The sequence below is a fragment of the Saccoglossus kowalevskii genome, chromosome 1, assembly GCF_978046115.1.
Source record: "Saccoglossus kowalevskii chromosome 1, keSacKowa6.1, whole genome shotgun sequence".
NCBI lineage: Eukaryota > Metazoa > Hemichordata > Enteropneusta > Harrimaniidae > Saccoglossus > Saccoglossus kowalevskii.
Window position 1 is genome coordinate 24,839,809 of NC_140641.1, and position 253,655 is coordinate 25,093,463.

General features: G+C 33.9%; 7 protein-coding genes and 1 non-coding gene across 8 annotated transcripts; 3 read left to right on the forward strand and 5 right to left on the reverse strand.

Annotated features, from left to right (window-relative positions):
• Nucleotides 1-1,684: 1,684 nt before the first annotated feature.
• Nucleotides 1,685-6,955, reverse strand: LOC102808194 (apoptosis regulator BAX-like). The gene is made up of 5 exons (XM_006822110.3): nucleotides 6,897-6,955; nucleotides 6,467-6,713; nucleotides 4,493-4,628; nucleotides 4,014-4,130; nucleotides 1,685-2,084 (listed from the first exon to the last, which is right to left on the reverse strand). Exons 1-5 carry the CDS (start codon nucleotides 6,940-6,942, stop codon nucleotides 1,977-1,979), a joined length of 654 nt encoding a protein of 217 aa, XP_006822173.1. The 5' UTR covers nucleotides 6,943-6,955; the 3' UTR covers nucleotides 1,685-1,976.
• Nucleotides 6,956-10,825: 3,870 nt separating this feature from the next.
• Nucleotides 10,826-10,990, reverse strand: LOC144360315 (U1 spliceosomal RNA). Its single transcript, XR_013422198.1, has one exon. It is a non-coding gene; the product is annotated as a U1 spliceosomal RNA (small nuclear RNA).
• A 5,969-nt stretch (nucleotides 10,991-16,959) lies between these two features.
• LOC102808317 (nuclear receptor ROR-alpha A-like) lies at nucleotides 16,960-86,674 on the forward strand. The gene is made up of 9 exons (XM_085499913.1): nucleotides 16,960-17,337; nucleotides 61,127-61,206; nucleotides 75,287-75,428; nucleotides 76,107-76,642; nucleotides 80,754-80,859; nucleotides 81,914-82,050; nucleotides 82,414-82,492; nucleotides 82,670-82,860; nucleotides 85,944-86,674. Exons 1-9 carry the CDS (start codon nucleotides 17,289-17,291, stop codon nucleotides 86,208-86,210), a joined length of 1,587 nt encoding a protein of 528 aa, XP_085356039.1. The 5' UTR covers nucleotides 16,960-17,288; the 3' UTR covers nucleotides 86,211-86,674.
• A 10,355-nt stretch (nucleotides 86,675-97,029) lies between these two features.
• Nucleotides 97,030-137,329, forward strand: LOC100370127 (nuclear receptor ROR-beta-like). The gene is made up of 8 exons (XM_002739224.4): nucleotides 97,030-97,464; nucleotides 129,444-129,526; nucleotides 129,669-129,810; nucleotides 130,546-130,757; nucleotides 131,326-131,434; nucleotides 132,188-132,316; nucleotides 132,873-133,139; nucleotides 133,568-137,329. The coding sequence occupies exons 1-8, from the start codon at nucleotides 97,353-97,355 to the stop codon at nucleotides 133,867-133,869; spliced, it is 1,356 nt and encodes a 451-aa protein (XP_002739270.2). The 5' UTR covers nucleotides 97,030-97,352; the 3' UTR covers nucleotides 133,870-137,329.
• Nucleotides 137,330-145,774: 8,445 nt separating this feature from the next.
• On the reverse strand, nucleotides 145,775-175,614 carry LOC146750473 (uncharacterized). Its single transcript, XM_085506963.1, has 3 exons — nucleotides 175,509-175,614; nucleotides 147,539-147,894; nucleotides 145,775-146,773 (listed from the first exon to the last, which is right to left on the reverse strand). The coding sequence occupies exons 2-3, from the start codon at nucleotides 147,867-147,869 to the stop codon at nucleotides 146,613-146,615; spliced, it is 492 nt and encodes a 163-aa protein (XP_085363089.1). The 5' UTR covers nucleotides 147,870-147,894; nucleotides 175,509-175,614; the 3' UTR covers nucleotides 145,775-146,612.
• On the reverse strand, nucleotides 154,637-155,718 carry LOC144360314 (uncharacterized). The gene is made up of 2 exons (XM_085507023.1): nucleotides 155,454-155,718; nucleotides 154,637-155,079 (listed from the first exon to the last, which is right to left on the reverse strand). Exons 1-2 carry the CDS (start codon nucleotides 155,710-155,712, stop codon nucleotides 154,979-154,981), a joined length of 360 nt encoding a protein of 119 aa, XP_085363149.1. The 5' UTR covers nucleotides 155,713-155,718; the 3' UTR covers nucleotides 154,637-154,978.
• Nucleotides 168,941-170,911, reverse strand: LOC144360312 (uncharacterized). The gene is made up of 3 exons (XM_078013080.2): nucleotides 170,864-170,911; nucleotides 169,466-169,772; nucleotides 168,941-169,311 (listed from the first exon to the last, which is right to left on the reverse strand). Exons 1-3 carry the CDS (start codon nucleotides 170,894-170,896, stop codon nucleotides 169,190-169,192), a joined length of 462 nt encoding a protein of 153 aa, XP_077869206.2. The 5' UTR covers nucleotides 170,897-170,911; the 3' UTR covers nucleotides 168,941-169,189.
• Nucleotides 175,615-227,789: 52,175 nt separating the features above from the next.
• Nucleotides 227,790-245,649, forward strand: LOC146750474 (uncharacterized). Its single transcript, XM_085497073.1, has 11 exons — nucleotides 227,790-227,915; nucleotides 240,177-240,348; nucleotides 240,539-240,774; nucleotides 240,910-240,920; nucleotides 241,629-242,605; nucleotides 243,688-243,865; nucleotides 244,224-244,392; nucleotides 244,736-244,817; nucleotides 244,957-245,018; nucleotides 245,262-245,336; nucleotides 245,466-245,649. Exons 1-11 carry the CDS (start codon nucleotides 227,849-227,851, stop codon nucleotides 245,531-245,533), a joined length of 2,097 nt encoding a protein of 698 aa, XP_085353199.1. The 5' UTR covers nucleotides 227,790-227,848; the 3' UTR covers nucleotides 245,534-245,649.
• Nucleotides 245,650-253,655: the final 8,006 nt, after the last annotated feature.

Genomic DNA, 253,655 nt, shown 5'->3' on the forward strand with positions numbered 1-253,655 from the left:
ACATAAAATCCAATTGGCTACAAGTCTTGACCGAAGAGACATAAATTCCTATTGGCTACAAGTCTTGACCAAAGAGACATAAATTCCCATTGGCTACAAGTCTTGACCAAAGAGACATAAATTCCCATTGGCTACAAGTCTTGACCAAAGAGACATAAAATCCAATTGACTATAAGTCTTGACCAAAGAGACATAAAATCCAATTGGCTACAAGTCTTGACCAAAGAGACATAAATTCCCATTGGCTACAAGTCTTGACCAAAGAGACATAAATTCCCTTTGGCTACAAGTCTTGACCAAAGAGACATAAAATCCAATTGGCTACAAGTCTTGACCGAAGAGACATAAATTCCTATTGGCTACAAGTCTTGACCAAAGAGACATAAATTCCCATTGGCTACAAGTCTTGACCAAAGAGACATAAATTCCCATTGGCTACAAGTCTTGACCAAAGAGACATAAATTCCCATTGGCTACAAGTCTTGACCAAAGAGACATAAATTCCCATTGGCTACAAGTCTTGACAAACGAGACATAAATTCCCATTGGCTACAAGTCTTGACCAAAGAGACATAAATTCCCATTTGCTACAAGTCTTGACCAAAGAGACATAAATTCCCATTGGCTACAAGTCTTGACCAAAGAGACATAAATTCCCATTGGCTACAAGTCTTGACAAAAGAGACATACATTCCCATTGGCTACAAGTCTTGACCAAAGAGACATAAATTCCCATTCGCTACAAGTCTTGACCAAAGAGACATAAATTCCCATTGGCTACAAGTCTTGACCAAAGAGACATAAATTCCCATTAGCTACAAGTCTTGACCAAAGAGACATAAATTCCCATTAGCTACAAGTCTTGACCAAAGAGACATAAATTCCCATTCGCTACAAGTCTTGACCAAAGAGACATAAATTCCCATTCGCTACAAGTCTTGACCAAAGAGACATAAATTCCCATTGGCTACAAGTCTTGACCAAAGAGACATAAATTCCCATTCGCTACAAGTCTTGACCAAAGAGACATAAATTCCCATTGGCTACAAGTCTTGACCAAAGAGACATAAATTCCCATTCGCTACAAGTCTTGACCAAAGAGACATAAATTCCCATTCGCTACAAGTCTTGACCAAAGAGACATAAATTCCCATTCGCTACAAGTCTTGACCAAAGAGACATAAATTCCCATTGGCTACAAGTCTTGACCAAAGAGACATAAATTCCCATTGGCTACAAGTCTTGACCAAAGAGACATAAATTCCCATTGGCTACAAGTCTTGACAAAAGAGACATAAATTCCCATTGGCTACAAGACTTGACCAAAGAGACATAAATTCCCAATCGCTACAAGTCTTGACCAAAGAGACATAAATTCCCATTCGCTACAAGTCTTGACCAAAGAGACATAAATTTCCAAAGAAATCTCTTTCTGAGAAGAACTATACTTTATACATGGGATATCAATTGTGTTTTGGCTGTGCAAGGAAAGAGGTCGGGTCTAGAAGCACTGGCAACACAACCCTACCACTGTAACCTCTGCCACGGACACCACCCCATGCACCCATATTACGCACTCACAACTTGAAATAACAACCTCCTAGGGTGTTTCACTATATACATAACCCTCTAACTTAGAATCTATGAACATCTAGATGAAGAAAAAACATTGCTCAAGGATGAGTATTATAGACTCACAAACTCACCATTCAATAATTAGATGAACAGCAGTTTAAAATGAAATACATACAATTCTTACATAAAGTACACTGATCTTAGACCATTTTGTAGGGAAACTACCACCACTGATGAAGTTTTCACATTTTAAACACCACAGCTACTTGTGTGATTAATTTCACCATGGAAACCAGAGAGACATTCTCTAAAATGTATTATGGGATAGTCCTTGCATAAGTGGTCATAGTGGAAGAACTATTCAGAGATAGGGGTGACTGACTTCACTTTGAGGGACGTCATCAACGCCAGTTCATACGAACAACTGCAGCTACAAAACAGGTAAAGGATATTGCACACAGAGAGTAGAATTGCCATGCTGGTGAACCAAGGTATTCAATAATGGCACCCTGCAAGTAACAAGAAAATTTTATAGAATAATGAGGACTAGTTCAGAGAGACTTGATTAATATTTTAGCCTAACCACACAAATGTTCATATCCACTCACTGTATGCCAATCCACTAATGCCGAGAATCTATGAGGTATTTCCACTTGCTATACACTATTCCACTAACACCTAGAATCTATGCGATATTCATCTTACCGGTACTATATGCTACTCCGAAGATGCCTAGAATCTATGTGAGATTCAATTCATATACTCCACTAATGCCTAGAATCTATGTGAGATTCAATTCATATACTCCACTAATGCCTAGAATCTATGTAAGATTCAATTCATATATTCCACTAATACCTAGAATCTATGTGAGATTCAACTCATATATTACACTAATGCCTAGAATCTATGTGAGATTCAATTCATATACTCCACTAATGCCTAGAATCTATGTGAGATTCAACTCATATACTCCACTAATGATTAGAATCTATGTGAGATTCAACTCATATACTCCACTAATGCCTAGAATCTATGTGAGATTCAACTCATATACTCCACTAATGCCTAGAATCTATGTGAGATTTAACTCATATACTCCACTAATGCCTAGAATCTATGTGAGATTCAACTCGCATATACTCCACTAATGATTAGAATCTATGTGAGATTCAACTCATATACTCCAATGATGCCTAGAATCTATGTGAGATTCAACTCGCATATACTCCACTAATGATTAGAATCTATGTGAGATTCAACTCGCATATACTCCACTAATGATTAGAATCTATGTGAGATTCAACTCATATACTCCACTAATGCCTAGAATCTATGTGAGATTTAACTCATATACTCCACTAATGCCTAGAATCTATGTGAGATTCAACTCGCATATACTCCACTAATGATTAGAATCTATGTGAGATTCAACTCATATACTCCACTAATGCCTAGAATCTATGTGAGATTTAACTCATATACTCCACTAATGCCTAGAATCTATGTGAGATTCAACTCGCATATACTCCACTAATGCCTAGAATTTATGTGAGATTCAACTCATATACTCCACTAATGCCTAGAATCTATGCGAGATTTAACTCATATACTCCACTAATGCCTAGAATTTATGTGAAATTCAACTCATATACTCCACTAATGCCTAGAATCTATGCGAGATTCAACTCGTATACTCCACTAATGCCTAGAATCTATGTGAGATTTAACTTATATACTCCACTAATGCCTAAAATCTATGTGAGATGCAACTCGCATATACTCCACTAATGATTAGAATCTATGTGAGATTCAACTTGTATGCTCCACTGATGCCTAGAATCTATGCGAGATTCAACTTGTATACTCCACTGATGCCTAGAATCAATGTGAGGTTCAACCCTTATACTCAACTAATGCCTAGAATCAATGTGAGATTCAACTCATATACTCAACTAATGCCTAGAATCTATGTGAGATTCAACTTACATACTCCACTAATGCCTTGAATCTATGCAGGATTCAACTCAATGTTGATAAACTAATGCCTAGAACCCACACTGCATTCTACTCACTATACGTCACTCCCACAAAGATTCTAGGTGCTTAGTGGTAGTGTAAATGGAGAGGTATATAACAAGTGACATATTGTTAGCGAAGAGATGTGGAATGCCACATAGATTGCAGGTAACAAATCATTTCATTAGTGTACATGCATGTGTAACTGTAGTTTGATGGTTAATATAACTTTAACTTATGTTGCTGGTGAGTATTTCCTCAAACTTCAAACAACGACAAAAACTACATGTATATAATGACACCCCCATCCCCACCCCCACCCCACACACACACACACACATACATACATACTCACATACAAGCTTACTATTCTACACTATATTACTGACTGTTTACAAAAGTGTTTGAGCTAATCTTACCCATCCACCACGACTGATGATCCAGGCTGCAAATACTTCTACCAAAAACTTGACAATCTCCCTGATTAATCGTGTCATCCACCCTGGTAGATACTGGCTCATCATAGAGTTAATGGCCTGAAATAGAAACACTATTGAATTCTCATTTATGATATAGCGCCCTCTATCCAACAAAACCTATACTGGGTCATCTTCGTACAGTATAGCTTTCATACAACCTGTTATCATTTTGCATTTGCAACATGCATTCATGTCATATACCCATTCATCAAGTTCAGGTCATGCATTTATTACCATTTCATCATGCTCAAAGGCGATGCAAAGGCTATACATCTGCGAAACTGATAGGCTTGGGTGAAAGCCATACTGTGTATAATTTCTGTGAATATTAATTTTTTACATTTTATTTTATTTCCACAGATTTGAATTACAGAAAACATAAACTGTACAGATATCTACATACGTAACGTGTTACTCACTTTGACACACATTCGATATGCAAAATAAAAGAGCGCCACCACACGACCCCAGTTTACAATGCCATCATCAAATATCACCCTGGCAACCGCAATCACTGCATCAACGCTACAATTAGTAGGCACCCTGTCAATCATTCTGCAAAGAAAAAGACACAAAACAATGTCTTATTTATATAATAACCCCTTTAAATACCAAAGCCTTCTTGTGTCACAATTTAACCTACAGAGGTGCAATTTTATTTACTTATTTTCATCAATAATTGATTAATATCTGTTGGCATTGGAAATTACATCCATCTGGTCAAAATTATAGTAAAATACATAAAAATGCACACTAATATAAGAGTTAATAATTTGGACAAAATAGACAAGTGAGCATGATGATATGTGTCTAGTATAATGATTAAAACTTGCATACTGCGCCAAGATATATATTTCAGTCACAGTTCCACACGTATATCAGTCAAATTAAAACAAACCATTACACTATGTACACCCGAATGTAACTGTTAAAAGATTTTATAAAGAAATAAGCGAGGTCCTTAGGCATGCGATCCTATTCAAAAAAGCTACCAGAGACAAATGACTTTTCTCAAGTCCCCTCAAACTTCCATTCTGCCAAGAGAGGGCGCTGGAATGCATCATTCACATGATTCGAACTGCACGGAGTTCGCGTATATTGGGGTCAAAAGTCAAACACGGCGACTACATAGATGTACGTGAATTGCTCAAAATTTTGTCTATTTGACACATTTTGTAAACTGTATAAAATCAATTTATATTGTGCCAGTTCTAACACATTTTGTTAAAATTTAAACATATTACAAAGTATGGTTCCAATACAACATGACTTGACATGATTTCCCATCTACAGATGCAGCATAATGTTAATGGGCATTAATAGTTCTGTGAGATAAAATGACAAACATTTCCGCTCTTCAATGTTAGATTTTATGAGGATGACAAAATCACAGTGTTTTGATTATTTGATTTATAGAAATGTTTCAAAAATTGAATATATATGTGTTTGCTATATATTTTTGTTTGAGTATGTAAAAGTAATACATATGTATTATAAAAGACAAGTAAACAGTTGTGTCCCTATAAAACAATAATGCGTATTTTTTGAGAAAAATACGAAAACAAGAAATTAACAAGCACTGTGATGCTGAAATGTTTTCAGTTTGTCTGTTAAGTACTTTTCTCTATATCGTATCCTGTGTGTATTGATAAACCAGAATACATGTATTGTGTGTGCCCATTTAGGGTGGAAATGGAATACACAATACAAAGAACTCAGAAATCATGAAATTACCTAGTCATTCTTTTCACAGTCTGTTTCACTTATTATTTCTAAAATTAAATGCTAGGGGACAATCACAACAGAATCTCCAGTTGCCCTTATATCGTTTTCTACCTTTGATCTCTGATGAATATGGTCTGAAGCTAAAGTTTGATACAAAATAATTCAAAACTAGCATGCTTTGTGCAATCTTCTTTCTTTTCATAAAGATTTAGAAACAATTCAAAGTGGTGTTTCCATATATATCAGGGAACACACAAAAACATTATTTGGTAATTGTTAAGAAGTGAACTGTGAATCAAGAGTTTTTAAAAATCACTGCCGCAACACTCTAGGTGTCATTTATTCTGTGATATTAGTATTATAAAGAGAATGTAAAGATGCCCTGTGTCATGAAAAAATGGTGGTTGATTATAGTGACAAATTTATACCTTGTCAGAGGTGTGTCAATGATCAAAATAATTTGCAAATGGTGTAACAAACACTGAGTTAAGTATGCTTTCCAGCTTTTGAATTAAAATAGAATAAAATGATTCAGCTCTTGTGAAAAACATGAACACAACAGGATATATATTTCATACCCAACAAGCGACACAATAAGGCTATATAATTGAGTCATATAACTCTCAAGCTAATCCATTTCAATTATTTGAAATATGATCTACATGTACCTCTGCAGCTCATAGTCTCTGTCCATTTCATCTGCTATTGTCCGTAGGGTAGCTCCAATCTGCCCCCAGTTTTCTTCTTGCATAGGAGTAAGAACATCAGGATCTTGTATCTCCTCCATGGTCGGTGCATTCTCTATTCCATCACGTTGGAATCGCTCTATGATGAACTCCATTAGTAGTTGTGTAGCCTGTGCGCCAATCACGTCTTGTTCTTGGCTTTGCTGTCTCTCGGCCCCACCTACAGCACCTGCATTCAAGAGTTGAAATATGCTGGTAAGACAATTTACAGATGGGAGATGCAGAAATAATAGAAATTATTTCTGTGAAAAATTGCATGACATGCAGTTTAATGATCAGCCAGAGATTGCCATGATGCTATCAACCAGTTTTATTGTTAATTTTGTATTTGAAAAAAACAAACAATACATACCTTCATCTTCTCTTAGATATTCATCCGGTGGTCCTCCTTCGGCCATTTTCTATTAATTCTTGAAAACATAACAGATATATATATCATTATCATTAATAATTATACATCTGTCACCATAACGCCATAAGTTACAGCATGCCGTAATTTTGCAGTATTGCACAGGGTATTTTCATCCTACCATATTAGAAATCGTGAATTCCAAATATGGAACAATTACGGACATAAGCGTTCTCTAATAATAAAAAACAAACATGGCTGCCCCCGGGTTTGACTGGACCCCACACGAAGAAGTTTGATAAATCTGTTATAAAGGTTTTGGATTTTGACATTCCCATGATGTATTCCTGGGAGGAAAAGATGTATACGGTATTAATAAGGTTATTACGAGGATACTGCAAAGTAGGCACTCAGACAATACATGGCGGCATTAACCTCCGCTGCACGTCGGTTGATACTCCTGCTGTACTGTCTTTGTGCATACTTTGCAGTGTCCTCGTAGTACATTTTGTGTAAGATACTAAAATTGTGTGAACATTTAGCTTAATTATCGACAAAACTTGTATTTAAACAATAATAGCAACCTGATATTTTTTTATGACACTTTTTTTTTTCGTTTTTGCAATAATTTATTTACGCTTATTTGTTAATCTGAATAGACCATTCTATGTTCACTGTGAGACGGATCCCACATTATGTGTAAAATTGAACGTAAAAATAGTGTGAATTTTTGGGTATTGCCATACTTAATAAAGTGCTTTACACATTTGATGTTGGTCAATTTTGATGAAGTAATGGTATCTCAAGGGTATTCAATATAATTCCCCTCTGAATGATAGGCATTTAGACATTCTTTGAAAGGTTCAAATGCAAATCCTTCAATTTTTCCTCGACATTCATTTAGTCCAGACTTTTCACACAATACCGTAAGATACCCAGTGAGCTGAAAATTATTTTTTGTATACAGTCATTATGCGCACATTTTTGTTCTCTTTTCAAATAAAACACAAAATATTCCAATCCAATCCTAATTTTCAAATGAGGAACCAACTAGTTTTTTTGTTTTTTTTTTTTTTTATGTCACAATAAATCAACTGATTAACACAATTTTAATGCAAATACATTTTGGGTAATGACATTGTTTTGTTCATGTTTTCTCATTTATTGTGTTTATATCAATCTCACAAATACGTGATGGAGGGCGTCTGGGGTGGATCAAATTAAAATTACAAAATTTTAATTATGAGTCGACAAAAATGCACCATAAAACTTCTATATGACTCGCCAAATATGGCCACATCCTCACATTCTCACGTTTGTATGGTCATAATACTAATAGTACGAAAACAAATATCCTAACGTTCCGAGTCATCACGCACTCTGGCAAGAAGAATTACTAAGTACACTGAAGGATGGGGACTGGGTCACTCACCGGAAAGTGTTTTTTGTTATGTATATAAAAACAGAAGAGCTAGGCAGGATCGCTGATCACACTGCTACGTTTACGTCTGCAGTAGAAAATGTGGTATCCGTAGCCGTAGTACACCTGACCCGAAAACTTGCTACTACCGGTAGTACTAAATCAATCCACTACGACCAGCACAATACTGTTGTATTCCGTCGGCGTATTTTTTTTTTCAGGTTGAAAATGCACACCACAATGTATGTGGAAATAGTTATTTGATCTCCCCCAAACCAGGAAATCGATTTAAGTACAGAGCGCTTTGTTCAGAAGAAGATGTAACTTACACCCAACAAGCGACCTGACCCAGCTGTCAATAGATGTCAGAGGTGAGTTAAATAGCGCCATCTACGGTACATATCATATACTAGATTGTACGCATAAAGTTGGCAACAGACCAGGGAGCTGTAATGAGCCGAGCAGCGCTAATAAATTATTCATGAATCATAATCCACGTAATTCCCTACTCAAAAACAGGGGGTGGAAACCGCTACACAAACTTTCATAATCGCAAAGTAAATAGCCGCGTCCATCATATCATCAAAATCAGACCACTAGACGCAATTTCCAATTCTGATTCTTAAACACAAATTATCAAATATATTATAAAAATGTAAAATGTAATTAGGAATTTGCTTTACCTGTAAAGTGTAAAAATCTAGTTTTTACTGTAAATGGAACTTTCATTTTATTTCCTGTGAAAACGTTAAAATCCCTTATTTTATTTCCTGTAACCTGTACCAGCTATCCCCCCTTGTACCTCCGGGAAACAGTTGACTTATTTCGGAATCAATATAATAATGTGACATTGAAACCCAAAAATGGGGATAGATTTTTTGCCTGGCTAACTTTCTTAATACTTGTAAAAGCAAACTGATCGTTATACCTGGAAATGTAGTATCATAGTCATTTGCGTAACAATGGCGCTCCGTAAACTGGGAAAGTAAGGGTTTATTGAACAGACTCTGTATATTAACAAACTAAACTAACTAGCGACCTATTTCTGGTCAGAATTATTGCAGAAATATTTATTGATAAAACAGACAAAGACAAGATAAAAGAGAGATATGTACTTAATAATATTGGACTCATCCAGGAACAGGCATAATTGGCCGTTATAATATGGCGCTGTTTAAATAAGAGTGTCATGATATGGACATGATAAAGGAATGACATATTAATCGCACACAATCTCCAAAATGTTAATAAATTCAAAACTGTTAATGGTATTCAGTGTTCGTCAAACATTTGATGTTTGAATTTTTAGTTTCAGTTTCTTTCTTTTGTATGCGGGCGCATTAACTCATTCCTACTAAGACTAAACATATATTAGTGTTTTTTTTAAATTCTATAATCACTATAAATTAAGCAATGCCAATTATGATATCAGGTTGAGAACTCAAAAAGTCCATACTTGTGTTGAGTGATTCGGAGCATTAGGACAGGATCTTAGTTTATTTTATTTTATTTTATTTTATTTTATTTTATTTTATTTTATTTTATTTTATTTTATTTTATATGTTAATTATTTTTTATATATTCTTATTTTTAAGTATCGGTAATCGCTAGTGTGCGATAATTAAAATAATATAAAATAAAGATTATATAAAACATAGTAAAACAACAACAACAACAACAACAACAAAGAAGAAATAAACTCACGTAAAACACATCAGATTTTAATCTGATTTGACTCGGAGTTGACATTTTGTATATCAGACATTCTTTCAGAAATCAAAGCGTCATAATCGTCGCATATATAATATGAACGTCGCGCTTCAAACTGCTAGAAATGCATGTATATAGACAGTCGGAGCTGGTAATCATAGGCCTAAACTATGAGGGCGCTATTTGAATATCTCGTTTTATTGTCCCACCTGGTCACATAAACGTAAATTACAGCTATATTTCAGACAATCAGTGGCCGATTATTAATGTGGTTACAATATTGCGTCAAAATGTGCCTGAGTGAAAATATGTGAAATTCATTTCAAACAGTTTGTACGATATGTATGGTGGGTGTTTGTTTTTAAAATTCACTTTAATTTGTATACACATTTTAATTTTACACTTCACCTTTTATTGCATTTGTAGCTATATTTGAAATGTCATTTTTTAATATAAAGTAAAATCTATATGAAATTTAAAACATTTATTAGAATTACCAAGTTGCGTCATTTCAAAGCCGCAAATGCAATACAGCTTAAGAAGAAATTATGGGTTTTCTTTTATGCGAAACGCGGAGTGTACCGGTGACCTGTGGTTCTGGCCAACTCTCGATTATTTCATTGATTAGTACATCGAAAACCTGTCCATTTTTAATTAATAATAATAACTTGATCATTGGTCGACATTTCCCTGAAAATCTAGTTAGGAAACCCACATTGTTCTCACATGAGGCGGATCTGCGCGATTTCTCACTAGAGATGACCAATGTAAGAAATTAGATCTGATTTTTTAGTTTCATTATCAGGGGATAGCGCGAACGCAGTCCCCCACTAACATAAATTATGCGCCCGAGTCGCCCACATTTGGGGCGATCGCAGGTGTCAGCCCAGCCGAAGTGCAATGGGAGGGCCTCTCCCTGAGGGAACCGCCTCCATGATCACGGTTAACCCCTACGCCAGGTAAGTATGCCAATGACTGTTAACAATGGAGAACTGTATTGAATGAAACAAAACAGACATCACGGTGAGTCGCAAAGCTAACTGCAAAAATCGTATTCTAACTAGTAGTTGCACACAATAGACTGGTAATGTCATGACTTAAATATTAACCACATGATTTTAATGGTCGCTCATGGACATTTAACTACAAGAAATGCGTTGTATTTACTGAAAATTCATGACAAACTTCACCACAAAGGATTCTGGGTAAAGATTATGCACGCATCAAACAGCCCTCACGGCGTTAAGCGCTCAAAGTCACGCGAGACCCTTTATATATAACAGTGGTCCTAGAAAAAAGGCCATCATAATATTGCTAATCAGCGTACAGCCATCATCTTGGGTGAAAGATACAGTAAACGTGCACATTTCACTATTTAGGACATCGAAAACCTGTCCATATAATATATATATATAATAATAACTTGATCATTAGTCGATATTTCCCTGAAAACCTAGTTAGATTCGCAAATAGAGAGGAAAAGTAATACATGCATTAAGAAAAAAAAACAGAAACTGCATTTAATAAGATGGTGGATGAATTACATTTGATGGTAGAGCGGGGGTTAGCCTGAATTGTTTACACAGATATATGGTTTATTGAAAAATCACTATTTTATCGATTTGTTGGTCAATGTTAGTTAGCAGTTGACATGTCCCGTTCATTCCAGGCACTCGTGTCTTTACTTCTACCTTGTGCTCGAAGTGGGACTGAGGGGGGGGGTCGACGATTATCCACTTCCGGTTAGCAGAAACATGCAGATTTTAAGATACCTAACATATGTTGATTCTATACGAACGACCGAGGGTTACTAAATCATCCAAATCTGATTAAAATATGATGTATTGTACGGCATAAATTTAATTTAATTTTATATATTCCATTTTATTCTTACTATATATTTTGTAATTGTTTTTATTATTATTTCGAACATCTTATTTTGTATTACTGTCGCCACATACTTGCAGATGCCACGATGCTCAGTATGCGGCGATACAAAACAAGATGTAGATAATAATACTAGTAAAACATATTATTATACAACTGTCACCGTAACGCCATAAGTTACAGCGTGCCGTAATTTTCTCGGGTTTTTTACGGGGTGTTTTTTTCATCCTACAAAACAGACAGTACTAAGACAGTACGCCGCGCATCGACCTCCGCTGCGTGCCTGTCGATACTCCAGCTGTACTGTCTTTGTGCATACTTTGAGGTATTCTCGTAATAACCTCATATTATTTTACATATTGCTCAACTATGTTGAGTAATACGAGTGTTCATGTTATTAAAATGTTGGAACCTCTCCAAAGACGCTCGATGAAAATGATATTAAATCCGGAACTATCTTCATCGATAAGAAATATTGATCTGGAACTAAACTGGTTACTGCTATCTGGCCTCCAAACGCAAGGACTGGCTTTTAGAGGCGACTGACTGTATATCAATGGTTTGTCTCAATTTAACAGTTAACACAACGATGTTAAGGTTATACATTCCTTGACTTGCTATTTTGAAATCTGCTTGTATGCAGTTTTTATTTGAGTAATGTAATTCATTATCATAATGCACTAACAATGCATTTTTCTTTTAATTTCTGTAATTTTGTTTTCGAAGTTTTTACTCGACCATCATAGGTTGTACTACGCCAACTGATTTGACAGTGACTGTATTATTTTGTTTTTCTGGACCACCCGTTTTCAATTTTCAATCTTGTGCTTTAAATTGCCTATTTGTAACATTTCTCGATTTTCTTCCCGAGATAAAGTCTCAGAATAGAAACAATTTACGATACATGTGGGAATGTGAACATTAGACGATCTGAAAATGGGGGAGGGGGTATCAAACGAATATGCTTTTTGGTAGCTGCAGCATAAACATCCCAGACAGTTTATGTGTTTTCATTTGGTGCCACGAAGATCAATTACAAGCATTAGTATATGACAAAAAAAAAATACCAAGAACTGATTCCCTTTAATTCATGTGACCCCGGTGACTTAACTGATTCCTCACAAGATATTCAGCATCATGGTCTATATTATCATGTCTTTGTCATCTTACTTTCTGTCTCTTCTCGTGTGACATCATCCAGGACATCACATGATTACCCACTTAACCTAAATCGCCAACACGTCACGACTATTTCGAATGCACATCATGTCTGGCAATGGCATGACGTTGACAAGACGTAACAACTTGAAACACATTCAATGATAATAAATGTGGACAATTTAGTCAAGTGTTAACTATTATTAGAATTCAGGCCAGGTTGTCTGGGGGTTCACTGATAACGTTTCATAATTGTGGTTTGTGATTACGTTTTTAACAGTTAACGTTCTTATAAGCCGATCCCTATGTAACGAACTTTTATTAGATATAATATTTATATTGCATCCATTTAAAACAAAAATTCTTCAGGAAATACAATAACATTTTACAGGGAAAAATGTTAATACAGGGAAAAATAATTAATCAAATTATTACCTAATTTAATTCTGTTAATTTAACATTTGTATGTGTAACAATTGGTAAAGTCTTACTATGAACACTATCTGTAATATTGTGATGAATGCATGTGTTTTGGCCATCATGTCACCTGATTTCGATATTTCTTTATTACGACCTAAACTTAATCACAGTTTCTTGTAAAATAAAATATTACCTGAGTATATAAATAGCAAAAACCAGATTTTTCACCATTTATACGCTCACATGATATTTTATTTTATTCAGCTATTTGATTATTGGCATATTGGGGCTTGGCCGATCCCTGGTACATCATGACCATTTCACAATGTAAGAACGAGTTTACATCCTGGAATGGCCACGATGTACCACGGATCTTGGCCACAACTCAGACTAGTAGTCTGAGATCACAAGCAGAGAACATCCGTACAACGAATATGTTCTTCTATAATATATGGCTTACCGGGGGTATTTGCTAAGGGATTGTCCATTTTTAACTTGTAGGGGGGCGGATGATTTTTTTCAGAGTGGTGCCCCCTTAGGAGTCTGAGGTAAATTTTCTGGCTCCATCTAAAATGTTCCATTCTCCCACTTTATGAAGTGCAGATTACAACACCAATTAATATCAAATATGTTGATTGTTACCACGATTCGACAATGATTGAAGTTGTATGCAATTAGCAAACTTATTCCTCAAAACTGTAGGGACAATTTATTATCCTCAGGACAGCTTTGAACGCAAACTCTTATGCGACCAAATACCATTGCTAAATGCTATACTGGCAAACATTATAACTCATGTGTGTCAAACGGTGTTTATACCGAGGGTATTTGCTAAGGGATTGTCCATCTACAATTTGTAGGGGCAGATGATTTGTTTTCAGAGTGGTGAACCCTTAGTAGTCTGAGGTTATCCATCCAAAATGTTTCATGCTCCCACTTTATGTACGAGGTGAAGATTAGAACACTAATTAATATTGAAATGCTACCTTGATTCACAGAATTATTGAAGTTGTATGCAATTAGCAAACATGATCCTCAAAAACCGAAGGGACAATTTATTATTCTCACGATGACTCTGATCTTATGCTACCAAAATTCATCGCTAAATGCTATACGGGTAATTAAAACACATTGTGTGTATTTATATGTATTTGCGCATTTCATTTAAAGTAAGCGGGAGGGTCATCACCTGCGATGATAACAACACACGCTAAGAACGCAAAGGCTCATGGGTAGACGCTTGTTTGTAAACAATGACACGCTATGGCCACCTGACACATGCGTAGGTGACGACACCCCCGCTTTAAAGAAATGTGGCGAGGAATCAATGAACAAAGCATCTACTTGATGTGTGAATTTAATTAGTGCAAATAAACTCTCGCCAATATGAAGTCGGATTTTATTATTTTCGGCTCACGGCCCTTCAAAATGCCAGTGTGGACGGACCAATTTCATTATTCCCTATCACATGGACACTTTGAATTATAATATATTGTTTTGGTATCTGAAAATTTACCTACTATTTAGTTGTATTAACAGACAGATTAAGAGTGATCAGTTGATGACATTATTATGTGTACATACATGCGGATGAAATTGATGGCGACAGAGTGCTTTGTGAATAACGGTCATCATGCTTTATATCATATGAACTTGATTGATTGACACTTCCCCACTCATTACATGTCTTAAAGGGCGGTGGTCGTCGCGCCGCGCATGTGCGTCATTTATGTTGATAAACATTGATTTCCCCACAGTTAAATGCGCTCTTCAAATGGAAATTACAACTATGAGTTTTGATCTGGGCGTAACGTGCACTAATTACCACAGGTGACTACTTCGATGCCTTCCAATCACCAACAAAATTAAAGCTTGGTAATGACTCAGTTTGTACTCAAAGTCGACATCTTTGTTCATATGAGACCTATCACAGTGTTTGGGGACTGTGGACCCATGCATGCTATGCGCGACGACCACCGCCCTTTACCCATACACTCCAAGTGCCCACGAAGCTGCATCTATACATTAAAGGGTGGTAGTCGTCGCGCTGCGCATGTGCGACATTTGTGTTGATAAACATTGATTTTCCCACAATTCAATGCACTCTTCTAATGGAAATCTCAAGTATGGGGATTGGCATGGGCGTGATTTGCACTAATTACCGCCAGTGACTCTTTCGATACCTTCAATCACCTGAAAAAATACCTGATTAAAGCTTGGTAACGTTGATTTGCACAACAGTCAAAGTCGCCATCTTTGTTTATATGAGACCTATATATGTCGTGCATGCGCGGCGCGACGACTACCGCCCTTTAAAGAAATTATGAATTCTCAATCAACAATTGGAAATTTATAATTTCATTTAGTGTGTGATTGTATACAGAGAAAAATACACATGCTAAAACTTGTACATTGTGACCTGTTCAGTGGCGGGCATGTACATGTTTCTAGTACAAATAATTTCACATTTCGACTTGTAGCAATATTTAATATTGAGAAAAGGTTGGAATATTTTCCAGAATTTCGATATAATAACTTTTTATAAACAAGTCACGAAAGATGTCTCTGTGAGTGGCCCCTTAATCGCATCGTTCACCTGACTTCAAAATATTACCGGCAGCCAGACAGAGAAACCATGTATAGAAACAGTATTGATGAATAATTGACTACTTGAAACGTTTTCTTAATGGCAGTCTTACTTAAAAAAAATAAACATGGCAGACATGAATTGGCAAGTAAGAGAAAATTTACACATGAAAAATTACAAATATAAACTGTGGCACATTTTCAAACAGACAAAACCAGACTATAGTTTGAGGGAAATAAAGAAAAAGTTCTTGTAATAGCCATAACACTGTTATTGACAGTAAAAGCAGTGACGGCTACCATACAGTCTTAGTGGGACAAAGTTGCCAGTCATTTTTTTACTGTCTGTTTTTCACTGGGCGATTATTTCCCAGGATTAGTTCATGAACGAATAATCATATAAAGCATTCACTGATTTCTATTAAAGGGTGAGATTAAAACTTCTATTGTATCCAAACCACGGTTACTAAAAAAACGTGGTTTAGCATAATAAAAAAATTAAAATTAGAAATTAGTGCCTCTTTAAATATTTGAAGAAAAATTGATGCCCGCGGAAAATTCTTCGGGCCTCCCTGGAAGTTTTCAATGGGCAGTCCCTATATAAGGATTTTGACGTCACTGTGTGCGTGTGTGTGCTTTATCTGATTGAAGGTCATTCAATGTCATGCTACTGGCGGAAGCTTGTTGGGTTATACTATTATCGAAACAGGGTGACCTATTTACACCTATTTTTATCAAATACAAATCTCGTTTCTTTTAGCATGTACTTCAATAATATACCTCCCTCGGTACTAGCTATGAAAATCAACGTAGTTTTAAAGATCGTTTGTTGTCCCCATTCATCCTGATATACCCCATCATAAAATGGTACTGCCCATCTTATTTCCGTCAAAGGAGAATATGTACCTTCTCTGTAAACCGGTGTGGTAAACAAGCCAAACAAGAATGTAATGTGTGTATTTTTCCGTCAAATTTCAACTCGTTTATTTGTAGGAAAGTATAGACGCGCCAGAATACCAGTTGCATATGACCAAGAGGCAGGGAGAACCGTGCATCTCATATTGTCGGTAGACACGTTCCCGGAACATACTAAAGTCAGTTCGGACTACGATACCAGTGGCTAACTAACATTGTGAACGTTCCGACAAAACATGTCCTGATGAACTCGTGTCTTTGAAATCACTGGATTTCTTGACAGATCTGAAAACCACAACATGGATGTGCCGTCTGGGAAAGGAAAGCCATGTAGGTTGGATGAAGCAGGTAATCAAATCATTATTTTTTTGAAATGTTAGCTTACGCAAATACAAAATGCGTTTCATGGGAATAAATGTTACGCAGTAAACGGCGTATAAGTGGTCGTTGCTATGGAAAAGAAGCGAAAGAACGTTCTTTTGAGGAATATAAATTTTATGAGCATGACAGAATCCTTTAAATAGCGTATTGGCGCAATGGTGAACTTCGCATTTTGTAATGGCGTGGTATTAATCCGCTGACCCACTTTCTGGGCCTGTTCTTTAGTGTGTGACTGTGATATTCACACTTTAGTTATACATTGGAACAGTCCACTGTGGTTTGTAGTTCCATAGTCACACCATGGAGGTAGAAAATCTCTTTTCTACCTCCATGGTCACACACAGTCATTCTATCATAGGTAGAGGGACATAGAGCCACGGTGGTTTATCTTGTCGCATTGTTATTCTCCCGAGCTTTAATAGTGTGATTCACTTTCACTAATTGTTACTAACTTCACAAAAGGTAACTGTGATTGTAAATTATCAGCAGTCTAGTCATTGTCACGTGTCATTTATTATGGGTGGGTGTACTCGTGTACTACATATGTATGTCACATATACTGACCATGAGGATGAAGCAAGGGATTGTGGGGAAAGTGTGAGGTCGATTCCCCTGATACGATTGCTGTCGAACTAAAGCTCAAATACCTATAGATATCGGATTGCGGCTACATAGGTGATCAAAAATGGTCTTTTTACGATTAAGTTAAGAAGTTACAAATTTCTAGCGGTTTCTTGCAGACGATGTTTCGATATGCCAACCTACAAATATTTCAGATGTGCAAAAGACGACACTTGTCATTCTGATAAACCACTTCTTCATAAATTGTGGGTATATACACAACATTGGGAGAAATGCTAGTATGTTTCGCAAAGTAAATTGTCATGTTTCCTTTCCGTAATATTGCTGTATACACTTTAGTGGACGTGGCCCAAGAAAAATGAAACAATAATTAAAAAAATAATCTAATATCAATCTAGATCATTACAACCCTATTTGTTATTTGGCGAGGCAAAAACTGTTGCAATTCATGACTGAAAATCCAAATAATTACTAGATCAGTTCATTACTAAAAATAAAGCTTGTCACGGTGAAGATCGCAGTGAAATTGATGTGTGAGCATTTCTAATCTTAAAATGTAAAAGAAAATATCTCAAAAGGCTAGGAGGAATACTTAATGTCAATCGCTAACTTTATTCTATTCAAAACGTTAACATGTTGGATGTTGTCCAACATTTATTAGCGACATTATTGTTGTACATGTATGTTGTAATAACGTATATTTGATGCGAAACTACCATCTGACCTCTGTTTAAAAACAACGTGTACTTGCACTTTGGCAATAGCCAGGCACATTTTTTCAAGTGAAATTGATTCGTTCGAGTTGTTGCAAAATAAGGTAAACAATGAACATTTCATAACTGCCAGTAATGAGATGAACTGTAAAAATTCGAGAAACAAGCCCCAAATCATATTGCCCTGTTTGCCAAAACACTCATCACCCAGTCAATCTTTCCCTGGAATCTTCTACTTAGTTTCACTTCCACAGCGTCACTATATACCAGTTTCAAATATCCTTCAGAAAAATTTGATAAACTTAACGATTCAGTTGACGAAGGCTGGTACTCCTCTCGGGACATATCCAACCGATGCGACTGAAATGTCGCACAATCCCTTTAACCGTTGCCCTTGTTAGTCCATCTTCCTTTGTTGTCGATCATTCACAAGCGTAGAATAATCTCTATCTCGGTGTCTTTGTCTAAACGCTTTGAAATAATAGCAATAATTGTTCAAAATCAGAAACTGCATTCAAAACTAAACTGTTCTCACGAGGATAATTTAGATAATTTCATTATATGTTAGGGGCATTTTTAAATATTTGTATCAAATAGGTTTATTATTTTTGCGAAACGATCAAAATAGAATTTACTAAATGAATTCGCATATGTATGCATGAAATAATAAAGTGTTCGATATCAAAAATGAGTAAAACATGATTGTTTGCTGAATGTTTGATTGGACGCTTACACGTTGTACTAGTTGAACCCATCTGAAACCCTGGTCAGTTGTTTTGATTAACTGTCACGGTAGGGGCATGTGTATGTAACTTTATTGCGTCTACAACGGTCGTTGGAGCGTCTAGTTGGGGATGTTGCAAAGTCCCTCGGTAATTACCTACCAGGTGTGGGGGTTACATGTAGGTGTATGTAAACATCTTGCGCCCGCTGTAACGCTGACATATCATGTATTTTCACGTACATATGACTGACTTTGTTTTGTGTGTAACATTCAGGGGAATCAACGTCATGCAAAACCCTGGATGTAGGTGTATGTAAGGTGATTCTCCTCTCCATGGAAAATCCCCATCGAACTTCACACACGTTTGTTCACGAGGCTCTCTCGTTCACACAATGTGTGCAACAATAATAAAAATCATCCTAGAGTATTTATACTAGTTCATGACAACTACACAATCATGAATGTGGGCTAGGTTTACCTTTCCTTTAAGGGAATTCTCTGTTGCTGACTATCATTTGTCTTCTTTCTGAGAAAGTAATAGAACATGGAACCAGGTGGACCCAAAACACATCGACAATCAGTTGTCAAAATTATACTAGACTTTTTAACAGATCCAAACTCGGGAATATTATTGTGTAATCTTTCAGTGCCCCCATATTGAATACTAGTACTGAGTAGTACTGTAAAATCTGTATTAGAAGGCTTTTATTAGAGCATCTACACAAATGAGAAATGATGAATTTTTGGTTCTCAATTGTACAAAAAGATTGGGTGCGACTTCTATTAGGGATGCAGCTTCTAATACAGATTTTACGGTACTACTCAAAAAAAAGACATCACTACACACAAATGTATATATACCAGTAGAAAAACGCAGTTGAAAATAAATATATATTTTTAAATTTGCTGTAATTTCAAACTGAGTGTATTTTTAGGGGGGGGGGGGTTAACATGGATTGTTATGTCCTAAAAGTGCATGCTTACCGGGAATGCCCTGTAATGGTGGATTTTTAGTTTAAGAACTGATGTACTATGATATACATTTGGATATCCCATTCTGCATGTGTGTTTCTTAAAACATTTTTCAAAAGAATAGCATGACAGAACATCGTGGACGTTTGTAAAGGTTTAATTATGTAAACAGAAATTAGCATCTAGGTATTATCTAAAACATATTACTAAACACAAAATGCTTGCAAAAAAAATAGTGTGTTTCCTACTGTAAAATACTTTATTTTAGCTGGAATAAATTTTCGCTGAAACAACATTTCGGGTGTTTTGTGTGGATTTTATTTTCGCTGATTTTTGACAAAATTAATATAAAATATAGGGAAAAGGGTATACTCGCTGAATTTTATTTTCACTGAATCTATCCTTCAGTGGAAATAGCGAAAATAAAGTATTTTACAGTATAACTCAACTGGAAAGTTGTCTTGGGATAGTGCTCACTTGTTCCTAGCTGCATGTTAGACAAATTCTCGCAAATGTACATACGTACAAGTAGTAAAATGCAGTTGAAACTAAATAAATTTCCATTTTAAATTAGCTATAATTCCAAACTGAGTGTACTTATTGTGTGTGTCTGGGAGGGGGGGGGGGCATGGACTATGATGTCCTGCGGCACTAAAAGTGCATGCTTACGGGGAATGCCCTGTAATGAAGGATTGTTAGGATAAGAATTGATGTAGCATATACAATGGATACTCCATTCTAGCTCCACTTTCTAGCTCCATAGTCTATTAAAACATTTTTCAAAACAATAGCATGGCAGAACATCGTGGATGTTTGTAAAGGTTTAATTATGTAAACAGAAATTAGCATCTATTATCTAAAACATATTCCCAAATGCAAAATGTTTGTAAAAAATATACTGTGGAATACTTTATTTTCGCTGGAATTAATTTTCGCTGAAAAGGCTTTTTGGGCGTTTTGCTTGGAATTTATTTTCACTGATTTTTGATAAGTTTAATGTGAAATATAGGAAAAAAAGTACATTCGCTGGATTTTATTTTCACGGAATCACCCCTTCAGCGAAAATAGCGAAAATAAATTCCAAGCGAAAATAAAGTATTCTACAGTAGTGTGTTTCCTATAACTTAACCTTGACTAGACTGCTCATGGAAAGTACTAACACAAGGAGCCACAACGCCTTTCAAGTGGCCACTTAAGCCTCTTAAGTGGCTTATTTCCTTTTGTTTCAACCAAAGTTAATCCTGATAAGCACATTGTCTAGCTCATCTTTGATGCTGGGGATAAGTAACGAGTTGGCGGAATATGATACAACCTTGTAGATTTTTTAATGTGACTATAAAATATATGCGCATTATGAAACTACGGTCATCACACATGCGCACTTGGTTTGTTTAGATGTGAAAGGTCAACATACGCATTTCACAACCTGAAATTCAGCAGATGAATGTTTGACTTCACAGATTTCACATGTTTTAAATATTAGCAACTGTAACAAGAACAAGATTTTGAGCGTCTTTAACAAAAATTCCTAAGTATTCCTGAAAATTATCGCAGAAATAGCCATGCCCTTCTTTCGATACTATCTTTGCTGGTGGTGTTCGCCGATGCCGATGGTTGAAAAATTCGAACAGTTTTGGGCATCAAACCCACGCACTGGCAATAGTTCCATTGAATAATGCAATCGTTATTGTCACAGGCAATCATTGATTACGTCTCATCACCATTACAAATACAAAAAAATTCATGATACCTTGTTCATCACTTCTTCTTCAATCGATGTTATATCTGCCAATTGTTCATTAAATTTTGCTAAGATCTCCATTGCTTCTGAACATGCTCTGAATATGACCGAATGCTCGAGATTAGCGTAATCCATTGTAAGAAGATGCTAAGAGCTAACAAGAACAATGTTTGTGAACAAACATTGACAAACTATCATAGGGTAAAGCTAAAACAATAGCGTTGTGGCTCCGTCCGTTAGTACCTTCCATGCTTTGCTAAACTGAAGTTGCTGGTTATGAATGGCCGGCTTTAGCGAAACTGTCCGATTCGGATGATGCTTTGGAGAGTGCTCACTTATTCCTAGCTGCAAATTTCTCACATGAAATTTTCGGCCCATGCATACTCATCATGTGTTATAAATATTTAATATTTAATTAATACTTAATGCTGCTCTATAACAGTATGGACAAACATGCCCAAAAACGTCTTATTCACAACAATTTCAAGATTAATTCAAATAAAATAATACATGTATGATAACAAAATTGGCATCATACATGTACACATACACTACCCATATATTATTTAGCCTAAGCAAAGACACTAGCAAAATTTTTTTTTATATATTTTAAGTTTTGGATCTTCATTTGAAAACCCTCATCCTACCTCAAAATACTTTATTTTACCTGGAATTATTAATTATTGCAGAAACGATTTTTGGGTGTTTTGTATGGAACTTAGTAGTCCCTGTTTTAACATAATCCTAAAATGGGGACTTATGGATCAACCTCTGTGTTTGCGCTCAAACCTATACCTTAGACATGCCTAGACCGATTACATTCAAACTTCACACATACATCTTGCATAACATACATATGCACATCAATTTCTTTCATGATCTGATTCAAGATGGCCAGATGGCGGCCATTTCTGGCATTATTTTGTTTTTTCAGATCGGAATTAAAAATGGCTGACTGATGGCTATTTTGTTCTAAAAAATGCGGTTCTAGTGCCATATCTCTGATATGTGTCGACTGATTATGTTCTAATTTTATATATTCATTATACATCATGGTATAGATATACAGGTATATCGGTTTGACCATCCAATTCAAAATGGCCGCTCACCACAAAGCTACTAGTATCATAAAACAAATATTATTAGACATGCATGATCAGGGCATTCTATTGAGAAGAATGCTTAATCACTCAAACCGAACCGCTTATATCAAAAACTCGCAAAGTTATCGCTCACTTTAATTCAGCCATTTTGAAATGGCTCCTCTTTCACTGTATGATCATACCGTTTCTAGCATGTGCACCAGCCATTTTCAAAACACAATACCTTTATATTAATTTACTCTTTTAATAAAAGTGTAATTCAATGTGTTGTGAAATAAAAAGGTATTATTATGTAAAATATGTCACTTTCAATCAACACGTTTATTTTGAAATTCATCAAGACTGAAGCTAAGGTGGGGAAACATCATAATCTCACTTTGTTTGAGCAGAGGTACAAAGAATAATTTTGTGATTTCAGAAATAAGAAAATACTTTACCGCTCTTAATCGTTGTGCAATCCTATAGACAACAATTTGCTCAAATGGATTGAAAGTTATTGATACTTGATAAGGATTTGTAATTTCTGTAGGCCATGGATATGAATAGATGTCTCATCTGAATGCTGTCATGGCCTTCAAAAATAATCAAATATTTTCATAACAATGTCAGTCTGTCTTAAAGGCATTTATTTTTTTTTAGTTCAGAGTATCAAAGTTCATTGTGCATATATGAATTTCTGAAATTTATAGTTTACTGAGTCCAAATTTCGCTGATTTACCATTTCAGGCATATTCAGTGGGTTTTAAATTCACTGTTTTATCATTTAGATAATGTGTTCTATGCTAAATTTTACATATTCAATGGGTTTTAATTTAACGCATTTTCGAGTCAGCGAAATAAGCAAAATTAAAACCCAGTGAATAATTAACCCTTTTACAGTAATTTGCATACTTATAAACTGCTAGATTTTTCAACATGGTTTTCTTGTTATACAAATGTATATCCCAACATCAGATGGATTGAAACATGGCATAGTGTTTAAGTAGTTTGATGTCCAGTAATTGATTAGAATAAATTTGTGCTTGACAGATGGATGCATCATGATTAGACTGCCTTGTATGTATCTGTTGTTCACAACTACCTACTTCATGCCAATTATGATTAATGATTAAATAATTATACATCCATTATTTATAATTTGATGTGCATAATAGATTTTTACAATACTTTGTTTGTTCTTTTCTCGCCATTCAGTGACTTAGAGCTCCTTTCATGTACGTTGGGAAAATCTGATTCACTATTCACTATGGATTTTGTCTGAAACTACATGTATAATTGGACCTCAATTTCACATTTGTTCAATTTAATTTAATTCCCACGGTTTGTTCTAAAACAAAGAATTTATGCAATTTGGGGAATCTGCTCCAAGGTATGTGTGGTTTATTGCTTTTATGATTTCAATGTTCTCTATACTAAAAGAAAATTTTGTCAACTACATGTAGCCATAACTTGTTTGTTTGTTTGTTATTTAGATATCATCTTGCACAGTAGCCAAGTTTTGTGTCTGCAGGTTGCTTAGTTACCATATCATCGGTAATATACATATAACATACACAGAATCAGTACAAAACATAATTTATAACATCTTTGTACATCAGTGATGTATATTCGTTTTCAATTGAAAGGAAAAATGAATATGTAGGTGCTTCCAACAGATCAGAAAAACACACACACAAAAAATAGCTGGTATGACAACACCACACTGTACTTTCCTAGTTTGGTTTATTAGTTTTGTATTCTTCAAGTTAATGATGGCATATCTACTGTTTTGTTTCAAGTGTATCAGCCAAATGTAGTTAACTTATTGTATTAGTACGTGTAGCCTGTGTTATTGGACAATGGTGTACAGCTACGAGTTGATCATATCATTAAAAAATGCAGAAGATTTATCATCACAAGTTGTATAGGTCGAAGAGCTTCTTGCAGCCAACAATTTACCCCACAGTGTTGCTTCAGCACTGAAACTATGCACGTTTTACACGTTTTTTTGGATGTCTCAGAAAATTTACTATATTTTTAGTGGGTTCATAAAAGAAGTTGTTTTATAAACTACAAGTGTACATTGTTAGGTAAAATAAAATATTTGATTGATTGATTGATTGATTGATTGAGTTGTAGTCATTGAAGTCTACTGAGACCGCTGCTAAACTGCCACTGTATGCATATTATTTTACCGCCCTCTAAAAACAGATTTACAGTGAACCAAATATATTTACATACTGTAAGAAACTTGGTAGTATGCCATTGGTTAGTGCATTTAATTTGTTTGATGCAATCATTGTGTCAACTATTTCTTATACGGTAGCGATATGGGGGTACGTAAATTCTGAAATCGAGAGGGTACAGAAAAAACTTTGCAGATATCTACCCGGTACTTAGCATTAATAGTTGTACAAACAATGTAGCGATGTTAGACAATGTGGAAGGCTGCGATTATGCTGTGGTTATTTCAAGCGTTGTATCTCATATTGGTTAAAATTACTGAAACCCCAAAACATGCAATATCATGCTTAAATGATGAGACAAGACCGGCTGACTTGCTTGGGAAACCCACATAAAAATCTCCTGTTCAAATATGATTTCGACATTGTCTGGTTTGAAAAACAAGTTGGAGATACTGCAAATTTCTTAGGGATATTTACTCAAAGAATAAAAAAATAGTGGCATGCCTCAATTTCACAATCACCCAGGCTGTGTACTTTTGGAAAAATCAAAGTAGTATTATAACCTGTATTGGCAAGCAATTATAGACTAAAATATATACTGACGAGTTTTCGCTGTTTTGGCCATAAACATAATGTTGAATTAGGCAGACACACAAAAATACAGTTAGATCAATAATTTTTTAGTTTTTGCAGTGATATGTTCGAATATAGCATGGTAGAAAATGAAATTCACTTTGTTTTTATATGTCCATTTTATAATGATCTAAGGGCTGATCTTTTGTCAATAACCCTATGCAATTATGCAAATACTGACAGTCTGGGCTTACTTCGTCGCTACACAAACTGCCACACCATATATCAACTAGCTCTGTATATTTTAAAAGTTTTCAAGTGACGAGATGAATATGAATTCAGCTTAACTAAGTACCATATGTTTACATGGATGTTGTATTGTGTTTAAAACGTGTTATGCACTTTTCTACCCATTACATTTAATACAATAGGCTGAGGCCCTGTACAGAAATAAAATTACATAATACAAAATTGACTAATACTAAAATGAATAATTGACAGATTTTGACATGAAATCGTGTCACTTTTATGTGCACTAACATATGCGAAGAGCGAAAAAACTCGTAAGTAGCCTTCTACCTTAAAATATTTAGACAATAATGCTAAGATGTTATGTGAAATATCTTACCAAGGTAACACAAAGTAAACCAATTGAATTTAAAACCGATAATATAAACATGTCTTTAATCTGTAACACACTTTTTGAATATTATAAAATTCACACATTTCACATCAAATATATAATTGTTGTTTTCGAACCCCCTATTCAAAAGTGCTGGCTATGGGCCTGACGTCAGGCTTTTCTCTGTACTTTGTGTTTAAGATATCTAGGGCAGGGGGGGGGGGGGCAAGATTTAGCTGACACAAATATGTATTAAAGAATAGGAGTCGTCCCTCTGCAGCCTGTTTGGTATTGAACCCATAGCGATGTACACAGTGTGTGTAAAATTGCAGTTCCACTATCCCCAGTCTGGAAATGAAATGCAATATGTTGTACTAATCCGTGTAGCAGGTTAATAAAGTATAAAACTGTCCAAAAAGTATTCCAGAAGTTTGCATCATTTGTGAGGCGACCCAAAATAGGTTTGCATATAATTAACTTACAGATTTTAGTATCAGTGTGCATGTGTACGTGTCGTCAGCCATATTAAAATCATGAAACCTAGAAGTTGTTTGGGAATTTTATTGATTTAGTAATCTATTTAATATTAAAATACAATTAAAATACCTATTTGGAATGGGATTTTCTAACCACCAAACGCATTTTGTATGCCTGAGTTACGCCATTCACATACAAAATAAAATGTAAGGCTTGAAATTGTTATTAAACTGAAGGATAATATAGATATTAACATAAATATTGGAAAACTCTGCCTATTAAACATTATTGCAAGACAAAATCATTCTGCCTTACAATTATCCTATAATTAAGACATCACCGTTTTGATTTTATGGACACTTTTAGTATCTTAAAATGCAGACTTTTTTACAAACTACATGTATCTTTAAAATTATATGTTCAAACAGCCGACAAATTTTAAGACACTTTGAACATTACAGAATGAAACATTTGTCGTTGTTTCAATTGTTTCGCAAAGAATAACAGGGACAAAAACAATGAGTACGTTGACATTTCGGTAACACGAACGTCATGTTGTATTGGTACAAAGTAGCTCATAATCCCAGAGGAAGAAACAAACTGTCAAAATGGGAAATATCAAAAATTAGTCGTAAAATGGGTTTCATTCTTGCCAAAAAACATTATTAAAATCTCTAACTGAATAACCCATAAAGTCACTACGTTTTGTGAATTGCCATTACGAGCATTGTCTAACTAATCCAGCTGATTGACACCTTAAACAGAAAGCGTTTCCAGACTGTGGTAAAATACATTGCTTACATGAAATTAAAACATATGCTGCATAGCAACTGGTGCCCTTTAATCTTTAAAATCTACCTCGTTAACATAGCAAACAGGGAATCCAGACTTTTTGACATACATATTTGATGAAATATCTTGGACATATTTGGTTACAAAAAGAATTACCTTTGTAAAATGTTTGCCATGCATTTTTAAACTGTATTTGCAAATTCACATAAAAAAAAAAAAAGTTTTAACAAAAATTGTCATTGACAAATATTAGCAGTATCAAAAAGTGTTTATCTCAAACTTGTGTCATCTTATAGTAACATATGCTGAAAAAATTCTATGAACATGTATTTGGGTGTAGCATGGAACTATAAACCATATAGTTCCATGGGTGTAGGATGCAAGTTACATCGTGATTGCCAGGAATAAATAATATTGAAATATTGCTTTCCCTATTTTCTTAAAACAAATTATTTCATTAAAGGTCTTGAAGATTAAAATTTATTGAAATTTGTTGTGAAGATTTTGATGGTATTGCTTGCCCCTACTCCCATTACTGTGTTTAGAAGAGCAATTTTTAGCTTTCAGGCCATTTTGAAAATAAATAACCAATGCAGACTCATTGAGATTGTAAAGTAGTATGGTAACATTTTATTGTTGAAGAGCAACAGCCAGTCAGTCAGTAAGTCAGTCAGTCATGGGCCATCTAATTTACTTCTCTTGTGTAAACTATAAAGTGTGGAAATAACAAGCTTTTCCTTTATGTATACAACTGTATGTGAATGAATTGTTTATTTTCAGTATGATAATTGGACACTCTTCCCTGTCCTTAACAAATATGTCAATTGACAATACAAATGTAGACTGCTTTTAATTCAAATGTTCCAGTTGACCCAATTTCAAGAATATACTATCTATTAAAGTGCTCATACATTTGTATAACCAGATATGTTAAGCTGTATGTTGTAAATCCACAGCTGTAGCAATTGGTTGTGTAGTTGTTAGTTTTGGATTTTATTTAATCTCTTCATATTATGGTTACCGTAATCAATACAAGTGTTAGGAATTTGCTGATCATGACATTGTGAACTGATTGGTTATTTTTATACATTGTTAATTCCAAAATAAATAATCTGGATTTGTAAAATGTGTCTTTTTACTTATAAATAATCTATAAATTTTCTTTTTGAAACTCAAGATAATGAATCCTAATACATTGGCCAATTAATACATACATGTATTTTCTTTTCACGTGCATACCCCTGCACATCAACTTTTGAAACCCATTCTATCATTTGTAATCTCATACAAAATGTTGATATTCTCATGCACCTTTATTTTCGTTCCCTGACAAGCGCATGTTGCCATACAGATTTAAACTTTTGTTGTACATTGAAGTTCAATTTTATTTCACCATTGAACCCATGTTCACGACTTAGGCTAAACTGGTGAAAATGGTGAATTACTTACATGTATGAAATTAACTACATGTTACAAAAATGTTAATGAAACTTGATTTGCTACTACCTTTCTAATAAGGTTTATTTTACATTTGTTGATCTACACATCTCTCATAATACTTTTTGTACCTAGTTTTTAGCTCCCGTGAAACGGAGCTTATGAGGTACCAGTGTCTGTCACTCTGTGACTAAAATTTGTTCCACTGATAACTCAAGATCTACAATTTCAATTCAAATGAAATTTAGCACACAGCTAATATATGATGAGTAGATGTGCTGATTAGATTTTGGTGCAATTATATGCATATTAATAATTAGCTAATTATTGTATTAATTAATTTATAACTTAGTGGTCTTTGAAATTTCTGAACAAATATTTGACTTGGGTGAGTAGCCTAATTTGCATATTGCGATAACAAATTCTGTCACAAAATTACTGGTAATATTTCATTGGAAGGTCTGAAAATTTGTGAGTTGTGAGTATATAATGATTTAATATGTCATGATGGATGTTATTTGAGCAGATACAGCGACTAAAAACATCAAATGTATGCAGTTTTATTAGTATGGCAAGTACGCATGCTCAGTTACAAGAGTGATGCAGCCATTTTTTCAGTTTGAAGAAAAAGCAGAACCCTTTCTGATTTTCATAAACGCAAGTTCAATTTAACTTTGTGCGTCATATTCATCAAAAGACAAAATCGAGGGCAGAATCCCGTACAACTTTCTGCCAATCTTGATTCGCAAATATGCTCACTCAGGCAGTGTTCTCTAATTTTCGCCAATGCGCCATTGGTCGGACCGAACTCTATCCAATTCGTTTCAGAGAACGTTTTGTCGTATGTGGGCCATTGTTTTGCAAGGATGAATAAGTAATTAGCATCAGACAGCCTGTTTTAGGTCGCTGAACAGAACAATGCGTGTGAAATGATCAATCCTAAACAAGCATCCATTGGTGGGTTTGTGGATCCTTTAGCCTACTTTCAAGCAGGAAAACCAATGACTTTTTCAAAAGCATTCCAGACATTGCGAGAGATATATATAATAATAAAAGTGATCACTTCTATTTGGTTCACAAATTATTTACAATCGTTCAAAATATAGTAGTCATGGCTATACATTTCATGGTTCAACCCAGTACTGACCTTCACCGCTATTGCAACGCCAAAAGCCGCATCTAGCGGTTTTGATTTAAAGTGACTACACTTAATCCATGGATTAGGCAAACACCCGACAACAAGGAAGTTTGTCAGTTTTATTCAATATATATATATTTTCTGTTTTATGCATTGGAGCTACACAACGTGACAGAAAGCCTTACGATGTGATCTTATTTGTAAACAATCTATTCGCACATGACCCCCCAGTGTCTTCTCCTCGAGCATGGTCTCATCAGCATCTTTCTCAAATAAAACAAAGCATTTTCTATTGTATTCAATCTTTATTCTAATTTGATATTTTTAAACAAAATATGCACTCATTAAATAATTAGTAATTATGTGACTTTTTTTGTTTTTACCGAACGAGGACAAGGAAGACAAAATGGCGACAATTTTGTGTTGTGTCGATCGCGTTCTTCGGTTTGTATCAAAAGCACGTCTCACAAATGAGGTATTTTTTACAAATGATAATTTGATAGCAACTAAACAAATTTCAATCGTTGGAGTGTGAAAGGGCCACTTAATATCAAGGGCTCAAAATCAGGATGAACATTAAACAGCGATGTTTTTATTTACTTTATCTAGGTATGTTGTGCAGAATTAATTTCAATATTTCGATGTTTTGAGCATATTCACTGCATATTTCACGAATTTGTCAAGGAAACAATCTGTTTTATTGTTATTTTACATGTTCACGTAGGTTTAATTTAGCAGATTGTACTTGTCAGCAAAAATAGTGAAATAAAAACCCAGTGAATAATTGAAGCATTCACAGTTTTCAAGCACGCAGTACTTTGGACGTATGGACACATAATGTTCTCGATTAAATAAACAGTCTATCGATTATGATGATGATAACCATGATTTTATTACATGAAATTTTATTACATTTGTCTTTATTACATACGATAAATGTACCGGGGTATATGTGAATTCAATCTCTAGTCCCTGGTTAGCATAACAATAGATATGGTAATTGAAACTTAAATTTGCATACTCTTTATTATGCTAATTCTAATATGTAAATTAATTCTAGGGAGAACACCAGCAGCTGGTTACTTGTTACAAAATACCAGGCACAAATGTACATGTAGTTAGGTTTGTTAAAATAAAAGTGAAGCCGCTGGAATCACAGGTGCTCGTTAGACAGTTAACTTTCACAGTGCCCTTTGTTTACAAGTATAGTGTCCTCACATGTTTTTCAAAATGCCCATATCAAAATCTAGTGTTTCTATATAATATGTCATAGTTGACATCTTGATCAATTTTATTGATATTTGGTAAAAGTATGGATTGACCTACATGCAATTACATTCACTTATTATGCAAAGCCTATAACTTTATAATACTTGCTCTGATCACACGGGAGCTATTTATAGTTTAGCTTTGATTTTTTTCTAATTTTTAGTCTTATAATTCGGTCTCAGTCCGTGCGTCCGTCCGGAATCATATCTCAGAATCCCTTGGACCGATTCCGTTCATTCTTTGCATGTGTCTAGTACTTTTTGGCCTTACTACTATATTTCCACAATTTATGTACCATTTTCATTCGTATTTGGCACATCATCATACATATCAGTGTGTTTCATAATCAGATCAAAGATGGCCAAATAACGGCTGTTTTTATTTTTGGCCATATTACTACTACATGTGTTTTGATGTAAATAAACAATCTGTTGCATACGTCGCTTGGAACTCAAGTTTCAAGGACATGCTCGAGACAACCCCTCCGCTTTAATATGACGAGCACAAAGAGAATATTCAAAAATTTAACAGGGACTGTGTCATTTTCGAAGACTTGTTTGTTTACAAATTGAACAGCACCATGAATGGTTAATCATTTAAATGAATGGTTATGGTTAAACATTAACTTTTTCACCACGAGTTTCCTATTTTCATCACAAAATAGTCCTGTTTATATATCGGTAGTCTGTACTTTCCTTCAGAAGACTGGGACAAAAATAACCAATTGTTTTGGGTGAAAACTGAAAATTGACTCAAATTTTGTCTGTTGGCTCCAAAATTAGGGTTCATTTGCAGAACTATTGAAGAATATAAAAAAAAAGTGCAGACAAATTTGGGCGAGAAAGTCTTGTGGTGAAAAGGTTAAGTGATCCTTTAAATTGTAAAATTATTTGTGATTTTTGCTAGATATATATTATGTACCGGTAAATGTGAAAATAAGGAATTTTAAAATTAAAAAAAATGTCTCCAGTTCACCATTTTGAATCAGATACAGTGTATCAGTAAAATTGGTGAATGAACTTTGAGTGGGCGTCACTGGGATGGACAAGCATGTTGTAATGAATGTTGCCAGTCATTGTACTTTCTGCAAAGATGGATAACAATACTGTAGAGCACATATGGTACACATGGTTATCAAAAGCTACTTGTATGTATTGTTGCCATAAATGCCTAGATGTTTACTGTTGTCTGAGGCTAGACATGTAAACCAATATCACATGTCTCTGAAATGCAGATTTTTTTTATGCTCATTCCCTGCTGCATTGCATGCTCTATAGAAAATCAGACATTGAAGCAGTTACTTTGAAAAATATCTTTCTAAAGTTGAAGAATTTAAAATTTGCTACATGTATTAGAATAACAATTTTCATTTTAATAATGAACAAAATAAGTGAGAATACAAGCAAATTAGGGGTCCACAACATTTTCACTTTCACCTCCATTCACTTACGACCTCATGTAATCTTGATATTTTTTGTTGACAGTCAACAAGCTGACCCAACTTTTTTGGGAGGGGGGTTCATTTTCAATTGTGATCACCTTAAAATTTCATGATTAAAATATCATGACTGAAACATTATTTTGTTATTATATCGTTATTTTTCATGTTATTTAACCATAACTTTGCTTCTTTTTATAGGATTTATTTCATTGTTGTATGTAATTATCAGTGTTTATTATCTTTAGTTATGTTATCAAGATTGAGTAATTGTAGCCAAATTTCCTATAGATTTATGCTGTTTTCGTGACGCAAAGAAACATAATTTGGCCTGTATTCAGCCATTTCTATCAGTTTACGTAAGTGTGTTCTCCCTGTTTGGCTCAATTAAAACAACCAATCATATTATGACGCCAAGGATTAAAATTCTAAGGTTTGAATCCAGCCTTGTCTTTAAATAGACAAAGAGAGTTAATTAAGACAGACTTCATCCTTTGTACTTCAAGTGATACATTGTTCTAAATCGTCCTAGTGTATGTAGTTTTTCAACTAGCTTTATCTCGTCCCTGTACAACTGAATAAATGCGTGTTCACCATTAGAACATTGCACATTGGTATACCGTCTACTGCTTGATGCATCTACAGTCTATATGGTGAGATAATATTTTGGCTTGCTTTTATGTGTTTTCTTATACACTGAGGAAAACTTGTTCAAATAAATATCTGCCAGTACGTGTATGGCATTATGATGTCATATCTAATGGTGCATGTCATTTATAGTTGTGACATTTTAGTGTAAAAAGGTCACGCCTGGTATGGTACTGTAAATGTCACAAGACTCATGTTAAACGTTATTTGATGCATGTTTGAAAATTACAGTGAAAAAAACAAATTCGATGACAGTTCAGCGAATATAATGGCAATATAATTAAAATTTCTAACAAAATAACAAATTCTTAAATATAATGACTAAAGTTTTATACTTTGAAAAAATGTTGCAAGGAAAAAGTAATCATTCATTAACAGCTTTGACTGCAAATGCAAATAGAGAGCCAAATGAAAATTACCACATGATTCTTATAGCAAAATTCCAGAAAACTACAATTTCTTTGGCTTTTTTGCAGTCACATGTATGGTCATGTGATATGCAGAAGGTCATGAACTGATATACTGTGGAATAATTTATTTTCGCTGGAATTAATTTTCGCTGAAAAGGCTTTTTGGGCGTTTTGTATGGAATTTATTTTCACTGATTTTTGATGAGTTTAATGTGAAATATAGGAAAAAAGTATATTCGCTAGCTTTTGTTTTCACGGAATCATCCCTTCAGCGAAAATGGCGAAAATAAATTCCAAGCGAAAATAAAGTATTCTACAGTATTGATATACTGATATAAAGCTAGTTGATACTCCGACAATCTCTTAATTTCAATACCTCATTTATTTAAAATTACATTTCTTGCTTTGAATAAAGTATTATGGCCATGGTATAATGGTATGTACATCCTGTGTATGAAGCACACAATGGGAGTCTTTTCAGTTAGTGCGTCTGTATGTCTGTATGTGTGTGTGTGTGTGTGTGTGTGCGTGTGCGTGTGTGTGGGTGTGTGTGTATGTGTATGTGTATGTATGTGTCAGCTTGTTCTACTGATATATCAAGAACCATATATTGGTTTTTGATGAAACTTATTCATAGATGCTCTGGGCTAATGCGCAGATTTGATTAAGGTCTAGTTAAATATATGCATATTAATTACCTAATTTGCATGATAATTAACTAATTTTTAGCTGTTCCATGATTGTTCCATTGATATCTAAAGAACCACTCTTTAGTTTTTGATGAAACTTGGTACATAGATGCTGTGGACTAATGCACAGATTTGATTTAATTACCTAACTTGCATAAAAATCATTTAAATAAGTCATTTTTTTGCTTTTCCACTTGTAGCGCAAGTAATAACCATTACATTTCAATGAACTTGATACATAGATGTCATAGGACTATGCACAGACCTGATTTGTTTTAGATTAATAATATTTGCTTATTATTTACCTAATTTGCATAATTAATCAATTTTCAGCTTTCCCATCAATATCTCAAGTACTTATCTTATTTTAATGAATCTTGGTACATATATACTTTAAGACACTGCTGACTTACTAGTAAGTACAATGTATTTTGGGGTTTATATACATCCATAATAATTATCCAATTTGCATAATAATTTACTTTTTATCTTATTTTTGCTCCGCTGTTAACTTTGTCGAGCGGAGCTTATCATATGAGTGATTGTCCGTCGTCGTTCAGTGTCGTCCGTCGTCTGTGTCAATGTTTTACTATTTCAATTTCTTCTTGAAAACTACAAGCCTGAATGCTTTGATACTTGGTGTATATGTACCTTGGGTAGACCTCTCTCAGATTTGTTCATTTCATGATCATATCTTCAATTCTCTAATTTTGGTGAATATTTTTGTAATTTTTGGTAAAAAGTGATACTTTCGTCTTCTTGTTAAAAACCACAAGTCCAATTGCTTTGATATTACATATATAGGTACTACATGTGTATCTCTCTCAGATTTGTTCATTTTGTAATGATATCTTCAATTCTCTAACTTTGGTGAATGTTTTTGTCATTTTTGGTAAAAAGTGATATTTTCGACTTCTTGTTAAAAACCGCAAGTCCAATTTCTTTGATATTACATATATAGGTACTACATGTGAATCTCTCTCAGATTTGTTCATTTTGTAATGATATCTTTAATTCTCTAATTTTGGTGAATATTTTTGTCATTTTTGGTAAAAAGTGATATTTTCGACTTCTTGTTAAAAACCACAAGTCCAATTGCTTTGATATTACATATATAGGTACTACATGTGGACCCCTCTCAAATTTGTTCATTTCATAATGATATCTTTAATTTTCTAATTTTGGTAAATATTTTTGTCATTTTTGGTAAAAAGTGATATTTTCAACTTCTTGTTAAAAACCGCAAGTCTAATTGCTTTGATATTATCTATATAGGTACTACATGTCAACCTCTCTCAGATTTGTTCATTTTGTAATGATATCTTTAATTCTCTAATTTTGGTAAATATTTTTGTCATTTTTGGTTAAAAGTGATATTTTCGACTTCTTGTTTAAAAACGACAAGTCCAATTGCTTTGATATTACATATATAGATACTACATATGGACCACTCTCAAATTTGTTTATTTCATGGTGATATCTTCAATTCTCTAATTTTGATGAATATTTTTGTCATTTTTGGTAAAAGTGATATTTTCTTCTTGTTAAAAACCACAATCATTTATGGTTAAAAATTATATTTTTGAATTCTTGTTGAAAACAGCAAGTCCCATTGCATTGATACTATGCATATTGTTCATTTTCTAATGATATCTTCTGTTCTTTAATTGAAATGTGCATTGCTAACAGTGGAGCTATCTCAGCCGAGAGGCTGCTTGTTTTTGAATTAATCATCACATTATAATGAAACGTGGTACATGTTCGCCCTGGAAAACTACACAGACAATAATGCATAATAATTCATTTGGTTAATTGGGATAATCCACAGACATGATTAGTTTTATGTTGAAGAACGTACATATTGATTATCTAATTACTATAAGCCCATTTCTGATATCTCAAAAAATCAGATTTAAATTGAATTTGTCGCAGAGGTGCTCTGGAATTACAGATGTAAAATCAAATGTGTATACATTTTGATAATGTGTGGTTCACATAGTTTTCATGTTTGTGCAGACAAAAATTCGGTTGCCAAGCTTCTTGTTTGAAAGGCTAATCTAAAATTTTGAATTAATTTTAATTTGTCTCCAATGCTCTCTCAGCACACGGGAGTTCTTTCCAAGCTGTCTTTGATTTGTAAATTGAATTGAATTGCATTGTACGCAGCATATCAATTTTAGGCAAAACATCTTTCATTTGTGGTAGTGTTATGGTGTTGCATTTACATGTATTGGATGGTTTTTAAATACCTAGATACTTTAAATTTACCTGGACAGTAAAATTCTATGCATTTTGAATGTAGATTTATTGTGAAATATAACAAATCTGGCTATTTCACAATATCTTAAATAAAGTACTGTACAATGATTATTTTTCACTGAGTCCAAATTTCACTGATTTAGCATTTCAGGCATATTCAGTGGGTTTTAAATTCACAATTTTATCATTTGGATAATGTGTTCTATGCTAAATTTTACATATTCACTGGGTTTTAATTTAGCGCATTTTCCAGTAAGCGAAATAAGCAAAATTAAAACCCAGTGAATAAATAATCCTTTTACAGTAATTCTGAATATATGATGGTACCTAGTTTGTGGTGTACTGTCATAAGCTTCTTATGCTCTCACATGTACATGTAGTGAGTGAAATGTCAAAGGTTTATTCAAATGCGGATGAATGCATGTACAACTAAATCGGCAGGAAGCTGTAGTAGACAATTAGTCACCATACACTTACAATTATTTGCTGGTACAATGTACATGGTATGAACACTATACACTATATCTCCACTCCCACAGCATGCCCCTATCCTCCCTGTACTTTGAAGTGTCAATCAGACAAGTGTACACATGTAGACAATCAATTTGAATTTTGGTGTTTTGAGAAGTAAACTTTTTATATTGCTGAGGCCGAAATTGTGAAGGACTACATTGTTGTATTTTGTAAAGACGCTGATCAAGTCATTCAGACTAACATGCATGATAATTTGAATATTTTATGTTCTTTGTTATCGTGTGTTTGTGATGGGAGTTTATACTTTGAAATACTTTATTTTTGAGAGAATTGTTTTTGTCACCGTTCCTCTTTCCCCGGTCTGGCAACGCTTGGCAGTCTATTGTCCCAGGGCTGGTTGCGGGTAACTGTTTACATCTTGGAGAATTAGCAGCGAAGCTGAGCGTACACAAACTTAAGCACTGTGATCACAAACTGCAAACAGAAAAGAACATATTACTGTGATTTATCAAAATACAAACATTCGAGAGAAACACTAACCACATCACCAAAAAGTAAATGTACAAATCTATTCACATTAAAAAAAATATTATGGTTGAATGCTGTTTTCTTACACTAAAAGTGGCCAACTCACTGACAACGCGTCAAGTATTACGCAAGTTCAGTAAATCAAAAACAAAATGGCACCCGTAAATAAATTCTCATTGGGGCAAAAAAAAAGTCTCCCTATTCAATTCCTGGCAATGCTAAATAATTGATAGAGACATGTTACCAGCATATTGTAAAATACATTCCAAATATAAGCTTGAAAACAAAAATAATGACACGAAAATTAGAGAGAGGCCATCTTTATTTTTAACAGAAAAAGTGAATAAAAAATATGATACGTATACTGTATATTGTATAATAAAACAAGCACAATAAACCAATCCACCAACTACAACTAGGTTTACGCTATCCAATAGAATAGAAGGGGCCAACCGGTTAAGGTTGTTAGAAGTGTTCCAAGCAATCCCTGACAGAGTACCTCAAATTTAAGTGCGATATTCACGAATAAATAATGTCAACATGCCACTATAGAAAGACTTTCTGGCTAAAGAATTGTGTTGAGCTTCTAAATCTATATAAAGTATCAAAATATATGGTTTTCTGTTGAATATGCAGGGAACAGAGAATCGATCGTTTCAATAGAATGCTCTGCTATCAAGAGACTATGCTTCACGAAAAGGCATACCCCGGGTTGTCCAAGCACTGAGGGTAATTTACACCTTCAACAACAGCCATTTCCAGACCGGGGATGAGGAATATATTTATGGCCAGATAGCGCAATTTCATTTTTGCACAAATCAGTGTTGCCATTTCCTTCGTTTTCTTGCTTCATTGATTTCATTGTGTTTTGTACATTGTGGGTAAAAAAAAAAGTTCTTACACAACAGTTTTTTCTGCAGCGGCATTTCCAAACTGAATGATGTTTCACTGTTACAATATTTGTTATCTAGTTTGAATTTTAAAGACACCATTCTGAGTCAAGATTTGTGGCTGGCAGTACACGTATGTGTTACCGTCTATACAAACTACAATACAAATTACACCACAAATTTGATTTGTGTTATTTTAGATCTAGTGTTTAATAGTGGTAATTTAGTTTTGGTGGACATGTGTGAAGAGGTCTTCAACGTAAAAAACTATTTGAAATTAGACACAACTGTAATATCGAAAAATGGATACTGTTTGCTGTTTAAACTATTCCTTTCGCTAAATCAATGAGCGACATGATGTGGTTTTTGTGTCAATTATGGGTAAAGTTTGTCTATGTGTGTGTTTAATATTTTTGCCATGGAGCACTACATGTATTGTACATGGACACATTCAACCATTGCTTCATTGAAGACATTGGGCTTGTCATCTGATCATATTTAAGAACCATATATGTTCATGTGACCTAATTAAAAATGCATTTTGGATGATGGTGGCTTCGGGAAACCCAAAGTGATAAACTTCTCCAAACTTATTATAACTTTGTGTATGATGATGTGTTTGTAGTTTTCTCAAAAGTCCATACAGAATTTGGGGTCATTGATCTCATTTGGAAATGAACGCAAGATGTATGTATGTCTGCTAACAAATTACCATGTTCTTGAAAATTTATTGCCAGTCAGGAAAGGGTTTACATTTCATTTGCCAAGTTTATTTTATTTCCCATCATACATTTTTGTAGATGACTAATTGAAAGTCGTGTAACTTAAAGAAAAAAACATTATTAGGGGTAAATATTTTGGCTAGACACATCTGTTTAAGGGTATAAATTGTTGCATTCGAATATTTAACATAACTTCCTTGAAACAATCAAAAACACCTCAATTTAAGCAGAAATAAAAAGACAGTCTGTTTTTTTCAGTTACATCATTCATCGAACTGTGCTGAAAATAGGGATTTATTTTAAAATAAGCAAAACATGATTATTGCATTTTTACTCTGTAAGTTTCCTTAGATACAAATGTACAATCAGCATGGACCACACAACTGTTGTTGAGAATTAGTAGCACACAACTATTCTAGTATGACTAACATATATACACTGTATGTAGGTACATTTTAAAAACTTGTGTTATCAATAATTAATAATTCTATTAACAATGAAGGGGTGAAAATGAGTACAGTGACCGTAAGATGTGGCACAATTCACAGCAGTATTCATTGTGTACATGTATGAAAGTAATATTAACTGATGTATGAATATCACAAAGGTCATTCAGTATTTTAAATATTTTTTCCAAGGTTATCTGTGTGTGGAAATACAACCACGAAGGAGTCATCAATGGCATTTAGTAAATGTTGGCCCCAGTCAGAACTCGTCTTTCAGATTCCCTTTAGAAAAGAGTGCATTGAATTGTGGGAAAATCAATGTTTATCAAAACAATTGTTATGTAGAAACACATCAGTTTCCTTTAAACCATAGATCTTTTAAGGCAGCATTCAAGATGATATGGAAATACCAGGTACATTATGGTATCAGACAGAGAATGAAAATATGTTTTTGAAAAAACAATATACAATGAATGAAGGAATGAATGGATGGTATGTGAATCAGTGAAATGAAAATTTTTTTTTACTCACTGTGAAAAAATATGAATATAAGCCTCAAAGTTTGTAAAGGTCATGAGACCACTCAGTTTCACAATAAAAACTATTATATTTTAAAACAACAAGCAAACCATCAGATATGTGTTGATGGGTGTACATACAAATGTACATTGTAGTAATGAAAGTAGGTACAGTTGGCTTCATTTACCCTAGTGTAATTCAGAATTGGAAATAAGTAAATAGTCAATGAACTTGTGGAGTGCCAATAATGCTGAGCCAAAGATATTGACCATTTCAGTCAAGAGCACTTGATGTAGATGGGTTATAAAAATGTGTTCTTAGAATGGTAATGGTGATTCAAAATACTAGCAGGTGTATGGTTTATAGTGCAACAGAATTAGAATAAAGTCAAAATTGAATAACTGGTGGTATACCTGAGTGGTTTTTCATATTTTCATTTTGTATTATTTATAAAAAAACAAAACACTTAAATACATAGAATCACTTAATGATTGATTGAGCTGATAATGTAACATTGAACACAGGCACACATTTGTTGAGAAGGCCATATACGTAGCAAAGCGATACAGCTATAAACACTGGCTGACATTGTTAACGATGGTGACGGATTTCGGAAGGACAACAATCTATTAAAAAGATGTTTGAAAATATCAGCGAAGATGTTCTGTAATGGCATTCCAATTAAATTGACAGTAAACTCTAATATCAGGATGAATTGCAATGCATTAGGTTGTATACGGATTTTCCTTTCGTCGAGAAACATACCAAAAATAGCGACAACTACAACCACTTTTGCTAACTGGCGCCTGTTCACTAGATGCTCAATGGGCATGACTTAGTCAAACAAAATAAAGCATCTTTATATTATATTAATTAAATATCAAAAACATTAACAAAAACACAGCAAAGCAGCAAGACCTGCCTCCTAATTACGCAGAGGTCAAATTCACGCATTAATAACATACTGAGTAATTATAAGGACAAAATACATGTCTTAAAAAAAGTACATAATAAGAAATAACATTTATATGGCACTGTTAATTTGATGGGAATGATGTTACATGTCATATTGGAAAGTATGGGCAATTTGTATTAGTGGACGTTATCCAGCAAAAAAAACCTGGAGTTATCATTTTCACAGTCGCCCTAGCCTCAAAATTTCAAATGTTGGAACAAAGTTCACCGCCAGCCATATAACCGACATTGTCTAGGTTTGCATCTCCATCGTCTGCAGATATTGAAAAATTCGTTTGGGATCAGCAAAACTGTGCAACTGTTTAATGGTCTAATTTTCTGATATTGTACATAAGAAAGGTGGGTGAGAGTATAAATCATCTGTCTTACTCCACAGTTTAGAGAGACATCTGTGCTGGAAAAAATACTAGGCATTTTTAACATCCTTCCCCAAATATTTTTCCACTTACAAAAATTGAGTGCAAAACAAAAAGATCTCTGGAAGCAAGACACTATGACCGACAACAACATAAACCATCTTTTCACATTGAAACATTAGGGCAGACATATTCACAATCTTCAATAATTATTTAGTAGATGAATTTATTTGCTAGGATGATGTGAAAAGAGATGGGAACAGCAGAGAATTCTCTGAAATGACAACAGAGCACCAGATAAGAAACAGTGAAAATGTTAATACAAAATGTGTTACTTATTAATAAAATGACGTTTTATCTCGCTGTTGTAATTACTATCCTAGATGCCAAATTAATGGTATATGTATCACTCTTTTCTACTTGGGAATCGAAGAAACTATGCCAACAGTTGACACATGGTTTAAATGTCAGGCGATGGGCCCGAATATTATATTAAACCCAATTTATGAAGAATATGACAAAATTGGATGATAACATTCTGTTAACCCTTAACATGCAAAAAATTGTGCACAAAAATATTAAATCATTGAACACCTACTAAACAGCAGGTGGAAAGCAAGCACTGCCATCCTGAACCTTGAGTCTCGTTCATAATTACAGCTCCAAGATCTAAAAACTAGAAACTTCAATGTAAGCCGGCTTTTCTGTTCTATGAGAAATAACTTGACTTGTGCATGTGATAAATACACGTAGTAATACATGTAAAAGACCACAGGTCATTTACCAGTAATCTGACTCAGAAAGTACATGTAGCCAGGAATTGTAAAGTACAAAATGTACCGTATTACCCCGGGCATGCGCCCCTCCCTGGGCAAGCGCCCACCCCCCTATTTTCACAAAAGTTACATGTTGGGGACATCCTCGGTTAAACGCCCAGGGTGATTTATAGCCAAGAACGGGGTCAACAATAAAGTTTTATTTGTCAAAAACGAACACGTTTGATTTATTTATATAGTGTATTTGTTACGGTAGTTCTCTTTTTGGAGTGTGTGGTGGCCCTGAAAAGGGCCGCTTTGTTTGTGTTTTTACGTAAAAACTTATTGGAACTTAACGACGTAAGATGGGGTAAGATGATGGGGTGCATTTGTAAAATCTTTTTACACCCACCCGACAACCAACAATTTGTATTTAATGGTGAATGTAGTCTGATGCCATGACCAATATTTATAAATTAAGTTTCAGTGGAGGGTAGGGGGGTTTGGAAAAAAACTAAAGGAATTAATTTTTTTATCCGACATCGATCTTTTGACGTCGTCCCTTAATATTTAAATGTTTGTTTCCTAAAAAAATTAAAATTAAATAACAAATTTGATAAATTTATGAAATTTTAATATTTAATTTTAATTAATTCATGCAAACTACTAGAGTGTACAATGCTGCAATACAGTTTAATTTTAATCTTTGTGTTGTACTGTAAAATACTTTTAATTGGAATTATACTTTGCTGAAAAGACTGTTTGAGTGTTTTGTAAAGAGATTACTATAAAATCCTTTATTTTAGCTGGAATTAATTTTTGATGAAAAGATTTTTTTGGGGCGTTTTGTATGGAATTTATTTTTACTAATTTTTGACGAGTTGAATGTAAAATATGGAAAAAATGGTATATTCGCTGAAACTCCTTTAGCAAAAATAGCCAAAATTAATTAAGAACGAAAATAAAGTATTTTGAAGTATTTTCACTGATTTTTTAATGCATTAAATGTAAAATATAAGGGAAAAAAAGGTGTTTTTGCTGGACTTTATTTTCACTTAATCATCATTTCAACGAAAATAGGGAAATTCTAACAAATGAGAATCGTGGCACAATAAAATTGCGTTTTATTAAAAATGTGAATGATTTGACTCACAGTACATATTTTGCGTTCACATGTGCAATTCAAAGGACATTTTGTTGTGCAAAATACTGCATTACTGGCACATTTCAATGGCTCAGCCATTGCTTTCTTCTCTACTATACTGTTCAGTAAATTCAATGTATTTTGTGGTGATGTGAGAGAAAGAATCTCAACAATGGCCTGTGATGAGATTTCTTGCACTCGTTGGTTTTATTTGTCTTTCACGAGCCACAGTCTGAGTATCAGCTGTATCAGTTCCCATGTGATCAAATTATAATGAGGAACAAGGCAGGTGTCAGTAAGACCAGAAATACGATTGCTAATTGTTCTGAGGAGACTAATCTGCATCTTAAATATCATTTCACTTAACACCTCACCTGCGAACGCTGCTTTTTTCCTATTTGATTGGTGTTTAATTGTAAAATTAAACTGTATTTATGACACAAGATTTTGCCTTTTCTTTCATGATCATTTGACTAAGGGCTCTTTCATGGCCATTTCACTAGGGGGTCTATTTCTCTCTACTCAGCGTCTCGTGTGGCACTTTGCATCTATCATTATATAATATTTATTCCATATATATTCCACATCCGTGTCAATTATCATGGAAAATTGTCATGTGAACACGCATCAACAATGTAGAAAACGCCCTGTACGGGTTACAGAAGACCAGTCACCGAAAGAGCGTTACAGCAGCAGACGATGTGGCTACTTCAAAACGGGCATGAGGACGACGACTCTCTTGGCCTACAAGAACGAGAAATACCACTTTCGACCCCAATAATCCTGCAAACTGGTTTACCAGCAAACTAAAATCAAAATTGAAAGACATGGGTTTTAATTTACTGGCAGGACTATCACGGAAATCATTTATCAGAATTTATGAACTTAAAGGGGAACTAAATAGAGCCTATTTTGGTGTTTGTATTTATCAAGTTATGTATATTGATTATAAATTTGAAAAAAAAAATAAAAAAAATGATTATCTTCAGAGTTATGATGATTTAAATATGAGAAACCATAAACGTGCGAAGGACTTCCGTTTGCGCCATCTTGCCATAAAAAAACACCCTCATGAGGTATAAACAGGTAAGGTAACAAAGCATGATGACGAAATAGTATCTGATTAAATATAAGCAACTTAGGGAGCCATAGTTGGCTGGACAGGTGAATTGACTTCTAGTCTAGGTTGTTTCGACTTTTACGTTAATGTTATTTACAAGCGTATCAACATACAAACATTATGAATGTGCGATTGATCGAGACAGGCATTTTGTTTTGTTTTTTTGTCTAACTGTCTAATAAATGCTGTTTCCAGTACTGCACTGTGCGGCGTGCAAATTATTCACAGTATACAATCTTGAGTTTGTAGGGTGGTGGTGGAAACATTTTCGTCCATGTATTCACGGGGCTGCACTGGCAAATCATGGGACAAGTGTCACAGGAACACCAAGCAGATTGTTCACAGACTTCCGTGTAATTTGAAATAAAACTATCATCTGAACAAGGGGCATCGTCGACGATATACTCTCATCACTCACACTGGACTGATCTGAATCTTCACAGTATACCGTACTTCCCTGATCATAAGCCAGGAGGCATGAACACGTAAGGGAAAAGTAAGGAATGAGCTTGTACTCGAGGACCAACTCAGAAAAAATGATTTTGTTTTGGGGTTAAACACTGTAACCATCTTGCAAACAACAAAATATTATCCAAAAAAATTATTCGTTCACCACGCCGGGCTCGGGAAAATAATACTTATTTTTGAAAAAAATGCGTCATTGATTTCACGACACTTACAATGAAGAAACAAACATGTTCATAAAAACACGCACATTTTATTACAATTTGATTTACATATCGTCTGAATTTACGGTGAAATAATGAGTAGGGTCTGTGGGGGAAACAGTCGAAGGCATTTATCATGATCTTCGTTTTGGTATATTTTCGATCGTAATCAAACTGTCGACGCAAAGCAATTTTTCACCATGAGGTTTTCAGCACGATTTGACCTGAAACAACTTCCTTTAACCTAACAGGTCATGTCTTTCATTAACCAATCAAAATGATGTGTCGTAATGATGAAATTTTCTAATTATTGACGATGATTTTTCAACGCAATGCGGAAGTGAATTACCGCAATGTTAAAATGCGATCTGTAGTGTACTGATTGCAACGAAAAAACGATGATTTTTTCCCTAAAAACTGGTGATTCGCAATTTCCGAAATATAAACGACAGTTAATAGTAACCGTGGGTAAACTGAGTGTGGAGGAAGAATTTAAACACCCTTCTCGGTCGCCAACATGTCTCATTGTTCAAACCCCAGGCCTTTCATGGTAGTCTCCAATTAAACCATGCCCAATAACCAGGTACACGACTTAACGATTACATTTTTGGCTTTTCGAAAGCTACTACTCAAAGAAATATGGATTACTCCAGAATTGCAACATCGGGGTTCATCCTGAGTAAATGACAGAATAGAAAGGATGCGAACCACGTTGTGTACGTTCGCCATGCACTCTGAATTTAATCAAACTACCATGCCAATCACGATTATTATGAAATGAAACACACCTTTTACACGCATATTTTAAAGAATATCATCGACGCCCAGTTAGAACACTGAGCTTATAATCGTGAATGCTCTCAACTCAATAAATACCAAGTAAAAATATAGGGATGGGAGGGGCTTACGATCGGGGAAGTACGACACTTTAACGTAATTGGGCTTTCACTCCCAGAATACTGTGGTTCAAACGCACAAGGCTCTAACCCAAGTTATAAAAAGCACACTGTGCTTATAAAAGTTGAGTTTATACTACTAGTACTCAATGCTTGGCAGCATGAACGGCTATGTACAATGGCATATACAAATGCAATCAGATACTAAAACGTCATAGCTTTGAAAAGTACCCAGATTTTAAATATGTTCGTTCGTTATTTATTCCCCTCCATGAATGGCCTCCATGGTGTTTAATTGCCATCACTTCAAATGCCTATCCAAGCTACAGTTATAATTAAAACAAAATTAAACCACTGCAATATTATTTCGAATACAGTTTAGAATATACACAACTATAAATTAAGGCCGCATTTAGGTTCGCTTTAATGCTGGACAATCAAGAGAGCATGAGATTTCTACCTCCCAAACGATATCGGTAGAGTCAGGCAGTATATCAGGGTTTGTAACGATTTAATTAGGCTTTGTAGGATCTTAACAGACTAACACTTGGGCATTATCGGTACTCACAGTAATCGATTTCTATTGCTAGTGATCATGTCTTGTCACATTCTTTGAAGAAATGTAATAATGCTATTTTTCTGTCTATGAACTTAACTTTAGTATAAGATGCAAGATACATTTCATAGAGTCAATATCACAGCTCTCTTGGAGCAGATGGGATCATAATTCAGTGGCAATCATGCCAGATTTGTTTGCCTTCAGACATTTGTATGTACCCTACAATACAATATTAGCATACTTGGCAAGGCAGAGCAATTGCATGGGCTGCTAACGCTTCAGCACACATGTACAGTTGAATACACAACAGTTTTTGTTATTGAAATTTCATTCAGAGTTTTGATGATGATGTCAACATATTTAGAGTAATAGGTCAAAATTACAGTACCGGTAAATGGTGCATTTCACTTTAAGTGATCTTTTTTGTATTGGTTCTAAAGATATTTGATTTACGTTATTAAATAGTCAAGTAGGGATGTGTACGTGAAATATGAAAGCAAATGGCAGACAAAAAACAAACCCAACATATATAAAGTGCAATTTGATATTTATTCAAATTTATTCAAGTGTTCCATATTGCAATGGTCTCCGAATCTCCTCACCATGTTTGTTGAGACACAGTTCCTCTGGCTGTGGATTACACAAAAAATGTATGTGTCATGTATTTAACAAGATAATATGCATAAATCTGGCTATCATAAAATAGTGTTGCATTGTAAAACTAAATCACCATCAGCCATATTGTATACTTGCCTTGGTGGGCTGCTTTTTCTCATCAGTAAATGCACGAGATGTGAGATATGCGAGCTTGTGAACGGAAAGACAAAACTCGCTGTGAAGGAGTATCTGACAAAATGGAGAACGATTTAAGAAGGAATTATGGGGAGGATAGTAATTGTACATTTTTAATATAATGCCTTTTTTTGCTGAACAGGACTGGCATCTCGTAAACCAACAGTAATCTATAAATTGTTCTCATTGTTTTTAAAGTGGTATGTATTCAAAAAGGAATGAGAGCCCCGGCTGACAGGTTTGAAAATTTGTTGAAACCATAAAGAGAAAGATGTTTTTATTAAGAATACACATGTACCTGAAATTGGTGTATCCATTTCTCTTGTTATACATAACATAGTTGCCTACATGTAGATCTTTATTTTTTTGACGTCTCAAAGTGTCTCAATATCTGTATGATATCTAAATTTACCCAACTGCATAGCTTTGGTTTTGTTGTATTTGACTTTTAAGCACAAACATATGCTAAAATTAATTATTTAAATGAATGAGTGAGCCAATATCAGACAAGAAAGATGGCATATTTTCTGCAAGGAGACTGACCTTAATTTCATCATCATTAACCTTTAATCATGCCGTTCAACAACCAACATAAAAAGCAGAGGTGAGAATCACCCCGGTGAACCTCTGCTTTCTCTTTTGAACTGTTGTGATTCGATCTTTAATAGTAGCCAATATGTTGTCAAAAGTAAAGACTCATCTACAAATGGAGTTGCCAGAATTAAATAACTTGGGAACCATCTGTAAGAATGAATAGTCCATCCAATCAAAGGCGAGCTATAGGTCGTCACACTGTGACGTCAGTTGATTATGTTTTTGGCAAACAGCATGCAAATGTCTGGTAACAAATTTCGCTCATTGATTGGCACTAACTCGCCATCTGCTGTGACCCGATTGCTGTAAAAGTGTGAGTTGTTTTTATTAACCGAAACACACAGAAATGTACATGTATATTTTATTAACTATAAAAATGAACAATGTCCTTATTTTATCGTCAGATGTGAACGACAGGTTCTTGCCAATCGGTAACTGCACAAAACATAAACAACTACCTACATGTATATAAATGTACCAGGAAAATGTATCTTGCTCTTAAGTTAAATGTATGGTTTTAGAACACCTGATGTAGTCCAAATATATAAAATAAGAGAACCTTTTAATGAAGGCCGACTGACTGTGATGAATTAATACAGGAATACCATGATTCAAACCAAATGATGCTAAATGATTTCACACCAATTTTACATGCATTGATCAAGGAAATCGTCTATAATTTGTCCCCGAGTAAATTATCTGTACATAAAAACCATTTTTTTTCCAAAGCTTATTCATACATATAGGTGATTGTCCAATTTCAGGAGAAATAATGTTAAAAGATTGTCAATGATTTTTTTTGTGATAATAAATTTAATTCTTATTTACTAAAAAAAAATGTTCTTGAAAACTACCGTACTTCCACATTTGACATGTAGGTGCAGAGTCATATTTATTTTGTGATGATATCCACAGTTCTATTTTGTTATGAATATTTTTGTCATATACATGTAGTACAAAAGCAGTAGCAAACACTGATACTGGATTACAAGCCATAAATTAGGTTAAACTGTTTTCTCTAGTTGTATGCTTCTAATAAAAACACCGGTATGTTCATAAACATGTCTGAAATATTAATATATGTATGTGTATATGTGTAAAGATTTGATATCTGACGTATAATTAATTTTGGTGGTAGCTTAGAGACTTGTGAACCAGAATCAGATTCCTGTTCGATCATTCATTATCAACTACAAATATAATGTATTTTTGACTTTTGTGTGTGAAGCACACAATGGGAGTCTTTGCGGTTAGTGCGTCTGTGTGTATGTACAGTGTACATGTATGTGTGTGTGTGTGTCTGTTTTAACTGATATCTCAAGAACCAATTATAAGATTTCGATGTACTTTGGTACATAGTTGCTTTGGGATAATACTCAGACCAGATTAGTTTTGTTTCAAATCTGTGCATATAAATACCCTAATTTGTAGATTATTAATTAAACAATCTGAAGCATTTTCACTTGTTTCTCATATACTATTAAACTGAATTCAATGAAACTTGGTACATAGATGCTCTGGAATAATGTGCAGACCTGATTAATTTTTGGTTGCAATCTTTGCTTATTATTCGCCTAATCTGCATATTAATTAGCCAATTTTAAGCCTTTTCACTTTTCAAGTACCGTTTAACAGATTTCATTAAAACTTGGAACATACCATACATAGATGCTTTGGGATAATTTGCAGACCTGATTAGTTTATGGTTGAAACCATTAATATTTATCACCTAATTTGCATATTGAATATCCACGAATATTTCTACCACTCATAAGATTTCAATGAAATTAGGTACATACATGTAAGGGCTCTAAGAGAGTCGTCAAAATTAACAACCCACATCATTATGATGACTAAATTTACATGTATTTATACTAAAATTGATAAATCACACAGTTCTGTCATCAAATTGTAGATGTGATGTATATGAACATAACCTGATCAATGATTTTTGTCAAATATGCGCATTCAAAAGATTTCGCTATCTCAATGTAAAAATGAGCAACATATTCGAGTAAAAATGTAAAAATAGACATTTAAAAAAAAAAGTTACGCAAATTCATTATTAGTACAAAGACTGAAACAGGGCCTTATAGTTAAGAAAGCTGTATGTGCGTGTGTCTGGAGCTGTACCTACATGTCGGTCTACCCTGGACCAATTCACTTCAAATATCACACATACCTGTACTTTATACTTATAGGATGCATACATTGTATTAAAGTGATTTTTTTTTGCTGTTGTAACAATTAAAATTCTATTAACTGCTTTCATTTGCAACAAGGCATCGTCATTCAACCTATATCTTTTCATCTCTGTATAATAATGTTCCTCATACCTACCCAGTTTTATATGCTTTTGACTATTGTATATTAAATGTGTGCATTGAATTCATACTGTGTTTTAATTAAGGTGCAAAGTCAACTGTGGTACATGTACCTGCGGCTTCGATTTTTTCAGACTCTAACACACTCTGTCAAATTTAGACAAATATCTTATATGGCGATATTTATTGCAGAAGGGCTGTTTCAGCTAGTACACTTGTTTATTTCTGATTACCGTTACTTACGCTACCTGCCTGCCTACCTGAGCATCGCCCTTGGGGAGCTGCTGTGATTCAGCATTAAAAAGTGGAACAAAACCAAATATTCCACTTGTATTACCCAGAATCCCCTGAGGTGCTGTGTACCTGATGGGTGAAACCACTATTTCTAATTCTGGGGGTGAACTGGCTGGCAAATATCTAACTTAAATAAAGAATATAAGTAATCGGAGTTCCGAACAAGTGGGCTAGCTATTCTATTTGCTGAACTGTTTGTACTATGGCTGATAATAGTTTGTTATTAATTAGTGTTATTAATTTGTATATTAATTAGTAGAATAACTAATAAGTTTGATACTCAAATAAATTAATATTAGTATATGTATCATGTGTTATTAAATGGCTGATAATAATTTCTACTAAATCTGCATAATTTTAGCCCTAAAGTAAACTAATTATTCCCGGAAACTAATTTTCACACTCTATAGATTTCTTTCTTGCTGGATTATGAGACTGTGATTAGAATATTCAATAGACTATGTACTATAGTACAACAGAACACCTGTTATCTGCTTGTTCTTTTTGATGTACATCTTAAATCTTCATAAATACAATTTTGCCCATTTAAAATTTGATTCTGATTACCGGTACTAGTTTTGAAAATATAAACTACCAATAGTGATTGAAATTGGCTCTCTCAAAACAGAGGAGAAGGGGTGCTGACAGTGTTTATCACAGCTTTTTCAGCAATCATCAGTACCCCAATAAGATTCTCAGTATGATAAGTAGCAGTGTAAAATGTAAAAAGTTGAATTATTCAACAGATTACATGTTTATCATCAACTGACTGTAATCTGATAATCTAATAGCTTACTGTCAGATTTTTTCATTGATTTGTCTTGAACTTAAAATACATTTTTAAGTACAATCAAGCAAATTCTGTTGTATCCTGTGATTATATTTGCCATGAATGACACAGAGTTCATAGCATTCTGAATTTTTAATACTATTTCGATTTAAAAATAGTGTCTAGCATAAATTTATTAATACACCATATGTTAACATTGTTTGATATTTGAAAACAAAATTCTAAATCATTGATGTGCCCGCAGTGGTCTCAGGTATGAATTACAATATGCCAGCTATTGAATTCACTCTGTGTCTGTCTGTTCCACTGATATCTCAGTTTAGTACTTTGTCGATCTTCAGACCTGATTAGTTTTTGATTCCAGTAGTTTTTGGTGCATATTAGTTACCTAATTTTTTTTTTTTTTTTTTATAAATATTATTGGTTACCTACATGTATTTGATGCCACAGTGCTGTTGTTGTGTGGCATTCTATCAGCCTGTATTGGAAATTTGCAGAAAATTAAATTAATTGCTATACGTACATAACATATTTGTTACATAAATTTGTTACATAAATTACATACTGTTAAATATTTTATTTTAGCTGAATAGACTTTTTGGGTCTTTTGTATGGAATTTAGTTTCACTGATTTTTGACAAGTTGAATGTAAAATATAGAAAAAAAGGTATATTCACTGGATTTTATTTTCACTGACTCATTCTTTCACTAAAAATAGCGAAAATAAAATATTCTACAGTATATGGTTAAAAATACCTATAGATCATATTTTAATGATTCAATATGTACATCGAATACAATTTCACAACGTAAACAGTTTTAAACTGGCCAATGAACATAGAGTAGGTATTTTATTCCATAAGATATAACTAGCATCATAACTATAGACGCACATAGAATGGCTTATAGCAAGTGTAACCAAGGGCGGTAGGTAAAAGTGCCTGGGTTAATAGAATACTAAAAATAATACATGAATATTTTCCTCCTTGAAAGTTATTAGCAACATTCTAGAAATGAAAAAAACTGTACTACGAGCATTATTGTGGTGACATATTTTGACTCGAACTCGTACATGTATTGGTTTTGCGTCTTGCTCAGATTCAGAAAGCGTACGTCTAGCGCGTACAAAACATGGCCGCAACGATATACCCTTACACTACCGCAGCTACTGATGCGTTGTTAACAACCATCTTCCCGGGTGACTCTGATTTTGAACAATATTTGTACAGCCGGCGTCAGGGTGCGATAACTCAAAACATAGGCTCGATCAAGCAAAATTTTCAATAATTATGTTCATAAAAAATTTGGTTGATTTCTGTATTCATAAAGATTATTCAAAACCATCACATAAAAAATACGTACTATTTTACACTAAAATAATGATGATGTGGTTATTTGGCACCCGACCGTCAATTTTGAACACCATAAATAATGTTCGTAAACGAGAAGTCTGGTACGCAATGTGTCCGAAAATGGAACACACTGTGTCATACTCCGTCTATATTATAGTTTCACTAAATATTTCTCCTTTATGGAGGAAACCAAGAAAACGTAAAATGTGCACGCGAACGTGAAGCTGAAAACCTTCCTTTTGGATATTTGCGAAAATGAAAAATGACTGGTGGCTGCGCTGTTCAATACTTCTTATGCCGCTAATTCATAACGTACGGCTCGAAGGATACAATGCGTTTCAAATCGAATGTGGAATTAAATAATATAAGCGAATGGTACAGTCAGAATTGTGTACATATATAAGGTACATTTAGACATAGTTATTCAAAGTAAATGTATTTTATTGTCATTATTCAAATAAATAGTCAACATTTAACAATTGACATCAATCCTGGCTATCGCCCTTGGTGTAACACAGTATGGATATTGAAGGCTAAGGTACCCACACTATGTGGAAATATTCTTTATAACTTGGAAAGAGAAAAACACAAGACAATTCATTGCACAGTAATTCAATTTCAAAGGAGACCATTTCTCTCAGTCCCAGGAGTTCTTGATAGAGACATATTGTACTGTACTATAAGTGCTACATGTGTACTACTAGTAATACATGTATTATATTAAAGTGCATGTAAACTCCAAATAACCTTTATTAGGTCTCTAGTTGGGCACAGTCAGAAAACAGAGGAGTTTATAAATTCATGTACATGTATGTGCATGCGTATGTTGACTCGTGCATCCACATTCACCTGTATCTCACGCATATCTGCATAGATTTTATTCAAACACTCACATCAGACATGTTATCGCACATACATGTATTGTTCCATCTAATTCAAGAATGGTTGAATGGTAGCCATTTTAAGGCCAAGAAATCATGGAAATCACACATCTTCATCATTCCGAGACTCAGTTGTATGTCTTTTAATTTTTTGGATCAGGTTCAAAATGGTCGACTGGGGGCCGCTTTGTATTTAAAAATGCAGTTCTAGATCCACATTTTCAATATGTATAAAATTATATACATATGGTTTAAAAACTTTTAATTTAACAGACCTATACTCAAAAACATTGTGGTAGACTATGCGCTATTCCAATGAATAAATACAAAAAGTGACAACAGCAATGAAATCACTACATGTATGTGAGACTTGTCTAGTTGTTCATGGATAGAAACATTCAATAGCCTACCACACATCTTGTATAATATGACAGCAACTTATAATAAATTAGCAATAGAAACAGGTCACTACACAAAACCAAAGACACCAATTGAACAGAGACTGCTCATGAAATAGAAGATAAAATACACCACTTGGTACAACAAACTAACCCAATTCAATTTATATAATAGCACTAATGTTTCATTGTGAAACACCAAATATTGGCGTTTCTGGTAATTATGTACTTCCGTAAATTGTAGTAGAAACGTAGAGTAAAGGAAGCGTTAGACTAATGACTGCAATATGTCCATCACGTCATTAGTCAGTCAGTGTAAATAAATAATGAATATCATTAACATTGTAAAAAAAGGAAGGAGTCGTACTGGCTCCAGTTTGTATCATGTTCATGTCTGTCATATAAGCATCATTCAGAATAAATAATAAGGCAACAATATCAATCTATCGTATGTGAAATCGTGTTTCAGGTATTCATCGGTTCAAATCAAAATAATTTGCCTGAGTTGTTAAAATGAAATACATTTTGAGAGATTGCATGCACTATCAGTACACATGCACAAAAATATACTCTTACATTAAAAGTGACGGGGACTGTGTCATGTGTTTAAAAATTGGCTTGATGATTTTTGACTTGTAGTCATTTATGTTAGTTTCTATGCTACTGATAGCAGTAGTGTGCATGCTCTCGAACAGGACTGGATGGAATCCCCCAAAGTCAAGTTCAGTCAGTTTGTTAACTGCTTAGGAGAGATCTTCAAGACAGAAAGAACATTTTATGCGACTGTAGACACGAGGCACAAATTAGTGACCACTGATTTCAATGTATGATTTTTCTGTTGCGTCAATGACGTTCTAGTGAATTAGCATAATTAGCTGCGTCACAGCAAATCCGTGTGCCAATGATGCATGATATTGGTTTTATGCACACACTGTAGAACAAATATGAAAACAATTTATTGAGTTTTTTTTTTCAACCATCTTCCTTTCCCAGAATTTTTAATGGTCAACTTCTTACATTTACCCTCCTGCTTTTACAGAACTGAAGTCCAACTTAGTAAAAAAAATTATTTCTCTATTTTAAGAATGTGAATTTGTTTTAACTTCAATTGCTTCTTATCAAAAAAAAAAAAAAACTACTGTAAAATGACTAATTTTCACTGGGTTTAAATTTCGTTGATTTACCATTTCGAGCATATTCAATGGGTTTAAAATTAAAATTAAAAAAAACCCAGTGAATAATTAACTCCTTTACAGTACTGGTATTATGCACTGTGTAATATACTTTGACCTGAGTTTAACCTTTCTAGATTCAACCGTAACAACTGATTCAAAATACCAGCACTCTAGTTTCATACAATAAAAACAAAATATTATGAAATATAAAACCATAATCTGGCAGGAAAAGGATTTTCTAGCAGGACCATGTATGTCACATTTTTCGTGAACTAGCTGTGAATGAACCCAGCTTCAAAAATATCTGAATGTTCACATAGTTATAAGTCTCACCTTCAAAGTAGTAATTATCTCGGTAATATACTGGTCTGAGTTTAAAACAAGAAGCTTGTTCTATTACGCTCTCCCAAATAGTGAATCAACAATAGAATGAATAATTTATTTATGTTTTTGCGTTTTGACAATTTTTTATAATACAAACCGTGTTTTATGAAAATGTTGTGAGTGTTTGGGCTATTATTATGCAGTGAGAGGCTTGATGCACACATACAGTATTTATAAATAAACCGGTATTAGTCATGTTATGGTTCCAGAGTGATTTTAGGATAACAAATATTACATATTTAATAATACTTAAGCACATATTTTTTACAATCTGATAAACCTGATCATTGGACTACCAGTATATATTACTAAGAAACACTGCTGGTAGGGTTTCTTATTAATTAAAAGGCTCTGCTGAAAACCATAAAAAAAACATCAATTTTAATATGAAAGTGACCTTTCAACCAAAGTAATACAATATCTCATGCGGCAATTGTTAGGCTTTCTTTTACAAAGCAATATGTGAGTTTATAGACAGTTTAGATCCATTTGGTAAACTGTATATAATTTCTATACATGTTTTTGTCTGCCAACACCAGGGCTCAACACCCCTCATAATAATGGATGTGTCCAGGTAGCCATATCTCTATACATGTACATCTTCACATTGTATTCATATATCAAAACAAACGCCACTGGCATTCAATATCCCTAGGAATATTTCAATGATACTGAGAAGTCAATTACCAAAATCCAACACACGTTATATAAGTGTGAAGGTATTTACAGCATGAGTGTTGTACCAATTCTTATCATTCTACAGATTCCTAGAGGGCCTTTTTGTCTGGTTGATTTTGTCTGCTTTTAAAGAGAGAATAAAAAGAAGTGTAATCACTATTGAAGTGTGAGTCTGTCAACCTTTCAGAATGCCATTGTTTTGTATGTGACCATTTCATAAAAACTGGCAAGATGGAAACGAATGAAATTATTTGAATTATAATAAATATTTGAAATGGTGAAAGGCTCACGTGAGTGTACACTATGGATTTAGATCACTTTACATCATGGATTTGTATCACTCGGGACATCATTCTCAAGAATATTCTGGTATTTTCATATAAAATTTGATACCTGCCATTTATTTCAGGCACTTGTGTAGCATTTATACACACATGCATGTACTAGTTGTCATGACAGTTTTATTGAAACAAACGTGCTAACTAGCATATGACTACAGTGTAGGTTAGTATTGTAACAAAACTGAGTTATCTGTGAATCTTTGTCTTCCATGACCTTAGATTTGCAGCTCTAGGAACATATTACCTGGATCTTTACGTCGTGTTTGTGAAAACTAATGAACTGCCGAAAAACAATAATACTAAGCCAATTTCTATTAAGTAAATTAAAATTGGTAAAAATTGTCATAACTCATAAAGCTGCCATGTTACATGTATGTATGTAATCTAAAAGATTCTATACATCAACACTATAATACTGGAATGTCAGAAACAACTCAGTCACTAGCAGACCTGTCAACACTTGATATATACTTCATGACCAGTATCAAGAATAAATGGCTCCAGAACCTTTCGCAGTATTGACAACAAGGTGTGGTCTATCACCTAAAACTATAAATATTCTCCACGAACATGAATGTGATGACAACAAGGCGTTAATATACTTTTTGGAAGAGAACTTTGCTAGTCTTCATATTTCAAGGGGCCAACTCAGTATGCTTAAGGCTGTAGCCTAGTTACAGCATTTACCACTTCCAGCAAATGTCAGCGGTCAGACACCAGGTATACCAGCAATATCAGTGACATCAAGCAGAGCATCAGCTTCCTGGCCGGATGACAATACCGATCAACCAACAACAACTGTGCCAACAATACTGAACATAAATGACACGAACACATGTAAGCAATACTGGCTCTTTAGGTGTTATCCATCATACATAGTACATTATCGATAATGTCGTCAAACATTCTTAGGTTGTTTTTTTTCTGTTGGGGAATAATATGTATGTTGTATTATTATTATTGATAAAATGTGACAAAATTTGTTTGAAAATATTATATTTATTTTAATTTGTTTTGTTTTAATTTAATTTTTTATATATATACATGCAATTTGGGTTATTAACTACAAATAAAAAGACAAACATGAAAAATTTTTACACCTTGTATTCATGAAAATTTATCACCCATGTTGATCAAGACGTGTGAAAGGAGGTATGCAACTTTAACTGCCATATGGCAATATAAAATTTACCTTGTATTTAATTAACAGTCCTCGTTTTGGAAGAAGTCCGCAATTGGGGACTAATAATTTGGGGGAGAAATGCTGTGACCAAACTCGTTGAAACTTAACATAAAGATAATGTTTAATGACTTACATATGCATATCAATTTTTTTGACAAATCAAATATAGCCGATTGGTTGCCATTTTAGACCTAAAATTTGCTGAATTCTGATATTTAAGTGTGTGTTAAATGTTTCTCGATTTTATTGAAACTTTCTATCATGATCATGTATATTGGGTTACAGGTACACGTCAATTTGTTTTTGAGATTTGAACAAAAATGCCCGACCGGTGGCCATTTTTTTTAGCTCCGCTGTCGACTTTGTCGAGCGGAGCTTATATGAGTGATTGTTCGTCGTCGTCCGTGTCAATGTTTTACTTTTTCGACTTCTTCTTGAAAACTACAAGCCTGAATGCTTTGATACTTGGTGTATATGTACCTTGGGTAGACCTCTCTGAGGTTTGTTCATTTCCTGTTGATATCTTCAATTCTCTAATTTTGGTGAATATTTTTGTCATTTTTGGTAAAAAGTGATATTTTCGACTTCTTCTTAAAAACCAAAAGTTCAATTGCTTTGATATTACATATATAGATACTACATGTAGACCTTTCTCAGATTTGTTCATTTCGTGATGATATCTTCAATTCTCTAATTTTGGTGAATATTTTTGTCATTTTTGGTAGAAAGTGATATTTTCGACTTCTTGTTAAAAACTGTACATGTAAGTCCGATTGCTTTGATACTATACATACATGTATTGTTCATTTTCTAATGATGTCTTCAGTTCTTTAATTGAAATGTGCATTGCTAACAGCGGAGGTATCTCAGCCGATAGGCTGCTTGTTTTATTTTTATTTAAGCTGATTCCTGACTAATACATCATGTGATGAAGATTAAAGTTTGCACGCAAATTTGATGTATTAACAGTCATTTTTAGTCCCCGTTCGAACGAAGTCCGAAAACGTGGACTTATAATTCGGTCTCCGTGCGTCCGTCCGTGCGTCCGTCCAGAGTCATATCTCAGAATCCCTTGGACCGATTCCATTCATTCTTTGTATGTGCCTAGTACTTTATGTAGGACATATGCACATGCAGTGGTTTAGTGATTCGATTCAAAATGGCCGACTGGCAGCCATCTTGTTTTTTGAAAATGTTGTATTTTGGACATGCTTTGTCAGTTGTCATTCAAACTTGGTACATAGATTATACATGTTAGGATACATGTCAAAGATGGTCAACTGGCAGGCATCTTGTTTTGTTTTTATGTGGTATCTTGGACGTGCTCTGTCAGTTTCATTCAAATTTGGCACATATATGTACTTTATACATGTTAGGATGCATGTCCATGACAATTTGTTTCAAAATCTGGTCAAGGATGGCCGATTGATAGCCATCTGACTTTTTGGCCTTACTACTATATTTCCACAATTTATGTACCATTTTGATTCGTATTTGGCACATACATCATACATATCAGTGTGTTTCATAATCAGATCAAAGATGGCTGAATAATGGCCGTTTTTATTTTTGGCCATAATACTACTACACTGAACACGTGTTTTGATGTAAATAAACAATCTGTTGTATACGCCACTTGGAACTCAAGTTTCAAGGACACGCTCGCGACAACCCCTCCACTTTAATATGACGTGCACAAAGAAAACTTTCAAAAATTTAACGGGGACTGTGTCATTTTCAATGACTTGTTTTTTATAAAATTGTTAAATCACAGTATGTAAATGTGTCCGGAACTGTTTATCAGAGATGGCAGCTTAATTTCATTCAAACTTTGTATCATGATCATGCTGTCGCATTGCATATTAAGTTACAGGTGCACATTACAGGACTGTACTTTCTTAATGCTTGTTTTGTTTAGTTTTCAGTCTAAAATAGACATCACTGTCAGTTTTATTATGACATAGATATTTTTTTCTCTTTACATAATCATTAAGATATCGAGTTGCACTTAAGTTATTCAGAGAACATATATTACAGTAAATCAATCTTTGTAAAAAGTGTTGGCTACATTTCCACAAGTCTAGACGACACTGTCTTCCTCATAAGGTCTAACATCCAAGAGCAGCAAAATTCATAATGTTCACAGTTGACACTTGCTGGAACACAGATCACTGAATTGCTTCTTTTGTTGGGAAAGCGTAGCAAGTTTTGTGAGTCAGTGTGAGATATTTTGCATTTTTTGCAACATAACAGTAAATGAATCAACATTCATTTACACTACAACTCGTGTTGCATTTAAGTCTAAAAATGTTTTTATATATTTAAACTTCATTCAAATCCCATATAATAAAGTGAATATTAAAATGAATGGACTTCCAATTATTAAATTTATAAAATATAACTGGTTTACCCAAGCATATCAAATTGTGGGCAAATGTATGGGCCGAAACATAAAGAAGGTAGATGTGATCCTGTTCCGCCTAAGTGCATACTTTGTGGTATTCTCTTATTGTTATACATCTTTTTCCAGCTGGTACACAATGTAGTAATAATTACATGAGATGTATGGTGATGACAGTAGCTCTATGTCTTATATAGACTTGCTTTTCAGTTTACATTCTTGTACATGTATATAGGTATCTTATTTGTGTGAGATCTTCACATCCCACATTAGTCACAGGAAGAAAGATATATCTTGTAAATTCAATTTTCTTGATATTTCATTACTGATTGTGTAAATTGCATTTCCTGTATGTTTTATTACAGATGTATATATCCCGTGTAAAGTGTGTGGAGATAAATCATCAGGTGTTCATTATGGCATCAGTACATGTGAAGGATGCAAGGTAAGTCTCAGATAAATCATCAGATGTTCACTATGGTATCAGTACATGTGAAGGATGCAAGGTAAGTCTCAGATAAATCATAAGGTGTTCACTATGGCATCAGTACATGTGAAGGATGCAAGGTAAGTCTTAGATATATCATCAGGTGTTCACTATGGTATCAGTACATGTGAAGGATACAAGGTAAGTCTCAGTTATATCATAAGGTGTTCACTATGGTATCAGTACATGTGAAGGATGCAAGGTAAGTCTCAGATATATCATAAGGAGTTTACTATGGTATCAGTACATGTGAAGGATGCAAGGTAAGTCAGATATATCATAAGGTGTTTACTATGGTATCAGTACATGTGAAGGATGCAAGGTAAGTCTTAGATAAATCATCAGGTGTTCACTATGGTATCAGTACATGTGAAGGATGCAAGGTAAGTCTTGGATAAATCATCAGATGTTCACTATGGTATCAGTACATGTGAAGGATACAAGGTAAGTCTCAGATAAATCATAAGGTGTTCACTATGGCATCAGTACATGTGAAGGATGCAAGGTAAGTCTTAGATAAATCATCAGGTGTTCACTATGGTATCAGTACATGTGAAGAATACAAGGTAAGTCTCAGATAAATCATAAGGTGTTCACTATGGTATCAGTACATGTGAAGGATGCAAGGTAAGTCTTAGATATATCATAAGGTGTTTACTATGGTATCAGTACATGTGAAGGATGCAAGGTAAGTCTTAGATAAATCATCAGGTGTTCACTATGGTATCAGTACATGTGAAGGATGCAAGGTAAGTCTCAGATAAATCATAAGGTGTTTACTATGGTATCAGTACATGTGAAGGATGCAAGGTAAGTCTTAGATAAATCATAAGGTGTTCACTATGGCATCAGTACATGTGAAGGATGCAAGGTAAGTCTTAGATAAATCATCAGGTGTTCACTATCGTATCAGTACATGTGAAGGATGCAAGGTAAGTCTTAGATAAATCATAAGGTGTTCACTATGGTATTAGTACATGTGAAGGATGCAAGATAAGTCTTAGATAAATCATAAGGTGTTCACTATGGCATCAGAACATGTGAAGGATGCAAGGTAAGTCTCAGATAAATCATAAGGTGTTCACTATGGCATCAGTACATGTGAAGGATGCAAGGTAAGTCTCAGATAAATCATCAGGTGTTCACTATGGTATTAGTACATGTGAAGGATGCAAGATAAGTCTTAGATAAATCATCAGGTGTTCACTATGGCATCAGTACATGTGAAGGATGCAAGGTAAGTCTTAGATAAATCATCAGGTGTTCACTATGGCATCAGTACATGTGAAGGATGCAAGGTAAGTCTCAGATAAATCATCAGGTGTTCACTATGGTATCAGTACATGTGAAGGATACAAGGTAAGTCTCAGATAAATCATAAGGTGTTCACTATGGTATCAGTACATGTGAAGCATGCAAGGTAAGTCTCAGATAGATCATCAGGTGTTCACTCTGGCACGATACCTTCAATTCTCTAATTTTAGTGAATATTTTGTATAAAAAATACTTTTTTTGAGTTATTTAAAACGACTAGCACAATTGCTTTGGTATTTTATATGTAGACACCTTGGCTGGCCTGCTGACAGATTTGTTTCTTTTTTATGACAATAAGTTTAATTTTCTAAATTTAGTGAATATTTTATATTTTTGGCAAATCTGTGCATCCCCGGTGGGTTATAAGGTTGCAATAAAACCTTGCCAGTGTATTGTGCCCTTAGCTTTTGGTCTGTGCTCCACCCTATGGGAGACCCATCTCCTCCAATTCAGCTATGACAGTCCTACACCAGGTTGTCTTTGGTCTTCCATATTTTCTCTTTCCCGGTGGTGTTCATCTCAGGGAAGCCTTATGGGTATTCTGTCACCTGCCATTCTTACATGTCCCAGCCATCTCACTATGTCTATCTATGCAGTTGAGATACACATGTCAGTTTATAGGCTGATTGTTTTCAAAACCAAGACCTGTAGCCAATAGAAAATTATATCATTTGGTGCAAAATTATCTGAAAAATGGTAATATATAAAAATACGCAAAATGTTGCTTCAAAATTTTGGTGGGAAAAATTTGGCCATTCTCATGGTGGTTAAATGTGTGAATCTCTACTGTGCCTTATAAGACAGTGTGTGGAAATATATTGCATAGTAATTTTCAATTTAATGAATATATTTGCTGTAAGTAATGTTTAAATAATATCATGAGCTACTGATACTCAAGAATTAATAAAAAAATTAATATAATTTCACTATAAAAATAACAAGGCTGAAAGTGAATGTCTATAAACTGCATATCAATACAACTCAAACATATATGAAAGGTTGTCTGTTACTGCAAAGGAATATAAAAAAACGTGCTTCAGAATTATTATTCAACTGCTCAAAAATTTATAACTACATGCAATCTTTTGCGGGGGTGTCCCTGTCATTACCACCCACACTATGGTGTGCATTGATACAAAACACTTGCAGATACATGTATGCTCACATACATGTAAATACGCACCTCTTCTGGGTCTACCCAGTGGTTATCAATTTGCTCTATAGGGTGGGTATAATCATTCACAATGCCTAAGGAATGAATTCAGCTAGAGAATTATCAAATGATGCCCAAATCTTGCCATTTTTTCTGAATGCTATTTGCAACTTGTTTTTAGCTCATTGAAATTTGAAAATCAGGATCAGGACAATGTCTATATTGGTAATAAAAACACCATTACCAGTACGTTTAACTGAGTCTGATCCTGAAGATGATCTACTCTTAGCTAGGTTACATGTTTTGGGATTCTGGTAATCAACTAATATTTGACTTAGAAATGAGAACCATGTTGATGTTGATGCTGATTTGTTTAAATAATGAAGATAATTTTTTCATGATTTTGCCAAGTATAATAACATTTCAATACAACTTCTAGAAAAAATGATGACTTTTGTTGGTAAATCAGTATCAATATTGTCAATCTTAAGTGTTTTTTTTTAGCTCCGCTGTCGACTTTGTCGAGCGGAGCTTATCATATGAGTGGTCGTCCGGCGTCGTCCGTGTCAATGTTTTACTTTTTCAACTTCTTTTTGAAAACTACAAGCCTGAATGCTTTGATACTTGGTGTATATGTACCTTGGGTAGACCTCTCTCAGATTTGTTCATTTCGTGATGATATCTTCTTTAATTTTGGTGAATATTTTTGTCATTTTTGGTAAAAAGTGATATTTTTGACTTCTTGTTAAAAACTGTAAGTCCGGTTGCTTTGATATTACATATATAGGTACTACGTGTGGACCTCTCTCATATTTGTTCATTTCGTGATGATATCTTCTTTAATTTTGGTGAATATTTTTGTCATTTTTGGTAAAAAGTGATATTTTCGACTTCTTGTTAAAAACTGTAAGTCCGATTGCTTTGATACTATACATTTTCTAATGATATCTTCAGTTTTTTAATTGTAATGTGCATTGCTAACAGCGGAGCTATCTCAGCCGATAGGCTGCTTGTTTTACTTCTGATTTACTGATAGACATTGTCATAGAAACCAACCGCTATGCAAAACAGAATTGCTTTGACCTTAATAATCTGAAGTCAGCGTACTTTCATAGCATTAACAATGAGTTTGATGGATAAGAAAATTACATTCAAATAATATTGAACTGAATACTGGAGTTCATCGTTTGAAAATTATATGTCTCGATCATGATTTATACAACCAAGTACTGAGGTTTTAACATTTTGTTGTCAAAAATGTTCTCGCTACTTATGAAACGATCCCCACAATGACCGATTAAAAAAATAAATCCTGTAATAAACGTGTTGCAAAAATTTCAGGAAATTTATACCTCTGATAGGCAGCTTACTTTTGATGAAAGCATGATAATATTCAAAATGTCAGGTATGCAGGCAAAGATACCAATTACATTAGTGCAGTATGCAAGGTTAGGATGTACACATAGTGCCATACGCTTTGATCTGTACCATTATCTCAGTACATCCAAATTGTGCTGGCAGGGAATTATCTGAGGAAAAAAAAATGATCGTAGATAGGATGAAGAAGAGGAAGAAAATGGGACTCATTGATGAGTGAAATAACTTGATTCAGTATTTTGTTTAAACCTGTATTACCATAATCAGGTCGGCAATTACCGGTAGTTAGCTAATTTGCATATTAAGCTAATGTATGCATAAACACAGATCATTTGCAAATGTAGTGTTTTTATAATAGCAAAAACAATTCAGGCCTTATAAGCTGGATCCTAACCATAAAGAGACATATGCAGGGAGGAAAGGGTTAAACTATTATGATTTTTTCCATCATATGCAACTAAATAAAATTTGATGAGATATTTTTACTATATGATATACAAAACCAATAAGAAATTGCACAAAAATGCCATTTTGATGCATTTAAGTAGTAGTAGTTGGGTTATTGTACTTTATTATCTGAATTTGTGAGCAATAAAACCACAGCATAAAAGTCAAGGATAGGTTTTAATAGTATTCTCATCAATGTGTTGTCTAGTGTACATGTCTGATTGTATCCTTCACATCAATACTCTTCCATTTCGTATTTTAATGTCAACCAAAATTTCACTATATTTAGGAATATATTACAGGTTTTTCCTATGTTTATGATTTGACACTGTGATATGATCTGCCCTCTCATGCATCAAGGAGAAGATAGGTGCTTCTCATGCAGGCGCATTCAGCTAAATATTGGTCATTTAAACAGTGGTACGGGTACATGTAGTAGAGTGCTAAATAGAGGTTCCCTCAATATAAATAATTATGTATAAATGAATGTTTACTTTGCCCTTATATTGTAGATTCAGGGAAAATAATATTTCTAATTATGTGCATATTTGATTAGATTTTAGGTTAAATCCATGCACATTATTTACTTAATTTGCATGATACACATGTACATGTAATTAGCTTATTTTTAGCTGTTCCATGACTGTTCCACTGATAACTGAAGAACTACAGATTGGATTTTTATGAAACTTGGTACATAGATGCTTTGGGACAATGCGCAGACCTGATTAGTTTTGGGTAAAAATCCATGCCTGTTAATTACCTAATTTGCATAATGATTAGTCAATTTGTGGCTTTTTCACTGATATCTGAAGTACTAATCATCACATTACAATGAAATTTTATAAATAGATGCTCTAGGGCAATGCACAAACCTGCTATCTTTTATGTTAATATTGTGCATATTAATTACCTAATTTGCATAATTAATCAATTTTCATCTTTGATTTTTCAAGTACTAATCATTACATTTCAATGAAACTTTGATATTTCAAGTACTAATCATTACATTTCAATGGAACTTTGAGGACTATGTACAGACCTGATTAGTTTTTGGTTGAAATCCATGTTTATTAACTACCTAATCTGCATAATTTACCAATTTTCAGCTTTCGCACTGATATCTCAAGTACTTATTGCATTTCAATGAAACTTGGTAAATAGATGCTCTAGGACAATGCACAAACCTAATTAGTTTTGGGGTGAATATTTGTGCATTTTAATCACCTAATTTGCTTTATTAACCAATTTTTAGCTTTCACACTGATACTGTATCTCAAGTACTAATCATCACATTTCAATGAAACTTAGTACATAGATGCTCTAGGACAAATTATGCACAGATCTGGTTAGTGTTTTGTTGAAATTTGTGCATATTAATTACCTATTTTGCATAATAGGTATAAATAATAGGTATTTGCATAAATAATTATTGTCCGTGTGCTCGCGATCGCTTATCCTCCATTCATTGCCATTCAATTTTCAGCTTTTTCACTGATATCTTAAGTACTAATCATCACATTTCAATACAACTTGGTTCATAGATTCTCTAGGACCGTGCACAGATCTGGTTAGTGTTTTGTTGAAATTTGTGCATATTAATTACCTATTTTGCATAATAGGTATAAATAATAGGTATTTGCATAAATAATTATTGTCCGTGTGCTCGCGATCGCTTATCCTCCATTCATTGCCATCTTGAAAGAATGTTTTTAATAAGTTTGGGTATTCCTTAGCCCCTGCTAACCAATGTCTAGTCCTGTGTGAGAAGGCAATTGGGTCTATTCGTATACGAAAACATATGAGATTCGCTTTAATCATAGCCGAACTTCATGTAGCGTGTTGTCAATCATGATGCCTTATGACAAACTTTAGAACTGCTCTTCTGATTAAAATGGGAATTAGTCAATTACCCTCATACTGCGGCCTCTTTCCAATTCATTTGAACATTTATGTTGATTATTATATTGAGAAACATAAAGCTGTCTCATAGCAATTAATTTACATTTATTTCCTCAGACATTGGCTTCTTGATTTATATTTTAATCTTAGTTTTTTTTCTGTCAGTTCATCAGTCTGTAAGTATGTACATGTGTGTCAAATCCAGCTTTGCCTATGTCTCAACAGCCTCCATTTTGATTAGAATTGAACTTGTAGCATTAAACATCAGTACAATTGCTTCCTATTATTTTGGTAATTTGCATAATAATTAATTTCTTTTGACATATTCTTTGTCAGTATGTTTTTGTACAAAAGCATTGCAACATAATTGCTTGTGTTTGTGTGAAAGGAATATTTAATTTATCGTTTATTTTAGCTTATTTAACCTTTTCACCACCAGTTCAATCTGTTCATCACAAATTCACAAAACAGACCTGTTTATAGTCTGCCTTTTCCTTCAGAAGATCTGAAAACTGACTCAAATTTTGTCTATTGGCTTCAAATTCCTGATTTATTTCCAGAAATATTAAAAATTATAATAAAAAAATGCAGACAAATTTGCTCAAATGGCTTAAAACTTGGTACATGCATATTACTTGTACAGTTGATTATATTTTTCAATCAATCTCAACATTTTAATTAATAGCTTGTTTTCATAGTGTTTTGTATATATTTGGGTACTCCAGGTTTCATGAATCAGTGAATTTGTTTTATGAACATTTGTAAATTTATCAAAAAAGATCTATGTGTGTTTAATCCAAATCCAAAGAAAAAGTTTCCTTTTGAGATATTAACCACTTGGCAATGCCAATTACCCATAAATCTTTGTTTTTACAATCATTGGCGGTCATTAACGCAAAAGATAGATCCTATCAAATTTTTCAACGCTTGAAATTATTTTGTTCCCTGAAATAAATTTAAAAGAATGCAAGTATATGTAGTACAGTACATTATTTTTGGCACAGAATATTAAATCGCGAAAGCGAGCTAGTGTCAAAGAACAGGTTAAAGGTTAACTGACTGGAGTGTTTTTAATCGCAATTTATAAAAGCCTTCTTAGAACCCTGTGTACTGTTTATGTAGATGAATATCTGATAATAAGTTATGCATACCTGTATTATTTTACTTTTTTCAGCTTTTTTTATATCATAGCATTATTATTATCAACTTAATAGTGGTGACAAATCATTTTTAGTCCCTGTTCGGACGCAGTCCGAAAACGGGGACTTATGTTTTGACCTCCGTGTGTGTGTGTGCGCGTGCGTGTTTGCGTGTGTGCATGTGTCTGTGCGTGCATCCAGACCTGTATCTTAGAAATGCCTGGACGAATCACAATAAAACTTCACACATACATCATACATGATATTATACATATGCACGTCAATTTATTTCATGATCTGATTCAAAATGGCCGAATGGCGGCCATTTTTGTGCTAAAAATCATCAAAATCAAGCATTTCTTGGCTGTTTACAGATGGATTTTGTTCAAACTTGGTATATACATTTGACATTATAGGACCTTGATGCACATAATTTTGTTTTTCAAATAAGATTCAAAATGGCCGACTGGTGGCTATTTTGTATTAATGAATGTGGTTCTTGTGCCATATCTCTGACTTGCTTTCACTGATTATGTTAAAATTTTAAATATTCATTATACATCATGTCATAGATAGACAGATATATTGGTTTGACGATCCTATTCAAAATGGCCAAATGGTGGCCTTTTTTGTGTTAAACAATCATCAAATATCAAGCATTTCTGGCATTTATGGATGGATTTCGTTCAAACTTGGTACATATATTAGACATTACAGGTTCCTGATGCACATCATTTATTTTTCAGATCGGATTCAAAATGGCTGCCTGGCGGCCATTTGGTTTTAATGAATGGGCTTCTAGACCCATATCTTCGACTTGTTTTGACTGATAATATTTTCAAATTTTAAATATTCATTGTACATCATGTCATAGACAGATATATTGGTTTGACTATCCTATTCAAAATGGCCAAATGGTGGTCATTTTTGTGCTAAACAATCATCAAATATCAAGCATTTCTGGCATTTATGGATGGATTTCGTTCAAATTTGGTACAAATATTAAACATTACAGGTTCCTGATGCACATCATTTATTTTTCAGATCGGATTCAAAATGGCTGTCTGGTGGCCATTTTGTTTTAATGAATGGGCTTCTAGACCCATATCTCCGACTTGTTTTGACTGATAATATTTTCAAATTTTAAATATTCATTATACATCATGTCATAGATAGGCAGATATATTGCTTTGACTATCCTATTCAAGATGGCCGAATGGCGGTAATTTTTGTGCTAAAAAAATCATAAAAATCAACCATTTCTCGGCTGTTTACAGATGGATTTTGTTCAAACTTGGTATATACATTAGATATTACGAGCTGATTTTGAATGCTGTTCCAGAGCAATATCTCTCAATATGGACAAGTACTTGTTTGATGATCAGATACAAATGTCAATCATTTTAATTTAAAAAAATCATATTCCTGACATGGTTATATTCCAGCTATATCACTATAAACAAAACTATATATCTTAAATTTAATAACTAATGGGGACTGTGCCATGCATGGCTTGTTTCAATTTTTCTGATATGAAAAATGTCTGCTATGTACACCAGTAAAGTTCAAGGGACTACAATATAGGTTTAAAGTACTATGGAATAGTCATGCTATGGATTAATTAGCTAATAGTCTTTGCTTTTACATGGCTGGCAACTTTATTTCTTCTTCTGTTTCCCCATCTAGTTATAGCTGTTCTGAGAATTATTCCGACAGACTGCAAGCAAAGGCAGCCTCGCAACATGTTAGCTTCAGTACTGTGGATCAGATTATTTTCTTAGTTTGCTTCACAAAAAAAAGCACGACATGTATATATGAACCAACAGACCCCTTTATATTTAAAGTGCCTGTGAAATGGCCGCTATTTTCTCGTCTAAAATTATCCATTGATACATAGATATTATTAATTTCTATGTTTCTAAGCATGAATTTTTTTTTTTTAAGTGAAAAAATGTGTTTTAAACTCAGTCCACGGCAACTTTATTTTTGTTTATTTTAAAACGAGGCTCCTCATTAGCTTCTCATTTGCATACAGAAAATCCCCTTGTGACGTCAGAAGGGGAACTCGCTGGGCAGGTTGCATTGCCGATACGTGTAAATAAGGCAAATTTCTTGTGCAGTTTTCTCATCTTTGACTAAATTGTCACTTATGTACTTGTTCGTTGAAGAAGAATGTACCATAATGAACACATAGTTGAGTTAGATGCGAAATATGTCCGTTCTGGTGTAACTGGTCACCGTGATCATCACTGCCACCGTCACCAGCACCGGCACACGTTTGTACACTGTCACTGGAACCCGGCACTGGATAAAATCAAATTAGATGCCTGACTTGTCTCGTTATTTAGCAGGTTACTAGGCATGTCACTACACTGTTTTATTTCATCTATCATCTGAGTAAAACAAGAGAAAAAAGAGAACATATTTTGACATTCTAAACATTAAACTATAGTGATCAATAAAATAGAGAAATAATTTAAAAAACGACAAATCACAGTTACTAAATAAATGACAGCCGCATGGAAATAAATTGACATTTTGTTGAAATGGGTGAACGTGTTGGGTCACGACGAGGACAAGTGCGTTAAAGGCGGTGTTTAATTGGATAACAAAAATAATCAAGAGCGACACACATACAGATAAATTCAAAGTGGATTTGAATTAGCATGATCCATGGCGTGATTGTCATAATTATGACATCATATTAAAACTTTATTTGGTGGAAACACTTTGACAGCCCAAGCCCGGATTCTTATTCCATAAATTATTACGCAGATCAAGCTGCAAGTAAAGGTAACAGAAGTGTGAATTCAACCATATTTTTAGCTCCATGATTCGACATTCAACACCAATCGCCGAACAGTTCAGAAACTTTTAGCCTGCAGAAATGAAAACAATTAGCAGTGTGTAAGGGCTGTGTAATTTCCGGTTTGTCTTACACTTCGTTTTCTTGTCACTATCAAAATTATTGCTACCTTTTACTTAACACTGACTAAATGGTTTCTTTAAAACGATAATCAGGATCGTAAAAAAAGTCAAATAATTTGAAACACTTGTCTGACGTCTCTCTCTTTCTCTCTCTCTTCTGAAATCCGCCTCGGTGATCATGAGCTGGTCCGGAATCTTTTTCTTTCAAAAGTGTTGTGCCAGGTTATGTGGCATGTGGCAGTTACGGCATTTTTCAACCATTTCTCGTTGCTTTCATGGCTTTCGGCCACTGATGTCGCACCTTCAGATCTATTGGAAACATGTGAATACTTACACTATGACTATACGTATCACTGCTCTTCAATAATCAATAACTGCCCATTTCAGTGGAATATGAATGTAAAATGGGAAACATGTGGGTGGGCATTGCACAAGCACTTTAAAGGGATACCTTCAGTAACTTCAGCTCTAAGCATTCTTTGATTCGTCCCATATGTCATAAAGCCCAATTTCTAATGACAAAATAGTTTGAATTACAAATGGATTTTGACAATGTTTATAGCTGTATTAACCAATAATTGGAAATGATCTAATATAAAAAGGCCACATTTTAGTGATTATTTCCAATTTGGGACAGTGACAACAGATTTTTTTTTTGACTGAGGCATCATGCATGAAATTTAACATAAAAAAGGCACAAACTAAGGTCATAGTGTTATGATGGCATCAAAATATCACAGAGAATTCAACAAACATGAAAGTACACTTAATAATGTGCTATACACATCTTAAGAGGGTAGATTTTTATCATTTAAGGGTGTCACAACACCATATTCCTCTCTGAAAGATCGGAATTTTGACATTGAACTATAAAACAGGAAATTCAAGTTCAAATGAAATTGTTAAATTTATGAAGCAGATATTCGATATTTCCCTTTCACAGATTACGTTAGATCACACTGCTAATTGAAAGTCATGTGCTGTAAAATACTTTATTTTCGCTGAAGGAATGATTCAGTGAAAATAAAAACAAGCGAATATTCTTTTTTTTCCCATATTTTACATTTAACTCATCAAAAATCATTGAAAATAAAATCCATACAAAACACCAAAAAGTCTTTTCAGCGAAAATTAATTCCAGCTAAACTAAAGTATTAAACTTCCTCATTATGGATATGTATTCTCAAATATTTAAATTTTTTTTTATGTACCAGTAATGTTAATGTGTTTTCAATAATATGCTATTTTCAATTATATTCAGTATAAATTTCCCTTTATCAGTAAACATGCTTTAGAAAATATCAGACAATTTCACTGTACAAGGATATATGTCGTGAAAAACAATTCTTGCTTTAGGCAGAAAGCAATTTTGTTTATAGCAGGAAAGTACAGTTGTATGCTTGATATTTCTTTTATTTTGTCGGCTTTTTTCTGGCTTTAGACTCGAGACAATCTAGCTGCCTGGAGATCATTACATGTTATTGATATGTTCTTAATATGTATCTTGGTGTGCAAAATCTCTTCTATTCAAATCCCATGATCACAATGTTGTTGGTGAGCATTCTCTGCAGGTTTGCAAAATATTGTATATGTTAAAGTGGGGGAGTCTTCACCTGCGCATGCGTCAGATGGCCATAGCGTGTCACTGTTTACAAACAAGTTCCTACCCATGAGCCTTTGCATTTTTAGCGTGTGTTGTAATCGTCGCTTGGGACTCGATTCCCATGCGTGCGCAAATGAAGACCCTCCCTCTTTAATTTGATCAATTTTGTGTAAAAACTGGAGCAGTACGTGAGGCAATTTGTTTTTATACATTTACTGCACAGCCAATTTTACAGGTATTATCACTTTGAACGAAATAAGTTGAAAATAAAAGTCTGCTGCCACTTATTTTCATGGTGAACGCGCTGACAAAAAACATAAATTTATTTTTTGTAGGCCTTCTTGATGTAATGTTGATGTAATATTTTTTACTCCCGTGTGCGAAGCACAAAAGGGAGTCTTTGCAGTTACCCTGTCTGTATGTATGTATGTATGTCTGTATGTATGTATGTCACTTTTTTTGTTCCACCATTATCTCAAAAACCACTAATCAAATTTGGGTGAAACTTGGTACATAGATTCTCTGGGATAATGCGCAGAGTTGATTAGGTTTTGGTAAAAATCTATGAATATTAATTACCTAATTTGCATGATAATTAGCTGATTTTTAGCTGTTCCAAGACTGTTCCACTGATATCTGAAGAACCACTCATTGTATTTTGATGAAACTTGGCACATGGATGCTCTGAACTAGTGCGCAGATTTGATTAGTTTTGGGTAAAAATTTATGAATATTAATTATCTAATTTGCATGATAATTAACTGATTTTAAGCTGTTCTATGACTGTTCCACTGATATTTGAAGAACCACTCATTGGATTTCAATGAAACTTGGCACATGGATGCACTGAACTATTGCGCAGATTTGGTTAGTTTTGGGTAAAAATTTGTTAATATTATTAATTACCTAATTTACATAATGATTAATCAATTTTCGGTTTTTCCACTGATACATGTATCTCATGTACTAATCATAACATTTATATAAAACTTGTTAGTTAATTAGTTTTTGGGTAAAAATTTGTGCATATTAATCACCTTATTAGCATAATTAGTTAATTTTCAGCTTTTCACCTGATATCTCAAGTACTAATCATCACATTTCAATGAGACTTGCGACATAGATATTCTAGGACTATGCAGAGACCTGATTAATTGTGCCTATTAATTACCTAATTTGCATATTAGTTAATTTTTTGCTGTTCTATGGCTGTTGCATAGCGTGACAAGTTGGTGTAGGCGGCGCCCTGGACTGCTGCGATCCCCACTGGTGCACTGGTGGAGAGGTGCAGTAGTCCAGGGCGCCACCTACGCCAACTTGTCAGGCTAGCTGTTGCACTGATGTCTAAAAACCACTTATTGGATTTCAATGAAACTTTTAAAGAGTACCCATCACATTTCAATGAACCTAGAACTATACACCAGATTAGTTTTTGGTAAATATTTATGCTTCTTAATCACAATTAATTAATACTGATATCTCAAGTATTGATCATCACATTTGAATAAAACTTGGTAAATATATGCTCTAGGACAATATATGCTCTATGACTGGGTTAAAATCTGTTCATATTAATTCTCTAATTAGCATAATTTTTTTTAATTTTTTTGTTCTAATCACATTTCAATGAAACTTGGTACATTGTGCAGACCTTATTAGTTTTACACTTAAATCTGTCCATATTAGTTACCTTATTTGCATAATTAGTTTTCTATTAAGTTTCCATCAACATCTCAAGTTCAAGTAATTTTAAATTAATTTTTAATGTGTCTCCAATACTTACACGGGAATTCTTTCTAAGCTTTCTTTGATTTATCCTTTTAATACCCCCCATGTCACCTTGTCACATCTTTAGTATTATAATATTATCCATTATAATTTCATTATACATTACCTAAATGTAATAAATTGATTTAAAATTTAATCAACTATGGTTTCTAAACGTGTGATATAAAATTATTATTTAAATTACCACTGTCATTGTACTACATCTTGTTCAATTTGTTCCCACATAGTTCCTATGTAGACTCCTGGTCCCAGTCTCTCATCGCTTGAGTGCTGAGACTCAACATAAACAACATTTGTAAAATCTATAGAACTGCACTGGATGATCATATATTTGTTGTTACTGTTTTTGTTTGTGTTTTGAAACTGTGTTTTTTAATATCCTTACAGGGATTCTATAGACGAAGTATTGTCAAGCACAGTACATACGAGTGTCTTCGAAAACAGTGTTGTGTCATAGATAAATATAGCCGAAATCGTTGTGCATACTGTCGATGGCAAAAATGTCTGGAAGAAGGAATGTCAAAAGATGGTAAGTTTATATGGATATGTTTATAAGCTTTTAGGTAAGTAATTACTCTGTTGTGTGTGTGTCTGTGTGTGCGTGCATGTGTGTGCGTGCGTCCGGATTGTCATCGGCCAAATCCCAGTTATGCATCATACGCTTTCATTCATACTACTAGATCCTAAAATCATTTTTTTGCAAATGTTCGAATCAAAAGTTGTAATAATTCATCTTTCACAAGGTTCAACTTACATAGGTCACTTATTCTATTTGTTTTATGGCATTATAATTTTACACCAGACACCAAAAACAAGGATGCATGAATCTGAGACATGCCTGGACTGATTACATTCAAACTTCACACATACATAGTATTATACATATGCAAATCAATTTGTTTCACGATCTGATTGAAATCAAGCATTTCTGGCGGATCTTAGATGATTGAATGTCAATCATTTTAATGTTAAAAAATCATCATAGTTAAGCATCAGCTTCTGGATCCACATCTCTGACATGTTTATGTTCAAACTGTATTACTGTGAACAAAACTATATATCTTAAATTTGATAACTAACAGGGACTGTGCCATGCTTGGCTTGTTTTTATTGAGTTGATCAGATCGAAATATTTCATGAAAACATTTTTTTTTTCATAATTCAACAACTAACTGAAAAAAGTTTTCTTTTTTTCTCATACATGTAGCTGTAAAGTTTGGCAGAATTCCAAATCGTGAAAAAGAGCTTGCCATGGCTGAATTTGCTGAAAACAAGAATGATATCGAAAGCACCATTCGCAGAATGGAAGAGGAAGAACGACAGAGACGAATTGAACAGAATAAAGATCTTATTCAGTCTACTAAGCCTAATTATGTTAAACGGCCGCCACCACCTTTAATAAGTGTACCTGCTGTGTTGCCTACTTTTAAAGCCGATCCAGAAGTAATAGAAATAATCCAACAGATAAGAGAAGCTCATTCGATGGCGTGCCCATTCAGTGAATTGAACCTCAAAAATTACACCAAACATTCTCCCAAACGGCAAAAAATTGAATATCATAGATCACCAGAACCATTGTTTCTCTCAAGGCGAGACTATTCACCGGGTTTTATAAATTCACCAGGAGCATCATCCTCATCAAGTCAATCTTCATCAGCCGCTCCATCTCCATCAACCTCTTCTGAAGTGTCGTTTTCAGTTTCATCTCCGGAATCATTGGATTTTTCTATGGAAAATACAAAGGTGAACACACTCTTTTTTTTTTTCTTTTTTTTTTACCTGTACCTTGCAAAATATGGTCATAGCTGGATTTTTTACAGTATTAATACAGTGGAATTCTTCTCAACTTTATAGCTTTACTATTCAAAGCAGATATATTTGTATAATTTAAAATGAAAACAAATTATGAACAAAAAAAAAATTTTTTTTTTCTTCTAAGGCATTATTGCATGTGTCTGTTTGAAAACCTGCGTCTTGCAACTTTGTTTGGCAATTTTATATGACTGTTTCCGCCATGTGATTTATCCCGAAAAATCTTTGGAACTGTTAAACACATTGTTCTGAAATAGGCTTTTGTAGCATCTATTTATAATTCTAATCCCTTTGTGATTGATCACGTGGTTTAGATGTCATTTTTTCTTTAAACAGGAAGCATTTTTTTTACAGATGCCACGTTTATCTGATTATTTTGAAATTTGTCATGTTGCATCTCTATACTAAACTATTTCAGACAGCAGACATAAAATTCAAATCAATCACAGGATTGTAAAAAAATGGATTTGTTTCTCATGTGTGCTTTAACTGAACAACTGGATATTTGGCATGTACAAATGTATAATATATGGCAACATCTTATAATTTGTATCAGTCCCCTGGTTTGGCCGCCATCTTGGATTTCCACCAAAAATGGCCACAATTTTGGGCATTTGTTTTTCATGTGTGCTTCAACTGATCAGCTTGATATTTTGCATGTTTCCTACATGTATATGGCCATATCCTCTTATGAGAAAAATAAAATAATTTTGATCACTCACATGGTTTGGTCGCCATCTTGGGGCATTTGTTTCTCATGAATGCTTCACCTTGATCAACTTGATATTTTGCATGTATAACCAAAGCATCTTCTGAGAAAGATATCATATATATCAGTGGGTACATATTAATGCATACTCAAGCGTCAAACTTGGACCAGACAAAGCTGTTCTGCTCTATATCATTAATTTTTATAATGGACACTGTAACTAAAAACTAGATAGGGACTTTGTCATTGACAATGACTTGTATACTATTAATGTTGTTACATTGTATTTGAGATGTATTTTATATTCTGTACGCAGTAGCAATGAAAACACAATAACAATTGTTTGAAACCACTATACTTCAGTGTTCTCAACAGGAGAATGCTCAATCAGGTGGCTAATCTGCATATGAAAGATAATCTTAAATGAACTATTTGTCTTGTTAATTTATATTGGACACAATTATGCAATAAAAGACTATAGGGAAAACACATATATGAGCAATTCTCCGCAATTAATTACTGCAAAACTCGTGAGAAATTACTGTAAAATGTTTAATTTTGGGAATTTTGCTGATTTTTAATAAAATTCAAAGAGTACATTGTGCAAAACTTGCATATACCCAATGAAATTCAAAAATATGTAATTGTATTCTGCGAAATGATAATAATTTACAATATTTTTTGATACTACAACCTTAAAATAACATATTCATTGAGTCATTTTATTCCCGAGATCCTGAGCATATGTTTTTCTGTGTCGCCTGTTTTGATGCCAACCTGAGTAAATAAAAATGTTAAATTAAATATTATTATTAATAAGAAAGGAATAATTGTTCATGTTGCAGATTTATAATCCAAAGCTCCTGTAAATATATAAAATGCATATGAGACACATTACTCATGCTTCACACACAGCTCAAAAAATTGGTTTTAAACTGTCAGTTTCAGCTGCCATCCTGTGCATATAGTGGTAAATTCTTTTCTATATATACAATAATAATAATACACTATAACTGAAATATGGCATGTATCTCACTCTATGTACAACAGCTAATTCATTCATGAAAAATATCCACATATACATTGCCTACATTCTCCTAGAAAGTTGTGATCTTTCAAACTCAATGCACCAGCATGGTATACAGGTCCCACATTGTCATATCTCCTTTCAACCTGTGTAAGCAAAATCTCAAAAACTTTTGAGCAGTTTTTAATCAAATTTATAGTACGTACAGTACTTTGGAATAATAGGTATGCCAGAATGGCAACACCAAATGATGATAGAAATTTATAGATTTCTACTGTTTGGAATTTGACATTGATTGACCTTTACAGCAGTTATTGTGGCCTGTCTGAATACACAAACAATAAATCAGCTATTTAAAGACTATTCTGGACTTGACTTTGATTTGACCTTAACACAGTTAACACTTACCAACCCAAACTCGTTTAAATATAAACAGTCAATACCTTGACTTGACCTGAAAATTATATGGAAGTGGTCTTATCCATTCCAGTTGTGTATTTTTAACAAGTGATTAAAAAAATAATATAAGAACATTACTTTACTCAAATATTAAATATTAAAAGCCTATTTTTGTTTTAACATTTACCTCACAGTTTGGATAAAATATTGTTTTATTTCATCCAAATACATGACTCAAATAGTTGATACTCTATACTGCTGATGATGATTACGAGTTTTGACTTTTACCTTTGGACCACTAACAAGATGTCACACAATATATACATGCCTCGCTTTCTTCTAAACTTCAACAACTTTTCCTACCTTAAAACTCCAGTCTGTTTGTGATACATAGTTCTCCTGCCAGCCGCACACAAACATCTGGTAGATACAGTGTTACAATAAACCTAATAAGTTACAACTGGAACTTTGTATGCTTTTACAAAAAACAAGTCATCTGAAGATGACACAGTCCCCACTTGTCAGATGTGATTATAGTTGGCTATGAATTATAAAGTTTGAATGTATATGTATGAAATCGGGTAGGAAGATTAAGTTGAATATCAAAAGTATGTTACTCAAAGTTAACAGCTAGGACATCTCTATTAAATTTGGTGAAATTTGCATCAATTTTAACAAAAATTCACAATCAATTGAATATGGAAATTCAATTGAGTCAATATTAAATAGCAAAGATATTAACAAAAATTCAAAATTAATTAAATATTCAAATTAGCTCATTAATTAATTTGAAAGTCAATATTGCATAGCACACATCTTATATTGACAGATCAAGTAAGTCTATACCAAGTTTGGTCTCATTCGAACAATTAGTTCACAAGATATTAAGAAAAATTCAAAATTAATTAAATATGCAAATGAATTTGTTAATGAAATTGAAACTCAATATTGCATAGCATATATCTTATATTGACAAATCAAGTCTCTACCAAGTTTGGTCTGATTTTATTATTATTAGCTCACAAGATATTAACAAGAATTCAAATTAATAATTAAATATGCAAATGAGCTTATAATTGATTCCTTGAAAAAATAAATCAATGTGCATCTGTACCAGTGGTTACTCTGTCTTTGTACCAAGTCTCAGCAAAATCGGTCCCTGCATCTCCGAGAAATGATGATGGACACACCCAAAACTGGATTTTACAAGATTTTGACATTCAAAATGGCCGCCAGGCAGCCATATTTTATCAAATCAGGAAATAAATCCATCTGAATATATATACCTCCACACTGTGTTCTTGTACCTAGTATCAGTCAAGGCATCTCTGAAAAATATCAATGGACAAACAAAAGCCATGATTAACAATCAAAATGGCTGCCAGTCGGCCAAATTTTATCATTTCAAACAACGTGCATGGGTGGTCCCTTTGTCTTTGTAACAAGTCTCAACAAATTTGGTCAAGCCTTCTCCGAGAAATGACGATGGACACACAAGGGCCGAATTGAATTTTGGTATTAAAAGTCAACCATATTTGATCGTATCAGAAAATAAATTGACATGCCACATGTATATGGTTGACCACTATGTCTTTGTACCAGGTTTCAAAAAAATCAGTCCAGCCATCTCCGAGAAATCACTCCGGATGGACGGACAAAGGCGAAACTACAACAATCATATGAACACTAAAACAAGATGCATTAATTACCGTAAAATCACTGTTTTGATCAGTTCATCATTGAAATTCAGTCTGTTGTCTCACATGATACTGTTTAATCCATTCCATTTGGAATACACCAACTTTTCGATTTTATATATACATTAACATTTCAACCATTCAAACAACTACAAGTCTCAGAAGTTGTCTCTGTCTAGCTTCTTAATTTTTAATGATTGACTTTTACAGGTCTCGCAAGCAATAATAGCTATGATTAAAAGAATTGTGGTCTTCAGTAAAAAGTTGCCAGGATTTCGGGAACTCTTCCAGGAAGACCAGATTATTCTTCTGAAAGGTATGTTGAACTTGTTGATTAGCATACAAAGATTTTCTTAAACCATAGACAACAAGACAAAATAATAAAATTGAAAAATACATACAGCATGTTTAAGTCCAATTTTGTTACCTGTCACAAAATAAACCTGCCACAGCGTAAACTTATTAATTACTAGTCATAGCTGGTCTACCTACAAAAATAATGGTATCACCCACCAGGTGTAAGACAGTAGAAATCACAAGCTCAGATTTGAATACTGTAGAATACTTTATTTTCGCTTGGAATTTATTTTCGCTATTTTCGCTGAAGGGATGATTCCGTGAAAATAAAATCCAGCGAATATACTTTTTTTCCTATATTTCACATTAAACTCATGAAAAATCAGTGAAAATAAATTCCAAGCAAAACGCCCAAAAAGCATTTTCAGCGAAAATTAATTCCAGCGAAAATAAAGTATTCCACAGTAACACCCAGTTTAGTCTATACTTAGTAGTGTACTGTAGAATACTTTATTTTCGCTTGGAATTTATTTTCGCTATTTTCGCTGAAGGGATGATTCCGTGAAAATAAAATCCAGCAAATATACTTTTTTTCCTATATTTAACATTAAACTCATCAAAAATCAGTGAAAATAAATTTCATACAAAACGCCCAAAAAGCCTTTTCAGCGAAAATTAATTCCAGCGAAAATAAAGTATTCCACAGTACCATCAATTTAACTGCTAGGGATCTGTGACTTAAAGCTTGTTAGAAATTTTAATGAAACTAGTAAATACTATGTTCCTTATTTGTACTTCAGTACACACAAGTTCTTTCTAAGCTTTCTTTGATTCACTTGTATGTATATAGTGCATTATATATGACTGTTTTGATATGCAAATTGTGAACCAAATTTCTTCAATTGATGATTTTTGTGAATTGATATAAAACTCCAACTAAAGTACATTGTACTAGTACCTTGAAGATGGTCTTCAACTCCCAGATGTGTATGCCGTCTGTGCATAGAACCACATATTTTGTGTCTTCTTCGCTCATCTTAATGGTCTTCTGACATTTTGTTATCTCTCTCTAGGCGGTGTTTTTGAGGTGTGGATGTTACAGTCATGTAATATGTTATTGGGGGGCAGTAACGAATGTAATGACACGCCTTACAAAATTGACGACATGTCTTTATTTTGTCCGCCTAATATGATTGAAAAAATGGTTAAGGTGAGTTCATCTTCCCTCTAATCTGACCCACTTGATTAACATGCTGCATGGAAATTGTTGATGATGTTAGCGTTCAGTATCAAGTTTCTACCTCCTGTGTTTCCTAGGTTGGCTGGTAGAGGGCGCCATATACGCTATATTATCAGTAGAATAAGTTGAGTTGATAATTGTATTTTGTCTTCTGCTCAACTAATTACTTTGCCTTTCGCTAAAAAAAAATGGTGTGATGACAAGCTGAAAACATGTCACAACATATTACTACATGTTTGACAGTAATACTCATTAGGTATTACGAAATATAAAACAAACAACTCATACCCTTTCTTGGCAGTAAACTTATTATTTTTCTTTATTACCTTGTAGTTTGCTGAGGGTTTCAACAAGTTTAATTTGACAGAAACCGAGATTGCACTGGTGTCTACAGTAGCATTAGCTAATCCTGGTAAGCTTGAAATATGCATTTAATTGTCATATAACATTTGACGTGCATTTTGTGTTGTAACCTCAGCATCTTTAATTTCATACCAGACAAAAGTTCATCGAATTCATGAGTCAATTGTAACTGCAACATTTTGCAACTGGTGTAGATGTCACATATTGGCCAATTTTTTTTTTCCAGATCGAAAAGGCCTACGGAATTCTAATCCTGTTGGCAAAATGCAGAATTCATTCCTGGAGGCTCTACAAACGGAGCTTTGCAGATATCATGGTGTGGGAAAAGGTCGCAAACTGTTTGCTGAGATCCTTCTTAAAATGTCAGATTTAGCTGTACTCAGTGAACAACATGCCCATAATGCCAGAACACTGAAAGTAAGTTTTGTTTTGTTACTTTGCTGACTTGAAGTTTGTTTGTTTTCTTCACTGTCAACTCCTACACTGACTTTTTAATAGCAATCAGGTTTTAGGTTACTATGACAATATTTATATTTATGTGGTATTGCAAAAATTAGTATTTATATATTTTCTAGCACGTAGCACAAGAACAAATTTAAAGTGTACCACACGTTATCCTCTGGAATTATGAGTGAATGATGAACCTCTTTATTATATGCGCAACTGCGTCTTCACAAAACTGACCACCAGAAAGAAGACAAGTGTGAAAGGTAGCAGCAATATTGCAGAAAAAATTGAGATTATCTCAGGATAGAGAGTTAATTACTTGGGTCAAAAAATATCATGTGATGTGGATGGAATACCGCAAAATATGACCACAGTTAAACATTAGGACACCACTGATAATACAGTTGCACAAATGATGAGAAGTAGTTTTGATTTGGGGGTAATTTTATTGAACAATGCTTATGAATCCTTATGCTAATTTATGCCAATTAGCATGCTTATGTACCTCAGTGGATATGCATTAGCAGTAATTATTGTTTAAAATTGAAAGAAATATTATTTAATATCCTTTTAAAATAAACATAGTCATTATTAACCTTTTCACCACCAGTTCCCTCTTTTCATCACAAATTCACAAAATAGTCCTGTTTATAGTCTGCACTTTGTTTGATTGACTCAAATTTTGGTTGTTTGCTCCAAAACAAGGGTTCATTTCCAGAAATATTTAAGAATATAAGAATATAAATGCAGAATAATTCAGACGAGAATGTCTTGTGGTGAAAAGAGTATTTATTGCACTATGCACGTAATTGTTATCCTGTCCAATAATAAAAAGGGTATCATGGTCATGTGATTATGTTGTATAAGGATAGACTTAAGGCAGAAACCTACTAATAATTTTTGAGAAAGTTGGTCATATATCACATGACAATGTTCACTGGTTTATTATGTAAAATCATAGCGGACAACAAAAAATATCCAATCATTTCCTCAATTTGCGATATGATATAATATTACTGTCATATAAACCCATTGTTAGAAGCATTATAATACTGAAAAATGCAACACTATCCACGAAAATTAGGATGTTGACTCCCAACATTTTATATTGCCTGGCAGTACAAATTATTGCAAAATGAATAAATTCTGGGTGTTTGCACTCATGAGTGTGCTTCTACCTTAACTAGAACACCACTTCAAATTCTTGCTATTTTGCTGGGCAAAAGGTTTCATAAAAAAAAGTCTAAGAACAAATGAAAAGAGTGGGTACCTGAACTAGTTGCTGACTTTGTGATTTCCTCATAGGATTAAGCTTTACTCCAGCAGCTAGATTGAATTAAAACATTTCAAAACTCAAAGTACCGGTATATGCTGTCTTTATTAAAAATCGTCTAATTGGAGACGGTATTCATCTAATTGAGAGTATAATGGATAACACGCATGAAATTAATTTATCTGGTATTTTGTTAGCTATAGATTTCCGCAAAGCATTTGACAGCATAGAATGGCCTTTTATATTTTCTGCATTAAAATCATATAATTTTGGGGCATCGCTGTTGCAATGGATTCATTGCGAAGGGCGATCCCATTTCTCCGTATTTATTTATATTATCCCTAGAAATACTTCTTTTTTCTATCAGGTCTAACGGCTCTATCCATGGAATCAGTGTTGAAGGTTGTGAAATAAAAAATGATCGCCGATGATTTAACTTGCTTTTTATCGGATGAGTCATCTGTTATAGCTCTCTTGTCGCTTATGAAAGATTTTTATAAATATGCTGGGCTCGCCATAAATTGTGACAAAACAGAAGCAATGTGGCTGGGAAAGTGGAAAAATCGCAGGGATAAATCCGTTCAGGGTTAAATGGCCAACATCACCAATCAAGATTGTTGGTACGTTTTTCTTGTACAACAAGAATAAAGCATTCAACTCTGTCAAGTCCATACTAAATTGGTTGTTATCTGGAGGACTCACTATAATTGGTAAAATAACAATTTACAAATCCTTAATAATTCCAAAATTTATATACATATTAAACTCTATCTATATAGAGCCGTTTGATATGAAGACTATTAACAGTATAATTTATAATTGTATTTGGAAAGGACATGATAGAGTTGCTCGAAACACGATAAATGGTGATGTTGGCCAAGGTGGGCTAATAAGGGATGGTCGATATGTATAAATCTCTAATGGTGAAATGGGTACGGTATTTAAATGACAAAATAAATCATCCATGGAAGTTATTTCTGAATAGATACTTGGACCTGTCGGTGGAAAACTAATCTTTAAATGTGATTATAAAGTTGATCACCTACCGGTTGATATTCCAGATTTCTATATTACAATGTTAAACGTTTGGTCAGAGATAAAAAAACTTCATAGCTCTGAGAAAATAATCTGGAATAACTCAAATATTTTAATTAACAACAAAAGTATCTTTTATTGGGAATTTTACTCGCATGGAATTTTGTACATATCTGACATTTTTAACGATGAAAAAACGATAAAAACATGGGATGACTTGATTCTATTAGGCCTTTCCCCAATTAAATTATTAAAATGGAGAGGCGTTATTTCGGCAATCCCATCTAAATGGAAGCGTGACCTTCCTAAAATCGTACGCCCCGAACCCCCAATTTCAGTTATTATCAAAGATATTGTAAACTCCACTCAGCGACTGCAAAAAAAATTTTTAAATTTTTAAAAACAATTTGAAAAGTTATCTCAAATCTTAACTTTGTTCCTCTAATTAGTAAATTTCATTTTCAGCAATTATTTAAAATTGATGAAATAGAATGGACAAAAAAAAACAACCAAAGTATATTTCTGATCAAGTGCATTAGACTGCTTTTATACCGTATTTGTTCTATTAGAAGCACATCACAAATAAACCCTAAATCACATCTCTTGTATATTAACTATAGAAACACCGCAGTATGTAATTTATGAAAACTACTAATTCAACTTAGGATTATTCTGTTGGTGTATATAATTCACATTATATTTGTATATACTAGAATTGATTTGTTTTGTTTTGTTTTTTCTGTAGGTGGACAGTCCTGACTTGGAGGTACCACAGTTATTTGCTGAAATTTATGATATACAAGAGCAGCGAAATGAGTGCTGCGATGACGTGTTACTGAAGTGCAAGGGAGTTACACTAAACACCTCTTTTGACAAGCTACCTGTTGAGCTTAAAGAGTACCTACGTCAAAAACATGAAAGAGCAAAGAAATCCAACTCAGTGAAAAAAGAGATGAGACACCTAAAACACTGTCTATCTTACTCTCCTGACTTCTCCCCTCCCAAAACGTGATGACTTGTGTCTTCATACGCTGCCATGGGTGTACAATATTGATTATTGGAAAGACCACAAACAATGTTAGTCATGATAGTAAGTGTTCTCAGGTAAAACTCTGAGGCTTGCGAAAAATACTATTTATTATCATAAATCTCTGATTATGAAAATGTTTACTGTGATATACCATAAATTTTGTGAGTTATACTAGTTTTTAAAGTTGATTTCACCAGTTTTTGGAAAATTTTCTACAAATCTTTTTGTTGCTTGCCATGTGTGTATGTTACATAATTTTTGTGCAAAAATAAACAATGGACTGGAGACCACATCAGGAACAATTATTTGGATGTGTCTTCATGGGATGAGCTCATTTCTCTCATCAATTACCTGCTTAGCTCAGTTTGTAGAGTGACTATACCACAACTTGGTTGATTAGAGGAAACATGGTTTGAGTCCTGGGTCTCGCCAATAACAAAAAGAAATGTTTTTTTTTTTATAGAATATGGAATAAGTTTCACTTTTGCGCACTTTCATCATGAGATGAAACTTTGGTTTGAAACTGCCTGAATAACCAGTAAACGCTGACAGTTTGCAACAAAAAAACTCAGATTTATTAGTAAATCAGACAGTTTCCAAAAATAAAATAAAATCTGATTTACAAGCAAAGAGGGAACAGTCCTATTCTGGGGAAAAGAGTGAATTACAGAACATAAAAAGGCATACTTAGAAAAATAGCGATGAGACAAAAAGTGGTATAACGGGAATAAACGTGCATCCAGAACAATTGGTCACATGACCAAAAATGGTATAAATAATGAAAATTGCACTATCTTTGTATGTTGCATATTTTGTTGCATTTGGTTTACTAGTATTAGTTTGATGTCACAACTTTCATAACATTTACTTAGTTCATCATGTACATGTGAGTATGTGCTGAAACTTAGTTGAATGCTCGCTACATATTCACGATTCATCGTTGGATTTTTAGCTCCGCTGTCGACTTTGTCGAGCGGAGCTTATCATATGAGTGATTGTCCGTCGTCGTCGTCGTCGTCGTCCGTCGTCGTCGTCCGTCGTCCGTGTCAATGTTTTACTTTTTTGACTTCTTCTTGAAAACTACAAGCCTAAATGCTTTGATACTTGGTGTATATGTACCTTGGGTAGACCTCTCTTAGGTTTGTTCATTTCATGTTGATATCTTCAATTCTCTAATTTTGGTGAATATTTTTGTCATTTTTGGTAAAAACTGATATTTTCGACTTCTTGTTAAAAACCGCAAGTGCAATTGCTTTGATATTACATTTATAGGTACTACATGTGGACCTCTCTCAGATTTGTTAATTTTGTAATGATATCTTTAATTCTTTAATTTTGGTGAATATTTTTGTCATTTTTGGTAAAAACTGATATTTTCGACTTCTTGTTAAAAACCGCAAGTGCAATTGCTTTGATATTACATATATAGGTACTACATGTGGACCTCTCTCAGTTTTGTTCATTTTGTAATGATATCTTTAATTCTCTAATTTTGGTGAATATTTTTGTCATTTTTGGTAAAAACTGATATTTTCGACTTCTTGTTAAAAACCGCAAGTGCAATTGCTTTGATATTACATTTATAGGTACTACATGTGGACCTCTCTCAGATTTGTTCATTTCGTGATGATATCTTCAATTCTCTAATTTTGGTGAATATTTTTGTCATTTTTGGTAAAAACTGATATTTTCGACTTCTTGTTAAAAACCGCAAGTGCAATTGCTTTGATATTACATATATAGGTACTACATGTGGACCTCTCTCAGTTTTGTTCATTTTGTAATGATATCTTTAATTCTCTAATTTTGGTGAATATTTTTGTCATTTTTGGTAAAAACTGATATTTTCGACTTCTTGTTGAAAACTGTAAGTCCGATTGCTTTGATATTACATATATAGGTACTACATGTGGACCTCTCTCAGATTTGTTCGTTTTGTGATGATGTCTTCAATTCTCTAATTAATTTATTTTGGTGAATATTTTTGTAATTTTTGGTAAAAAGTGATATTTTCGACTTCTTGTTAAAAACTGTAAGTCCGATTGCTTTGATACTATTCATATTGTTCATTTTCTAATGATGTCTTCAGTTCTTTAATTGAAATGTGCATTGCTAACAGCGGAGCTATCTCAGCCGATAGGCTGCTTGTTTTGTAAACTGGTCAAGTGTACATTACTGAGTAGCATACACAAACATATGAGAATGTTTATAGCTTACAATATGAGTAGCTGTACTTCTTGTGGTCTTATTGTCAGATAAACGGTATATACATGGTTTATGATTTACTGATTGTATTTCATCACTGACCACTGTCTCATGTTCTCATAAAACAATAACAGTTTCAGTGTTTCTGAAATCTGCAAGATGTTGAGAGATGCATTGTAATAAGACGCAAATGTTGGGTGGGAGGTTTTAGTATGATGAATCGGCAGTTATCTATTTAAAAAAAAAACTTTCATAGACCATCAGTTCATATTTATGTAGAGGAAGTGGCATGCTCTACAATACAGTGAAGAGTACATGTATATACAGTGGCACTGTTCTCAGGATTCTATTTGACACTTATTTATCGCTATTAATGACCATGTCTTGTTGGGTGCTGTAACTGATAATATTAGTTTATACTTTACTGGTGTCTTATCTTGCTCCTTGTGAAATTTTAGAATGTCAAAAACAATCTGTATTTTGAAATTAGCCGTAATACTACTAAGTAGGCTTTCTCTGTAAATATTATATTTAAAAATACAATTTTATTTTATCAACTTAATACAATTTCCCTCATTTTTAAAGAGCTTGCCAGTTTGTGAAATTCAATCTTGATAAAATATATTATTATACATCTGTCACCGTAATGCCATGAATTACAGCATGCCATAATTTTGCCTTATTTTATGGGGTATTTTTTTTATTCTACCATATTAGGAAATGCGAATTCCAAATATGGAATGATTACACACGTAAGTGTCCTCTAATAATAAAAACAAACATGACTGCCACTAGAGTTTGACAGGAATCCACATAAAGAAGTTCGCTGATTCTGTTCTAAACATTTTGGATTTCGGCATGAAGTATCCTTGGAAGGAAAAGATGTATAATAATAAGGAGATTATAAGGATACCTCAAAGTATGCACTCAGACAGTACGCTGCACATCGACTTCCACTGCATGTTTTTCGATACTTCCGCTGTACTGCCTTTGTGCATACTTTGAAGTATCCTCATAATAACCTTATATTATTAGTAAACAAAAGATTACCAACACTGCCCACCAGAGGGCAGCCAACATTTGTCTTTTCCCAGCCTGAGGTGTTGGGTAATACAATAGTAGGTAGATGATCCACCAAGGTCAGTTTGTTGTTTGTTTCCGGGGCAATGATGCAAAGATAGCCGCTGTTATATCACATGTACATGTTTTAACATAGTACACTGGGTTTTAAGTGTCATGGAAGTAAGAGTTGCAGTATAATTTATAGTAAGAATTTCCAGTATAAATAAATAAATTTACTGTTGGCTTTGAACTAAAACGATGGGTTTTAATTAAACTAGTAAATTAGGAGTAACAAGTTCTCGGGAAATATCACCATTGTACTAATATCTTTTTAAAATGCTTGTGTAAACAACAAGAAAGTTACAGTACTTGCTCTATAGGTAGAATATTGTGCTTTGATACATAAATAAGTATATATTTAAAATAAGCCAAATTTGAATGATCAAGAAATACAATTTTGGGTTTATATGCCCTTTTGTTAAGATGTGCTTCTCATAGGACAAATATGGTATATGGCTAGAGCTCTGTGTATATATATATATACACTCTAATACAGTACTTTATTAAATTTACAAACAAAAAATTAATTTATTACAAGTAATTCACAAAAAACCTTGAAGTTCTGTACAATTTGTCTGTAAATGTTGCTGTACATATTACTTTGTTTGAATTGTTACCATCACTTCCAGTATTACTGTTCTATACATCCTTCCCTCCATCTACCGTATTCATTATATCAGTGATCATGTATTGGGATTGTACTGTTGGTGTATATTGTGATCCATTGTCTGAGAACACCTTCATACGAATAATTGAGTTGCTGCAATGGTCTGCTCTTCTTTGACTTAACTTGACTTCTGTGAGCATCATAACAGCTTTGTGTTTTGTTGCATTTCATGACAAATGTTATTTATAAGTCCCATCCCAAACTAAAGGAAGTCGTGCAAACATCAGAATGCACACATGCCTTGAATGGATAATAAAAAATATGTTGATTTCACTTTCAGCAGATATAGTATCTATTCTCAAATGTTATTGACACTTTTGTTCATCTACCTCATTCCCTCTTATATTTCCAAGCAATCCTATAATAAATGGATTATTCCACTCCAGATGATTATCTAATTTTTGGTTTATTAATGTGCGAGTTGATACAAACTTAAAATGTGTACAAGTAGTGACAATCTAAAGGTTCAATATACCTGCAGTGTCGCATTAAAGAAATGCTCAAGCTAAATTGTGATGTGTTCCAGCATTAATTTAAAATCCTTAGATGTGCAGTCTGTGTGAAACTTAATATGTTATTGTACTGATCCTGTCTACCAAAAAATTGTGTGTAATGCTGACACTGACAGTACATTTACTGTGATTATGTATTTTCTTCCAATGTCAAGAGTTTTCAAATATTTGGAAAAAAATACAGTTAAAGGTGGTAATACCATGCACTGTTCTTAAACAAAATTGCACATTCTCAATGGCTAAGCATGGTCAGATGATCAGCACATGTACCATATTTGTTCTATTAGTTGCTCATGTTGCTCAATTTGTAAATAAGGTAATCAAATCAAGTATACAATAAATACAATTTTTGGTTTTATGTGCTTTTCAATACCGGTATATTGCTATGAATCAAGACATTGGTCACTGTATTTTTTTTGGGAGGGGGAGTGGGGGGTTAATAACTCTCGGATATGAATTTTACCTCAGGTTTTTTGCTGCTAATATAATTGTTTAGGTCAGTGTGTTGTGACCATACATGTCTGATTTAACACTGCTGCCATCATCACCACTTGTCATTTCCAGTAAAACCTTTGAACTTGCTTGAACATAACAGACTATGTGGTTTTTTTGTGACATGCAAAGCCGTTTTCAATTCCATCAATTTGGCTTCTTCAGGGATTAGACCCCTCCCCCTTTCCCTCTATCTTCTGCTTGTTGATCTTTTTATGATTGGTACAACAGAACACCATGCACACCTTTTTCATTCAAACCATTTTTTTTCTTGCCTTTTAATTTATTATATTATTACCATATTTTCTTTATTATTAGCGCATGCACTTATATAAATAACTGTGTGCATTATCAAAATAAGTCGTCCCGCGCTTCTAATAAAGCAAGTACAGTAGTATTTATTTATAGTTTATTGATGAAATTTGATATTAACAAGCTTGGCTCATTGGTATTCACATTTTTAATATACTAGTATTTGCATATCTGATATTTAGGAGCTGATCTGATTTAAAATGTGATTGAACTATATTCTGGAAACCAGTACTGCTTTATAAAATATTGTATTAGTTATCTACTAATAAAAATATTACACATAAGTATCTGTATTTATTTTGTGTATGAACAGAGAGACACGTACAGAGAAATAAGAGAATGAAATTACCTTAAGATGAAAAAGAAATATTAATTTTACCCAACAGCAAATAATTTGCTTCCTCCTAACTGTGAATGTCCATTTAAATTACATCATATACACTAGCATTTTTTTCTATTGAAGGGTGGGCAGGAATCTGCTTGTCTGTCTAAATAATACTCAGATAAATACTCGGCTTCTGTTTAAACTTCTGTGTAGTGGTGTAAGAAAAAAAGTGTTAACCCCCCCCCCCCCCGTATGACTGCCACAGCGTGAGTATATGCGCCCTCGACGACCATTTCTGGCTACTAATGGCTCAGAGAGCAAGTCTTGGTTTCTAGAAGTCCAGCAATATATCAACTGGGGTGGGGTGGGGATAACTGAAAGATATGGTTAAATCAAATTCAAGCTAGACACCAAGGATGTTAGGTGTTACAATATAAGAATGTTAAGGCAAAAAAAAAAAAAAAAGAAATGTTCTCCTATTCCAGCCACCCTAATGATGTCTAATATTTGATCCCCAACCACGATTACATGCCGGACCATGTTTAAATTGTTTAAGCATATACTGTACAGTCTACAGTTATGGATAACATTATTTTCTCGCTATTTAGGCAAAGGTGACAGTTTTTGACATCGACACAACTTGAATGGTATGTGCTAGTATGTTTTTCTTTCACAAATTTCTTCGCAAAATATTATGCTGTTGCATTGACTGTAATTGTGTAACTGACAGATTTATTTTCGGTAAAACTGGATTTCTCCTTTTCTCCGCCCAATACAGATAATTACTCTCACGGGGGTGGCTTCATTCATTCATTCAATCGAAACGAAACGGGAGTCGCACAATCCTGACGCCATATTCTGTAATGCAGGTGATTTACATTTTATATCTGGGCGGTACATCTATATTTTGTATTCGCCACCAGATGGCGCTATTCTCAGTATGACCATGAGTGTGATTACTACATTGTTTGCATGCAAGACATGTTCTGATATGTCTAGTTTACAACAATATGTGACCTCATGAATCGAAGTATGAAGTGTATTCATTTGCGATTTGTTTTCAACAACAAATCCTAGCTGCTGGGCGCCTAACAAAGTCCATATACATGTAAGAAGATAGTTCTTTATTACAACCACATTGAAAGAAATTCAATTTAGGTGAATACAAATGTAATTATTCTAAAAAACCTAAAACTATACTTATCATAAAGATACAGTAAAGAAATATTACTGGTACTTGAAGATAAAAATTAAAATATTAAATTTCCATGAGTTTTTGTTTAATATCGATAATATTCTTTTCTTGTTGAATATGCTGTTTTTATGTATTTAATTAATTTTTTTATCAATGGTCTGTTCTCAGCATTTAAAATGTAAAAAAAGTGTTTCTGTATTATTTGCTTGAACAAAATTTTCAATTGATTCTGAACATTTTGTGTATAATATTACTCTGGCCTTAGTATAAAGACTGCATGATGTGAAAAACTGCAGCTCATCTTCAGTAATACCGGTATTACATTTTGCACATTTTCTATCTTAAATTTTTATTTTTGATGTCTTCCAGATTCAATGATTAGTTTATGTGCACTTAGTCTTAGTCTAGAAATAAGGCTAGTTTCTTTTCTGTTTTGTAATGTTTTTAAGTATTTGGCAATTTCAATCTTATTTTTTAATAATTTATATGTCCGTAGTTTTGGATCATTATTGCTCAAGTTCCATTTTGTTTCATAGTAATCTTCAGTTTTCTGTTTAAATTCATCTTTGTTGATGTTTTTTATGTCATGTATATTGTAAATTTGTTGTAATTTTTTGAAGATTTGTAAACCAAGAATCTTTGTATTGATTCTGTTGCTGGTCTATCTATATGCCAAGCTTATTGGACCATTCCTCAAAATATTGAGATAATATTTTATGGCTTGGTATTGTATTTTAGCAATTAAAGGCAGCCGCCCAATCTCCATTCTAGTGCCAATGTTCTGGTACATAACCTGAGGTGGTGTTTTTCTGTTTTTGTTTTGTATATGTATATGTGTGTAACGACAGTTGTTTGTTTAACTAAACATTGAAAAGCTACACTGATCCAACAATCTGGTCAGACATTAAAACGTAGCTGTTGCTAAAATGAATATGGTTCATTCACCTGTAAATGTGAGCTCGACGCATGGAGCCGGGAACAACCACAGGTGGCGCTGTATACAATGGAAATCTATTTAGGCTTGTTAATAATAATTGCACTTTAAAATAATATTCATGAGCTATGTCTACGTCATAACCTCGCTAAAGTTATTAGCATATTGTGTACGCGGTGCGTATGCGTCGGGTCCTTTTTTCGTATTCCAGTACGCATGCGTCATCACAGTGAGGTCAATTGTAATTTACACAGTTAAGGGTCTGTAAGTGACGTACAGTACCGTTAATGAGGTTCGTCAATTGCAAAGGATTTGTACACACTCCCACCATGTCGTACGCTGTAATATACAATTACAATTCTGGTTCAAACAATAACTCTGGATACGATTACACAAGTATGTCTCAGATGCACCGTTACTGTTTAAGAAATCCTTGGTTTCACATTGATAGTTTTCCCCATAAACAAATTTCAAATGTGTGTAAATCAGCCTCTTATGCATTAAGTCGTATTGGCCGTATTATAAATGTTTTAAATCGTAGTATTAGTACTGAGCAGTTAATTCAAGCTTTTATAACTTCTAGAATGGATTATTGTTATAGTCTATATTTATATCTTCCCGGTTATCAATATATATATATAATATTCATAATTCCACAGCTCGATTAGTTGCCCTCTCACGTAAACATGAGCACATAACTCCCGTTCTTCAAAATCTTCCCTGGTTACCAGTTTCCCAACGAATTCAAGTTGTTTAAAATAAGATTTTACCTACCCGACCTTTTTATTTTATTTTTCTAAATAATGTATTTTTATAACTATTTTTATGTAAAGTGCATTGAGATTATATGTTTTATGTAATGCGCTATATAAGAATTATAATACTAATAATTACTGGAACTTTTACGTAGTACGGTAGTCGCATTAGCCAACTTGCAATTGCTAAATATATGGACGAAACGAAACGAAAGGAATAACACACGTACGCGTTGTGTACGTCGCTATGAGTCCCACGTTGAACAGGACGCGGCGCGACGACCACCGCCTTTTAATGTCCTTGTCATACTTTGAAGATCATGATTATATACTCTCTACATTTAAATTATAAAAAAAAATAGGTACTTTGTAAAATATTATAATCTGGTTTAAATCAGCGAGATTCACACTGTGTGTAAAAACAAGGAAGGGAAGGATTGGTAACTCGGCATTTCCTTTACTTTACTGAAACGTATCTTGAAATAAAATGTTGACATTAATATATGCTCACTACTTGTCCGCGCAATCAATTGTAGACTAAAGAGTAATGAAAATGACCCACCGGTTTAACCTTTCTTTCTTAATGTCTAAAAATGTTTCACTAATTTCTACACACATTCTTGCTGACGAAATACATATATGCATACTAAACTAGATATCAATTCAAAACCTCGTACAGCTCTGCTCACAAAAAGACATGCTCATAGTTATTCATGATTATTTGTGACGTCACTTGTTTACGTCTCCGCGCGAGATCCTGATAAAGGCTATGTAGGCGTTCAAGTTGTAACCGGTCATTGGCCGCGATATAAATCGGGGGCCCCACCTGTCGCCACGTGTCTTCGATAAATAATTAACTTTGTTTGTGCAGAACAATGTGTCAATTTCCATGTAAAATTCAGTCCATCTGAAACCTCTAAAATGGCCGTCAACGCTTTACAAATATGACACACGCCTACATAACACATTTAATTCTATTCACGATTTACAGTGTATCCTCGGGGGCAGACATCCGGGCATTTTCACCGCCTGGCAACCCGCGGCGGTGAAAACAAAGGCCCAAAACTCGCAGAAAACGGTACTTTGGGATGATTGTTGAGACTCCTCTGAACAGTGTAACAAGATTAGCCCTACGTGTGTAACATATATAAATTTGGTTGTTCAGGATTACTTCAAAGTTGCTCGACCGGCGTTCTACAGCAGCGCGCACAGAGCCCATAGAAATGCATGTACAGTGGTGCGCGTCGTAGCAACGTGGAACGTCTTGGGACGTAGCTCCGCCCCGGATGATACTAGTAGTACATTCAGTGCCAGTGGTTTTTAAAAATAGTTTTCCCCTAGCTCGTCTGAGGGCGTACTGCTAGTGGCTAAGATCGGTACCACGCAACGCATTCGTACTATTCCACACTTTTGGTTTAATCCATTTGAAATCTGGGGGTAGAAAAAAAATCGACGGGCTCGATAGTAAGAAAAAACCTACAAAACGTCACCTGAGGGCGCGCTGCTGGGAGCTTGAAATCTGGGGGTGAAAAACAATTAAATAGATTTAAGATGGGTCAACTCCTAATAAAATCATATTAATATCTTTTTGTTAAATCTAGAAATAATATTATTAAAAAAACAAAAACAAAAAAAAAACAATTTTGGTTGAAATACCGAAATGAAGTTTGTAGTAGTTTAAAATTACTCCTCCACGAGTACATAGTACGTTATGTTCCTGTAAGTTGTATATTTTTTTTTTATTTGTTATTCATTTTAATTGTAATCCTTTTCACCACTTCCGAGGAATGTTACGTGTTAATAAAATTATTACTATTATTGAAAATCGATGTATGTCCCATCCCCTCCCAAATTTCACGGTTGAAATTTCGCCCAACACGAGTCAAGGCTCGGGGGTTTATTTCAGTGTACAATTTATGATGTTCATATTAATTTTGAGGATTTATGCGGTGTTGTTGAAAGGGTTGATCACGTTTTTTTTTTTCTCTCACCTGATCTCAGGTTTTGAATGATGGGTTTGACGTCATCACTGCGCGTTGAATCCACCGTCTCGCCACAGGGAGAGTCCATTTTATGTGAAAGGGGTTGTTGGCATTAGAAAACATGAGTTGCATATATGTTTACAGGAGCGTGTTCTGTAGAAAACAAAACAAAAAGAAAACGAGAATTAGACGAGAATTAGTGGGATATTTTTACTAATCGATTTTATCGGAAGCACGCGGATAATATGATTAACCGCAATTTGTCACATGACCATCATTTAGGTGAGTGACCTCAGATATCGGCGATCCGCCATTAGCCAGCACCCAATCTAGGTCAGCATAGTTATAGGTCGACCATAGCTGAGTGTCTGCGTACAATTTCACATCGTTTGCGGAGTTATTGGGATACACACAGCAATTTTCCATTCACAGAAAATTGTCTTCACGACTTTCAACTTGATCCAAAGCAAGAAGGGCGGTTTTTACTGGAAAGGAATCTACTGTAGCGAGAAAAAACGGAGACCGTGCGTAGTTGCTGTGTACTGTAGCCGCCACTCAGACAGACTGCTCTGATCGCTTCGAGTGAGAGAAGTGGTGCGGTTGCGTTCCGAGCCTTTACAGAAATGGACCACTGCGAAATGGAATCTAGCACCATGGACCATGTTCAGTTGCCTGTTTCTAACCCGAATGGAAAGGCAGCCCTGTCGTGTAAAGCACAGCCCAGTAATCGCATTGGTGAGTAAACGACCGATTGTTGTTCACCAACCTACATTCTTTTAGACTGAAATGCGACGTACCAAGTATACTAGTATACGATAACAACTAGCCACCATGCATATGACCTTGATCAAAGACAAAGGAGGTCGATTTTATTTCGGTCTGCTTTGCACATTGAATTGCATATTTGATTTCTTGCAATATTATGTTCATGCCATTTTTTATGAGAATGACGTAGTTCGTCCAAGTTATTTTTTTGCAGACCAACCACTCCTGATTGGTCACCGATCAAACGTACTGGAGTAATTTATTTGAGTGACATCGACCATGTCGCCCACTGCCACGGTGTTCCATTTGTTCACATGGAAAGGCATATTGAGCTTCTGGTCAATAATTCCGTGTTCAGTGGAAATCATGTCTTTCTGTTCTGATTTTGATTCTACGACTGTCACACAAACACACTGAACACTGGTTTATTGTTCTGCAATTTCGTTGTCTGGTGCTCCGTTTTTTCATTTGTTCCTTTCTTTGTGAATGTATTTTCCTTTTACTCACTGGGTCCAAAGACTTGTGTATTGTTTGTGTACTTAACTTTTACAATATAACAACTGTATAATTTACATACAATGATTTTTGGCGTATTACTCCCCAGAATGACTCACTGCTCATATCTTCCGCCATGTCGGCAAACACAACACGGAAGTGATGTCGTGACCGAATTTCTGAGAAAGTTACGTCAGCGTTTAGGTTGTTGATTGGGCCTTCAGTACTTGGCCGCCTTTATGAAGAGTTTGTGAAAACGAACTATCGACGGCGCTGACAAGGGCACTTTCAAAGGGGAGGGGGGTGGGTGGATGGGTGTCAGGTGTTAACACATGCATATTATTACTTTACATTAATTTGCTGTTTATTTTCACTGATTTTTTACAAATTTAATTTAAAGTATAGGAAAAAATGTATTGTCGCTGCATTCTATTTAAAAAAATTCCAAGTGAAAATATAGTTTTTTACAGTATAGTTTTAGAAGTCAATATTTATTTGTGTTCAGTCTTTAGTATTACAGTGATACATAAAACAATAATATAGAATATGTATACTATGAAGATTTTACGTGATTAAAATACACAGTAACAGTTACAGCCGTAACTTGTGTACTTAACCCAGAAAAAAAAATGATTACCCTGGTAAGTACTTAACCAGAATAACTAGTGCTTGCAATAACACTTGTATTCAATACTGTTTTTTCGATTCTTGTAAACGTGTTGATTGAGAAGGGAAAACAAGAAATTAAAGCTATTACATAATAATAATATAAGTACTTGTTACTTCTCAGTCACATGAAGGTCAAGCAACTATGATTTAACTAATTCTTACCATGACTGTCACAAAGTGAGGAATTTCAGCCAATCATGTTGCTGCTGTGAATAAGCATAGCTTAATTTGTAGTTGTTTTGTCATACATTCAGAGATTTCATTACATTGATCTCACGTACCAATATCCAGGTTACGGCATAAACACGGACACTCTAGAACGCCATAAACCAGTTGAGTGTTTGACCTTAATTTACTGACAAACAAAAGTGAGTAATATCATCCATAGTTGATTTTTTTTCAGTAAGTCAATGGTGTAATGTATCTTTTACCTCCATGGTGTAATGTATTTCTCACATCCATGGTGTAATGTATTTCTCACATCCATGTTGTAATGTATTTCTCACTTCCATGGTGTAATTTTTTTTTACTTCCATGGTGTTATCGTGATACATGTATAACATATTTTCTTTTATAATCACCATCAAAACAAAGAAACTCACTAAAGTGTATGGTTTAATTGTTCACACCTCGAGGTCACTCATCTGTTTGCATCTTTTGTGATTTAATTAGCCTAATTGAGAGTTTTTAATTTATAAAATGTTTTGTACTAAAATTAGCACTGAAGTGAAATATTGATGTCATCACTAATTAACCCCATGGACGACTGAATACCTGTCAAGTGATTCCTGCATCACCATGCTAGTTTTAAAGGGTATCTCAACAGTGTTCCCACCTTTTCATAAATAATATGTGGCTTACATACATCAGATTTCACCCTACACTCTGTTTCATGTAGGCATGAATCATTTGCTGCAAGTTACAGAGCACATACTAGTACCTAAGCGGCCATCCCTCAGCAAATAATGAAGCAAAGGCATTGAAATCCCGAAACTCACTCTTTTTACACAAACTGGCAAGTTTGAATTACTAAACGAAGTACAGGACGACGAAGATAAAATATCCAAGAATCTACACATATCAAAAATTATATCTCAAAAGTGAATATTTGTGGTGTATTTTAAGTCTAACCAGACCATAAGTGGAATTTTCTCAGTACTCTAAATATCATATTTTAGTATAAGATAGTAAATATATTTATAAATCCACAAAAAATTCCAAGTAATGGTGGAAACCAAATTGACGGGTGAATACTGCCCATATAGAACTCCACTGCAGTTTTAAACAAATTTGATTTGATTTGATCTATCTTTTGCATTCATGGCAGTAAATCTGCCTATGATTGAATACAACCTGCAAAGGCTCATGGGTAATGGCATTACCAAGCATCTTCTTTGGATTTAAATTAAGCAGCATAAATGATTTACAAATTATACATGTTCGTAAAACAAATTTACGCTTTTATGAAACGTGGTGTAAAATCATTCATTTCTATTAAACATTTATAAACCTTTATAAATTTTAAATGACAGTGTACCATTCATAATAACTTGACAAATCATATTGATTGATGCCTTAGTGAAAGACACCCTCCTATTTATAATCCTACAACTATCAGTGTGGATTTTGACCCATCATGTCAGTTTTCCTGCTAACTGAAAATGAAAATGTTTTAAAATTTAAAACATTCTATATCAAATTGTAATGGCAATACTACAGTAATATTAAAAATATATATCTGCAAACTATTACCGGTAGTTAGAATCGTTTTGTATTATATGGAGACAATCTTTCACATACATTGTACATGTAAATTGTGAACCGATGGGAATTATGGGTAATGAGCATCACCAAAGGGCTTCTCTAGGCAATGAAAGCAGATTTGAAAAATAACACAAAGTGAATGTTTTATACATTTTTGTATAAATAGTTCGTACTTTAGGTGAGATTCAGTGTAAGTGAATTATGTACATGTTTTATAGTGAAACCCCAGTTACCTGCACTGATCCATCATCTATCAATCAGCAGTGTTTATAAAATCCCATTCCCTTGAAAATGGATAATGTTTGTAATTTGTTGATAAATTTTTTGAGATCAAAATTTGTTATGAAAAAAGTCATTATCAGGGTTTTGAGTGTTTGTTCCTTTTCGCTATACCCAATTCTGTTGGAAACAGTCGAGTATATGTCAAAGTGAGTATATGTAAAAGTATATTCTTGTTGGCATGACAACATGCTCTAGCAGCCTTGACCACACTAGTAGCAGATAAAATGCTTAAGGTTTGAAGGATACTGGTGGGTATATTTGTCAGTAACAAATTTTGAGGTCCACTCATAGCAACCACAGTTGCAACCAATGCTGTTTTTCTTTATGGATGTTTGTCATGGATGCCATTTGCTCCAAAATTGTAAACCAGATTTTCTCTGACAGGGTGCCTAGATTGACGTTGGTATTCTCTCTGGAGATAATGCTCTAATTACTTTTAAATATGATAAACAATTAAATTTAGAAAACTCATCCTAGCACTTTTTGTTTTGCCGATATTTCATGCTAGATGATTTAATATACTAGCTCTATATTCAAAGACAGACTTACAGTGGAATTGTTCCGCCTGATAGACTGCATAGTACGGTAGAGGTTTGTTCATGCTATGATTACATCGTACATGTATGTGTGTACAGATCTGTCTATTAAAAACAACTGCACACCCACAGTCTGCAGACAATGAATGTTTGTGAATTGGTGTATAGTCGCTGTTATGTTTTTAACAATGTTTGGCACATATATGTCCATTAAAATGTACACCCATATTGATTTTTACAAATCCTTGAACGATTTTTCATCCAGTGTAAACTGCAATCCCACCTACCTAGGTATGCATTTACATAATAAAAAACATGCAGATTTATTTGTGTTCTACTGGCATTTGAAAGTATTTACCCGTATATAGGTTTACCTTCCCTTTCCATGAGTTCTAAGCACTAAGATAGTTATTTTTATAACAATTGGCATATACAATATTGCGTTGGTACACCATGCAAATGAGGAAACGTATTCTTGCTGCATTGTACATTCCAGTAATACAGAGGTTTTATAATTCTAACCACGTGCACACAAACACGTACATATGGATTAAAGAACAAGAGCGTATGCTTATGCGACTAACTGAAAATTTATATTGGGTCATTTCATTATTTAAATTCATCGTTTTAGGCCGTGTTCGTCAGAATTTAAATTATTTGGACCCTGGGGGCTGTCTATAGTTGACATTTCCAGTGGGTTCATTGCCTGCAGAATATTGTTTGAGATATTTGATTGCATGTAGAATATGATGTGGTTGTTATTGATTTTACCGTACATATAATGTCACTTTTAGGAACTTTATCCATATTTAATTAATACTAAAGAGTAAGAGTAGACTAGTTTTAATTAATGCTAAACAGTAATTCCTTTATTGTATAGTATTGAGTTTCTAGTTGCTGCATTACAAAAACAACATAATCAGTACAGAACTTGAAGCTTGTGCAGAAGAATGTCTTCCTGACACTTCCTAACACACTTTCTGCTGACCAAAGGTGTATATTAAACCGTTTAACGTCAATCAACACTTCTCCTTTTCTCACTCTGCCTCATAGCAGCTGAGTAAACAGAGAGAGCCCAAATAAATGAAAGCAAATGTCTATTATCTTGTGAATATTGCATCATCACAGAGAAAGCCAGTCAATATACGTGTCTAGACAGACTGTACCGGCTGTGTTAATATGGACGTCATTTGAATCAATTCCTGAATGTTCATGAAAACGTTTGAATTATGAAATATAAATGTAGGCTAATTTTTTAATTATGCATAGGTCTAAGGTCATTTGTGAACAATTGTCTATTTGGTACATCTCTGGATGGTCATGATAATGCTTGAATTATGAAATAATTTTTGAAAGGTGCGTAGCAGGTCAGAGTTCATTTGTGAACAACTGCTCATATGGTACATCAGTATATTGACTGGAAATGGAAGCTTAATTATTTTTTCTCACTTTTTATCATTATACTGATTATATGTATGTCATATTTGAAAACGTTTTGTATTCCTTGAATCTCTCAAGCCCTCTCCACGCTTGTAAATGGTCCATCCCTTAAATTAAAAATCTAACATTTGCACATACTGCCTTAATTGATGTGAGGCCTAAATGCACTGTTTGACCTAGATACTGTCTCCTCCTAGATGTTGCAAATGACTTTCAACTCAAAATTGCTTTTTATGAGAATTTCTTTTTACTTTTGGACTCATTTTATAATAAAATAAAACCTTGTAATAAAATCCGATCTTTTTATTTTTATAGTCTCTCTACAAAAGCACTGCCTAGAGGTACCTTGTGACATCACAGGTTTACCATAGTGTCCTTTACACTTGGTTTCTGTTTTTATGGCAACTAACATCATGGTGTATTATGACTATGAGAACAAATGATCTGGTGAGTGTATTGTTACAACAACAATGATTTTGAAAAAAAAAAATTAAGATTGGTGCCCAGTGATGTTCTCAGCTGGGTGCCAACTTGTTGTTGTTATTTGATAGTCCACCAGCTTTATTATGATAATTCTTACAACAAATTTATTTATTTTAATGGCAAATATTGAAATAGTATATAACAACATTTAGGTATCCCACAATTCCATGGTGCAGTTTCAGAGATTCACTGCCTGTCTTTCGATACTACTTAAAAACGATTGTGCTCAATTTATTGGTGAATCGTGAAACTTTAAAATCTTCATGCATTCTTGAAAAGATGCGTTTGCCATAATATAGCCTTTTCCTTTGCCTACTATGCATAGTTTCATAGTCGGTCATGATCACTTAAGGCTTACTACAGTTTGACAGTGTTAGCATATGATTGTGTTGTTACTCTAACATTCTATGTGCAATTTTAAATACAAAACAATAAAATAATAAAACAAACTACAAGTGACTTTATTTATTTCAAATATTTAACTTTGTTTCACATCTGCACAATTCCCAAAAGATTATTGCCTACGTGTGTTATTGAAAACAAAAAATGAGCAGTGCATGTCATGTGGACTCACAACTAGTATACTGCTTCTTCTATGCAAGTGCTGACTGTACATATACCTACCATATTTGCTGTATTAGAAAAATATCTCTAATAGAAATGCATATTAACCAAAAATTGTATTTATTTAAACAATAATGAATCCCCCACATTGCCATATTGGATGGGGAGAAGAATATATGACAAGATAATTATCACGTCTATCACCCTTTTTGAAACCATTTTGCCGATTCATTACCGTTGTTATAAATCACCACAATCAGAATTAAACAAATTTGGTTAAATCTGGGGGGGGGGGGGGGGGTTGAATGAATTTACTTTTGAATACAGGTTTACATTAATGTGTCAAGCTATAATGTCATAATTACCTCTAATTTTGATAGTGTGGATTATTAATAGTGGTGCATATGAGGTGTACATAGTCATAACCAAAGAAAATTAAAATTTGAATATGTTCTTCAGTAATGGCTGTTGTTGACCTCTTCCCTTCTAGCAACAAGCACTCTTGACTGAAATGGTCAATAACCTGGCTCAACATTATTTGCACACTACAAGTGTGTTGACCATTTACTTATTGCCAATTCTGAATTACATTATTATAAAGTGACTATCCGTATACCCCCTCCTATTACTTCTATACCCCACCCTCCCATCATCATAAACTGGTCGAACCAATCACTGATGACTTTCTTGTTATACATTTTGTATACTGTGAAATCATTAAAATATTACTTACCGGTACTGTAAAAAACAAAATTTATTCCCATAAATCAATACAGGCACTTTCAAAAAAAAAAAAAATTTTAACAGGTCTGTTTTGTACAGAATTCTCATCGTAATTTATTTCTTCAGCTTTCTGAGTGCTTTATAAAATAATTTGGTTTATAAATGTAGTACAGTAAAATCTGTATTAGAAGCCACATCTCTAATAGAAGTCTGACACACACATTTGTTTTGAACAACTGAGAACCAAAAATTCATTATTTCTCATATGTGTAGATGCTCCAATAGAAGCCACATTCCCTCTGTTATATTTTAATAGAAACCGTGGCTTCTAATACCAATTTTACAGTAACAGTTTTTGAAAAATACACGCGTTTGTCTCAATGTTTTAATAAATGTAGAATTTTGAGACCTAATGGATAACTAATGTGCAAGCACATGCATCTCAGTTTTGACCTTGAACTTAATCTAAAAGTAAATAATAATGGAATCCTATAGTTTGATTGATAATAATAGCCACTCCTAAACTTATTTAATTTTTTTTTATTTTAAATGACGGACTTGAATGATTAAAGAAAGGACTGAATTTGAATTTTATAAAAAAGAATATTAATTTAAAACATTTCAAGATTACCCATTTGTGCTTTTAGTGTCTACTGTAATTCAGGAGTGTTTGTATTTACTGTTATTACCTAATAATTACTAATCTGTGTATTCTTCTGATTTTCTACTCTATATATAACTACACAGCTCTAATAGAAAACAGAAATAGCTTTTAATGGTTACCATATATATTTTGAGGAAGTAATAAAAAATATAAAAATAAACTAATCTACAAAAACAGAATATTAATGAAAAAAATATAATAAAACAACTCCTTCAATTAATGCAAAATTTGTTGTCTAATTTCAAAGCACTTGTTGATATACTGTGCTACCTGGATGACAATACTACCATTATTTAACAGTGCAGTGAACTGTTCTTCAGGAGGCAGGTTGTGAAAGGAGTCAATCACATCAGCCGCTGTATTGAATAGAATACTGCGTCTATTACTGTATTTGGGACACTCCACCACAAAATGAAATTCATTTTCAATGGTATCTTGGTTATAAATGTGGCCTTCTAAAGTTTAAAATCGTTGCATATCAATTGAAGCGCGGTGGTTGTAGCGCAGCACGTGTTCGAATTTCATGTAAATAAACAATGTATTTTACACGCGTTGTATACATCGCTATGAGTCCCATATCGAACAGGATGTGGCACGACGACTGCCGCCCTTTAAAAAAAATGACAGCTTTTAGCATTCATAAAAAATATCAGTCGCCCATTTAAAATATATACATACAGAAAAAAAAAAATCTTTGCTATGTCTGTAAATATTCTAGTCGGATAGACCATCCTTCGAAGCAAGCACATCTTAAGTCATGACAAACACTGTCCCTTTAAGATAGGTGACTTGGTTGTCAGATGCGTTGTTCTGCCAGTTAAGAACAGCTGACATACATAATACATGTCTGGCATGTTTGTCTGGGGCTACTGAATAGTGTAACAGTCATACTTTGTTCTAGTTTACCTTGACATTTTTATGGTCAAGGTTGGAATTAAAAGCTAATTGCATATGAGATATATAACACCACACAACACACAAAGCTAAATAAAACCTAATATAGGCTGACATTGTGTTGATTCACTGCAAACTTTGTTGATGTTTTTTTTCACAGTCTGATGAATGAAATAGTGTTATGATTTTGTTAATTTAATGAAAATAGAAACCACTAAATGTATACATTGTTGGACCCAGCCATGTCGTGTATTTCTTGTTAAATTTTTGCTAAGTAGTTTTATTTATTTGTGAAAATATCTCAATATAGTTTTGCAGTGTATCTAAGACATAGGTAGTTCAATTGTCACTTTTTTTCTATTGATACAATAACTATAAGCAAATTACATATATGCTAACTATATGCAAATTAGACAGAATATAATGCTTGTTTTCATGGGATAGTTGAGAAGATAAAATAACAGCTTGTATTTATCGCAAATAATTTCTGGAACATATGCATGTCCATTATTAGCGATTATTACTTTGAGCCATAAAACTGAAAAATTGTTGCATCTAAAATAATAACACAATGAATAAAAAAATAATATTGCCCTGCTGTTGAGTTACTATTTTAAAATTGTGACTGGGAGTGAAATACCTCAACCTCTCGTATATGCCGGTAGTCAATGATTATTGTAATAGTGAGTCATTCATATGATCCTCCATATTTAATAATATTTTATTCTCACACCAATTCTTTTTATTTTTTGTATGGTGTAAGAAAAGCATTTTGTAAAATCAGGGCATATTTGTTTCCTAATTCTCCAAGTTGGTTCAAAATTTATTGTTTTACTTTAAATGATACTGATAATTACCAGTTATTTTTCTAATCTGTTACCATGGAGATCAGGATTCACAGCTGTATCATTTTAAACAATGCATAGCTGAATCTCGTACACTGTAAACTCAATAATTACAACAATGCTCTTTCTATACATATATATATATTTTCAACATTTCAAGCAAAGAGTGTATTGTATGTTTCTCTACATTTCCAATACACCGCCAGTTCTGAAATGATAGAAAGGCTTGAATTTGATGGATTTGTTGATAAATGGACGCCATTGGACGGTCTTGAATTGGATCGTCAAATGAACGTTTGTGCATATGTGAGACGTAATGCATGCTGTACGTGTGTGTATAAAATTCAAATGTTGGTGAAGGCATGTCTGAGATATGGCCCCAGAACAGCATTCATTGAAACAAAATGACTGTCAGTTGGCCACTTTGAATCCGATTCAAAAACAAAAGAGCATGCAATGTCATACAGTGACCAATGTATGTACCAAAAATCCATCCTTAGGCAACTAAGATCTGGAAAAGCAAAGCTGTATCTCAAAATTTCATCAGTGACATACAGTAGCGTGAAAAAATGATAATGTTTTGAAAAAAAAGTACTTATCACACATTTGATGTTACTTCAATGAGGCATATAGGAATCATTGATGAAATTTCAGATTGACAGTGAACAAACAAAAATTCGCATATATTTGCTAATACTAAAACCATACAGATTTTGACATAAAATATTGTCACCACTATGCACAAAAAACGTGCAGGTAGCATATTCTGCCTTAATCAATATAAAAAGTACACTTACACAAGGCGTGTTTATAGTTTTCCATAAACCGGGATTAAACATAGTGGATATTACATGTAGTAGACAATATATCCTTCAACTGTCTATGTCTACATCTATTTTAAAGTTGTATTGTCTTTGACATATCAAGTAATCAAAGTTGAAAGTTTATAGACAAAAAAAATAACTAGCATTTCTGAGGAGTCATTTTTGAAGGAGTTATCAGCATCTTAGGGAGTCTCCATCAAGTCACAAAATCGCACATAGTTTTTTTCTGTCGGCAATCTGAAAATGACCTGATCACAAAATCAGAATTCAATAAGAAGCAATTGCTATTAACACAGAATTCTTGTTAGTTTTGCTATACAACTATTTTGTTTCCTTTTTCAGAAGTTATTATTTAGCATGATGTCATTATATGTTGTACGAACAGTTGCTGAGGTTTCATCCCAAGCAATCAAATTTATCATGAAATCGTTTTGCAATTTTCTTTCATTATTTATTTATTTTTGATTGATTGCAGCCATATACCTGTTGGATTCTCCAAAATGTTGGTTGTCTTAATTTTTTATTCCAGAATTGAGTGCTATTTATTTGGGTTCCATTAGTTCGGGGTCATTTCTCAAGAAATGATTGACCAATTCAAACTTACCACACTACCATGTATGGCATGTTGTATATTATGTTGTATTTTACATGAGTTGTATATTATGTACATTGATTTTCTTCTATCATTTGATCAAATCATGCCTTTTTAGGTGATACAAATGGAATCAAACCAATCATTTCTGTCCTTCAATAACTGTATCTCAGTCGTGCATGGTTGGATTCCATTCAAAATGTGCATGTACATCATGTAACCTTGATGCATGTTATTTTGTTTTTCCTGATTGAATTTAGAATGGCTGTCTACTGTTACTGAATACTGTTTTGAGGTGTCTCTGATGTGGCTGGTCTGATCATGTTCAAATTCCACACATACATCACGTGTATGCACACGCATTTGTTTCACATTCTGATTCAAGATGGACAAATGGCAGCCATTTTAGTGCTAGTAATGCTTGATAAACTTCAATTGCAGAGTAAAGGAAGGAATCCCTCAGGTGAAGATGCTCAATTTTTATCATGTCTGTCATTATTGAGGCAATGGGTATTTTCGTAAGCTGTAATCAATTGCTTTTAATTATCGTAATAATGTAATTTAAATAAATAAATAAAAACGTAAATTCATAGACATGGGCAAGGTGTAAAATCTATTCAGTTATATTTTTGACTCCCGTGTGCGAAGCACAAAAGGGAGTCTTTGCAGTTACCCTGTCTGTATGTCTGTATGTCTGTATGTATGTATGTATGTATGTCACTTTTTTTGTTCCATCGTTATCTCAAGAACCACTAATCAAATTTTGGTGAAACTTGGTACATAGATGCTCTGGGATAATGCGCAGAGTTGATTAGGTTTTGGTAAAAATCTATGAATATTAATTACCTAATTTGCATGATAATTAGCTGATTTTTAGCTGTTCCAAGACTGTTCCACTGATATCTGAAGAACCACTCATTGGATTTTGATGAAACTTGGCACATGGATGCTCTGAACTAGTGCGCAGATTTGATTAGTTTTGGGTAAAAATCTATGAATATTAATTATCTAATTTGAATGATAATTAACTGATTTCAAGCTGTTCCATGACTGTTCCACTGATATTTGAAGAACCACTCATTGGATTTCAATGAAACTTGGCACATGGATGCTCTGAACTAATGCGCAGATTTGATTAGTTTTGGGTAAAAATCTGTTAATATTATTAATTACCTAATTTACATAATGATTAATCAATTTTCGGCTTTTCCACTGATATCTCAAGTACTAATCATAACATTTCAATAAAACTTGGTACATAGATGTCATATGACACTGCACAGACCTGGTAGTGTTTAGGGTAATATCAGTACATATTAATTACCTAATTTGCATAATTAATTAATTTTCAGCTTTTGATATTTCGAGTAGTAATGATCACATTTCAATGAAACTTGGTACATAGTTACTTGAGGACTGTGCAGAGACCTAATTAGTTTTTGGGTAATATTTGTGCATATTACTTACCTTATTAGCATAATTAGTTGATTTTCAGCTTTTCACCTGATATCTCAAGTACTAATCATCACATTTCAATGAGACTTGCAACATTTTCTAGGACTATGCAGAGACCTGATTAATTTTGGGATAAATAATTGTGCCTATTAATTACCTAATTTGCATAATTAGTTAATTTTTTGCTGTTCTATGGCTGTTGCACTGATGTCTACAAACCACTCATTGGATTTCAATGAAACTGTTAAAGAGTACCCATCACATTTCAATGAACCTAAGACTATACACCATATTAGTTTTTGGTAAATATGTATGCTTCTTAATCACTTAATTAACATAATTAATTAATACTGATATCTCAAGTATTGATCATCACATTTGAATAAAACTTGGTACATAAATGCTCTAGGACAATAGATAGCCTGATTAATTTTGGGTTAAAATCTGTTCATATTAACTCTCTAATTAGCATAATAATCAATATTTTTTGGGTTCTAATCACATTTCAATGAAACTTGGTACATTGTGCAGACCTTATTAGTTTTACACTTAAATCTGTTCATATCAGTTACCTGATTTACATAATTAGTTTTCAGCTATTCCATCAATATCTCAAGTACAAGTAATTTTGAATTAATTTTGAATTAATTTTTAATGTGTCTTCAATACTCTCAGCACACGGGAGTTCTTTCTAAGCTTTCTTCGATTCTGTCTGTACTTTGTACAAAGATCTTATTTTTTGTAAGCGTATAAAGCACATTAGATGTCGCAATTCATACGCAATTTCCAATTTTGATTCTTAAACACAGATTACCAAATATATTATAAAAATTTAATTAGGAATTTGCTTTATCTGTAAAGTGTAAAAAAAAACAATTTTTTACTGTAAAAGGAACTTTTATTTTATTTCCTGTAAAAACATAAAATGCCTATTTTATTTCCTGTAACCTGTACCAGCTATCCCCCATTAGCCCCCCATTATTAGTGTAAGTTATAATAGATAATAAAGATGTGAATGTACTTTATCTACCAGTGTACCATTAGCAAGAATTGCATCAAAGCGACATAATCTACCATCATACTAACCACAGTAATCTCAATAGATACATTATTACTTTTATCTGCAATTGCTTGAAAATGTTTCTTTTCACAAATGATCCAGCCTTTCCTTTGGGATATCTGGTGTTTATAAGTCCGATAGAGTAGATCACTTTGAAAATTACCAACAGAGACTACTAGGGTATATAATATTAAATGACTTGTTTTTGACTCCCGTGTGCGAAGCACAAAAAGGGAGTCTTTGCAGTTAGTGTGTCTGTATGTGTGTGTGTATGTGTGTCCGTCTGTTCCACTGATATCTCAAGAACCATACATCAGTTTTTGATGAAACTTGGTGCATAGATGCTCTGGGCCAATGCGCAGATTTGATTAGGTTTTGGTAAAAATCCATGCATATTAATTACCTAATTTGCATGATAATTAGCTGATTTTTAGCTGTTCCATGACTGTTCCACTGATATCTAAAGAACCACTCATTGGATTTTGATGAAACTTGGCACGCAGATGCTCCAAACTAATGCGCAGATTTGATTAGTTTTGGGTAAAAATCTGTGCAATATTAATTACCTAATTTGCATAATGATTAATCAAATTTCGGCTTTTCCACTGATATCTCAAGTACTAATCATCACATTTCAATAAAACTTGGTACATAGATGTCATAGGACACTGCACAGACCTGATAGTTTTTAGGGTAATATCAACATATATTAATTACCTAATTTGCATAATTAATTAATTTTCAGCTTTTGATATTTCAAGTAGTAATCATCACATGTCAATGACACTTGGTACATAGATGTCGTAGGACACTGCACAGACCTGATAGTTTTTAGGGTAATACGAGTACATAATAATTACCTAATTAACATAATTAATTAATTTTCAGCTTTTGATATTTCAAGTAGTAATCATCACATTTCAATGAAATTTGGTACATAGATGTCATAGGACACTGCACAGACCTGATAGTTTTTAGGGTAATATGAGTACATATTAATTACCTAATTTGCATAATTAATTAATTTTCAGCTTTTGGTATATCAAGCAGTAATCATCATATTTCAATGAGACTTGCTACATAGATCTTCTAGGATTATGCAGACACCTGATTAGTTTTAATTGGATATTAATTACCTAATTTGCATAATGTTCCACTGATATATAAAGAACCACAAATTGGATTTTAATGAAACTTTTACAGAGAACTATGCAGAAACCCAATTAGTTTTTGGTAAATATTTATGCTTATTAATCACCTAATTAACATAATTAATTAACACTGACATCTCAATTACTGATCATCACATTTGAATAAAATTTGGTACATAAATGCTCTAGGATAATAGACAGGCCTGATTAATTTTGATTAATATTAATTCTCTAATTAGCATAATAATTAATAATTTTTTTGTTCTGTTCTGTTCATATAGTTACCTGATTTACATAATTAGTTTTCAGCTTTTCCATCAATATCTCATGTACAAGTAATTTTGAATTAATTTTTAATGTGTCTTCAATACTCTCAGCACACGGGAGTTCTTTCTAAGCTCTCTTTGATTTTCAATGGCAACACAAAATGATTTCTCTGATTACACAATAACAATACAGTCTGGGCAGAACTTAAAGCGGGGTTGTCATCACCTGCGCATGCGTCAAATGGCCATAGCCTGTCATTGTTTACAAACAGGCGTCTACCCATGAGCCCTTTCGTTATTAGCGTCGTCGATTGGGACTCAATTCCCGCACGTATATATTAGGTTTGAGAGCTAGCTAAGATTGCTTTAACCTTTTCACCAAAAGACTTTCAAATTTTTCAGCACTTTTTTTCTTAATTTTGGAGCCAACAGACAAAATTTGAGTCAATGTTCAGTTTTTACTAAAACAAAATTTGGCTATTTTTTTTCCAAACTTCTGAAGGAAAGTGCAGACTATAAATAAATTGTAAACTTGTGCTAAAAAAGAGGAAACTGGTGGTGAAAGGGTTAAGCAGACTTAAATGTTAAGTTATGCTTGGACTGTACTGTAAATGCTAAAACCTGATGTATCCTTTATTGCAAGATGATACCATGTATTTGCTTCCTAGTATCATTCAATGTGTTCTTAATTTACAGGACTTGGATTTACACACCCATTTTTGCATATGTTATTGTACTGTCTCCCCTCCTCTTAAAATGGAGCAGTTTTATATAGGCCCTACCTTTTTTCTTTTTTTTTTAACTGGGATGTTAAATAATCCACTGACCTCTGTTATGTTAAACGTCTGCGTTTGTATTGGTTGAATGATTCACTATATGTAAATTCAAGTTTTGAATACTAGTATATTAATATTCAAAAAGTGTACTGAGGAAGTCTGTAAGAGTTAGGGGAGGTGATGATATAAATCATCTCGTTCTGAGTCACTGAATGTCAAGGTGACTCCATCCCTTCTTGTACAGATTGTGAATTTAATGAGAGAATAGAGAAACTAACTATGAATACATTAGTGACTTACTGACATTCTGAGCTCTATAAGACAGTTTATCTAAATGTCGCATTAGACCAAAAAGGTTTATGGGAAGGACAGTAAAAAATAATTTAGCGAGCGTAATAAGAAAAATATTCACCTCTGATGAACAAATTCTTTTTTTCTAACTTATTAAAAGAGTACCGGTATAACTACAAATGCAATATCTGAATATTTTATTGTACAATTTGCATATTAATATTTTCATGTTCAGGAAACATCAGTTGTAAAGTAAAGCTTTCAGACACATAGTGATGTAAAAAAAATGTATTAGACAATCTATATTTACTAGAGGTGAAATCTTTGTCTGTCTTTCCTACTATCAGTCGGCAGATTAATCTATCAAATTTGCAAACTGCATCGCCAAATGACATTTGAAATTACGAAGGTCACTGTAACCCTGAAACCAGACTATGATACTCATAGTTTATGATGCCAGTGTTATGGAGATGGAATGGTTTCATTAAAATATATGAACAATTTATACAATACAGGTGGTTTATCCTGGATATATAACATCATGTGATCTAAAATATCCCAGTGTAATGTACACTCTTACTTCCATGTATTGATTACAAATGGATTTAAAAAAAAAAAATTGTTCTCGGTGTAAATTTGATTCTGAGCACTGAATATTCGTAGTTTATAAAACTGAACACATATTTCAAAGCTGAAAGTAATATATTACGAAGTGTAGATGTTTTTACTTTTGCCAATTCTTAGATAAAAGGAAAGGTATATGAGGGGGAAATTGTCTGCGCTCACCACCGCTGCTTTTTTCTTGCGGTTACAAGATTCAGTTTTTATCTGATATTTTGGCTTTTGGATATCTTATTAACTAACTTGACCAAGTTCAATTCTGGCATGTGATGTGTGTATCGTATATTTTTTTTTCAAGATATTGATAAATTTACATTTACCTGTTAATGGCATTCTTGACCTTTTAGGTCAAAGGACTCATTTGCAGGTGCTTTGGAAAAACATGGCAGACCTGAGCTTTCTAAAAATTCTATCATGTGTGATAAAACATTCATTCACGATAAAACTAAGTTGAATTAAGCATACCTATATTTCATAGCAACCCATAACCATGACTACTGGTACATACTGATGAATGCTGATAAAACCTCAAAATTTAAGTCTAGATGATCGTTTGCAAATTATAATGTGTTTCGTTCACCATCCCTAACACTGTCCTTCAACATTGTTTTTCTAAATTAGTGAGAAACCATAGGTCCAGGAAAAAATATTATATGAGGGTGGAGGAAATTTTGCAGAACTAAAAAGCACAATTCTGTAATCAATCAGAATTTCAGAAGCCAATAGATCCACAAACTAATTGCATAGATACATTTTTTTAGGGTGAGAATGAAAGTTAGGAGATTTTACTGTAGTTACCGGTACATGATTATTTCCTTCTTTTTTTAAAAATGTCTTTGTGCCAGGCGATTGTTCTGGACATTCAATGTCACTGTTGTCGCTCCTGACTTTTTTTTTGTATGTCTAAATAGCAAGTGCTAGTGCTGACACATTTTTGCCACGAAAGTCATATTCATGTTTGGGACCACACAACAGGGCTATGCGGCCATCTCTCTGTCAAATGGCAATTTAATGCACTATCTTGGCCAGTGGAATTGGCCTTCCCCTTGAGCACACTCACCCAGGGTAGGGGTCGACCCATTTTGGTGTTCAACCCTGGTACCCGGTAGGATTTGAACTTGGGTCTACCCGATCACGAGTCTGATGCGACAACCGCTATGCTACTAGTGGCCGGTGATTATTTCATATTTTATTGTATTATGATGATCTCATTCTTTTTGTTCATTTTTGAGCAGAATTTTATCCCGGAATTTCCACAAATGATTTTGTTTACATATGTTACTGTATAATTTTAGAACCGTTGCCAAGCAATGACAAGATCATAGCAGGCAGAAAATGGGTTTTTATTTATTAATTTATTCTGAATTCTTCTTTGTTGCTCAATATCTAAATTCTCAATGGGCAAGCTTACAATAATTATGCTGTCAAAATACAGAAACATGGGTTTATCCAAAGGTAATGTTCTCCGGTCATAAAAAAATAAATAAAAGGAAGATGTCTGGTGCAAATGACCTCTTAACCTCTTCCAATCTGAGGGCATTTAGGTGTATCGCTATTCTCTAATTTTACCCGCTCTTTGTTCAGTGTTTCACAGTTAAATCAATATGCAAATTTCTGTTATCGTAGGTAGATTGTTGCTGGGATTCCGTCGATTTTGTAGTCTTTTTTTTTTATTGAATTTTCGAAGCATTAGTACGGTATGTCAGCTTCACAACCAGACAGTCATGAGTCTGTTGACAATATTGTTTAGCCTTTTGATGCCTTGAAAATATATGTGTCGCCTTCAGTAGACCATATTGAATCGTTTGTGTAGATCATAGTTTTTGAGTTAGAGTACAGTATCACCAGCATATGTTAACATGCATACTGAATTTCCAGTCAGAACCAGATATTTCCTGTATTCAAGTAAACTCCCTGTCCTTGTAAATGGCAATTCAACAATTTGTAAGAAATAGCAGAGAATACACCCTGAAATCACAATGGTCAATGAATAAACAAATTGATTGAAGCAACTAAACACCAGGAAATGGAAATCTATGAATCTCAAAAACAACCCTTGTTTTATGAAAATTGTAACATTGTTTTCATATACTGTAAAGTCATTAATTATTTACTGTGTTTTAATTTGACTATTAAGTGGTTTTTGTTTTTGAGTTGATATATCATAGCATGACATGGACTGGTATAAGATACAAAATAGAAAGTATTCAATTTATCATTTTCACACATATTCATGTGTAATATCAGTAGTAATTAGTTTTCCTAATAAAAGTTTTCTTATTAATTTTTTTTTTCGTTAATATTTGCTTTCATTATTTTATTTGTTTTAAATATTTTGTTATGCCAGCAACACTGTTGTTTCCCTGATCCTATTTGTATTACATACATGTATGTGAAAATTGAGTACGAGTGCTGACATAAAATGCATGTCACAGAAACCATACTCCATATTCGGGACTATGTGACAGAGCTGTATGACCATCTTTTGTATCATAATGGCTTTATGACAGTTCAATGCTCTATTCTTGCGTCAATCAGGCCCTTAATGTAGCAGCCGTTAATGTTTTCATTATTTTATCTATTTACTTAGAATTTGCTGTTTATTGTGAAAAGTTGCTGATGATGTCTCTTCTATGGCATCATCAAATGCTTATATAACTTGTTTTGAGGTGAAACAGCTGTTTAAATAAAACCATCAGTCTCATTAATATAATAATGGTACTGAATTTTGTAAAGCAGTTACATTGTAAGTGCAATAAGTTTATATATAAACTACAATCAATCCAATTTTGGGCTTTTTTAAAAAAAAATATTATCTTATAATGTTAATATTGCAACTTATCAAGTACCGGTAATACTTGTGTCATATACAAAAAGGCAACAGTTGTGATATTGGCTTTGCACGTACGTTTTTTTGTAAATAGGCACATACTCACACAGGTTTTTGAATCAGGATTTGAAAATGAATGTAGAACAGAATAACAATTTGATGTGAAACAATTCCTTTTCAGTCTACGGTGTGCACAACACTTGTAATTTGTTTTCGACACAAGCACTTCCAAATTTATAGAAAAACTGTCATTCATGTTCCCACTGCATCGGAGCAAACTTCGAACATCAAACATATTATACGTTTTTCGTACGCTAGTTGCGTTGAGAACACATCTGTAGCAGAATTTGAATCAGCAATGCATGTCAGAATCTATTGTAGTAAAATAAGTACATATAACTTGATAAATGGCAACTTGAGGTTGTTTTATATTGATAGCTGAGCCAACACCAGAAAAGACATTAAACAAAATGTTGCCAACAATACAACTTAAAGGGCGGTGGTTGTCGCGCTGCGTTCTGTTCGATATATGGGACTCATAGTGATGTATACAACGCGTGTAAAATACAATGTTTGTCTGTCATATTAATGCATTTTGCAGACTGTTTGGCTATATCCAAGGCACTCTTTTAATGCTGGTACTGTGTTTGTTATTAAAATTGCATTTTTAAATTTAATGAACATGGGCAGTCGTCGCCAAATCGGAGCCTGTATAATTCTGATTTCATACGCTGGAAAAAGCTGACTGACTGTTGGAAAAGGCTTCTCAATTTCGCTGTGGCTGTAGCTATGACAACTGTTTGACCTTGTTCACTGTTAAAAACTGTGTTATGCAAATAGTTTATAGGTCGTAGGTCACTGTTGAATGTCTCATCATACTGGTTGTACACAGAACTGGGTGGCTAATAAGGTTGCTTCATCTGAGTTACCGTTAGCATTTATTCTTTAAGACACAGTGAATGAAATAAGCCAGAATGTTAATTTATATTCCAATTCTAATATACATATCAATTTTAATGCTACATGGATGGATTGGTATGTACGTATATCGTGTGCATTCACAGGTAGAGTAATAATAGAATGTATACTAGTTAAGGGTCGACAATGTAAAATGGTGTGTGTGTAGGGTGGGGTCGTTCCCCGCAAGTACACTTTTAATAGAATATACACTACTCAGAGGTAGACCAGTTAAAATGGTGTGTGTGTTGGGGGAGGGGGGTATGTCGCAGGTACACTGAGAATAAAATATACAGTACTCGGAGGTAGACCAGTTAAAATGGTGTGTGTGCTGGGGGAGGGGGTATGTCGCAGGTACACTGAGAATAAAATATACAGTACTCGGAGGTAGACCAGTTAAAATGGTGTGTGTGCTGGGGGAGGGGGGTATGTCGCAGGTACACTGAGAATAAAATATACAGTACTCGGAGGTAGACCAGTTAAAATGGTGTGTGTGTTGAGGGAGGGGGGTATGTCGCAGGTACACTGAGAATAAAATATACAGTACTCGGAGGTAGACCAGTTAAAATGGTGTGTGTGCTGGGGGAGGGAGGTATGTCGCAGGTACACTGAGAATAAAATATACAGTATTCAGAGGTAGACCATTTAAAATGGTGTGTGTGTGTTTGGGGAGGGGGGTCACAATATACTGGGAATAGTATGCACAGTATTTAGTAGACTTTTTGAAATGGTGTGCGGGTGCAGGTACACTGACTGCTACTAGAATGCACAGTATATGTGGTGAATGGAGTCACAGGTACAATAAAAGAAAGTACAGTTCTTGGGGTTAGATCAATTCAAAAAAGAGAATTGACAGTTACACTAATAATTGTATATACTTGTATGTGAGTTGGGTGGGGTGTGTTTGTATTTCCCTGTGGTGTGCAGGTTAGCAGCTCAAAATTAATAGAATGTATGAAGGGATGGACCATGGAAATGATCATATCTTTATGTTCATATTCCGTATAGTTCCTGATAATTATGAAAACTACTACCGGTAATTCTGAACTCAGAAAAACCAAATTTTTTTTATGGTGTTCATGCCAGTTTCTCTTGAATGCTATGATTGTTTTCGTTCAATAAATAGTATACATTTTTTCAGCAATCAGATTCAATTTGGTGAGGTTTGATGTTAAAGTGTTAAATCACTAGCTGTGAGATAACTGGGTGGATTTATAGATCCAAGCTGCTATGATGGTAATACATATTAAATTACTGGTGCACAACATTTGTTCACTGTGATTCAAACAACTGGAGAAACTGGAGAGATCTGTGTGCACCAACTGTTGTGATTTGATAGAAAATAGCCAACTGTTGCTTTAAAACTTAGAAATGGTGGGTGTTCAAAAAACAATATTAAAATTTATGGATATGGACTACTTAATCGCGGGTCTATGGTAGAACTGACCCCTCTGTGGTGTACATATTGTTTGTTTTTTTGTTTTTCTGGAATTGACCCAAACCTGTCCATGTATAAAGTTATCAAAAAAAAAAAACTCAGTATCTTCTGTATTTTCATGTAAAGTACCCGGTACTTTTAAATATCTTGGTTCTCTAATAGCTGTTAAATGGAGAATAGTGTGTTGACCTATAAAAAGCTGGCCAGTTCACGGCACTGTTTTACTTATAAAGTTTATGACACATGGACCTCAGTTTGACCTTATGCCTTAATAATGCGTTTGACGTATGTAAATTTAATTTTAGACCCAATGAAAGCTTTAAGTAATGAGATGTAAGACAAGCTAGAAAAAAATATAGAATAAAAGTATGGGTGTTTTTGAAATTGCATTGGGGGCCTCAGAGTTGTATTGAAGTTCATGTCATATGCCTGCGATCATGGTTTTCAGATAAACAACCATGTTTCAAAATATCTACCCACAATGCAACTGTATAGATTTGCACTATGGTTACACATTTCTCTGAATTAATCAATCATACATTTATGATATGCATGAAGTACGTGATTGAGCCGAGTACATCCTGTTTTGATGTAACTTGTTGTCGTATATCATGCGTTCAATTACAGTTACAGCGAGGAATTCAAATAACTACAATTTGTTTCATTTCCTGTCGTAGGTGCGTTACAATCAATAGACTCATCCTGTATTTGTTCATTATCATCTTGTTCAATGACTAACGTTTAAATTGGCAACAATTTTTTTATCAGGAGATTTGGGAATATATATTTTTTTATTTAGCCATAATGTAATTTGAGTTTTTTTATTTGAAAAAGAATAATCATGTGGTTTGTTTCAGGTGAAGTTAAAGATTAATTATATGAGTCACTAAAATGACACTTTAACCTATGAAATACAATAATGTATTTTGCTAATTTTTGTGTATTTTTCAGTGAATTTTTTGTTTATTTCAAAATTGAGGTATTGGTCAACATTTAAAAAAAAAATATATGGGAAAAAGTTATAAAGGACGATGGTCATCGCACCATGCATGGACCAGATCAAAACTCACATGCATATTTTTTTTTCATATTTAATTGTTAGCAGAACATGGTGGGTTGCGTAAAAATCATTGTGTTTTATCAACACAAATATGCCACCCGGCTGTCATGACGACCATCATCCTTTCAATATGGAAGTCACTTTTTGTGATAAACATGTGAGAGGTACAAATGTAATATAAGTTGGAATTGAGAAATTATAGAAATAAACATATTAATAATATGCAAATAAATACCACAAACTGTATAGCTGTGAAACTTTCTAGGAAGGTACCTTGGATGGTTCTCTCTCAGATTTGTTCATTTTGTGTGGATATGTTCAATTGTCCTATTTATAGCGAATATTTTTGTCATTTTTGATCAAAAATGCTATTTTCGACTTCTTCTTGAAAACCGCTAGCCCGAATGCTTTGATACTTGATATGTAGGTACCTTGGGTGGACCTCTCTCAGATTTGTTCATTTTGTGATGATATCTTCAATTCTCTAATTTTGATGAACATTTTTGTCATTTTTGGTAAACAGTTATATTTTCAACAACTTCTTGTTAAAAACCGCAAGTCCGATTGCTTAGATATTACATATGTAAGTACTACATGTGGACCTCTCTCAGATTTGTTCATTTTGTGATGATATCTTTAATTCTCTAATTTTGATGAATATTTTTGTCGTTTTTGGTAAAAAGTGATATTTTCGACTTCTTGTTAAAAACCAGCTCCAATTCTAGTGTCATATTCATATAATCCATATAAAAAACAAAACTAAATACCACTCTGTCATATGACAGGCTATATACAAACATATACTTGCAATAATAACATGTAAATTGATTGGAATGTGAAAAAAAAAAATTGTAATTTACCGAAAAGTACAAAACTCAGCTAATACATACAGAATGCGTTTAAAAGAGAAATTTTAAGTCGTAAAAGAAGACTTTTATTCATATTTATCACTACGGATGTGTTCAAGGTTATAGGTGTGACTTGGCAGTACATTTCAGCATAGCCGTCCGTGCCTTTCATCTTGGACACTAGATCACTTTTATCAGCCAATAAAAAGACATTTCTGTTGTTCAGATTTACATATTGTTACCATGGAGTTGGGAAAAGCTGGAACATACCACTGTATAGGGAGGGAGGGGTAAACAAAGTCTGTCTGTCAGCAGTTGGTTGATGAGTGACAAAATAAATAAATTGCCTTTTTTTTTTTGTCTGCGTATACAATGTATGTTGTAAAGATGAACACCATTATTGTACTTCAAACTGGAACAGCTGTTTGGATTACTAGTTCTAACTAAACAACTACTGACAATCATTTTACATACTCGATCTGACCTATCATATGAACAAAACTAAAAAAATTAAAATGCAGGGAAAATATGAATCAAAATAGACATATAAAAAAAAACATGCTGTGTTAGTTAAAATATTGTTTGACTGAGATAAAATATATCATGATATAAATTACACATAAGTACACCGTAAGAATTGAATTGCTGTCTACTTTGTGATTTATCTATAAGTGGCTTGGTTCATGTAAACTGCATTCTTATTGATGGTCATAAGAATTGACTTGGAATATGTATAGAACACCATAAACATGGGGCATTACTGGTAAAGTATTCATGAATATTCATGAATGTGTGCCTGTGTTTCTCATAGAATAGAATAGAATAGAATAGAATAAGTAATTTTATAATAAGAATAGAACAGAATAAAATAAAACATTGAATAGTTGAAAAAGGAGAAAATATTGTAAAATAGAGTTGAACACAAATGATTAGAAGTAGAATAGAATAATAAATTGAATAGATAAAACAATAAAATATTAAATTCTTCTTACCATTAAATTTTCCATTGCTTTCCTTTCTTATTTAAACAAAAATACATTTGTCAATCGTTGGTTAAAATTGTGAGTAGTCGTCTTTCTTCGCATATTCAGATTTATTCTTAATATGTTATAGCAAACTGCTACGGAATATGGAACATTATAACAGTAGAAGTAAACGACAACAGATGTGTCAAAATCCCTTTTCTAAAACATTTTGATCGTATGAAAACCGATTCAATTAAATACACTGGAGCAAGTTTTCAGCTGAAACAATGTGACTAGCTCAAAATATGTGTACTACTAGGGGTATATATTGCTTAATTTACTGGGTTTTATTTTCGCTTATTTCATTGGCAGTTAAATGCTCTAAATTAAAACCCAGTGAATATTGAAGAATAAAATGTATTGTTTTCTTCACAAACTAGTGAATACTTTAAAATACCTTATTTTCACTTGGAATTAATTTAAATAATATATTTATGAAAATAAAATCCAGCGAATATACATTTTTTCCTATATTTTACATTCAAGTCGTCAAAAATCGGGGAAAATAAATTTTTATACAAAACATTCAAAAAAATTTTTCAGCAAAAATGAATTTCAGTTGAAGTATTTTACAGTATACCTGCAACAATAAATCCACTGAAATTAAACACTGTAAATGTTTCACCTTCTGCATTATGTTAAAGATTTGTTTCTATGTACAAGTAGTACTGTACTGTATACTAGTTATAAAGCTTAGCCTAGATTAAAAACTTTAGAGGTCATGCTCTGATTATTGAGCTACAAGTAGGTATATTGTTGTTGCATAGTGTATCAGTTACAATTTCTGCAGTTTGACACTTCTTTGAATGTTACATGGGTACTACAGCTGGTTCTAATGTACAAGCTGATAATATATATTGAACAGTTTTTACATATCTTTGTGATCTACTGTACATGCATGTGGTGATCTGTAGTCCTTGCAACTAAGGTCAAGAATATATTTACATATATGATATATTTGTCATTTGCCCAGACTCTCCTGCTGTGACCTCTGATGTGAAGTGGTAACTCAAAGTGCATGACTGTGATAGCATGCTATGAGGGTAAAGTTCATTGTGTGATTGGAATTCTCAATGTATAAATGTGTTAAATGATATCTACTATCATTGGGTCAATTTTGTATAGCAATTTTCAGTGATTTTGATTTACATTTACAAACTGTTTTCAATTTTCCTGAGAGTCAAATTTTAGTGAATTTCGCAAGTCAGTGAACATCATGACATTTTTCACGACAGGAAGTGTCGGTGACTTACGCGAAATGTTGTCCTCACAATTGCTATAAATTCCTGAAATTACAGTATTTACCCATTTTGGCATTTTATATTTTGTTTTCTCTTTAGGGTTTTTAATTGTAAACATTTTATTGCTTTTAAACCATCATGATACATTTATTTTCAAAATTGTTGCAATAAAAAAAATTCCTATTCTACATCAAAGTATATGCACCTCAATGCCAAATATTGTAGAGGTCAGAGTTCAATTATATACCATCATGTGTTTGGTATCAAACTACAGCGTACATACATACTCTAATTCAGGCGTTATAAAGGTTTTATTTAAAAATGCACCTCAATGCCAAATGTTGTAGAGGTCAGAGGTTAATTATATACCATCATGTGTTTGGTGTCAAACTACAGCGTACATACATACTCTAATTCAGGCGTTGTATAGGTTTTATTTAAAACATTCCGGCGTCAGTGTCAATGTTTTACTTTTTCGACTTCTTCTTGAAAACTACAAGCCTGAATGCTTTGATACTTGGTGTATATGTACCTTGGGTAGACCTCTCTGAGGTTTGTTCATTTCATGATCATATCTTCAATTCTCTAATTTTGGTGAATACTTTTTGGTAAAAAGTGATATTTTCAACTTCTTGTTAAAAATCACAATCATTTCTGGTGAAAAATGATATTTTTGAATTCTTGTTAAAAACAGCAAGTCGCATTGCATTGATACTATGCATATTGTTCATTTTCTAATGATATCTTCTGTTCTTTAATTGAAATGTGTATTGCTAACAGCAGAGCTATCTCAGCCGAGAGGCTGCTTGTTTTAATTTACAGTGATTTGTTTTATTATAAATGCAAAGTTGAAATAATTAAAGACAATTTTCATATACAGGTATATGAATAATATCGTAAAATGCCCTAAAAAAAACAGATAAAGCATGCTCTTTTTACTGTAATTTATTGATTGATTTACTCTGAACTGAGTACGGTGACCCCATATTGTTAATTCATTTTTTTCTTATAACATGATAAAGTAAAAATAAACAAAATGACAATATTTTTTACTCCAAGTCACTACGTGGTATGTTCAAAAAGAATGCACATGGTATGCATAATGTTAAAAAATATTATAGGAATCGTACGACAGTTTAGTATGGAAATTTTGTTTATGTAAATTTGTCCAAATCCCGCCTTTGCAAACTGTTGTAATATTTAAAAATGGATCGTTCTGCTGTTGAGTTGTTTGGGGGATCAAGGAAAAATTTGTATGCAAGGTTGTAATGCATTTTATTATTTAAAACCAAATGTATAATGAAGTTATGTGTGGCGGAAGTAGTGAGATAAGACAAACATGTACTTGTATTGGAATACCGTCTACATTTCTTTATTTGGTTGGTCTTGTTAGACTTGTATTGTGACACCGTGCAGCATAGAAAAATGCATTTATTGCGCTATCAACATAGCCATTGATTTTACTGGGTTAGCAGTAATGGCCTCTCTAATCTCTCAATAGATTTGATCAGAATTGTGTCAATTTATCAAATATTGTACTAAGCAGTAACCATACTGACAAATCAGATGCAAGGTAAAATGCACAAATGATCAACATGTTTTCAACGCCCCAACTGCTTTAATGCAATTGTTGCGGCGTTTGAGTGATTTGTTTGCGAATCAAAAGGAACTCGACAGTCTGTTTACTTGATTAGAATCTCATGAATTATTCATTAGATTTTGTGATGCAAATGACATCATTTTAGAATATTGATGTTTCTGCGAAAATTTAATGTGGTTTGACCTTTTCACCACCAGACTTTCTCGCCCAAATTTTTCTTATATTTTTCGATATTTCTGTAAAAAAAAACATAGTTTTGGAGCCAACACACTAAATTTGAATCATTTTGCAGTTTTTACTTGAAAAATTTGGCTATTTTTGTCTCAATCTTCTGCAAGAAAGTGCAGACTATAAACAGAACTATTTTGTGAATTTCGGACGAAAAAGAGGGAACTGGTGGTGAAAAAGTTAATATCTTACATATGTACATAACCCTCAACAACTTGCCAACTTACCCACATTGAATGGTTTTTCTGAAAATGTCTCCAACTATAATTATTCTGAATTTTAACTGTCTAGACAGTGCTGCGTTATAAATACAGAGAACGATTTACATGTGCTTTGAGACATTATGCTAGAGGAAAGAAATATCTATGATTTCAATGCTTGTAGAATTGATGTGCACTCTATATTGCTATCACTGTTAGCAACTCTGAGCAAAGTACTGAAAAAAACAAAACATAAATCATATCTAGTTAGCAACCATGAGTTGTTAAATTGCCCCCTTAAAATACACATCCTTTTACTCCCCTCCCCCACTGTTCAAGTCGTCTCTTACCTAATACTTATATTTCTGCATGTTTTTTTTTGGGTTACATTTGCTACAATTTATTTAGATTTAATAAGTACTATTAAAGTATGTCTATGATAAATTATAATGATAAATTATAATGAAATTTTGAATTATTTTTTTATTACTTGTGTTTCAGATTTTTTTGCTGTGAAATAATTACTTCCAGTCTAGTGCACCGCTTTATTCACAGCCCTTTAGATGCAGCTGTACTCAATACAACCCTTTCTCTGCGAGATTCAGAGTGCATTCATAGTGTACATTGTGTCAATGTACACAGAATGCTTCGCTGACCTATATTTCACCTTTTAATATTTTTCCACTGCTTGTGTTTGTGGAATTACTGCTGCTTGCAAATTGGTGTCTAGTGACAGCCGGGAATTCATGCGTGGGTGACAAGACGAATTTAAAATCAGTGCTATTTCTAATTAACACCAATCACATTGATGGATGTCTAGTCACATATCCCATGGAATGAACGCAAATACTATTGATTGCTGTGTATGGGGAAAAGAAACACGGTGTTGAGGAAAAATAAAAATGTTTGTTTTCTAAACATTGATTCTCTGTATAATGAGAGCATATGGCGTGGTGCATACATTTTGTACATTGAAAGGAAGTTTTTAAACACAGTCACCACAATATGTTATTCAAAGCTGTAATTAAAACTGGGATCTCCCAAACTGTCACAATAAGCATCCTAGGCATGTTTTAATTTATTAAAAACAAAATAATTATTAACTCAATATTGGTTCAGTCTCTGTAAATGTATCATACTCAAGATATTTATTTTTGTCAACTAAAAACAGAATTTTTTTTTTTTATCTAAAATGCATATAAGCCGAGGGCTTGACTAAAGATCCGGGTGAGAGAAATAGAGGTGATTAGGTTTGTATAACCTTTGAAAGTAATATATAGGGCAAATGTCGAAGTGACCTCGATTTAACCTCCCCTTGGCTGATTCATACAGTGCGGTCGTGTCTGTATACATGTCTGTTCATATACTAGTCCAATCAGGACTTAGTCTTTTATTCTCTGTGATGTGTACTTTGTTGTGACAATCCAATCAGGTCTATGTTTGCTAAAGTGATCATGAGGAGACGACCTGAACTATTCGTGACTTTCATGTACAAGTGACCTTTTTTCTATTTCGTCTTGCACATCAATGATTTTATAAATTGTTCACAGCTCTGCGTTTTATGTATATAGTGATCGAGATGTAATTTATGGGGGACAAGAATAGTCAACTGACAATTTTTATGTTTGAAAATTGAATTATTTATATGACTTAATAGAAAAAAACATTAAATGTTTACTTGTTTTGTTGTTGTACAATTTATGTTAATTTGTTCGTTTATATTCAGCACGTCATTGTAGCGTGTTAATTGATAACATTACATTTACCCTGCATTTAATATAAGAATAACCTCTTTTTCAATCTTTCCTAAAAATACTGCACAGTGAGACGCATTATGTTTACTCTCGCACCTCTCATTCTTAAAGGTCATCAAAGGACAACCGATTTGTTCGTCACTGCAGGGTATCACGTGATACGTACATGTACGTTCTGAAATGGCAACAACAAATTAATATGCATGAACATCGCCAGCACAAGTACAATTGATTATAATTCTAAGTTATTACCAATGAAGGTATATAAATTTATTGCCCTTTGTCTTTTATTTTTTTCAACTTTATACAACCACACATGCTTCCTGTTTTCCAGCGTAACAATTGACGTCACTTGACGTCAGATTTACAGCTCAGTGTTCAAAACATTTATCCAAACTCAAGTATTGTTCAACAGCTCTACAGCCTTGAGTCATATTTACTGTTACATTCTTAACTGTACAGTATTTTACATTTCTTATATCTCTTTATAAATACTATGCAAATTGTATGGGCATGTTAGTATTATGCAAAAATGTCTATAAATAACATTCCCCCCCTGGAAGCTTGATGTGTCATAGTTCAAAATTCACTGACTGTAGCTATTTTAGCTTAATTCTCTTACGGGAATTCCATTTAACACTGCATTAGTATAAATACATGCATATTCAATTATTGCTGGTACACACATACAAAATTATTATGATATACCCCGGTACTAGCTTGAATTTAATAAATGTACTTTACACTGGAGTCAACAAACCCATTTATAACCCCAACTGTATTCATATTTAGGTTTATAAGTAATTTATAACGTACATGGCTTTGTTGCAGGGTACAAGTATCATTCATTCAATACTGTATTTTCTCCATTAATAGCGCATGCGTTTACTTAAATTATACAGGTGTTTTGTATATATAGGCAAGATAGGTAATGTTTTAATGATTCACTATACAACGAATGCGATTTTTGGTTTATACATTGTATGTGCCTCTATTGCAGATGCACCTCTTATAAAGCAAACACGGCTGTGGAATCATTCAGTGGCGTACATGGCAATTTATTATCTAGAGAAAATGCCACCCTTCTCTGCCACATGGCCACACTTATTGATATATTGAGTCAAAATGTGACTATGCAGTATAGTTTGTTGATTCTATGGCAAAGTACATCTAAGGGTGTACATGCTGTTATAGTCATGAATGACACATACACATGTACATTGACTTGCATGGTCTTTGTAAACCATGGATGTGAATTGGGATGTTTTGGCCAATCAAATTGTTGCTGTACACATGTACGTATTTTAATTTGCATATTCAGCATTGTCAGTACTTTGATCTCTTTACCATCATATAATGACGTGGATTCTAGAACACCCATTGGATAATTCAAGTCATATGTGGTACGTCAATCGAGGAATAGTGGGTATGAAATTAATACTACAAAATGTTGTCGCCCAGAGGACATTAACACTCATGCAAGCAAGTTTCAAACTGCATAAAACACGATTGTTTTCGTCAAATTAAAAATGTCGTCATATTGCTCTATGGCAATTAATTACGGAAATGATCCAAGATTGTGTTCATGAATAATGAGCTGCTAGCATATCTTATAACTCATTGTGGATTGAACACTACTTTTGAATGCAAATTGTTCAACTCTTAATCTTTGCAATGAGTCAGTGAACTGTATGTGATTCCAGGTTACATTACGTTGCCGGCTTGGCTGGAAACATTTGTCATATTCTAAGTATGGTCCATATATCAATGGGGGTTGCTATCAGTTTCTGTTAGCTCTAGATAATTGAACTCCGTGTGCCTGTTATATCTCACCCTAGAGACCAATCACTTGCTTCAGTAATGCTGACTTGATGTACTTTATGTTTCATGTTAGGAATGTTTTCAGGGGGGCTCTGATCGAGGTGGTACTCTTGTGTTGTGAAGCTGGAGTAGTTGTGAGAAAGGAGCTTTTTATATATTTGTGGTTGCAGGACCTAGAGAGGATTTTTTTGTGATCAACCTGACTATGTTTAACCTTTTCACCGCCAGTTCCTGAAATTTAATTCCATCTACTCCAAAATTAGGGTTCATTTTCAGAAATATTGAAGAATATAAGAAAAAAGTGCAGAAAAATTTGGACGAGAAATTCTGGTGGTGAAAAGGTTATGCACCTGATTATTTTTTGACCAGACTTGTGCATTTATTTTCAGGCAATAGAGGGCGCTATTGAATGTGTGCAGGTTTAGAAAGGTTTTTCAATATAGCTGCGAGAGGGCGCTTGTCAATTGATTATTAAAATTATAATGAATTCTCATGTTTTTGAATGTGAAATGTACACTTTATAAAAATTAAAGTTTCATTTTTTTCCCCCAGATTTTCCCAGTGTTCAATGTCGAATATGCGGCGACAAATCGTCTGGAGTACACTATGGAATTATATCATGCGAAGGCTGCAAGGTTAGATATTTTTTACCCACGATGCACTGTGCTTACTCATGATGCATTGAGCTTACAATAGGTTGGCAAATAAACTACTGAGCATTGAATTTTGTATGCTTTGTAATATGTACATGTTTTTTTTTTTTTTTTTTGCAAACAGGGATTTTTCCGTCGTTGTCTTCGGCGACAAAAAGAATATGTCTGTATCCGAGGTGGTAAATGCGAAGTTGATAGGACGAAAAGGAATCGATGTCCATCATGTCGGTACAAAAAATGTATTGAATTAGGAATGTCCAAAGAAGGTAAATGGCTGATTGGTACACTTGATTTCATTTCAAATGCGATGAACAATTTTCCAGAAAGCAAAGAGATCATGATAGGTATAGTGAGATGTATTTGAAAAGATTTTTCCTGCCAGGGAGTCTCAGTGACTTTTATGGATTTGAAAATTTTTTCTCACCAATATTTTGTTGCAAGATTTCGTACATTTTTTAAAGTATTTTTTTATACTCTATTTATTGATTTGGGATGGATGTAATTTTTTATCAGCTTTCATGTCTTTAAAAATGGATTTATTTTTTTAAAGGTGACAAACTTTTGGGTTTGGCATTCTCTAGCTTGCACATTCATTGTAAACTGCTTAAATTTCACAAGAGAGAAATTATTGTGAATTTTCCCAGTCAAAGAAAACCTTGAAATTTTGTGGCATTGAACATTTCAAAGTTTTAGTGATTTTTCCGAAAATTTTGTCTTAACAATTGGTATCAAATTATAAAAATTATCAAAATATTAAAAATAGTTAGGTGGTATACAGTATCTATGTGAAAGCCCTCAAACTATCAATTTCCAAACGTTTCTGGTGGCGAAATCAAGTCTATACTATAGAATAGAATGAGTAGATCATTTTGTGTATTTTACGTTGGTGATAAATATTATTCATTCTATCTCTTAGAACATTTGAACATTTTTTTTGCATGATATGCACCAGTTTTTGTGATAATAAACCCGCATCACAATGAATACTGTATTGATTTCAGCCGTGCGTATCGGACGAATTCCAAATAAACAAAAAGAGACGGACTATGCAGATTTCCCATTGGTCAGCATTTCGGAAGCCTCCATCAAGGAATCAGCTGCAGACTCAAGCGAGCATCCAATTGATTCACCTCCAAGCCCAGTTGTTGATCCTGAAATTGAAGTAATAATTGCAGATGTTGCAAAAGCTCACAGAGACACAGCAAAAGCATACGTATGTTTTTCTACATCTATAAACTTTTGAGTTTAAATTGTATTTTTATTATTCATATTATGGTATGATCTTTGATTATTTTTGAGCAATTTTTAAGTAATTTGGTTTGATATTACATTTCAGTAGTGCATGTGCACACCTAATTACCTGTATGTATTCATGTAGTAGATAAATTCAGGGTAATCTTATTTTTGTATCGCCATTAATTGTATTTTCGTATTGCCATTAATCATATTTTCGTATCGCCATTAATCGTATTTTTGTATCGCCATTAATCGTATTTTCATATCAGCATTAATCGTATTTTCGTATTGCCATTAATCGTATTTTCGCCATTTCATCAGATGAATACAGCTATGCCGAAACATTATTTTATGTTAAATCCTATACCATGTGCAAAATAATCTACTTTAGAAGAAATCATTACCGGTATCTCCCGTGATATATACAAATACCCTCGCTTGCATTTTACAACAAATCAATTATGTTCTGGGTGAGAAAAAAATGTAGAAATCATTACCTAGCGGTTTTCTCTGAAACTTAATTTTCATTGTTGTCATTCTTGCAGTGTCGGAATGGAGAATGGGAATCGTTAAAATACAAGAAACATTATCTGACAGATTCCATACCAGACACCACAGTGCAGAGTCCAAGAGTAGGCAAGTTTGAAAAGCCAGGTAAGTCTAGCTGAATTGAAATTTGACCCTATCGACGTCCCAGCCAGGTAAGTCTAGCCGAATTGAAATTTGACCCAGTTGACGTCCCAGCTGAATTGAACGTTGACCCCACATCTGCAATGAAATAACCCTGTGCTATATGCAAAAGTTGGTGATGGTGCTTTCAATATATCGCATATAATTAGCAAATCTTTCTATATTTGATATGTCAATCCATTAACAGTGCTGAACTGTGCCAAAGACGTACAATGTAGGGATTGACAGGAGCTGAAGATCCCTTTGAATTCAAACAAGAGTATAAATCCAGAACACAAACCTGAATATCGCATGTTTCGCTAACTTGACTTCCTCACAAACCTGTATGTGATTCGAGTGTGACATCAGTAAAATAGATCAATTTGATTGGATATGCCTGTGTAAAACATACGCCCAATCAGTGTATGGCACAGCGTATGGCAATGAACATAAAACAAAATAGCGGGATATCCAATTGCCAAAGATGACACACTTTAATAGACACTTGATTAAAAGAATGAGGTAATGACAGAATTTGTGGACCTTGGCTACATAGCAAAAGGTTCGACTCTGAAGAAAATATGTATTTGTAGTTTGTGTTGCATCCTGAATATTCATTTCATTCATTCAATCATTCATTCGTTCATTCAATTTATTTAGAATCAGTGCTAGGTTGGACTTCGTATCAGTTTTTCAAAAACAAACCTAAAAATTTGTTATAATTTTCTTTTTGTTCAGAGATGTTTGCATCACCACATCAGCCGCCGAGTATGAACGAAGAAGATAAGGTGAAATTGTGGAGTCTTGTAGGAGATAATTTATCACAGTATATCAAAAGGCTTATAACTTTCTGTAAGAAAGTGCCAGGTAAGTTTAGCTTCCATCAACTATCGAGATAGCAACAAGTTACAGTTGTAAAATCATTGACAACAGTTGATAAAATTGCTGTACACCATGGCAAAAATAACTCTGACGCAGAACATATTGTGTTTTGAGGAGGTAGGAGGTGAAACAGGGAGAACAAGGAACTTTTGCTTGTACTTATATATGCATTTTTAATCTCAGTAGCCTTTACACTGTGTCAACTCTATTACAAGTACTGTAAAATCTGTATTAGAAGCAGCGGCTTCTATTAGAGCATGTACACATATGAGAAATTGTGAATGTTTGCTTCTCAATTGTTCAAAAAGAATGTGTGCGACTTCTATTAGAGATGCGGCTTCTAATACAGATTTTACGATACATGTTGTTATTTGAATCATTGGGTCAGTGTTAGTGTACTTTGCACCAAACAGTTATTTGACTCCAATGCATCTCTATTGGCGATGTCCTACTAAAAAAGCTAATACATTATTTTGCCAATTTGTGGTTATATTGAAGAAAACTGTATTGTAATAAACAATTCTCCTTTCGCCTGGCGTAGGTTTCATTCACCTAGATCATCAAGACCAGTTAGTGTTAGTTAAAGCTGGTTTATTTGAAATCCTTACAATACAAGATTGTGTTGAACTAGTGCTATACAATGCGTTCACACTGAATACTGGTCACAAGATACCACGCAATATGATGCTGTCAATTATGCCAGAAGAGCTGGTGGAAGGCTTGTTTAAGTTTGCCCGGGAGCTTCATTCTTTTGATCTCACCACCAGTGAAGCTGCTTTACTATCTGCAATAGTATTGTGTAGTGATGGTAAGTTCGTTTTTCTATATTTGTTTAGCTAAGAAGCAAAAACCAGTTTGCGTTATAAAAGTACCACAATCCTCAAGTTCAGATTGTTCAGTGCTTAGTACTTTTCAATGATTATCAACAACAATAACATTGCAAAGCACCTAAATAGTGCAAGTGTATAGTTAATAGAACATTTATGCATTTTGTTGTCAAAATATAGCGTTTATACTTGGGAATATGGATCAGTGTTGTGTACAAATGTGGTTTGATTGACATGGACCTGTTCTGTGTGGCTAATTAGATGAAGAACTTGATACACTTAATATTTGTCAAATATTTGTAATCATTATTCATATGAGGCTGGATTTGTGTTTAAAGTTAGATACACAATTACAATTAGTTTGACTGTGAAAATTTACAAGTGTCTTGCTATGTTATTTGGTTCTCAGATCGGCCTGGACTTGAAGATCCACGCTCAGTGTCGATGATTCAAAGCAAACTTCTCACAGCGCTGAAGGTGGAAACGTTACGTAACCACTCAAGCTCATCACATACTTTTGCCAAACTACTTCTACGCCTTCCAGAACTCCGCTCGCTAAATGAACTTCACAATCAACACGTTGTCAAGATGAAAATAGGGAGTCCAGATCTGCCAATGCCACCGTTATACGTGGAAGTCTATGATTTGCCAACCGAGGAACCTACCGGTAGTCCAACCGATTTACGAATTAAGAAAGAATACCCTTCATAAGTGTAGCTGAACAAACATCTGGTGAATAAAAGATTCATGCAACATACTTTATGGATGGAATAACACTCTGTTACATTTGAAATGACAACTATAGCATTGAGTCGCTGATGTCTCTTTCTTTATTCATGTTACAACCGCCTTCTGAGTTTAACCCATAAATCAATGTGTGATGTTCGCATCTCCACAAAGCCTGCTGTCATTATGCAAATATATCAGCGAAGCTGTATATTCATAGATTGTACATATATTGTCTTGCAGTCTATAGATTAGACGATAAAAACATGTGCCCCTCCCCAATTACAGCTGTACAGTGATTATGCCTATTTTGTAGTATATTTCCTCCCCGCCTTTTACCAGTTTTGTTTTTTATTCGGTGGTGTATCATTTAAAGGAGGAAGAATGTTGGCTTCATTGACTGCGCAAACATATTTTGAAGGTCCATGCTGGAGTAATTGATAGTATTCATTGCTGCGAAATCACTACTAAAGTGGGAACATATCAAACCTTCATAACTCTATATAGTTGAATACGAAGAATTAAACACAGTTGATATGTACATATCCCACAAATGTTCGGTTTGTAATGCAGCGAGTGAATAACCTTGAACAATCTAATAATATCGTTTGATTCATTACTTTTGGAAGGTAATTTTAACAACAACAGGTGACCATGAGCTGCTTGTGCCTTTGTTCGTAATAATCTGACCTGTCTGTAGTGACAATTCTGATGTCCATACACTTTCAGTGCGGTTCTAGCCAATATAGTTCATGCTAGAGCCCCAATAGGTTGCCACTCTAATCAGCGTCCAGCCATCACAGTGTTGGGTGTGTAAAACACAATCCAACTAGAATATATTAATATATTATTATTGATGCCAATTACAGGATATGCGACAGTGATTTAAAATGCTGTCTTTTTAGCCATAGCCAATGTGTCCAACTCTAGCAAGGCTAGCACCACTTTTACTACATTTCTGTACAAAAATTCTATACCGAGGAACAAACCTATATCCCGAGACATTCTGGACGAGGACAAAATAGATTGGGATAAGAATCTGTTGTGCATGCTCAAGTTGAATTAGTACAAATAGTATATTTTCCAAATTTTACCATATACAAATATTTGTATATTGATTGAAAAAGGATTTTTCAAATTCTTGAGAACTCTTCCATATGTTTTTTTCACTGTTTTTTTTTTTTTTTTTTTTTTTCCTTGTTTTTTAAATGACATGTAAGTAATAATAGCAAAGTCAAACTTTGATGATTAGTTCATGCTAATCATTATGCCTGAAATGTGGGATGGTTTAGTGTAAGTAAACCAAGCTAAACTGAGAACTCTTTTTTTTTTTTTTCTTTCTTAGTAATGCGCTTTTAATACTGTAAAATGACTAATTTTCACTGCGTATAAATTTCACTGATTTACCATTTCAGGCATATTCAGTGGGTTTTAAATTCATGGTTTTATCATTAGATGATGTGTTCTATGCTCAATTTTACATATTCACTTGGTTTTAATTTAGCGCATTTTCTAGTCGGCGAAATAAGCAAAATTAAAACCTAGTTAATAATTAATCCTTTTACAGTATTCAGTTGATGAATTCATTGAATCATAAGCATTCAGTCAGTATTAGGAATCACATTGTGTGTAGTCATTTACTATTATATCATGGCTTCAAAACACAAGTGTCTTAATACATTACCGGTACTTGTGTTCTTCTCTCTTGGAAACGTTACAGGTCAAAACTGCAGGCTACTGCACCAGAGATAATTTACAAATTACATCTTGTAAGTGAATTTGTAAAAAAAACAAAAGTGCTTTCATGAAGTAATGTTTGTATGATTTCACAACAGTATTGAAACTTGCATATTTATTACCGCTTGTGTGACTCTTCTGTATGTTAATTATATCCTTGTCATATTTATTTATTTATTTATTCCATGGTCGTATCCTTGAAGAGAGGTACCATGGGGGCGATGATAGCATGAGTGAAATTACATACTCCTTCTCTGCTCTCTGCACTTGAAATTGGCCAAATTCGAAAAAACTTAAAGTAGAATTTGTGTTCATTTATACAAAGAGTATTTTAATAAGACGAATCTTGTAGAGCTTGAATGCATTTGGCTTATTAGTGGTTAGTTCTTTTTTTTCCATGATAAATTTATAATAGAACATTTTGAAAGTTACATGATCCCAAGTTGCCCAATAATTTAATGCACAGATTCTCTTGCATTAATAGAGTCAACATCTGTGGTTTTATCGTGTGTGCTATACACAAGCATGTATGGCCAACTGTAGGAGCATCTAGCAGGTGTTTGTGAAATAATACTGGAATGACTTCAGCAAAAGACAATGACTGTAGATTTCGGATAAATTTACAGTTGAGGACGGACTATACTGAATGCAAAGTTGATGAATGATAATTATGACAAGTTATCCCGTTGTTTTAGTATGTGTATATTCTTTTCCGCTGCTTTCCTGATAAGTCAAATGATCATGAATATCTTTTAATAAAATGTGACCAAATTCATTATTAATTCCTAGCATACACAAATCCTTGTTAATTTCAATTGATGATATATTATCAATATACAAACTAATGAGTTAAAGGCTGTGGATGGTGGATAGGTGGCACAAAATATTTAAAAAAACACAAAAAAACTTGTCCATGTTGTCTTACATTTTTTCAGCAGTGGTTAGCACTTATTGTCTATGATACATTTACATGAAAGCTTACGCAGCTTCTAAATTGAACAGGATTATCGATATACTTAACCAAGAGAGATTTGCATATTAATGTGATGTGATCACAAATTCCTGCAACCATTGGTTAAAAAGTTATAATTAATTTGCATATGCACGAGTTGATTACCATATGTAGAGATGTAATACCTTGATAATTTGATATATCACTTACTGTATCATTTGTTTCTTATTTTGATTTCATGTTTCATTGTCAGACGACTGTTCAACTATATTCGGAGAGCTGCTGTCGTTGGAATTATTTTTAATTAACTTGACTTGAAGGTTGACGTAGTGCCTGTGTTTTGGTTGTTTTTTTTTGCTGCTAGGCAGTGTTCTGTTGTAAACTTCAAGGCAAGACAAAGGCATATCAAAAGTCTGATACATTTAGTGTTTCCCTCCCCTTGTGTATTGAAATTCAGTTACTGGTTCTCAGTTTGTTTTACTACTGGATTTGCCCTGTATTAATTAATTTTCCAGTATATATAGATATGATATATATATATATATAAATATATATAAGTGAATATTTTTAAATATTTTGAGTGTGGGGGCGCTGTGTATTTGTAGTAGTTTTATTATGATCATTCAGGTGTCTGGCTACCTACTGCTTTTTATGGATGTCTCCTTGGCTTTTCACAATTTGCATTGTGTTCATTAACTTGACTTATTTTTGTTGGGGCTTTCATGATTTAGGTTAATAAAGTAGTAGTGAAATACATTTGTAGTACTTGCTTGAATGTGTCGAGCAATGATAACAAAACGCACTAAAAATGCAAAGACTCATGGGTAGACACTTGTTTGTAAATGATGACACGCTATGGCTATCTGACGCATGCGCAGGTGACGACTCCCCGCTTTAAATAATACAAATTGACTTAAAGTTTATTACCAATACTCTCAATACTAAAGTTGATCTACAATTTGATAAAAATTTATATTACAATGATAAAAACACATATCAATTCTCATATGCTATTATTAAAAAAAAATTATGTGGTATATTTGGAAAAGACAAACCAACCAACCTCTGCCCTAAAGAGAAACAAATTCGAAACATGCATAGAATTTGTCTCCACGTTCATCATTGCGTGATTGAACTGGGAGAAGATTTAGGCCATAGTTGTGTGAAAACATAATTTACTAAAAAAGTGATGCCGGGGTGTTGGAAGATGAGACTCGTACTTGATTGTGAGTTTTATTCATCTAGATTCGAAAAACTGTGATTTTAAAATTGACCATGATCATGAAATTGAACACTGCATGCTGGTAAAAACAATATGTTTGGAAGGATCTTGAAGTCTCCAGAAGTAAAATGAAAATGTATAAGAGTTGTGCTTGATGCAAACTCCCAGCATGAAGTATGCATTGTTAACAAACTTCATCTACCCATCAGATAATTTAGGTGGCAAGATTGCAAATACTGCAAGTTGAACCGATTTATTTTATCAGTAAAAACATTTACTAAGACTAGTATTCAGTCCTCAGAAACAACATCTCTCTGGCCAATCACTTGAGGGCGTTTGGGTTCTATATCTTCTACTACACTACTTAAAAGTGTTTGATCTTCAAAGTTTAATACATTCTCTCTTTGCACTAGATGCAGAACACCTCCCAAAGATTATTGTGATTGTGATCATGAAAAATAATAAAATCTGTTGGTTTGACAACAAATTCTAAAATATTGGAGCACTGAATTTAGACAAAACAATTTTAGAAATGGCGTTCATGAATATACACACTTTGCAGACGAGTTACATATTTTTGTTAGCCATTTTTCAACCAACTTTCTTGCCTTCCAAATTTTAATGTTTCCTGACTTATACAATAAATTTTCAAACCTCAGTGCAAAGCCTCGTTGCTAATTTGCTAACTGAGAATGCAGTAAATTTCAAAATTTGCACATAGTTTCCTGACATTTCAGGGAATTTTCCGAAATGAGTTTTCAAACTTTAAAGTTGGTTTTTGTGGATAAACAAGCAACTTTCCAGGCGACTTGTGTAACTTGTCAGAAAACGTTACAGCCTTATTGATTGCTCAAACTTACAGATTACTTTTCAAGCAACTTTCCTGCCTTCCAAAGCGACTTTTTGAACATAATATGCATCGTTTGTGGCATATCAAACTGCAAACAACTTTTGAAACTATTCAGACAATTTACCGACCTTTCAGGTCAACTATTCAAGCACATTTCTCACCTGCAAAAGCGACTTTGGAGATGGTCTTTGATACTTTTCTAGTGACTTCCCCACCTTCTAAAGTTACTTGTCAAACATTCTGGTTGACTTTCGTGACTTTAGGTGACTCTCTCGCCTTCCAAATATCAGATTTTTGCTGATATCTATTCGGGAAAATTTACAGCCTTTCAAATCAACTTTTCGTCGATAGCTTTTGAGATTTAGAGTGTTTTTTTCCATTTTTTTCTCAACGCTCAGGCAACTTTCAAATCAGCTTTGCGAAGTTTGCAGAAATTGAATTCAATACTTTGCTGTTGCAGGGCGGTAGTCGTCGTGCCACGCATGCGCGAGATATCATATAATTGACTATACGGGCTTAGACATATTACGAAACGACCCCAAAACGACCCAAACGAGCCACATATCTACAACAATCGTCAAACTGACCACGATATTATTACGACAGCCATTTTAATCAGCATATCGACCGATTAGGGCGCTGTTTTCATCTGGATTCTCGATGTCCAGAATTACTGAAAAAAATAAAATTACACAGAATAATTAATAATAAACATTAAATAAACAAACAAACAAGCAAATAAATGAATAAATAAATAAATAATTAAATAAATACAAGTAAATCAATAAAAAACACCAAACTTATTATTTTTTTAAATGAATACATGTCTGCGCGTCGTCGCAACATAGAACGTTTGTGACGTACCTCAGCCCGAGAATACGGCTACTGTCATTCTCCTTCCCAGAGTCCCTTGCGGTTAGATCACCGAAATATTTATATTCACAATATTGGGAGATTGGGCTACTGTGTGACCCTCAATGGAACATTTTTCATTCTTCAGGGTTGTTTCTCTATCCAATTAAAGTACTGGAAATAATTGCTTGTTCTATTTTAATATATAAATGACTTTTTATCTGAAAGCTATCTACACAGTTCATCCAACTACCGGTAGATGTTTCTTGCCAAACATTATTTTGACTTTTTGTGCATAAATTGGCCAATATTGACTATTTAAATCCCAGCTCTCATTTTAGAAATAAAATATTATTTCTAGCATTTTAGCGACAATAGCTGTAACTATCGATCTGTTTTCTCCGATGTTTTTATTTAATAAACATTTTCTGTGTTAATAGATTCAAAGTGACACTGAAAGCATAGCATATACGCTATACGACAGTCTACAAGTGAAAAAAACGGCCACGGGGTTGCGTCCCGGTCTCTAGAGGGCGCCAATCCAAATTTGTCACGCGAACCTCAGGGATGATAACTTACCGTCTCTTTGATGCATGATGGTCTCTCACTGATGATGTGTGTGTCATTTCCAATAATACTGTGCGTCGTGCGTCGTAATTGTCTACGGTCCTCATCCCTGATCGATTTTACGAAATAGCGACTACTCGACCCTTAGTTTTCACATCGAAAATCTGTGTGAGATTAGTCATGTGCAGGGTATTTTTTCCCATGCAATTGTGTCTAATATTTTGGTAACATTTGGTCATGTTTATATGGTTATATTTAAACAAAAAAAATGTCCAACATCACAACTTTGTTTGAATGTCCGAACAACCTCAACCCAAAAGAAATAAGTCTAACTACCTAAAAATATGTAGATTTGGCCAATTCTATCGGTAAATTTATTCCGTTATCGAATGGTTCAATACTGATACCAGTATATTCATCGCTAATGACTATAATTAGCTTCGATATCGACAAAAAGGGGAATTTGGTCAATAAATGTCAAAAACGTAAATTCGATAGCAGGTATTCCAAAATATTACGACGATTTTTCCTCGCGTGATTGTTGATCGTCTCCATTTTTACTTTATGTAATATATTTAGTCATAGATTCCGAGTAAAACAAGTGAAATAGTGACGTCACATGGGAAATATTTAACACATAACAGCGACGTAGTAATTGCCTGGCACAATCTCAGTAGCGTGTGTGGAAAGAGATTTTTTTTGTTTTTTGTTTTTTTATTACTCATAAACACAAAATACAGGACTTAAGTAAATAAATACAGAAGAGAGAGGGAGGTTATACATTGACACGGATGTATTGTTGTGTAGACGACTGTCACGTGACACTTTGTCCACGTGTATATATACACACACGTGAACATATTTTTACTACGTAGCATATACAAGCAATACGAAGATAGTATATCAAGATTGACCTCAAGAAGTCATTAGTTATATGTCAAAGAATAGTTTTACTTTTTCTGTCACGTATTCTGCGTGTTTCCTCAACATAAGCTGCAGAAGAAAACGTTTTGCTTGTCTTTTAGGAGTGTCACAGCCGTCATTGTCAAACCAGATAATGGGTTTTCACAAACATCGCCACCTAGAGTCTACATTGAAAACAAAGTATTTGTTGCCCAAACTGGGCGCAGTTATGCTAAAATGATTGCACCTTGTTACTTTTGTTTATACTATAATACAATTTTGTTTTATTGTAAAATAACCACAATGGCGACGACCGTGGCGAATGATCAAATGTACACTGTATTACTCCACTCACAGTTACTAAAAAAGTAACCGTGCTCCGCTGAATTTCAGAACCGACCTCTTCCACTAATCTACGTTCATTTCTACGTCACAGGAACGCCTCGTTGCCATAGAAACGATGCATTGTCGAATTTCGAAATCGATATAAACCTTGAATTTGCACAGAATTCAACTGTAACACGTGTTTATTTACATCTGATCCACAAATCGAAGACTTCGAAGAATCGTGGATTCTGCATACCACCCCTGCATGTGCCGAGAAACTGTGACGCCATGACGAACATTGACATGGCCCATTCACGGTACTCGTTAGCCAATTTTACTGGAAGCTTATCAAAAAACATAGAGGTCTTAATTTAAGTTTTCTTTCTTTCGAGTCCAGTGTAAAAAATACAATTTGAATGGTTTACTGTTATAAATGTGCCACCGAACGAAAGAAAATAAAAAAATACAAAATGGGAGTGCACATTTCTATTCTATTTCTATTTCTTGTCACATTGAAATTTATAACCGTGATCGGTTATTATGGGGGCGCTACTCTAGTTTGTGGCCATTCATTCATTCTAATATATAGTGTAATAAAGAGCATTGTGCCGAAAAAATTATCACTCCCACAAATACATTATCATATACTTATACCACATTATCATATACTTACACCACTTTATCATATACTTATACCACATTATCATACACTTATATCTTATTATCATATACTTACACCACTTTATCATATACTTACACCACTTTATCATATACTTATACCACATTATCATTACACTTATATCTTATTATCATATATTTACACCACTTTATTATATACTTATGTCGTATTATCATATACTTACACCACATTGTCATATACTTACACCACTTTGTCATATACCTATGTCGTATTATCATATACTTACACCACTTTATCATATACTTACACCACTTTATTATATACTTACACCACTTTATTATATTGTAACACCACTTTATTATATACTTATGTCGTATTATCATATACTTACATCACTTTATCATATACTTACACCACTTTGTCATATACCTATGTCGTATTATCATATACTTACACCACTTTATCATATACTTACACCACTTTATTATATACTTACACCACTTTATTATATAGTAACACCACTTTATTATATACTTATGTCGTATTATCATATACTTACACCACTTTATCATATACTTACACCACGTTATTATATATTTACACCACTTTATTATATAGTAACACCACTTTATTATATATTTATGTCGTATTATCATATACTTACACCACATTGTCATATACTTACACCACTTTGTCATATACTTATGTCGTATTATTATATACTTATGTCGTATTATCATATACTTACACCGCTTTATCATATACTTACACCATATATTCACACCACTTTGTCATATACGTATGCCTCATTATCACATAGTTACACCACTTTATTATATACTTACACCACTTTATTATATACTTACACCACTTTATTATATACTTACACATATACTTAGACCACACTGTCATATACTTACACCACTTTGTCATATACGTATGCCTCATTATCACATAGTTACACCACTTTATTATATACATACACCACTTTATTATATACTTACACCACTTTATTATATACTTACACCACTTTGTCATATACTTATGCCTCATTACCACATAGTCACACCACTTTATTATATACTTACACCACTTTATTATATACTTACACCACTTTATTATATACTGACACCACTTTATTATATAGTTACACCACTTTATTATATATTTGCACCACTTTATTATATAGGTACACCACTTTATTATATACTTACACCACTTTATTATATATTTACACCACTTTATTATATACTTACACCACTTCATTATATAGTTCTACCACTTTATTATATAGGTACACCACTTTATTATATACTTACACCACTGTATTATATAGTTAGACCACTTTATTATATACTTACACCACTTTATCATATAGTTAGACCACTTTATTATATACTTACACCACTTTATTATATACTTACACTACTTTATCATATACTCATGCCTCATTGTCCTATACTCATACCTCTCTTTGCCCTGTGTCCTTGTTTTCTATGTTCGATGTTTACTATCGTACGAGATGTCGTACTTTAACGAAATAATGCTGCGTATTTGGCGAGTTTTACGTGTATTTTCTGCAGCTACATCGCGAGGAGTTTGTCGTCACAACATACGTGTGTTACATAACTCTTTTTTATAGATAGGACAATCGGCCAATGACCTGTACAAAATGCACCTGGTTAATATACGCGTCATAGTAATCTACATGTTACATTCAGACAATAATAATCCGCATAGTTCATTCAGTAGAGTGACCATGAATGCTGCTCGAAAAAAATGTCATAATTTTGACTAGTGACGGGAAGTTACTGTGTGAGAATAAGATAATTCTGAAAAGCAGCATAGGAAACGGGTAATATTGAGAACAAAGACATTAGTAAACGAGTACTACTTGGAGCGAAGAAAGAGAACTTTCCTAGTAAATGCTGATAAATGCGTTAACTAAGAGAGTTTTTATTTAGTCCACATTTACTAGTTTCTTTGTTTTCAACACGAGGAAAAGTCTCCTTTTTACTGAAAACTGTCCGCATCTACTAGTGAGCGGATTATTTTTCAGATCGAGTGGAGATTATAAATTTCTCCTCACTATTCAAACATACTATATTATTTTAAAAGCAGCAACACCCAGGGCTCGAACCAAAAATTGCGTGTAGATCATATCACCAGACTGAGCTAAGCAAGTGATTGGTGATGGTATACAACATATTGCTCACTGTGATACGAATGACTAGGTATGATATGAATATGGGATCGACCTTTCAATGCAAGAAGGGTCGGCCTGTCAGAGACAGTATTCTAGACGTACTTCGCTCGATGTTCATTTCAAACACACGTATTGCAATGTAAAGTACACATTTACTTTACGATTTCATTTACAAGGTGTACGTCCGTTTATGGCAAGTCATTTAAATTGGTTAAAGATTCTCGGAGGATTATTTTCCACAAACTGGATTGGAATGTTAGTTCCAATATCTGTGCTGCAGTGGAACGTTGTTTAATAATCTGTCGTTTCCAGGCTCTCAGCATTCGGCATATACTTTTTACTGAGCTCTACCGAGTTTGTCCGTCTTTACATATACATATAAGTCGTTACATATACACACATACGCTATGACAAGATACACACTGCATTGTGACTGCAACAACTTGTTTTTGCACTCCACCCTTAACCCCAACCATAACCCTAACACCAACCCTCACTCCAATTCATTTGTACATGTCCCCCTATATAACTATTAGTAGTGTCTTTAGTAGGGGTATATGCAATTAAATTTGGGAGCACTGGAGGGCAGGGGTATGATTAGAGTTAGGGTTAAGGTCATATTCCGTCATATTCGCCGTATACCATTGATATCGTTCCCGAATGTTAACTGGAATTAACGCCCAGTTCGAGGGCCAAGGTCAAATAAAAGTCCGTGGTGCGCCGCGCCGTTGAAATTTACCTGTACGATAACAATGAATCAAAAATCATACTTCCTTGAATTAGATTTAATAACATATTTATGTGCTCTGAATTTAATATAAGTTATGTTATTCTTTGTATTTGAACTTAGCCATCACATAGATCCAAGTTTCAGTTGGCAAACATTAAATATACTTCTTACTGCAGACAAATCGGATTACATTTATCATATCCTAAAAATGTTGCGTTTGCAGAATACATAACAGCATTCGTTAGATGAAAATCAAAACTACTAATACGCATGTGCATGAATATTATGGTACGTACCAAAACAATAGGTGCACATGCGTATTAGAGAATGTCATTGTTTCATCGCAATGTTAAAAAAATGCAAGTTCTCGTCCTTATTGCATCCCGGATTGCATCCAGTGTGATTGTTAACGTGGAATGATGACAGGAACTGCACACGAGATAGACACCCTCCGCCCCCGTGACTGGATGCCATTTTTTCTAATGGGATTGCAGAGAGCCGGTAAGTTATCAAATTGTTACGTGCTAATTTACTCAATTGTCAAGTGGGGAGCCGAGCATGGGGGGGGGGTGCGGAATGTGTGTGTGTGTGAGGGGGGGGGGAGTTACTGCTAACCAATATGATAGGCATCGTGAAGACAATTATGAATACACATTCTATACTTACATTTCCATGACGACAATTCGTCAGAGATTTCTAGTTATTCACACAAGATTTATTCGGTTAAGGTAGATTTGCGAATCGTATAACTTATTAACACGTGCATATTTTATTTGAGACAGAACTATATGGATGAGACTTTGATCGCAAACATTCATCCATACAATTCTGAAAAAATATGTGTGTATTATTGGAGGGTAGATATTGGTATACGAATAAAAATGCATTCATTTAAAACAGCAAATCAGTATGTTTAGTTTTTATTTGAACGAATAAGTATTTATGACCAATATCGTAAATAATTCACGGCTTACAAATCTAAGGCCCCTTACACTCAAGCAATTTGAATGTCACAAAAAATGGATGTATTATCCCTGATACCGTCAACTTGTACTAAGTTGATAAAGAAAACACATTAAAACTATTAATAGATGTCACACAACCCCGGTATATGATTTAACTGCAATTACAGAACAAGGATCATTAAAGGAAGCTACTGTCGTCAGTATTTCTTCGCTTGATCATCAGAGCCCGGGATGAAATTATTGCTTAATATGTGTGGCTAGTTTGTATTTCGAGAAAGACAAATGTATAATGTACCATTTTGCTGACGTACACATACCTATACGTCTAACTGGTAAATTTACAAATATTATAAATGCTATTCTCACTATTGATATGCAAATAAGTATATCCAAAATATTTTCCATTATTGTATAATGGTTTTGGCCGATTGTGCATGCGTTGGTTTAAAATATAAACAACTGAATATGAATTATCCTTATTGTAGTGTTAGTACTATATCCCTCTGACATTCCAAACTATGTATATGAACACTGTGTATAAATGATAATATATGATATGATACATGAAGAACAACTGATGGCATTCCATATATGGTATAATAATACTATTTTGCATTGTAATATATTATTAGTGTGTGTCTTTGAATGCCATACAAGGGAGAAGGATGTCCCACAGTGCCGACCATCCACCGGTCGGAGTCGAAGCCTGGTAAAAGAACAGCGTCGTAAAACTAATGATGAACAAAACTTAAAAATACGTTCAAAGTTGCTATATTGCTATTTTTTATACTGATTCGGATAACTAACTATATTTCTAAGGAACTGCGTGACTCTCTTCAAAATCGAGTTGTGCTCCACCTCACCGATGTCAGGATGGTTGTCTTCGAGCTCAATGCTTGATTCCAATCTGAGTTTTGAGCCAGCGCCGTGTTGTTTATCTGCGAACAATACAAACATGAGACTCAATGTTAGCCGATTCGCAATGCGCATTTTTATTCGCCAATAAAAACATAGTGATTTTTTCAAAACGCTTTTTTCATTGACGAATGACTAGATACAAACACTGGCGACGTATTAATCCAGTCATGCTATGAGTAACTGTGGAGCTATAAAATACCCTCATCTGTCTCGAAATCCCTATCCTCATAAATGCCATGTAACATATCACATGGGATGCATTACACACTGTACATATATAATATTAATACTTTCTCAGTTTCTGCTAATTGTAATATTAATAACTTCGAGTGAGTATATCGAAAATGTCTTTCAATAACCGTTGGGCAAACTCAAATAATTCATATTCGGCGCCTTTTTGTCTCAGAATTTAAAAATTATTCCCCTCACACATAAGATTTGTTCCACCTATTATGAATTTATGGTTGTTTTTTAATTATAGGTATTCTCTATAACTGATTTTGTTTGACTTTTTAACGACTTTTGGATGAAAGTGTCCCTAATATTAAAATGCGCTTTTCATAGAATATCGAATATGAAAGAAATAACACGTACTTTTGAGTGAATAATTTCATCTGGAAATTGAGACATGTGTTACTAATCCCGTTTAAACTAGTTTTAAAGTAGTGTGAGCACATTAATTACGTAGTACTTAACGTCGATAATGGTCGTTGTTACGCATATATAATCGGTCAAAAAGTGATTTAAAGTAAGTAAACATGCACCAATTTAATTAATTTTCATACTGTCAGGGCTTGGTTTAAGGAAAGCCAGTCTTCTCTTTTCGGTTGAGTGCAAAGTATCAAACTCGGCCACAGTTATCGAGTTATCTCGTCGTTTTCCGTATCGCATAATTGCCAGCGGCATTGGCTTAGGACCACCACCAACGTTCAAGTTGGGCCTCGACGCAATAGCCCTTGCATCAATTAATCTTCGACAGCGTCTCGCGGGAGTAGCGACACATTTGTTAGGTCTTCCGATAGATTGAGATCTGGTTTCGGGCAGGACGAGACTTGCAGCCAGCACAATGGCAACTATGACCGACATGCTAAGCGCACTGTTTGTATACTTTATCATAGTGTTTCCTTCGTTGGTGTGTCGTCTGAAACAAAATAATACGACACAATAAATTAGTAAATTTAAGTTAAGTACGAATTATACACATGCATAGAATTTAAGCAGTCTGTCTGTGAACTTTATATGACAGAAAACGTTAGTCCCTAATCGGATCAGTGACAAACATGATCAAGGAACTCCAAACTGATTAAAAACTGTTGATTTTTCTAAAGCCACCAAGGAATTCAGATTAAGCAATAATTCTCCCAAAATACTAATCCAAATAAGAAACTAGATCCAACACTATAACGAGGCTATGCGGTTAAAGTAAATTTGAACGTGTTTAATTTATTGAAAATGTGATAGATGATGATTTAAAACTCAAACACACATGCACATCGAATTCGTCCATGCAATTATATATCTAGTGACAACTGGTGAGTGCTGCGGCGAAAAAAAAACTTGGTATATTAGTACTATCACTGCAGTTCTGCATGTTAACTTTTGTAGTCCGTTTCTTTCCTACTCGAGATAGTTCTTAACATATCATATCTCCGAACAGATTAGTTGGGATTAAAAAAAACACTTTGCAGATTAAGCAGAACAATTCTACACGCATTTCCTTCACACACAAAATTGTATGACTGGCTTTTATTGTTGTTATTTAAGTTTAGATGGGTATAACATAATTGAAATCTTTCTTCGACGATGAAGGACAATTATTTGTTGTTTCATATGAACATGAATATGTAATTGTGTAGGATCTGCATTGCTCGAATGCTGCGTCACAACAGACGTTAAGAAACTTTCGAAAGTTCCAACCTGTAGCATGGAGTTCCTTTTTGCCGAGGGGCTATTACAGGTGCCGAGTAACCCGACGCGAATCGTGAAATATTACACAGGCATGGGAGTACGCTTTTAAACGACTTCCCGTTCACGTGTCAAGTTACATACAAAAGAATGACACTTTTATCAAACTTTTATATTTACAGCCAGCAGCAAATGAAGCGGGACTACGAAAAACCGCTGACATCAAAGGCGTTAAAGGGGGAAGTGACGTGTGATATTTGGCAGATTGGCGAAAATATAGCGTGAATCATATTTAGTTTTTGACATCACAATAAAGCGAGGGTGAAGTAAGAAGAGCCTTCCGTAAAGTCTTAGACGTACCAGCATTGTAATGCAGCGAAACGAGTTGGGATGAAGAGAACGAGAGACGGAGAACAGCCGTGCTTCCGCTCCCAGACAACGTATGTATGATAAACTACAGGAAGATAGTTATAAGTGGAATGCTACAGGTAAAGATTTAAAGAGTATTGCAGCGCATCATATTTTCTAAAATGTCCGGGAAACAGAATCCAGTAAGGTATATGATATAGTAACTGTGAATGACTTAACTCTTATCTAATGTTATAATGTTCATCAGAACACGGCGAGCAAATGCCGTGTAGCGCATTCAAAACCGCAATATGTTTGTAGTGTTGTCGACGGTCACCAATTCTGTGGGACGGTGCACCGGTTTATTAGTTTTTACGCTATCGATGAAATATCACAGGTTACCATTTTCAATATACACATATGAATTGCGCTTTTCAGTGCTGAGGTCGGTTTTCGGAATAAGACACACAAATGACGGGCTACCCCAAAACCACTGAGACTTCAACATTCACTATTAGCCGTAACTTGAATTCGTTTGTTCACACATACACACGTAATCAGTCGTAGTTACATGGCAAAACCTACGCACGTGTTTTTAATGAATGTTATACTACGTCAGAAAGTTAGCTTTAGTTTCTCTGTGCAAAAACCCGACAAGAAAGAAAGGTATTTTGACTAATCAATTCACAGTTTATCGGATAGCAGAACCAGGCCCACCCAGTCTTGTAGGCAAATATACACTTTGTTATTGAAGCCATACTCATTGACAACCACCACATACACCAACTAATTGCTGTTAGTTGTCCATACAGAACTAGTACGGGTCTATTAGCTTTCATTTGAAACTAGTTACTGAGTATATTACTGAGTAGTAAAACGAAAGAATAGTTGTGTATCTAGAAGTCGCGGGGTGAAGTACTGGTCTCTAGTGCCACCTTCCGTAATAGCGTTGATTTGATTTGCATTGACTTAATGTGTGACATAGACGTCATTTTATTATTACAGTAATTCATATCAGTTGTTGTTGTTATTATAGTTCCTGAAAAAATATTTAAAAAAATAGTACACACTTAAAAGAAGGTCAATTAAAGTGACTACGTAATATTTATAGTCCTAAACATCTGTCCAACTTCAAATTCAAACACCGTTCACTATTTTCATCTGAATTTCAAAAATAACAAGTCGTTAATTTCATTAAAAAATAATGCAACAGCCTGCTATATCTCGTGTAATGCATGTATTTCTCCATTCAATTAAAATGAAATTGTTCAATCAGTAAATATTTACCTAAATTATAACGAACGAATTAAATGTTCTCTGGCGAGTGAAAACGACAAACTCTTACTAGCATAGCGGCGTTGTCGGCGAAAATTGTCAAAACCTCGGAAGAGACTGATAATCAGTGAATTATGGTTATCATATTTCTATTTTTTGAATCTGTTTTTGTATAGAGTGATTGTAAGTCACTGTTTGAAAACCGTGACAGCTCGAAAACTGGCATAGTGAGTCTATCTCAAAAAGTTGAAATGTAAAGTCACCTGGTTTTCCGTCGGGTGTACATTTCGGACTGTAAACTCTGTATTCTTTAAACACACGTACATACTACACCGCGATGTTTTTTGTAGAGATTTGTTTATTTCTAAGTCACCAGGAATTGTCGCATAAGGTAATGTAAACGACATATGACTTTAACTGACTAGTTGATATATGCTATATGATCAAACGACCGACTATTTAGACCGTATCCTGTTTTAAGATTGAATACATACATGCCAATCCACTGAAGATATTTGCGAGAATACGAAAATGTATTTTAATGAAACTCTATCGGAGCACTTGGATACTGAGTTTATTCAGTAAATAACACACGGTGCATATAATTAATAATGTCGCTTATCCCTAAGCTGCAAATCTCACTAGGACTTTTCATTACTAGGTGCTCACTAAGGTATATTCAGTGGAATGAAAGTGCGTGCGATTTGTGTAATTGTTTGTACGTTTGTATTACTGTGCTTCGTATTCGCAATGGTTTCAATCACCATTATTTGGACAAGCAAATAAATAAAAGGGAGTGGAGGGGGTTCATACTACGAATCAATGTGCTTTATTAAGTTGAAAATCTACGTATAGAGCACACGTGTATATCGTTAATAGTAAAACAAACATAACATAATACGGTTTCACATATCTAGAAAAAAAAACAATGTTTCAAGTAAGAATTTTACGTATGTCTGTTTTAGAAAAATAAACACAATTTCAATATTGCCACCCACAGGATTAATACCGCCGAAAGATACCCTGTAAAGAAAAACAAAGCATCGAAAAGAAGAGATTAATTTTTCACATAAAGATTTATTAATCCCAACAATTGTTCAGTGAACATTTAAAAAGCTATACACAATACCCAAGATCCAGAAGGTTACACCAATATAAACTTCATCCTAGTGACAACAATACATTAGTTGCACGATATATTTTTAATGATAGAATAAATGAGGAAGAGAGAAATAAAAGAAGAGACGAGGTGCGAAGGGAGGAGACAAAAACAGAAAAGTAAAGATGAGATAAGAAGAGAAGAGATGAGCAGAGAAGAGAAAAGAAGGGAACAGAAAGGAAGGGAGAAATAAAGAAAAGAAAATTATATAAAAGGATATGGAGGGTAGAGAAGAGAAGAGAAGAGAAGAGAAGAGAAGAGAAGAGAAGAGAAGAGAAGAGAAGAGAAGAGAAGAGAAGAGAAGAGAAGAGAAGAGAAGAGAAGAGAAGAGAAGAGAAGAGAAGAGAAGAGAACACAATAGAATAGAATAGAATAGAATAGAATAGAATAGAATAGAATAGAATAGAATAGAATAGAATAGAATAGAATAGAATATCACTTATTCTCCCCAATACCCCAACAAGTATCATACACTATAAACAAGGCGATGTCACAAGACTATCACATGGTATGTGTCATAATGTTGCACGATGGTGCATGTTAATGCCCCTGCTGCGAGAAACACAACACAAAAACACACACATCCAAATAAAATAAACCAGCAATGACTACACGGTTCATAACTAAACCACAACATGTAAGGTAAGTGTCTCAAAATGTGTATTTTTATTCAAGATAGAAAGTTACAAAAAGTATATAATATATTTTTAATATATAATCACTGTACGAATCTGTCAACTTAGTAAGGCACGGATGATGGCGCTGCTCATTTTACAAGCATAACACAATAAGAGCGCCCTGACGTGATTATCAATAATTATTTATCATATTAGAAGACCAATAAAAATAATCGAATATTTCTGTAGATTATACACAATGGGTATGCAAGTTTTAGAATAAAATTACTCAAATTTATTTATTAGTTTGGAACCTATAATTTGCATAGATTCAAAAAGCTTCTAAGACACATACAGGAGAGAATACTCAACTATATACAAGGTCATATACATAAAATATTTCTTTAAGTAGGCGACTGGTGACATCGAACAATTGGGAACTCTCACAGTTCTCTGAGCCTATTATATTGCCAACAATTATCTTATTTTTTAAAACGAAATTTTCACGATAGTTGAGTTTGACATTTTTTGTTTATATACAATCCACCCAAATGTAGGCTGAACTAACGAGCGAGAGTTTATAAAGAAACACCAACGATATACCTAAATGCGTAGATGTATTGTATTATAATTTAACTACAATTAAAATACCAGGTATACCAGATACCACAGTGAAAATAAGTTATTACAAGTGCTGGTACATTTGATATAAAAATCTAATTTCTAACTCAGATATGACAAAAATAGAGAAGAAAAAAAAAGTGTAGGGTAAGACTATTGATAATTACCGATGACGTATTCTATGACGAATATCACATACAACGTCACGTGTGTTTACTTATCATTGGATTTACATAGTATCAAGCCAATAGCAACCAGGCCACACATATGAAGATGTACGATACAACAATATCGACTTCCATGAACTATGATGTAACATTGAATATGTATATTTGTTGTGCTATAAAAATAAATTGTTTTAATTGAAACTTACAATTCTTTCATGTCGACTATTATTTAAAAAATTTTCATGAATGTGTAATATGTAAATTATGTTAAGAAAGAATCCGTATCGTTATATCAGGAGCTCAGTAGCATGCACACAATTAACATGCATATTAAATAGAGGGTGACATCAAAGTGAGATGTGTGGAGCATACCCACGAAGTGATGTCAAGTGTTTTGAAAATAGCGTACACATCCTGCCCCACGTGTGGATACATCAAAATAAAATCGGTATAACATGTGGATGGAAGATGTCTTACAATATTTTAGTTATATAGCTATTTAAAATTGAAAATAGAGGCACACTGGATAATATAATACCATCGTACAATGAATGCGAAAGTATGAAATTATGATAGAAAAGTTTAGGTAACCAGGTATTTTTAAACGTTTTAATGATTTTGGGTTCCTACCTAACATATATTATGCATAAATAATGTACCCAGAGTTAAGGGTATTCAATGTTATTGTATGTACAGAACTGCTGCTTATCAGCGAATTGCTTTCATTGAATTTACATAAGAAACAATCGGCGTATTTTGCACTGGGGTAGAAAACATGTTTTGCCATCCATAGAAATTTTCATGTGCAAAACAAATAATGAATACATATCATAAACATCTCGTCCCCGCGAGACTTTAAACGTCAATTTTTATACTACCAAAAAGTGTACTAGTCTTGATGCAATGGTCTATTGTGTAGTCTATTAAATATTAAACGTAAGATAATGTTTGATTTGGTCACTGGGAAATAAATCGAAATTTATAAAAAATAGTGTGTATTTCAAAGATTTGTGAGATTAGGGTATACAACACCACGAATAATTGTGAGATGGTCACAGAAACAAAACGCACATTTTCTAGAAATACTAATGTAAACGAGTGTCCATGTGCTTAGTGTTTATCCCGAAGCTGGTTTTGCTATCATAGCTTATTGACCAAGCTTGTATTACGTGTCAGTCTTTTTGAATGGCACATTTGCACATCCGGTATTTAGAAGATTGAATGTTTTTAACAGGAATAACTCGTAGTAACATGTAGTGCCACATATAACGGGTCTATAGGGTGAAATCTATGAAATCTGTTAGTTACCCTTATAACTCCTTGGTACAGAGAATTATATTTGGCGTGTTTCTCTTTTATAACCCGTAAACTGGAATAATAACCACATATGTCTGATATAATTCGTACAATTATATTATGGGGTATGTTAAATGGGGTGTTGCATAATCTGTACATTCTAGAATGAATCTAACAAACATGACAAAATGTGTATGTTCTAACTGTCTACGGGTATAGTAACCATTAACGAGTGGTCGACGCCCTGTATAGTTTATGATCAGAAGAATCTAATGATGCGTCGGTTCAAAAACTCAGGTTACGATAGTGTAATATTATTCACAATTGCATTCACAGACACCGTGACCGTGTTTAATATTTGTAAATGTGTCAACTGAACGTCATAGATCAGTATCAGTCGAGGCGAACCAATAGTGTACCAGGTAAACTCAATACCCGTCACTCTCGCTGGTTCCTTGAAATCGACCCGAAATTCGAAATAACCGATAGATAATCTTTTGTTCATTCACAATGGCGCCTTTTTTAATTACTTTGAACATTAAATTTAGTTGTAAACTGAAATGCATGAAAAACCATTCAGTGAAGTTTTGCAAATGATTATCAGAATGAACACAAAGCGCCACCAACGTCTATATTTTGATATCGAACAGCAGTGTGGTTGATACTATAATACACTTCGAATTATTAAATAACATAATTATACTGCATAATATAAGCTAGTTAAGGCAAATTAAGGCTAGCTTGGTCCAACATACAACATTTATAAATTAAATATAACAAATCATTTATATTCATCTCCAATTCATCAGATCATTGACGTACTGGATAAACTGCATCTCATCTAACGTATCCATATATTCTCTTTAACAGATGCGTAACCTTGGAAACTATACTCGTAACCACATCTTCTTCAGCAAACTCTGTCAGTCTGCTCGATCCTGTAAAAGATGCGTGAGGGCGCAAATGTGAGACTGTTGATATTGTGTGTATAATATACGTAGCCCAGTGAAATGCCGATTAACATCAATGATTTTGAAATAGTCATTCAATATCGTTGGGATATTTATGAAAAATGATATTGTTTATGTTTTGGTTTGAACAAATAATAATAGTATAATATTATTCAACCTTTTACCATTCCCGTGAACTACATATTTTGAAGGGTTTGGGTTTACTTTGAACCATGTGCACTCTTCTTCTCATTAATGGAATATACATCGTGCGGTGGTGTTTTACGAAATGAAACTGAACATCATCGTGTTCCACAATGCTCATCATTTATGGCCAATCACAACACACCAAGTGTACTCACCTCTATTGTTTCTTTCTTGCCTAAACGAAACTGTGTTACGAACCCCCCGACCTTCGATCCGTTCAAGATAGATACCACCATCTTCTCGTTTACCGTATCTCGGCAAAGCCAGACTGGGCGGGGTGTTACCGACTTTGTTTGCCATGTACAAACGTCTTCTGCACTTCTGGTTGCACACGATGGTTCTAGTATCTTCACTTTGAGATACCGTTATGTCAATCACAATTGCCGATATGACGCAGATCCACAGGACTGCCATCGTTGATGACCTGTATCGCGTTAGTGATTCGATCATGTCTTCTTAGTACTAATAAAAATCAATAACTCAGAAAAATAATTTGCACACAATCAATTAATCGTACAATGGATTATTTTAGGAGTCATATAGGCGCCACCAAAATAGATTTTATAACAAGCACATTCATACATATAACATCTTCTAAGCATGTTATTACCTTGTTATCGAGCTGACTGAGGTAAATTATCAAACATTTAGTCAGTATTCATGCATGAATCAAATACTTTAAAAAGCTCTAACACCCTCGACATCATCATTGCACTGGCCGATTGCGGAATCCTCCTGCCACATAGGCCTTCAACACTTATCACTACCACACCTAACCCACATGTATATTTTCAATTCAATTCAAATCCCTCAGAATGTTATATACAACTCATATTCAATCAATGCCAATGCATGGTATCTATCTATAATAAAAAAATACTCATTCCCAGATACGCGAATTGTTTTGAAATGAGGCAGGTAAAATATTGTGAAAAAAAGTTATTGCTAGATTGGTAGAAATATCCATCTAACACACACAATGGTAATTACCAGGTATAATCTGTCCGGCGAAATTACAAAACGTCAAGGAAACAAAAGAGACAATTTTACGGCAACACATACAATAGAAATTTTTTGTATAATGTTTAATTATGTATGTGTGTTATTCTTACTCGGCCCACTATTCACTAAATGTGCTAATAAAAGTCCTATCTGTTTCATTTTTGATGTGTCTTTGTAGCGCTTGGCTGAGTGCTTAGCAAGTTGACCACACACACAAGTCCAGTTCATGCACTAGTTAGTATAACTAGAAAACTCACTTTATGGTGTATCTCAGGTAAACCAGGTAGCACACGTCGAATAAGTTACTTATATTATCAATTATTAATTGAATTTGTTTCAGAATTAAATAAACATGTCACTTATAACAATATTGTTTGCTGTAATTAATATAATTACAATCATATCCTATTATAATCAATACCTCATTAACCATATAACCTACATAGATATCGACATATTGTGACAATAAATCCTAATTTCTATTATTATGAATATATCTGACAAAGACAATGTATTAGCATGTTGTTTAGAGTAAATACGTGAGTATGGCCAATTTGAAATCAAATGACAATTAATACAAAATTTAATTTAGCATTAAAAAACTCCTTTCCTTTGATACATCGACATTTCAATGAAAAAAAATGTCTCTTTATGCTAAAGATAAATTTCTAAATAAATTAGTAAAAACGAATTTTATTTCTAAAGTGTGTCTTCTCTCGTCCAAACTTTTAAACCAATGGTGTTTGTACAGAACGACTAACCTTAGCATTCATTATTTTGATAGATAAAATAAACTTGTGTTTAAATATGATACAAAGGTGATCCCAGATCAATGGCATTGTTTCTGATGTAGATCTTAGGTTTCTTTAAGAAACCATTTCATTATGATATGTGACGGACGCCACAAGAGGAGCAGGATGTGCCCTATGTTATAACAAAGTTTGTTTTATTATTTATCTAAATAAGTACCGAATAAAAAAACACACGAGTGATGATGCCACCTCTCCAAATTGTTACAACAAGATAAATCGGAATAAATGTACCTGTAGATGTAATATAGATGATGTTTTTTTTACGTAGAGTATTATATGTTAGCACTCATAGGTAGTTATACGTACTTTCAGTCAAAAGAATGTTTATTATTTATTTGAATAGTTTACTGTTGCGAGAATGTATCTTAGCAACCACCCAGATAAAAGACAGCATATTTGGGTAGACGTTGTGGGAATATAAAAGTTAAATTGCAATATTTCACGTAATTTAGAATGAATTTAAAATTACTGACACTAATTTTAGTTATGATACTACTATTGTCTCGTGTAGAACGTTTATTAAAGGATATCGGTTACACTGTTTTTTTCATAAGAATTTCTACCGTGTCAAAAACAACTTTATAACCCATCTTTATTAAATAAATAAAAAAAAAATATGAACGTCAACAGCCGAGGTTTGGATTGGTGATGAATATTCCATGTTTTAAACAAACAAAAAAACAAACAAACAAACAAACACAAATGGATTCTGTGTATACTACCATAACAATATGAAATCGCTTACATTCGATCGTGTATATTATTTTTCTGATTTATTCCTTGAATATATAGATTAGTAGATTAGTTGGAAAATCCACAAAACTAATTGAACGCCTGACGCATCCCGAACAGATGAGGCGGTCAGTTTCCAACTACAGTATATTATTAAAACATAATTTATTGGCTGGGGCATTATTCGCGAGATGTATAAAAACACGTGTAGGGTCCCCTAGCTGACTAATTATTAGCTAAAATACAATAGTAATCATTATAACGGAAAGTTGCATAAACCGCCTCAATACTAAGTAAAGCCATGATTACTAGAAGAAGTCTCTCGGTTCTTTTGTTACAATGCGTATCTCGGTAAGCATTTAAAACAAAAGGGGATTAGCATACTGCAGACGTTGCGCGATCGTAATTTGCATAAAATTACATATTCGTTCGAAGACGATTCCATCGATTGGGATTTTCTGTAATGTTTATTTTTCCCCGATTTATTATTCATATTGTACACAGCATTGTAAGGATTTGGTTTGAATAATAACTGAAGTATATGGCAGCGGTCAGGAGAAAACAAAATGGCCGACATTTTTATCTGGGAGAAATATGTCTGCAAACTTTGGGAAAATGAAACTAACATTGTTCTCTCATAAAAGACTCACGGATTCTAATTCAACGTACAAAATAAACTTGTCAAACGTCCCAAGATTCATTTTTGGGGTACAAAATTTCGTCGCCATGTTGGACAATGGCAATTTTCTACAACAATTTAGTATTTAACTTACAGGAATTATAACAATGTAAACTATAAATAATAATTTAATAAAACGTTGTACTAAAATATAATTCCATCTGATTTTTTAGCAATTTTCTCGTACTAAGGACAAAGACAGGCCAAATGGCTGACGTCGGTAACCTCAACAAAAAAGCTTTATTTTCTAGAGTTACGATTAAAACTAGTTATGATAATCGTAGTTCCACATTAAAATACCCAAACAATAACGTAGTAACGAATACTAACAATTCACAGACGACAAATCTGTCAACAAAACAAACTTTCGGTATTTTCATTTTTTTTCGAAAACAACGAAACACACAGAAGTCGGTGGTGTTTCTACGTCGATCTTTCGCTCTATTTCTTCAAATTAGTGAACACACAAGGAAAGCGAACGAAATAGTAATATAGGCGATAACGTCGTGGTGGTTGGACAGCATCAAAGTGAAGTCAATGAGTAATTAGCATATTTGACAATAGAGTTTTCAAACCGTTCTTCTAGTAACCGCGTTACAGCAATATACAATATACCTTCTAATATGCACTTGGAAGAAATACGGAACCGCGGTAAGCTTTTTGTATTACATTACAGCCACATTGCGTCTGAATAAACTGCGTGATTTGTGTAAAGACCAGCTAAAATGGAATGCTTTAAAGTGCTGTCAATATCTAAGTGAGTGTAAATGTGATATTATGAATATTTGGACAATTGTGTACACATATTCGGATCATTGTGTAAACTCACGTGAATATCAAGGTGTCATCTTGGCGGTTGGATTAGCATATGCAATAACAACAGCAGGAACCGCCTATGGACACGATCATTGCTTTAATAATTTACATTTTAAAGTCTTCTATATCATTAATAATATAATTGTCAAGACTAGATTTAACATATCATGGTTATTTGATTCGAACAAACCACGTGGCGAAAACAAAATAAGATACTGAAATTAAAAAAAAAAATAATTCATATAAGGGAGATGAGTTGCAGATTCAGGCATTTAGTCCATACAAATGCATCCTTACATTTAAAGGGACATATACTTGATTTTCGAATATTGTTCTCACCTAATATTACATTTTGATTTGATGCCCGCAATATAGAAGCAGTGAGAAAAAAACAACATAATTTTATACATTAATTGAATTGAACTAGACAATATATGTTCACATGTAGCGCACTGAGAGACTCGAGTCAAGTAGTTAGTTAGTCCATGGAGGTAATATTACCTCCATGGTTAGTCTCATGAAATACAACTGTTAAATAAATTGACACTTAGCAGCACCTCTCTATCACTGCTATTCAATTCAATTTATACCACACACTGTTTTCAATGGAGCAACACAACGTTATGGATCGTATGACCTTATTTTATCTTACTCCATGTCTTTTATGGAAACTTTTTCATTACAAAAATCCCGTGTCCATGGCAATTGGATATAGATCTCTTACAAAATACCGGACAACGATCTAAACATATCATGAAAATTCGTTCATAAAGTTTTGATAGCTATCGGATACCAATCACTCCCAAAATCGAACAAATTAGTCCTCGTCTGAGAGCAGATTCTTTAAATTTTCTGAAAATCGTACAGCAAATACATGGCAAGATCTAAAACCCGGTTATTGTATCGAAGGCAAATGGATATTTCACGAAACGAAGAAAACAAGCAACCGACGCCCGTAAAAACATAGGAATTTTAATCGAGAAGAATTTCTATGGAAATTATCTGTAGCGTTTTTACTTATGCACTTATAGTATTTTTGGAATATTAAAGACTCGTCGCGTTGTTCAGTGTGCCACGAAGCAATTCTTTAGAACACATGTTTTTATAATGCCAAATTGCAGGGACATTTGAAAAGTATTATAATAGATCCGTTTAATTTATACATATCGTACATTTTTAAACGAATGTAGTAATTCATTTTTTTTAAATTTATTTGTAAAAAAAAAATGAAATTTAAAATCCTAATTTAATATATTTAGTATTGAAGGTCAGAAATCTGATATCCTGCTTATATATATGTTCCGCCCACACCTTCTAAGATATACAAACTAACACGGAAACATAATTTACTGAGCTCGTATTAATGATTCCATGGGGGAAACGATCGCCGTTCATGAACTCAGATTATTATCCTCTTCATACGACTCGACTATTTGTAAGCCTCTAGTATAAACACGGTTTGTGAAACACATCTTCGTGCGACGAACATGTCGAGGTTTGGAGAATCAGAAATTATACCTTATTGATGTTAGTGCGTGGAAAACTTTGAATAATAAAATCGACCACGCCCAGAATTGAGCATATATTTAGAGATACATATATGCTTTAAAAAAGTAAGATCAATAAAAAAGTGGTAATTTATGAGCGTCATGAATATATTTAATTTATTTTTAATAGTTCTAGAAATAATGATTTAATTGTTGATAATTTGGTAAATGGCAAGCAGTCTTGTGAACCTAGCGGTACATGTATTGCAACACTGAATTTTAGATCCGTACCTAAAATAATACAGAATCATGAATAATCAGCGATTGAACAGACTTTAGCATGTCAAATAAGTTACTGGGGTTGAAGCGCTATAGTTGTCTCTTTGCTTTATGTTTGAAATGTGTCTCATACAACATATACAACGTGTGTTAAACGCGAGCAGCGTGCGAACTGCTGCGCTTTGGCATTCGAACAAACACAATTGAATAGTATCGATATTTGCATATTTTCGTCAAATCCCAAACCCAATTTATCAGTCTAATTATGTTGCTATCACACGAACAGGAACATATCTTACGTAAACATGGGCGTGCCAAATTGTAGATCGTCTAGCATCTGAAAACTGGTGACATCGGTGATAAATTTAAAAATTTAAAAATGTTATCACGAATCACAAAAATCATTCATATGGAAATATTGAAAGCGATCAAGTGAAACTAGATGAGCAGTTCATTTATAGCCCTTGCTTAAAAATAATGTGATAACTTTAAGACTTTCCATAAAAATCATGATCTATGTGCGACTAGAAGGATGAACTTAAGCTGACACTGAACTAATCGCTGGAGCACGACTAAATCGGTGTTGGCTTATTTTGGCGATGTTAGTCTGTACTGTCATTAAACCTTTATGCGCCGAAATCTTGTCGAAAATGATTGCCCAATTATATGTACTTTTCTAAAACTGCTTGGATATTAAGTTTGGACCAACTGGGCGTAATTTGACTACAGTTTGATTGATCAAATTGTTGAGATGAAATGAAAACAAAAAAATTGACTTCGGGCTCTCAAATTTTTATGTATCACAGTAAAAAAACTAAATCAAAATCAACAAATCATTGCTATGCTTCGTGGAGAAAATGCATTGTGGGCCTAAGTGTCTTTTGTCGACCGACAAATTAACGTCACGCAGATTAGTGTGTCAAAACTTAAGAGACATTACGAAGGTTTAACCCGGCAAATCTGAATTGGATGATTGGAATTCATCGAATGACTCTAGGGAGTCAATGTCCATATTTAGTGAACATCGCGACCAAATTAAAATCCCCATTCGCCTTTTGGAGAGCGCATTTGGTTGAGGGTAAACCACCGTTTATCCAAACAAACCTGTGCCGGGGTGGCGTGACGACCACCGCCCTTTAATTTCCTTCGATTATATACTAGTTTGTAGTTTTGATACATAATGGATTCACAGATGATGGATTAGTGTAATAAGTTGTAATTATTCACACACTGCCATCATTATATTATTGTAAATAATGAATCTGTTTAATCTTTTACAAGTGTGTATTCGTTGTCGGTTCGTGAAATGGGTGTCCCCCCCCCGGTTTCTAGTTTTTGAAACAAGCTTCGAATACCAGAAGCTTAGGTTAATTCAAGCACATGTGTTCAAGACTGATTCTTGGTTGTGGTTGTCGAGTAATAGTACTTTTATTTCTCTCATATCAGTTAGATGTCGTTGATTAGTCATAGGCTTGGCTGAGATGTATTGTCCTTTCTCAGTGGCGGCGGCACGAAATTTGGGAGGGGGGGGGGGTCTGAAAATCAAGACCCTGAAAATCTAGACCGTCTGAAACGCTATTTCCTGCATTTTGAGGAGTACGACAGGCAATCCTCTTCAACTGTATCGACACAAATACACAAAGGCTTTCAGCTTGATTTGGAGGGAGCGACGCCCCACCCCACCCCAACATTTTTGAGGGATCGCCCACTGCCCCCCCCCAATTTACAAAATTCAGAAAGTTTAACTCCGCGTGCATCTTAGGACTTGTGTGGAGATTGTAACCCTGCAAATTGAATACTCGTAGTCATTCTGCGGCCGGGCCCATTACAGGATCGCAGCAAAAAAACTAAGTAGGTGTCGATGGAGTATTTCAGATGTATAAAGCTAAAACACATGGTTTGACTAATTTCGGATGATTGTAAGAAAAACTTTTTCCTTGATATGCGTTCGGTCTTCGCGCTTTTAACCCGGTCCGATCTTTTGGAAATTATTTGTTACGTTACTGTACTGTACTGTACTGTACTGTACTGTACTGTACTGTACTGTACTATGGTTACACACAATTTCTTTACAAGTACAAGAACACAAAATAAATTATTGACAAACTACGGACGAGTTACACCGAAATTATTCCAACAACTGACAAATAATCCGCAAGCAACTTGTTAAAACTTGAGATACATATTTCTTCTAAGCTTTTTTTGTAAAAACAACTATTAAATTCAGAAAATAAATATATTGATAAGCAAATAACAGTGAACCACGTGACCACAATGTGCCGTCGGCAATATCAGCACGCATAGTTAACTTTCAGAAAACTTCATCAAATAAATTAAGTTAATAAATAGCTACCAAATGGATGTATGAAAACTCTATGAAAATAAGTTACGTGTGTTTAATTGATAGTCTCAACCAATCAAATCAAATTTAGTTTTTAGTATTTCATTATTAAATAACGAGCATGTTCAGTTTAATGAATATTTCTAATCGCACAGTTTAGCGCCATTGAGTTGAAAATCACTTGTAAAAGTTAGCTACATTAGATGTTAATATAATTGGTTATGGAAATCGAAATATTGAAATCTCCCTTTATCTAATTAAAAGAGAGACCTTCTGTGGGCATGGAAAAATTGAAAAAGAAAATGAACAGGACAAAAATCATCAAGGAAGAAAAGGGGGAAAAATCAAGGTAAAAAAAATACCAAACAGCAAAAAATCAAAAAAAAAATCAAAAAAAAAAAAAAAAAAAAAAAAAAAATCAGCGAATTCACCATCGGCAAATTATTAGCAGAAAACTAAGTGAAGAGAATATTCTTTTACAAAGTGATAACTCATATGTAAGTATCTGGTTTTACATTATGCCCACTATTCTTGTCACTACAATAATAGTTTCTTTCTGCCGTCCGAACTTAATAATATGATATTAAATTCGTAAATATGGCGATAATTGCGTGTTTGATTCGAGTTTACCCTACTATAATTGATCATACTGAAACACATCAACACAAAACTGTGCATATTTCGAAGCCTCTAAATGTTAATCGCTACGGTAAACATTCTTCCGATGCCGCTAGTTTCATTCGTCGATACCGCCAAACTTTCCGATCGATGCCGCTAAACGACAATCCACTCGAGTAAGCTGAAATCACATTTCATGCTGCTAAATATCTTGCATACAGTTAGAGGGTCTTCGACATGTGACCCGGAAAAAACTAATGGGACATAGGAGTACGGAGTCCGTAACCCATTGGTCTGACCATTTGTTCGTTGGCCCGGCTATCAAGATTCTGACAGCGTATTGATCCGACAGTCAATGCAAAACACGAACATGTGCTAGACAAAACACATTTAATTAGATCACAGAATCTGTAGATATGGAACAAGCAAACTTTAACTGCAGTTATTACTTTTGTTTGAGACTCTCAAAAACTTTATCTACCCACCGAGTTAAATAGTGGGTACACCACGTCGGGGATTGTACATTCTTTGGTAATTTGGGAATAGGTATGCGATACCTAAGAATCGCCTATTACATATGCAATATATTATATGCGATTTCACGTAAGTTAGAATATGACACTACTAGTGTTTGACAAATTAGGTGTCACATGTAAACTGACCAAATGAGAATACATATACCGTAATAATAAATATATACTTGCCGTACGAACCCTTTCGTAGTCAGTAAAAATGGTTATAAAGAAGTAACATGGGTTTGCTGACTTATGTTGGTAATTGCTCATTTGCTGTCTGGTCGTGGGCGAATAGTTTTGCACCAATCAGTTTGCATTTGAGAACGACGACACGTATAATCGGTGCTCATATAAGCCGTATATGTCAAAGATGACTGGCTTTATGTAACAAACTGATCCTCGATTCATCTTACACACACCCACTCTAGACGACTACGCTCATAGCTTCTATTATCAGCGACTTGTGAGAAGAAGTCTCATACTACCGACACAGGCACATACTTCACTGTTTTTGTGTATATTTGATGAGACCAAAACAATAATTTTTGGCCAATTTGTTTACTGAAAGCAACACGTATGGATTTTCACTTTTATTCTGAAATTGTCATTCAATTAATGTATTTTTGTTTTTCTAGGAAACTTACAAAAAACATTAAAATGACACGGAGATTTTAGCTTACAGATGCACGCGGTCACAAAACAAAAATATGTGTTACCGTTTCAGATTGACCTCCGTGCGTCTGTGCCAACCTGTACCCAAGACAAGCCTGGGATGAAAACTTTCAAACTTAACACAAACACACATACATTTTTGAGACATATGCACGTTATTTGTCCCACGATCTGATTCAAGATGGTCGAATGATTTAATGGATTCCGTTCCCTGAAATGAATGGCGGATATTGGGTTTTTAAGGATGCGGTCCCGAAGCCATATCTCTGGCACGACTTGGCCAGTCATGTTCAAATTTTATATATGTAGCGTAATCAACCACAATTAATTATGACATTTGTAAGATATTAAATTCTGAGTTGGGATGTCGAAAGTATATATATGTTTTTTTAAACGTGAGTGCGCCTCAGGTGAATGCGCAACTGACAGTGCCATTGTACGAACCCTTTGTATACATGTAGCTAGGAAGTACCCAATTTGCTATTATTATTCCGCGATATAGTAAAGAACGGAGTTGGATTTCATATTTGCGTGGATTTGTTTAAACATGGTAACTACATACATACTTTACCAATGTCTTATCTCAGGGAAACACATTAACACAGGAAGTTGTGGATTATATTTTACAACCACAGGGACTTCGATGCGCAATTGTGCAATGATCTGCATGGAGTAGCTTACTATTTTGACTGGTGAAAAGATACCTATAAAATTTCAGCATTTTAACTGCAATATTTGTTACGTGGTATTTTGTCACATTTATGGGTAACCTGAAACGATTATATCTTGAATAATCATGTATATCCTATAAATATAGCACTGTCACCGTTTATCATCTTCGCCAGCCAAAGACCATTTATTCGGCCAAAGCCTCAACACTAACCCTTGGCAGATCCCGCCACGATTTACTGTATGTCGCACGCCCTCTAGCGATTATAGGATTCACTCGGACTCATTTGCATTACCCAATCAGAACTCGTGATAGAAACGAACCATACTTGGTAAAATCATGGAGCGAGCTCGGTGGAATATAGAAATCAACGTGTTGCTAGCTTATCGCTGTGGACAAACTTACTGACCATCAAAAGAAAGCGCTTAGTGCTGTATCTGAGGGACATGATGTGTTTGTTGCAACGAAGACCGGATCAGTCGATATGTTATCTGTTTCGACAGTTTTTTCAGTTTAATAAAGCACGGTGTGTACAAGCAATTTTCAACGTTGGAATAAAAAAAATTGGAAACGTGTCAACGAATATAGACCTTCTGTTCTTGACGCCGCCATTGTTTTAATCTGTGATGTCGTTCAAATGTATGATACATCAACGCTGATTGGTGGCGCCAGCTCCTTGGCGCGCCCAATCAAATGACTCAGTTTAACTGCAGTGAAATCCAACTTTTTCTAACACGATCGCGCACGGGTTCGTTGGCCGGTTATGAATGACCGGCTTTAGCGAAACCGTGCGATTTGGACGATGCCGTTTATAAACAGTGGAAGAAAACACTGAGTAACCTGTGGTAAACAAAGTATCATTTAAATTTACCTCTAATAATTCAGTGCCTGGACCTTAAGTAATACATCTTAGAAAGGTATATGTTTATATGCCAAAGTCCAATCAATGTCAACACAAATACCAAATGAACAATTTGAATATTCTAAATTGTTGACAGAAAAATAAATCTATCCTGAAATACAACATAGACATCTTATTAACTTCCAATGAAAATGACTGTACTACACTTTCTATATTCGGACTGTCCCTGAAATTGACATCATAAACGTTTGATTTAAATTAAACGATGGCGACGTTTTCTCTTATACAGTCGGATGTCACAACAACATCAGGGAACAAATATATATATGTTGGCCATATGTGTGATATCCTCACTTGCTTCCTTTCTTCGCTTCATGCCTTGAAAATTTTGAATTTTCAACGTACACTGTCCCGGCCGACTTACTGTCCCTGCAGTTAACCGATATTAAACCGATGAACGGACACTAAACCGATTGTCTTTAGTTGTTTCTGAAAATTTGAAGTACGTTTCAGAGGTTTGCGAAGTAACACTTCAAAACATTATTTTCTAGAGAATGTTTTAAAATTATGAAATCTGTTAAGAACAATAAAACCACGACACCAAGTGTATAAACATCTACCGCACATTTCAAGTGTAAACATATGTTTTACCGCTAAGGAAAGAAGCCTAGATTGCAAATATTAGTATACGGTGTACTCGTTTTATAGTGCCAGGTAACTATCAATATGTAGTAATGGCTCTTTATCGGCAGTACTGAACCGTGACACAATACGCCCCAGTATCTGTCTTGACTAACAATACACTAGCCGATGCGTGGACAACATGTGCAATATAGAACCTATCATAGAAACACGGATACACTGCACAGTGACCTAGCCGGAAAGTATACTGCCGAGGCGTGAAACCATGACGTCATGCAAACCATGACTATCGTGGTAGCAGGCAGATATATGGGTATGGAAGATATCTGTATACCATAAGAATTGGAAAATGGTGTACTTCCGGTCAATGGGCGCCGCCATTTTGTTTGTTGTTTCACAAATTGTGAGAAGCGAACACAGGTCATTCATGACAAAACTTCGTCAGTATGTTGTTTAATGATAAGGCCGTCGTTTTCTGACAACGTTCAGAAAATATTTTTACTTTGAATATTGTTTCGGATCATTTTTATCAGCAGCTGTGGCGCCATCTTGAATTCCACTCAACTCACGAATGAACTATTTACTCGACTTCCATAGTTCACGCGCTTCGACGTTTTATTGTTACGTAAGTTCTATTTTTAGTAAACCAATAAACTACTCGACTGCACTCACTCGCCATGACATAGCCTGCTACAAATTATAGTGGTAGTGAGGATGATTTTATGCACGTTAATCGCAAAAATAATAATTACACAAGTGGCTAATTTGAAATACAGAATACCCAGAAATAGTTGTTTTCGAAAATCGGAAAAAAACAGTTTGAATTTATGGAGCGATTATAGAGATAAATACAAATACATTTTCTCGAAGACGACACGATTTCTTTCAAACAAACTCGAAAAATCAAATTTGCAAGTCAATGTACTACGGGTGTCACTGATTTTGGTTGTTAATATGAACATATGTGTTAAAATGGCATCCGTTGATGGCGGAACGTGTTAAAGTTAAGACAAATAAAACGTTCATCGATTTCATTAAATATTATTTTCATTCTTTGAAAGTCACCACCCAGTTGATTATAAACGTCTGCTTACACTCAAATGAATGGCAACAAAAATGAAAAACATCAAAACGTATTGATTCACAGATTATATGTTTTTACTGTCATCCCATTGAGATTTACTTAAATCAAACGCTATCTAACTACCCGAATAAAGCATTATAAATAACAATTAATTGAAGTGACTCAAAAATGTGTAGAGATTATCTCCGCCGGATTGCTATTCAAAAAAGTTAGTAAAAACAATCGTCTGACGCGGTGCTATGAATGATCTCAGAGTTTACGTTTAAATACTATTGGTGGATATCCATTGTTGCTATGGGCAGGCGTTGGCTTCAATTAAAATACACATACAATGATGTGATATCATTTGTGTTTTATTGTTTTGCAATAACTTTCGTGGTGTTGGTTCGGGAAACTGACCTACATAAACGGGAAACACAAGCAAAAACAGATACATGCTAGAACCAATATGCAATTGTATTTGGCAACCATAGTCTTCAGTATTCAGTATATACTATTATTTGTAATAATGATACACACGCAATGCCTTATTAATGAAAAGATAAATATTCACAAATACAAATGCATGGCATGACTCACTTTAAATAACCTAATGTATTTTAAAATGCATCACTTGAAATATGTTACATGACATTTGCTTATTCAACTCTGTAATATAACAGTATCGTAGTTTTTCTTCTTCAAAAGATGGACAATGGTTTGGTCTTTTCAGTTAAGCTCCTAAGAAGATTTTGAAAATATGATACGTGTTGTTTGTTTAGAGAGGGTTGAGGATAAATGGCACGTTTTTCTTCTCCATTTTCTGAAAAAGAGAAGACAAAGTTACAGTCAATTTAAAACAAAACAAAACAAGTATAATGTACACAGTATAATAAACATCCGGGAATTTGTTGGTTTTATAAATATATATGTTGCCAATGGGATACCAAGCAAAGATAAAATCTTGGCACACCCACCTATAAATTTGACTGTATGCTTATTGTGTTCATGCCCATCTATCGCAGCACCTGTATAGTTGTTTAAAATCCGGTAAGCCACCCTTTTGCCAAATCTACCAATTCTGAAAGAGGGACTCGCTGCTGCTGGGGATTTCCGGAGTCTTGCTAAGTGACAGTCACTGCACAGAATACAAGCTGTTTCACATCCATCCATCGCAGCTGTGGCATTAATGAGAAGACTGCACACGATAATAAAGGTTGTCAATGAAAGACGTGAATAGCCGCCTCGATGGCGCCGACATCTCATTTTCTCTCGAACAACTTTCTATCAAATAAAGAAGTTGTGACATATTTTAGAGACATTCATACAAAAGACCGTGATGGTCATGTGAATACTACCTATAATATGCACTAGGTTTGCGTTTTCACAAGTGTTTGCTAATTAGATAATTTCAGTTCAGAGTTAATACTAACATGTATTTGGTAATTAATATCTTTGACTTTCCCATGATTTCCCATAGCGTGTTTCACTTTTATTAAAGTTGTATTCTCCATATCATCAAAGTTAGTGTTTCTTAATATAATTTATCATTGTTCAGAATATTGTCGAATAGCATTATTATTAACGGCGCGAATTCTCAATATAAATGTATTACGGCTGACAATGCAACAATCGCAAACCGAACTGTATAATCCACGCAGAAAAATACACTTTTCGGGAAGACTCCCTTGAGAGATATTATTAGAGAACAAGCATTTCGTGAACAAATCCTATCATACATTTTGAGAAGAAAAAGATATCCTGCTGCGAGCTATTACATTCTATGCGCTGAACCTTTGGCGCTGCTTAATTTTTCAAATATATCCGCCACATCTATGAAAGATGAGCGGTACTAAATATCAAACTATCTTCTGACGACGATGCTAAATCAATAGCACTCGTATGCTGTATATGAATAATTTATCAAACGAAAGAAGTCTCAAATTCACAAGGCACGGGGGGGGGGCAATGAAACCTTATGCTTCTTTCACGAACAAACTCAAAACTGAGAAACTGTAGCATTCGGTAGAGTCGGTATGATCGTCTCAAGTCAATCGAACATAATAACAAACCATACAATTAGAGTATGCAGAGTTATATATTATACGAGTTTCATCCTAATTATTGCCACAGATGAAGTATATAACATAGCATAATATAGTTGTCAGTTCAAAATCTTCGGTACTTTTATTACACATGATTGTACTAATGGTAATACATTTCATTCAAATACGCAATGATATCCTGGTAATGCACACTATTGCTTTGTAGATTTAAAATAAATATTGCAATTTTCTAAACTGTACATCATACATAAAAACTTCTTATTCATATTTACAAGTTACGTACAAATTGTACAAGACTGATATACTTACTGTGAGATCTGTCCCGTCTTTGTGTGCATCCATCGCTGAACGTCCGACAGTTTGGACACTTCCAAGATTTGTCTAGGTAATATACTAACTGAAGTCATCTCATACAACAAATTCATTTCCCAAGGTGAAATGCTGCAAGACTTTCAATTCATAAATAAATTGTGTCCCGAAATGTACGAGTCCATTGTTGAAAAGATTCTATGAATATTATATTTATTTTAGAAAATCAATTATCTTCAAAAGTACATGTAATTGTTTCCAACTAAATCAGGAAACTCAAAAGTTATTGCTTTCTCAGCAAAGTAAAATAAATATTAACGCATCTTACTAGCCTCAAGAGGCACATCATTTTGGAAATTGATGTGAAAGAAATACAGTACAGTATTGATAGAAAGCTGTTGTAATCGGAAATGACGATTGTTGTTCAAAAGAAATAGATTATGTTCAATCATACACGTGGTCATTTTGAATAGTATAGTTCCATTGAAATAATTTACTAATTTAAACCAATTAGACCGTATTGTCTTTATGCTTGTTTTCTCATCATTACAATAACACAACACCTACGATTTGCAGACTCTATTTTGATTATTTGAATTACTAAATTTCACATATGGTTAATAGATTTATGTTAGTGTACAGTTAATTGGGAATTTTACAATAACTGAAATGTTAGAACTGATAATTTAACTGTATTAGCTTTTCTATGCAGTATTATCATATTGCCGCCAGTGTATTGATTAATTTGAAATTCAAAATCAATGTAAGTTTGTCTGTTAATGTCGGACTTACTCGTATAGTATATATTATATAATGTAATAGATTAGTGTATACCTCCACGTTCTCTCATTGATTTCATTAAATATTGTAATTTGTTGTTTGGTCACTAATGTTCTATTTCTTATATCTATAAATAATGTTTCACAATAATTATCAGTGTGTATACCGACTGTTGTTATTCTCACTATAACAATTAATTGTATTTAAAGTATGCATTTATGTATGCATTTATCTATATATAACTAGAAATATTCTTTAATTCAAGAAATGCAAATTATTCATACATCTCTACATGCCACAGACATACGAACAAGTCATTCTATATATGTATTTCCAATTTAGATGAGTTAATCATCTAAGTCTTATCAGTCAATGACTCTCGTGGGACACTTTGCCCAACAATATAGGTCATCTCGAAAATGTATCGACCAGACATAATCATTATTTAATGACAGAATAAATAGCGTTGACCTTGTTATACAATCGTTATGTGTTTCGTGGACCTCGTAAACGTACTTCACATATAACGAGGATTTTCTTCATTCCAATATATATATATATATAGGATATAGGATGTCGAATATAAAACCGCACAGCAGTTTTTGTTAGGCGCATTATCATCGACGTACACTGACAATGCTTACAACATAAGTAACAGTTCCAATTTCACTTTGTGCCATACACTAGACAAATGTTGAAATGTTCTTTTGATTGTCATTAATCAAATCTACAAATAAGTTGTTGCATACTTTTATATCAGTGTAACATACGATTTGTTTACTCACGTGGTATGTTTGAAATAGTAGTTTGAATAATACTTGCACACTGACTGACAGGAATGCTTAGCATTAAAGTTGATCAAGCAAAATAAACGCAAATTGAAAGTGTACAGATATTACCTTTGAAATAGTGGTTAAGATTTGTCATGAATGTGTCTGATTCACTTCAGATAAGCATATTGTAATCGAGCAAATACTCGGCTTACAAGTTCTCTTTTAACAACGCTTGTTCAAATCAAAACAATATTTGATCGAAATTAATCACTTCATTTTGAGAATGAATAATAATATCAAATTTTTTACTCGTCTGTAGACGTTGGACGGATACACTGAACAGGAATTGAGGTGTTTATAAAGATATCAGCAACAACACCACAAACGGTTTGATAGAACATTAATTGTAATATGTAATTGTAGTTCTTGGAAATTATTGAATATATTTAGACGTTTCAGATACTGTAATCTTTATCAATGGACAATCCATTGATAAAGGCGACATGGCCTTAAAGTGTTGATTATATTGAATATTGAATTATATAGAACTACAAATTTCCATATATAATATTTATCACTTCTAGCATATCTCCCATATTCATTAATGAATTGGCGTTACCAACACATCCCATTTGAATAATAAATGAAGCCACACTGACGCAGAAGTATTGGTAAATTATTCGTAAAATCGAGTCGCACTTCGTTAAATATTCAACTGAAATGACATCAAACCCCTTGACCTAGCATTATTAAACATGAATATCAACGTGCCGACTATTTGTTAAAAGCTACATGAAAACAAAATATGACAACTGTTGTCTAAGAATCGTCTGGAAATGTACACCTCAGAAATGAATCTCATAATTTAAGATACCTATTTGTACACAGCCTATACACTATGACAGGCATAGTTTGCATAGGTAGTTGCATTCATTCGATTGACACCAAGTATTATAATAAAGGCACCATTTTTCAATGTATACACTGATCAACTGAGTGTGATTCCAGTATTGAACTAGTCAATATCGCACCCGTTGTGCTTGCGTTTGCAATACTGATTGAGAATAACACAGAAAGCTTGAACAAAAGTTTGTCTAAAACTTAAGTGTATATGTAGTATGTATAGTGTATATATAGTGTACACTGTTGCAAATTAATGAAGCTGTCAGCATTGGAAACTGAATAATATATGTTATCGGTTCAGACGAATATGATATTATTTGACATATGTTACGCCTCGTTAATCTCACTTGGGGAGCAATTATAATTATTGTTTTAATTCTTAATGCTAATATAAATATCTTTACAATAAATTATATTTGATATTATTAGTTCGATGTTTGGCTATATATATGCTCCGAGCATACGTGGCAACTGATAATGAGGCGCTCACCTCTTAATGCACAAACAAGACAATCTTTCAACTGACCACGAGCAAGTGGACGAGTGTGAGAAGTGTTCAGCCAAGACGTTCTAGTATTGTGGAATACACTAAGTTGTGGGGAAACTTCATCGCGCGATTTGAATAGCCAAATTACTAGATCAGAACATGTCTCAGACTATCGAAATAGCGAAAATCAAGAACTTGTAAAAAGTACTGTGTAATTTGGAATGTGTATGTTTGTGTAATATTTTGAGTTACGCATATTTCTAGATTATCCAGGAAATGTGTTCACCGAAGACGTTGACATATAAAGTATATATATACAAGACGTCGTTTCGCTCAATCACTTCATTTTTATGCGTTGGTTATTTGGGGTGAACCATAGCGAGCTCAGGATTATTATTGTCAGTACTCCTAATGATTTATCACTTACAGAAAAAAGGGTGTTTTCTCTGGATGTAGAGTTTTCTGTACAATTGATGTATCAAAACATAGACATCAAAGTATATAACATATAGTTTGGATTGAATACCGCATAATATTAAAACAATAGCAACACATGGATACTGCAGTTGTGATGAGAAATGTTCACTATAAGTGAACGTGTACTATTCTCAGATCGACACATATCACGCATAACTACGAGAGCAATGTTGCTCGAGTTAAATAGCAAGCTTGGCCAAAATGACCAAAATATTTACTAAAACAGTTATAGTAGGTATTGTCACGTCTGACTACTTGAAAGACCAGAATTGAATTATACTAGACCCTAACACGCAACTCAGTTTCATTCATGTCTAGTCGATTTAAGCGACTCCAATAAAGTTTCAGTCAGATCGTTGGCTGTGGGTTTATCGATCACTGCATAGCCACAAATTGGATATATCTGACAATGGATATTACAGCAATGATTTTAGGTCACATTTCTGGAAATAAATTGTCAATGTTTGACAATTTCGTAGCAAAATTGATTCACAAAAATCTGAATCCATATTGAACAAGAACCCATATCTGTAGTTCATGAGAACCAACAGATCAATAGGATTATTCATAAAGAGAAAGACCATTCGATAAGTGCGTTTTTATTGCTCATTGCTTGAGTAATCAAGGCACATTCTCCTTCAGTTAATAAGTTACTTTTTGCAAGGAAGAGAATGTCTTCGCATCAGTTGGCATAGAAGAAACAAATCATAACGAAGAGTACTTTGTATAATCTGAACAAAAGCAAACGCATTCAGAAAAAGCGCAACGACTACAGTGATGGAAGCATTTCACTGTGCCCGCTTGTCTGTATTGTTTAGCGAAGTGTTCATTTTCACTCGCAGAGCACACAAGAAAAGGAAATGAAATATCTATAAAGTTTGACGACCACGTAAATATTTTACCGCTTTTACAGTCATTTATCTTTCCACGTGGATTCCCTTGGTCACACTAGTCTTTTCCTCATCATTGAAATGATTTAAACATTTTGTGCTCGACTATCCCCTATAGTATTTATATTTGCCGACAACTAGCGGGTTTGTGGTAATAGAGTTCATTTACATCCCTGAAAACCATTCATTAGTACAGAATGAAAACGTATTTGAATACTACCTTGGGGACGTGAGTCAATTGGCGCGTACTGTTGAATTAAGTGATATTATAATATATATTGAGGACACTAAGTTGAATGAAAGTTGATCAAGTCCAATTAAATGTTTTAGCTTACCCGTACTTCTTTCTTTTGTTTCTTCAAACCAGTGTGACTTGAGCTTCTTCGTTTGCAAATTGGAATAGACACACCACGACAGTTGTGAGAGATACAGCCCAAACGTTCATAATAATAACTTTCTTTCACTATTAAATATTAAACTTGCATTAAAGTGTTGAAATCAACATCCCCCGAGTATCGAATAACGGAGGGAACCAATCTTAGAATAGGGGTGTGCAGCAATATGCGTGAGCTTATGAAATGCGGAGCACAATGTATCATCTTTTTTAGATTTGTTGCTTTTCTTGAACTGAATTGTCAATGGGGTGTCTAGGTTCTAGTATTCGTGAATGGTTCATAATCTAGCGACGAAATTCAAAGCCAAAAATAAGTTATAAATTTATATTAATAATTATACAAAAGCAACAATCGTATTGTAGAAATTGTATCATTGATTATATATCTAAAATTATTTTATTTTTATATAATTCTTATGTATCGAACCTATTCAGACAATGCTCATCCTCAGGGGTAAGTAATAATTTAGTGTTTGTAGGCGTACTGTGTTTGTTGCACGATTTTACAATGAAATGAAATACGTTTTGTTAGACGTAGGCACAGATTGGTGTCTAGTGATGCCTTCGGGGAAACACATGTCGTAGGTTTATACGTCATCTGTGGAGACATCATTGGTTTTTATGACAATGTGCCATGCGCAAATCGACTGAATACAATGCATAAATAATACGATGATAATGACAATACATGTATGGCTGGGACATTCAAAAGAATATTGTAATATTGGAAAAGTATAATATTCGTGCACTTGTGACCACACTGTATATGTGGCTGTGTATAAGTCTTAACTGTACGTATTTGATGATTGTCTATAAGGGGTGTAGTTTATCCCCAATAAGAAATTTATTTTCTTATATCTATACTAGAGCCGTCCAAGAGCTTTCATATTTATTCTTGGATCACGTTTTTATGTTTAATCGGCAATATGAGAGTTAGGTATACATTTTTTTGTATTTTGATAGATAGTATTTTCTTTCTTTTCTGACTTTGAATATATATACATATATATATATATGCAGGGAATTATCGGATCAGTATGCACTAGTCGTCTGGCACGACTGAATCATCGCTGTACGTTTTATCATTTAGGAAAAAAAGGAGTTGTCGATCTATACATTTGATGTGTACATATTACGTATTTATTTCTCACTTTTACTCACTTTGTATTTATGGAATATGACGAGGGTAAATACAGTTCAGGTTATTTGTATTCCTCAAAGCAATCATCATTTTGGAGGTTGGTTGAAAAAACAAACGTGTGATCAAACGTTCATGATTGTGTATATTCACGTTCCTGTGAGTCACAATAATCATCTGTGTGGAAAAACACAATATCAGAATATAAAGTAACACAGTGCATAGTCTGTATCGGGTACATTGTGAATGAAAAGTCGTACAGGAGAGATGCAAATTCGTTTGTTTGCACAGTATATCACGGGTTAGTATTTAAATTTTGTAAGTTAATGTAAATATGGTCACCAAGATTGTTGTTCGTTGTCTTGATAGGTTTAAGGGTAGGGTCGAGACTGAACGATATTTTGTTTGCAAAAAGTAATCTGTTCGAATAATGTGTGAATTATTTCAACATTTATGAACCCGCCCATCGTTCTTTCAGTCAGTGTTTCTTTTCTTCTCTAAATTGAATAATTTCATGAGCAACTAAATAAGTAAGTCATTTAACAAAACTATATATTTAACATATTATTTTGTTTTTATTTTAACAATAAAAACGTTACAGCCAGCACAGCAGGCTATATATAAATTTGAAATTCTTGATATCATGAGAATTATTATCACTGTGGGAGAACAAGACCTCATTTTACTTTATTATGTTACGTCTTGAGAAGTATCCTTTCTACTGTCATCTGTAACACCTTTACATGTAATTAAAATCAAACAGTACATAAAACACTATAAAAGAATTTTTTTTTTATTTAAACGTTTTATAGTTTGTGCGGTAGGTTCGAATTCCAAACATAATGATCTTTAACGCTGTACATAGGACGATGAAGTTGTACTGCAAATCTTAATATTTTTAAATAGTTAGGAGAAAGTTCTACTTCCAGTTCTGAAAAAAAAAACTATCTGCTAATTGTATTCAATTAAATTAATTTGAAGGCGTTATTGTGTCGGTTTGTCATTATGTGACATGCGATATAAATATATTTAATTTATTATTTTAGAGATTTAAATTGGCATATTAATGACTAACTCATTCAGTGTATTTATATATTCCTAGGTTCTGTTGTCTTAAGGGTACATGAATAGTAAACCGTACTAGGGTGGTCCGGGTATGCTCCCCGGGAACATTTGGAAATCTAGACCCCCTGAAACGATATTTCCTGCATTTTGAGGGGCAGATCTTGCTGATACAAAGAGTTTTAGCTTGATTTTTTGGGGGCGACCCCCCAACATTTTCCCTGGATGGAAATATAATCATCATCTAGTACCACATGCGTATAAACTGTTATTCGTATCAGCTGAAATCCGATATATAGTTTCGTAATGCTATAATTTGAAAGTAATTCTACGGAAAGTTTTTTTACAGTGTTTTCTAGCAACATGGAATTATTATGACCATGTATATTTCACTTCACCAGCAGAAAATGCAATAATAGTCAAAATAGCACAATTTAACCCTAAATTACGTAAATTTTGAAAATTACTATATAACTACATATTACTATCTCTGTTATTGGAACAACTCAGGGGATAATATTATCTCCCTTGTTCTTAGGACCACCCAGGAATAATAATATCTCTTTTGTTGTTTGGATCACTCAGTGATAATATTATTTCCCTTGTTGTTGTGACCATTCAGATATAATATTATCTCCCTTGTTGTTGGGATCACTCAGTGATAATATTATTTCCCTTGTTGTTGTGACCATTCAGATATAATATTATCTCCCTTGTTGTTGGGATCACTCAGTGATAATATTATTTCCCTTGTTGTTGTGACCATTCAGATATAATATTATCTCCCTTGTTGTTGGGATCACTCAGTGATAATATTATTTCCCTTGTTGTTGTGACCATTCAGATATAATATTATCTCCCTTGTTGTTGGGATCACTCAGTGATAATATTATTTCCCTTGTTGTTGTGACCATTCAGATATAATATTATCTCCCTTGTTGTTGGGATCACTCAGTGATAATATTATTTCCCTTGTTGTTGTGACCATTCAGATATAATATTATCTCCCTTGTTGTTGGGATCACTCAGTGATAATATTATTTCCCTTGTTGTTGTGACCATTCAGATATAATATTATCTCCCTTGTTGTTGGGATCACTCAGTGATAATATTATTTCCCTTGTTGTTGTGACCATTCAGATATAATATTATCTCCCTTGTTGTTGGGATCACTCAGTGATAATATTATCTCCCTTGCTGGGCCAATCAGAAATAATATTATCTCCCTTGTTGTTGGGATCACTCAGTGATAATATTATTTCCCTTGTTGTTGTGACCATTCAGATATAATATTATCTCCCTTGTTGTTGGGATCACTCAGTGATAATATTATCTCCCTTGCTGGGCCAATCAGAAATAATATTATCTCCCTTGTTGTTGGGATCACTCAGTGATAATATTATTTCCCTTGTTGTTGTGACCATTCAGATATAATATTATCTCCCTTGTTGTTGGGATCACTCAGTGATAATATTATCTCCCTTGCTGGGCCAATCAGAAATAATATTATCTCCCTTGTTGTTGGGATCACTCAGTGATAATATTATTTCCCTTGTTGTTGTGACCATTCAGATATAATATTATCTCCCTTGTTCTTAGGACCACCCAGGAATAATAATATCTCTTTTGTTGTTTGGATCACTCAGGGATAATATTATCTCCCTTTTTGTTGGGACCACACATGGATAATATTATCTCCTTGTTGTTTGGGCCACCCAGGGATATTATTACCTCCCTTTCGTTTGGATCACTCAGGGATAATATTATCTCCCTTGTTGTTTGAGCCACTCAGGGATAATATTATCTTCCATTTGTTTGAGCCACTCAGGGATAATATTATCTTCCTTGTTGTTTGGGCCACTTAGAGATAATATTACCTCCCTTTCGTTTGGATCACTCAGGGATAATATTATCTCCCTTGTTGTTTGAGCCACTCAGGGATAATATTATCTTCCATTTGTTTGAGCCACTCAGGGATAATATTATCTTCCTTGTTGTTTGGGCCACTTAGAGATAATATTACCTCCCTTTCGTTTGGATCACTCAGGGATAATATTATCTCCCTTGTTGTTTGGGTCACTCGGGGATAATATTATCTCCCTTTTTGTTGAAACCACATAGGGATAATATTATCTCCTTCGTTCTTGGGACAATTCGGGGGTAATATTATCTTCATTGTTTCTAGGACCACTCGGGATTATATTATCTCCTTCGTTTTTTTGACAACTAAGAGATAATAGTATCGCCATTGTTGTTGGGACCACTCGGGTACAATATTATCTCATTTGTTGTTTAGACCACTCACCAGTCCTTCCCTTAGTGACCAATACCTATGGAAAATGAGATAATATAATATTATCTCACTAGTTGTCGACAATACGGTATTTACCAGTTCAGGGTAGTTCTCACCCGCGATGACAATATACTGTTATATAATATTACTCCCAAAGTGAGGAGCGATCCGTGGAGTAATAGCATTTCTATAGAATTATGTATTACAAGTGGGTTACGCAACAATCCGTTTTAAAGAAAAAACTTAGAAGTACTGGCGGCTTAGAATAACAATTATATGTCTATTATTGATTATGAAAAACCCATTGATATCATAAACTTTGCGGTAAAATGAATACAAAATGAAAATTGCAATAATTCATGCTCTCAAAAAAAGAATGTGAAGCTGAATTGAAATTTAAAGCGTCTCATTTCTGGTTACTGATATTGAAATACTAAAGGGCCCATTTTTCGGACAAATCAAATTTAATACTTTCGCCCCTAATTTAAATTTTGTCGCCAGAGTGCAACGTGTACGAGTCTGTATATCAAAACTTTCTTTCAATCTTTCTCTCTATCATAAATAGTCGTCAGCGTTCCTCTCGTATTTTCATTCTTTTTGCAGTATGAACATCGTGTTGCTTCCTACAAACATTAACGTCAGGCAAGTTGCCAGGAAATAAATATAGAAACAAGTCTTTGTAAGTACCATATTCACAGTGTATGACAAATACCTCTTAAAATTCAAGATTTTCAAAAAATTATTTGACTTTTGGCTCACGGCGAAGATGAAATAGAACGTAAACCAAAGTATGAATTCATACACACACACACAAACATACAGAAACGCAACTATAATAAGAGTCCATTCTGGCCAAGTATAAATTTGTGGGAAGAACCATGTCTTGATGAAACAAGATGAACTCATTCGAAAATCCACGGAACTGCTCGGCGATGTTCGGTTATAAGCAGAACTATATTACAAAAGCAAAACACTTTGACACGCAAATGTTCAGGTTTGGTGATTTGTTGCAGCCATCTTTGACTTTGAGCTTACATATCATTGTGACGCATTCGGTGTTTGCTTTACCCAGAAGGCCACTGTACGTTGTCTGGTAATTGACTTTTGTGTCTGAAACGTGTATGAAATGTGTGAGTACAGACAAATATAAACACGCAACAGGCGCTGCCCAACTATCCATCCCAAAACGGCTATACATAATGTGAGATAAATGTACGTCATAGATAACGACATACGTATATATTCATGGTATTCTGACATATCGAGAATAAAATAATACGACGATGTTATGCGAAACCTGTTTCGCGTAGAACGAGTTCTAGCATTAACAAGTCAATCTAACACCCATATTTGGCAGAAAAGTGTGCTTCTAATAAGCATTATACGTCTACATTATCCTGTGGTGTTCAGTGTTTTTTTGCAAAGGTGGCAATAGTTTCACATTTACAAGGTTAAGCACAAGCATATCCGGCTTACGTTCTCGTAACAGTTTCCGTTTTAAAAAAAACTACCTGGTGCTTCTCGACATTTTTTTTATTGCCGGTCTTTATATATAATATATGGTGAAATGAAATACTGGCCAATTTTCAAGTCAGATAATGAGTATTCGTGAATTTAATATTTACGACATTATAAGGCAGATGTTTTATAGATATTAATATCTGTTAAAAAATGCAAAATCTATTTGTTAGTAACTTATAAAAAGCATTCTCCAATTGTTCATTTTTCGTACACTGTGAGATCCCATATGTACACTGTAGAATGGATCTCAATGCAATTAATTTGTTTACAAAATGTTTTGTTTTGTTTTTAGTGTTTCATGGCTATTTTGCTTTACGTGCTTCATAGTGTTGAAGTTATCTGCGTGAAAAAATTAAGTGTCCTAACATCAACACTGGTAACTTTTTACTCAATTAGTTTATCGTAACACAATCATAATATAATAATATTCAAAGATGGCGTACTTTTAGACGTTAATAGTATGTGCCATTTCATTAAAAAAAACAATTGAAATATTAAACTGAGAGCGAAAAAGTTAACGTGTGTGACAATTAATCTTAATGCGTGGTTTAACAGCTTGGATAGCCATGTTGACGCTATATGCAAATGAGTTGATTCATGGAAATATCTCATTCAAGACACAACTAAATAACTCATCCACATCTTGAATGCATTATGCGAACAGTCAACTATATGACGTCGTTAATACAAATCAAATGTTTTTGAAAGCTGTGCTTTTACCGTAACTATGGAACAGTTTACCATGTTTGAAGACAGTGCACTCTCTAAGAAAATAATTAAAAACTGACACATAACCTCATTCTTACTGCTAACCACTGTTTCGTGAAGCGGCTATGAGCCTTTTTTGTTGATGGCGCTAACAATTCCTAACTATTATATTTATCATAATTTATTAGAAAAACCGAGTTCTATAGCAAAAGATTAATAACTTCCTAACTGAGAGTGCTCGTCGATGCTAACCAGTGATTGTTGTGGGATGTGCTCTTACCCGATGTTGGCAATGTTGGCAATTACATTTTCCGATTTAAGAACTCGAAGATGAACTCGAACCAACTAATGATAAATAATTTCTCGTATATTTGAATTATTCGCGTATAATAGTTAAGGGGATAAACTATATAATATTGAAGTTTATTTTTTAATTACAATCGCTTAAATCGAACTTAACTAATATTAAACAACTTGTGCCAGTTTTTGTTAGGGATTTGTCTACAATATTATTAGACTCATTTTCGTATTTCATTTATATTGAGTGTAATATTATGCACTAATTAACGAGAAGAATTTGATTTTAAATTTTATTAGGCTAATGTATATTAATTGCGGATATTAGTTAGTTGTATGAATCAACGCATATATATACGATATTTAAAACATTGTATTCCGATAGATGCCGACTGACTGCCAAACGAACTATCGGGATATTAGTTAGTTGTATGAATCAACGCACATATATACGATATTTAAAACATTGTATTCCGATAGATGCCGACTGACTGCCAAACGAACTATCGGGACGCAATGAAAAATAATAATGACAAAACGATATGGGATTTGTTTGATATAAGTGTCGTCGAACCCGCACTAATGTGTTCCAGGTCACGTTGTGTTCAGTGTTCTCCTTGGCCGCGTGGGTAATCTTCTTCGAGTGCATTTGTCATATGTAGCAAGATATTTATATTATGACGTCATGTAATGTAGTATTGTATTGTTGTATAATTCGACCCCACTAACGATCATTTATTGAGACAATAATGGATTTATAATGATAGCGTACTGTAGTGGATTATTCACGCCATGGCTAAATGAGTTGTAATGCAATGTAAATGCCTCAGACAATGTCAAGGTCATACCTATTTACGAGAAATAACTGGCGTGCTCAATAAAAATGTATATTACATGGTATATTGCCCGCCAAGTGGATAGTACATAGTATATCACATGGATGACGTCACTGAAACTACTGCGCAAAGATACTGCGCTATTGCTTTTGGGGCTGCTTTCAATAATTTTTAGAGAACTTTAGCCATCCAAAATAGACAGCGAACGTACCAGGATGGATATTAATTAAGGTACTCCGTTTTGAAGTTTAGGGTATCCTTTATATGAAGCAAAATTCTACGGGAAGCCGCCACTGAAACGTCACGGGGGGGGGGGGGTATCGGCTAGTATCGAGTGTAAGAAATAGACAAGGGATGAAGGTTTCAGCCAGCTCACTAAATGAAAAATAAAATCTACAAACAAATTACCAGCTTAAAGCATATTTGTTGCTCTTTCACTTCAAAAGAAAGTGTTGTTGTTTTGTGGGAGTGTGGGTGTGAGTGATGTATATGATGTGTATTGTGTATACGATGTCTGCATGATGTGATAATATAAATAACACATGGTCATTCGGGCAATATCACGATTCCGGCTGCTGGTCATGACCGTCCTTTGGAGAGTTTTTGCCCTGACAGGAGAGTTTTCAATTGGCCGATTTAATACCACTGGAACGTTTCCAACTGACGTTCTTGCGTACTAATTGGATGGTTGAATTATACTGCCATTGAAAGTTGTCAAAAGATCTTTTTATTTTTAATACTATTATAATAATAACATTTATAAGATTTACTTAGTATACATCAAATTTACATTCTACTTGACATTTCATGCGCGTACATCATATTGCCACATCAATTTTTAAATCTCTTATATGTTGCTCTTGTGAGTCTAAGTCCACAAAAATGACATTACAATACAATATCAATATGTAAAATTAAACACTAGATAAAATCATTGTCATGCATATCAATATATGTAGGTCTACTTAAGCTGCACCAGCATAAATGCAAATCTCTCAATTTTAAGATCACACACCATTTTATTATTGTTTTTTTTCTCACACTTTCGAAAAACGTTTGTGTCATATAAATAAATATAAAAATGTCTTAGCTCAAGTTTTTATATTCGTTTTCATTAACAGTTCTATGCCCTTCTTAGCTTTACACGACACGTTTATTATTCTACATGAATCAATAGCTCATGGCAGCCGACATTACTTCCCAATGGCCAAACTCGTTCATGTCTTCATATGTGGGTTTACTCACAGTGCTGTTGAGAAATCTATATTCAGCTTTTGATGTTATGGCAATGATAATATATATAAGGATAACTTAATTGACAGCTACTATCTTTCATGTTAACATGAGGTTATTACGACGATACCTTAAAGTATGCACGAAGACAGTACAGCGGGAGTATTGACCGACGCGTAGCGGAGGTCAATTTGCTGCGTACTGTCCGAGTGCATACTTATTATTATACATATTTTCCTACCAAGGATACATCATGGGAATACCGAAATCCAAAATGGATTATTATTTTATTATTAGAGGACGCATATGCGCATGATCGTTCCATATTTGGAATTCGCATTTCCTTATATGGTCAATGCTCAATCTTAACTTTAAGACTTACATCATTATTTGTTTTTATTTGCATGATGCGATGCTTTAATATTGCATTTAAATGAAGACGTGAATGGCATCAATGGCTAACATTTTTCTTTTCTTTTATTATTCAATCCTTTTTTGAATGCTTCAACATTTTTCCTTTTCTCATTTCTGTTGTTTTAAAATGTATATCTTTACCACTGTTGCGTTTGAGCATCTGCCTATTCAGCAATATCATACACAGAAAGCTGGCTCATTTTTTGAGAGCGAACATAGTTGTAGTTACTGCTCAAGACAACACACTGAAAACAAATATTGCAGGATTATATGTAAGTACACACTACAGCACTACGTACAAAAGCCTCTTAAAACCCCACAGCTTATAAAAGTGAAAGTGATACACCAGGCATTTGATTTTTTGTATTAACTGAACATTTAGTGGTGCTTTTGCGCTACGGTTTTTTTCAAGCACGGTATATGACAGTTACATTTATGGGAACTGTTGGCATATGGCATATTTAATTTCACAATTCTATAAATAGTGTAATTGTTTAAGATTATTCAGAATTGTATATATAATGTATATATGTTTAATGCTATTGAAATTGTTGCTGTCGATTTGTCAGTGATATTAAGGTATGTGAACTTATTTCATTATATACCTCAAATAGCTCATAAATACACAAATAACTGAAATGTATGGTATTTGTGTATTATAAATGGGATTGGTTGCACACATAGTAATAATATATAAAGACAATTAACATTAAAATCGAGTTGTAATATTTTACCAACTGTAGCTCATATGTGGTGTGCATGTTTTGATGGAACGTTAATTTATTTGATAACACATAGTATAAGTAGAACGAATTCTCTGCTGATATATATATTATTATGTTCATTTCAACTGTGATATTTACCTATACAAGTAGCAAGCGTTCTTTATTTCTGCCTCCGGCTATATTTGTTTATCCTGAAATTTCATGTTTTCAGCCTATTGGGTTTTAAGCCGCTTGTGTGTGTTTTGAATTGGTGTTGAAGTATGTACTTACTGTTAATCCGGCGTTATTTTTCCCATGGGTCGTCAATAACTACAGCTAGGCTCAATTCCTACAGCTTGGTAAGTTACACTAAATAATTTCCGGTGTTTCAGCAGTATGAAAAGTAAATCCGGATGTTCAAAATGAGCAGCCTGCGACATTTTGTTCTGGTTGCTTATTTACTGAAACAGTAGTTGGACGCGCTTATCAGAGGTACAGCTTCTATAGTCTGTCGTCATGCACCAAGCGACAAATATTGTGACTGTTTGCATTTAAAGTAGTCAATAATTTTTGTTGTAGTGCTTGTGCTGACGCATAGTGCATTTGTGCCACAGAATTCATATTCATGTTTGGGATTACATTGCCTGTTAACGCTATAGTGGCGTCAACCAGGCTCGGACGAAGACAAGCAATTGCGGACCTTAAAAATAACCAAGGTTCCCCCAAAGTCGCACTCGTTAGTGAATGAATCTCGGCCAGTAGAATTGGCCTTCCCATTGAGTCTGTGGCACACTCAACCAGGGTCGACTTTTTCGATGTTCAGCCTAAGGCAGGATTTGAACTTGGGTATACCGATCATGAGTCATAACAACTATGCTACCAGTGACCGGTTATTATTATCCGCTATATTGGCTCTGACTTTCATTTAGGCTAATGTCTAGACATTATTTTACTACTTTAACTAAAGAATTATACAACCATCGTCACTATTCAATTTGTCGAACTGCACTGATTGTTGCTTTATCATTATGAGAACTGATGGCATTATGATAGCGTCTTTTCATAAAACATAACCAGCGGTAGTCGACATTGCAACTACGCAGTAGTACAGCAAAATACTTACGTTTGTCCCTTGTTTTATTTATACTTGACACATATGTTCATTGCACTAATAAACAATTTGAATGACACCATACAGTGTTTTTGACAGTAAATATAATACAGTAATTCTTCTCATTATTTTGCCTCAGTTAGGCGTAGTGATCATCTGTATGACAAACAAATCATTAATGTATGTATCGCTCTGCTGAATTCCAACTCGTCACCAGCATTAAATCACAGGCTACATAACATTCTCACAGAAATTTAACATTCTAGACATGCAAGACAAGTTATTATTTGGAACAAAAATAATTTATCATGATAAGAAATTATCATGCCATAGACATTATATTTTGCAAAAGGCGTTGTTAATAGTATATTGCTCCTAATGTGGATTCTCTTCGTCAATTTGACGTGTATACCGACAAAGCTTTGAAACGTATTGTATTTAATTGTATTTAAAATTGGGATGAGTGGGATGTAATTGTTTTTTGCCTTGGTATGTGGGAGGGAAATAAATACCTTCCTACTCACATATATTCCGAACCCCGCTCCATCCCCTCACATCGCCCACCAAAGTAGTCGTATTTCCGTTCTTATAGCTGGCTGGAGAGTTTGAGACAGTTATATGTCTAATATTATCACCAATTTATTATAGTTTTTTTTCAATATCTCCATCATTGACTGACAAATATACATTAGTGATACCATACAAGCTGTTGCTTTTGTCTTTGTGTCGTTATGATTGTGTATGTACAATGCTATGGTACTGAAGCGTGTGTAACATTATATTTTAGCTGATACATATCATTAATTTCAGAAATTTATATGTTTCCATATAATGGAACTACTCGGATAAAACTCGTGTCTCTTATTGCAGAGATCTGGTGTAATGCAGTACTTCATGTAAGGTGAGAAGGTGTCGTGGGAAACTTTTTCTCAGAAATGACAACTTGATATACTGTAAAACCAGGTGTTTTATAATATGACAAATTTTTGGCTCCATATAAAAATCAACTCAAGTGTTTTTCTTAAAATTGCAAATGAGTTATTTTACTGTTTTAAAATAAAACATTTTTACTGTTTTGTGATAAAAAAAACATTTATAATGGTTTATATGGTTGTCCCACTTTAAAAACACTTTATAATTTGTTTAAAAGTTGCATAATTCTGTGAAGTGTATATTATAAAAACACTTGCAGTTAGTGTTTGAGGGATGTTTTCCACATAACACATTGTGTCATTAGAAACACCTAATTGAAAAGTGTTTCCATCCACTAAAAGCGTGTATAAACATGCTTATTATCACAACACTTTTTAAAAGTGATGTAAAATGGATTGAAAAAGTGTTTATCATCGCAAAACTATTGTACAACTATCATAACATACGATGAACAAATCACATAATCAAGTAAGTATTTATTCCTAAATATAAACATAGATGAAGTAAGTTCGAGTATAAAACAGACGTATATAATTGTTCGTTAAACTGTAGATGCAATACCCAAGAATTGTGAACATTGACACTCCAAAACAGATAAGTAATTAACTGAAACGAACAAAAATATATTTAAACCCTTTCCTCACTGACATAAATTACAGTCTGGACACATCAAATTACTGAGGGAAAAATAGTGAAACAAATAAAAAAAATCATTAATTTCATTTATTGCGATCCCATTCACACTCGAATCTGCATGTATGTACAACATTTATTCTATTTCATTCGTCTTTCACTTTTCTATCCGTCAAATGGTTTGATTGTTTTTTTCACCACTTTTAAAATCACCCTGTTAAACGGGAAGTGTGGTATTTTAAACCTATGTTTACCTAACCTGATATCGTCTGGCATAGAAGACGAGATCACTGAACCAACAATTACCCATATTAACAGGACAAAATTAACATCGAATATCAGCAATATCATCTTCTCGGCTTCGGTATTTTCTCTAAAAATCCGAAAAGTATAATATTATCAAAATTCAGTGAGTAATGTTTAAATAATTAATTATCATTATTGTTTCAAGCAATGCGAGAAATATGAGATGTAAAACAATATTGTAGTTATAAACTAACGCTCATGTAGTGTGAAAACGAAAATATGACCACACGCCATTAGCACGAATTGCATTTACCTGTTAATTCTACAACATTTCTATGATTTTATTTGGTAACTCAGATCATTCTAGGAATGTCGGCATGGACGTTATGCAGTATGGAATTCTCTGAATTATTAATGCAGTACACAACTGCCGACGCTGGCTCTATCAATTACACTTTCAACACGTTTCGTAACAGAGTAACACTATCATCAGGTTGAAATGGGCCGTAATATTTTGCTACACAACGGCTATTCACAGTTTTTGTACTCAATCGCTCAAACGCCGGTGAGAAAAAGTCGAAATGGAAGACAACTATTGTAAATAGAAACAGGTTTCATTCAACTACGAGCAGACGCGATGGGTCGATAAAAATTAAAACGAACCCTGACCTCTGGAAATACCTCATTCATAGAGTGCCATAGTACCAGAGGTCGCCGAGCACGGCCATACAACGTACTTTGCGACATCGCTACAGATGCATGTTAGCTGACAAAGGGGTTTCCGATTAAGGTAACCAAGATGGCATCGCAGAGTGCGTGATTTTTCCGCGGTGTTTAAAAACAGCATCTCGTTGCCGATGTTTCTGTAATTTTCGGGGTATTTATTTTTAAGTAACCGAGCATTTCACGTTTGTGTATTTTGCCACTGAAAAGTTAGTTATCGATGACAGCACAGCAATGGTCTGAATGGTGTGTATCCACTACTACATCGCAATGCTGTCAGCACGGTGATCGTTACAGCGAAACGACAAATGTATAATTAGTCAGTTTTATAATGCCTTCGGAGAAAAAAATGCGTGAAAAAAAAATATTTAAAAGTACTCCACTGGAAGCTGCCAGGCTAGAAGTTGTCGACATGTTGCGAGATAAGGGTGAAAAAGTTTACTTATCATTTACAACTGTATGTTTTTTGTATTCCGCTTGCATGCTGGAAGCGTCTACGTCTTGTCTTTTTTGTAGTTTGCAAGACTAGTTGGTAGCGCTTGAGGTAAGTTAAACAGGGCCGCGGACAGGAAGTTACACATCGCCGCACCGTAACTGAGGCCAGCAACTCATTTGCATATAACGTCAACAGTGACTTGTCAATCAAAGAGCAACGTAAACAAACTTACGGGACTTTTAATCACATACGCGTGCCTCGATTCCCTATATTTTAAAATCCATTTTTGGGCATGTTCCAGCATTGACAATGCTCCGAAATTTCAACACTATCTAGCCAAGACTGTCTGGGTAAGAAAAGCCAAAAAAAACAAAACATGTATCTATATTTTAATAAATAGGCCACCTATCCACACACTTCCAACAGTATAATTCATTCATTGAATGAGCATGCGCACGAAACAAGTTATCATTTAAACATGTAACATAATAATGTTCATCGTGAACAACATCCTTTACGAAAGGTATCTCATTATGCGTTGAATTCCCTCATCAATTAAAACAGTGTGTTTTAATGAAAAACATTGAAGTGCTTCCAAGATTTACAGTGTAGGGATAACCAGACAATTCATATGGTCAAGTGATAGAAAGGTTATCACCTGGTACATTGTAAATCTTGAAAGCACTTTCATGGTTTTCATTCAAACACACCGTTTTAATTGAAAACATACTGTTGTAATTAAAAACATGTGTATTATATAACAAAACACTTGTATTTTCTTTCAAAACAGTAGTGTTTTAGTATTTTTAGAAAAGTGTTTTAGGGAGTTATTAAAACACTTTTTAATGAAAATTAAGCACATTATAAACATACAAAAATACACTTTTCAAAATAAAACACTTAGTGTTTTACGGCGACATAAATGTGTTATTAAAGTGTTTATTGATAGAACATTTATGAACTAAGCATCCAACTTTATGCAAGCAGTGTTAACAAAAAAATGAGTGAAAAGACTCGTGAGTAAACATTATGGTATATATGCCAACTTGACAATCACCGAAAGTGACGTAATTCAACGCATAATGAGATGGGTCATGTGACATTACCTCCAGAAAATATTTTGATGCCAAGCACCAGCCTATATGGTCTTACTAACCTACAACTAGAAATCGAGACACGTGGTGAATTAAGTACCTAGTGGCCTAACGGATTTTAATAATCTGCATTTGGTGAACGGTAGTTGTAGTATCATTCACATCTGAACATTCTCACATGTGATTTAAACATGTTATGTTCCTCGAAAAATGTTCAATTTGAAACACTTCAGAAAACAAAACCACCAGCGATGTTTCAACCCGAAACACCAGACTATAAATGTTTCGCAAAGTGTTAATATACAAGACACATTTGTGTTCATGAGAGTAAAATACTAAAACACGTTTCTTACAAATTGTTAAATTGTGTAACCATGAAGCACTTCCTAACAACAAACACACATTCAATGTTTCAAGGTAAAACACTCGACTATGCATGTTTCATAAGTGTTTACGTATACGACATGTACACACATTCATAAGAGTGACTAAATTACTTTTCTTTGAAACTGTTTTATTTTGAGGCACATTCAATGTTTCAAGGTAAAACACTCAATTATATACAGGACGCTTTTGTATGCCGTCTACGGTATGCATCTATAATATACACGGTACTATTATCGACTGTATGTAGCATATTTATTGGAAAAAATGCTTACACACGTCAAACTTGTCAGCAAGTCAAGTTTACCGATTTTAATATTTTGTGGGTGTGAATACCATGTACAAATGTACCTGTCACAAGTTTAATAACCAATAGAAACATGTACGGTGTTGCTTTTTTTGTTCGAGTTAGTGAGCTGGACGACGCTGCGCTAAACAGACATTAATTCGCTGTGATCTAATCATTAGATTCAATTTTTTTACAGCTCTGTTTTTATTGGCGAAGCCTCGGCGTTGAATTCCAATATGGTGATTTCCACGCACCTGTGCACCAGCTCCTCTAAGCCGCTAATAATACATAACCATTCAAATTTTATTTAAAAAATTATTTAATACAATAAGTACAATAAAAAAACACATATTGAACAATAAATAAGTTTGCTACTTTTTGCAAATATTTTGAGATACCTTTCGTAAACGACGGTTAACATTAATGTATGTTCCGTGTTCAAGTAACTGGTAATTACTTTTGTCGTGTGTGTGTACAGGTGGCATATTCGTTGAAGAAGCAATATCAACTTGAACTGAATGACGTCTGCTTTTGATTTTCCGAGGGAAGAAGGGAACCGGAAGCTATCCTAAACAAACCAGAAAGCTGTATGATGATACTGTTACTTCGTTTCGAAGCGTGAGGAAAGTGTAATTGATAGAGCCAGCGTCGACAGTTGTGTAATACATTGATATTCGCAGCGGCCTCCATTCATTTCTTTATGTGCGGGATAACTGATTAAACTCAAGTTCATGAATTTGCAGGACCAGAGAATTCCATGCCACATTACGTCCATCTAGAGAAAAGATTTGAGTTATCAAATAAAATCATAGAAATGTTTCAGAATTTAACAGGAAATTGCAGTTCAATTCGTTTGTGGTCATATTTTCGTTTTCACATTACATGCGCGTTAGTTATAACAAGAATTATATATTACATCGTATCTTTCTGATATAAATATCGCATTGCTTGAAACAATATTGATAATTATTTGTACATTACTCACTGCATTTTTATAATATTATACTTTTCAGATTTTAAAAGAATCGGAGCCGATAAGATGATACTGCTAATATTCGGTATTGATTTTGTTCTGTCAATATGGGTTATTGTTAGTTCAGTGCCCTCGTCTTCTATGCGAGACGAACTTTGGTTCAATAGGTAAATATATTTTCAGAATACCACACTATCCTTTTCAGGGTTGATTTTAAAAGTGATGAAAATAAGCAATCAACCCATTTAACGGATAGAAAAGTAAAAGATGAATGAAATAAAATAGATGTAATGCATATATTCTGAGTCGAGGGTTGAGTGTGTACGGGATCGCAATAGATGAAATTAATGATTTGTTTATGTCCCACTATTTTTCCCCAGGAATTTGATGTGCCCAGAGGGAGTGCATCCGAGACAACAATGCCACACGGGAAGAGATTGGGCCTTTTCATTTATGCCAGTGAGGAAAGGTTTAAAGATGTTATTGTTCGTTTCAGTTCATTACTCATCTGTTTTGAAGTGTCAATGTTCACAAATATGGGGTATTGTATCTACAGTTTCACGAAAGGTTTGAATTTCAGTAAACACACTTATTCACGCGATTGATAATATCTTTTAGAACAACTATACATGTTTTTAAATGTTACACTCGAACTTACCTTATTAATGTTTATATTTAGAAATACATTCTTACTTGATTATGTGATTGATTTGTCGTTTGTTATGATTACTGTACAATAGTGTAAAGTGCCACATCATGAAAAGCATCATTTGATATATTTTGTTTTAAAAAAATGATAATGTTAATGATTTCTTACTATGTTATCAGTGTAAAATGTGTCCCTGTTACGAGCACTTGTCAATATTCAGTTTGTGTTTTACTTTTCAAAGTATTGCGATGATAAACACTTTTTCAAAACTGTTTATGGTGGAAACTCAAAATGTGTGTCTGTGAAATCACTTTTCAAAGAGTTGTGATAGTAAACACTTCATTAAAACATGTCTTCGGTTGAGAAATTTTTCTACTTGTCGTGATTATAAACACTTTGCAAAATGTGTGTCTGTCACATTATAATCCAGTAAAAGCACAAATGTTGTGATAATAAACACGTTTTATACTTGTTCCTGGTGGAAACATTGTACAAATGTGTGACCAGTAATAACACTTTTAAAAGTTTTGTGATAATAAGTTTTTTTTATACATGTTCCTGTTGATGCAAACACTTTACAAATGTGTGACCAGTAAAAACACTTTTAAACGTGTTGTGTTAATAAGCACGTTATATACATGTTTCTGGTGGTAACACTTTTAAAAACGTGTTTCTAATGACACCACTTTACATAATGTGTTATGGGCAAAAACATTCCTGAAATAAAAGTGTTTTCATGATATACATTTCTCGCAATCATGCAGATTATATACACTTTAAGTATTTTTAAAGTGGGGACAAGCTTATAAACACTTCAAATGTTTTATCACAAAACAGTAAAAATGTTTTATTTTAAAACAGTAGTGTTGTAAAATAACTCATTTGCGATTTTAAGAAAAACACTTGTGTTTAATTAGAAATCACTTAAAAATGATTTTAAAGTGGGAACAATAATGTGTCATATTTTAAAACACCTAGATTTACAATGTATGATTTATTTTTAGGGATGGTTGGTACGATTGGTGTCGTATCCACTGATCTCCGGTTCCTTGATAATACTAACCCGTTACGTCGCTCTACGGACAAGTGATATCAGATGATAACCTCACATTGTTAGCTGCTCACTAAAACGCCTCAATAAACATTTGCTACGCACGTAAACTAACAAAATTAACAAATAAAAATTAAACCACCGAAAGCATACTAATCATTTAAAAAAAATATATTGCATACAAAAAAAATTTTTAGACAAAATAAATAAATAAATAAATAGTAATAATACGTATATGGTGGTCTAGTGGTAGGAATCTTATTAATAACAACACAATTTTCAATTATTATATATATTAGATTTTTCGATATAAAATTATGATAATATTACTAATTATGATTTAGTCATTTTTGTCAAATTTCATATCGCTACATCGTTTAACAGTATACCGCTGTTGCACATCTTTTAAATATGTTAATTTAAATTTTTAAATAAGACAAGGTCGAAATATTCTCGAACAGTAACGTATCGATAGTATTTAATAAATAATTTAATGATCTTCATTTAGAATACAATAAATCTGTGTATATATAATTATTCATTGACTGTAGGGTTTTTCATGTTTTAATCATATTTCACAATACAATAAAGACGTGAATATAATCTACACAACCATTTTGGGGGCGGGCTGTTTATTCGCTGACAATACTATACTGTCTTATGGAAACTATAACACTTCAAGTAACGTGCGCCCTCAAGCTTTGCTTTGGAGTAAACGAAACAATAGAAATGTTACCTTTCATTGACTATGATTACTAATTTAAGAACGGGAAAAAAAATTGAAAATAAATTCTCTGTCAACGTTCAGGTGGTCACAGATTACGCCAAATTAAAAAAAACAAGTTGATTATTTATTATCTATAGTTCTTTGCGTAAGAAACGCGACATGCATGGGTGAAATCAACCTCAGCAACTGTCCATGGACGGGTACTTTTAGCGTAGAACTTGATCATGTATACTATTCTTGAGATGTTAACTTCCAGGTATGAATGATTAGACGTCGGAATATTTTGTGAACTTTACAAATGCACACCTTGCTGGGGTTTCCATCACTATGGAGTATCGTTCGATAGTAGATGGAATATCGAGTCTGACTTATGTGTATATTTGTATTAAGTGAACGACATGCTGTAAACCGTATATTTCAGTCGAAAAGCATTCCTGGCATTCCCGGCAAACCCGTCTATATGAAACAGTGTTTATCAGATTATTTAATACAGTGTCTTGTGGAATTGCTAATTTGCAAGTCTGTACATAAATAATAAAAAGTACACTTTTGTCGCGAGAGGGGATGCCAGGATATCTATACTTACTTACTTACTTACTTACTTACTTACTTACTTACTTACTTACTTACTTACTTACTTACTTACTTACGTACTTACTTACTCGATCGCTCGCTCGCTCGCTCGCTCACTCACTCACTCACTTACTAATTTACAAAACAATAATCAATAACTTGTTTATGCGAGAGTTTTGAATACTTTATTTCATAATGTACACTAGGTAAATGGTGCAGTAAATTATAAATCCTTTCATGTTGAGTTCGTTGGTCACGCAAGAAAATGTCTAGAGTGCATAACAGGGTTGTATTCTGTAAATATTTAACACTATATGTCTAATTTATCTATAAAGGAACGGCTGGGATTGGTGATAGCTTGTTTGTTCTCTTGCAGCAATGAGTAAAACAGGGTTTAAGTCACTTCAGGTATTTAATACTTCTTGTATCATTGTCACCCGGGGACAACACATATCGGAAACCTGTTTTCTTGAGAAACACGCCACCCACTCAACGTGGACATTTCAAATCCATTAAACGCAAACTTTTGGAACTATTTATGTTTAAAACTCATGACCATTCACCAACTGAAAACCTAAATTATATGTTATGCTCATTATATAACATAAACAAACTGTGTTAACCCAACAGTGTCCGAATATAAAACAAGCAAAAACAAAATTGTATTACTCCAAAAGCACACCAATCTACATCAATCCCTCATAAAAATAAATAGGAGTCATCAAAAAACGCCATTTGTTCATAGATACCTGACCTGTGGTTTGTGCAAAAAGTCGTTTTTTGAAAAATACATGTATGGGCTTTGTAGGCAGCAGCATAAAAACATTGTATATTAATGGTAGCTTCCACGAGGTGTTTACAAATATTGTACATAGATGTAACAGCTTAGATACATGTTAGATATGTTGTGTAATTTAGGTGTCTATTATAAATAGTGAATGATACACTCCTCTCGTTGGAATGGAATGGTCCAGGGAACATATTGCTGATCGGCTTTATTGCTCTCTAGGAACTTGTTGTGTACTCTTTGTGTATATGACTGTCAGGAAAATGTTCTTTTATTTTCTTACTAATGAACTTGATTTGTAACTGTACTATGATGAAAGCAATTGTTTCAAAATCAAAATAGAATTCCAGGTGTGGGTTCTTTTAATATAGTTTGTGGCTGGGCTGGTTATCAGTAGAAGGCAGTGTAAGTCCGTAGTCCTGATGAGTCTGATCTTTTAATTCCTGTAAATAAAAACAATATAAGTTTCATAACCAACTTAATCTTTCCAAGTTACCATCGTTGACATTGAATAATATGAGGTCATAACGAAGATACCTCAAAGTATGCACGAAGACAGTACAGCGGGAGTATCGACCGACGCGCGCGACGGCCGCGGCATACTGCATACTTTGCAGTACGAGTGCATACTTTGAGGTATCCTCGTAATAACCTTATTATTATACATCGTTTCCTTCCAAGGATACATCATGGGAATTCCGTATAACCATATGTTATAATGAATATCGAAGATGATTATCACTAATCAGCATTCACATCAATTATCAATATATCATGAAATTCTCTCAATCGATGTTAACATTATATACTTCTAACATGGCTATACGTCCTCCAACAATCAGATCGCCGGATTCACGATTTATATTCTCTGTATAAATTGAAAGAAGTTAGTTAGAACATGGCTTTGTCAGATGATCTTGATTGACTGTACCGCGCAAAACAAAAATAAATTGAATAAAATGTTGCAAATTGTTGCCATGTTAAAAGCCGGTTAAAAAATGACACGCCCTCTATACATGGTTCAAAACAATGTATGAAGGGCGTGTCAATTTATAACCTATACATATAATTATTAAACTTGAATATTTACAAATCATTTTTTTTGTCATATTTATTTAGTAAACCATTGAAGTTGACAGTTTATTTATTTGTAAATATTTGACGATTTCCGAGTTCGTCATAAAGAAGAAAGTTTATTTACATTTCCACCGTAATCGGGCGCACGCGACGGAGGATCACTTTAAAAGTCTATCAGAACGTTGGGGGCGTGTTATAGAGAAACGTACTTAATAAATTCATTTTACACTGAATGTTCACAATCAATCACTTTGTCAAAAGATAATTAACAATAAATTATGTTCTTTTTTTATTCGGTTATTTTTTAATATTTGTTCGTGTCAAATTCATTTGAGATTAGGGATTGGTAATTTTCTTTGGCGGGGGGTGGCGGGGAATCTGATTTCGCAAAAGTATGAAAACACTCTCACCCCCAAGCCAAAAAACAAAAGTGTGATCCGCCACCACCAACCCATTCAAGAACTTTTGATTTATGTTACCTGTAGCTTCGTAGTGAGTAGCTTTGGAAGTGAATACGACTTTGTCACAATAACTGTCTGTTCATCAAAGTTGAGAATTAATGTTTTATTTGTCATTCTAAATGAAGATCAGTCACAGAACCACAGATTTTCGTTTTGACAACATTTCTAATCGTTTAAGCTCAATTAAATAATATATGACACAAAAGCAACGTATTTATACTTCAATTACTGAATGTCAAGGGCAATTGCGTTGACGACAATATTAACAATCAAGAGTTCATTTAGTTTTTATGTGTCATTAGTGTTTATCTGGGAATACCATCTTTAACAGCTGTTAATTTGTTGAGATTCTAAATAAGGCCCGTGCTCTGATATTATCACCTAGTTTCTTACTTTGACCAATGAACATTTTAACATTTATAGAATGGACTTTGCATCATGCATTCTTGTTATACTGCTTTAGTGACATACTGTAAATATTGGTGTTCCAGTTTGATTCACTCTTATATTCATTTTAGACTTGTGTTTGCCGGCCGCAAAAAATATCAAAAACGAAACTAGTTTGCAATTACCAGAAGTTTAACAATAAAAGCACATATGTAAGAGCTCTTATTGAAATCCATGAAATACTATTAGTATGATGCATCTCGTCAGGCACGACGTGTAACCATTTTAACCACACAACAGTGAACAGAGATCAGAAATCACTTCACATATTCAAACCCATGAACAATGCCACAATTGTTCGTACATAAATACACAGATATGTAACCTAAACCACATAGTGACTATTCAAATGTGAGCCACATAGTAAGTGGCTTTTAAAAACAAGGACTATGTAGATGCTGCATAATATATGAGACATATGTCAATAGACTTCATTTGAACACACAACAGGCAAATCATTAACCATGACTTTCGTAATAGCGTCCTTGGCGTAAAAAAAACGAAGCAGAAATAACGAAAATCTCAACTATAGAAGGCCACAACATCCCAATAGGCCTATTCTTAAGAATATGGTTTGATATATTTGTATATTTTCATTATATATAATTAATGTATTTCAACTATGACTTGATTTATTTGTCTAGAGAATTAATATTATTACAGATTCATCAAACAATTATATATATCTCATATATCTCCCATACTGAACCTGTCTACTTTTTTACATATAATGAAAAATCGAAGATTCTTTTTTCGTGAATTTAGAATCCTGTGTTTTGTATATGTATATGAAGAAACACAATCATTTATTTGTATACAATACAATCATCACACATGGAATACATTTATTTGATATATAATAAATATACTTATTATATTATTTACAATAACGCTGTTGACATCAGTGGTTTGTTATACTAGTATTTATTGGGTAGTAGTCAATGAATTTGCCAGAATATAAATCCGTATAAAAAAATCAGAGATATTTTTTTTATTTCAAATTATGCAACGTTGGGTAGATAAGACTGAATGGAAAATGATCCTCAACTACATTATTTGGACAGTATGGTAAAACCCCATGGCAAGATTTCTATGCCTGCCTGTTTTAATGTTGAGTAAATGTACAGAAAGTAAAGCGTACAGTAAATACACATTGTCATATTCCTCACAACCCATACCAAGAATAATTCCTGCGTCACCAAAACCCCACGAAAATATCAAAATCTCCAACCTATAAGGCCAGCTTGGTTTCTCGATATTTACATGGTCGGTTTGAAAATTATAACTTTGGTAAACAAAACGATTCATACGTATACGAAGTCAGTATTTTACAAAACGACGCGATCTTAAGATATATATTGATCCAATATTGACCAAATTCACACTAAAGGAAGTTTAAGAGCAAAACAGTTTTTTTTTCTCGTTGAACCCCCATATTTCATTACAATAAGACTCTGAAACACTACGTTACTGGAACTAGAATGTCACACCGGAGAATTAAAAAAAAGAAATAACAAATAATCGCGGGCACGATTTCAATAAGCTTGATCATAGCTTCAGGCTTTGTATCCCTCCACAGCCCTTTCAGTCGTTATAGTTCTTTAAATGACATATGAACATTTTTGCTTACAACTCTTCCAAAAGGGATTTGGATTATAACACGTTCTAACTCTTACTCTAAGCCGATAAACTTTCCTTTCGTGTTTAGTGCTAATCTCCTTTGCTAAGTACAACAGCAAATACTATGTTGTTTATGAACAAGTAAGTGATTGGCCAATGCCTGTGCAGATCTTCCATTACCGTGATTTACTCCCTGTTACTTTGGGCCCCGTGGACAATAAATTTACACCTGGGTAACGTGCAAAGGACTGAAGAAGAGTTATGATGGGCACCGGAAAACTAGATCGGTATCGAACGTACACAATTTACTGTTGTGCCGGGAGATGGTAGGATTGGAAATTTGAGCCGTGTTACTTCAATTATGGAGCTAAAAAGGTGCTTCAATATATATTTTGAAGGTGGTAGCGAATTCGATAAAAAAAATAGTCAGAACAGCAGCAAAGTAAGACAATGACAAGTGGGCTGCATGCACAAACGCTTTTTAAAAATCATTGCTTTAGAACTTCACACCAATATCAATATCTAATACTTCTTCTAGACTAAAGACATGTGTTGACAAATAAATCCTTTGTTGTTGCGTCGTACGCTAGATAAGGAACAAGACGTTATGTATTTTTGTTTTGTTTTTTAAATAAACCCATGAACGATCCATCCTGAGACGTGATAATTCATCTCAACAGTAAAGTTCCGTCATCACATATGTCATAAGTATCCATTTCCCTTTCTTATGCACAAGCCACACTTTTACTAACCCAGACAATTCGTCTTGAGAGAGGACGATAACGATATAACATTGAGATGAGTGGTCTAAAGTACGCTGTAACCCATGCCCTATTTGTAATGCTGTATGATAATGCTACCCCAACTATCACATGAAACCAAATAACCTAACTAACTAACCCAGTTGATGAATCTATCTGGATTCATTGATCCAACAGAAACTAATTACCTTTGCGATGCATATGCAAATTTGATGAATAATAATCGTCGAGCAGGTCCGGATTATAACGTTCGATTGACGAAATGAATGGAATATTATTATAGTAGTATTTTTATTTTGTTTTATTTTGGCTCATCTTTGGTGTACTTCAGATTGAGAAATTTTCAATATGGACCGGTCGTATTTTTGTTTTACAAAATATCTGTTTATTTCAATCGAATGTAGCCCGTTTATCGCTTGACAAGCGATTTGGTAGTATTTGCAGATTTCAAAAGAGTGAACAGCCAACACACCAAAAAGAATGCGTTAGAGACATACTTATACAGAATTCGATTTGCCAGTACGTAGCCCAATTTTAAAACCTTGGCTACTTGGACCTTGGTTGTTTATTCTATTGGAGTTAGTTCATGGGCTAAATCGAGCAAACTGATAACATACTTTCAAAAAGTACACAGAGTATCCAAAACGCTCACGTTTCATACCGATTAAGATTTGTTAAGAGTTGTAAGCAGATTTCTTCATATGGAGACCAACAACCTCTTTTGTTGACATTTTATCACTAATTTGATATAAGATTGTGCTAATGTGGTCAATCTTGCACATTTTACTTTTAGAGGCGAATGCAATTTTTTTCTAGACTTGTAGTATCGGAAACTAAAATTACATTTTCTAACCTATCGAGCTTGACCTCTATTTGGGATACAGCAGGATGTTTAACAAACCAATCAGGGATTGTTAATTTTGACCAATCATTAGTGATATTAATGGATTTAACCTATATAACCTGTGTATAATTGTATGTTTATTAGACGTTTTTTTGTCTCTACACAATAAACCTTGTTACTGTTTCCTATTGTACTGGTTGTATCATTCTTGGTAATTGTCGTCGTTTGTTCCTACACTGCAAGTATTGTTTGAATTCCTAATATTCAGCTACGTTTCTGGGGAAACCCATAACAGCATAATGAATGACACATAAGCAATATGATGAATTGAGCTACAGCACAGAAAAGAAAGTAAAAACATTGTTGCGAATTGTTGCTATGTTAGAAGTTCGTCATTAAAACACGCACTTTTTATACATGGTTTTTGAAGTTCAATATGTACAAAGGATGTTTTATTTTGTAACTTTCACATCGAAAATGCTACTGCGAACACGGCTTTTCAGCTAAAACCGCAACGTCTGGTTAAACATATTTTTTTTAAATTTATTTTTGGTATTACAACGATGGAAATTGTCTTTAATTATCCACATAGTGAAAACCGTTCAAGTTACCTTTCGAAAAATAAAACCTGACTCACTAATCCCGATGATGGTATTCAAAGCCACGTACCACTGAAATTCTTTCAACTTCTAACCCACAGCCCCGAAGTGCGAAGTGATAATGTACAATCTTAAATATATTCACTTGACCATACTGTTTGGTGAAATGGTCTTTTTTTTATTCATGATAATCATAGTTTACAATGATAATAATGTGTGATGACTTCATAGTAACTGGATCTGTTATATTTCCAGAGGATTAGACTTGTCACAATAGGAACTATTGTCATAGGTCCCTGTGGAGCATATTATTGAAATAATTGAGTTGTATATTAAATTGAACATTAACAAGATATCTATTGTACCTGCAATGTCAATTAAAATATATTACTACTTATTCATTTCCAGAATATGTAGTTAATAACGTCTATAATTGATATGCATGGCGTGATGTGTGCGACTTCCTTCCTAGTTAATATACTAAAATATCGTCAACCATCGTGTTGGATTAAACAAACGCGAATGTATTTTGGGAGATATTTCCACGCTTAATAATGTGCTGTGAACATTTGATGATGGTCAATTTCGATGAAGTAGGGGTATCCAAACGCAATATTCCCCTGTCAAAGATCGGTCTTTCGATGTGAGATACGAAATAAAGAAATTCGAGTTGGAAATCAAATCGTTCGATTTTTGCGATCCACGTTTGGTGCGCGTCTTTCACGCAACTTTCGAGATCTCGCAGTTGAGCAGAAAATCACCTATTAGCAGACATCATATCAAACATTGACAGTGTATTTTGTACATACAGTTTGTAATAGTATGGCAACTTACACTATAGTTGTAGGACCTTAATGACATGAATTTTTGTATAATCGAAAATTGAAATTAATAAATAACTGATTGTCAATCAATTCTGGGTTTAATGCTTCACCCACAGAAACACCTAGTTGCGTGCATTGTTGCAGCTGTCTTCAGCACACTCTAACATTTGAAAAACAATTTGTACATGCACAATAAACACATTTTCGTCAATTCCATCCTGTTAGTTTTAAGAATGGATTTCTTTCCTAATCCAAAAATATTGTTTTCACATATTATCTCTTGTATCGTGATACTGAGTCATTCCATCGCTAAATCAATGACATGTGTTTGCAACGGTGTATACAGTCGAAATATGTTATGGAAGTAATATTCTTATTGTTGCTATCTACTAATGTTGATTTAGAGAGCGCTTGTGGGCAATGTGTGAGCACTATTTTTAAAAGACCTAACACTACTTCTTCACTACATAATTTGGAATCCAAGTGTTCTCCACTGACTGAACTGACCATCCATCGTATTTGCGGTTAGATGTCTAACACCTCTGTTAAAAGAATTTGAATTTATATTGATACCTGTAATGCCCAATAACTAATTTGTTCTCCAATTTAATATATGTCCATTCAAATTTTGAGCATGTATTATCTTTAATATCTCATCATGGTGCCCTTTTTAATAGTATCAACCAACCTGAATTTAAAATCGTTTTATTTTTACTCACCAAACCTTGCCCGTTCCTTTTCCGTAATCTTAGTATGTCGTAAGTTTGACATCTGTTGCATTTGTTACAAGGATCAATACACCATTCGTGTTCCAACGTTAACGTCTCGTCGATGGTCAAGAGAATGACGAACAATATCACCATGGCTATGGCAGTTGTCGAGTGTGACCGTCCTCGCTTATAAATCTTACTGTTCATATTTCACTTCGCAATGTTATCTAAAAATGAGCTGAATAAAGAGATTCATACAGTTAGATATTTACCAACGAAAGGGATGAGAGAATGTTGCCTTCTCAGTTTAAAGGAAATATTTCCACTACTGCGGTAAATATGAGTCACGTATGACCACATAATGCATTTTGTTTGAAGTGTCCACATTGGTTTTGAAGATCAATTTGAATTTGTTGAAAAATTAAAATAAACGTATGTCGTTCAGAGAACTACATGATATACATATAATGGGAATTCCCTTCAAAAATTTGAATAAACTACCATCGAAATATCCATCGAAAAACACACACACATATATATATATATATATATATATATATATATATATATATATATATATATATATATATATATATATATATATATATATATATATATATATATATATATATATATATATATATATAGTATCAATGCTTTAGATTGGATGTCAGGAATCATCTAACTATTTAAGTTGGACTCATATTGTTTGGATGTGATTGAAACACCTGTCAATACTTAGGGACGAGTGCTCTTGTACTGTAATAATGCGACATTATGAAAACGGATTCAAAGAACAAATACAAGTCTACTTACCTCTTGGTTGCCGCTAACAGATTTTTTTCTTTTTTCAGCCAGGAACTTGTATTTATATACATTTATAAATAAATTACCCACCTACACTAACCTCATGTGGTTTATTGTTGAAAAAAATCAATGTATATTTTATGATAGCTTTATGACAATAAACGCTTAACATGTCAAACCTCAACAAATGCTCTAAATTAATGATAATATAAATTAATAAATAATAATGCGTTATAATGTGAAAGATTTTAGGGTATACAACGTATGTATGTCATTCATGGTATAATTAATTTGTATTAGTATATAGCACATATGGAAGACCCTCGGGGAACTATCGAATTGACACATAATATGTAGTTAATCAATCTGTTTTCGATATTTCAAAATGAAGAGGAACTGAACAGACACGACGCCAGGTAATTTATTAAGTTACTGTATGACGTTTAATTTATTATTTAAAACAGCACACATTGATTAATTGTGCAATTATTGTGTTGATATTATACATGCCGTAGATATATTGTGTATATTTCAACTAGCGCTTCTTTGCTGTAATCTGTTTATTACACTTGCTATAGGTTTCATTAATCACTTCGTTATGTAACATCACATATTAGAACTCGTGGAATGTTTCATGTCCCGTCCTGTCTGATATATTCTGTCTGAATACCTTAATAGTGAGTCACTTAATAAAAGCCCAGTTATTTTAACCAACAATTGTTATAATCCATTCAGTTAGAAAAGTACATGAACTAATAATATTAGAATAATTATATTTAGCTGTTCAGTGGTCCAAATAGATTTCACTCGAAAAAGGCCGATGATTTCCATAGAAGCATGTTTGCGTGACGACCAAATGTGTCTCATTTTATTGTAATTTGTGAACCCTTATATTGTTCATACATAAAGTCACAATGCTCCCCATCATTGCAGCAGCGAGCAGTCGATACAATTCAGTTAATTTGCATTTCGAACAGTTACGCCATCAGAAGTGTAACAACAGATGTACCGCTTCTGTTATCTGAAAATAAAGACTTCAGCGTAAGGCTTGTTCATATCATCATATATGATAATAATAACATGTCATTGTACTCACACTGAATTTTTAATAATAAGGCGACGAGCTTAATTGTACTTGATCTTATATAATCGGAAATGAAAAAAAATAGTTCGGACCTAAATCGACAACAGCGGCACATAGATTTGTCATCATGAAATGTGATTGATGTATGACGTCACAAATGCTATTTTTACACTGTGAACAAGTTATATTTATGGGTACTTGTTGGTGTTAACTCTCACACGTATCACGAATTACCGGTGCGGCTATATTTTGCATTGTTACATAATAATGTAGCGTTATAATTGTAATCACTAGTTGTTCTGGAGATCATTTCTGTCTTAGAGAAAAAGACGACATCACATGGGAATGTTCCCTACCTACATCGCCCGATTTGAACTACATCCGGAGATATTTGTAGAAAACAGTATGTGTAATTGTGCTTCAACATATTCAGAAATATATTCATATTTCTGGTCGCATGATTGAAAAATTCATTTTACTAAATTTGGTTGTAGCTGTCATTATATATATTAACCTCGTTTTCGTTTATATAACGGCTTTTTTAAACAATATAAAATCAATAAAGTCATTATTTAGAATAATCAATATATAAACATTCATAATTAATTAACTAATTATAATATCTTAACAATCTGTACAGTTCAACGTATTGTTATCGTTATTAACATCATTACAAATGTATGAAGTACAATAAGCTAAACTCACTTTCGTGAATCAAAACGACCTCCACGTAAAACCATTCCCGCTGAACGTGCTGTGTATTGTGATTTGCCAGTGTGGGAAAGACGGGTTGGGCGTGAATATGAACATATATTTTGATTTGGCGAGGAATTCCTGGAAAACACCGAGAGCTAACAGTGACAGTTAAAACCGTTCTCAAACGCAACAAACTTCAAACAAAACTCCATAATCCAAGGCTATAACAGAACGCAAGAAGAAAATGGATGTCCTATGACTGAATTAAGTTTGTGGGCCAATTTTGCGCTGGCTATATTTGTCATTCAGGTACATTGTATTATGAACAAACATAAACACATACTATGAGTTTGACCTTTGACATATTTTCCCTAACTGTGTGGGTTACTTCTTACTTACATCTAGCTAGTCCCATTTTAGTTCAATACTGGACATACACTTATACATAACGTTTGTCTTTAAAATGTATTCAAGTGGTGTGAGTCACATGGAGAATAAGTGTGCCAAGTTTGATGACCCTAGCTATTTCCCCTCGTAGTTATATAACAAACATGCATTGCCTCATACTGTGGCATGTAGCAATTTATATGTAACTTACAAAGGGACGACATATCAATAACAACATATTAAATTTCATTAGATTCAATTTTAATATAGTTGAAATATGGTTAGATTAAAACGCAACCTCATATGGGATGGTGATTCAATTGGAGTTTAATTAAACTCTAAATGTGATTTCGTTTTAATTAAAGTCAAATTCAATAAAAACAAGCCATGAATGTCACTGTCCCCGTCATTTAATTATAAAATACCCATGTTGAAATAATACATGGAACATCTGCAAACAGTTGAATTAATATGTACTCTACGTGGGTACAACTTATCATAAAGTAATTTCTCTTAATCTAGTATTGTACTGATAACTGAAAACTTATATTAACCCATGTCCAAAATCTCAGAATACACAAGTGCAACCAAATTATGTCTCATACTTGTATACATGCTCAAGAAACTGGATTCATAAATCTGAGTAAACCTTGATGTAACTTTAATAACAACTTTACTTCTTTGTTAAATCAGATTTTGTATATTACCAGGACCTGGATTTGTTTCAGTATCACCACTATAATTCCCATCAAAAGGTAGCCCTGGCAACCTTATACATTTTCCACTGAGATTCGTAATGGTGCGACCCATTGATCCACTAATCTGGGTTTTAAAAAGCGCTGAAAAATACAATTTTTGTTTATCATTGCGCTCCGTGAAATTGTTCTAAAAATAGCGGTTTTTAAAAAAAATATTAGGACAAGTTTCTCAAAATACGTCACTGTAACACATAGAAGAATGCTATTTTATGGTACCATGGGACCATAGCTTCATGGTATCACATAATAAACGTATGAACACTGTCATGTGATTTATGATCAACTTTCTCAAAAATGATGAGTAGGCTTAACATTCAAATGTTTGCAAAGCTTCAGTTCAGTTCAGGTGTTAGGTATGGTAAAGCTTTTACTTGGACACGCATATCATATGCCAACAATTAAGGGATCTTTGGTATTTTAACGATCAAGACATGTTTCTTTATCTAGAAATAAAAACGTGATGTTGGACCTTTATCGTATTTATTGCATCACCCCCCTCCCTCACGATCAACACGAGTCGTTGTCACAATTATTAGGATTTCAAGAATGGTAAGCTCGTTATGTACATTTTCCCAAATCACTCTTTCATTTATTTCGAGATGTTTTGAGTCAAGAGTGCAGTTAAAGTGAAGTTTCAACATAATTTGCAAATGCAAGATGTTTTGGTAGTAGTAAAGTCCAAAAATCAGAACAATAATTGACATTTTCGTGATAATAATAATGTCTATGACAACAGTGCCATCATTCAAAAATTCCTGGACGATTGGTTTAGTTGTCATGAACAGAATGGTTCAATAAATGTGATTGGCTAAGATTACTTTTGTGGATTGGATTTATGTCAGTGATTCCAATAATGTAAAAATCAAGATATAATGTTTTACTTGTAAATATGTAACTAGGGTCAAGTGGGTGATACTAGTGGCTCTGCCTGCCTACATACAATGAACAGAATCTATTGAGTGTTGAGCAGTGAGCAAGCATTTGTGCACAAGGAGAAAGATTCCCATATTGAATCAATCCTAGACCCATATGGTAGCTTTTCCCATGTATTTAGACGAGTGTTGTGTAAGAGAGTATAAGTGATAGAGTATGGAAACAAGAATTTAATGAACTGAATACAAGAAAATCGAGAGAATAAAGAGGAATTTGGATATCGGAAATAGGAATTAGAATAGCGAATTGTGTGAATTAACTTGTTAGAGACGGAAATGAAGTGTACAGACCAGACCTGAGTAATGACATTTTAAAAATAGTTACAATATTGTAACGTTTTTCCCCTTGTGCTGATAGTTGAGGACAGGTGATTTCCCGTCAACAGGGAGGGGTTCCTTGGCGTTAAAAGTATATCACCCAGTGAGACAGGTGCAGGGCGAGAGAACTCTTTACAATGGAACACTGTTAACCCTTCTTTAATAATGACACAATAACGAGTTTGCAGTACAAGGAAGTCACACAGATCACAGTCACATAGACTTGCCAAAACAACAGCACATTGCAGCTGTCCTCTGAAACCCTAACAGGGGATGTCTTGCAATATTTTTACCGATAACTTAAATCAATGCACAACTGTTTTGGTATAGAGCCAAAGTCTTTTCCAAGCTCAGTGGAGTGCAAGGCCTTTAGTTCTTCAGGGGTCTGCCTGACCTTGAGATTGTGTTGGTGAGTTACAGGAACTGAACGGAAAGTGCTGGTTCGTCTTCCAATTTATAGCAGTGTTATGGTTGTGACTGAAGCCGAAATGAGGCTAAATCAATAAAAATATTCGGGAATTCCATTGGGTCGCATATAAATAAAAAGAAAACGATTGATAATGGAGTCACACGATGCTCCAAAAAAGGAATTTCATGTCTAGTGACATCAGGCAATTAATCAAAAGAGGGAGGTACAAACATAAGAGGTCAATTTCACACTCCAGCATCCCTAGTACCGGGCACAAAAAACAACGGTACGGTAGGTCACCTGCAAGGGATGTAACAACCAGCTTTCCCGCGACAATGTCAATGACGAATGGACATTGAAAAAGTTTGTAGTATTCTGAGCATTTTCACTAGAAATTAGTTTTTGTACTGAGGTACTTTCATCTTTTGCTCTTGATATTTATCATTTGATTTTTACAAGTGTCACATCCATAATTTATTTACTAATATACAAACATGCGCTAGCTTCGATCACTTCTCGTTATATCTTGACATGCTGACCAGAATGAAACTTAATTATGGGCATAGTTTTCAAGTTTTTTTAAATACCTGTTTATTATCAGAGTATTAAATATCCCACTGAGGTTTTTAAAATTTTAAGATAGACATGAACATGAACTATGTCTTATTAATGTTACTTGAGTGATGATGCAAAAAATATAATTTTCCTGTAAAATTCAATATAAAACATATTTTCATTTAAGATCTCATAATATGTACTTGTAACCATTAGCAGAAGAAATTACTGAGCTGTCTGTAAGATCGTTATTTATTTTTCGCCGCTGTATACGGGGTCGGTGTAGTACATTCAACAATATACAATGGTGTATTCTTAGTTTGCTGTCTGTTTGATACCTATAAATCAAAGTGGAATTCATCTATATCTGAAACATTCGTGTCGTACAATTAAATGTTTGACTCATATTCCACAGTACGAATTGTCTAGGTACGACTACTCGATGATCGCAGCTACAGCCATGCATCTGCTAACTAACTAAAACGTTAACTTAAATCAATTTACCCCTTGATCGTAACCTTGCACCTGTTACACGAGAAAATGCGTAATGATTACGCCCGGCCGAATACATGTATTCTGTTTCGATCTTTATCATATTTGGTTGACATTATGTTATATTCTAGGGAGCAAACAACCGGGCATTCGCATTACCAGGCAACCATTGCCGATAAAAACCACGGAAGCTCTCAGAAAACTGTACATTTTGCTGACTGATGAGACTCTCCTGAACAGTGTTACAAGACGTGCAACATATATAATTTATTTGTTCATGATTTCCTGAATGTTGAGTTTTTTTTTGTTAGACTTTAGCTACGTCCAAACAACATAGAACTGTCTAGATCTGTGTCATAGCTCCACCCGTAGAAAACAGTTAACATGTGTGGTATGTATTGTGTTTTGTTTCCATACAGTGGTATCCCCCTGTCTGTAATATAAACAACACTATTTCACTCCGAATCTACTGTTATTGTGTACGTACGTCGGAAGTAAACAATCCATATGGTTGTCAGCGTTTTTTATTGGTCGACACATCGGGATTACACGATGGGGGTGTTCGCTTATTAAATGAAATAAAAATGATGGGGAATTCAGAGGGGATATAAAAACTGTGCATGATATACCTATATTTCAAACGAAATAATCCCTACATCCCGGGGAGAGTAACTGTCACTGGTGGCGCTGTATAGTTTCGAATTATTCAATGGCCCGCAAAGGTAGATGGCCGAAGTAGCATTTGTTAAATCTGATCTATTATAATATAAGAAAATGTCTAATCAGTCTTCTAATACCCACAGTGGACAGGGTGGAGGTCAATGCCGAAAGTATGTGCTTGTACGTGGCGTTTCATAATAATAATTTCACCTTAAAATAATATTCACAAAGTATGTCAACGTCACAACCTAAATAAATTCATTAAGGCCAGACTTTATTTATTCCCTGTTTCTCGAGTTTTTATAAGGCACATTTTTTGAGGAGGGCGGAAAAAATTAAATTAATTCTTTTTTTCCCATTAGATTTGTGAGATTCTCAAAGAATTGTAAGTAAGATCATTGAACAGAGAGAAAAAATAAAATAAAACTTTATTCCATGTATAATCTTGTTTCTCATCTGCGTGAGGCTTCGGTACTTTGATCAAGATACTCCCACGAAAATACAACTTGGATTTGTTATGCGGCGGGCGCGAGAAATTACGCTGAAATGAAATTTTATTTTTATTTCATTTTCGGCTTCTGTTCATTGGGCGGGTTTGCGAAACAAAGGATAATATAAGTCTGGCCTTACATATTGCAGTGCAGTGCGCTTGCTTCAGTTCATTCTTGTGCATTCAATGAAGCATGTGTGACAGTGCCGTTGTACAGTAGGTACAAAATGTCCGTCAATCAGGTACATTTACACTCTCTTCCACTCAGTAAAATGATCTTTTAAATTTCACGGATTCTCTCACTACCAAATGTCTGGCATCAGCATCCATTCTTTCATAGCTCCCTTCACAACCATCTAAAATATCTCCTTCTTCAACCGTACAGACAATCAGATTGATGGAGTCTCCATACCTTGTTTATTTGTATACACTAGATACCAACTGATACCCCTCCCCCTACAGGCTAGGTGTACATTTTATAATAGTTCCCTCCCTGTGATTATAGTTTCGCATAGAAAATACATTCAATAGAGAGTCGTAACCGTAACTCGAGCATAGCTAATGAATCTGAAACGATATCAAAATTTTCGATGAATGAATATTGTGATATAAGCAAGGCGTGGGTCTATGGTATAATTTGCTAGACCTAGAAGAAATAAGATGAAGCCAGTCCTACAAGTAGTAAGTGTTTTATAATGACGAATTTTAAGAGCGCATTCGACGGACGTCAAATACCTCTATCACTCCTTGTTGTATCGTATTTGGAGAGTGGGATTCAATGATTTAGTGGTTGGTAATCTTTTAAATTATATAGAATTAATTATTCTCTATTCTTAAATAAAAATAATACATGTTACAGTGATATATTATATATTTATGAACTTTGAGTGGTTATACCAGGTATTTCCTGACAACAGTGGATGGGGTATTACAATGTCCACAAAGAAAGGGTGGTTTCGTGGTGATGCACGAAGGCCTATCGTCACAGATTGAGGTTCCCATGGAAGGAGAGACACTAAATCAAAGACTACGAATTACAATTTAAATAATTTATTTTAATATAATAATGCACGCTGCTTTTTAGAAATTCCTGATTCTAAGATGCACTTATGCAAAATGCGCCAAACCACAATCATCAGAATATCTGTCATGAAAATGGATGCGATGACGAAATAGTTTGAGACACAATTTATGGAGCAAACACAAAATTATTTTGTTTCCCCCGCTCTTTACGATATCTCGAGAACTATCCAATCTGGCTAGGTACTATGTTGTAATTTTTTTGTCCGCAGGCCACACGAGTCTGGTCCACCTAGAATAATCCTGTAAAAAATAGAGAATATTTGTCTTATGATTAACTGTATTGATACAACATTCATTTATATATTTACTGACGTTACCCAGATTTCAGTGAAGTTATACATTAACAGGTAACCGATGATTTTGCTTATGAAAACCTGAGAGGAAAGCATAAGTACATTGTGAAGTTTAAAACGCGATAGTCGTCGCGCATATTGTACCTTGTATTTGTATAATAGTGTGATCATGATCGTACTGCCAATTGGAGTTTTAAAGTACAGTTATTAGGTATGTATAGATGTGTATTTGTATAATGATATGTTCTGTTAATTAAATTGATGACACACGGTAATTATTATAGGTTCTGTCACATTGATTAATTGTTCGCATCTGTTGAGCTCGCTGCTTAGACTCTTGGGGAATGGAAGAGGGCGTTTATTACTCCTGTATTAGTGATGAGTTTGTTTATACATCTACTACAAATATTTGCGATAAGATTACCCTAGGTTATGTTAGAATAAACGTAACATGTTGTGTTAGATCTTTATTATATTAACCTGAAAGTATGTGCTGTCATGTTATATAGATTACTATAATGTATGTTGCGTAATGTGTTATGTATATTTAGTTTTATCCCTCTGTCTGTACTAAAACTACTCGGATCTACTGTTCTTATGTATCTCTGGAAAAATGTAAATGTAAGCGAGTTGACTCTAGATGAACAATGATTGATATATACTAATAATAACGATTGCTCTCCTTTTTAGATGTATTGATTTGTTCTCGTATATCAGTTCATTGTAGATAGGCAATATGATTATCGGATTATTGGCCGGCAGGTAACACATTTTCTGTAATAACTGGACTGCAAATTCATTCCATGAAAGATACTATGCAAATTTTCAACATTTTGTTCGACTTCGTGGTTTTATTTTTTCAATAAATTATTTTACACTTCTGCGGTTTGTTTGTAAAACATCAATAAAATGTTAAAAGTTTATCAAACTGAGTTGAAATGTTTTATCAACTTTCTGAACCATTTGTATGGATTTTTGGTAAATCTGTCTAAACAGTTCGAAGATATACAATTATTTTAAACACACTATGGAGTAATTCCAGTGCTTTTAATATACATATATATATACGCAAAAACCATATTCATATTTGTTACCCATATTTACCCATACACCTTTGTCAATACTATTTTCTGAGAACTTTCATAAACTTGTATATAACTTATAAAAAATGGTATGAAAGAACTTAATTTCCTGTACTTTGAACCCATATCAATACCAAGTCTATAATTTTTCTACAGAATGTAAGATTATAAAAATGATTTCAATGATTTAACAATTGAAAACAATTTAAAAAAATAAAATCATTGTTTTAGGAAATCTATGATTTCCAGCACTAAAATGATTTTTTTTTATTTCTGAAAATTATAGAAAATTTCAATACAATATATCCTTTGTAAAATGATATGATTGGCTGACAATATGAGAATAATTAATAACTTTAAAGATATATACCACAATATAACATGATAATGAAGAATGACAATTTATGCTTCTACATGTCAAAGTAAAATAATCCATCCTTTATATATAGTAATATAAATACTACAACCTTGAATATACCCACTTGGCCGGAATGTTCGATGAAATAATTGTCTACTTGCTGTGTCTTCTGTTTTCATGGTGATGTTGATAAAAATATGACAATTTCTATAGTAACTGCTCATTTTATTCTAATAATGAACATTCTGCTATGTTATTCTAAATTATATTATTATTAGAGAATTAGGCTTGTCACAACGGGCAGGATTATCACAAGTCTCTGGGAAACACATTATTGAATAGTTGAGGAGTTTTATATTAAATTGAATATCGACAAGGTATTTAAAAAAGATCACTTCACGGGAAATCAATAACATGGCGGATTTAGTATTTCCGTTTCCTGTCGTATTTTCCTTTTTATCGAAAGTGTGGGTTTGCAGATATATTCCCAGTTTTGGACGTTTACTAGAACGTCGACCCCAAATAGGCTGTTAACTAGTATAGTTATAATGATCTACTAGTTACTGAATTAGATCATTTAATGTTAATCGTCTATTGACAAATTACGTCATAATAGAGACAACTCACATTTACTGATTTAAATTTAAGTGCAAGTTACAGTGTGTTCACATTTTTTTCGAAACAAGCACTTATTATATATTCAATACTTATACTTCAATTTCTATAATATATTATTACACAAGTACCGAGATATATTCAAAAAATAATAAATAATTCAAGAAAAATCACCTAACACGACATGAAATGCATAATATCTGAATTTAATATCTGTACATGTATACTCACCGAGCTTTGTCTTTTCTCATTCCTGGAGACAGACCCTTGAAATAATGGACAAAGCGTACATGCCATACAAATGCCTTCACATTCTCGTTCTCCCCATGTCTCGTGAATAGTGACAATAGTGAAGACAAGTATCACCATGATAATGGTCGTCGTCGGGAATGACTGACATCGATTATAATGCAGACTTGTCATATTCAACTGCGCAATATTATATGAAGGCGAGCTGAATGAAGGAAATGTATACAGTCAGAGATACCTGTAAATAAAGAACATATTTTGCGAAAATGTTGGTTCCTAAGTTTTAAAATCACGTCCCACTAACGTGCTTAACATATATTGCCTACAACTACATAAAGAATAATTTAGAAGAGTTCTGTTGAATAAATTGTTGACTTTAATTTCATAATAACCTCGAATTTAGGTTGTTTTAAGGAACGCAAATAAATGTCGATAAGGTAACAATTGTTTCAAGAGGATAACTTCTGGTTTAACAGTCATTCATTCATTCGTTCATTCATCATTCATTCATTCATTCATTCATTCATTCATTCATTCATTCATTCATTCATTCATTCATTCATTCATTCGGGTTGATGATTGATTCTGATCTCTTGAAACCTCGCTTACTTTCATTTTATTTCATTTAATTTAAAAAAACACTTAATACACAGTCTAAACTTATTCTCATACCACGTACGCAGTGATACCAATATTGTTCTTTTGCAAATATCCAAAGTATGTCATTCCCATTCTTATAATGAATGCGCTGGGTTGAAACTAGTTCAGATTATATGTCTATCATCGACATCAGCGTGTGAATAACTGTGGCCCTCAACGTCATCAAGCTTTCACGTTCTATTGGGTTACTGTTAGCCACACTGTAGTACTAATGACGAGTTCAAAAACGACATATATATTATTTTATCTATAACTGACCTAAACATTATGCGAACGTTTATATAACGAAAACACTTGAGAGTCACTGATTAGATTATGTATCATAGACTATGCTTGTACTTGAAATATAACATAACCATCTATGGAAAGAACACACATACTAGAATATACTTACCTCTTGGTTGGCGCAACTACAGTTTTCTTCTTTCTGCACCTTGTAAATTGTATTTTATACGCATTCATAAATGTCCCATGGCGATATACTTACTGTGGTTCATTGTTTAACAAATTCAATGAATATTTGATGATGGTAATATGGTTATGTTAATCGTACATGACAAAGCTCAGCACGGTTAGTTTTAATATAAGTTAATAAATAATAATGAATTGTTTTCAGGTCATAACACGTTTCTAGGCCATGCACGGGTATAATTCTATAATATAATATATGGCATACAAATGCCCCTAAGGGGGCTGTCGAATTGACTCATGTATAGTCAATTGATCACTAGCTTTTATCATTGATATTTCATAACTAAAGAGAAACATTGTTGTATCAGTTTTCGAATTTATTGTTAAAAAACGTTCAATTAAATAATTAAAACAATGCACATTGGTTTTGAAGCAATTTATTATCTAGGCATTTATCATTCAAAACGTTTGGCAAAACAATTTGAGATAATAATGGTGAATCTATGCTAATAGTGTGCAGTTTATACATTTTTGGTGATTCAAATATTATTCCTAATATCGAAAAATAAACCGATGGACGGGATGTCCCATCTGATACAATGTTACAGTGATACATCTAATATATAAAATAAATCTTTTAATTATCTTTTTTAGCTCCATACAAATTTCCGCACTTTAACATAATGATAATTAATTAATAATTAATATATACGTTTGCACTTGATGATACTGTGATAGAGATCATAGTTGTTACATTGTGGCGAGTTTGAATATCGTTTGAGTTTCATGTTCATATGTTGGTAAATTCTGCAATAATGTCGATTGATCTTCATTTTGGTAACCATAGAATTATAAAATTACAAATTACTGTTTCCGGAAATATTTATACATGGGAGGTGCATTTTGGGAGGAGCTATTGTTGTTATCGGAGCTGAATTATAAGTTCCTAAATTTATAGATTGTATACAAATAAACAAAACGTGTATTACAAAATGTACATAGTTAAAGACATGGTCTATAATTTCCAGTTTTTGAGTTATCTTTGAATTCACTATTATCTCTTAACCAACAAACGTGAAATACAATGCAAACTGTCCCATGTCTACTAAATATCCACACAAGATAAAATGTGGCATATTTTTATTATTGAAATAAAGCAAAAATATTCTAAAATGTCTACATCGATGATGTAATTTCTGTTATGATATATTGATCGAATTCATTATTTTTTTATTTGGGGGATTTGAAATACGTGTTCAACTATTCAGTATTCCAACGAATTGTGTTCTTGACTGGTGGATTCATGCGTGTTATGAGCTGAAAAAAGGGAATGAGAAGACTTAGATTTCAGTTGCAGATATAACGAATAATCGGATGTGTTTTCTATCAGTATTGTTAATGGTAAGATGTACATGTAATGGCGGACGACATATTACTGGAAAACGAGAATGCACAGGACATTGACGGAATATAACGTTGATAAATGATAAAATTTACTTTCAAACACGGGAGACTTTTGCCTACTAGAACCATCAATTATTTCGTGAATAAAAATATGACAGAAATATCTCAATTTTGGTGTTAATATACCGTTTCCCTTACTTTACGGGATCACGCATTATGTGTAAAATCGAACGTTACCGACAAGATAAACAATCGTGTAGCGTCGCAATGATGTCTAACATTTTATTCGATAAATGCGAACATTTTTTAGGTATTTACCGCTTAATAATATGCTTTGCATATTTTCCGAGGGTCAGTTTTGATGAATTAACAGCATATTTTTTTTTTAACTATAAAAGACAATTTAAGTTCAAAATCAAATCGTTTGATTTTTGTGGCAGATGTTCGGTTCGCGTCTCTCACGCATCACGTGAGATCTCGAAAAGAACGGAAAATCATCTATTCGTTTATATATTTCCCTCGTCATTACTTGACACCAGGTAGGGTTTTGTAAATGGTCAAACTATTACGAGTTTTGTGCAGTCATCTTACTAGCCTGTTTTGAGATGACTACGACAAATAAACAAACACTTGAGTACACCTTTGAATAAGTACGTGGAGCGTATGCCCCCAAAGTAAGTAGTACGATTGACTATACAATTAACGCAAACATACGTTAGATAATAAAAACCCAATTAAATACATATTGCGCCGTTTCACTAAATAATGTAATCAAACCAAACGAATTAGTTGATATGAATTACACTGTGTATACTGAATAAAGCCTAATTTAAAAAAAACTATCGGCTTCCGGATTAAAAAAAGCACAAATGAAACGTACCACAACAGACTCTCGCCTAATATGAATTATGGCACATTGGTCACGTATAATAGACGTGAGCTCGTAAAACTGATAACGATAGTATGACATTTAACAGTAAGCCCACTAACTAGAATTATTAGATCATGGCCGATTCCTCCAGGGGACGAGGTAACTGACACATTAATAAAAATTACCTACAAGTAATGAATGAGCATCCACTTGGAAAACCATCCTAGGCACATTATGACTATAATAATATTTGTTTTTGAAAATGAGTGATAATGTTATCAATGTTTATATGACACATATTAACGACTCACAAATACACATATAATTAATTTCAGAAGTGTATGTAATTGCGGATAAATCCAATTCAGGTTTAGAATTATAAATTGGTGTATTATCTGTTTAAATATGTATATAATCCTACAGCAATCAAGAAATATAATAATATAATTCTCGTAGCAGCCAGTTATGTTCTATAGTTGAGAGTGACAGTTCCGTGAAAACGAAAAAAATGATTAACGAGTTCCAAGAAGAAAAGAAATAGGATGAAAAGGCAAACAGTAGACAGATTTTACTTAATGTTATCATCTACTGATATATAGAACATTTGACATATTTGCAACAAAATCGATTTTTATTGAACAAATTGAAACTTGTCACTTTTACTCGGTTTTGTACCGGTTTTAATATATATTTTTTCACAAGCTCATTATATCGGCCAAACAAATTTATGAACGTTAATGCTAATTGCCCCCTACAATAGTTTTGACTAAAAAAGACAATAATTGTTCACGTCTGTATATTTACTACATGCCCATGTTTAGCGAATGGAAAATGTATTGAGCTCTGTATGGTATTTTATGGATATACCTTGTTGTATATGTATGTATATGAAATCAGACAGTGTGACAAAAAATGAGCCTGTAGCTCCATGGAGTAAAATTAAATGTATTCAAAGTGTTCCTTATATTATATGCATAAAGTGTTAAGACCTAAATAGCATAAATTTAGGGTAAAAAATTCTGACCGGCGCGGAAATGCACTATCTATCCAAATAAAACGTCTATCCCGGAGAATAATTACCCATCAAGAAGAATTAATCAAGAATGTAAATATTGTCAAATGGATGTTAGTAAACAATAATAAAGCAATAATAATTGTAAATTCCGTCTGATTTCGGTTGATATTCTGGAACGCATGCTACCCGGACTTCCTTGGTGATCGCTCGCAAACTGTTTCCACCCAAGAAGATAATCTATTTCCGAGTGTCCCCGTCCACACGCTTTGTCATAATAGCAACAATTGTATAGATTTGGTCAAAGATGAGTTCAAAATAACTTAATTTTGGGGTGTTTCTTAAAAACATGTGCATCAACTAATTATGTTATGTTATTATTATTATGTTCATAAAACGTTCAAAATCGATTCAATTGAGTTTTGATCAACTGTCACGTATGCTGGTATGTAATCATATTGCGTCTATATCGATAACTTAAAGGATGGGGATGTTACAAAATGACTCGTTAAATCCTACCAGATACGGAGGTTTGGTGTAAATATTTTGCGCCTGGCGTAAAGAGTGTTTTGAATTTAAAAATTATTTTAACGGCATACACACTATAAAACCTAGTCCTTGCACAATTGTACCATTGAATGTTGCTGATGTGCCAATTGTTGTAACAAGTGTCACAGTGGACAAGTCGGGGGATGATATATGAGACAACTAGCATTTCTTCTGATATGTATTGTTCTATAAAACTTATTGAAAATGTTCATGATTGTCCTGTTGAATGAAACTGTCTGCTATAGCTGGTTGCCTTATGTTTTCCAAGTGGCCGTTTAACTAGGTTAAGCAAATTAGAATAAAACGTTATACTGAATAATACGATATATAAGTTCGGCGATGATAGATGTGACACAAATTGAATTCGCCTTAAGAAAAGATGGGAGTAATTCACGTGAGTGTATTTCTTTTCAGTGAAATGCACCAAACTTTCGTTTTCCGTCAGCGTCATTAATCCCCCCTGCACATATCGCCCATTATATATATCGTATGATTTATATACACTATAATTTGAGCGATCGTGACATTAATGCATTAATCCGTCAACAGGTTATTAATAAATAAAGTTTTACTTCCAATTCAACTTTCGTTTCAAGACAGTTCATATAGCACATAGACAGCTTGAGATCTACATATAGATTTATAAATTATCCGTCATGTTTGTTTCCTGGTTGCAGTCACTATACGACCCTATTGTAAGGCTGGCAAGTTTTCATGCAAGACACCTTTCCCCAAAACTCGGCGTATTGTGCGAGGCGTGTTTATGTTCATCAATGTTTAAATTTATTCATTTAGAGAATTTATTTTAAAAGCCATCTTTTCATAATTTGAATAAGTTCACAATTCGTATCTAACGCAAATTACTAAACAAAACAAATATTTTACAGTTCAATGTTATCATTACCACATGCACAATGTGCGAATCACTCTAGTACGATGCAGAGAAGAGTGATTTGGTTTTTGAACACGATCTGTTCTACGTCACGGACTGAACTACAGTTCCTGAATCGAAACGATCCCACGCTAAGTGCGCATAAAGATGGTTATTGACGTCACCATCGCCCTTAATGGACAGCGACAAATATTGTATATTGTTGGACGGGAATCACTGAAGCAGTTTCGATTGGAGGATGATGTTGGTAATAATGATGGTGATGCTGGACACTACAAAACTACAACTGAAATTACAGGATCGATTGTACATCTCGATGCTGCTGGATATGTGTTTAGTGTGAGAGTAATCTAGAAAACCTACAGGTTGCGTTTGTTGTGTGTGTTTTTTTTTATATTGCAGCTCTGAAGTTGAAATTATTTGTGACCGAAACATATATTGAAAACAAATTATACCATAAACACTTTCTTATTGTACCATCAGTGTCATTAGTATTTATTAAAATCATATTTTCTATGTTGAAATAAAATGCCATTTTTCTTTACAGACTACTATTCACCTACATATGCATATGTCATTCTTTAAAAAGAAAATCATCATAATCCCCGATATTTTGTGATCACTATCAGTTTTGGGAGAATTAATTACATCAGTAGCCCATCGACAATTTAATATATTCGTATTTTACATGATTTCGTCATTTACGCTATCGATCTATGGTTTGAAATTCGTAAAATCAAACTAGCCAGACTCTGGGTGATATTAATAGACATATGGGATTCCAGTAAATATCATTTTTCATGTGTATCAATATGATCACACTTGTATTGTTCAGAGAGCGCCTGATATAGCATATGCTGCATACCATTCTATAAGCAGAGCGCCAACTAGCGTTCAATAATACATGTAAATCACCTTTGCTAGGCCGCCACATGTATCGACAAACACACCCCATCATTTGAGCATTAAGTTATAAGCGAGTACCAAAGCGGTATCTGTCCGTCAAAAGCGTCAGTAACACTCGGTACGGTGTTTTTAAATTCTTGTTCTGAGCGGTCCCAAGGGCAACCCGTGCATATATAAAAGGGTAAAAAAATATCCTTCTTGTCCTAGTGGCCATGCCGACGATATTGGTTAGCATAGCACAGTGTTTAATTAAATTGTATCGTGTTAACCATGTAAAATCGTCCTTCCGATTAATTAAATTAATTAAATGTCCTTCACCACACATTAATGAAAATTGAAAAACTGTTGATTTCATGACATGAATATATGATTTAGTACACTGAGCAATTAACCTTGAATGTCTGTATCTATTTATAACCACATATGCGATGACAAGTATATTGATATCAAAGCAATTCACAGGCTTTTTCCGATTCATCATTTTGTGATACATCTGATTTACAGTAATACTTATTTTCTAATCAAACTGATCCCCATTTCTTCCTGGAGGAGGCGAAAAATATGGATTTATGATTTGCGCGCGCAGGGTGATTGCGTTCGTTTTTTTTTTTCATTCGATCAGATTCAGATTGTCAACATGGCTCAACATGGAGGTTGACACCTTCAAGATGGTTGTTATAAATTGAACCATACGCTGTGAAATAGGACACTGCTGCCAGGCGCCACTGTCAATGGCGAAATTGACCATCGCGATATTCATTTTGAATTGTGTTGAACATAACTAAGGATAGATATATGATAGATCACGTGACGTGATGTATAGGTTGCACGTGCGAATTTAGATTTGGTGACTGAGTGTAATGTATTGCACTCAAACTACGGCAGCAACAAAGACACCTGAATGCAAGATGGCTGCCATGCGAAACACTTTCTTTCTTTATTGCGCATGCGTGCAGTAGCATGACAATAACAACTCTGATTTACTACACTCACTCTTCCTAAATATAAGGTTAACTCAGAAAATATAATAAAAGTCACAAACAAGATACCTTTTTTTTATTAACATTAACAGTTCAACAGTTGAATGTTTCTTATAAATCCAACAAAACTGTTGGTTTTCTCACTCTCAATGCGTAACGACGTTCAACAGTTTCTACAGGTTTTATTGTGCAACCAACACTCGGTTTTACTACAGACTGTGAAGTTTGGACAGGAGTAGTAGATGGAGATTCTGACATATCTGAAATGTCACTAGATTCAGCAGCCAAGTCTGTCATAACAGGAATGTCAGAGCTATTATAGATTGTAGACTTGTAGTGCTTATCAGAGGAATCTGGTTTTGGATGGTTGGGTGGTGTGTAACCATATTTAGCAGTATTTAAGTATGGGTACAACTCGAATATGTTCAACGTGATACCATTAATATCTACCTTATAGATTAAGGTAACAGTACGCTGAACAATTGTACCAGGAATCCATTTCCTGTCATCATTTTCCCGAAATTTTCTTTACATACACTTTCCCTATATTAAATATAAGTATTCTTACTACTAACTTATCACGATATTGAACCTGTTTATTCTCTTTTTCATTTACGGTCTATTCGAGATTAGATTTTAAGAAGGTAAATCGGTTTCGAATTTCCATTTTTTTTAAATAAAGAGGTTATATAAGACCTATATAATAGAAGAAATGCAGCTAATTGTTATGATAAACTTTTTCTAAGTCAAGTTATATTTCACACTTCTCTCTGCCGCTCCGTTGAATGCAGAATGGTAAACAGGTATCATATGGTGTTGAATAAATTTTTCATATTCATCTGACACCAACTGAGGTCTATTATCTGAAACTATTTTCTCTGGAAATCCGAAATCCGAAATAAATAAATAATGACGTGGTAGCTGTCGTTGATATTTCATCGATTCATATATGAATCATATACAATTAAAAGATATTTACAATTTTCCTCGGCAAAGTCGATATGAATGCGTTGCCATTGGCGACTGACCCACTGTCAATGATATAAAGGTGCTTGTGATTGATTCTTTTGTACTGCCATACAGGATTTTACCATAAATTCCACACCTTTGTCTAGTCTAGACCAGCAGAGATAGCTTCTGGCAAAAGCTTTGGATCGGATCATTCCCAAATGTTCTTTGTGCAGTTCATTCAAAAATATGTTGAGCAACACCGTAGGAATCACCACTCGCATTCCCCACAGAACAATTTTCTGATCAACCGACAATTCATAACGACGATTAATCTTTTTATCCACTTTATCAGGTCATCCACCCACGTATTATGAAATCATGGACTCTGGCGAGAACTGGGTCTCAAAGGTAAATCATCTATACAAGAATTTTCTTTAAATTCTGCTATCTTCAAAATTTTGTAAGGGTAGATCTGCATTGCCGTGGTCCGCTGACCGACGGTACTCAATATCATAATAACAGTAACAGTACAAGAGTACAGCCCAACGTTGCATTCGAGCATATGTTTAAGCTGCACTAGCAACTGTCAGTAAGATGATAATAACAATTCTAATTTACTACACCGGGCAAAGCGCATGCGAAGGTCGTCGATATTATATCAACCCGCGTTTCCCGCTGATCTTCATTAAAGATGAGTGGTCATAAATGTACGATGTTTGTCACTTTCATGTGTATTTGGTGGCAATAAACATTGTTGTTAGTTTCGTGTAGTTTTTTATTTGTTAATTGTATGATAACTTTGTATCCCCGAGAATAAATTATTCTGGACTCGGGTTGTACAACAGATCTAGGCATGTGATAAAATCGTTCATATCGAGGAACACTGATGAAATGTTGTAAGATCAAGTTGAGTCACTATCGAGTTACAATACGTAATAGCACGTTTTATTCACAAATATTAGTATGACGCAAATGTTCGGTATTTCTACGTCCTTGCTTCTGTTTCATGTTATATGAAGAACAGCGTTAGTAAAGATTTTACATGATTTCGTCATTTACACTATCGATCTATATGCTTTGGAATTCGTAAAAGCAAACTTGCCAGATTCTAAGTGATATTAATATGGCGTATCTAGGTAACTAGGTTGTATTTGAGTTCACTCAACAAAAGCACTGAAAACACGACTACCGCGATATAATAAGTATTGTTCAATAGGAGTAAATGACTCGGCTTATTCCACTGCCATATTATTTTCACTGCAATACTGACCGCTTTAATATTACGGCTAGCACTAGATCAACTGCGTTTACACAGAAAACAACATTTACAATTGGTCTTTGGCTGCCAAGGATACTGCTTTTGTAAAATGGGAAACACGTATCAGCGATAACCTAACGTTGATTCCCCGCTCACGAGAAGTTTACCAAATTTACCAAGTTTAATCAAGGTGTTTACTGATAAATCTATTTTCTCATGAATAATAGTTGGGTTCAGTTTGGTATGCTTAATCCGTGACTGCGAAGTGCCGACGACAGTATTCATAAAATTGCAGCAATAACTATCGATAGGAAAAGAAACCAGCGTGCAACAAATCAAAATAAATGTCTCAAATCTCAGTGCCTTTACCAGTGGCCACAATGTGTAAAACATTTCATTTCATTCATTAATATTTTTCATCACGAGATTACTATTGACTAAAAATTACAATTGTTTTTTTGCTATACATCTCTGTGTCGCCCAGAAGCTTCTATTGCTATTATCCAAGAACTTGCAAAATTTGTATATACATCGCAAAAATGATGCGACATTTTAACATTTCTTTCCAATTGTTGAGAAACAATTCTATTTGTTTAGGTTATTCAAACATTGTATAAACACTATGGGAAACTGTACCTTAATGCATGTTATGTGCTCAATGAGTAAGTATGTGCTTACGTGAAAGTTGACACACTGCAGCTGAAAATACATTCAATTCAATATGTCATTGCGTCTATTACTAATGACTGTCAAGATATGGGACGTGCTTTGTAAACCTTGAAATATACATCAATCATTTTCCTTTGTCAATACATTACTTGGCCTAACGTCATAGAAAAGTTTAAAGAGACAAAAAACGATTTTGAAGGTACCCTGTGTGTCTCAGTGTCGATTTATTGCGTCAAGTATCTCGTTTTCTACTTGTTTTATGGCTTTTTGAAAGTAGCATTTACTAATGCGACGAGTGCTGATTCCATGACATTTACAAATAATTATGTTCTATTTTAAATGCAAAACGACACATTGCAATGATAAATTACACTTTTATGAAACATTGAACTCATCCAGAAACAAAAGTTACAAAAGAACAACTTCAACATTTCGTTTGAGCACTTTTGTTAATATGATACGATTGGTGTGTTTCTTTTGTGAATAAGTGGGTGTGATGTCATTTCAAAGATTCCAGAAATCAACAATACTCATTATTCACTTCCAGTTCCAGAAGAGTATATTATCCTTGATGCCAAACCATAGCCTAATTTGACATTTGAAATAAACTTATATTGAAATGTATATGTGACGTAAATACATGTATTTCTTAACTTGAATGTATGTGGTCAGACAGTGAGTGGAGCTGTACGATTGCCATAAATGGGAATACGATGTCTTTCGTGATGAGGCACAGAGGTATTTACTTACATAACATTACAATATGGTGCCCACAGAAAGGGAGCCATAACCACGTACACCGAAATTAAGCAATCAAACATAAATAAAATCAGTTCTGTTTATTAATTGTGTGTTTATTAAATTTGGGTGGCATATTTTGCGACATTACAATATACTAATACTTATACCGTTTTCAAGGGGTTACAAATTGTATTAAACAATTATGCACACACGCAGTACACCAACAGTTTCATGTGAATTCCTGAGATAAAAAGCGCATACCTAGCCAGATAACGCATAGCTTCGCCGAGCTCAATTATAGTTTATGGCAAACGAAGACACAATGTATTTTTGAAGTATCTGCCGGGAGCTATATATGCAGGTTCGTGAGCATTCGAATAAATGTCGGCACATATATAAAAAGCGCTCAAGTTAACGTAAGACGTACAAAATGCAAATAACTGATTCTCAACTGACTTGCATAATTTGAAAGGCTGTGTATAAATTATAAAATGTATAATTTGGTTGTGAAAGGTGATGCCAAGATCTTCAGTTTATGATAGTGTTTTTTTAAAGCATATGTGATTGATAAGAGTGTGCTTTGTTTTCTGGAATATTGTGCTACAATGAATATCCCTCTGGACTGGCGATCGTGTGTAACTGGGGGATTGGTCGGCACTCCATGTTCATCTATGTATGGCAGCCGGGTTGTATGCTCCTCGGGGAGATAGATATTAGTATGACTCTGTATATTACAAACAACATTTTAAATCAGACACAGACGATGAAGAAATGATATTTGAAAACATAATTATAGGGCTCTTAGCGCATATGAACCTGCGTCTATACCTTAAATGTTTCAAGTCATTGTGACAATCAGAATATAATTGCCACAATAAATTCCATATTCAAGTAAGTATATCTCATTTTTATGTAAGCCGCGATACTCGTACACACCAGAAAATCGCAACTATTAACTAGTGATTATATTTAGCACGTGATTATATTTGAATATTATAATCAAACGAAATGTCTCATTTAAGCGTTTCGTGAATAATCACTGCCACCCATAGCAACGTGGACCCATTTAGCAAAGTTAGTTGTTAACTGTACATAACCGAGCGCACTCATTGTGCATTTCAAGTTGAGAACAAACTTAATAAAATTAATCATTTGACTGGGCATCAAGATAGTGTAAGTAAGATTTGTTTTCAAACCATGTATATGTTGTATGCTGTACAATACTTATTGATGTGTTTGCATTTTTTTTATCTAAAAGGACTCATGTTTATGACATCAACGTGCCTTAAACCGCGGTAAAATACAAGGTGTTTCTATGCAGCGACTATGTGTAATCGATCAATTGTAATTCCTACTACAGTATGTTTGTTTTACATTAGTATGCACATCACGTGAATTAGCAACCGAAAGGCACGCCCTCTAGGTAGTTTTACTCAATCAATTACTAATTTAAATATAGACTTTCAAAGAACCTCTACGAATGCATTGCAAGTACGTTTATTGTTGGATCCTGTGTTTTATTGAGACTGCCACAACCACTGTGTCTGAATTATGACGGCTGGGACAAGTTTACTGTGCGTTTTCCTGATCCAGATTATATTTCATACACCAACCGCTGGTAAGTGGTCTGCTAGATTATGTAATGACTAGTTGTACGTTGCTCGTATCAAGGCATGTTTTCCCTGGTAATACACCGAGTGCACTACCTTGCGATAACAAAGAATTGGCTTTCAGTTTACGAATTTATGGGTCAGTTACAATGACATCAAGAAGGTGTATAGCACTGACTCGTAATGTAATGTTCATACTTCAGACAATTTTTCGTAAGGTATTTATTCTGTAGTACTTTATTTTAAGCATGATTTATTCATTATCCAATGATATTGGTATTGGTATCTATTGGTATATTTTGGTGGCAGATAAGGCAAATTTCCAATAAAAACCAAAGATGAATTATGCACGACTAATTGTTTAAGCTGTGATAAGAATTAAGAAAACAGTAGGCTAACGTTATCTTCAATACACTATACTGTCTTCTAATCACTTTAAATGATCCCATTAGTTTTTCATCAGTCTGTCAAATCACGTATATTCAAACAAAATGATAGACAACTTGTAAAAACAGATCTGCCTCTGAAAATGTAAATTTGTTAATGAGACTTGGGCATTGTACGTTAATTTGTTTTGTTTTTCACACTAATGCCTAAGGAGTTGGGACACAAATAGCTATTATGGCTAATCATCATTTAGTAACATTCACATTCACGTGTGCAGTTTATGTTCATTAGTAGTATTATATGTCCTTGGAGCCGTAGCTGTAAATTACAATACTACGACTTTTGAAAACATTAAGGGCAATATATATATTTATTATGTACTGTGCGAGGGAAACGAACGTTGAATAAGGCAGGAATATGTAGCCATGTTTCATCTATGATTTGATCTGTATTATTTCACATCACCAGAGTTGTTGTGAGACTTCACAGTATGACAAGTAATGTTCCTATGTTGTCGCTATGTATTTCAAGTACAAGTATAGTCTACGCGGATCTTTATACATTTTCTTTTTCTCAGTTATCAACACAGTAAGGTAATCGATTCAAAAAAATACATTGCGTTTCTACAAAATTGTCGTGTCTGTTTTTTTGTTCTTTTTTGTGTGTTTTTCGTGTAATATCGATGAAACGTTCTTACCGTGAGGTATTCTTAACTTTAACAATTAGAACCAGCAAACAATCTTTAAAATATATAATTTAAATATTATTTTATTTTTGATTTGGTTTGTCAATAGTTGTCAAAAATCGGACATGGCTGACATTGTCGATGCTTTAATTTATTTACACATACATGGCATTTCAATTTATTGGGACGTTGTGATGATGGTTTGATAGTTTAAGCTAAGTATGTTGGAATTTGTTGCTTTGAAGGTTGTGTAGAACTATTGATCGAATGTTGGGGGTAGCATTGTATCGAACACAACAGTCTTAACACCTTTTTCATTTCTCAGAATATCGATTATATGGTTGTATATTATAATATTTAAAAATCAATGCACGATGACCACAGTCGTGTACTGTTGATATACCAGAACGGCAGTGAATATAGTGAATCAGCCAAATTTTCATCTTCTCTATGTTTTTGTATTATTATACGACTGCATATTATGTCCCTCGCATGTGGTGGCTATTCCTCTGTGTCCTTTCCCGACAACAAACGTAAAAAGGAGCATAATCATTTTGGCAAAATAATGCACGTTGCCTTAAAGTACAGTACTAAGAACAGAAAATAAACGTTTGCTGCCACTGTACAATTAAGGAAACATTGAACATTCAGTGTTTAATTTATTAGCGTTTAAATTGAGAATGTAGACGCTATAGAAACAGACGATCAAATCTCCAAATACAATATGTTTCGCTGGTACATGTGTGTATTCACCGAAGCATCTAACAATACAGGAAGCGTAATCAATATTCACAGATGGATATCCATGTACATAATATAGACATTTTGTCAATAGTCGAACATGGAAATTCGCTCAGGACAGTCTTGATATTTATTCATAATAGGACTTGGTATTTCTGGGGAGCGTTTTGAAATTTTTAAAATGTTTTCACATGACACATGTAAAATAATTGATGTCATTGGTCTTTCCCGGTCTAGGCTGAGAACTTAGGTGTTTGCACTAGAATCAACATTGTAGCATGTGCACGGTTATATTTACTAATCATCACTTAATGACTGCTGAGTAAACAAAAGAACATCGTAATGCCAGTATTGTCAAACCATTTAATTAATAACTGTTTACACTTCGATTGTCAGAGAGGAATTATAAAATTGCTATTTGTTAAAATTTTACAACCTTTCTGTTTATTTTCGTGCTTTAAACTTTGTTCGGAGATTTCGAATCACTCGCGTGGTACGCATACGGTAATGCTAAGTACACCAAATGATTATGTCATCAAACTGTTTTTTTTTATGGAACATATTTCAAGTTACATTGCCACCTGAACCAAACATGAGTAATGTTAATGCTATTATTCTTGATAACAATTAGTGTAATATCTCTACTCCCAACCTTGATCATAACCATAATAGGCACCATTGTTAAAAATTAAACAAAGCTAATTTTTGGATGTATTTTTCCTCTGCATTATCATTAAATTCAATACAGTATTCAATGCACAGTATAGAGGTATACAGTATTCCGTAGTGGTATACAATATTTCTTATCCATGACGAAAATACAAGACAATCGAATACACAGAGAAATGACTGTGACCTTTCGAAGCAATGTCAATTTTACCATAAAGTAGAATTCAAACAAAATTACTTATTTTTATATATTTTATTTTTAATTTTAATTTCTTTGGTAAAAATTATCGATTAACGTTTATCAGTATTTTTCCATAACAACATCGATATTACAGGTTGGAGCGTGACTGATCGGGCCAAAATGATATTCAATCTTAAAAATATAAATTATATTGTTTACCCACATTTCGGAATCATCATCGATTATTGCGCGACTTCGAATTTTAGTTTGAACAACATCAGTATAGCAATAGTAATTTTTATGGACAATCATGGAGTCGTAATACTGGTTATTTGGAGATGCATTAATGTAGACGTTTATTCATGAATGATATGGATACCACTGAACCATTTTGCAATGTATTGTACTCCAGGCCAATATGAGGATGTTTACGTAAATACATTCTCACGCTTCTTTGTTAGGATATTTTATAAAAGCAGGTAATCTTCATCGGCCATTGTTGTGTTATTCCATATTTTACTGCGCTGTGGTTATTAATGTTCATTGACTTCAATATGTTGTCCTCTTGATATTTTATGCACCGAGTCTGCGTGGATATTAAAAGTATTAAGTTGCATATTGGGTAAGGTGTGCTTTGCAAACGCGAAGGAATTAAATGCCATTTATTCTATTAAGTTACAGCTGTCTGATTTGTATTTAAAAAAATGTTTAATGCAGTGATTGAATTCTCAGTGAAACGGAAGTGTGGGGTCTGTCATCACCCAATGACGTAAAAGGGTTATTCAATAAAACATGAAATACACTTACTAATTGTATAATGTTTCTTGATTGCCACGGTTTGATTGTAATGCATTTCTCGGAAATGTAATTTTTACACGGTATCAGTTGCACTATGAATACATGCAGATATGCGTGGATACGTTACAACAATCGCATCATCATTCAACGATCGTATTTCACTTTAAATTAGTCTGATGTGAGAAACGTACAAGGACGTTGCTACAGTGCCCTGTGAATAAACACAATTACTGTCGTTCATTCAAATAAACTAAAACGAGAAATTAACAGTAATGAGTAAGATCTTGAAAATCGCATTTTCGTTCAATTTCGCATAAAGAATTTGGACGAACATGAGTGGAATTAATTTTCAAAGAAAGTAGGAAACCGAAATCAACATTACCTAATGTGACTTATATAAATATAATTAAATCACTTGGGTTTTCTATTATATAAATATACATAATCAGTGAGTATGGGCTCTCGCAATCCAGTAAAAATGCAATACATATAAGTAGCATGTTTTATGTATATTTCAATATTGTTTTACTCAATGTGTAAGTAGCATCAGAAAAAAATAGTATTGTTTATCCTAACCCCGCAACAAATTCCTTCATTGTTGTCTGCTGAACGTATGTACCTAACTCTCTACAATGTTTACTTGGTCGATATGGACATTGAAGTGATGAGGAAATTGAACTACTCGTGGTTTATTGCATTCGTTTATTCAAAAGTAAACAGTCATTATGAACAGATGACTCCCGGCATTTGGGATAATATATTCAAAAAAAACTGAAGCGCTTGGATCAATCCGTCAATGGACAAAATAATTGGGTGAAATTTATATAAACAAATCAAACACACGCATCATTCAGTGTATGTTCACACTATAATTTATTGCAAACTATACACAGATGTAACGCACGAGACTACGAGAATGTATAAATTCCTTTGTTCACGATTTGTCTTCTTTTATTGATAGATCAATTAACTGTTAAATAAATAAATATCCCGTCTTTCGTGTTGCCAGCATCATTATTCATGTAAGTCTCATTGTTATAAAAACTGACGCTTAACCATTTCATCGAACTATCCAATATAATTGCATCACTGCCACTTGCCGTTTGCATTTTTATTTCACCGTAAAACGGTTGTTTAGCCATCTATTCTCGTTATTTGATTTGTATACAATCGGTCGTCATATCGGATGCGGTTTAAGAGCAAGCCTTGAAATCACGATGGCAAAAAACGCACGTTCGCGTGAAACGAGGATGCATCTAAGTTGACGTCAATATAAATAATTTTTATGAGAGATTTGCTTTATTCCAGTTGACGAGCTACACTACCATTTGCTGACATCAATCTTCGTAATTATGATGTCACGAAAGTACTATTTTAAATTAGTAGATGGGCGATCCTTTGGGAAGGAGCATTGTCAATCCGTATTGTATCTGCCGCGAATTCGATTTCTAAAAATAGTGGTCGCCACTACATTCAATAGCAGTTGGAATGGTTGTACATGTAAATAATGTGTATACGGGTCGTTTACCTTGCATTGCTCTGCTCTGCTGTCAAACCGGCGACGTGAAACGAGACCCCTCAGTTATCACATGTAATTTGTAAGTAATACTACATTTCATGTATTTTTAAGTTCCATTGTTCACAGAACGATATGTGATACCATTGTTTGATATCTAAGATTCTGATATATTCGTTTTTCATACTTACTAACTTACTGACAATCTAAGATACAGTTTTTTTAAAACATGTTATTAATCAAAATAAATTGTTTATACCTAATGACCTAATACCTAATTCGTAGGTATAACTATTTATTCTGCCAACATTTCAGAAAGGTTAAGCAAAATCGCTTTGATCGTTATGATTTTTATGTTTTATTCTAGATTTGTCAGGGAAAAAAATGGAGTATTCAATTTTATTTCTTTACAGTACTCATTTGAATGTGCAATACAGAGCAATTTACTTAGCTGACACGTGACCACAGGAAGTTTGCTTCTAACGTAACATCGATTTTTATTTTGTGTATAAAATATATAGTTTGATATGGTTTAAATCAATTCCTCTATGAAAATGATTAGTGTGAATTTTACTTACTGAAAACCTCTACTACATCCTTATTCACAACAAGTGAATCCAGTCATTGAAAGACAATTTTACTGAAATAAAGATGACCCTGGATGAAAACGTCTTGTTATATGCCACGCAGTCTACTGCATAATTCAAATCCTAATATGCAAATTTAATTACGATTACTGCTTTTATGTTGTAAGAGAATAGACAGACGTCTAGTAGAGTAGAACCTTATTCGAAATGAATCTAGGTAATGCACTTAACGATTTATCCAAATACATTAATGTATATATATACATTATCCTTCCTCCACCTCCTACTTAGCAAATATTTATATTGTAAATGCCACAATTTAAAAAGTCTCGTTCTCACGCTATATATTTCAACGGAAACTTTTCAGGATTGTTACTGATTATTTAAAACTGGAATGCCGTCTCCCAACAAATGATATGATTTTAGTAAAACCACGTGAACAACGAAATCAAAGTCATTCATGACATTGACCCCATGGGCGTGATCATGGAACACTATTTCCCGGATTTTTATAAATATTATCAAGGGACGAACTTGAAAATTATGTTTTACAGGAACAATTAAACTGCAAGATGTGTGGCAGGAAATCTATATCCTGAATAATTAATAATACTAAGTATATATAATGTACTATTAAATACAATACAACATACACTATTATGAATCGAAACATGCGCCATAGATAAACGCCTTATGCTTGATAACGCCAACTAATCTACATAAACCCAACACGGCTCTTTTTGTCGGATGTCGTATGGCGGAAGTGCTAGGGCTTTCGAGGAGCATTAGGCGTACGACCAGTCCATAAAGGTCTTATCATATGATATGGTCAATTAAAAAACAATTGTATTTGATCTACCGGTTTTTCAATTATATCGCTTATTAATCTTATTTCTATAATTTATTCAAACGTTCACTGTGCGGGTTTATAGTTTCGTGTTTGACACAACGACATTAACAATATACGTGTGAGCGTTCTGACATTCGGTCGCTGCTATAGCAACTCTTTCGAACCAAAAGCCCCGACAGAAGGCGTAATCGTGAATGTCATTATATTTCAACCCTAAATATCGTATCTTCATGTAAATGTAGTTATTGCTAATATGATCGATGTTTTATGAAGGCAAGCCTAACAACAAAACAGCAAAATGTCGCACTGTCATGGGTGAAAACGAATGTCAGCTCCCGATGCAATGCAATGTATCGGCAACTGGCAGGAACGGGTTTGGAGTGAGTGCCACCTTTGTTTCGCCACAGGACAGACTGTCTCCGCACAGACCTCGAACTACTACGAATATAAACGGCCGTGCGCAGTGAGGTTATTGACCACAAAATTGAAGGATACCTGTAGCAGAAGGACTATTGCCTGAAGCACAAAGACCTATGGAATGGAGATTGCTTTGCAATTATTAGATTAACTCTGCCGCCTTTTTACGCTAGTAATTATACATAATTTTCCCCACGACTCGTGTTATTTTTTTAATAACATATTTCAGTGAAATACTGTTATGTAAATGATTTATACATACATAAATATTTGAAACCAAAAAAATAACACATATTAAAACTAATAAAATAAAGTTTGTGTTTGAAGTTCGCAAAAAATATGCATAATTTCAGGTTTCGACTAGCTTGAAATAGAACGTTCGTAAAATACTTGCAGACTGTCGACTGATTTCGAAACTCTTTGCGCGACATGGATCTGATCGGTGTTGAGATGACGCCGACGTATAGCGTCAAGTCAATATAGCGCTGCTTTAGATATATGAAAAATAATATGTATGTTCAAATAAGGTCAAACAGGCTCGTCTGTGATATGAATAATTATTTCATGGCGGTATATGACAAAAAGCCAGACTAACCACTGCCATAACGTCACTGGCTTGATTTGCCGCTATAAACATGCGTCCTTGGAACAAATGTTGTTTACATCGCGACACGGACATCGCACAAAATGTATTGCGTACATATTTATAATGGCGTATATATACACTCTGTGAATATAATGTGAGAAAATATTGGTAGCGAAAGGATTAATAATTTAATATCATGACTTTTTCCATGAATCTCATGTACCAAACTTGGGGAAACTAACGAAACCCGAGACCGAGTGTAATACATATCAGTCCACACACAGTTTATATCATCAACGTGGCGTAACTATCTAGAGGGCGAATATGGGGATTGTGATACAGATGATATATTCGTCCAACTGTAGTTGTAACAATGTTCTCATCACCAAAAGCTCTCACTCCACCACGCATACACACACCTGTCGGGAATTTCAAGTGTTATTGAGTTTTCAATTTTCCAGTATTGAATTCTGATTGTTTGTGTATATGTTGGTAATAGGCACTGCTAATTACGATAACAAGTTAGTTTTACCTACCATTGATTGAGTGCGATATTTATGTGAATGTTTGTAGTGAACAATTTAAACACACTCACAATGGCAGAACCGAAGAATGTAAAGTGCCCTTCAGATTGAAATGGTATTACTGTGTCTTACCAATATCTGCAATTACTGTTTGTCTTTGTATAGTTTCGGTTTCCTTATAATATGACATTAAATTAATGCTGTTGTATTTTAGCCAGTACGTGCACTCTTTACGGCCGTATACTCTTTTCTCTAAATAAGCTATTATATGAAAACACTATAACTTTAACATTCCTAATCACAACAGCAAATGTTATTGTACGTTGTGTGGCGGCTCTATTTTCATCAGTCTGAAAGCCTATTAGACATTCAGGATACGTTTAAGCACTACAAATTTCCATGCTTATTTAATAATAGTGCATTTGCATTTCCCATATTGACTACAAATGCAACATGCATATAGTGTTTTATTGATTTGTACTATTACCGAATAGTTTTTTTTTTTATTTTCGGATAATGATTGTGATGACTAGGCATATATAAACTGAGCACCGATCGATGTGTTGGCAAGAAACAAGGTCAAATAAATAAAATGGGTCGTTATTCATGATAGATCTATTATTATTTGATGAACGCACAACACAACACATTGTTTGTTTGTAAGTAGGGGCGTTATTCATAATATAATTTGGGGAAAGTATTTGTATGGATTTATATCACTTCAAAACGCTAAGTAAAATAATTTCGTACCTTTGTTAGATATTGACTAATTTTATATTTCTGTAATAAATTTATTCCGTTTATTATACTCGTTAATTGTAATTCCTAAAAAGCAATGAATACTTTCATTACATAACTGTAAAATATATATTTGCGAAACACGGTGTTTTGATGCACATCATTCATCGAGTGAATCTACTCAGTAACGAGAACACGGGAAATTAAATAAATATAATGCAAATTCCCATTTCTTACACCTTTATTATAATATAATATTCATTCATACCTGAGTTGGGCAGATTTTTAATTGGATAATGAATAATTTTAAAATGTCAAAGCAGTAACATTTCCAGCTAACGTGTGAAATACATTATTTGGTCACACGATATTCGAATGCAGGTTATACGTCGGTTCTGGTGCTTTAATTGTATTATAAATTGAATAACTTACATAGCAAGTAGTAAATGAATAAGCAAGGGCAGCTTACGAACATATAATCACGTAACGCATGAGATCCGGTAAAACGCCTCGCCAATGCAAGGAAGAGACGCATCTAACCACACTATATGCTAACCGTTCTCCAAAAGACGGATTGACATAGCGTGTATTAAATGTGGATCTACAATGACTAGATGCAATCAAATCGTTAGGTATAAGAACTTATTTTAATATTACATATATTTGGGCATTTGTATGTAATATTGTATAACCAAACTTGCATATAATTATAAATTTATTTAAGTCAGTGTAACCCTACAAAGACAAGAAACTACGACGGAAACAACAGCAATGCTAACAAATAGAAGAAAGAACAGCCGTATTCGTCTGGAAAGTTTGAATACTAATGTTGAGTAAAATGCGTTGTAACTGTAAATGCATTGAACATTCATTCCGGTCTTCTTCCGTTATACAATGATACGAAACACTTCTATATATTCTTGCATGTACAAAGAATATATAACAGTAGTGTGGTTTACTGTACCATATGTTGTTGTCTTTGAACACATAATTGCATTGAACAATTCATGGTAATATTTTTAAGTGAGGTCACAATCCAATGAATAGTAACAATGAGACAGGACGATGATGTTCACTACATTAAATTGACTTATGCAAACAAAAATTCAACTCTTGAAATATAATGTGCAACAAATATCTACAATTCAGATTATTTAAAAAATGGCCAGAAGTCTAACATAAATGCATCATCTGTTAATTGCTGAAATATACGTAAGTGACAAGTAACGGAAGTGGTGGCTAGATGAGAGAGTTTTTTAAGTGATGTCTAAATGTCACCAAATGGAAGTAGTAAATGTAAATTAACAACAGTTCAACATGTTCTATATAACTAGTTTGTCCTTGTTTTGTCCTTAGCACACACAACACTTCTTTTTATATTGAGTACATTCATTTGGGCACTACATTATGTGTTCCAAAGTATTCAATTCAATCCGTAAACACATTTGTTCATTGATAGCTCAAATTTGTCAATCTGAGGCAGGTGCATTGAAACGCACTGACATTGAGGAGGGATGTGCTAAAAATGCTAAAATATCACGTACGAGTGATAATGGATTTCTACGAGGGGGTATTTTAAGTTCATGCCACTAATATTCGTGAATAAAGACCCAATTACAACATACTTTGTAGATTCAGTTTCAATGAATTTATGCATGTATTTACATCTAACAAGATTAGAAAACTCCAATCTCCCGTTACTTATTTATACAACACGTAGCAGATCCAAGCTTCCACAAATGGTAGTTACTTTTGGATATAAACAAGTGAAATCAAATTATGAATTATTGCGTCAATTTCACGTCAATTGTATCCGTCTACTTGTTACATACTTGACACAATAAAACGAATATAATGTCTCAATGTTGAAAAACACTCTTTCCTATTAATTATTCAAAATGATTGCACTCACTCAAAAAAAGATGCAAATATCAACATTGACAGTGGTAGTGAATAAAGAGGTAATCTGTGAAACAATGGCAGAAGATTAATGAGAAAATAATAATATCCAGCTACCTACAAGAAATTTATGTCCTTCAAATAACCTGGAATCAACCTTATTAAAAATTATTGTTTGTGTCTTCAATTTGACTTTAAAGTTCAGCTTTCCACCAAACTGTATAACAAAACAGGTGATTTTAATCATACTGTCACCAATTGTTCACGCTTTCATAGTAATATTCTCTTTCTCTTCCCTATGGGGTATAAATCTAAGCTGAGACCAGTAATGCAGATTTGTAAAGTGATATTGCTTTCTCTCGTTCAACCTATTAAACTAAGAGCTCTCGCTACAAAACAACTATGTTTAACACTTAGATTGTTTAGCATATACAATGAGCTTTCAGCTAAACATGATAATGTATATATGCCATCTATGCCATTTTATAGACATTTGATTATGACTCAGATTATGATATATGGTGGGTGCTATATGTTAAGCAGGATGCGCTCACTTTCTGACGTCACTTCCAGTTACCACGGGACCATATACATTTTCTCTTACTGATTTGACTGATTACTGTGGTGTAATTGTCATTTGAATTGTTTTGTCTTCAGGGTACTACACGGTTGTTTTTACTAATTTTTAAATGACTGACTTAGAAAGGGCCGGGGAAGGTGAATGATACGACGTATACGTCTCATTTGCATAAATTAATATTGATAAGTAGCAAAAATGTGTCTTTTCAGAAACTCTGTGCAAAAATGCTTCCAACATGGTGGCTCTAAATTGACTGATTCTAAGCCAGAGTCCAGCAAACTGTTAGTCATGGAGAATGCAGAGACACGTTATTACTATTGCTCAAAATTTTACTAGTGACAAGTTACTTAATTAGTATACATTTCGAGAAATTACTGTGTGTGCATTCGCAATTTTAAACGCAATAACGTTGTTGCTTTAACGACGGCCTGTGGACGACCGACTTCGAAAGGTTCCATCCAGATTGGACGGCGCCTTCTCGTGCCAATCCCCCTGGAAAGGGTATTGATTCGAGCGCTAGTATTTGTTAATGTACGTTCATGTCAGTATGGTTGTATCTGGTACCGTGATTGGTTTGCAATTATTATGCGGGTTATAAAAATATTGTAATAATGGTAATAATAACAACATGTAAATTGCATTGCATCAGATGGCATTATTATGTGTTCATTGTTCATTAACATAACTTTTGAACGCAAAGCATTAATATTTACACATTTTAATTGAATTTTACCACTCTCAAATCCCAATTAACAGTTTAACGTTAATTGTTAACGTGCGGTTGCATGTAGCCCCGTTATTCAGAAACAATATAGTCAATACCACACCTATGAGACAAATTTTCTAACAACTAAGCTGGCATGATCGTCTAGTCGTATGCATGTAGGGCTAGATCCGACTATTATTGAACGATATCCCCAATACAAAAATATTGCTGAAAAGAAAACATTACAAATAACCTAGCCGTGGGTAATTTACGGGATTTACTTGTATAATACTTAATACGTATGATAAAATATTTGTGTTGTGCTTTATATTGCTTAGTACTGCTCATACACGCCCATTTATGAATGTATCATTCATGTAATCGTCTTCACCTTTACTTCCTAAGGTCTGTGTGAAAATGCTTATGATGGATATTGCTATACAATGGTCATGGGTTCATATTCGTGGAATGAAGGTGAACATTACTGCCTCGATAATGACCTTGGTAATTTAGTTGATATTCTAGATGAAAATGAGAGAAAGCATATTGAAGATACTGTCTTTGATAAGAATAAATGGTACGTATGCTCAATTTATTTGAATCATATGTACATATGACCTGCCAAAATAATTATGTTGTATACAAGATCAAATATTGAACATTCGTTGTGACTTGATCTTTCCCTATTTCAGTCCCTAGTCTTTAGTGTATTTTATTCAGGAGATGTCATATTTGTAAAAACGTGTGATTTTTGTCTCTTTTCAAAGTAAGGGATCGGCAAAAGATGTGTGGACCGGAATATCGGACCAGGCAAATGAAGATGAATGGACAACAATCCACGGTTATGTGCTTAATCTTGATTATGCCAGATGGAATAATGGTGCAGGAGGACAAAACAGTGATTCTGATGATTGCGTTGCTATACATAGCGAGAATAATCAATGGTTTATACGTGAGTGTAGTGAAACAGACGGGTGTGGAATCATATGTAAGAAGCAAGAAGGTAAGTAATCCATTGCTCTGTGGTTCACGTTGGTGATATCAGATAGCACGTTAAAGAATAGACCATATCCAACGCCTGTAAGATATCGAGTGAATCGTCGAGTGCGTTCTTCACATGTCATATTTCACATTCTAGCATATGGTAAGGTACGTCTGTAAGGTCTGTAACGGTAAGGTACGTCTGAATTTTTTTTTCACAAAAACGTGATACGTGTACGGTGTTGAGATTTCAACCAAAGTTAACTTTCAATGAAACGTAATTTTTGTTTTACGTAGAGATGACATCTTGCGCTGCTAGTAATGATAGAAAAGTGTCATTGTCAACATTATTTCGAACGTTGTAAACTAGCTCCACGCGATACCTTGTTAGAAGTTTATATTGTTGAACTCGGACAAACCTTCCAGACAATCTTTTAAGCATTTTTATTTCTGCGGCTTCAGGTTTTTAAGCAAGGGTGGTTAAAATTGTTCAAAACGGCAACAAATTGGGGGAACGAAGCACAGTGGTGTTTTTAAAGAATATTGGCCACGTGAATTGGGTACAGAACCAGTTCTATTCAGAGTCTCTATTTGAACCGATCCTCAAAAACGTTTAACACTACGTTTTTTTAGGAGAATAAAACTTGTAAAAGCTGATTTTGACAAGATAATTCAGAAATTTATATTAAGAATAATTCATAACGAAAGATAAAAAGATAATTTGCTATATTCTCTACATTTTTGCCTTTTATTTGTCTTGAATTTTGACTGAAAGAAACTGATTGAAATTACAAACTATGTAGTGTGTTCAACAACTCATTTACTGTATTTATCTGCATAAAAACGAAAGAATTTCACAATGTCGAAAACTGAAAGTCTTTATCGCAGTGTTGTTTTTTGTCTCTCTCAACAGTAACAAGTCCTGTCGCCATGGAGCAAACAACACTTTCGCCATTACGACAGACTACGACTACCACCCCGAAATTTTCTACAATAATGTCAACTATGGAATTATCTACTCGATATGTAACCTCAGTTGATCCAGTGTCTAGTTCGGAAGTGCTGACTACGATACTGACAACTTTAGCCACGTCCGACCACACAACAAAGCCGAAACAAAGTACCTATTCAGGAATTGATACCACAATATTTACAACAAGTGTAAAGACATCGGGAACTACCAGTCAATCAACATTGCTCACAACCCTCACGTCAACAGTCAGTAGTTCATCAACAATAAATGCACATTTGGAAACAACAGATTCTGTCGTCATGGACCAAACACCATCATTATCTGCGCAAACTACGACTTCCGATGCAGACACCATATGGCTGGATATCTCCACCAGCCAAAACGATGAGTATGTATCTTTATGGACTGGGGAGTTGATCAATGTAACGTTTTCGTTGCATTTTCCGATAGGTTCGTTTTCACCGTCTATTACGTTTTATTTACCAACAAACAAAAGCTGTCCCGCTTTCAGGATAACCAATGTGTTTATAATGACCGGGGACAACGTCTTGATAGACCAAGAAACAGCACAGCAACCAATCATCGACTCCGATTCACAGATAGTTGTATTGCAATTCCAAGATGTAGTTATAAACTCAGGTACAAAAAGTAGCGAAACAAATAGCATGGATATCACTGTTGAGTTCTTACTGGATGATATTCCTTGTATCCTTAACGGATCTGTATTTGAAGTTGCAGCGACGATAGATTACATTGACCAAACAAGTACCGCGCAGACCCGGAATGGACGCTACTACATCATTACTATGGTGGATATAGGTCTACCTTTGTTAACAACAAACGTATGGTTGGTTAATAATGTTAGTGATGTCATATCCGGGTGAGTGATACAGTTACACTTATCCATCATCAACTAGAAACATGACAATGTGTTGAAGACTCACGTAGTGTATGTAATGTACATTAATCAATAAAGATCAAATTAGATCATATAACCCAAACTAAGTCATGAATTCATGACACAATTATGATTTTAAATTAAGTATGTGTAAAGATTATATATTTGAAAAGTCAAACTACACAAACGGAATCCCAATAATAAAAATAATAATAAACAACTAAGCCAGAACTAACTCACGGCCGGCTGGCCCGTAACATGTGCCGTTATGGTTAATTTGCTGGATTGTTCAAATTGCACTAATCAGAAGCATAATACTGTATCTTGCATCAATCACGTGCCTTCAAACATCGCGATTAAGCACAGTACTCTGATACAGATTGCTTTTATAATAAACGACTTTTCAAAATATGTCAATTTGATAACAAACACAAACACAGTACATTGGTACAAATCACTGTGTAAATACGGTAATATATAGTACGCATTACAGTGTTATGAATCGATAAGTATTCACTTTATATTCTATAGACATCATTCTCATATCAATGTTATTTGAGTGATCATTCACTGTCATTCCAGGAGTACTTTGGCATACACTGTTCACATAATATCGACATTCATGTATTATTTACTATCACTTTTCTGTATATACATGTTCAGACAATTGCTAGAAACAATAACGAATTAATATAACAATATTTTGCAAAGTCAAAGTTCAAAACGGGCCACAGCCGAATATACGTGTTAGTGTATTAGTATCGTTATTTTTTATTGAAGTCAGTGCGGAAGGCTTCTACCAAATGAACATCATCGAATGATATTGTAAATTCTGCTTCTCTATTCTTAATTATGAAATTTGTTTAAATGCACCTTTGTTGTTGACACCAATATATAACAAAGCGGTTGCAAAAGAATATAGCAATAACAGTACATAAATGTGTATATATATCTTACAGCGTCATGGCACATTCGGCGACTCTTCTCCACATCCAATATGGCGCTGTGAAGGATTCAATATTGTCTAAATGTTTGTTTGTTTGTTTGTTTGTTTGTTATACTAGTGATATATTGACTGTTGCTGCCTCAATCAATCATGCATTTGGTTCGCCGTCACGAGCTCACAGTGTGACGATGACGTGGATCCTTACACCGTTTGTCACGTTTGATGAAATAATACGATGGGATGGACTAGAAACTGAACCCATCGTTGAACAACGGAGCACGATGATAACAATGCATGTACGTGAATTTATTTTTACTGTGAACCGAGACAAGCTTCATCGAACTGTATAGTATACATGGGTGTGCCTGACGTGGAGTCATAACGATGTATAGTTATAACTTTCTCGGTGATGTGTATGAGATAATCAGTATCTTCAAGTTAGATTATTTCAATATAATTCGTTTTTACTGAATCATAACACCCATTTTACGGTATAGGTTCAGGACAACATCTCAGCAGCGCAAACAAGTCTAAATATTTTGAGGTATCACAAGACCGACTTTATATTTCGTTTATTATCTTAGATTATAAAACGTTTGTTAATTTTGTTTAATACATTATTATTAATGTACCGTTCATATTCCTATGCTACAGATTGGTGACATTCGCCTTTCGCATTCGATAGAGCTACTATTCAATCTATCCATCCATGATACTAACAACAACGCTTACTTTGTCGGCGCCCTACAGACGACATTCAAAGATTTAACTGGCGACTCCCATTCACTACCACTTCAACAGTTCGAATTTCAGTATGGAACAGGTAGGAACCGATCAGCTAAATTTTTCCATTAACACGTGGATTTTAGAAAAATTCTATGCTGAGATTTGTCCTCACTAAACTTCGTTGTGAATAAAATAAATATATATTGAGACAGTCGGGTACTATGGTACTCCTGTAAACAAGTATAAAGTAATCAGTATGCAAGTTAATACAAAAGACATTGTTTTCGCTCTGACGTCGTTAAATTATGTGCAGCTAACTGCTGTGGACTTAGATAAATATATAATATTAACATCCGGTTCACATTAGGACTGTATAGTGTCTATCTGGCGAAACTTTATTTATTCTTTAATAACAAAGTATATATTATTATTGTTTTTAGTTACGAATAACACCAAAGATACCAGGGAAACCCCGGTCATCAGCAGCAAAGAATATCCCAGTCTTTACATATGCCAAGACAGGTATTACAATCATTGTATCACACGGATGTGTTTGTTTCTTCATTTATTTGTTAATAATTTATTTTTTAATAACAAATATATGTTATATATTGAGTGCGACGATGATCTATAAATCATCATCAGATCTGTTTTTTCCTAGAAATGTAATTGTTCAACAAAGTCATTGTGTTGAAATAAAAGAATACGAGGGCACCCAGCTAGGTGAGTCGAATACAATATGTATCCTTGAATCTCGCATTGAATACATGTATAAATAGTTAATGCCTTCTAGTTCTAAACAACAGTGTTCCGTCACTTCCGTCCGTCATCCGCCCTTGACACTAGTGTTCTGAACAGACTATATTATATTTAATGAGAAGGACCATATAAGGCCAGTATACAGTTTACTTTACGTGTTAGTCCTAAAAGCTAATTGTCTTAATGGTGTTTGTATGTTTCTCTTAGTACAAAGACATAACGTCAGAAAAATCGCTAGTCATTCAGACTCCAATATGAGCAGTATCGAAGAACACTGGCGAGGTACGATTGACTTTCTAGTTTAATTATTTAATTGAGTTTTGATCTTTTAGGAGGGGTGGTTTTATACATACTAAGGTAGTCATTATTGTCCATCAAACATTTCTAATTGTTTTCTATTTTCTTGAACAGGTGACTCCGTGGGAGTGAGATCCAACCACAGTTATTGGACATATTGGCAATGTTCGTGTATTGAATAGATATGGACGTTGTAGTTTAGGTCAGGGGGGGAGTTGCATGACACGATTGGTCGAAATAATTGTCTCATTTGCATGAATATTATTCATGACAATGAAAAACTCGTCTTTTCAGTAAAATTGTGCTAAAATGCTTTCCAATAGCATACTTCTAAATTGACTTATTCTATTGTTACGAGCTGAACAAATAATCGAAAAATTGATGTAAAGGTGTTTTTTGATACACGTTTTTGACCAGACTCCGGTAAACTGTTGAAATTAACCACATGTTTTCCTTTACCCTGATTATAGCATATTACAAAATTCATGGAGAATGCAGAGGCACAGTTATTGTACTATTGCTCAAAATTGCTTAAAATTGTCAGTGACAAGTTACCTAATTAATATGCATTTCGAGAAACCACTGTGTGTGCATGCGCAGTTTGAAATAGGAATTTTTTTAGGGCAATAAAATCACGCGTAGAACTCCAGCAAAAAAATATGGCGTCAAACTGGTTGTCGGTTGATTGGTTTGGCAATGGACATAATTTTAGAGTCTGCATTTTTTCATGTGATATTTCTAAGTTTTGTTGAGAATTATTCCGTAAAGCAATCACTGAAATTATTTAATCTGTTTGTAAAAAGAACGTTGTTGCTTCGAAACGTTTCACCCAGACCGGACGGTGCCCTCTCGTGCCAATCCCCCTGGTTTAGGAATATCGTTTGTTTGGGAGCTGGTGTGTGATTCGATGTGTGTGAGCTCTTACCATTAACACAACATTTGTAGTTTAAAGATTTGATTTATTCCGCACTCAACGTGAATTTTCGATATATTGACTGCAGAGAAGACGAAGGATACGGTTACTAAGGTACATTGCTGTGATATTTGGTGACAAATAGTCCTCCTATGTTACTCACAATGTAATTGACATTCTCTTTTATTTGAATATAATTATTCAATATAATTCGACATAATAAATAACTTGAAATTGTATTATATTCAATTAATCCTGGTTGTTTCAGAAATTCGCCATGTAATTCTCACAACCTTTGACTTTGATGTTCTTAAGATAGAGATACAGGTTTGTGGGCACTTAGGAGTGATTTTTTTAGCTTTTTATTATCTAAACAGTCTTGGCTATAGACTTTTATAATTGTGTAGAATTGTGAATAGTGGAACAAACTCAAAATACGATTTTAAAATATAGATAACAGGTGCAAACATTCTCTCCTTTGAATGTTTAGCAAGATTTAGCAAGGCTGTACATAAATAATAAAAAAGAAACATGGTGAAAAAAGAAATGACGGGATCTCCATATTATGCATAATATTTTAACAAAACTAAAATACATATAAATTTGGAACTGTTACAGACATTTTTATTATGAGCATTAGCAAACTTTTTACTGAGTGAATTGTTATGCAAATTAGCAATTATCTCAGCTTCTTTTTGGTGCACATCCCAGAAATTTAAAAAAAAATAGCTCCTAGACGCTTTGACCTTTTGTTTTGAATTTTTTAACAAATGATTGACAATGTGTTTATCTTCAAAATGCCGTCGGGCATTGTTTTTGGTTGAACAGTGTTACAACAATCGTACAGACAACTAGCCTGGGTGTTAATGTATGCATAAACTTGAAGTAGTTAAATTTGGTCTGCTGCCCTGCAAAATTGACAACTACTAGACAGTTTTCAAGACGGCACTTTCTTCATGGTAAACAGATGTACCCATAAACCAATTTTGACAGGAAACAGAAGCATGGTTTAGGAGCTAATTTTTTTAAATCACTTTTGACCAAAAAAGCACATTTGTGTGCATATTTCAAACTACAGTGTCCATAAAAAAAATACTAACAAAATTTTAAAATTTATACAATAAGCTTTCCGAAAACATATAGTTTTGTGGACAAGGGAGGTCATCTTGGTTTCCCAATTAACTAATTAAAGTACCTGTCAGGTAAACTGCATCTCTAACTTAAAGTCTATTTAAATGTTAGTTTGGGAGACAAAATAACTACTGAACAGACTAATACAATGTTCAATTTGCGATAGTGAACACATGTGTATGTAATAATTATAACAACAACAACAAAAATGAGTTTATTGTAAGCTGACCTGTTGCATAAATGGTTTCAAGGTGGTACACAATATATTATTTATTTGTTTACATTACCAATCTTTTGGTTTGTGGTAGTAAAAAACGAACTTATAAATATAAAATTACACCATCGACTTCCTGTTTTTTGTATGTCTTTCATGTGTGTAAATAAAAAAACAAGCACAATAATAGTAAGAACTATCCAGGAGTTCTATGTTATTAATATTAATATTAATATGTGATGTAAATATTGTATGTATAATATGATAATAAATAATTTCTCTAGTTTTCTATTTAACATGACAAATGTTTAGATGTGATTTAGTATGGTAGTACATTACACTTGTCCTCCTTCCACGTTGGTCTGATTGATATTATTATTCGCTATCGAATTCGTATGAATTGGGTAATACAATTTCTCTATATATTGCATTGCGAATTCCGTAATCAAACATACACGTTACAAATCAAATTCAGAACCATGTCTCGTATAGAAAAATTACAATATATAGTATCATACAGTGAAGGATGTGAGTACAACTTATCAATGCAAAATGAACAATTTCGAAACAATTTCCACTAAAGAAAATCAAAGGTAAAACATTATTTTACAAGTAACAATAAATAATATTCATCTTCATTTCTTGAGATGTGTTATTTCTATGACTCAAACATTACCATGGATATCGATACCTGACATTGTTAGGTGGATAAAACCACTTAATCATTCATCTCGTATGACAGTGAAAATAAACAAATTAAAACAATGTATGTTTACACTTCCTGCTTGTTCAATACATTGAACGAGTTTGCACATTATTTCAAGTTAATTTCAACGTACGCAGATCACAATTCGTCAACTTTGTCGTACCCTTCAACCCAGCTTGGCATTCTACGATGAGATTCCAAGTTGCTTGTTGATGCTGCCCCGTGAATGCTGGTTAAAGATGATTCATTGTGACTGTCGCCATCGTTCTCATCTGCTAGCATTGCCCCTTCATTATATCTTCCCTGATCCATATACCCTGTAACAAAACACGTCATTTATCATCCCTCGAAATTTATGGTAACTTTGAAAAGTATATGGCCCTATGTTCAATGTTTTTTTATTGATATTATTGAGACTTACTGCGTTGATTTACATCAGGGTTAATGTGTTTAATATCAAGGTAGTTATGTGCCAGATTAAGCTCTGTTGAAGGAACAATATAACCATCGCCGGCATCATCATCTTCATGACCATCTAACAAATAAATAAACAAATAAACAAACGAACAAATAAATAAATAAATAAATAAATAAATAAATAAATAAATAAATAAATAAATAAATAAATAAATAAATAAATAAATAAATAAATAAATAAATAAATAAATAAACGACTGGCAAGAACGCGAAGTTAGACATAAACAACCAATCGACTGAACCACAATTTCAATACAATACTACAAATTATAATTTAATTTTGTTCACGATATTTAATATTCAAATTATTATACAATGTGAACACATTGCATGAACGTCAAGAACGACATGTACATTGATATATACTAGTGAGTACCTCTAATAGCAGAATTCCCTTTCATCTCAATGTAATCTTGGTTTACAATATTGTCATCAGGACCCAAGTCACAATAGTCAATCAAATCACGCTGGTTACTGTGTGAGTGAAATGTATATTATGTTGGCAGTGTACCCAAATGAAACGTGTCTCAGAAACTGATCATTATACTATAGACAACCAAACTATATTAACTATAACAAATAAAGTCACAACTGGAGATATTTACTCTTCAATATTGTCGGGTCGCTGGTATTCACTATTGACTCGACTTGGTGTTGCCTTAGTGTAAACACTTTCTCTAGTTTGATCTTTTTTCCGAGGTGGAAGATTAGGTACCGGTAAATCAGGAACTCTCTATAAAAATATAAAAACATAATGTATCAATGCATTCTAATCACATATTTATGTGATAGAGATCGGGGTGGGTCGTACAAAAACGGTTTATTTTATTTTAATATAGACCGCATATTATGCTAATATTGCTGCCATCGCAGTAAACACTATTTTGAACCCAAACATTTACGATTATACTATACGTCCACTTCCAGGCTTAAATATTAAGACGTTGTGCAATTAAACATTACTAATACTACATTCTATTGTATTCTTCCATACTCTGATGTGTCCTATTGTATCCTAGATTTGAGACGACACTTGGTGGGACAAAGAAGATGATTAAATGATCATAAGTAATTGCAGTATTTCGTAATGAGAAACTAATGACGTATTGCATTTATTGGTGTTGCTCACGGAGGTCAAACTGCACTGCGGGCCAAATAATGTAGATCGTGCATTATACAATTACGGACATATGATCTTGTATTTCGCAAGGTTTTGTTGAATTGAGTGGTCTACTTCAATCGCACATATCGCACAGGTTGTAAACACACTTACTACTTACGTTGTTATTCTGTTTCTTGGATCTACAAATGAGTAAATGAAACAATAAAACATGACTGTTTTAGGAGGCAGTAGAAGACTAACATTAAACGGGGATCACGTTAGTGGGCACATATTATAGTTATAAATTTATATATAAAGTAGTCGAAGTTTGAATGGAAAATGTGTCGAGAAAATAATATACAAACCGCCTAACAATAAGCACGACCAGAGAAATCAATATAATTATTAGGATTACTACCAGTCCTGCCATAATAATCACTATTGCCTGCTGATCTAAATAAATAAATAAATAAATAAATAAATAAATAAATAAATAAATAAATAAATAAATAAATAAATAAATAAATAAATAAATAAATAAATGATGCTTATATTTATACTGTGTTTGTTTTTTTACTGGAAAACGACACAAAATGTGTGTATTGGTGTATGACGCGAATTAGCAGGTCATCAAATAATAAAACTTTCTTCTAGAAGTTTAACAAACATTACTAAATACCTGAATTCTCTCCGCATGTCTCTTTTTGTTGTTCTTCTTCAACTGGTAAAACGTAAATTTCTACCGACGCCTCACTGTATGCAGACAATACACGCACAAAACGTATTATTTGTGAACCACTCATAATTCCCGACGAATGAATAATGAATTTTAACAGACGAAATTAAATGTCTCCTGAATTACCTTGTCTTTGGTTTGACCCCATGGTCTGTGGCAACCACTGTTAGATTGTATTGTTGCGTCATGTTGTATGGATCTAATAAATGTACGGTGCTGATAATAGCAGTGACGTCATCTATTACGTATATACCCTGCGAAGGAATCATGGGAAGCACGATTGTTGATGGTTGATTCTGTCTTCAACACAACTTAAAACCGTTGTAGAATTATTTAAGAATATTAATTAATTGATTATTTTACCCTTTCATTTCCCAAGTAACGGAGTGAGTATGATACGCCATCTACGTCGTATGCTGTAATGTTTAGAGTTAGATTCGTCCCGATGCTTATATTTTCATAGACTGTCGTCGAGTAAAGATCTGATTGATACAATTGTAATTATAATATAGTGAGATGCGTGTATGCAAATTTCGTCATAGAGCATTATGGGAACATGTTTGATAATCTATGGATGAAACATATTTTACAGTGTCCATGTATTTATCGGTTTGCTACTGCGAAATCCATACACAGTCAAGTTCATACCACACTTGTAACAATAACGTCCACGTTAGTAACGGTTTTAACAGGGGACTTGGTAAATTAGTATGTTGGCTAGCTGTTAGGCTGGCTACAGTCGCAGTGATTACATTTTCCCTGCTATAAGTAAATTAGAGATATACTTCCGCGAAATATCCCCACTCGCCACGAAATTTCCCAATGGTAATTTTATGGCTGATCATTTGGGTGATTTCGCGGTGAGCGGAGAAAATATTTAGTTTTTTTCAATTATCAATTACGCAAATGTTTTAAAAAAATCGTCCCGACTGGCGCCAGACTACTCAGCGGTGTCTAACAATCATGATATAAGTTGAGACCAAAAGGAGTAAAACTATTCACAAAACAAAAAGAATGTAAAGTTATTTCATAAAATGAGCTCAAGACTAAGCATGGTAAACATGACAACATCGAAATAGCCTTTACAAAAACTGTGCTTCTCTGTGGCGGCAATGAGGGTGTTCAAAAAAGGGTATGAAAGACGGAGCAACGATACATTTGTTTTATTTTGAATGTTTTGTGCCAGGTGACAGTTCCGGACATTGAATGTCACTGTTGTCTCACCTAGCTTTGTTGTATGTGCTAGCGATGACTGTTTTGCCACAGAAGCCGAACTTCTTGTTTAGGACAAAATTACAGGGCTGTGTAGCCATCTCTCTTTACGCTATCCTGGCGTCAACCAGGCTCGGTCGAACACAAACACCTGCGAACACGTTAGTGAATGAATTTCGGCTTTCTCATTGAGTCTGTGGCACACTCACCCAGGGCAGGGGTCGACACTTTATGGTGTTCAGCCTAATGTAGGAGTTGGACTTGGGTCTACCGATCACAGCACTGATGCGACGACCCCTATGCTACCGGTGACTGGTAACGAGAAATGTTAACAGTAATGATTTCCTCGGTTTGTAACAAAATTGAAATAACTGATTATTGGGCGAAAACGAATAAACAAATCACCAAGCTAGAAAGAGTGATCGTTGCTGGGAAAATAATATGAATATGTTGATCATTCATATAAAAATGTCCAAGTGTGATTAAAGGTATTGACCTTATTTCAATAAGCACTTATATCAGCTTATATATACAAGTATACAGTCTCCTGTTTACTGACCTTCGCTGAACCGGGGAGCATGCGTATTGGAATCGTTGTAATACACCTCCACTAATATATGTCCATAATCACTATGGATACCATCATGTGCCATAACGTTGATCTGTGTGGGCAATTATATGTGGAGTGATGACAGAAAATATTTGAAATATAAGATACATGCTTGGCACGAGACTTGCGTCCATGTCAGTACAGTAACGAATGTTGGTATATATAAATCTTTATTCTTAATATCAGGTCGTCCTGTTCGTTCCCGACATTCGAAGCCCGAGAATTTGGAATGATTGAGTGAGTGAGTAAGTAAGTGAGTGAGTGAGTGAGTGAGCTCGGTGACTGTGTGGGTGGTTGATTTATTTATTTATTGATTGATTGGCGAGGAAGTGTATATGCTTACTTGATGGTCAGAATTAATATCTCCCATCTCAAATTCTGATTGTGTTAAGATAACTCCACTAGTCTCATTGATAATAAATAACTCCTGGATGTATTCCACACTTGGTTCTAAAGAGTAAGTGATATATCCGACAGTGTCTTGATCTGTTGCATCGACATCCACAACAAAGGTGCCGATTGGAGTATTCTATTACGAAGAACAATTATGTTATATTAGAATCGTTCATTTATCGAAAACATAATTCATATGAGAATCAGTAATAGTTATTTGTAAAATGAATCTTTAAAACCATTGCTATATAACAGAATATTCATACATACATGTGGAAGGGTTGCTTCCATTTCGCTGGGGTTTAACTCGGGTGGATTGTCATTGGCATCCAATAACTTTATATCAACGGAAGTGGTGTTATCATTCACAGGAACACCCCCGTCGTACGCTCTTACCGTCATATTCACATATTCTTGTGTTTCGCGGTCTATAGAGCCATTTGTGTAAATGGCGCCAGTTATTGAATCTATTTCGAAGAAACCTGATAAAACATAATATGATTCAGTACCGATCACCAGTGGTTAAAGACCCATTTGAAAAAAAACTCTCCATTTCATTTTGACAGACATAGACCTAGGGAGATATTTGTAGCCGTAATCGGCTCTTTTATTGGTTATTATTTAGATGTGTTCAATGAAGCAAGTTAGTATGAGTGTCACTAATTGTGAAAGAATATTAAATGATATGACGCAGAGATTGTGAAACTGTTATAGCCATGTAAGGTGATATGTGATCAAGACCCCTCAGCAAACGAAATCTCGCGCTGTGCGAGCGTTTGAAAACGACTTCATTTCGTGCCAGTCAATCAA

Excerpts from the sequence above, each read along its gene's own strand:
- LOC102808194 (XM_006822110.3), bottom strand. The coding sequence starts at position 6,942 with ATGGCCGAAGGAGGACCACCGGATGAATATCTAAGAGAAGATGAAG. Across the intron at positions 6,714-6,896 it reads ATATCTAAGAGAAGATGAAG|GTGCTGTAGGTGGGGCCGAG; the intron begins GTATGTATTGTT and ends TCTTGAATGCAG. Across the intron at positions 2,085-4,013 it reads TCATCAGTCGTGGTGGATGG|GGTGCCATTATTGAATACCT; the intron begins GTAAGATTAGCT and ends TGTTACTTGCAG.
- LOC146750473 (XM_085506963.1), bottom strand. The coding sequence starts at position 147,869 with ATGATAAAGTATACAAACAGTGCGCTTAGCATGTCGGTCATAGTTGCC. Across the intron at positions 146,774-147,538 it reads CCTTAAACCAAGCCCTGACA|ATAAACAACACGGCGCTGGC; the intron begins GTATGAAAATTA and ends TATTGTTCGCAG.
- LOC102808317 (XM_085499913.1), top strand. The coding sequence starts at position 17,289 with ATGGATGTGCCGTCTGGGAAAGGAAAGCCATGTAGGTTGGATGAAGCA. Across the intron at positions 76,643-80,753 it reads TTTCTATGGAAAATACAAAG|GTCTCGCAAGCAATAATAGC; the intron begins GTGAACACACTC and ends TGACTTTTACAG. Across the intron at positions 80,860-81,913 it reads CCAGATTATTCTTCTGAAAG|GCGGTGTTTTTGAGGTGTGG; the intron begins GTATGTTGAACT and ends ATCTCTCTCTAG.
- LOC100370127 (XM_002739224.4), top strand. The coding sequence starts at position 97,353 with ATGGACCACTGCGAAATGGAATCTAGCACCATGGACCATGTTCAGTTG. Across the intron at positions 130,758-131,325 it reads GAGACACAGCAAAAGCATAC|TGTCGGAATGGAGAATGGGA; the intron begins GTATGTTTTTCT and ends TCATTCTTGCAG. Across the intron at positions 132,317-132,872 it reads TTTCTGTAAGAAAGTGCCAG|GTTTCATTCACCTAGATCAT; the intron begins GTAAGTTTAGCT and ends CGCCTGGCGTAG.
- LOC144360314 (XM_085507023.1), bottom strand. The coding sequence starts at position 155,712 with ATGGCAGTCCTGTGGATCTGCGTCATATCGGCAATTGTGATTGACATA. Across the intron at positions 155,080-155,453 it reads GCAAGAAAGAAACAATAGAG|GATCGAGCAGACTGACAGAG; the intron begins GTGAGTACACTT and ends CATCTTTTACAG.
- LOC146750474 (XM_085497073.1), top strand. The coding sequence starts at position 227,849 with ATGACGGCTGGGACAAGTTTACTGTGCGTTTTCCTGATCCAGATTATA. Across the intron at positions 240,349-240,538 it reads GTCTTTGATAAGAATAAATG|TAAGGGATCGGCAAAAGATG; the intron begins GTACGTATGCTC and ends CTCTTTTCAAAG. Across the intron at positions 244,818-244,956 it reads CTTTACATATGCCAAGACAG|AAATGTAATTGTTCAACAAA; the intron begins GTATTACAATCA and ends GTTTTTTCCTAG.
- LOC144360312 (XM_078013080.2), bottom strand. The coding sequence starts at position 170,896 with ATGGATGCACACAAAGACGGGACAGATCTCACA. Across the intron at positions 169,773-170,863 it reads AAGACGGGACAGATCTCACA|AAAGTTGTTCGAGAGAAAAT; the intron begins GTAAGTATATCA and ends TTTATTTGATAG. Across the intron at positions 169,312-169,465 it reads GCATACAGTCAAATTTATAG|AAAATGGAGAAGAAAAACGT; the intron begins GTGGGTGTGCCA and ends TCTCTTTTTCAG.